Source organism: Caloenas nicobarica, chromosome 18 (genome assembly GCF_036013445.1).
Source record: "Caloenas nicobarica isolate bCalNic1 chromosome 18, bCalNic1.hap1, whole genome shotgun sequence".
NCBI classification, from domain to species: Eukaryota; Metazoa; Chordata; class Aves; order Columbiformes; family Columbidae; genus Caloenas; species Caloenas nicobarica.
Genome location: NC_088262.1, coordinates 7,228,312 through 7,516,669, shown reverse-complemented (window position 1 = coordinate 7,516,669; position 288,358 = coordinate 7,228,312). Strand labels below are relative to the sequence as shown.

Below are 288,358 nucleotides of genomic sequence, written 5' to 3'. Positions count from 1 at the left end.
CCAGGAAGGTTCCGTGGGTTTGCATTTTGTTTCACATACCAAAGGCCTGATTTTTCTCTTATTTATTTCAAGTAAAGCAGGAGCAACCCAGCCGCACTAGCTGATCTCAAGTGTGGCTCAGCATAAGGAGGAGACCCAGCCTGTGTCAGCCCAAACCAGCCTGGGGAGCCCCAAAATCCCCCCTTTCCCATCACAACCCCGATGCAAAGAGCCAAGGAGCCCATCTGAGCAGGGTCAGGCCGGGGAGAGCTGAAACTTCCACTTCTCCAAGGAGACCAGACCCTATTGTTCTCCCAGACTCTCTTATGATATTAAGGGCCATAGATAAAAATAACTCGGACTCAATTGTTCTGCTATTTATACACTCAAAAGTCAACAGCATAAAAGCTCCCAGCCCTTGGGCTGTGCTGGAGTTGATGACCCATTTTCTGCTTGCTTGTCCTTGTAGGTGCCATGTGGGGAGCAGCGATGGGGCAGGGGAAATCAGGCTGTTTGAAGATAAAGAGGATTTTCGAAAGCTCAAAGGGCAGTTCAGCATGTAGCTCACCAGGGTACAGAGGCCCATTTGGGCCATTGTGTTCCCAAGGCCAACCAAGTCCATAACAATGCTGGAGTTGTATTTGAGAAGGACCCAAGCTAGCAGCTCCACAGCACAGGTCTTCAGTTGGACAATGAATTGAAATCCCCGTCTTCTGGGGCTTGCCAAAGAAACAGATGGGTCTGAATACAGATGCAAAGCAACCCTCATCCGAAGGCCATCAAGGAAAACAGTATTTCCAGATCTAAAGTCTGTAATATAATGGGGCTTGTCAGGGAGATAAAAACTGAATTTCCTCCATGTCAAAACTCACCTGAGAAATCTAGCTTTGCAAAATGACCCTAATTACTAAACAACAATTTCATATGAACATTTTGGCAGGGAAAGCCACCTTATTCAGTGGATTAGAGCAGCAAAAGGCACATGAAGCTGGTAAAGCATCGACATCTGGGCTAAATGAGCATCCCCTCTTAGTCTGGGTGGTAGTTAACAGGAGCTTTGTTCTGCAAAATAACCCCCCACAGGAGCACCCAGAAAGACAAAGCGACCACTCAGGTGTTATCTGTGGGGTTCACTGGGAAGAATGTGCCACCAAAGTGAGAATTGGGCAGGAAAATTAATTTTCAAAAAAGGGAAAATATATTCAACTAATATAAATGCCATTCAGAATGAAGGTATGAGCTCTGCTCATTTACTTTGCAATCACTCATTAACTACCACACATTAATTATCTACCTTTAAGGTTGTTTGGGTTTGGTCTGGTTTTTCTTCCATGGCAAAAATTTGTTCATCTTACAGCCAAATAAATGCCAAGAAAATCATGCCACCCACTACGTTTATGATCAAAATAGCCATTTCTTTTGATAAGTTCCAGCAGTTACAATGGCCCCATGAAAATTTATTCAGTGAAGATCACTCACTGCTGAATACTTTCCCCACTTTTTCCCTCAGAAAACCAGTTATGTTTTATTTCCTCTTATAAGCAGGGTACTTTTTAATAGGGTAATTTGTACTACAAACTCCGGAAAACATGTTTTGATTTTTTTGGTGTGTGATTCCTAAAGCCCTAGTTTTGAAACATACAGATAAAAGTGCTTTGACATTGCAATTTCTTTATTTCCAGATTACTCACTAGAGAGCCGAAAGTCACTCCTTGCCTCTCAATCAAGGACTGAGTAGAATTTAGACACTTGCATAGACAACCAGGCTCGTCAAGCTATTCCATAAAAAGCAGGAACCCTAGGCTAACCCTTCCCAAAATGCTGACATTACATGCTCCAGATTATGCAGAACTTTATGAAGGATTTAAGCACAAATTTACCCCTATTCACTGCAGGTAGCATTGATTTTAGTACAGTGTAGAAAAAAAGGAGAAGGTTTTACTCTATTTCTAAGCAAAGCAGAGCGGAATAAAGGAGCAATTTGTTGATTTAAGGAGGTTCCCAACCAAAATGGAGTGAAACCGAGCTATTTGGGCTGGGATGGAGCAGAACTGAGGGTCGGTCTCACCCTCGCAAGGGGCACAACAGAGTGAGGATGCCTTGCCAAGGGACACACAACCATGAATGACCCCAGGATTAACACCAGAAACTTCTCCCACCCTCTGCAGGTAACCTGAGACTAGAGACCCGAACTGAGCATGAAAAGGCAGAAATATGGATTATGTATCTGAAACGTCACATCTCTCGTCTCCCACTGCCATGTAAACACCCCAGTTCTGTCACTGAGCACCTCAGATTTTGTCAAGATTATAGATTTGCTTCTTGTAGCCATCCTCTGTAGTAAAAGCCAAACCAGATCAAAAAATGACCGTTCTTGTTTAGTCTGCAAATGTGCTCGCTTCCCATTCCCACAGGGATCCCTTTTCTTCAGCTCTGCCGTGCCCCAAACGTAAGCCCTTGCATGTGGCCTTCAGGAAGGCGATTTCCAAAACATTAACAGGTCCCTGGAAACACAAAATGCAGCATCTGAACCTGACCCCAGCTTGACATACATCTTACCTAATATCTAACTAATATCCATCATCAAAGATGGTGATGGAATTGGACCTAGGGCTCCTAACTGGAGGGTAAAGGAGAAATAGTTGGACAAACCGCTAGGTATAAGGTGGTAAAAAGCTGGTCCCAGCTCTTTTTGAAGACCAAAATGTTTTTTCCCCGCTTATTAGACACCCATCTGTGTCACCCAGCTCTAATTAAGCATCTGCTCTCCAAGAGGCTAACAAGTTCTTTTGCTGATAATCCCAACCAGCTTGGCAGCATTATTTATAATACAGCCACAGTGAGTCCCTGCTCTAAGTCCCTTCATTGTTGGAATAAGATGTAACTATATCATTATTTTAGGAGACATATAAAATATAATCCAATTATATGGTGGAGACGTGGAATTCCCGATGATTTGAGAACAGGCCGCTTTATTCAGGGTGGGGGGAAAAGATTTAAAGAGACAGGTTGTCACCGGGCATCAAAGGATTTGGGATGATATTTAGGATAACAGTTTATAGACATGGAGCAAATCCTATTATAATGCCACATGGTCGTCAGGCTGTCACGGTGGCAGGTACATCGCACATCTGAGTAAAGATGCCAGGCAGAAGCATGGTCAGGGGAGAGATGCTGCATGTTATCGTAGAATCACAGAATGTCCTGAGTTGGAAGGGACCCACAAGGATCATCGAGTCCAACTGCTGTCCCTGCATAGGACAACCCCAAAATTCACACCATGACCCGTGTTTGATGGGGAATTGGAAGGCTTTCATGTGTACCAGCAGCTGATGCATCTAGAGAGCTCCTGTGTTCTCCTCTGCTCCCTGGTGCCCACCCTACCGCCCGCACCCTGGGCTGTGGGAGAATTGGTTTGGTTTGTTGTGGGGTTTTTTGGTTTGTTTTTGGTGGTGGTGGTGGTTTTGTGTTTTTGTTGGTGTGTGGTTTTTGGTTTTGGGCTTTGTTTGTTTTTTTCAAATGACTCATAATCAACACAATTCCAAGCATAGTGAAAACATAAAAGCTGTTCCCTCTCCCAGATACCATGGGAGCTCTGCAGTGCCACAGGGATGAGCTCAGAAAACAGCCCAGACAGACGGACATGCCAGGCCACTGCACCGGGCTGGGCCAGGACCTGCTGGCAGAAATGCAAAATTCAGTCCAGGGTTCACTGGAGCTGCTGCGGCGGAACAGGGGGACGTGCAGCCCCCATCCCGCTATACCCGAGGTGCCGTGGGGGAACGTGAACCATTTCCACCACCTCCCTCAGCCTCCAGCCAAACAACACGTGCAGCAAATAAAACCCATTCCTGCCTCCCTTTGCTTTTTTTCTCTGTCTTTGCTCTTTTATCTCAGCAGCACTCACAAGTCTATTAGATCGACTGCTGACAGCCTTCCCCCCCTACCAGCCCACAGCAGCACCCATCTCTCTGCCATCCGCCTCCTTACACTTGTATTTCGTGTACTCGGTCCCCAACAGTGCCTGGGACAGCACCAGGGTGGCACCTGTGTCCCCAGCAAGGTGATGCCCACTGAGATGCCACCCCATCGTGGTGGAGGAGGATTAAAGGAATAAATATAAATTTGCTGAACAGGACATACCTTCCTTGCATGCAGCCCCTGGGGAGCTGAGAGGACTAGCAGCATGAATACATAAAAGCCCTGGATAGTTTACAAAACAGAGGAGATTTATAAGGGTCTCAAAAATCCAGTAAAGTAGCTTCCAAATTAAACCTCAGCCTTGCTGCTGGCAAAGGTTCTGCCAGCTTGTAAGGGGAGCGAGGACATCTGCAAGTTACCAGGAGCCACAAGATCTTCCTTTCCTTTCCTTTCCTTTCCTTTCCTTTCCTTTCCTTTCCTTTCCTTTCCTTTCCTTTCCTTTCCTTTCCTTTCCTTTCCTTTCCTTTCCTTTCCTTTCCTTTCCTTTCCTTTCCTTCCCTTCCCTTCCCTTCCTTTCCCTTCCTTTCCTCTCCTCTCCTCTCCTCTCCTTTCCTCTCCTCTCCTCTCCTTTCCTTTCCTTTCCTTTCCTCTCCTCTCCTCTCCTTTCCTCTCCTCTCCTTTCCTTTCCTTTCCTTTCCTTTCCTTTCCTTTCCTTTCCTTTCCTCTCCTCTCCTTTCCTTTCCTTTCCTTTCCTTTCCTTTCCTTTCCTTTCCTTTCCTTTCCTTTCCTTTCCTTTCCTTTCCTTTCCTTTCCTTTCCTTTCCTTTCCTTTCCTTTCCTCTCCTTTCTCCAGCTACTGCAAAGGGCAGTAACACCCACAGCATCCTTCCCTGGGTAAGTTCTGGGAGTAATTTCCACCTCGTAACTCTGCCTCTCATGAGGAGCTCCAAGAAGGGAGACAGAGACGCGTGCCCGGGTCATGCAGTCCCCGAGCTTCAGAGGTTTTTGGTGTCTAAGGCCCCGCAGAGCCAGGCTGGGGTAAACGAGGGGCAGCGATGTGCGGGCAGGGTGAGGGATGAGCCTGAGCCGGCAGCAACGGGACCGCGCTCCAGCCCTGCGCGCCAGATGGGCGCAATAAAAGGCTCATTAATGGGGATCGTTGGACCTCCATTTCAGATTGCTGGATGAAACCTCTTCGGTAAGTATCATTATTATGGTGCTCTCAATCAAGCCGAGCAGCTTTATGACAAAATCAAAAGTTGTGATCCAAGCAGGAGCAGGATGGGATAAGCAGCCTATTTATTTTACTTTGGGTTCACGGTGAGGACCCAGCAGCTGTCAGGACAGAAGAGTGATGATGGTCACGTCCTCCAAGGGGCTGGGGCAGCTTTAAACATCATCACAGCTCTCTGCCCTCTCAACCCCAAACCTGAGTCCACAGCGGGGTTATGTAGATACCAGTATGCCAGTCTGCAGCTCAGAAACGAGGGGAAAAAATCGCCTAGAGATGGGCTCCCGCTGCCCGCACCCAAATCACTGTTCACAGGCCAGGGAGAGCAAAGTTTGCACACCAAGTTCATCACTTGTGATGCGCTCAGCATGAAAACATCATTTGAAATGTGTTACCCGTTTAGTATGACTGCCTGTACAATTTTTCCCTCATTTCTGCATGGATAGAAGGTGTTAAAATAAGGACCTTTACAGTCAGGGCTTGACATCTGCAAGACAGGAGATGAAAAGACACAGAAAGCGCAGGAGAGACCCACTGACCACAGCCAGCACACGTCCCGGCGGACGAACAGCAGCGTCCCCGTCTTTCTACAGAGCACCTCATGCTGCATTTACTCACTACGACTTCACCCAGATATGTTTTTCCATCAAAATCTTTTTCATTGATCTGCACTCCTCTGTCTCCATCATATCTGCCCTTTTCCTACTCCACATGCAGTGATTTTGCTCCTTTGAGCTTTGCAGAGCTCAGATGCCACCAGGCAGAGCCGGTGCACACAGGAGGGACTCCCAGCCCCGACCCGCAATCCAGACGCTTCTTTCTGGGCTGAACGCCTGATGTTTCTCCTTGTCCTTAATATGTAAGGCACCTCCGATAAAAGGAGGAGCAGGATGGGTTAATCACCAGGCTGCGGGAGGGAGGTAACTCAGCCAGCGACGGCAAAGTCAAACCATTCTCCACCTCCGACTCACGGCTGTGGGTCACAAACACCATGCGGTGCCTAAGGACCTTTGGATTTTGGGACTACTACTTCTTGTTCCTCACGTGTGTCTCAAACCACGGATTTCTTGGCTCCCCTGTCAGCACATCTCAGCTGTCACCTCCACTCAGAGGCGCAAAGCTGAGGGGCTGCGGAGCCGCTGCGGACTGGCAGGGAGGGAAGGAGATCAGAAGATCGTTCTCTGAAGAATTAAGATCCTAATCTGCCTTAAGCTGCTCAGCGCCTCCGAGGGCCCTCCTGAGGCAGCATCTCATCCGCAAGGACAAGCAGATGAGGCAGGGCGAGGCGTAGCCTGGCATGGGGTTCACAGCCACAAAACAGAGTCTTGCAAAGTAAAGATAAAGCTTCAATTAGACTTTGCCCTTCATTATGTAAGTTTACTGTCGCCCTCGCTCATTAAAAGCCAGTGGGAAGAAGCTGCAGGTAGGAGGAAGCATCAGAGGGATTATACAAAGCGCAGCTGTGCGAGGAAATCCGATATCTCTCAGCATCATCAGGCACAAGAGCCAAAGTCTCTTCCTCCTCCTTGCAAAAACCGCCCATCCCGTGGGGCACCGTGAGGACACGAGGCAGCCGCTGTGCTTGCAGCATCACCTGAGAGCAGGAGCAGCCAGAGCCTTCTCCCAAACCACTTCTCCTTTAATGGTATTTATTGCACCAAGAAGATGCCACAGCCCAAAGGCAGGTTTAGCCTTGGGGCTTTTGAAGCTCCCAAAGCACAGGCAGACAAGGAGAAAACGAGTCTGACTGGGAACCTCTGGCTAATCCCCCTGACGCTGGCAAAGACATTTTGGTGAGGTTGGTATTCCCATGCTGACGCAGGGGACATGGAAGCCTTGCAGGGAACAACTGGTGCCTCAGGAGGCCACGCTGAGCATCCTTGCCTGATGGACATTGATGCCATGTGGGTTTTGTGCTTCCTTCAGGGCAGTTACATCCCAACCAGATTCCAGCAAACACCATGTACCCAATCAGCTCTCACTGCAAAAATATACTCCTGGCACTGGGCAGGAAGGGAATATGTATAACCTGGGCAAGAGAAGATGATGGTGATGATGATGATGACGGGCAATTCTGCTGCACGCCTGCCATGTGTGCAGGTGGAAAGGCTGGGTTATAGCAGGGATGCCCTGGGACCAGATCCAGACTGCAAGCAACAGGAACGCTCCTCTTGCAGCAAGTGGGCAATTTGGAGGCTGAAATCCTTAAAACTCCACAATACTTTCCTCCGTTACTTATTCCACCTGGGAACAATATTCTGCCGCTGCCGCCTGGCCGCTCTGGGACACCTTTCCGGCCGACTGCGGCCATTCCCCCTCCAGCATTTTGCATTTAGCTCCATGCAAGAGAAGAGCTTCGCTGTTCACAACCTCTCAGCTTCGGGATGCTGCTGCAGGCACGTTCCCAAAATACACTGAAATCAAACCCGCCCGGTCCCCACTGCACAGCGCAGAGGAGGAAGGGAGTCAGTGAACAAATATTTGCCTGGCTACCCTGCTTTCTAGCACAGAAAGTCTGAAGAAGAAAAAAATCCAGCTTTCCAGGAAAACTCGACCCACTGATGCTGCCAACTCTCTGGGATCGCAGCAGCTTGGTACCTTCCCAGTGTTTGGTCTGGGTTTTTTTTGAAGAAACCAAGGGAACAAGGGGGAAGGAGGTGGTTTCAAAGCATACAAAGCCAAACTGCTGAGCAGTAAATCAGCCAACACCTCCCTTGCTGCTCCAGGACACTAAAAACCAAGCCAACTTCTTTTGCTCTCAGGACTGTTGGCTTTACAGCCCCTGCAGAAGTCCCAGGACTGTCTCACCATGTGTGTCAGGTCACACCTGGATCACAGGGCAGCGGGTTACGCTTGATGAAGACCAGCCAAGATGGGCATGAAGGTGAGGGGCACTTGCTGAACGTGTGTTATCCCACTGGCATAGGAAAGTAATTCTGTCAACAGGAGGACTAACGAAGCCTGATTTGTTGTGCATCGCATCTCATTGCCTGGCATTTTATCCAAGCCAGGTTGTGGTTCAGCCCCCTAGCAGACACTAAAGAATGCAGAAGGGTGACAAATGTGAATGTCCTGACCATGGGAAAAGCTTCTGAGAGCATCCCATTACAGACATCAGACGCTGCACTTGGATAATAAACTTTAGTGAGGAATAGACTCTCTGGTGCCTAATATTTGATAACGTGACTGTATTTTCTGCCTGTGTTTGAGATCTCTTTTCCCAGGCAGGTCCTCTGATGTTTCACACCACCAGAACCTACACTGCAGCCCTTCTCAGTGGGGTCTTTTACTATTAAACTCTATTTCCTTTACCTGTCCACCAACTTTTATGAAATGTGTACTTAAAACCACTGAGATTTCACTCCTTCAATCACACATCACTGAAGAGAGGCACTGAGCTGAGCGGTTAGCGGGTTAGGCTTGACAACCAGTCTCAGCTGAGTACAAGGAGTGCAATCACCTAAGCCACACTTCTTTAGGAACCAGCCTAAAAACAACAAAGAAAAGGCTATAGAAACAGGTTCTCTAGTATTTTTTAGGGCAAAACAAGTGTAAAGGTCTGATGTGAATCCTTGCTCATGCTCTCATGACATGCTGACATTCCCCACCACCTCCTGCCTCTCCCACAGTGGCAGCCGTGACCAGTTTGCTGTGCCAGGCTCTGGCACCAACCAAGGAAATTCCAGTGCCTGTGGAAAGCTGTAGCTCAAGGAACAGCTTGTTTTCCACTGCCCAGAGCCTGCAGGTTTAAATATGACCCTAAGTTTGAAAACAGGGCTCTTGTTTTTCATGGAAAGCCCCATCCGTCTTAACAACCATCCACTCCATCCAGGCTGCGTCACAGCGCGGTACTTCCCGCGACCTGCCCTGCACTGCCAGGTCCAAAATAAAATGAGAAAAGGAGTATTGCAACAAGGAGGCAGCATCACTGGGCTTCTCCTTCACTTGTTCCCATGTCCTAGGCAGGGTGATGGAAACATTCCCAAGATTTAGACTTGCCCCAGCTCTAAGAAACATGAAGTTTGTCACAAAAGCATCTGCTCAGTCTGCCAAGGCAGCAATAGATGATGCAGATGAATCCCCCAGAGCTAGGGAGAAGAGGAAAATCCCAGCTCCCTGCCCAGAGCAGCACTGCCAGGCACCTTTGATGGGCTCTGCTCACAGCTACCAGCCTCCCCAGGCAGGGCAGAGGGGAGGACACCCACGCAGCACAGGGCTAAAGGCATTCCTGGCATCCCGCCGTAACAAACAAGGGAAAAAAGATAAATATGGCAGGATCTGCAGAGTTTTCCTCTTGTACAAAAGCCCTTGCAGAAGCAACATCTTGTGCACAGCACAGCTTGCTGGGAGAGGAGATTTAGCACACGGGCATGCATGGGGATGGACATACACACACAGAGCAAGCGCTGCGCGCCGTGCATCCACCCTGGCGCTCCATACATTCACCCTCGCATTCCATGCATTCACCCCGGCATTCCATACATTCACCCTGGCACTCCAGGGCCAACAGAAGGACACTGCAATGCCGGTACTTATCCTGGCAGCAGCAGGAACCATTGCTGCTTCAGCAAAGCAGAATCCGCTAATTGGGTCTAAAGGAAAGGAGAGAGGGAGAGAAGGGAAGAAAGCGAAGCGGGGGGTGGAAGACTAAACCCCCGACTCAATGGGAAAATACTACAATCCAATGCAGACAGGATGAAACCAAGGCAGTACAACATTGTCCGGTTAAACTCGCGGCCCTGTATTATTCCCAGCTCGCCTTAAGTAGCTCTGTAGTGTTAGCGCTGTTCTTGAAAGATAACTTCACCTCTCACCCCTTAAGCTCTGAGATATTCCTAAAAGTACCAGCATGTTATTACGAACAGAAGAGCAGTGTTAATGCTGAAATGCTCTATCCTCTTCTCCTCCCTCCTTGTCACTGCTGGCTTTTAAAGCACAGCATTATTAAAAAAGAAAATATATGCTGGGAATGCAGCATCCCCTCCCAGCAGCCAGCCCTGCCCGTGGAGCAGCCCCCCTGGTTTTGCACAGCGAGTGCCGAGGGGTTGCTGTTTCCAGTCTCCTCGATGTTTCCTACCCTTTGTGTCTCAAAGCCATCAAGTTTCTGCTGTCCCCACCACCCTCGTCCCTTGGGGGGGGGGGCTGATGCCACAGCAAGGACCAAGGGAAGTCATCTTCACACACTTGCACATGCTGCCTCTGCACAGCCAGGACGGTTCACCCTGCACAGACTGGGCTGGCAGGACGACACGTTCTCCTCTCCCAGCGTTCCCCAAAGGCCAGGAGGAGCCTCTCCTCTCCCTCCCCATCCTCCCTCCTCCAGGCACATCATCAGCAACCACCTCAGCTTTTCCTCGCAGGTTTATTTTTGTGTTGCCTTCCAGAGACTGTAAAGTCTTCGGGGGCAGGAACACGCTATAATCTGTGTTTGTCAAGTGCCATGTAAATGGCTGGCTAAATGTGTTTGTTTTCAACCGCTTATTTGTTTTTCAAAGGGGTAGTTACAGGAAAGTACACAGCAGAATAAGTAATTGGGAGCCGAGCAGAGCTGAAGCCAGACAGGTAGAGGATGGGAGAAGCTGCTGTGTCACAGCAAGGGCTGCAGTGACCCTGTGGAGAAAGGCAGATGTCACCAGTAAGGTTTCCCTCCCCAGTCTCACAGGTAGGAAGGGCTGGGGATAACCCCAAAGGGCTGGGGATAACCCCAAAGATGTATCCGCAGCCTCGACCTTGGCAAGTGCTGGAGGTGCTGGAGTAGGTTGCTTCGGTGGGCACCACATCAGTTGCCAGGATCCCACCGGGATTTTATTCTTGCAGGCTCACCTATCATAAAATCACAGAATACCAGGCTGGAAGGCACCATAAGGATCATCTGGTCCAACATTTCTTTGCAAAAGCCCAGTCTAGACAAGCTAGCCCAGCACACTGAATCCAGCTGAATCTTAAAAGTGTCCAATGTTGCGGGATCCACCACTTCTCTAGGGAGATTATTCCAATGGCTGATTGTTCACATCATGAAAAATTTCTCTCTTGTGTGCAATCAGAATCTTCCCAGGAGTAACTTGTACCCATTGCTCTTTTAAACGTGGCTTTACGAATTTAGAGCATCTGCTTTTCTGTCTTCTCCTTGATAGACATACCCTGTGTCCTTCTTCTCAATGATAAATCAAACCCCTCCCATATCACTTTTCCTCCTGCCCGGCTCGTACAGCTAATGAAATTGTAATCACTTCCACAGTAGCATCTGTGGTGCTTTGAACGCCGAACTGCGATGTAGAACATCAGAAAATACCCTGATTAAAAAGGAGTTTGGGGAGGGCGCAGTTTGCCTGAAGGTGACAACGTCTCTTACACTTGAAATGAAATATATCTGTGCTGAAGAGTGGGAAAGAAGAGAGAAAAAACTTTGGCCCCTCCGGAGGTTCAGAAGCCCTTAGGCTGTTGGCCGCCGGATTCGTGTACACTGCACGTTAGCGCTTTAAAAAGTGACTAAAAAAGAAAAAAAACACTAACCGGTGGACTGTAAAATATCCTATCACCAGTCAGCCATACGCAACGAGGATGTCATACCGTGGGGTTAGCAGCAGTATCGTATGCAAGGTAAAGATGCTTCATTGCATATATTAAAGGCAGCCTGGGCCCTAAATGCGCCCTAAAGAAGATGGATCTCCTTGGGAGGCTGAGATCTATTCATCACAATCTGATTTCTAAGTGTCAATTAATCTTACTGCTCGTGTGGTGTTCCCCAGCCCTGACACAGCTCTCACTGTCCCTGACTTGGAAGAGTAATGGGAGGCAGTGTTTGAGTATATAAAAGGTAATTAATAGAAAACATCCTCCCTTTAAAAAACAACCACCAAACCAACCTTTTAGTATAATATGTCTTTCCCCCAGCATCCATTTCCACAGATACAACTCGCAGCTACTGTCATTTGGGGAATGTTAATTGCCCAGCAAGAAACTTAGATAGTGTTTTAAAAGGCTAAGAACGATCCTTTTAAAGTATGCATCTAATACAAAAGAAATGGTGATTTTTTTAAGCGCCTATTGTTCCCCTCTCAGCACGGAGCCCTTTCCTGGCTCTTGCTCTGACATTACAAAAAAGTCACAGAGCCCCTGGCATGGAGAGATGTAATGCAATGAGATAATGTTATTTTACTTATAACTTGGAGGGAAATAAAACATGTGGATGGGCCTCGGCAGAGCCTGTTGCTCTCAGGGAGCCATCCCAGGACACCGATAGAGCAGCAGGGTGAGGAGGAGATGGAGCTGGGTTTGCTGGCTGTGGATGGGAAGGACCCCCCAGGGCAAGACGAGCAGGAAAAAGTCCTGGGAAGAGGGGAAAAAAAATAATCCTTTCCTGTGTTTGAGAGAGAGGCTCCTCATAGTGAATGAGGTTTAGTAAAAGGGATTTGTTGGTGAGTAGTAGGGCTTGGGGTGGAGCTGGGGTGACTGGGATTCCTGCGTTGATTTCTGTAAAGCAGCCAATATGAAGTTGGACAGGGTCCTCCTTGCTCCAGGAAAAACCGCTGGGAAAGCCAGTGAGGGGGCATCTGGATGGGTCAGAGCCCGTGATCAGGGGGAGACCAGAGCTGTGCATCCACAGAGCCGCCCAGAACACTTTCCAGCCAACCCTACGAAGCAGAGCAAGCCGTACCACCCCAGCTCCTGGGACTGCAAAGGCAGGTGGCCCTTTTCCAACTTAACCAACAAAGAAAAAGCCTACAGGGTCTGTTTTGCAAAGAAAACCACCACAGCATCACCCTGCTATGAACAACAGATAAAACTCCCCATGCTCCAAGAATGGGAGATGCAGTGTAAGTCTGGAAGTGAAGGCAGTAGCTGCTCAGATCTCATCAGCCTGTATAAACAGGCTGTGAATCTTGTAATTACTGGTTCCCTCTTAGGATTTCAGCATGTCTACTCCTCACCCAACCTTGGAAAGTACAGAAGGTATAGAAAGGAACCCTAATAAAACCTAAATATTATCTTCCATGTTCTGAGGCGCAGCAAAGGTTTGATTTACATTTCTAGCAAAAGTTCTTGCATCTAAAGCAATAGATTGTATATTGTATTTGTTTGAGATTATAGGTACTTTATGGCATTTACTGTATCTTGTAAATATTCTGTAAAGCACTATCAACAGAACAATTATGGTAGACGAAAAGGAATAACAGTTTTGAATCAACTCCTGTTGGAAAAAAAAATGGATTTTGCCCTTTGTTACTGCAAATGATCTGCAACTCAGTGATGCTTAATAGCACATATTAGAAGAATACTGTCAAATTAGAACGCCTTGGCAAGTTTTTCCAAAAACTCGACTCCCGGTTATGCTCCTGGGAAAGGGGATGGGGTGTCGGAGACTCCGGGTGGCAGCAGCATGTTGGAAATTTGGCTGTCCTGCAGACGAGAGCAGCAAACCTCGCCTTACTTGTTCATAATGAAATCTGCACGCTGACACTACAGATAAGACCTCTGGCTACACTGCTGGAAATGATCTCACTCCTCACCTTAGCTCGCGGCCTTTCCTGATTGCTTTTCCAACACAAGCTGCCAGGGAAGGGTTTTGGGGCAGCGAAGGGCGTGAGGCTTGGTGTGAGTCACTGTGCTGTGCTGCCCTGTAACGCTCCAACACCCAGCTCTCCTCTGGCTCCTAACGAGCAGCTCTTGTTTTCTCTTAGAAGGAAAAATCCATCCCCCTCTCCAGTCTGTCCAGAGTTGTCAACAGCCTGCGAGCCGGAGGGAAGAGGCAGCTGACGGCGAGCAGGACGCGCGTCCCCGCGCCGTGCCACTGATTGGGTGGTGGCAGAGGAATGATGTTTGCATCCTATTTTTAGTGCAGCCTGCAGCAGGCTTGTGAGCGCACAGCCCGGGCTGCGGGAACAATGCCACGCTGGACGCTCATGCTCCGCGACGTTCAAATCCCACGCTCAACGCCTGCGCCAACCGAGTAAACAGCAGCTCCACGCACAAAAAAATAAAAAAGACCTTCCTGCCTTTGGGGATCCTCCTCAAATCTCTGCAGGCAAGCAAGAAGGGTGCGAGAGCTGCACAGAGGCTTAGGTGCTTCCTAAGCTTCTCCTCCTCCTAAGCTTCCCCAGCTTCTCCTCTTGCAAAGCGAGGAAGCAGCACACAAATCCTGCAGCCTCCATCGCAGCTCGCCCTGCAAGCTGACAGACCTGTCCCTTAAGAACAGCCTCTGTGTGGCATCGAAGCGGTGCAAAGAATAGAGAGCAAGTCACAGAGACATCAGCAACGGCCAGACACGAAACCAGCTGGTCCGTGTCCCTCGCCAGGATGCAGAGTCGCGCACCCGAAGCGCCGCGGCCAGCCCAGGCGTCCCCAGGCACAGCTCCTGCTGCAGCGGCTCTGTGTGTCCGTGCAGGCGGAAAATCAGCATTCCGGTTTGCAGCTGCCACACGGGTGCAGTTATACCAATGGTCTGCCCCGACTGACCCCGGCCACCAGCCTGACCCCAAACCTGTGCGGTGCAGGGACCGGGGTCCCTGCAGGAGCCTTTGCCCTCCACCCCCTCTCTGCAGACCCAGGAATACAACCTCCCCTTTCCATGATGTCCTCTCACTGAGTGAAACAGCTGAATTTTGGTGCTTTCCCACTCCATAAAGTGAAGGTCTGACCTCCGAAACACCTACAGAGGAGGTGGGAGGCAACTAGGGGAGCCCTTCAAGGGGACAGAGCAAAGCCATGTCTCATGTCCAGTCCATGGAGAATGTAGGTAGCTCAGGGCGCTTGGGATTATGCTGCCCATCCCTGCAGCACTGGACCCTGCTTTACAGGCAGGACACAGCTTGGATATAGTCTAGGTGAAGCCGATGGCTGCCATGTGCCTGCACTTACAGAAGAAACCTCACGTGGGATGATGTGAGACACTTGGACCCCAAGCTGGTGGCCAAGGGTGCTCCAGGTAAGTGGGTGGCCAGCACATGTGTGTGCTGGGAGAGCTTGCTCAGTGCTGCCTCCCTGAGCTGATGCTACCAGCTCCGAGTGCTGCCCCAGAAAGACATCTGACAGCAAAGGGTCAACCTGCTAACGGGAAACCGCTTTCCTGAGGGGTCTGGGTGGACCCACCTGATGTTTCCTTCCTGGGCGAAGCAGCTGAAACACCCGAACGAAGCAAAACACAAGCACGGAAAACAGGAGAAAAAGCTCTTTCCAGGCAACTGCCAACACGTACAAAACATTTGGAAATGGTTGCACATGTGGCAGCGTTGCTGGCCCCGCCGCAATGTGCCTGAGACGGGAAAAGTTGAGGAGGGTTGCAACCCCATGGGTGGCTTTCGGGGAATCGCCGGGCCAGGAACGCACCCTCCTTTCCCACCGCAAGAGCCACATGCATGGAAACCCTCAACATCTGCAGGGCTACAGCCCCAGCAGGGACAGCTGGACCCAGGGGAGGACGCCTGCCCATGGCCTGAAGCGGGAGAGCAGCTGGTTCACCCTCTCTCCCAGCCAAACCAAACCCCAAATGAACCTTTCTAACAATCTGAAGTTGGGAAATGTTGTCCCTTAATTTTGCTGGATCACGTTTTGGTTTGTGTTTCTCCATCTTCTCCAGGCTCCCTGCTTTCAGGCCAGGCCAGTCCACAGCTTCCCAAGGCACACACAGATTGAGCGGTGAGCTTGAGCCAAGTGAAAACTAATTAATCATTTTTCGCCGGGTTCAGGCAACGCAAAGGGCCAAGCAGCGACGCGGCTGCGGCCACCGTGTGGAGCTGGCCCAGCCCGCTGTCCCCCACCCCGCGTCCCCACCAGGAGCAGCTCCGGTGACGTCCCGTGGTACCCACACTGTGCTGTCCAGAGCCACCACGGCCAGCTGGCGTGGGACGGTCGATGTGGGACCGAACTGAAAGCAGCAGCTGTGGGAGATCACGGAGAGCTCTGCTGAGCCGTGTCCTTCACGAGTACCAAAGGAAACGCTTTTTCTTCAATATTAGCAACGGGGGTGCCGATCTCACACCAGTTGATTAGCAAGTGCACTGACAGTGTGGGTTGGCCATATAAACCTGCACAAAGCCCCAGGGGGAGCACGACACCCTGTTTCACTCTCATGACGCTGTACACCAGCCTCACATGCACCCTGGTTCATGTCCTCCCCGTGGAGATGTGGTGGGAAAGTAGAGAACGGCCCCTGTGACAGATTTCCCGCAGGAAGGTGGTGTCGCCTGCCAGATTTTCGTCTCACCAGCTCTGCTGCGGGCTCCAAACCACTCAACTGCTTATTAAAGTCTGGGCTGATGCAAAGAACAAGGTGCTGTTTCCCTCCTAGCCCCCTTGCAGCCAGGACATTAGGAGCACCCTAGAGTTTATATAATAAACACTACTGTGAAAATCCTCTCAAAATACCCCAAGGATTACTTAATTCTGCCATTGCACTGCAGGAGCTTCCTGACTGGAGGTCTCCCCTCCAACACAGAGGCTCCCCAAGACTTGAGGATGCACCTGGAGAAGCATTTCTGAGACAGAACAGAAACTTTCTGCTGAGGGCCGGAGATAAGCAGGGTTGTGTTCAACCCCCATGCTACTGGGAACCCTGAAGTTATTTCCCCCTGAGATCCACCCATGGAAAACAGGCTCAAATTCTGCACTGGGAAGGTCCATCCTCCCAGCATATCATAGCCACGTGAGCCATATTTGCAGAAGCGGGGCAAGCAAAAATATTTTACCACCTAATCCCACTTAGCTCTTGGCTCACCTTTTGTTCTGCCTTTCTCACACAGCAGGAAATTCTACTTATTCTTTGAATAGTTCAGGCAATCAGTCATTTCTTGTAATGCTTTTTTACTGGGAGCACAGAGATATGAGCACTTGTTAAGTTTTATGACATTTAAAACAGTGTAAATAGCAAGCACCTCTACTCAAACCAGGGATTAACTCCAGATTCCTCTGCTTTAATAATAAATGTTTTGACTTAATGAGAACAAACTAATGAACTTTTTTGAGTTAGCACTTCTTGACTAGGGACACAAAGCCTGCATTTGGCAGTGACCAGAGAAGAAAGTTTAGAGACATGAATGTATCTGCCTGTTTCTGCTAATAATTCGACATAAATGGATTAAAAAAAAAGAAAGAAAGCAAGCCTGATAGCTTAGACCAGAAGAAAGATGCATATTAGCGTAAAACCTCAAAACTTAAGTAAAAGCAGCTTACAAGGTATGGTAGATTCTAAAGCGTTTGCAGTCTGGGTATTTTTCATTAAGATATAGTGTAACTTCAGCAGAAGCGGCGAGTTTGGCAGAGGAGTTTATTGACAGAGTGCTCAGGGCTGAGGACTGAGTCAGGGTAGGTGAGTCCAGACCACACAACAACCTATACGGATGGGCAGCAGCCTGTACACTCATTTACTGCCCCCAGAATTCAACCAGAAATAACTGAAGGTGAAGCTCATCCCCACTGAATTTCGCTGAGCCCTGGCACATCCCTCCCTTCCGTGCTTTGAAGACGCTCAAAGGGGCAGAGGGATGCTTTGCTATTCAACCAGAAATTTAGCAGGATAAGATTTGAAAAAATGAAAATACAGAATTGGAAATCTAGTGGATTAGGTCACCCACTGCTGGTGACATTTCGGAGCAAGGGCAAAACCAGGAGACAACACGGGTGGGATGAAAACCCCGTCTGCCCCTGGGCGGGCTTGGGAAATGCAGCACTAGAGTGAAAATGGAGCCAAGACATGAAATACTCACTGAATGTCCCAGTTTACCAGGCTTCCAGCATCTTCTCCATAAAGCATACTAGAAAAGACTACAGCTTCGGAAAAACAAAAGCAAACCAAAAATCCCAAACCAATTTAAAATCTAGTGGACCTTTCTCCCCTCCCTAGCACGGTCACATTTGTCATGGCATTTGGGACATCGGCGCCAGCAGAATTTCCACAGGAGCGCCCGTGTCAAAATCGCCGCAGACTGATATCTCCCAGGATATTTATGCAAACCAGGAGGCATGGCAGGATTTCACAGCAGGAGGACAAATTCATTTTGTAAAAGGTATTTATATAGTTCAATAGGTGTGTGCAGTGCTTTAGAGGTATAAAACATGAGATCCCTGCCCTAAGGGGCTTATAATCTAATAACATATACTAGGCAAATTAAAACATACATCACGGCTGCAATGAATGCCCACCCCAGCCTAGACGGGAGGGCATTTGAGCCATATGACAAGGCAGAACTCAATTTTCATTTTAGATTTGTAGTTTGCCTTTAAACAGCCGGCATTCCCTAACCCCCAAGCAAGGGAGGAATTTATCAGCATTACATCTGGGGGGAGGGAGTGCTCCAATACAGGATCATTTATTAATTGTTATTTATTATCTGTTAAACAAGGACAGTGTGTGAAGCAATAGCATTCCTTTTTCTGGATTAATTGTTGCTGTGTGATTCCTAGGTTTTATATTTTTAGCAGCCCTGTTCTAACCTAACCCACTGAAAGGGGGGAAAATGGAACAGGCACTCACACAATTAATGTAATGAGAGTAATTAATTTGAAAATAATACCCAGGGGGTGGGAGGGTTAAGGCTTTCTTTTCAAAGAAATAAAAGTTGAACCAAAGCTCCCACGTCCCTCAGGACTCTGGGCTACACTGACTGCACTCGTTATGCTCGCATTTGAATACTCATTCGAGCACATTTCTCATGCTGTTATTTCACCATTTCCTCAGCCTTGCATAATAGATGCAGTCATTGCCACTAAAGAGCCAACATTTACCCACAGAGGTAAGGAAGAATTCCATAAAGCAGGCAGGAGATAGAAATAAAGCTCTGTATATCAGGTCTCTCTCCTTGGGGCTTGCTCACCCTCCACAAAGAAGAAAGAAAAAAAAAAATCAGAAGACTAACCAGCCAAAACACCGGTCAACGAGCCTCTGGGGTCCCCCTCCCCTTTCGCCAGGCAGGTACAGTGAGCTGGGAATGTTTCCTCCCTCCTCTGCCTCCTACACATCACCTTGCAGCCCCTCAGGACCTGCCTTGCTTACTCAGGGAAGTGTTTTATTTAATTTTATGTGGCCATTTCTTGCTCTAAAGTCAGGGAATCACAGAGCTCAGAGCCCCGTCCAGCCTGGCCCGGGATGTCTCCAGGGATGGTTCATCCACCGCCTCTCTGGCCAACCTGGACCAGGCTCTCACCGCCCCCGGTGTAAAACATCCACGGAGGTGACTGCGGGCAGGGCAGTGACTGCACTGGTAGCGACGGGGGCTCCACGGTCCCAAAACCAGCACGGCGGGGAACAGGAGGGTGCATCACCCCTGCTAACGGTTGTGCTCGGGGGAAGTGTCTCGTGGTGGCAAAACATGGAGAAAATCCCGTGATACACCTTCCCATCCCCTCCAATGCCGCAGAACTTTGCTGGCTCCTGTGCCCATGCTAAAGAAGTCAAGCGAGTCTTTCGCCTCTCACACATCTGCAACGAGTAGCACTCAAATGCGTGGGAGAAGCTGGAAACCTGGTTTGGGTAATGGGGGTCCGAAATCACACGATGCTCAGACGCTGGTGCTACCGGCTGCTTCTCCGGATCCAGAGGGCACCAGCACTCAGCACCACTGAATTACCCCTGCGTTCAGCCAGCAGCCTGCCCGAGGAACCCTCAGCTGGCTGCTCAAGTGGGCAAAGCTGTGGCACAAGAAACCCTGTGCAAAGTTCTGGCTTTTTGTTTTGTATTGCCATACGTTAATGAAGGGAAATGCAGGGCCGAAACCCTTCACTTGACATTGCGGACAGGCCTTCGGAAGGGAAGGAGGACGCGTCTGGCGCCTTCTTGTCTCTGAGGTCGCATTTCTCTGCCCACCACTAACAAAACTCAGCACAAAAGTCAAACAGTAACTCACCAGAGACCAGAAATTCAAACTTCTCACAGGCCATCTGAACCTCCAACTAGTTCCAGTTTTCCTTAAAACTTAAGATCTGGCAAAGATACAGTTCTTGGTCCCAGATGCAGCATAGCACAGTCTCACCAAAACCAGACCAGAATGTGACAAATATCTGAAAATGTTATTTTGTGAGTGTGTACTGAGTTATGTCATAAAATAAAGCCAAAGTCCCCGAAGGCTTTGCTGCATGTGAGCACTTCCGCAAGGAAAAGAAATAAATTTTCATTGAATCTACAGTAATCTCATTGGTCACGCAGACTTGATAGAGAATGATTTCTATCTTCATTTGGAGCAGGTTGTAGAGGACAACCTGGGGTGTGTGTAGAGCTGGCACTGTTTCCGAGGAGCCTGGGTCTGCTTCGGTTTGATATCTGGATGAAGGGATAAAGAATTACGTTAGCATGGAAGATGGTCCCAAGTGGGGTGGCAGGAGATTTTAGCTTTCTCCAAAGCTCCCCCACAGCCTGCAAGTGGGATTTCCAGTGAGACACTGGATCACGTTGTATCTGATTTTTCCAATTCCTAGAATATTGGCATTGCTCTAAATAAGAAGGGAAGGAAGAAACAAACCATGATGGGGAACGAAAGTTTCAAAATAGAAGTGGAAGGAACACTGTAGAAATTTATGAAGACGGCGACAAAGTCTTAACTTCCACACAATACAGCAACCTGCGCACAGCATGATGCAGAACCACAGCGCTTTGGTCAACGGATGGTTGCTTTTTGTGAACTTAATTCAACAGGGAGTTGTAAGGGCTACCACAGCCCATCTCCCCACCATCATGTGGGGGAGCGGCGAAGGGCGACTGCCTACTTTTTAAGAAAAAAAAACGCTTCAAGAGAATTTAAAATTGCAACACGGCAGCACCAGGGAAGCAGCCAACAGCCCAGCATATGGGGGCTGTTGGTGTTACCTGCAGGAGGGCAAACGGGCTTTGACACCTCCATGGGGAGTTCAGAAACCCTCATGGGCACCTCTCTGCCCTTCCCCAGGGCTGGGGACGTCCCGGCTGGGACAAGCCCTCAGACCCACACTTTGCAGGGACCGACCATGCAAAGGTGGAGCAGCAAAGGATGCTGAGCCCTGTCGCTGCATCAGGGTGGGGATGCAACATCTGCGCACGGGGAGGTGAGATGGGGGCTGTTACACCATCCCCCATTCTTTAATACAACAGCAGCTTGGCATTGCGTTTTGTTTGGATTTCAACTTTTTTTTTTTTTTTTTTTCCTCCGGTGTTCGTTAGCAGAAGTGACATTTCTGCGGACGGGCAGGCGATGACGGCAGCTAATGGCTCCCGGGCCCTCTCTCTGGTTTCCTTAGCAACTGAGGGAAGGGAAAACAGAACCTGTCAGATGGAAAATGTCAATTATAGCGGATGCGGAGGGGAAAGATGCTGCCAGCAGAGGAGGCGTGCGGAGGGAGAGTGCCGCGGTGGAGGGCTGCGCAGTGCTGGGCAGGGTGGGGGGTGCCCGGCAGCGCCGTCCCGGCAAACAGCGTCGGGATGACAATATTCAGCGGCAGACGTGGGCTGTCGGATGGAGGATTGAACTCTTTCGCAGGCAATTTTGCCAGACAGAGCCCATCCCCACGGCCAGCCGGTGGACTGTTCACCCCCCCAAGACAGACCAGACTGTTCTGTCATAGATAAAAGCAGCTGGAAAGCTATAAATCAGATTAACTAATAAATAAATAAGGAGGAATAAATAAAAGGCGGTAGGCGAGCTGTGCCCACATTTCGCCTATTGATCCTCACCCTCCTGCTGGATGCAGGGCGGATCAATGCTGCAGGAGAAGTTCTCGGCTAAAACGGTGGGGAAGGAGCTGCCGACTCCGTGTTAATATTAATCACTGCGAGTCGTCCCCATGCTGGCAGCGAGACAAAAGCAGGCGGTGCCGGCAGCTCGGGGCAGGCAGCGCAGCCCGGCGGGCGATGCCCTGGCTGGGGAGGGGGCTGCGGGTGCCCTGGGCTCAACATCTACCCCTGCTGATGGGGGTTCGCCTCGGCCAGAGCCACCAGCCCAGCTGGCACCAGGCATGGGGACGTGGCACGGTGCTGCACCGCCAGCCAAAATAACGATGGGCGACTGGAAGGAGGGTGAGGCTGAAATCGGGGCTCCCCTCTGTAGGGAACCCCGAGGGGCACAAACCCAGCCCAGACCCATCCCCAGCGGCATTTGGGCCGTGAGCTGCTGCGCGTCCGTCTGCCTCGGGCAGCTTCTTGCATGGTTTGGGTGCTTTTTCTTAACTTCCCCTCTCCACCTTGCCCACAATTCCAAAACACATCTGTTTTTAAAGGTATAAAGGAAAAAAAAAAGAAAAAGCAGCAGCAACACCAGCCACTCGGTTGGATCGCTGGCACTTCCAGCAGGCGATTTGCACACAAACAGCTTGCGCTGTAGCAGCAAGTGCACCCCAAGGATGCCCGGGGTTGTTGCTCAGTCACCTTGCGCTGACACCTACTCGCCCGTTCAAAGTCTTTTTGACACGGAGAGTGCTAAATCAGCCTTTACTCTCTTCACTTAACCAACATCCAGGCCTCCTTGTCACGCTGTGACATGGGGGATTCGGACTTTCCTTGTCTTGACTGACATTTATATCCTGCCGGGAGGGAGTGAGCCGGCTGCTTGTGCACCATGAATGCTAAAGTGAGTGGAATAAAGAGGAGAACAGCCACCTCGGGAAAGTGCTCACCTGCCGTTAGCTGAAAGAATAAGGTTTATCCAGTTTACTTCTATATTTTTTTGTTGTTCATTTGCATGGATCAGGAAGCCTGGGGCTCAGGAGCTGTGCTTTCTCTTTCCTAAGCACACAAATGCCTCACACTCTGCTGGTCCCTTAACCCGCTCCGTTTGCAAGCTCTCCCTTTATCAGGCAGTACTTGCCCATCTCTGCAAGGTGCTGTGACATCCCTAGGTGAAAGGAAACACAAGTCCCTTCTTCATTTTTCTCATCTCTTTCCCTAAGTCGTCTCTACACATGGGAAAAGCAGCCGGTACGAGGCATGGACCAGAAATGACCCGAGCTGGTGCTCCTGTGAGTCTCATCATAACACCGAAAGCTAAAAACCTGTCCACGCTCCGTTTTGCAGAGCTTTCCCTTTAGTCTTCCAACGTCCCAGCTCCAAGCAAAGTCTATCATATCCCTCCTCTGACTTCTTGGCCCAAAACCATTTCAGAGCAGAAGATAATTTCTTAATACTCGCCATGGCGAGGCTCTTTCACTTTTCTATTTGCTCTGTTCCCTTCTGTTTTCTGCTCTGAGTGTTTAATTGCAACAACAGGCTTCTGTAGGCTGAAATAATCACCCCGTAAGAGTGGTTCACCTGAGGAGCAGGAGCATCTCTGCTGGAGCCAGGACAGCTCTGGGAGCTGTCACAGGGGTCCACTTCCCCTGCACTTCCCCTTCTCATGCTTGTGGGTTATTTTTACATTTTTCTCTTATGTAACCAGGTCAGGCTCTGCTCTGGTTTCCACTTCTGCCTGAAGCCAAAGGAAAAAACCCAACCAACTATGAATTCGAGCAATGGACATCCAACTAATCACTTTCCCAAGTGTCACCCCAGGTCTTTGCCATGGCACCTGGACGTGCAAAGCTCCGTCTGCCAGGGATCCTTGGGGGTTCCACCCCTGGGGAATAACCTGCATGGCACAAGCAGCACAACCTGACAGCTCCAAACCACTGGCTTTAGCCAGTCTCTAGTTGCACCATTTCTGGGTACGCCAAGTTTCTGACCCTGACCTTCTTCTGTGCCTTACACAAAAGCGTTTGACAACCAAAACTCACTGGTTGTGTTATAATTGCACCACCATCAAACTCCTCGATTATAGAATCATAGAATGTCCTGAGTTAGAAGGGGCCCACAAGGCTCATTGAATCCAACTCCTGTCCCTGCACAGGACAACCCCAAAATTCACACCATGTGTCTGAGGGCGTTGTTCAAATGATCCCTGACCCAGCACACATCGCCCACGGATCCCAGTGCCCAAGACACAAGTAGGTGCCACATTTCAGGTGGGACCAGAGCACAGAACCAGGCAAAGGGCACGTTTGCATCCTGGGGAGAGGCAGCAAGCAGAGCCCCACCCGACAGACCATGCGCTCAGCTTCCCACAACAGCGTTTCCAACAGACTTGGTCTAAAAAGTTGGGGCCGTCAATAAATTTTAAAGCAGCCATACTCAGTCCCATCCATCCAGCAACCCCTAATTTCACCTCCCTTCAGGAACGGAGATAACAACCTTCCTCGGCCAGCGGCTCAGCTTGATATTGGACCCTCGTGCTGCCAGCCCTTGCACCGGCTGCAAAAATCTGGCTGGCCACGGCAGGGCTGTAAATATCAATTGTTCTAACCCCGTTAGAGCCTAATAGGCTCAGCAATATCTACTGAGGAAAGGGCCTGACCCCGCTCGTCAGCAGTCATGACATGGAACAGCTATAGCATGTTCAGGGTATGCAAAAGGCTTAAATGCACATTTAATGGTTGTCAGGCAGCAGTTCCTATTAATATAAAGACAGTCACATCCCAGGGCTATGGAAAAGAGCTGAAAAGCACGGAAGAAAAATGAATTTATTTCAATGGATGTTTGCGCGATCAAGAAATGATTCAAATAGCTAAAGCCGCTCTGCTCCTGGAAGAGACGTTGCATGATCGAAACTTGGATAATGAGTACAAAAGTTTCCCTGGCCATGTGACTCAGATCTTCAATTATTGACATTTTAGTTCATTACCATTTATGCACTTACTTTATTTGTGTTTCGCCCAGGAAAAAGCAGCGCAACTCAGGCAGATAATTTGTTGTTTCTTTGCATATCTGCTTTACATCATTAAATTTTTATATCTCTCCATCAAAACCAACCGAACTACCAGCCCTCTCAGCACCCTAATACTGTGATATAAATAACATCAGCCTCCCCCCTCAGAAGATTAACCCCCTCCTACATCATAACTCCCCCTTTCCACCAATTTAAAACAAAGAACCTGAAAATATTTACCACCATTTCAAGACTTCAGCAGAAATCTCCCTCATTTTATTGTGCAAAATATAAATTTTAGGCAAAGCGAAAACCGACATTATCATTTTTTAGCACTGAACTGCTTTGTCCAGGGGTGGCAGTTCATTCTTTCTCCTATCACAGTTAGGACAGATCTTTTGTAAAGCTTCGTAATGCACCAATTTGCCTCTCTTTGCAGACTGCACAATTTTACTAATCTCTAAATTGATAAATTATGCAAATGAAGGCAGAGTAAAACCTTTCACATGGACACAAGGAATTATTTCCATGTCACATGAAGTTTCCCGTTCCCTTTTTTTCTTTCCTTTTTTTTTTTTTTTTTTTTCCTTTTAGGTTGTCATCCTCATTTGAGCAACCTTTCCAAGACTTGAAAAGGTCAGTGCCCTCATATTTGGGCTTTAGGATTAGAGGTGACGAGCTGTGTTGAAAGACATAATTGGGCAACTCGAGAGATCTCAGCCTGCCCGGGGTACCCGGCAGCCCTGGCCCTTTGAAGGATCTAAAAGGTGTTCGCGGTGGGGACGATGCCGGAATTTCAAAAAGCTGCAGGCTAGCTCAAAAGGTAATTAATATAGTCTAATTGGTCTCAAGGCCCTTGATAGCGGCTCTGTATGCAGAGTCCTCAGTGTCTGCACTTTCTTCTTCATCCTTCTGAGGATCCGGCTCAGACAGCAGCTGCCGGCGCTCGGGATGGTTGCGGGCAGAGGAACAGGCAGCTGCCTGTCACCGCAGCCGCTGCTGGAGACAAAAGGCTGCAAATCTGCACGGCTGCCTAGCGGGGAGCTCTGCTGTCAGGAGAAATGCAGTGCTGATGCAACAACAACAACAGAAAAAGCTCAATCTGAGCAGGAGCATCAAATCCCTCCACCGCCCCTGGGATAACCTGGGTGCTGGTGTCCCCAGTTAGGAATAAACCTGGCTGATTTCTACGTTAATTGCACGTTTCCATCCCTAATGCCAGAAAGTGGACATGGTACTTTCCTCACACCAATACTGCCCTTTTCCCTGTATTTCCACTGCATTAAAAGCTCTCTTCCACGAAGCACAAGCAGGCAGGGTCCCTGCCTGGACCAGCATCTCCCAGCTGGGGTCTGCAAAACCTCAGCAAGCGACCCAGGAAAAAACTGCAAAGAATAAACAGCCATTTAAAACCCAGGTGTGTGAGTTCTCATACTTGAGGCTTAGAAGCAAATAAAACCACAATAATAAACAAGTATTGAGGTTTAGCCTGATATTCGTTTCAGCAAAGGAAAATCTTTGACTGGCTCCAGGGATTTCAGTGGATGGTCATTAGGTGAAGGAGAATGGGAAGCACCAACCTCCAAAATTCAGTCTTTAAAGTCTCTGAGAGGAAAGCAGCAACTGAGTTCAATAGAAAACCACCACAAAAAAAGGTCCATTGTTCCTTTTATACACCAGCATCACAGTCATCAGGTCCTGCTCACCAAACAAACATGGGAAGACAGAGGAGGAGAAAAGGAGTTTCGCATTTCTTCGGCTGAAGCTGCCCCATCCTTCCCTCACCCAGCCCAGGGGCAGGACGCGCCGCAGAGAAGACGCCTGAGAAATACAACCCCTGAAAACGGTCCACACAATCGGGTAGATTCCCCTTTCATTTTTTTAATTATCCCTTTTTCCACATTGCCCATTCTCATCACACTGTTCGCTACACACTGTCTACTTAGCAAAATGAATGGCTGCGCTCTCAGCACAGAGGGACGGAACAGCTGCTCGGCTCGCTAATGGTCTCTCGGTGCAAGGCGGCAGCCAGAGGGTTAAATACATCTTGGCAACTCCAGAAACCGAGTCCATGCACAGATAGATTGGGCGGGTACAGGCAGAGCAGCAAGGATGTCTCCAACCTGGAAAGCTTTCGTGGTAGCGATTTTTGTACTCTGAGCCATCCAAAAAGGTACCTGAAGGGCCAAAGCACATCAAGGTGGTGTTTGCCCTCTTGCTTCTCACCTTTGGTATAAAAGCAGGACCATAAATACTCCTTGTATATCTTAAATTTCTTAACCAGTGATTAAAACACAAATAATATATAATAAACTATAGTGATGACAAGGGGCCCTCCTCAATTAAATGCTAAGTCCCTGTTCTTTCTAAGGATTAGGCTTTCCTTCCTAGCCCTGTATCACCACATTTCCTTAGGAAGAGCAGCTGCTTGTTGTAACAATTCCATTTTCTTTTTATTTTTCCATGACTACAACATGCCTTACATAGATTTTCTGTAAGCCAGACTATAGCCAAGCAAACTAGAGTTTGCTGCCTTAATTTGTCTGTTCAAACAACAGCTTTGGGCAGTGGTGTTCAATAGCAAGGATGCTGTCAGGAGGGGTGGGTGTCCTGGACCTCTTCCCAATCTTGTCACTGCTCAGCTGGGTGACCCTGAGACCTCCCGTACCAGCCTACAAGATACGAGAGATAATCGCTTCCCAGAACACAAGTGCATAGTGAGGCTTAATTAAAGATGAAAAGCACTTCAAGCTCCTCAGCACAAGCTGTTTTAAATAAGAAACGCTATGATAACAAGCTGGTTGTGGCATGAAGGATCCTTGAAGAGCGATGCACGGCAGCGGCAGGATGGCTGAGAGAGGTCACTGGGGACACCCACATCTCACCTGGCTTCAGCACGGATCCAGCTTCAGGTGAGACCTGAGCTCCTTGTGCTGCTGGGGAAAACCATCCCCAAACACAGAGCCACCCTCTCATTTCCCACCAGGGACTGCCCAACCCCACCGTGCATCCCAGCAAAACGCTTCCCAAGCAGCACTGTGGGGAAAAAAAAGACTTGAACACAGTTGAAAGAATTTCCTTGCATTCTGCAAGGTCTCTTGTCCTTTGTTTTGATGATAAAAACCTCTCTCTGGAGCATGCGGGTGACATTGTTCCCACACAGAGCAGCTGCCCCAGATGATCTCCGGTGACGACAACCATGCAGAGTGAGTGATCACAGAATCACAGCACAGTTTGGGCTGAAGGGACCTTCCCAGCTCCCCCAGTGCCCCCCCTGCCATGAGCAGGGACATCTGCACCAGCTCAGGTTGCTCAGAGCCCCGTCCAGCCTGGCCTGGGATGTGTCTAGGGATGGGGCATCCACCACTTTTCTGGGCAACCTAGGCCAGTGTTTTATTGTAAAAAAATTCTTTCTCATGTGCAGCCTGAATCTCCCCTCCTTTAGCGTGATGCTGTCCCAGGCCATGGCTCAGTGTGCCCAAGGACCGAGCTCTGAGGGCTCCTCTGTCCCGGGGACCCAGCCCATGCCCGAGTCTCCCGGCCGTGCGGTTATCCCAAGGTCCCTCCCTGATTATGGATGCTACGGATCTGCGTTCTTCCCCTGTATCCTTAAGATAAACATGTCCTTCACTCTAGTCACCTACTCCATCATACACTCCTATCAAATGAGCCTTGCTAGCTCATAAATTACTGCGCAAACCATTCCAAACAATAAAGGCAATTTTACTTACTGAACCATTAAATTTACATACTTAAATTAGACTCAACCAGACGTTGAGAGGGAACGTCTCGTGGCCAGACAAACAATGAATTTAGGGAAAGAGCTGCCGTGTACTTCCCCACCTCTCACATGAAATTAATGAGGTGCTTCAATTTAATCATCATTAAAATTACATCTTTATTTAGTTACTTAGCAGAGTTCGACTCATAGCATGGTGTGGAACATGGAGTAATGCCTCCAACACCAACTCTTCCACAGGGGGAGGCAGGCAGGAGGTCCATCTCCCCAAAACACCCTTTGCACCCTTACGCAGCCAGACTGGGTATGCATGTCAGGATGCCAAACCATTCTACAGGGCTTATTATTAAGGTAAAACAATTAGGGAAGAGAAAAGTAAGTCAGAGTAAATTGAGAAAATAAGGGCTGGGATTAGTCTAAGATGGGTTTGAGACAGGCAGACAGAAAGGCACATTACTTCTTTAGATGGTACCAACAAATAGGAAGCTCTTGCAGAATTATTGGTCTCAAAGTCCAGTGCACATGGCATGGAGAAACTCATTAGAAAAAGAAGAGTTTGAAACAAAGGCATACAGCGAAACAGAGACACAGAGACAAGAGACACGCCTGATCTCGTGTGCATGTGCAATTTCGTTGGCGTTTGCTCCCACACAAATAATTTATTCATCTCAAGATGTTCCCGTGCAGTTGCAGGGAAGGCTGGTGAGATGGGCTCGGGCACAGGGAGGGCAGAACTGGGGGGCTCCAGAGGACGGGGCTGTCTTGGGACATCGCAGACCGAGTCCGGCTGTCACCTTTCCCAGTGCCAGCCCTGGGGGTGCAGCACTCAGCTGTGCCCAAAACCGTCCTGAGACACAGGTGAGAGCTCACGGCCCATAAATCCCATTGAACAAGGGGCATTACAGCCACAAGCACTAAGTTTGGTACCTGGAAATTAGTGACGAGCAATAGGGACTTCTGGGGAGAGCAGCAAAGTCTGTGAGGGTCTGTGGGGACAGAAGGAGGGATCGAGGTGGTGGGGACAGGCGAAGGTCCAGTGACCTGCACCTGGGGACCTGCTGCCTCTCTGCAATATTGAAGAGCTGTGTAAAAAAGCAGAATAAAGAGATTACAGAGCCCTGTGGAAGTGATGTAAAGGAAACCAGTCCCTACGGTACTGGCTGTAAAATATGAATGTAAGACAGAAAGCTTCTGAGGCAAAGAGCTCTGCACACAAGTAGGAGGAAGGGAGAGATACCCCAGCCCAGAGACAAAGGTACGTGCAGTTCACCCAAGGTCACTCGGGATGTCAAAGGCCTAGTGAGGTCTTCCTCAAAATCTGAAATGGGCCAGAAAAACACAGACCTTTTTGGCTACTCTAAAATGATTTTCATCCCAAAAGATGAAATCTCTGCTCTCCCACTCCAGCTGCAGAGCCCAGTGATCTCAGTGGCCTCGCTCCTGTTTGATGCTGATGAGAATGAACAATATCAGACCTTAATGAGTTACATTTGGAGACACGAAACACTGAGAATCCCTCTTCTCCCACGGATGCCCACAGCTCTACACGAACGGAGCACGTCCACATTGTTTCCATCAGAAAATCTTCAGTTCCCTTCAGCTCGTTTAATTCACTCCCGTTCCAGCAGCAAAGGGAGGTCAGGTCCCAACCAGCCCATGGTGACACCATGGATAACACTAACTCCTTTCCAACTGAGACAAGGGATACCTCCAAAGCCTTGTTTATGTGGCCCATGATGCCATCTTCCAGCAGAACCACTGGGTTTGTGCAGCTGCTCTGGAGCTGCTGGCAATGCCCTGCACTGTGCATGCAGAGCAGGCGTGGGGCTGCACACTAGCTCCATTGCACCCCAATTCCATTGCAACCCAGTTGCATTGCACCCCAATTCCATTGCACACGAGTTCTGCTGCACCCCAATCCCATTGCACCCCAATTCCATTGCACACCAGTTCCACTGCACCCCAATTCCAATGCACACCAGTTCCACTGCACCCCAATTCCAATGCACACCAGTTCCACTACACCGCAATTCCATTGCACACCAGTTCCATTGCACACCCACACACCGAGGCTGGGAAGGAGATGCTCACAGTTGTGACTCTGCTAAAACCAGCCCAGCTCTTGAGTGGGTGCTTTAATGGCAACAATAAAGGTTAAAAGGCAGAAATAGGGCTTATTTGTTAGGGCTACAAATAATGACTGTGTATTCAGTTGCTACCTGCAGGCTCTGTTTTCCCTTTGATCTCTGCACAAGTTCTGTACTTGCAGGTGTTACATGCCACCCCGCACCGTAGTGAGCAGTTAGACCTCAACTGGAGGTCACACACTGATCCCAAAACCATAGCTCGAGCTATGGGGTTTTGTTTGATGTCCCTTTTGGGTGGCATCTTTCCTCAGGCAGGGAAGATAAAAATTAGTTATGTATAGTGGGAAATGGCACTCACACCTGAAATCTCACTGCATTTAAAAAAAAAAAAAAAAAAGAAAGGAAAAAAGAAAATGACACAAAAAGGGTAAACACCAAACTGCCAACTGCTTTTCACCTTCTGTAAATCAAAATACACTTTGGAAGTAAAAACTCCCAAATTATACCAGGCAAGATGAAACATTAACCCACAAAGAGCGGAGACGGCGGTAGCAGGGAGACAGGGAGACACAGAACAGAGCCAAAGCTACAGTTTGTCTAGATTAAAAATGCAACATCAGCAGAGGTGTCTGAAAGAGTCATTTATCAACTCCCGGATTAGAGAGACATCTTAAAGTAAGTGCACCATTTATACGCACATATACACAAATTGTCTGCTGAGGAAGGAGAGGAGAGCTGCAGTCTTTGTGCCTTGGAAGTTTCTCTCTAGTCCTCTGGGTAAATGTAGGGCCAGAATGACATTAGGCATGGAAAATAGGAACCTTGCTCATGGTAACAGGGGGTACGATTCATGTGAGCAGCCGGGATGGAAAATAATCTAATGCTGCAATTTCAGAGAAACAATATAGAGTCACTCACATACATCATGATTAATGGCTGGATACCATAGTGTGAAAACCATTTAAAAAATGGCATTTTTGTCACTGACAATGTTACACATATAGTAAAGGTCATACATGATAAGAGCATTATCCATATTTCTTCTGCAAACATGCTTAACCTTGTAGAGCACAATTCCCTGGAAGATTGGTGATCCATCTCCAGCTGCAAACTGTGCTCTTCAGAACCTGAGAAGGCCAATTTTACATTTATATCACTCACATCCACGCACACGCAGGCTGCGGGAAGCCTGCACGCCTTTCTGAGCAGAAAGGGATGGAAACGTTTTACAGCTGCACCCTCCGGGGCTCTCCTCCTCGGCACCTCGCGCTGGAGCTGGTGCTGGCTCCGTGCTGGAAACACTGGTACCTGCAAACCCCCTCTCTGGAGTCTCCTCGAGGAGCCCCTTTGGCAGCCTCTGCCCACAGGTAGGTCCCACCAGTGGGTCTGTACACACCGGTGGGGCTCGTCTCTGCAACCTGGCTGGTTGGCCTGCTGCCATCTGCAGAGAAGTCTCATCCCGCTCAAGGATCATAGAATGTCCTCAGTTGGAAGGGACCCATAAGGATCACCGAGCCCAGCTCCTGTCCCTGCATGGGACAACCCCACGGTTCACACTGCGGGTCTGAGGACGTTGTCCAGTCTTTGCTTGAACACTGTCAGGTTGGGGCCAGGACACCTCCCTGGGGAGTCTGTTCCAGTGTCCAGCACCTCTGGGTGAAGAACCTTTTCCTCACGTCCAACCCGAACCTCCCCTGACACATCTTCCTGCCATTCCCTGGGGTTCTGTCCTTGGTCACTAAAGAGAAGAGTTCAGTGTCTGCCCTTCCTCCGCCCCTTGTGAGGATGACCGCCTTGGAGACAGCCTGGAAAAAACATTCAATGGGTCCACGGACATTCACTTTTCAAGGTCTGTATTTAAAGCACACAAATCCTTTCCAAAGGCCGTGAAAGAGAGAGCTCAGGGCACTGGGTGCGTCATGTCAGATCAAAACCCAACCCGACCTCTGCCACCAGCGCAGACCCCGCACACCTTCGCATTTCCACACCGGCATTCGCAGCTTGTCAGATCAGCTCGTGCTTTCTTTTGCGAACAGCACAGCGAAAGCTTCCCGCTGCACTCGGGGTGGGAAAGCTTTTCCCCAGAGTGGTTTGCAAAGACTGGCTGGACCAAATTATTCTTCTCATCATGAATGCCTCTCTCTGAGCCACCTTACCCATGCAAATACTCAAATGTTATTAATATGAATGAATGCATCTTGTCTCAGGGTGTCTCGTGGTAGAAGCCATTTCAGAAATACCAGGAGGGTGGAGGGAAGGAGCAAATACAATCGAGCAGCCCTGCTTGCCTCTGTCCTATTCCTCAGATGACAATTTCTCTCTCCCAGGAGCGCCACAGAGTAAAGGCACTCACAGCTTATATATCATTCAGTCTTTTGCTTTGCAAAATTAGCTTTCTTAGCAAGGAAACAAAGGATTTGCTGTATTGGATCAGGCTACCGACATGTCTGCTGCTGCATCCAAGCTCTGGTACTTAAGAAACACGGCAGCTCTGCTGTGCTGGCCAAGTCCCTGCCCGGGGAGCTGCAGGCACACGCAGGGATTGCTCCCAGATTGCCACAAGAGATTCATCTGATGCTCAGGAGCAAGGTAGTTTAACTTCTCTCCTAATTTCGTCATCTTACATCCCCACAAATGGCCAACATTATTTAGTCTTTTTAAAAACTCAGCCGCAATGTTTATCTCAATAAGTGCCTTTAGCACTGCCCTCCATAAAGCCAGCTACACACCACATAAAAGGAGGGTTTCTTTTTTTTACTAGTTCGAAATTTACTGCCCTGGACGGTTTACTTTGCAGCTGTTAATACAATGAAAGCTTTTGTAAGGAGAGGATGGTGCTGGGGGATCAGACAAGAGCTAGCAGGAGACAAAGATTACAGCCTGTGCCTAATGCAGGGGTCTCACGTGCCCAGCCTGACGGGAAGACCATAACTCATCACACATTTAATGGCACAGGCGAGGAGAGGGACTGTCGAGAGCGTTCCCCAGAGGTTCACAGCATGGACTGTCCCCACCAGCTCTGCTGGGGCAGGTGATGGAGCACAGCGGGGATGGGCAAGGCAGCAACGGCTTTTAATCCTTCCCCTCTTATGCAAAAGGGGGATGAAGGGGGCTTTGGGCCGGGCAGAGCCCGCTGTTCCCCACGGACCCAAGGAGAAGAGTTCATAGACAAGGAGAAATATTAAAGGTGATACAGAGCCTTGTGTCTGCAAACGGAGGCTAAGCGGACAGGGCTGCAAGCTGGGCTGCAGTGTCTGTCACGCCAGCAACAGCCTCTTTTCTTTTGATCTTTAACTCCTCCTGGCCCAAAACAGAGCACACAAGTCATGTCACCGTGTTTTACAAAGCCTCGGGTCAAACAATGAGCCCAGGGCATGGAGAAAAGGTTGCTTTTGGGATGAATGCTGCACGCTGCTGCCAGGGTGAGCAAACACGAGCTGTGCAACAGCAGCTTTGCCTTCTCGCCTTGCGAGGGCTGGCACTGAGAGGGCACAGCGGGGTGGAAACATCCATCCCCTGCAGAAAACCTGCTTCAGGGGCTCCCTGTCTCCAATACTTGCAAGAAGAGAAGGAAACCTTCCCAGTTGAATGCAGAAGGGAAAACTTAGCATCTCAAACACGCACAGGTCCAATCTCTAAACCAAAAGCCATGCGCTGGTTCCGCACGATTGCTGCCCATCCCAAACCAAAAGGCCATCTAGGACTCGGTGAGAGCAGGTTTGCCCACACAACACCCAACCATACACCTCTGTACGGACCAACACGCAGAAGCGTGTGCAGGGAACCCCCCCGAGCCCTTGGATCTCATCTGTGCTGGGGTATATGGTAACACACGCTGCCTGAGCACGTCTGGGTCTCGGGGCACGCAGTGGCACTGGTATTTTCCATCAGCTACAGCCTCCCCACAAACCTGGAGTTAACTGCTGAGAGTGCTCTCTGCCATCTTTTGTGAGCTGAGAACCAGCAAGCTGCATAAATCACTATTCTTACTAATTACCAGGAAACATCAAACAAGACAAGCATTTTACTCCTCATCACTGAATTTTGTTATGCTAATTAGAGTTGTATAAGCTGTTGCTATTAAACCTGGAGAGTCAGAAAAACATTTGCATGAATACCCACAAAGCTGCATCAAAACCCAGTTATTAGTATTTCAATGAGGTTCAGGTTATGGGGAAGCTGCTGCCATTGCAGGGGCTGGTTTGTTGTTTTTAAATCCCGCTGTGAGCGAAAATATAAATAAATGCAGGGTGAGGCCTCATGCAGACAATAGTTCTTTTAAATGGGGAATTTAAAAAAATAAGGAAACTTTGATCAGGAACAGATATAAATGGGAGGGAGAGCGGGGGAGCACAGCGGTGCAGATTTTGTTGCTCTGTGTTCAGCGCCGCTCAGCCAAGGGCTCAGAGCACATAAGCATCGATCACTGATGCCGGGCTGGACTTGGCTTTTTGGATTTCTGGGTCCCTGCTGCTCCCAGAAACTTTGCTTGATCTGGGCGTTTTGGGTTTGGCTCCCCAAAATGCAGCTGGTAACAGGAGCGGGTTTGTATGCTGGCTCCTGCCTTCACATGAGAATCGCTGTCTCCGTGGAGATCACCCATTCGGAGCCTGCCTTCACTGACGTCTTGTGCATCGTCCTAAAAACCAGGGGGTCTCACTGGAGGGCTGGGGGCAGGAGTTCTGGTTACCAAGACACATGTCTAAACCTTCATGGGGAGCCAACTCTGTAACAAGAATTGGCAATTCCTTCTTTTTAGTGCCAATCACAGCAGCTGAGCGTTTCATCTGGAGATCTCGCAGCACTTCAGAAAGGCAAATTATTCCCCCACGTGCCCCTTTGATACAACAATTATCACCATTTGACGCATCACATACGTTTAAAAAATTTAGGGAAGTCCAAGCAGGCAGCTTGTGAGCAGCAGAAGGGGTACTTTAACCCTTTAGCTGCTAGTGCTGGAGTGTCATTTTGGTGAGCTATTTCCAAACACACACACACACACACAAATTAATTTCCACCATACGAAAGTGCTGGTATCGCATCCACGTGAATTGATACCCCAGCAAACCTTGTGCTGCACAGGGAGGCAGTGACAGGTCTGTGCCCGGCAGAGGGAACCCATCGAGGAAGGAGCTGGGATATAATCTGAATTAGGAGCAAACACCCTTACCCCAGACAACGCCATGGGTGTTAGAGCGCTGCATCTGACCTGTGGAACAGACGAGCGGGCCATCCTTCTTGCCAGAGACTCAGAACAGACTTCATCAATTAGCAGGTTCCCTGGCCCCTTGGCTCAAGCCACAAAACTGCCTTTGCCTGGCATTTATTTCTCAGGAAAGAGCAGACCCTATTGACAGCTGGCTGCAGTTTAAATAATACATCTCGAGCTCTCTATATAACCCACGGTGTTCTTCTATTGATGGGGCTACAAGTTATCTGTTTTTAACAGACCATTTGTCACCGATTCCTGGAGAGGGAGAGCCATTCGCTCACTGTATATTTCTATCAAAAGGAAAAAGAAGAAAAGGAAAAAGGATTTCTTCCATTTTCTCTCTCTGGTGGAAACATGCAGGTGAATTGAGCAGCGGCGTGAAGGAAGCGGTGTTTCGGTAATGATGAATTTCGGTGGCAGCGCTGCGTGCTCCATCATCTTGCTGATGCGGAGGAACCGGGATGCACAACAGCCCCTGTCCCGCGCTGCTGTCAAACACCCCGCAGCACCCACCCGTTGGATGTGCTGGGTCAGGTACCCATCGCGGGCTCACTCTGCATCCTCAGCATCAGCCTGTCCGACTTTCAGGTGTCTCATTTCCCTCTACGTACAACCAAGAAGATCAACCCCAGCACCTTTGCCTCCAGAAGACAACGTCAAGGTCTCACCCCATCTACCACGACAGGAACCACAGAATCCCAGAATGTCAGGGATTGGAAGGGACCTCGAAAGCTCATCCAGTCCAATCCCCCGCCGGAGCAGGAACACCCAGATGAGGTTACACAGGAAGGTGCCCAGGCGGGTTGGAATGTCTGCAGAGAAGGAGACACCACAACCTCCCTGGGCAGCCTGGGCCAGTGTTCCAGCACAAGAAGAAGTGAAAAATACGAGCTTGGTGCCACCATCCCACAGCACCTATTCTAATGCTGTGTCCTCCCTAATCACAGGCAGATTAAAGAAAAAAAATCCACGTCAGCCACGCTACAGTAAGGAGAACACTAAGAAGGATGAGGAAAATGAAGGCGCTGTGAAATGCAATAGATGTCAACTTCTACTTACTTTTTAATTTCGTCTCTTACAAGCTTTTTGGAAGCTAACATGATTAAGTTCTTCACACAATTTATTAGCATCGTGTTGGAAATCCAGCAGTATATTACACTGTCTGAGTAATCCAATTAGTAAAATGTATTTATTTAACCAGAATATTAGCTGCACACAATCCTAAATGAACTAAAGTCCCTGATCCTGGGGTTCCTCTCACTTCTCAGAATTCATTTACCAGCTACAGAAAGGTTTACTCTAATGAAATAAATTTCAGCCCAATGTTTTTAGAATAAAACAAGAAAACCAATCTTGCTGCTCAGCTAACAGCTTTTTTTTTTTTTTTCAGCAGATACTGATGGCAAACAGATTTCACAGCAGCATAAAGGTTTTTCTGGCTCTTCCACCTTCCTCTCACCCCAGCCCCAAGAACATCCCCATTTTTCTCCAAGTTGAACTAGATTCTCCCTCTCTACAACTATCAAATCATTCCCAAATATTTTTTTTTTTTCAGTCAGCAACCCACATACAAAAGCAAAACTCATACCCTTTTTACTCTGATTCGTAAGAGCTTTGAAATAAAAATCACTGTGGGAAGCAAAGGCTCTTGAGCATCTTTTTTCCTTCCTAATGAAGGAGCTGACTGACAGCCCCCGAGGCTGGAGGTCTGACACCACCTCGGCAGCATCCGCTGGCCTGGCTTGGTGCTCAGCTGATGCGCTACCGTTTTGGGGGGATTTTAGGAATTTTTAGTCTCCTTTTTTCCTTTTATTTTCCCTTTTATTTTGTTATTACCTTAAACACGCCCAGCTCCTAAGACAACAGCATCCCTACCCTCGTGGCTCCTGGCCGCAGCCAGAAGCCGATGGCTGGGGTGACGCTCCCAGCCCGTGGCGCCTCTCGATGCCGCGGCGATGAACAGCGAGCGGTGCCCGGTCCTGTCACGGCACCGCCAGGAGACCGCTGCCTCTACAGCCCGCCCCGGGGAACGGCTTGCTGTTGACCGATGGTATTTTTTCCGAAGCTGCTACTCCAATTTATCTTCATTAATTGGCTTAATTAATTATTTTCCCCTGTGAGGAAGCAGTGGGAGGTTCGCTCACGAATCACAAGGAGGCGCGATGCAGCCAGACGAGTTTGCTGCTCTGCCCTCGTCGCTGCCGGATGACCCTGGTGTTGCCAACAGCCTTTGGCATTTCCCTTGACTTTTGGATTTGGGCCCAAGGGGAGCTGCAGATGGCCTCGGGGGAGCCACAGCCACCTTTACGCTTGTCTTCTCCCATCCAGACAGGGTGTGGGAACAAAAGGCTTGGGGCAATGCAGCATCCCTGGATGGGCATCCCAGGAACGCAAAATGCAGGATTTTTGAGGGGTCTGTGTGTGCCACTTTGGCATGTGAAGGCACAGAGGGGATGGATTTGCCTTACTTGCTCGTAACCCATTTATCTCACACCTCACGGAGCAGAACCGCGTTTTTGTCATCTCTCCACACTGCCGCAGCAGCACCTGCGAGACGGCTCTGAAAGCTGCAATGGCAAAGCCAGACAGAGAAGGAAGGGACTAACGGCCGGAGTTAATAATAGACATCATTTGCAGTGTGCCTCCGAAAAAATGAACGTCCTGAGGCGAAAGATCTAATTTTGTGTTTCCTTTCAGATCCTCCGCTGAAGGCAGCCGGTGCTGGAGCAGCGGAGGCGGCTGTGCCAGCAGTTCGCTTGGGCTGGGCGCGCGAGCCCGTGCGATGCTCATTCACATGCAGAGAATTTGAGAGAGATCCTCCCATTAATGCAAACAGGAATTACCCGTGTAATCTTGGGATTAACGGAGCCCAAGGAATTATTTACATTTCCTAAATGAGGGAAACTCTATCAAGTGGGTAATTCAGAGATGAAGAGCCGAGGTCCAGGAGGGCAACTCGCTACCTGTGTCCACAGGAGCCACCGTCACTGGCCTTCTTGAAAACGAGTTCACCTGAGGTTGCACAAAATATTTGGTGTCTGCCTAGGTGCAAAGCAGCTGGACTGACACTGTCCTCAGGCTCATTGCCAGGGGGGAGCCGTGCAGACTTCAGACCCCAACTCTGCCTGCAGTTCTTCCCTGCATCACAGGGTGCAACTCCTCGTTCTCCACCAATGATTACAGCAGCAGTAGGAACGGCTGAGACCGGTTTCTTAAGTTTTTATTTGGTTTGTCTTTCAAAGTCGCTCCCACAACAACCCGAGTCCCCTCGGCAGCGCTCAGTGTGAATGCTGGGTGTGGACAGGGACCTGCGCCCTCCCTGGTCGCACAGAGCATCCCTGTCATTGAGTCCACCATCGCGCTTTGAAATCAGGCTCAAATCACCCAGAGCATTCACCACATCGTGCTTTTCAGTCTTTACTCATCAAAAGCTGTAGTGACAGGCGGCAGAGCCCTCAGAGCCCCATCTTCTCCCAAAAGCTATAATACTCATATAATAATCACAGCGACAACAACAACAGTTACAATAAACCTCCATCCTTCACACACCAGACGACAATGAGTCAGATTCCATTTCCAAACTAAGACATCTCGAGTGTTATTCTCCCTCCCCTCCAGACTAATAGCTGACAATGTATGCCTTCCACATTAATGATAAGGGTTCAAGGGGAAAGAGACTGCTCTCCCGTTTCGCTGACATTACACTCTCCTATGTACCCACCAACATACCCTAAGGCAACAGAACTAGTAATAGGTTCCTCTAACTGCCTCCTGCATCAAATTTGACACCAGGCGCTTTCTTCTCCTTTCCCATCGCTCACCTTATAACTCTGTCATCATTATTGATTTTGACTTAAGAAGGAAAAAAGAAAAAACAAAACCACAACACCCAACCCTCTCTCCCTGCTCGTACAGCAGCAGGGTGGTGAAGCGCAGCTGCTGTCGGGACCTGGAGCAGGGAAGGGGCAGGTCAAGCGGCTGCTTCTGTTTTGCCCGAGTCTCAGGTGCGAAGGGACCGAGGCAGGGAGCCAGGAGCGTCTGCTGCACCCAGCAGACTGGGTTTGCAGCCCCGGGACACTGTTGCTGGTTGTGGGCATGCTTCCCGGATAGCAGGTGGCACCGTTTAGGTGCTCGGTGGCTTTTTGTGCTGGGCTCACCTTTTCACTGAGGTCAAGGTTTGTTCATTTTTAGGCAGCGCTCCTCTCTCCTCCTTCTGTCTTCCTTCCAGAGAAAATATAGCTGGAATGATCTCTATCTACCTCTGGACTATGTCACTTTACACAGTGAAAGCCTCTTTGTTACCTCCCCAGATTCTCCGCATTGCCATCTGCAGCAGAGGTGATGCCCGGCCCCAGCAAGTCGTTGGTCCGGGCTGTGGGAAGGGGCAAGTGGCAGCTCCACCACGGAAGGATGAAGGACACTTCCCAGCAGCAACCCCGGGGACAGTGATAAGTATTTCCTACGGGGCAACAGATGACAATTTCCCCTCAATTCAGTTATCAGGCAATCCAGGCTCTCATTCCCTCCCAGAGAAGAGGGCTGGGCTCCCATGCCAGCACCAGCTGCTTCCCGGCACGACGCGGCCAGGAGATAACTCAGTCCAATCGCCAGAGCTCATCTTTTGCAGCCACATCCTAATATCTTGCTTTATGGGGGGCTACAGCTGTGCTGGAAGGGGAAGGGACCTGTCAAACTCCCCCAGCACAGGACAATCCTTCCTACTGCCACCCAGAGAAGCCCTGCCCGAGCGATCTGGGCGAGCAGCAGGCTCCTCCTGCCTGGTTTCTTAGCAGATACCCAGAAGCAAATCCCCAGAGCGCAGCTGACCCGCAGCTGGTGTTTTCTTTGATTTATGTCAGAGCCTATTTATGTCCTCTGCTTAAAACAATCCAGTTCGTGTCAGCAGTAAATGAAACTGTGTACCATCCAGCAGCTGTTTGGCTCCTACCTGAAATGAGTTTCACTCCAGTTCTTATCAAGCAGAAATCCTTTTAATCATCAAAACTGCCACAGTCTTTTTGGAGCTGTGACGGTGCGGTGATTGTAACAGGAGAAGGCATATTGCAAGCCAGGGACACGGCAAGAGCCCTGGAATTGCTGATGATTTTCTTCCAGGGTCACAGCCACTTTGGACACTCCGACATGTGCAAATGAGGGTTGGTCTTTGGCTGTGGGGATCAGTCCACTGCAGACCTGGACACCAGTAAGGTCTAACTGGGGCTGTAAGGGCAAAGCTGGGCTGCTGAACGGGTGCCAGATGGCCTCTGGCATCTCCACTGCTGTCTCGCTGGTGGCCCAAGCAGACTCGTTACCGTGAAACACGAGCGACCACTAAGACTTGATTATTTTGAAGCTCCTGCCACGGATAAAGTCAACGAAGCAAATGAGGACTGGTTCAGGAAAAACCCAGAAGAGATGGAGTCTGAATGTGTGCTGCAGCCCTTAAGCCCTGAGGAGTCTCCTAGCGAAGGGTTTAACTAACGAGGCTGTTGGCAGTGAGCAGGGATGCTGCATGAGGAGCCGGGAACGTTTGCCCAAAGCTATTCTGAATTCATTACAGAGGACGGTAAGAGCTGGGCTGCTCCACTCTGGGACCCAGCACGAGGCCACATAACCTGCTCGTCCCACCGAAAACTAATGCTCACAGCTTGACTAGCAAGTATCAGGCACTCTCAACATGCTGCTTGCAAACGAGCTGCAAACCAAAAGCAATTTGAAGGAAATATTTGGGAAATAATTCTAAATAATGAATGAATGGAGAAAACTGCAAGCTGTTTACAGATAACTCACGTGCTGAAAAGAGCTGAATTTGCCGACTAGATGATTCACTATTGATTATTTCCCCAGCTCTTGCTGTAACCTTATTTAAAGCATTAATTAAGACAAGTCTTCATAGTTCAGCATATTCTAATCTGTTACAGGAGGAAGAGCTCTCGAGAGCTCAGCGCTGCCCTCCTGGAAGGGAATCTGGAGATTCACCCCCTGCTCCTGGCTCCTGCCTGGATGGGGAAGGAGATGGGGGGACACCAAGCAGAGCTGAACACCAGCCTGTCCAAAAACCAGCGATGTCCCCAATAGCCGATACGAGCATTTCAGAGCTGGTGAGAGCCTGGGTGCAGCAGGGGAATATCGGATCCTACCTGGCTGTTGGATGGATTTCAAAAGGGACAGCTGCCTCTTGGGATAAACCCTTTAAAGACAGCCAAGGCAATCTGGCTGTCCCCGTGGACAGCTGCCCTCAAGTGACCTGTTGTCAAGTTTGTCTGGATAACAACACATAAATGCCGTAAAACACACCCCAAAACGGCAGTGTCTGTACAAGCCGTCCTTGTGCCACCCAGCTCTTCAGAAAAGCCTGCACTGCTCCCCAGGCTTCAGCTCTGACACCCCGATATCTGCTCCTGTGACCAACAGGGTGCTCAGAAGCACAAAGCTCTTGGGGTAATATTAAGAACAAGGAACCTGCGTTTCCTTTCAGTTACATCAAGTGACAATTGCATCTACCACTGAATCTGCAAGGTGATGGCACACACGTGTGAATGCAGACACGTCAGACACCGGTCTGCTCTCCAGCCAGTGACTGGCTCCCGTAGGAATGTCTCGCCGACAAGAGCCACCTTCTGCCCATGCTGACGGCACGGTACTGAACAAGCCTCCAGCTAATGAAACACAGGATGGTGTCTTCAGTAATACATGGACGTGAAAATCCAGCACAGCAACCCAATCCAGCACAGCAAGGTTTCTGACTCAAAACCCAGAGAAATACGACTCGTGATGCTGAGGGGAAGGAGCAAGTTGTTGCTCTCCAGCTGCGCTCCCCAGGGTGGATCTGCAGCCTCGTTTGCTCTGCAGAGCCACCGATCGCCCGCCCGTCACCCCAGGACTGCTCACACAGAAGAAACGAGGATATGATAACCTGGCACCTAACCGAAGCTAAAATACACTGTCTTTAACCCTGCTGATTAGCTCAGCATTGCCCAAAGAGTGTTTGCATCATTTCTACATGACTTGGAGTATGGGTAGAGCAAGTTAGCATCTGCATTAAGCAAGTCCAGTATATGACTGAGTTTTTGTTCTCATAATTTTGTTCCCTAAAGAAAAGCTCAGGCAGTGAAGTTTTAACCCGCTCTCAAATCCAGGCAACCAAAGACTCTGGTCTTTTCAGCCCATTTCCAGGTGTACTGTGAACTGACACAGCTTTGCCCAAGGGTTGTCCTCAGCTCACCTGGGTATGGTTGGCCAGCAGAGCCATCAGGCCCTTTCTGCCCACTCAGCACTGTTTAGTGTGGGGCTCACTTGTCAGCATGTCATGGTCAAGCAATGACCAGATGCATCGCCCACACAGCCTTCATTTGTCCTAATTTATGCACAAAGATTAAAAGCAAAATCCCAGCACAAGTCCCTTTCTCCCCCACCAGACGCAATCAGCCACAAGCTGTGTCTCACAGGGCTGAGCTTCGAGGTAAAGGTAGACTTGACCACTAACCAAGGAAAGATAGCAGGAGAAGAATTACAAATTCAAATAAAATATAGCATAATCAGTCGAATTTTAGCAGCATGTCTGGATTTTTTAACAATTTCAGTGCTCCTATAGATTTGGTCTTGGCTGAGTAAGGACCATCCCAGCCTGTCTCCTCCTGATCAGGTCCTACATGTTTGCACAGCTCGTCATCAAACATACAAGCAATTATTGTTCATGGATATTGTCCAGAGTGAAATCCCACCTGCTCTTGGCTCCTTCAAAGGCTGTTTTCTGGTAAAGGCTTATCTGATGGTTGGTCCTCTGCTGAAAGACAGAGAAAGACAAAGAATAAATGCTTGTCAAACAGCAGTTTGATTAGAAAGGATGGGACGCTCCTACACAGGGAGAAAAGATGCAAAATGCTCTGTGCTTACTTTCATTGTGTTTAATTACTCTCCATTGCATGCAATATGCACTTAAAAACTTGCATAATTCTCTACACCCAGTTCATTTTATTTTTCCATTCATCAAACTCTTCTCTCTTCATGAGCAAGTGTGTTGCTAATCAGGACAGAGAAACTGATTCAGTTAAAATGAGTAGGTCTCCTTGTTGGCACTGTTGCTTTCCCTGTCTCTCTCCCATTCAAAGTCAAACCAAATCTTTTGGGAAATTCTAGTAAATTTGCATTAACATGGATATAATGTGCTCCTTGAAAAAGATATATTAGAATTAGAAACTGTATGAGGAAAGGTGATCAGAAAGACAGAGAACAGCTTTTGCAAAAGAGATGCAAAAAGCACATTTGTGTGCCCCTGCACGCTGCCATGGACAAGCCTTGCAGCTCTGTGCTGTAGGTGCCATTTTGCTTGGCTGAATTTTCCTTAGTTTGAAAAATAAGTGCTTTTGCTTTTGGAGCAGAGTGACCTGCACCCATGTCCTCTGTCACCACAAACTTCCTATGTCTGAATTTGTTGCAGTGTAAAAAACCATGGGTTTTGTTACCGAGCTTCTGGTTTGGCTGGAGAAGGGCAAAGACATCAGGATCCTCCAAACTACAGAGATTTATAGCGAATGTGTGTACAGCGCAGACATGCTTAGAAGAGTTTATGGAGGTATAAAGCAATGCTGCATCTGTCTTTATGTAAAGGAGTTCCTAGGGAACCCAGACAACAAAACTTGCAAGAACTTAATTGGGCTCCCACTTCTAAAACCTTGCACTACTATCAGATTAGATATTTGGGAGTGATCCTGTGGGAAGAAGCCACCGTGCACGTGTCCCACGCGTGGGAGAGGTCCAGCAAAAGCCTTTTCACCATCCCCTCAACACATGGAGAAATGTGCCGGTACAACTGGCACTGTTGCCAATGGGAAGTATCTAGGTCTAAAACCCTCCATGAAACAAATACCTTGGCATGGCAGTGAGATTTTTGCACCAGATGGACCCCCTGGTCTCTTGGTAAATCCGGTTCTTAGGCTTTGCCACAAAGAGGCTTAAAATTAATTAGCAGATTTTTTTAATTTTTTTTTTTTTAAAGAGAGTTCTGTGTACAAGGAGTGTGTGAGAAAGGACATTCATTAGGAGCTTTTCGGTACTTATAGGCCAAGACAAGGATTTACAGTCTGCAAGAGAGCTCCTTTTATAACTGGCAATTTCAAACTGTGAAACGTGGCAAGCAGATGCCTTGAAGCTGAAAACATTCCCTATTTTCCCAGAAAGACAGTTAAGAAGGAGGTGGTTTTCTGGTTTTCTGAAGGTGACCGCTTTAACCAAAAAGCAGTTGCCTCCCCTGGCAGCGCGGTTTCCAGGAACTGCACTTTTTCCACCCAGAAATAACCCCACACGAGGTGTCTGCAGGTCCTGCCAGCACAGCTCGTCTGTCGGGGGGTTCACCCTTGTCCTAACCTCATCAGGAGCCAACTAGAGCCACAGAATTCACAAAAGCATTAATTCAGTAGTAATTTTGAAAAAACAAGATAGAGCCCTGGGAGGACAAGCAACGTTTTTCATCCACTCCAAAGGGCGAGAGAAGATCCCTCGGTGTTGGAAGTGAAGCACTACAACACACTCCATGTTATTCACTGTCTGCAGTGCTGTGCTCCCTCCCCAGGGGCTTGCATTGCCCACCAGCACATGGAAGAGGAGGAGACGCATTAAAAAACATGAATAAGCAACACATTGTGGTGTGTTTTGGCACTTCTTGGTCTTCGTGTTTTGTAAGGGTTTACATGGGAAGGCTAATGCTGCCTGGCTGCTTCACCACAACAGCATTTTTCCAGAAAGAAAAGCACAAGTTTCTGCTGCTTTAGCAATACTATCCCTGGCTTCTTTAGTCTTTAGTAACTCCTACAAGTACTAATTGATTTACATACAAGCTGTTGGTGACCAAACCTGAACCAAACTGAAGAGGTTTTGCCGTGTCATAAATCCGCCCTGCACGTACATGCTGCTGCCTACTGACAATGAGCTAAATCCCTGATTTTGCTAGAAAACTTTCTAAACGGAGTCTTGCCTATACGATGCGCTTTCCCCCTCAGCTTTCTCACTCCTGATATTTCTGGGGGAATTTCCTTTGAAAAAGGAGCTGTTATCCGTGTTTTGCTGATGCTGTTTTGGATCAGCTCTGCGCCGTGTCGAGCAGCATCACGTCGAAAGCTCTGTCAGCCTGCCCGCTCAGCCGTGCTCTCTCCCACCCAGCTGCTCAAGCAGTACCAAAAATGGGAAATTTAAATACAGATGGACTCGTTAAGAATTAGAAATGTTGTTTCAAGGTCTCAAAGAGACAGAAACGCACTTTATAAAAGGAGAAGTTCTCCGGGTTTGGTTAACTGGGCTGCAAACCTCCTCCTGCTACCCCAGGTTTGGTCTGAGATGACAGAGAAATTTAAATCTTACCGTTTAGATCATTAGAAAGGGAAACTATGTCATTACAGGACCTGAGATAGTGCAGATATTTGGAAAGAGAATTTCATATGAAAAAGCTAGGTTCCCAGGACAGAAATCGTGCCCTCATCTACCCACAAGCCCCTAGGAAAAATTTTGGGGAATGCCTATAGCAACCTGCATCATCAATATTACTCCACTGACCCAGTTCTTAACTCTCAATTTTCTATTCTATCCTAATAAAGGTGGATTTCACGTGCAATAATCTGATGATAACAGAACTGAGGGTATTTGCTGTAAGGAAAGCATAAGGAAGATAATATTACCAGGCTAGACTACATACAACTATAACTGTTCAAGTATTAAATCCATTTTTCAGCATCAAGAGTGTTATCCAACAGCATGAGAAATACAAGCAGGAGGAAATATTCTCAAGTGAAAGAATTGATGGTCAAAGCCTGAAAGTTTGGTAAAATGCTTTTCCACTTCATGTCCTACAGGCTGTCAGCACTAGAATGGAAAACCGCAGATCAGTAATTGCAAAGGACACTTCTTCTTTCTGATACTGTCTCTGTCTGTAAGGCAGGAGGATAGCAAGTTAATTAATTATCTCCAGCATCAGTTTACTTGAAGATCTTTTTTTTTCCAGCAGTGCATCAAAGGAGACTGATAGAAGCCTTGATTAGAGGGATAATGAAGGAAATCTCTAATAGATTATATCATTTCTTGCCCATCTGCAGCCATTCTCAAACTGGCTGCTTTTGCAAGGCTGGGATTCATGTCTGGAAAATATCACAAGCATGTAAATCCACCTCAAATGCAAAATTTATGGAAAAATTCAAGTAATTGCATGTTTACCATATTTCTGTCAAAGGTCTGGAAAAAAAGATATCAGACCATCCGACTTGCTGTAGAGCAGAGATTTTCCATGTGTCCTGTTAGGGTCTCTAACTCCGCAGAGATAATGCACATTTTGAAGTCACGTCAGACACAGATAGAGAAAATTTATTAGATAATACAGAGCAGGACAAGAGCAGAGGCAGGAGGAGATCGTATGCTGATGTAGGGGTAAGACAGGCAGTTTGATATCTACCTTATTATCTGTCCTAGGAAGCCTTTTACTAACAATGACCATTAGCAGGGACCATAGATGTGATGCTTTATCTTTTTTTAAATTTTTTTTTTCCTCTCTCTAATCTTGCCTGCTTTCACCTGCAACAGCATCTCACTCAGCTCTTTTTTCAGACTAACAGAACCCCTCAGAGGCCAAAGTCATTTCCCACTTCGGGAGAGGAAACTTTGGTGCCGCAGAGCCCCAGCTCTCCATCCCTGTCACACCAGTGCTCCACAGTTCGTCTCTGCATTTGAAGTCCCTTGGGGATTTTAATGCCATTTCCCTCTTATCCAGACCATGCACACGCTGCCAAATCTAATAGCGAAGAGAAATGCAGTGTCAGGTTCTGATACACCAATGCATCCTGCTGATTTCTATCTCACACAGATAAACCCCAAGCCATTCCCAAGAAGATTCGGCAATCTATTTCTAAGGTAAGACTCAAGATTCTCCCCTGGTGCTGTCTGGTGCTTAACAAACTATTGGTGACACTAGTTGTGCAGACTCTTGGATGCTCAGGCATTACAACACCAACATCCGGATTGAGAGACTGAAAAAACCACTGTGCTAATGAAAGGGTTATTAGTCACATAAAAGAACGGCAGAGGTAGACCACCATCACTACCTCGTCCATCAGAGCCATCGTGCTCTTTCACATGCATCTCCATCACCCAGCTCTCATCCTGGCAAACGGGTGGCACAGAGAGATCCTCCAGTCCTTGCCCTGAGTCCCTCTTGTCCCCCATGGCCACCAAGGGCAAAAGTAAATGGTGTCATGCAAGGGAGCAGAAGTAAAGGCAGAGGGGGAGCAGAAAGTGGTTTATGGGGTTAAACATCCCAGTCTGAAGTGAAGCAATTTCCTTCCGTCTCCTGCCACTTCCTTGTGGAGGCTTATCATCCCCAGCTGGGACAATATAAAGGCCCATTTAATCGAGATCCATTTAACACTGAATCACGCTAACAAGATTACTTAGCCAGGACTAATTCTGCATTTGCTGAAGTGCAGTATCCAGGGTGAGTAATCTCCGTGTGCTGGTGGCAGGTTCAGAGACAGGTTAGCCACCGGCTTAGCATCCCAGACAAAACATGGAAAGTACATGGAAGACCATGACAATGAAATTGCGGCCAGTTTAGCCTATTGGGCTATTTCCCTTTCCCTACTCAGTGTTATTTGAGATCAGCGCAGAGAGGGTTTCCTCATTACCCCATAGGATCCTAAAAGAGGAATTATTTTCTTGGTCCTCACAAGGAGCTGAGCAGGCAATACAGCAAAATCCTCTTCAGCCATTATCTGTTAAGTGCATGGCATCCTTTTGTGAGTTAAATGACACAGTATTTCTTGCATGGGACTGAATTCAAAAGGTTTTGCCTTCCATCAGGAGATAACTCAAGATTTGAGTGCTAATTGAATACATTTATATGCACACAAGTGATAGGCATTCATACAATTTCTTAAAGTAGATTCTCACCATTCAGTCATTTAAAAATATAGCACTAAGGGCTCTATTATTTATGATTATTAAATCACAAATCTGAGTAGCAAAATACTTCACTCAGGGAAAGTGTGAAGAGGCTGTTTCAGAGGAAAATCTCCTTTTTCAAAACTCAGAGAACACCACATCATCGCAGGAGGATGCTGATAACCAATATTGTTTTACAGCTAAAGTGACTTACTCAGGTAAATGGATTAATCCTAATCACCCCTTCAAACGTTCCCAGGTCCTCCAAGTAGTCAAAGCTAAGGCTGAGGTGTTCGGGTGAAATATTCCCTTTTTGTACGTGTTGACTCATCATGCTGTCAGCATCGGATTTTGGATGTCCCCAGTCATTCCCTTCCTTGCTTTGAAAGGATGGGATCTGTTGTCACTTCAGGAGGGATTCATCTCGCCTGGTGTCAGAAGTCCACAAGGCAAGTGTCTACACTTGAGTTAGCCTCTTAAATACATAAATGGAGAGAAATTGGAGTGATTTGTCTGACCTATTTTAGGCAACCACCTCCAGATGAGAGCAATTGCCTGCTGGAGGTGCTCATTTCTCTCCATTGACGGTAAATGAGGTCTGTGTGCTCAGCACGGATGCCAAGACCCAGGCGCCGTCTCACAAGTCAGGTGAGATGGATCCTATCTAGCATAATTGCAACCTTTCAAAAGGATATTAACCTTTTTTTTTTTAGCCTTTTTTTTTTTTCCTTTCTGCAAGGGAGTTTATTTTAACCATTTGAGGAATTTCCCAAGTTTTTGTTTCTGTCCAGTGTCTTTCGGCCTTTTTAAAGGAAACAGCTGGTGGTGTGAGAGCCCTGAGCCTTTCCTTCCACAGAACAGAGCGGGGTTCATGGTTTTATTTTGCCACTTGACCCAGAGCCCCTTTTGATGCTCCAAGGGCTCACCGGGGCAGAGATCCAATGATGCATCAGACCCTGCAAGCTCTCCTGGGGTGGGCAAATGCTTCTGTCCTCCAAATGAAGAATACAAGCTACGCCAGGCCGAAAGGGCAAGAGCTGAGATGACAAGATAACCTCTAGAGGTCCCTTCCAACCCCTCCCATTTCATGACTCTACGAAAAAGGAAAAGCTCTCCTGGGCAGCATCTTCACACCTGGTGCGGAATTTCCCATGCTCAGGATGCCTCCAAGTCTACAAACCCGCAAACCATCCCACATGTATTCCTTCAATCAGCAGTCAACTAGCCAAGGAGTTTGGCTTCACACAGACAGCCATGTGCCCTGGACACCACGGGAGGAGCTGAGAGTCTTGAATTTAATTTCTGATTCAGACAATGCAGTGTACAGTCTCGGGCAATTGCCGCCTTCTGTCATTGTCCCACCATCTTCTCTTTGGGACTATGAAGCCCAGAATCTCAGAGGCAGGAGCTACCAAACTCCCCGCTGCTGCAGCTGAGGAAGCTCAGCTCGTTCTGATCTGGGGGGACACATGATGCTGTAGGGATGCAGGGCATGGTGTACCCCACGTACAGGCTTCTCCAGGTACCGCAGTGCACATGGACAGACAACACGTGGGGACATACAGAGTCTCAGAGCAATGCGGGGGGCAACACCCGACACGTTTAGAGCACACGTAACACCCACGTGTGGGACCGCAGCCCCGTGGTCCTCGCCGCGGTGAAGGACATCAGTGACACACAATCTCTGCCCACATCCACAGGGCAGCACATTGCAATGGAAGAATTTCCAAGCATTTTCCAATTTTAATGTCCCCTAAATATATATATCTCTCTCTCTCCAGTAAAGGTATAGACTGTCACGTGGCAAGTTTAAGCCCCTCTTTCCTCAGTTACCTTTCCTGAAACTCTCAAAAATAACCTGCTGGCTGCAGGTTGCTCTACGAGTTGTCATCTTGTTTTGATATAACGCCGTCATCTCTAATTGGTGGGGCAGAAGGGCTTGAAAGACATGAAGTCCTGCCCGGCCGTGTGCCGGCGCGGTTACCGCAGCGATAAGCACCCCTCCGGCATCCCCGGGCAGCAGGGCCTGGCCACGCTCACAGCAACCACAACGGCAAAGCATCTTGCTCCGAGCAATAGGACCAAGCGGACTCCCTGGGAATCGTTATTAACTTGGCTTTAATTACAAACTAATTTCCTCCTGCATAGCCAGCAATTTCAAGCTCTGTGGAAACTGTAAGGAAACAATAGCATGCCACTTCCCAGCAAAAGGAGCATAAACAAATAGGCAAAATTCAGAGCTTCAAAAGAAAGTGATATATTTAAATGTCACAAATGCAACAATCTGAGAAATTTTCCTCAAGCTAGGGAGAACACATTCTGTTTTACTTCCCAACTAAATATTTCATTTTTAAGGCCACCCAATTTTCTCAAGCTAGAGGGAAAACCTTGCAGGTCTTGATAATAGAAAGCGCCTGCACCTAAAATATGCAGAGGCTACCACCTCTCTGTAATAACCTGGTGCTGTCGGTTGCTCACCGGCTCGAGTGCTGCTGAAACTGTACTTAGCAGCTGACAGATTGCAACGAGAACTGGGGGAGCATGAAGGCTTGTTAGTGGGAAGGTTCTCCCAGCTGAGGCTCGGCCACGCACTCATTGGCAATGCAGATCACGGAGTTTGTCCCGGTGGAGCCTCCATATGTTTCTTCCCCTGGAGGAGCGATGAATGTCAATTCACCCCTTGGGGTGCGTCAGGCAAAAATCCTCCCGAGGGTGAAACGAGAGCTGACAGCAACCGGACACAGGTGCCCCGACCAACTTTCACGTATCAGCCGATTTTGCTAAGAGTCGGGAAAAAAACGACGCTGTGTTTGTTGCATTTCCGCGCACAACGCTGGCGCATAGGTTCCCCTCTCAAAATTAGCTATGTGGAAATATAAATAAGGGTAACGCATGCTAACATACCATAAAACAGGAAAATGAACGTTTATGCTGGTAACTTATCAACACACCTGGGATTTCCCAAGAGTTCATGGCACCACCTGAAAATACAGTCTGTGATGGTCACAGTGAATCAATAGCTCTATTCTATTCTATTCTATTCTATTCTATTCTATTCTATTCTATTCTATTCTATTCTATTCTATTCCATTCCATTCCATTCCATTCCATTCCATTCCATTCCATTCACCCCAACCCATCACGCTATTTTTTCCTTCCCCAAGACCATGTCTTATATCAACCGCTTCTTCACAGTACTCTGCCAGCAGCTCTTGACGGGCTTTCCAGACCTTAATTAAGCTTTGAGACACCTGTGTGAAGTTGACTAATATGATTAAGTGAATCTTCCAGATGAATAAACTGAGCAGAGGTGAGATCAAATAGCAGAATGATGGAGGAACAGTTACCTGGTGGCAAAGTAGGTTGTAGGGCCCAGAGACCCCATTCCTGATGTCTTACACGATGGTGGGAAACTTCACATGACACCATTTCTCTATAAAACTGTTGTTTCTCAGTGCTGGGAATTTACAGAAAACTATAAAGTGATGGAAGCTCTTGGGACCTAAGCCAGGCTGATTTTTTTTTTGTTTTGCCTCATCTGTTTCTTTATACTTCTCTGTGTCCCAAGTGAGTCTGACATAGGAATTCCTGCTTTTCATTTTTCTACTGTACAAGATGTCAGCAGATAACAATCCATGCTTCATTGGTGCTGTTCCATAATTGAAAGAGCCGGCAATATATCAGGCTTGGAGTCTGCAAACCCCATCAATAAGTGCTCTATTACTTGGGCATAATTTTCTACCACCCCTCAGATGAGAGTTAACAGGCAGTAGGGTTATATTGCTGAACCCACACTTCACTGCAAACTGTTTAAGATAATGTCTACTAAACTATAGTCTATTGTCACAAATTAGTTTCTCAGACAACCAGCATCTAGCAAAAATGTACTTAATATGCAAAACTGTCTGTTTAGATCTATCTGTTTTCCAGTAAAGCTACCTCAGGGAAAAAAAAAAAAAAAAAGAACTGTAGTCCAAAATAAAGGCACAGGTTTCATTCCAAGTCAACATGCACAAATTACACTTTTCTCTAGGAATGATTTTTTCCTGTGTCGCCAAGAGGGTTTTTTTTGCTTGACTCATCCTGCATTTTCAGCATGTAACAGAGACTTGAACAGCTTTTGCAGCGTTACTGATTGTGCGAGGACAGTGCAAAACTTGCTCAGCCTCTCTTTTTAGATTTAATTCTTTGAGCTTTTCCATAGCACGTTAAGAATCATCTTCCTTGTCCATTTCAACAAAATCCCATCAAGTCCCAAGAGTTTCCCCTTTGAATAAATACCAGGGGCTTGAGTTTTAATTACTTTCTGCAGAATCCCCTTATCAGCAGTAGCTTTGACAGGCACAGGCTCCACGTTATCTGGAAACACAACTGAGATCTCTAACTCCTTCCATGTCTTTAGCCCTTGAAGCTTGTCTCATACCTATTACACATCGTGCCCAGAAGCACTGCCGGAGTGATACCCGGATAGGCAGCTCTTGCCTTCCATAGCTTATCACCCCAGAAGATCCTTACGCTCTTCCCTTGTTGCTGGCACAAATAAATTGCTGATGATCCACTCGTTCTGGCTATCTGTCTGCTTACCAGGCACCTCCCAAACGTGTTACTCGTTGTGCACAACCCCGTTTTCACTCAGTTTTGGTCCGGCAGCTTTGGGGCTCTGCAAAACTTCCCTGAAGTCCACCGGTTTTGTTATCTAGAGCGAGCAGTCCCTGCGCAGGTGCTGTCACCTCTCGCACCATCAAAGGCTTGTCCCAGGCACCCAGTGACGCTGTGCAGGGGCACAAAAGCAGCAGAGCAGCTGGGGCAAGCGGAGCCTTCCTGAGGTTCAGTGCACCCACACCTCTTCTTTGTTTCTAAGAGTAACTGCGGGAGCTGGTTTAAAATATTAAAAAAGAGCTAGTCATTGTTTGAACTTTATATAAGGGTCATCTTGAGTTTTTGGTGGAAGTTCAGATCTTTCAATACTTTATCTCAACTGGATCAACCATCCGCCAGTCTAGGAAATGCCTCAAAAAACCCAGAGGAAGTGTATTTCACCCCAAATCCTCTGAAGGCACAGCCTGCTGCACTGCAGGCATGCTGACTACCCAATATCCAACCTCAACCTCCCCTGGCGCAACTTGAGGCCGTTTCCTCTGGTCCTGGCGCTGGTTCCTGGGGAGCAGAGCCCGACCCCCCTGGCTCCAAGCTCCTTTCAGGCAGGTCAGAGATCAGAAGGTCTCCCCTCAGCTCCTGTTCTCCAGCTGAACCCCCAGCTCCCTCAGCCGCTCCCCAGAACTCTTGTGCTCCAAAATATAGTCCTTGCCTGTTTCGGTTCACCCTTGTGCCAGGAAAAAGCCAGGCAAACTTCACACCACTGAGAACAAAAGCAGGCAGCAGACCAGCCTCAAAGCAAAAGTAGACATAAAAACCCATTAAACCTCATGGTTCAACACATGAACAGAGCGAAGGGAGGACCTCCCCGAGTGCTACGCTTGAATCCAATAACCATCCATAACTACCCCTAAGGATAGTTTCTAAAGAGGGGAGAACAATAAACAGCACTTCCCCTCTTCATTACCCAACTCCAGCAATAACCATGATGGATGGCAACGACCAACTGGGTTTCATTGCGAGATTTCCAGTCTGTGGTGTCCAACAATAGAAGCATAATAAAGACAGATGGCAGTGGATTAACTCTTCTTGCAATGCGGTCAGTGCTTGCTGTTTAACCACGCTCATCCCAACTCAAACGGGGGCACTACAGCCCTGGCAAGAAAATGCTCCTTGTTTCTGTACGGGAGCTGTGTAATACACAATGAGGACCAGGTATAATGCAAACTAGAGGTTTTCTTCAGACCAGAGAGCGGAGCTGAGCAATATATGCTAATTCTGGTGGTGCGTTTTGCTTCTAAGCACAGCTGTTAAATACACAGAAAGCTCAGAAGACATCTAAGTGGATTTTCTACAGAATATTTTCTACTCTTTTTCAACTGATAGTATTAATTCATTGATTTCTTTTTAATCTGTAAACCTAAAAAAACCCCAAAACCAAACCAAAACAAACCCCAAACAAAACAAAACAACACAAAAACCCCCCTGAAATTATTGCTGCTTTCACACAAAAGAGATTGTTTTTCAAAAGTTGCTGCATTTCTCCCTCCAGTTTTGCCTAGTTAGCACAAATAAATAAAGATTATTTTGCATTTTTGTAGTCTTAATATGGTGCTAATAGGTGCGTATCTGATGCAACTTCAGCACTACTGGAAAGTTTTAGGTTAGTTCAAATAACAGAGAAGAAAGAAGGTCTAGGAGGGTGGGGAGGGAGAGCTGGGTTGTGCCCACAGCTCTGCCAGTTCTTTGCTATGTGCAAATGGATGAAATTCACTCTAAGCTTCAGCGTCACACTGCCAAAATTAGCAGGGGAGGGGTCTTCCCACAACTAATTAATTGAGACTGTAAAGTGTTCAGAGACCTTCAGATGAAAGGTGTTAAACAAAGCGAAAATTACCATCATTTCTGCGTAAGTGAAACTGCCAAGCAACGCTACTTCCATCACTCATTGCAAATTCAGGTCTGTCTTCCGTTTGTAAGTCCACTGTAACCAAGCTCAGTTTCTGCAGATGTATTTGCTATTCAGGAGCACTTGCTGGTCTGAATAATTTTTGGGAAACATGTTTGATTTGCCTCTTCATTATCTGTTACTCCACATGTGGGGTGGGCTACACAAGGCAGCACTTTGCTGCTTCTGCTGCTGCCTGAATGGCAGAAGGTTTATTAGATGGGAGAATAATGAATAACCAATAATGAATACTCTTGTTTTCATGCAAAAAAGACGAGTGTGTGAAAAACAGCGCCTCTCCCCACTTTCTTGCCAACAGATCACCATTCACAGTGATGTTCTCCAGTACAGAAAAGCAAGCAGACTCTCGATTCAGCCACATATTTGGCCATTCACAGACTCCAGTTTTGCTGCATTACCAGAACGACCTACATGCCTGCCTGAAATGCACAGGTGGCTACTCTGGAGCTGACCTGTTGACTTTACAAACATAAGACAAGAAAGAAAAAGGAATGCCCTTGTTTTTACAAATGTGTTATCCAGCCACATAGCGCTTTGAGTTTTTTGGTCTCTCCCAGGTATCAGTAATTTCTCCCTATAGTATAGGATAACTCCTGCTCCAAGGGGGCTCGTCTATAATACCTCATCTTGTGAAACCAGTTTGGGCTCCAGTACTTCTGCAAGCCCACACGCCACATATCTGCTCAGGTGCCAACATCAAACACCCGACAGCAAGTCACACCGAAACCTGATTGCACTGACCAGCCCCAAACCAACTCCCCTGAAACCCTCCTCCCTGCTGAAGGATGGAAAACTCCCATTTACTCAGAACCGTCTCCTTGTTTCTGCTTTTGCTGACCACGTGGCTCCCAGCTGCATGTAATTATTTTGGTATGCTGGTGTTAATGATGTGTCCAGTTCACTTAGGCTGTTCATCAGTATTGCTGGTCATTTGCTGGTGCTTTGTTTTTTGCCTCCCAAAAGGTCACTACATCATCAGCAAAACCAAGTGCGATTCATCCATTATTTATCACGCCAGGTTTACTGCTTGGCTGTCCCTGATTTCAGGGCCACGCTCCCTCCTACCTCTCAAACCTACATGCACCTTCAAGCTCACACTTGTGGCATGAAGCATCAATTGACATAAAGCATCTATTAAACAGAAATAATGAATTGTAAAAACAAAGCTGCTTGTGTTGCAGACAGAGTTTTGGTATCATTTTATACCTCCCGTGTTTCTCAACCTCAGGCCCCCCAGTTCCACTCCTGCTTTGCCTTCTATTGACTGAAAACCTATTTGTAAGTAAATCTATGCAATGAAAGACCTGCCTTTTGCGGTTTGGCCTGAGTTGTGCGCTGCTTTAACCCTCCAGCGCAAAGGCTGCCGACATCTGTTCTGTCCTCAGCCTGACTGGTTGCTGAGCGCTCACCAGGGCTCCCTGCACACAGCCCGGCTGCATTATTCACACCTTCTTCTGGAGCATGGAACAGCGTCCCATGGGGAAACACACCGATACTGTGCAATGCCTTGTGCAAAATCAGGGGTGCCCATCACACCTCCGCTCGGGAGCACCAGCACCTTCCCAGTACGAGTGCCCTCCGCACCAATCCTGCCCCAGCGGGAGGTATCTGCAGCCTGACAGGCTCTCCAAGGTGTTGGGGTACAGGTGATGCACGATGTTATCAAAGCTCCATCTGCTTCTGGGGAGTCTTAAATCTCAGCCCATGAGAAGAACAATAACCTTCAAAAAAAAAACCCACAAAAAAAAGCACGTGGGACTTATTACAAAAAGGAAATTCTAGCCTACAAATAAAGGCAATAAAGAGGCAGACTTCTGCATCCCAATCACATCTAACACACCTCAGAACAAGCGGAGATGTCCTGATTAGCTGCCGAAGGGGTAAAGGTGATGTCAGCAATCCCCACCGTGGAGAACCGCGGTTGTGCTGGAGAGGAGCCGCTGAGCATCGCCGAGGTCACCCCGGCTCTCTCTACCCTACTGCCAGGGTTCAGCTGATGGTATTTATCACATCTATTGCTTAGACGGAAAGCAAAGCCAGAAAAATGCCTCCGAATGATGCTCCACTAGGAGGGAAGCGGGGAGGAGAGCAATGCCACAGCCACTCTCTGCTCCTCCCTATTTGTCCTGGTTATCAGACTGGAAAAGATCACCAATTACCCTCTTCCCAACCACCACTGCTCCTGCCAACAGAAGATGAAAAGCACATTTATTTCTCTTAAGTGAGATCTTTTTGTGACACATAAGGACCCTTGTATACATGACAATTACTTGTAAAAAATGTCTCTCTGTCTACAGCACATCTGTAAATGGATTTAAGCCCATATAAAGGATGTAAAAATGGCTATAACCGCCCTAGCGCAGCTCCCTGGAAGCTCTCAATAGTGTTTTTTTCATATATATAAAAGCCAACACAGAACAAAAAGGCCTGTCAGCAAAGAAAGGTAGGCTTGCCTTTCCTCACCTAACTAGGGAAGCTTAATTTTATTTATTTTTATTGACAATTTCAACAACTATTTCTCAATCATAAAAGTAAAAAGCACAGGCTCAGCTAGTCAGCCCATCATTTCTATTTAGCTTTTTATTTGTGCGAGGAACTCTATGGAGATGCAATATCTTGTTTGCAGAGACACCCTAGTGGCAACACGACATTACTCAAACCACCAAATGAGGCTCATGCAGTAAGGGCAGCAGTTTATGGATCTTACCCTGCAACTTGGGGTTCGTCTGTTCTCCCCATCACCCCAGTCTCCCCCATTACCAGCAAATCCTGGCTTTGACATTTATGGAGGATGAGCAAAGTTTCATTCTAAACCAAATGCTGTCATTGTCTAGCAGGTAATTATTGACCATTATTTTATTATTTTTATTATTATTTTTAAATTATTATTATTACTATTATTATTATCATTATTATTACTACTATTACTACTATTTTTTTTTTACAGATGCCCCCTGGGGTTCTGCCTCCCTGACATTAACCACAAACTGCACTATAAGGCACTGTGGGATGTAGCTGTGCCCGAATTACAGACACGCTACTCATCCTTCCCTGGCCCAGGGGTTCCTAAAGGCCAGGTTTATGCAAGTAGCCGGGAGTCAAGGGATGCATGGAGGAAAGAGAGGAACCCATTGGGATTCGCTAGCTGAGCACTCTGGCTCCCAGGTCCCAGCGGAGTCGGTGGGAGGTGGGCACCTGATGTGCGAATCCACTGGCTCTGGCTTTGGGCTCCCTGATCCCTCTGCAAGGCCAGCGATGCCCTCGAGGTGCAGAGGTGACCACGTTGCGTGTGGCCACAGCACAAAGCACAGAGCAAAGATGTCCCTGTCCCGGACCATGCAGATCAAATCCTTCGACTCAACGTGTCAGAAGCAGCCAGTCACCATGTGTAATTTCAAAACGGAGGCTTGCAGGGATACATTGCTTTTGGGCGAAGCTCTTATTAACTTCCTGGAGCGAGTTCGTTTGGCCACAGCGGATAATAAAATCAGGGTTATGCTACCTTAGCATCTGTTCTTTCACACGGAAGCGAGAAAGACTCTCCACTCCTATTTGCACTCTTACCCAAACAACAGCGCAGGGTGTCAGGTGTCTGCAAGCTAAAGGCTTCCCTGGCTGCGGCGTGATATTAAAAGCATATGCAATGAGACTACACCTTCTGTTCACACTCTGCCAGTAATCCCGTGCAGGCAGGTTTGCTGTTAACCTTCCTAATGGAAAGTCTGTTCGATGGCTTGCTGGCTTTGCCTCAGTTAAGTATTATCTGCAAAGATGCAGACTGTTGATTTGTGGGCATCTTCTAAAGCGAGAGCTGCAGAGGCTCAAAAGAAATGATGCAGCCCAGAGCGGGCGAAGGAAGGCGATTCTTGCCCAAACGCAGGCCATGTCGGTTATATATAATTCCTACAGAAGAAATAATTCGCTTTGGCTGGTTTGGGGAGAGGGAAAAAAGAACTTGGCTTAATTACAAATTTACTTCTTTCTCTTTCCTCTCTTGCCACCCCTGCCCCTCAACCCCTGATAAAATGAGGGTAAAAAGCCCTGCAAATGGCAATATCCAATATTCATTAGTGGCTTGTGAGAGAGACAGAGAGACACAACTCATTACTGGGTTCTTCACCTTTACCCTTGACAATGGTTATTTACATAATAACCTGACCCTTAGGTTACTCTTCATTAACAAACACATGTGCAAACATAGAAGCAGCTGGCTACGACTCATAAATATATATTGTTAACCTTGGCTTAGAAGACTTACTTTCACTTACTAAAGGAAAAAAATAAAAGAAAAGGAGACACTATTTTGCATAGCTATTATGTTATAACCTCGGTAAATGGTACAATGAGCCGGAGGCTCGGCGCAGCGCCGGGCGCGCTCGAGCAGACGCGTGTTTGCAGGGCCCGGCCCCATGGCCGGTGCAGATCTCCGTGCCTGCTCTCCAGCGGGTTTGCAAACCAGCCCCTTGTGTGTGGGTCCTGCCTGGAGCATCTTCCTCTGCCCCACGGGGGACTGTCCCAGCTGGGGGATGAGGCAGAGACTGTTGGCACTAGGCAGCAAATCAATCCAGCTATTATGTTCCCCAAATCATCTGATGATACCACTTGAGCTAGACCATGGCGGGATAGCGTGCAAAGCTGTGATGAATTAGGGAAGGACCTCTCCAGAGAAGCACGTTTTTCGGCTAAGATGAATGGTGCCATTTAAACCTCTGAGCAGACGTTTCAGACTCCACATGGAAACGTTCCTGTGCAACATCTCACAGACCAGGATCTAGAGTTTTCCTTCATGTTTCTGAAGGCATCTAAAACAGCTTCTGAGACTCCAGTTTCATCATATGGCTCTGGAAGCCAAGCCCCATCCCTTGGTCTAACATGGATAGAATGTGCCCATGTCTTAAGCCGGGTGACAGCCCCAATCAGAGGGAAAGGTGTCCTGGAGCTTTCTGGAGGACGGGCAGGTTTTCGCTCAGATCGACTGTGACAGCTCAGCTGCATTTTCCTCAAAGGTGACTCCCAAAACATTGCTTAGCATCATTTCTGATAACACATTTCCTACAGTCCCTTACCGTATTCTCAAAACACAGGCCCCATGACTTTGATTCAGCCGGAGGTTTATGGTTTTTCAGTAGATGCTTCAGTGGCCACACATCAGACACTCACTCCCAGAAAGACAAGGTGCCATCAGCCCCACTTGCAGGAGAGCAGCTTTCATTTTGGCCATGGCCTCAAACACATCCAACCAGAGGGGGTCACACAGATAACTTGCCCCTTTTCTAAATGCCTCTGGCTCTAAGCCAAGAATAAAACATTTTTATAAAGGTGGGGGGAGTTTATTTGTTCTAAATAGTAGACGTTGCTCAAAGGACCATATCCTCATCATCCTGCACGTGGGAATGGCACAGCAGGTTTGTAGGACCATGTATGCTCTCCATCAGCTGCCAACAGCCCAAATGGGATCCCACCCAGAGACCAACCGGGATCCCACCACCACCAGCTCTCTGCAGATGCAGGATGGGCTTCCCAGGCCGCAGAGGGACCGCCCCGCATTGCAGCTCCTCTCCGCTGTGATATTTATTCTCTCTCCAAGTCTTGCCCTGTCCCAGCCTAGATGCCAGAAAGAGGCATTTTGGAGATCGTGAGCGGCAGCCTCGGGTCTGCCTCGAGAATTTGACGTTTGGGAAGCAACGGATTGCTTAATGACAACTTAAATGAGGATAAGGTGCAACTGAAACAGAATTATACCTAGTGTTTACAGAGTACAAATGTTAATTGTGTTTACGTATCAAAATCTGAGATTAAGAACTCAATGCTGCAAAATGTTGCAAGAAAGCCAAACCGTGCTGTTCCAGACAGTCTGCATTAGCCCGTACAAACTGCTCAGAAGCCTTTTTACCTATTCACTCAGTATTTCCAAACCAATTACCAGCTCACAGTTTGCAAAGCTGGCTGACACTTGGGGTTTCAGGCAGGGACTTCCTTCAGTCCCACTACCAATCCAACTATGTTTTAATTTAGTGAAGAGGGAAAGCATATAATTTTTTAGCTCCAGGGAAGCCAGAGGCAATCACAAATATCCCTTGAGCTGAGTCAAATTCTTCAGTTTAAAGAAGTAGCCCATTCTATTGCAATAATTGGACTTTAGTGTCCCTTTCGTTTAAAGAAACAATAGCTGATCTGGAGCGCTGATGGCTTGGACACGGGGCGCTGCACCTCTGGGACCCCAGTCACAGACCTAACCGTAATTGGATGAACCCAGAATAGCAAGTGCCTCACTCGCATGGAAATAACAATAACAATAACAACAATAATAATGGTTTTGTTGTTGTTATTATTACTAAAAGCAGACCAGGGATTCCCCCACAGTTGGGCCTTTGTTAGCAGTTGACACCTTGATGATGCTACACCAAGACGGACTGTGGAGAAATACAGCTTCAGATTAAAGAAGAGAGGGGTGAAGGTTGGAGCTTTTGGGTAGGACGAGAGCTGCCATGACCACCGGTGAGGCTGGATACGTAAACCCGTACAACACTTCTGTACCACTTCAAAAGCGAAACGTCTCTAGCTGGAAGGACTGGCCAAGAGAGGTGTCCTTGGAGATTAAATGAGCAGATGGGAACTACTGTCCTAAGATAAGGTTGAGAACACTTACTAGAGATGAAGCCTGAGAAATTAAGCTTCTTACAATACCAGGGTGACAGCTGAGCTTCAGAGCGAAGCGGAGCAGCTGGGCAGGGTTCACCACGAGCATCCCACCAAGCGTCGGCGGGATGAGCCCCGCAACAGCAACGTGCCGCACCTCCCGCAGAAGCGGCTTTAATTGCTCTGTGGGCAGCGATCGGAGCGGCCTTGTCCCATCCTGAAGACCGGGGAGATGAAACGACTCAGCCGGGATCCCGCAGAGAGACCCCGCGGTGGCGCGGGGAGGAGAAGGCAGCTCTCCCCGGCGTGCACCAAACCGCGCGTCCCCCTGCGCCCCGCAAATGTCACCCCAAAGTTAGCTACGGTAGCGGTACTTATAAAATCCAAGTTAGAAAATGCCATCATGTATTTTTAATCCAACCACCTCGTCGCTGCATAATAAAATGAAAGGATTGCTGGGTTTGACTGGCATTTGTAAGTAGCATGTGAAAGGGGCTAATAGAGGGAGAAAATTAGCTGCATTTATCATCTTAACTACATTCATATTACACTCACGATCCAATTGTTTAAAAATTGGGCTTTTAGAGCAGGTCCTTTTGAAAGTTTAAGCATTCCAAACAACTGCGATTTATTCTCAGAACAAATGTTACCTTAAAAAGATTTATTCTGCAGCCTTTGTGAATTGTAAAAGGAATGGACTTCGGTGCATGCGTTTCTGGTAAGTACAGTCGACATCAAAGCCAGTCAAAACACAGGATTTGTGGTTTACACTGTGCCGATGTTTGATAAAAAATCGGAATCAGAACCCATTTGATGTTTGAAAAAAATCCTACAGGACATTCCCTCTGAAAAAACCCTTAGTTCAACAAAAATTTCAAAATGTTCAAATTCTGAGGTGAGATTTTTAAAAATGTATTTTACCACTCTTCTATTATATTTTTACATTACTGCTTCGCATTTAAGTAGTGGCAGCAAGCAGTATGTTTTAATGACATATTACAGCATAAGACTTGAAACCCTGTAGTGTTTTTACTTTTAAATTGGTCAGATCATCTGTTACTCAGCCCTGATTGTAACGTATTATCTAATTCATTGTGATTCCCATTTATGATGTAATGAAAACTCGTAAGTGAAAGAAAAATGCATGGAAATTCAGAAAAACGAAAGCACAGACCAAACTCACCATAGTACAGCTGAGAAAATCTGATCCAGAGACGCAGGTATTTCAAGTAGTACTAAATACACGTACCCCATAAATGACCGAACAACATTTATAAAATACCTAGTTTTAGGCCGTTTTGTGATAACTCAGAGGTTGTTCAGTGCACTGTCCTGATATAAACATAAAAAAATATTCCGTGGCCCTGTGTGAAGTTAACAATCACAAAATGTCACCATTTCCTCAAATAATGTTTTGTTTCATACTATTTTTGCACACCGTTTTCACTGGACACTGAAAGCAATACTTCTGAACAAACCCCATCTTTTAACTCTGATTTTTGACTAAGCCAAAACAACGCAAACTTGAAAATAACGGAAACAAACATTTCCCTGGGGATTATTGCTGGTGTTTGCGCAAAGCTCCTTTGAGGGATGTGGCTCTTCCAGCGTGTTACTGCGGTCCCGCTCCAGCCAGAGCACGAACTCACAGAAAATCCCCCACAACGGGAACCTCCCACACAATTTCCACCTCTGGAGTCCTGCCTGCTCTTGTCCTACCGCTAGTCCCCGGGGCAGTTTCCTTCCCAATTAGTTTTTATCATTCCTTTTGATCCCAGGATGACCTGAGGATTTATTCTGCTGCTGAAATGCCTTTTCTGCACATCGGCAGCAGGAGATGGCGCCGGGAACCAAAGTTTCCCTGCCCGCTCTGCTAATGTGAACTCCGGGGAAATGGGGGTTGATGTTCTCCAGGAGCGGTCCTCAAAAATCTGCGATTTCAATCGGTTGACACAGTCAGATGCACCTTGACATGGAGCCAGATGGTGGAGAACAGGTCACAAACTCTTTTGCAAAACTTGGGGGTTTACCAGTGCAATGACACCGGGGTGTCTGGAAACAAAATCTTGCAGCGGTTACACCATGGTTGAGACAGGGTCACCCACCCACCCTGTCCTGTGATGCTGTGACGTCCCCCTCTCCTGGGATGCTGTCACCCCCTGTCTGTTAACAGCACCCCCTTTTGTCACACAGATGTGGAGAAGAGGAATACACTAAGGGTGGCAAGATAGTTTGGAGGAGGGTAAATCACAAGCAAGACGCAGGAAATAATCCATTGAGCTCCAGACCAAAGCTCTACAGATACCGCGGCATCTGCAGGTCCCTGCTCAGGCAGGGATGGCCCTTCCTACTGGAGAAGCTGGCAAAGAGCCACTTCGTTTCTCCTGCTCATTGCTGGTGGAAAACAAAACCCCAGAGATAAGACTGTTGCCTCTCTTTCCGGACCCACCACCCCGACGTCCACAGAAGCCGCTGCTCGCTGCCGCGGTCGCCCAGCTGCCGAGGGGGGAGTCTCCCCTTCGCCCTCTCCCTCCACCCCTGTCCCCAATACACTGATGCTGCAGCTTCTCATTCACGCTTTGAGGGACCAGTTTGTTTCCTAATTAAGCCCACGGCGTACGCCCGGGCGATAGTGAAAGCGTGCAATTAGCCCTGAGTCATCGTTTGCGTTCATTTCCCCAACTGCAAGCTGCCAGTCCGCCAGCGATAGAGACGTCGCTTGCAAGGCAAAGCATTTCAGCCCGGCTTGCTGGGAGGAGTCACTGACCCACTCAGTAATTACTCATGCTAACAGCTTAACTAACATGCAAATTCCTCGGCTGACTGACAGGTAAACAGTGAGATGGCCTGCCTGGGTTTGGGGGGGGGGCGCGGGGTGACATAGATGTAAAAGCTCGTGTCAAATTCCAGATCTAACGTGGCTTCAACGCGCGGCATGATTCATTAAGCCTTATTTCATGCCCAGGATAACGGAGCTGTGGTTGCTGCGGTGAGGAGGGAGGAGCAGGAGGGGACTTGCTGGCACGACAGCTCCCAGGCCACCGCGCAGCGCCCACGCTCCTGCCACAGGGACGTGGCACCTGGCTGTCCCTTTGAAGACAAGGGACCATCTTGTGCCATGCCGAATCCAAGCAGCACGCTGGAGAGGCTGGAAGGCAGCTTGCAGGAGCTGGAAACTGCTCCAGGGGCTGCTTCTCCTCCAGCATCCTCCAGCCCGTTCTGCAGACGGGTTTGCTGCGGCAACCAGAGCTCTCCTGCTCAAGCGAGCTGTTTGAAAGCAGCAAGGAAAGGAGGCTGGAGCAGGTTTTGAGCAAAAAAATCTCCAACTCTTGTCACATGGATCCTTGCAGCTGTGCTTACCTCTCCCCACGTCCACCAGGTCTCCCCCTACTCTTTAACACCCTGGACATTGTGGTCAGTCCAGCACATGTAAAATGAGCCCAGCTCTGGTTTAGTTGAGGAGGCTGAGGCAAGCAATGGGGCTTATGGTGAAGGAGGTGGGAGGAAATTGCAAACCTGAATTTAAGCCGTGCTTTGCAGCGATCTAAAGCAGCCGCTAAGCCCAACACTTCCCTCATTTCCTGCTCCTCGCTGGAGTTCCTGCCCTGAGGTTTGCTGACTCTGGCTAGTGTCCAAGAACCTGAAGAATCCTCCTGGGCCACGATGCAACGTGACCTCTGAACGCTAACAGGGCTGGAAAGGAGGCACGACAGGGGAGAGCGAGCTGATTTGCATCCCTAAAACGTGGGTGAAACTGCGACGGGACCTCACACCCCAACACCCAGCAGCTGTGCCTGGATGCTGAGCACGAGGCCAGGTCTACAGAGGAGCAGTATTTATTATTGCTGACGTTGTACAGGGTCTGGAGGCAGCACGGCCAGGGTGCTGGGTGAGCGTGGTGGCACAGCCAGAGGTTTCTCTCTCCCGTGAGCCATCTCCAACCTGCACAACCAGCTCAGCCTTTAAAGGAGAAGAGAAAATGAGTGGCTTGCTGGAGGCTGCACAGTTCAGTGCCCCATCTTCCAACCTGGTGAGATCTTGACCTCACCAACAAACCCTGCGACTTACTAAAATGAGTTAAAGAGAAAATATCCGAGAACAAGAGAGCACTAAAGCAATCCCAAACTTTGCCTGCAGAGGAAAGGGGCAGCAGCCTCTGGGATGGAGCCAGGAGAGGATCGAGCATCCCCCCTGCACAGGGGCTGTGGCTGAGCCCCCAGAGCGGCCGGTGGGCTGGGGGGGCTGTACAGCACAACCAAAAACACAACTCGGGGCATTCGATGATTCTATGATCTGCCAGGCTGGTGCCAGCAGCCACCACCAGGCCGGTTCATCCCTCCCTACATCCCGCTCCCCGTGTATTTATTTCTTTTAAGTGGTTGTCAGAAACATCTGTCATCTGTAACAACTACAGAGGGACAGGGAGAGGGGACAGTGCTGCACTGCTCATGAGGCTCCTTGTCACAATAGCCATCTACATGTTCATTTTTATTTTTTTATTTATTTGGGTGCAAACCTCCGGTGTCAGCGCTCTGCACGGAGTCTGCTTACAGCTCCAAAAAGCACCTCTATTATTCTCAGGCCATTTGGTAGTGGTTGCCATGGAGATCAAAAGCAAAATGGCATGCAAATCAACATCAGCCCCAGCGTTCAATAACAACGGTAAAAGGGCAGTCGGATAAGACAAAAAAAAACCACCACACCACACACAACACTTAAAATGCTTCAACCTTCGTTGCTGGCTGTGATTAGATCTTGAAGGCAAAAAAAAACCCCAAACCTAATGGGTTACACCAAAGGACTCAAAAATACAACTCAATTGTGGTCTGTGTGCTGGTTTCAATATAAATCCCTCACACACACACGTGCCCACGTACAAACACATATTAAAGTGGAGCAAATACTTTATAGTGATAAATTTATGCAATTATTTCCTGCCCCAAACCCCATTTTTTTCTGTTTGCAGACCATTCATTCACAGCTGCCAGGCTCCTGCTGTTTATCAGCAACCTGCGGTAGCGCTGATTTTGTAACCGAGTCTCTCCCCAGCTCTCCTGTCCCCCTTCTCTCTGGGGACAGGTGACACAGGCTGCAATTCCGAGCTGTTCAGCCCAGGACCGGCCTCTGCAACTCACCTGCTTTCAGCTCCCACAGGCTGAAAAATTCAGCAATTTCCCACTGCTCAGGATCCTGCATGGGCCAAGCTCCACGCAGCCCAAGCAAAAGCACCCAGATGTTAAAAACTAGCACCGACTGCCTGGTTTATCCACAACTTGCACCTTTAGGTGTTGCAAGCATAGGGGTGCGAATGCAAGCACTCAGAAATGAGATTTTTGGGTATTCTCAGGCTGGCTGCCTTGTGATGAGGGTTCTGTTTTCCTCTTGGGGCACGCAGGACCCCAGCGCTGCTGCTGCTGCGTGGCGGGGGGATGCTCCCTTAATGGGTAGCTCTTCAGCACTTTGTTTTCCCCTCATTGTTAATGGGCAAACTCAGGCCTTCACACAAATCAACCCTGCTTTGAAGACAGAATTACTCATTTTTCACAGGCCTGCCCACAGCATTACAACTACGCTACTTAGCACTTCAGAAATATGAATGAATTTATTATACGCCACAACAGGCAGTACTAACACCGCAGCCCTTATTTTTACAGGGAGGGAACAAAAACTTAGGAGAGAAAAGCTTCAGGGATTTGGAATGGGGATACTTGGGTTTTTTTCAGATATGTAGTAGCATTAGACAACAGTGCATGTGCTCAAGGGATGTGTCCTGCCAGCTTCCTCCAGCAACTCAAGCCAAAACAAGAGCAACATATAATGAGCACCCACCAGTGAAAAGTTTGGCCAGGGGACCTCAGGCAAGTCACGTGAATCGTGATTTTCTGAAGGCTTGAAACTTGGACTACCAAAAGCCAATGCTCCTCCACAAAAGCCAGCTCTTGCCAAATTCCAGGAACCTTTTCCAAAATATTTTGGGTATGTTTATGCACAAGGACCTCAGAGGCTGCTGGATGTGACCGAGCTCCAGCGGAGCAGCTTGCAAAGGAAGGGCCTGATTCCTCCTACTCAGCTGCAAGATTTGTTTTCTGGAAGAAAACGTCGGAAAGAAGAGGGAAGAATTATGGACCAACTAGTGCCTAGAACAGAGGCCGTAACCGAACCAGGAGGAGAAAAAGTGCCAGCAGCTCCAAGTAACCTGCCCAGTGATTTACTCACATCTAAGTGATAATTTCCACCTACAAAAGGCCATGGGTGTTTGTTGTCCAAAGGACACACAAACATTCATCTTTTGTGAGTTGTCTGAACTTTCCAAAGTACCATAAACTCCTGCTTTGTTTTTAGCAAGCTCTTTATCAAACCCGTCTGCCATTGACAAACATCACTTCTCCATCACACCCGACTCCCAGCTTGCTGCACTGGAGCTGCAGTGTGGTGGGATCTTCATCGAGTCCTTATTTTGAACTTATTTCATGGCCTTCAAATGGAAAGTGATGCAGAAATATTGAATTATTGCCTCCAAAGGCACCCCAGCGCTGAGCGCTGTGGAGCAAGGAACGAAGTTATGGGGTCCGAAAACAAACTTTTAAAAAAGAAAGAGCAAGTGACCCTTTCCCTGTGCATCAAGGAAACTCGTATTCTCGGCACTGCCGTAGGAAAGAGGGGTTTTAAGGGCACGGTAAGAGCAGGGGAAGAGCCGGGCTGAGCTGGCACGGTGTCCTGGCAGCTTTCGGTGTGTGCCAGGGTGCTGTGCTGGGCTGCGGAACCAGCCTGGGGCCAGGGAAACACGGGAAAATGCTGCCTGGAAGGCTGGGTTGGTTTGTTCATTTTGGTTTTTTAAACACTGTTTTTATTTAAAGCCGGAGTCCCTACTAGTAAGATTCAGGCTCTGGTTGTTTCAAACTCTCCCTCCATCCTGATTTTGGGACATTTATTTTCAGGCTGCTAAAGCTTATTTTCTCTGTTTTGTTTCAAAGCCGCGTGTTTGGCTGAGAGCACTTGAACCGAGCCATTCAGAACTGCATGTTTCTAATGCAAAAATCGCTTTCCTCCTCCTCATGTGAGCCAGCTAACTTCTCTTTGCAGTGTTGAAAACAAATTATTTCTGGGCAAAAGCTTAACCTGAGTCATGCTTTCCTCTGCTTTGAAGCATCCCAGCGCCACGAAGCTCCGCCGCATCCCGGGTCCATGCACAGCAGCGTGTGTCTCCTCGCGCCACCCATCACAAGAGCCTTCCCACCTCCTCAAGGGCATTTTTAAACCCAGGCTAAGCCGCCACTTGCCACTGCCTTTGCATTAGTGAAGGAGTTAATTAGGAACCATCTCCTTCGCCTCCCCGGCATCAGAGCCCCTTGCTGAAACGCAGCGGCAGCGTCTGAAGCGCACACCTTCCTAATTACGTTTATTCACAGAAATCAAAAGGAGAGGGAAGCAGTTGAGTAAAGGTCACATTAATAATACAGGCTGAAAGAAGTCTGTGGGTATATATTTTTCATTAAAGACAGATCTGACTGAAGGGGACGGTTCGGTTTTGGATTGACAGTGTTTCTCTGGGAGGCCATCAATACAGTTGGAGAGATTTTGCTATTTTTCTTGTCATAGCTCGCTGTCTGCCGGAAATCTGCTTCCCTACCGAAAAATGCCAGTACCACTCTATGCGCTCAAGCCTCTTACATGACCAAGGCATCAGAAAAGAGGCATTTCTGCCCCCATCACAGCTATAAAATTCACACCAACCTCTATTTCTGCAACGCCCCGTTTTCCATGCCCAGGCTCAGTGACCCCAGGGCTGCTGCAGCTCCAGCAAGAGCTTTCAGCAGACAAAGCCGCCACTTTGCCACGTCACCGTCACCAAAATAACCACCTGAGGATAACACCTCCAGTTGCCAGGCCTGTGCCCTGGATCCTTCATCTTTGTTGTCATCTTTGGGGCCAACCAGTCACCAAGTGAACTGAAGGGACCTGGGCTACAAAAGGTCATTGCAGCTCAAGTTTTCTAAGCACAAAATGGCAATAAGCTGAGATTTAAGAACCTCTTTATTGGATTCGGATGGCTGATAACGCCAACGGGAGTGCAGTGGCCAACTCTGCAATGCCCCATCCAAATCCCCTGTGCTACACATCAAGTTTTCCCCACGCACCTCAAACATGCAGCTCCCTTCACTCCTTGTTTTTCCATTTATTCCCATTTTTCCTGAAGCATCTTTTCTCCAAGCCCAGCCACACGACACCCCTCAAGACCACTTCGAAGCTGGGTGATCCTGAACCGGTGGGGAAGCGCCCAGCCATCACGAGAGATGCCAAAAAGCTTCGGGGAGCTGCTTAACCCCACGGCTACGGCGGGCAGCGTCTCCGCCACAGCTGTCTGAGCAACACATTTGCCAATTAAGTTAATACACTCAAATCCCTCCTATCCACCAGAAAGGGCAGAGCAAACCCAGGTGAAAGAGAGTGAAGTCTTACAAGACTCCTACGTGTCACACGGCAGAAGAACAAAGGAAAAAGGAAAAAAAAAAAAAAAAATTAAAAAGTGAAATCTGCTATTAATCACCATAAGGTATCAGGGACCTTGTTCATACCTTGGCCTGCAGCTCTGTGAGGACGGCAGGAACGCACCCAGGAACGGGTGCACAATCTGGCTCCCTGCAAAGTGCCTTCGGGAGCTGAGCTGCTGTGCAGGTATTTTGGACAAGGCACCACTAAAATCCCCCGACGGACCCGCTGGGACCTGCTGAGGGACCTGACATATGCGGAGCTGAGCTCCCCAGCTCAGGTGCTGCGAAAGCTGTGGAGGCTGCGGAGGTGAAGCCACGCTTTAGGGGTAAAAGCTGTTCCTGAAGCCCCCAAAAAGGCAGCTGTTTGAGAGAAATTGCCTCCCTTGAGTAAAATATTGCAGGCTGGAGGAGCAGCTTGTGTGTCTCAATCCTTTGTTTTTCCAGCCACCTCAGTTAGTCTAAAAAAAAATCCCCCAAAACCAACAAAACAAAACCAAAAAACCACCCCCCCACACACCCTCTTGCTGCTCATGAACATCCTCCGTGCCCAGGGCTGTGTTGGGCTGGCTTGGGTCCTCATCACAGCTACCCTGTTTCCCCAAAAATAAGCCCTAGCATGATTTTTCAGGACTTTTGAGGATGCTCGAAATAGAAGCCCTACTCCAAAAATAACCCCTAGTTACAGTTCATTAAAAAAAAAATCAATTTAAATAGTGTCCAGACAGCTTGACATGTAAAAAAGTAATACGTTTTGGAGCAAAAATTATTATAAGACCCTGTCTTATTTTCAGGGAAACAGGGTAGTTTTGGTATTGGGCAGTAATGTCCCCGCTGTTCCCCAGAGAAGGAGGCAGCATCTTCCTGGAGCTGCTTGGTGACAAGCCACCCATGGAGAGCAGCTGTCTGGGGACACCCGGTGCTGCAGAGGGACAGGGACCTCCCCAGGGAGGACAAACAAGAGCTGCAGCAAACACGACCCACCTGCAAAGAAAGGCTGAACTCAGCTGGCTCTGCAAAAGGCTGAGAGGGGATGTGATAATCCAGGCTGCTAAAATGAAGCTATAGCAGGCAGTTGTTTCCCATGTCCTATGGGGCATTACAAAGCCATCAGACTAATTTGCAGGAAGGGCTTAAAGAAATAAAAATATATATATACAGTACAGATTTTCACCTGTATATTAAATATAGATCTACTTGGTGGCATTTCACCTGTTTATATCAACTGTATAATTAATAAACATAAAATACTTCAATATATCTGTATGAATAATAAATACATGTAATAAATTTATAATTAATGCATTTTCATGTGCACACACACATACATATAAAGGCAACCCCGTTCTGTCTGGTGGGTCTGTTTAAGTCCCAGAACCAGCTGCATGGGGAGCTGTGGGACTTAGTTTCTGGAGGTTTTTAAGGGCGGGTGGGACAAGAGCACCTCGGCAGTGCCCAGGCTGAGGAGCATCTCTGGAGAGCAAGGTTTCTGCTTATGCAAACTGCAGAGCTCTGCCCCATCGCAGCCTGTGGCCTGCTGCTGCCTATTTATTTCAGATTTTATATAAAAAAAAAAAAAAAAAAAAAAGCCCTCAGCAAATGGTAGCAGTGACAAGTACCAACTGCAAGGCAGTTTTGGTCCTTCTGCCAGGGTTGCACTGGGCAGGGAAAAACTGTGGATGGTGGATGGGGCAAGCACCCATTCTGGGTGTAACTGATAAAGAAAGAGTGATCCAGGGAGATCTCATGCAGATTATGATAAATCAGGGACCACAGCAGTGACAAGGTTTTCTCTCTACTGTTATGGAGCACCACTGGAGATATTCCCTCCCCTAGGTTGGCCCAGGCTTCTCTGCTGGGTAAAGAGGAGGAAAATGAGCCATGGAGGAGAGATGCAACGCTGCATCCCTGCAAGGCTGGAGCAAACCCTGCCACGGGGCCGGGCAAGGGACCTGATGACAGATGCAGGAATGGGAAAGGGAAAGGTGGCACCAGCAGCCACCAAAACCCAAGGGGAGGATGCTACATGGAGAGGAGCAGGACCAGGCATGGGCTGGGAGTGGAGAAAAAGGCTGCCCTGGTCCGAGGGGACCCCCCAACCCCAGGAAGGGTGGAGAGAAGCAAGAGGCAGCAGCTCTCTGCCTTAGGGCGTCACTCCCAGCGCGAAATTGGTCTGTTCTCCTTCCTGAGCCACAGGCAAAGGACCTCATAAAGACTGCCAATGACTGATGGGTGACCAAAATAGGGAGCAAGATATAGTAAATAATGGAGGCAAAACATTTCCACACAAGGGAAGCGGGGGGGGGGGAAATTTCAGTAAAATATCACCTACCTATTGGAAAACTGAAGGGAAATGAATTAGGGGGATGGTTAAAGTATAGGACTCATATATAACAGCAGAAGGTCTCATATTTATCAAGAGATTGTGACCGATTTGCTGCAGGAAGCAGGGACATCTGTCAACTCTATGAGCTGCAATTAGCTGCTACTCTGCTACCCAAAAGAGGTCACCGAAAACTACAGGTTCTCCCTTCCTAACAGAAAAACTCCCGGGCTCTGCATTTCCATTAAGAGCAATTGCAAGTTTGCTCTTCAACATGATTGAATGATCCAGTGGAGTGATGGCCTTTGTGGGTCCTGTAGTTTGTCTTGTGGAATACCAATTACAGTCATTTTAGAAACATGACACAGTCCTGCCAGCTCAAGGATGCACATGGGCTCTGCCTGCTCGCTCCGTACTGGGCACAGGACTGCAGGACTGGCACTAGATTTTTAAAAATCACTTTTCTTTGATTAGTCCTGTGGCTTCTAGCATGGTTGTGGGAGGTTTTGTGCACAGCTCTAGCCCATCACCTGTGCTGGGCAGAGGTCTCCCTGGCCCCTGCCCATCCCTGACCTCTGGGGACATCCCCCGTCACTCCAGGTTCCATCGCTGCTGGCACCATCTGGGCTTTGCAACCGAAACAGCATCTGGGGCTTTATTTTCTGATCGTATGTTGAGGGCCCTTTTCTTCAACAATCCAGCCAGCTTCTGTGCCCCAATCTGAGAATAAATCTCTAACAAATAATTCACACATCGAGTTTCACTTCTGCTCACGAGCAGCCTGCAATCTGCAGCTTTCTCAAGCTGAGCTAAATTTTCCCCTAATAGTTTATGCAAATATTGCACAGCCTGGCGCCCATTTACAAACTATTTGTTGCGCTGTTCTGAGTGTGACGTTTCCTTATGCGATGCTTAGGAGCTGGTTTCTTGTACCAGTTTTTGTGGTCAGACTTCATCCCTGACTCTCTGCAGACCTTCCAGAGGAGCTCAGGACGTTTGCTGCCTCCCTACAAAGTTGGCGGGGAGAATTTTTAAATAAAACCCCAAAGGGGCCCGGAGAGAGGCAAAGGGAATTGTTTCCTGTTTTGAACCGCTAATTGCAGAACGGGGTGATGTCACGATCAGACCACAGAGGGAGGGGAAGGAGATGGGAGATAAACAGCTCTCCGAGCTCACGCGCTGCATCAGGTGGTGCAAACAGATGTGCCGGGGCTGCTGCCGAGCGCGTCCTCCCTTCCCACGCGCATCCATCCCGCGTCTGCGCCGCCTTTTAAGAGCGACTCTCGCTCACTCTCAACAAATCTTCACTGCACACATCAGTAATATCAAAGTAATTCAATTGAATTAATAACGGTAATTAATTCATGCATATTAGCATAACACCGTGCATCATAGATGGAGGCTAATAAATGCAATACTGATTTTCTTAATCGACTTCTTCAGCTGCCATGTGTCTTAGTCAAAAGGAAGCTGTGGGGTCTTCCCCTCTTTTCCAAATGCAGCCAAGGAAAAAACAAACAAAAACACCAACAAAACACCTAAGAGACTCAAAGATATTTCTGATTCACTCTGTACTTTTGCAACAACAACAAGAAGCACGGGCTTTGCACTCTGAATTCCCTGCAACCCGGCCAGGTCACAAGTTGTGGTCTGGGGATATTTAAAGGTCACCCTGCTAGTGTCCCCATGTAAGGCTCTCTAACAGAGACGCTGCCCCAAAAGCAGAGAAAGGAGCAACAGTGGCCAATGACCACTGTAATAATCGTATATCTGGATATTATTTTCTTCCATCACACATGGTTATTAAGAGACGACGTAGGTCTTAAAGCTAGAACCTTTTGCTCTGGGAAAATTATATGTGACACTTTACATACGGATTAGATAATTAATGTATGTCCTGATTTCTTCCACCGTAACATAAAAAGGGTGAGAGTAGCGCTATAATTCCAGATAATTAAAGAGCGATGGAGTTACAGTAGCTTCCACAGCGGAGGGAGCGCTGCCCGCTGTCATTACCACCAGAGAAGCCCTCGCTGTTCTTCACACCTCACTGCTGGTGTCCCCAGGGGCCACCCAGCACCATGGCCATGGCACCCGCCGTCCCCCGCCACCATCACCAGACCCTGCCCCGTCCTCCTCCTGCAAATCTGAAGATGCTGAGAGGAGGCAGGACCCTGAACTTGCAAAAGCCAAACCACAAGATGCGCCAAGACACAACCGGGGTGGTTTTGCTTCGGCAGATGAGCCCATCCCCGTGGGGTCTGGGCTGTTCCACACGACCGGGCGTGCGGGGCTCAGAGCGAGGGCAAGCGGCTGTGACGGACACACCGGGCACCTCGCCGTGGCTTGAAAACCTCAGTTGTGCCCAGCAAACAGCCCAACGACTCCATCTCACACAGCTTCTACTCCCGGGGGACCTCAGGGCATCAGAACGAGTGCAAACCTGTGCTGGCTACACGAGGCTGGCAGAGCAGGAAGGGTTGGCAGAGTGCAAAATGGTGTGCAAGCTCCCAAAAAGGGACTGGCACGCAGGGCTGCAGAGCACGGGCAGAGCAGTTTGCAAGGGACCCTGGTCTGGCAGCGGGCGGGTGTCACCTGTGTCCCACGGTGGGGACCGCCAGGGCCTGCGCACCCAGGCAAGCACAGAAGAGTCTTTAGAGATGCAGCGCAACACGCCAGATTCCTATCAGCAGCAATATGTGTCTCATGCTTGCACCGAGCCACATTTGCATTAAGCCCAAACTAGTTTTTTCTAGCGAGGCAGGCGAGATGCGCTCATTTAATGTAAAGAAAACGCGTGTCGGTGCATGGGCACAGAGTGTCTTTCGAAATCCCTGCAGGACCTCCCTGCCTGCTGTGATCAAACATTACAATCTAGAGCTGTCGCTAAGCAAAACAAACACAAACTGTCTGCGCTTTCATCTGCACGGCACCCTGCAAGGTGCCCCACCGAGGCGCTCCCGCCGCCCCGAGGGTCCCTGCCTGCGCCCGCTGCTCCCCGGGGACCTGCGCCAGGTGGGGGGGACACAGCAGCACCCCAGGCACGCTGCGGTGTGACATTCGACGCACTCCTAACAACCAGGTGTTTCTCGGCTTGATCGTTCAGCAGGAAGGCGCTGGCCTCGTTTTATCTGGGTGCAGCATTTCACGGGTCTCTGCCCTGGGTGGGTGCAGTCCCTGTTGCCTGCTTGTCCCCAAAGAGTGACGAAATACAAGCAATTAATTAACGAAGGCAGGCAGGTGAGTGGTGGGGGTTGCATGGCGGTGTCCCCCATCACTTGTCGCATCTGTGTATGTCAAACCTCCCTCTTCCTGCACAGCTGAGCTCTGTGCCCAGAACGAAACAAAACAAAAACCCGCCCCAGCAGCAGAGCTGGCAGAGAGGCTCGTCTCATTTACCGTGGCTTGAGCACAAATTTGCTCAGGAGAGGAAAGCACGGGCCGCAGGTGAATAATTTCCTCTTTCGGGTTCCTCGCTCGATCTCGCCTTCTGCATCCTTTGTTTACCCGCACGGCTGCTCCTCCGTCACATCACTCAACGTGACTTAAGCTCTCGCCGTTCCCCCTGCTCCCCAGCATCTTGACAATTTTGTATTTAAAACACTACTACTAATAATCAAGATGTGTTATTGTTTCTCCTCCTGCAGGATCTCCTAAGGCTGCGAAGGTCTCAAACGTATGACCGTAAGCCTCATAAATGCTTGCCTTCAGTGATGCGCTTTTTTTGTACCACCTTTGAAATATGTATGCACATGTTATGCAGTGTGGATGCATATCAATGCCATATCTACCTTTGCATATTAAATCATCGCCACATCTTCTCTGGCAGTAAAATATGCAGAGCATATGCTAAAGGCAGCATCTTCCCTGCCTAACCAGAGCAGCCCCTCCCGTGCACTCTCCCCCAGCACGGGCTGCTGATCCCAGGTATTTCAGCCCCTGTCCTTTGTTCTTCTCCTAGGAGAGGTATTTATTATTTTTTTTTCCTCTCTCCACGTTGCTTTCACAGTTTTAAGGACTTCATGTGACTGCCTGCTTACAAATATTTTATAGCTAAAGCTGTACCCCAACTTCTCCTCTCCTCTATCAGATGGGAAGCAAATAAGACCACGGGAACGGTACCTGAAATAATGAGCCAGCAGGAGCACGGGGTTGCCTTCCTCGTATTCAGCCTCTCATTACACAAACCTGTGGAGGCAATCAGGGATCTCAGACGAACCTGAAGCCCTGCCATTACCACTGCACCACCTCGTATTTTTACACCTGAACAGTCAAACCTGGCTGACATAAGATTTGAGTCACAAAAAAGGGAAATGAGATATTTCTGATGGAGGGTGGGAATATTCGCTTTGATGATCACTGGGATAAAAGCCAGAAATAGGAATAATCTGTTTTGAGGCATAAACCAGCTACTGGGTGCTGGGGTTAAGCAGAAACCTCTTATTGTTGAGATCTGCTCCTTAGCAGGAGCCTTGGTCGCGCTCTTGGCATTCGCGGGTTTGTGCTACAGAGAGACCCCAGAGCCGCTCCCAGTATGGGGCTTCCCATGTTACTGGTTTAATAGAAATACCAAAATTTACAAGGGGCCACTCAAATTCACAGGCAAAACAGGTACCTACCTCCCATTTCAAGTGACAGAGGTGGTTTGCCCAAAATAACCCCTCGGGTTTTTAAAAATTGTACACAGGGGTGTCAGATCTGCAAGAAGGAAATGTGCACACACCGTGGAAGCAAATGGGGCCTGAGATGGTTGCTCTAATGTTACACGTGTGGTAAAGCAAATTATTATTATTAACATTATTATCAATATTATAATATATTATAAGCAATAATAACATTGTTAATAAAAATATCATCCCAACCCTTCAAACCGACAAATCCTGCAATCCGCATCCTGCCAGTCCCCAGGGACAGACAGCAAGCTCTCGTGTCTCCGTTCACACCAAAGCTCTCCTGGGTCGCGGAGCAGTGACACAGGGGACAGACTGGCTGTGCTGCACCGTACACATCTCTGCAAAACCTCCTTTACTCCCCTCTCTTGGCAAACTAGGCCAAGGTTTCACATTCTCTTGTCACATTGGCAATGCTTCGCCATCATGCAGCCGAGCTGGCTAATTATCATCCCTCGTGCTTTCTCATCTGCTAATTCTCCTCTCCTACCTCTAGGTTTCTGTGTTTCTCAGGCATTTCCTCTACCAGCCTAACTTGCTCTCCCTTCCTCCCCCCACACTTTCACTCACCCTAATTTTGCAGATTTCAGAAAAGAAGTGAGAAAAGCTGTCACTATTAAAGGGAGCTCTAATAGAGCAAGAGAACAGCACGAGCCCTTCTGTTTCTCTGCGAGATGTCAAAAGGAGCAGGATCAGCGAGAAGCATTTTCTCCTCGATTCCCAGGTGGCTGCTTTCTCCTGCAGGTATTGACCCGCTCACCTTTCTCTGATCTCCAGCAAAAATCCCTTCCAGCACCCCCAGACCACACGTGTGGGGATGTCCCAAACCTGCTCCATCACCCCAGCACTGGGAGGAGAGGGATGCAGGAGTCACGCTCAGTGCTCCCAGCATCACTGGGGTGATGAGCTGTGCAAGGCATCAGCCTCCAAACCTCACCAACCCTCATCCTCTGCCACTAATATTCTCCCTAAATAAAAAGCCAGCTGTGATATATGGGCTGAGAGGGGCTGTTTGGTGCAAGAGCCTCTCCCTCCTGGCTATCATCGCTGTGATTTTCCAGGAGCAGAGGCTGGTTGCGTTGCTGGGCTCATTTCCACCCACAGCCGCCTTCTTTTTAATTACCGTCTGCCCCAGATCAAAAAAAGCTTGACTCCTTTCGCCCAGCGAGAACACACTCAGTTTTGCCCTGTGGCAGATTAACAAATCCTTTAGCACAGATTAATAGCCCAGGGAGCACTTTCACTCCTGTACAGTCTCTTGAAAGCAAAGTTTTGTTAAACTCTTGCAAGAGGTCAAGTAAGACCCAGAAGGGCTCGAGCCCAGTTCTCCAATGGCACCGTGTGTCCTACAGAAACCACAAGAAAAAAAAAAATCTCTAATGTCCTCCTGGTGCATCGTTCTTCAGCACCGGCACAAGCCAGGACAAGCCAAGCGCATCCTCCATGAGGTCACCAAGCCAGGAGCACATGTGGTCCCAAGGTGACATGTGTCCTGATGGGTCACTCTGGGCAACCTCGTGCCTTTCCCCAGTGGGAGACAATGTCCCCGAGCCATGGGGTCACTGCTGCGCTCTTGGCAGATGATGGCAAGCTGAGCCGAGGTGATGAAAAAATGCAATTAGGTACATTTTAAAGCTAAAGTGTGATGTCGCCCTTTCTTTGCTGAACTGCACCACAAGCAGCTAATGAGGGAACTGAGATGTGCTCGAGAGCAGCAACAGAACCCTGACAGCCGATTTTTGGCCCCGACAAGGGCAACTAAATCCACGCTGCTGGCAAAGAGCTTCAGAAAAACAAGTCCAGGGGCAAGCCGAGAAGAGAACCAGATGCTTCACAGCACTGATTCTACACATTTTAGGAGGAGATGGGCCAACTGCATACATCTCTCTTTACAGGGGAATAATTTAACAATAATAATAGAAGAAAACACAAGTAATTGGAAAGGGAAAGGCTGTGGCAGTGTGACCAGTGATCTCCTGTGACACCAAGAGGACAGTCACCATGCAGAGGACTGTCCCTCAGCACAGGCACGGCCGCGAGAGCGGCAGTTTCACCTGCCGAGAGCGGCATCACAGAATCATCTTGGTTGGAAGAGACCCTCAAGATCATCAAGTCCAACCGTCAACCCTACGCTGGCACTAACCCATGTCCCTGAGAACCTCCACAGCCAGGATGTTCTCTGCTGCAGCAGCATCACCTTGCAACCCGCAGCGTGCAAAATGCTGCCTGCAAACCCGCGGTGGGCTCCATCGCTCTCCTGCCCGTTTCTGCAGCCGGTCCTGCCCTCCGCTCCCCAGCCGCCCCACAAGGGCTGCGCATCCGATTTTTGCCCGTTTCATGGGGAGGGAGATTTTTCATTAGCGCTTGTGTTCCTCTCCGTCTTTCAGGATGAATCATTGCTGTTTTAAGCACACAGCAAAGATTTATGCGGTAATAGATGTGGGGAATAGCTGTGGCTCCGAGGTCTCAGAACAATAATACATAATTCAGAAATTAATACAGGGTAGCAAAGACAATGGGATTTGAAATGAACATTATCGGCCAAAGCAAAAGGAAAACTCCACAGGCTCATCATGTGCAGATGCTTCCACTAACCACACACCCAATTATAACTTTAGGTCTTACAAAGGGAACTGACTTAAACCATTAAATCTTTATTATTTTTTTTTTTTCCCCGTGGTGGGAGGGGGAGTGGGAGTGCAGATTCCTTAAAGATAGAGAGTTTAAATTAAGCTTTAAAACTGTGACTGAGCAAGATTTAATACTGACAATTAGCCTGGACAAACAGTTAATCGTCCTGCAGGCATAATTTATATATTCTCTGTGCAACAGGGAGAGAATGTCAGCACATCGCACTGCAAATTAGTGCAATAAAAGAATCTCATAACCTCTAACAGCTCGGCTGTCTGACAAAGAGGGATCATTCCTCTGCTCCCCGTGCTGTTGCCTGGCCACACTCCCATCACCCTGGGCTGCTGCTCCCTCACATTAGACTTTATTTCCCAACTGTGCCCGCTGTCCGGACCTTTCTGCCGTCCCTGCCGCCGGTGGAGAGTTTTGCCAGATCCCCTGGGATGAGCCAGCTTGGAGGTTTGGTGAGAAAAATCTTTTTAAAAACCCACCATAAAAAACAAACCTTGCCCTACCCCTCTCCACCCCCCAAAAACACCCCAAAACACTAGAACAACAAAAAAATACACAAGCATTGCTACAGGATATGGCGATAATTCAGGTCCTGAAATTAGCAAGGCAATTAAACTCAAGATGATGTTGCCGTAAGTGTCCTAATAGCATTACTTTTTTGCTGAATTTTACATGCTACCATTTTCTTCTGTTATATAGTGAAAGCTGATGTATCTTGAAGGCACTATGGTTTTGGACAAGAAGCCAGAAAGAAGGTAGTATAGTATTATTATAACATAGTGTAGTATTATATTATTATCACCTGCTCTAGGTGAACCTGCTTTATCAGCAGGTGGGTTGGACTAGAGGATCTCCAGAGGGCCCTTCTAACCCCAACCATCCTGTGATTCTGTGTGTGGGTGCCAGCCCAGGGTTTGGCTGAGCTGGACCAGATTAAGCCAGGCTCAACAGCTGAGTTCAGATGCAGGCTTTCCAAGCTGGGCTTTAGCAAGCTTGAACATGAGCCGGGTTGGTGGTAAGGAGGTTTGTGTTCTTGCAAGTCAGATATTTCAGATAAAACATACAATCCAGGTCAATGAACAGCACATAAATAACTACATTTTTCTGACTTTTATGTGAAGAACATTGCCAGGGCTGACATGCCTAAGCCAAATTCTGTGATGAGAAATAAAAATCCCCCACAATGACCTATCTGGATGTTTTTATTTGGTAAGGAGACACGTACTGGAGCACTTCATAGCAGATCATTGCTTTATCTCGTTTATTATTTTCTCATGCCAAAACCCCTCTAGAGAAAGTTAGATATGTACTCAATTTTCCCTGTAGGTCCAATGACTATTGCTACCACTCATATGTCATATCACAACAGAAAGAAAGTAGGAAATCGTAATGAAGAAAAAAGAAAAGGAAAAAAAATCACCTTTAACAATATAGTCCATACCCGATATTATTATTTCAATAATATTATTTCAGCAGAGCCTTTCATAATGACTTACTGACCTAAACTATTAAACACCATCACTGTGTCTGCAGTGGAACAGATGAAGTACTCCAGAAATAGCAACAATTCAATGATACATACATTATACACTCTGCAAATTTGTTGAGGAACTTTTATAAGAGGGCTATAGAGAATTAAATTAATTATTAATAAAAATCAGCAATATCTTTACCCTCATCTCCTACTAATACCATACAGGTGGCCTGCACTCCTCTTTTCTTCTATGCAAAATTCTTCTCCCTGCTAAAGTGCTTTGCCTTTCTGTGCTAAAGGAGCCTGTGGGAGGCTGCTGTATGCAAAGAATTTGTTCTAAGAAAGGCAAAATGTTAGATCCCTCAAAATTAGTTACTAACCAGTGGGAGACACTGAGATATTGGAAAAAAAAAAATCATCTTATTCAAGTATATCCTTACTTCCTGTGAAATTAAATTTGCATTTCTTCTGGGGTAGAAGATAAAGGACGTGGGGAATTAAAGTCCAGAGAAAGCTGGTGAGGGGATAAAATGTAAAACTCTGCTGGGACTTCCAGCTCTTGGGCACAGCAGGAAACTCAATACAGATTTACTTAAAATAGGTTAACAAGGCAGTTTGCCATCATCTTCTTTTAGCACTAGAGGACTCTGCTTTCGAAGGACACAATTAAAGGAAAGAAGGAAGAACCGGGACTCAGCAGCACATTTCCAGAGCCAGCATTCAGAGCAAATAGCTCATTTCAGCTATCAAATAAATTGAGATAACAGTGGGGCAAATGGGCACGGGTCTGTGCTCCACACCCACCAAAGGTGTGGTCTGATATTTACCTGGTTCCTAAAGACCAAAAGATGCTCATATGGGAACCATCTGATCCGCTTCCAGAAAACTGCCGTGCAAATACAGAGAAAGCAGCCTTCAAATCCAGCCCAATTTCACATCCCTCTGTTCCCTAAGCATATTCACCGGCACTAAAAAACCAACATCACCACTGAAACACCAGTGTCCTCCCAGAAAAAGCTTTCAGAGATGCAAATGGCCCCAACTAATTGTCTGGCATCAAGATGCATGAGAAGTAAGAAGCCACCAAGGCACTGGCTTCCTGAAGATTTGTGCTCCGTGACATGCTATTCTGTGCAAGACAACGTGTTTGCATAAAATGCTGAAAACACAACAGGTTTCCAATGCCGTTTCTCTAAAGACAGCAATAGCTCACTGCAAAGCACAGACACGCAAACCTAAATGCGCACACGTACACCTGTGCCAGCTCAGCTGGGTGTCTGGATTAAAAACATGCTGAAATGCATTTTTTTAAAATACGGAATTTAAAGAAAGTTTAGGTAGATAAAAGAAAACCAAACACACAAAACACTTATTGAGGAGTTATTGCTATTTCTTAGTGTCAGGGCGAGGTTTTGTTTTGGTTTTTTTTTTTAATGCAACCAAAATCCTGGTATTGCTGTAAGCTCAACCCAAGATACTTCCACTAAGCCTCTGTGCTGAGAACTTGTTGATACCAATGGGGAAAAAAAAAGCATTTTGTTTGCATTTGTTCAAATCTTTGACCTCTCAGCAAATGAAAACACCAAATATTTTTTCAGAAATAGGTTACAGGGCTTTGTAAGGTCATTTGTTTCCTCCCCCAGCTCAGCCACCAGCCTCCCTGGTAGCGCGGTCGTCTCCAGAGGCCGGGCAGGTCAGTCCTGGGGCTGGTGTGCAGGGGAAGGCAGAGCCCAGCACGGCAGCCGTGGCTGCAGCACTTGCTGTCCCTTGTCCTTGCCAGGGTGCGCTGGGGGAGGAAAAGTCGCCAAAACAGCCCTGATGTCTTGCAATAAGGGGAATAGAGAAGGAGGTGGAGTTGTCTGGTGTCTCTACTGCTGAAGTGTGGGAAGGAGCATGATGTTTTTAACTAAAGGAGGGGAAATTCAGGCTGGACATAAGGAAGGAATTGTTGCCCCTGAGGGTGGTGAGAACCTGTCCCAGGTTGGCCAGAGGGGTGGTGGCTGAACCATCCCTGGAGACATCCCAGGCCAGGCTGGACGGGGCTCTGAGCAACCTGAGCTGGTGCAGATGTCCCTGCTCATGGCAGGGGGGCACTGGGGGAGCTGGAAGGTCCCCTCAACCCAAGCCATTCTGTGATTCTGTGAGCTGGTGGACATCCGTGCAATGAGAGCAATTCCCTCAGCTCCGGTGCCACCATCCCATTTCATCCACGTGGACTGTCCCCGTCCCTGGGCAGTAGGACTTGGGCTACTGGGCCACAAGGCGAACTGCAAGAGCAGATGCCAAAACCACCAGAGCTAAAGCCCACACACCTGTGTTTCTAACAGCCTTGGGTTCAGAGCGTGACCCACAGTGTAACCTCATCTGTGGGATGGCTGCATCCTTTTTGCTAAAAATAAACATTTCTGGTACGGCAATAAAACTCCATGACCCAACACTAACAAACAACTCTGCAGGAACCATCAGCCCTGCGATCCAGGCACTGGAGATCAGCTCAGCTGTACCCCACAAGCTCATGTGCACTGCAGGCAGCCTCCAGGCTTACAGGAGAAGCAAAATACAGAGTTTTTGTAGGGAAAACAATCACTGAAAAACATTACTGACAAATTTCCCATTAAAAGATGGCATTTTGTAAAGCCTTCTGTTCAAGAACAGCCCAAATTGTCAATGCGACATGTATTTCACTCTCTTATTTTTTACAATTGTACACTAGTTTGTCTACTGTGACTAGGATTAACCTACAAAAATAGCAGGTGAAACGCTAATTTCTATTTACTGTTTTTTAAAGTAATGGTACCTACTAAAGACTGATCAAAACATGTTATTGTCTTCTGTAAAGAATAATGCCTTCTGTAACAGACATCTGCCAGTTTGACATGTCGTGAAATAAAATAGACACAGGAGATATATAATAAAAGTACAAAGCAATCAAAATGAATATTCAGAATTCCAAAATGTTACTGCCAATTTTGAGACAAATTTCTCAGAATTGAAAACTTCTGAGGAATTTAAAATAAACAAACAAACAAAAAAAAAAAACCCACAAAACTTTTCAGTGAATAAATGAATTAATAGACCTACATTTGGAAATAGCTCCATTTCTAGTGAGACGGAAAGTCACAGCTTCAGCAAGAGCGAAGTCTTGGAAGTTAGCTGGGTTTTACTTTGTCATGAGGAAAGACTAACACTTTTTCACCGCACTTTTGAAAAAAGTCAGCCGTCGCTTCTCCTGGCAAGGACCAAGGCTAGCATCGCATAGTTAAAAGTGCTTGATTATCACCTGCCAACAAGTGAATTGAAGGCCTGTCGAGGACCGACTCCTCCCGGGATGGATGCGGTGTTGCTAATTAAGTCCAGGAGCACAGCCGGGATGTGCAAAGTGGCTTGTGCAGAGGAAGTGTCTTTCACACCTAGTCACTGTGCATTAGATATTTGTTCCAACAAAATTATCCCTTAATCATCCATTTTGTTGAACAAGGTTTCACATTAGTCATCCCCAAAATAGAAGGCAGTGAATGGTCTTTATCCACTTAACGAGAGTGGTAATCGCTTTATTCCAATGGGTGCCGTCTGTAGCCCACATACACACTTTATGGTACTAAAAGGATCCTTCACACAGTTCAAACTCCCAGCGTTGGTTTAACGAGCTCCAGAAAAGGCAAATAACTTTTTAGAAAGACTGGGCTGTTTTAACCACCTTTGCTTTTCTTACAGTTTATTGCAAGTTTGTTTTGTTTCCTTTTTTTTAATTTTAATCTATTGCACACACTTCCCACCCTTGGTACCTGCTGTAGGTTTATTGTGAAGTATTTCACACAATCAGAGAACATGCTCTATGACGGTTCCAAACCACAACACCAAAGAGCAGGCAGACCTCAGAAGAAGGCTGAGCTCACCTTCATGTTCTTCTAACCATCAGCTTCTTCATTAGCAAATCAAATATATTCTGAAAGTTTCTTATTTGGGTGTGACACAGCATTCGGACCCATTTTAGGGCAGGCTTTTTATTTTGCTCACAAGACTATTGATCTTCTGGGGTGTATGGAGGGTTGAGAGTATACACACCCTAAGGAACACAGAATTTGCAAGGAGATATAACAGAGAAGGGGGATATAGGTCACATTTTTAGGCTTACCAACATTAAAGGTGCCCCTTTAAGGAGTTAGTGCTAATGAGCCAGCAAATTATTGCGACAGAGTCAAAACCAGCCTTCTGGTTCTGCAGATCTGGAGAACCAATCTGGAGGTGCCCAAGTGGAAAATGATGTGGTTTGCGGAGGTCAGGATTTCAGGTCAGTGTTTGCAAGGGCTGCCCGGGACTGCCCACAAATACATCACACTGAAGTCACTCGTAGCGAGCGGGTGCGACCTTTGCGACGAACGCGGAGCAGCTGCTATTGCGAGGAAAACAGGCTGGGAACGGCGGTGAAGTTTGCACAGGGCTCTGGGGACACAGCAAGGTCCTTCCAGCAAACATTAACCTGCCCAGGCTCCAGGTGGACTGGACATCAGCTACCCTGAAAGGTTGTTACCCCCACAGGTAAATCCGAAAATAAACAGGGAGAGAGAAAAAAAATGAGATCGAACATGAAGGGGCTTTTCTCAAGAAGCATCTCCAAGGACAGAGCTGGGAACGGAGCCTTCTGCTGAAATAAAGGCACTGGAGCAGCGTTGCTTTGCAAGCTCCGCTCTGATTTGCTTCCCATTAGAGTACATAAGACTCAGTGTTTTTACTCATTAGTGTTTTACACCCTCTGAAAAATCCATATTTTGCACTGGCTGTCTCTGTATTTAGTCTCATATGTTTTCCAGCCTGAGTTTTCTGCCTGTTTCCCGTCTTGTTAATTCTCTATTTTCCCATCTGCGCTGGTTGATGAAGCACCTCTGATTCCAGCAAAACCTGCTAGGAGGGTGGGCTGGCAGAAGCATGACAGCAGTTAACAGCAAGGCAACCCAATGAATAGCACAGGGAAGGAAATTTTTTATTTCACCTCAGCTACAGGATCAATGCTTGTAAATTGAGACCTGCAATGGGGACAGGAGCAGTTCTCTGGGGTCCACCATGAGCTCCCCAACACATACTTCAGGGGGCCATTAGAAAAAGAAGAGCAAGGAGAAACTCCTCCTTTCCCAAGCGCAGGAGACCACTGAATATTTGCATTATTTCTCATAAAAAGGGGGGGGGGGGGGGAAGTTACAATGGAAACTGAGACACAATTAATTACCTGTTGACTGAAAATGAAAGATCTGCTCCCAATATCTAACCCAGTTTAATTATAGGTGTCTGGAGCTGGGGAGCCTGTGCGTTCACACGTGTGGTAGGAGGTGGTAATAGGCAGCTCGCTCCCCGCACCGTCATCTGCCTCCAACCTCTCCCTCTACCTGCGTCTGATATGTGCAATAAGCATGAAGAAGGGCTTTGGATTACAAAGAGAGACCTCCCCCCCACCTTGTAATTACCAAATTAACACATTCTAATGGGTGAAGTACTCCAGCAGCAGACTATGATTAATGCACCAGTCCAATTAGCTGCAGATTCTTTCCCTCTAATTTTAGCCCACTTAAATAGCATGAGACAATCTGTAATGTCTCTGGGGTGAACCTCCCCTCTCCACCAGCTCCCTCCTCTGCCGTTTAATGAAATCTCTGGCGCTCTAATGCGAGAGGCAGCTCAACGCTGCCACTCTGCTGGAAACCTGGTTCTGGTGCAGCAACGGCGTCGCCGAGGCGCGGGCAGGCGAAAGCCATCTCCAACAATGACAACGAGAATCCTTCACTTCAAAACCATCAGCTGACAGCAGCTCATCCGCTGTCGCACCGGGCGCGGGGGTGTGGATGGCTATAGAAAGACCACGTTTGAGCTCCCCAAGTACGCTGCCGACGGCCCCAAGTCTTACACCCACAAAGACGCTCGCTGGCAGCAACCTGGATATTTCTGAAAATGACTACTCAGTTACAGGGGTTTCCAGTCTGGCCCTGGTATTTAAACACAGGCCCATTACTTTAACAGCTCCATTGCTACACCAGTCATTAAAGCACTCATTTCTTTAACAAAAATACTCGGTTTCTTTTACCTTGAAAGAAAAGTAGGACAAATTCCTCAGAAACACTTTGTTGAGCCCTGTTTGCAGTGTAAGAGGGGTTTCCAGTTGGCCTCATGGCAATTTCACTGCTTTAATACTGAAAGAACCCAGGGATGGAGATAGAGAAGGCGAATCAACAAGGCCTGACTCAGCCTGGGAAGGAAAAGGAAAAGTGGTCCTTTGTGCAGAAACTGGAGGAAAGCTCAACCAAATGCTGGGCGATAAAACAACCTTTTAATAAGAGCCATTGCCTAACAGGGACATGACTTGTGCTCCCAGGTTGGTTGGGGTTTTTTGCACAAAGTTCTCCAACTCGAGTGGAAAAAAACCAAATAAAATCCCACCAACTCTGGTGGGCACTCAGACATGCGCGGCGTCCCTGACCTGGGGGATCCATAGCATTTAAAGCTGGTTTATGAACTTCACCCCCACTGTTAGTGAAAGGAGGACAGTGTTTCTGCAGGAGGAAAACACGAGCACGGGCTGGTGACGTGTGACAATGTCACACAGCAAGTCTGTGGCAGAGAGAATAGTTCCCTCAATTTCACTGCTGATGCCCCTTCCACCCAGCCTGGGACAAAACTCTCTTAAAACCATAAACAGGTATATCAGTGTCTCCTGCATCAGCCTTTTTTTTTTTTTTTTAAATACAATCCCACATTTTTGTTAGTAGAATTCAGTAAAGTAGCAGCAGCAGGTTCTTTATCGAGCCACTCCCAGCACTACCCTTTTTTGCCATCACTTGCTTTTCATAAAACAGAAAGAAATCTAGTAAAGCTTTCTAAGCAGATGATGTTATGTACAAAATATTAATGCTGCTTATCCCTAAATTGATACTTCTTTGAAGACTTCTAATAAAGCCCAGTTTCTCCAGAGCCTTAACCATGACAAACGTCAATAAATGTTATGAGTCCCTGAGGCTGAATTTTAAAAGAGCATTAAAGATTAAAGAATGCACAGGTCAATTACTGAAACAAGCAAATGACTTTAGGAGTAATTACATATAATTTTGCCTTGTTTATTTTGCATTACTTATAAGTGTCCATAATCCTGTGGCCTCCCCCACCCCAGGGTCTTTTACGGTTTGGGTTGAAAAATTCCTTCATCTGTCATTTGATTTTAAGGGCAGTTGCTGGGGCCAAAAAGTGGCTTTAAAATGGTCTTCTGGTGCCATATGGAGAGAGAGAGAGACACATACATATACACACCCCTCTGGTATCTCATCTATCCAGTACGCATGTGCCTGCCCGTCCAAATCCCTCTGGAGCCGTGTCGCTGTATCCCTGTTGGCACAGCCCATTTAGCTACAGTTGGACAAACGATTCTCCATTTCAGTATCTGCGTAAATGGCTAAAGCTGCTAAGCGACATTTTAAAGTCTGTGTTATTCATACACGAAGCCCTGGTACCTCCAGGTAAAACCGGGGTGATGAGACAGAGCCTGAGCTGCTCCTCCATCCCCGGGCGTCTCAGCTCCTCCATCACCTGCCGGCTCCACACACACACACCGCCCTGCGCTGTTTTAACGTCAGCCTAAGTTTTAATGCACTGAAACCCCACGGCTCGTGAGGAAAACCTTCACCTGCCCACGCTAGAGGTTGCCATCACATCTGTTAATACTTGCTCAGGTATTAACCATTGGTCAAAGCAAGGCTAACCCAAAGCCCAGAGCTGGTGGCACGGCAGGACGGGTCCCTCGGTGGCCCAGCGGTGCTGCAGGAAGGAGACCAGCGGGACAGGAGAAGTGCTTGTGCAGGGCTTTCACCCACTTCTCATTTCTTTTGTGTTCTCAGATCGCACGAGATTAACAGACTATTTACATAGCCCTTATGAAGTACATTTGATGTTCAGGGCAGACTCAGCATCTCTCATGTGGCTGTTCTGCCTCTAATGTCATTTTATAGTGTGCCTGCTTGTAACAAGGGTAATAAAATAAATTGGGGGGGAGCAGGGGAGGTTGAGGAACACATTATGCAGGAATCTGGACCTCTCCGCAGCCAGCAGGAAGAGGAAGCTCAGTAATGGACATGTCATAATCTCTCTCTGCCAGTTAATATACGTCCAGCGTTACACTGATGTTTTATTGCACTCCACGCATTCAGCAGAAGCCCATTTCTTTTAAGTGATTTTGATAAGCTGATTGATGCAGTCCCTGTTTTTCTCATATGTGTGTGTTTGTAAGAACCCGTCTGCCTGATGCCATGGGCTTCTATCTAATAAAGGACCTATAATGTACTTATTTTCCTCGACCATGACTTTCCTCCACTTTCCCCTGCAATTTACTACTTTAGAGAAATTTAATCTGCTGCTGAAATTCACTGTATTATTAATGGAGAGTCAGTGCACAGCCTCACTGTAATTAAACTACACACCAAGGAGGAAAAAAAAACCAACCTCAACCCACCCAGCGTTCAAATAGCATCAAGGGTTTCACTGAAACTATTTGGAGCCAAGAAATGTGAAGCCAGGTGGAATAGTTTTCTCTATTACTGAGCTGTTTGCTGGTTATTGCATAGCCGAGATGCTATGCAGATTTCCTACCTTCAGCAGCTTCCCGGGGATTAAATAAAACTCCCTTGTTGCAGGTGTGACACATGCAAATTCTGGGCTGAAAGAGGGACAGATTCCCTTGTTTTGATTAACGAAACATCTCAGCCTTTGGCACATGAGAAGTTTTGGAAAACGCTGCCACAGGAGGCTGCAGAGGCCAGAAGAATAATACAAACGGGCAAATTCACACTGTGGGGATGTACTGGTGGTCCTGATGCAAGCCCGGCTGTAGGAATCTCTTAAGCCGCTGGCAGAGCAGACGAGGACGGGAACACTCTGCTCCGGTGGGACCAGCAGCTCCAGGCACAGGGCATGGACCGATGGCCGCAGTGACCTCCAGAATCACTTTTCCAGGCTTGCTCTGAGCCTGAGGCCAGGAATAATCCTCATTGCCTCTGCCCAGGGATGCTGAGGCTCAGGAGTTCAACCTCCCGTGACACCCAGGCACAACACAGCAGGCAAAGACAGCCTGACCCTTAGACTCCAGCCTAACACGTGGAAGGATTTCGCCTGGATCTCGGGTTCTTGTGCAGCACAGGACAAAACTGAGACAAAGTGATGCCAAACTGCACGAGACCAGGGAACCGGAGAGTAACTTGTTTAAGCTTGTTCAGATCTCAACAAATTAAATAATTGCAATAAAGCTCTGGCCAGCTGGTGCGGTGCCTCGGGGGTGTCACACATGGGGGGAGCTGATCTGCGTGACGGGGGGTTTGCTGTCGGGTGCACAGTGCCAGGTCACGAACTGCAGCCACAGAGAGCAAAAGAGGGTTCACTTTTGATCTTGAGACATTAGCTGCTGCTGGGATAGAAAAGGCAGGATTTGACTCATTTTCACTGGGACTTCAGAAGCCGCAGAAGATCACCAGGTCACTATTTGAAGCCCTCTCTTTAAAGCAGTCAGAGAAAACAGGGCTACCATTTTTAATTTTTTTTTTTTTTTAAGGAGGTCTCTTTTGTCAAACCTCCATAGCAGGATTAAGCAATAAAGAGAATATTTGGCACAAGACAGGCAGAGACTAGAGAGGCCGGGGCAGCATTTCTTGGGAAGAATGGGAACGGTGTGGAATGCAGAAGGAAAACAATGCCATGTTATCTCTGCTCCTTTCATTGGGATTCTGCTGGTTTTTCCTCTGTAGCTCTCCACCCCAGCGTAACACACCTGTGAAAACACCAGCTGGGCAGCCAAGAGCACATATTTGTGATGAATACACTGGTGGGAAGGGTTGACCAAGAGCGAACAAAGGAAAGGACGAGAGAAAGAAATGCCAGTAACTGCTTCTATGCAAGAGCTCCAAAGTGCTGACAAATGTGCCAGCGTTGCAAAACACTTGAAATTCCCATGAAAAAAGTTCCTTTCCTCACTTTCTACAACTTGCTAAGCAATTTACGTGCAATGTAAAGCAAAAGTTGGAAGGGTAAAAATACAGTGTTTCGAATAAAAAAAGACTCAGCAGCAAAAGAACCATCGACACATTATTTCCAGAAGCACGTACACACTCAAGAATACCCAGAGAACCCCAAAATTGTGTTCAAAACATGACACAAAGCTCAAGCGTGCTTGGTAAGGACAAAACCTCCACTGATTTCAGCCATTCAGTGCTAGTATTTTTCTGTTAAGTTTGCAAAATACATTATTTTTAAGCTATAAAACCCTGCAGTTACAAGTTTTTTAAAGGGAGAATAAGAGGCACATTCCTGGCAGAAGGGTCAGCTTGGCCAGACTTGGGGCTCTGCTGTGTGATGTGAACAGACCGGAGCTTTTTTTAACAGATGTTGGACACCACAGTATTCTGCCCTTTTTTTTTTTCTTTTCTTTAATGGGTTCAACAAATATTTCCTCCCACCCCCAAGTCTCCTGAAAGGTGGTTGAACTGTTTTTCCCAAGACTAAAACAAACCCATATATCCGATAAGAGCTGAAGTAAAGCCTGTACGCCTGCAGCCCGAGATTTTATACTCAAAATAGGTAGCTCTCAGACGACTTTAATGACAGCTTGTTCTTACCGGACCTGCCCACAACACACTGGTGTGTGCAGAGTGCAAATACTGAGGACAAGGTATTTTGCAGGTATTTATTTTAGCAGAAAGCTCACCAATGTGATCACCTTGAAAATATGGATGTAGTCAATGGCAGTGGACAGGCAGAGAGGAGCAACACAAGAAATATCTCATAACTTGAAAGAGTCTCAGCATTCCTTCCAGAAAGATTTTCAATTCCTTATCTGGAAGGAGGTGAAAGCTGAAAAGGGAAATATATATATTAAAAAAAAAAAAAAAAAATCCAAATTTGTCCCACCTAGGGTTGAAAAGAAAGGCAAATTCCCTGACTGAAAGCAGCTGCTTGACTTTGCGGTGCAGGTTCCTATTGCTATTTATTTGCCAGGCTCCAGTTCCTACATTTCCACCACTCATTGGGAAGATCTTGTACAGCGTATTTGTGAAGGATGATTGACTACAGGGAGTCTTTGTTGTACTATCTGCTGTAATTATTTTAATTCAAACACATTCCCTTATAGGACTGACATCATAAACGCTGTTTTCTATAACAAATAGCTGTCAGGGTTGTCAAGCAGATCTGCTTACTGTTTTATATCATTACGATATTTAATTTCAACTCTGCATTCTTTGTCAAATGTTCTCAAGATTTCCTTTCCCTGGTAGGAGATCAGACAGACGCCTTTGGTTTCAAACAGATCATTCTTTAGGGTGAGGCCAGAAAAGAAAAATAGAGGGAATTTGCAGTAAGATGCTCACATCCCAATGGGAACTCATGGCCAGTCTTAACTTTCCTACAGCACATTACTGTATATATGGGTGTTATTAACTGCCAGGTTGGTTGGGTTTTACAACATGCTCAGACTCAAACCATCTTAGTAACAAGATCATAGAGAAGCCATTCTATTATCAGGCTTTAAACAGCACCAGGAGCTGATAGAAACAGGCAGCACATAATTCCCAGCTTCTTCCTGTATTTCTTATTTATCTGACTTCCAGCCTTCCTTGTTAAATGAAAAGCCTTGGCTCGAAAATAAACACTTCATAGTCCACAAAGGAGAAAGACTGTGGTGTGGTCTGGAATAACCAACATGCAACTGAATTCCTGGAGCATTTGGAGGCTTTGCGTTAGAACACAGCGTGTTTTGCTGGGAAAAAGGCAAGTTTCTGTGTCTGTTGCTCTCATTAGCTACTCTGCCCTGACCTACAAACTCCAACACCTGCTCTATTTGAGCCACCTCTGAGATTGTTCCTGCGATTCAAGGAATTCTCTGCTCACTGCTACTGTCTCAAACAACCTGCTAACAAGAGGTACCAAGAGTCCAAATACCATGTTTTTATCATGGTTCACTGAAATGCGAATAATTTTGCAAAAAGCAAAGCATGAACCTGCTCTGTTTCAGGAGAGTTTTGGAACTGCATGCCCTGTCCCACACACAGCTTTTGACAACAACAAGCGTCGCTGATCCCTCTCCATTTATTTGAAAGGGAAAGAAAGTGGAACATTTTACCCTGTGCATCTACGGGTGGACACGAGATGCCAAATTAAAATGCAATGAGTGCAAAGCTAATCCGACCTCTCCGTTTGCTGCAAACAGATTCACTAAACCCATTTTCTGTGGGCTGGCGTGTGACATCTGAAACCGGTGTTGCATCTTGCATGTGCTGCCAAGTCATGGGCTCCTGGAAAACATGCCTGATGGAGATTTCTAAAAGCCACCTTGGTACCTCATTGTCCTTTACACATGCAGGTCCATACAGAAGGAGTCACAAATGTCCATCCATCTGCTCCTGTCTTTTCAGAGCAAGAGAAGAATAAAGTACCAGAGTTCTTGGTGTGCAGGACCAGTCCAGAGAGAAGCAAGATGCCCAAAAAGAGGGTTTTTCAGAGGGGCTGAGCACAGCCCACCCTGCAGAGACACCAGAGACCTCAGCCCTGCCGGGAAAGGCCCCTACAAGTCCAGAAAGCTCCCAGTTCTCCAAGGCAGAAGCCACCTTCATGCTAAATATTCCTACCACGCTGGTAGAATGCAACCTTAATTCTAGGCTATTGACAGAAATCACAATTAACGAGAAGCAGGAGGCAGGCATGGTGTGATGGCTCTTTCCACGGCAGAATGTGACTCCCCTACACAAAAACCAGCACACACGCAGTCATAAACACAAAATAAACCCCCAGCTCCCTCTGAAGGAATAAGCCTTAGCACGGCAAACATTTCATTCACTCAATTACTGAGACATGGGGCTGCAGCCTGTTAGGAGCCCTGCACATGCTCTGCTATTTGGAGCTCATCGTTTAATTAAAAATAACACACCGGTTTAGGGGACCAAGCCACTGATGTACACCGAGCTGCTCTCCTCCTGTCTCTCTCCAGTCCTCCCTGCCTGCCATGTGTAGGTATATAATACTGTAACCTTGCTTTCCAGCACAAAAGTGCTATAAACCATCAATAAATTTTACTGACTTTCCTGTGACCTTCATGAGGGCTGGAAGAGTCACATCTCACACCAAAGACGGAGCTGTAAATATTTTATCTGTGCAGTAAACACCGTGCCGACAGCAGCATCTCACTCATGTCCCAGGGACTGCTCTGTGAGCATCACCGCTGTGCCGAGATGGAGATTTATCTTCAAGAAGAACCTGGGTACAAAGGCAGAGTGCCTCACAGAAAGCTGTCTTATTCCCAGCAATTTCATGTCACCGGCAGCGGCTGCTGCCTCATTACAGAGCAATTCCCCGGCTCCGTGAGAAAGGCAGGGAAGGGAGCCGGGCGGGCAGGGAAGCAGAGGTGCTCACCGCCCCTTCAGCAAGGTCCTGAGCCAGCAAAATGCTAAAGCACGTTGGAGTTTGACAATATGAGATGTCCCCGGCTGCTACAGAGCTTGCGGCACCCGGGGTTTGTTCTTTTGCAGACTCTGGGGTTAAGGTTTGCGGGGAGGGTTTCTGAGATGATCGTTAATTCACATTTTCCCCAGCCATCTAGATGTCTTACAGATTCAGTATTCATAGCCAACCAGATTTCTTGCTGTGGCAGGTACGGACAAGCTGACCCAATACCAACAGCAAAATCGACCGTCCTTGCCCTGCTTTGGAGGGTAACGGCATCCTGGCTGTGCAGTACCTGCAGCCTCCACTGCTGCCATCCATCACCCACGGCAGCTGCTCCAGGTGTGGGTCACGCTGCTGCCACACGGCACAGCCACTACCTCAGCACCATGTCTGCCCCGGACACCCCGCTGGCCGTTCCCCCTGGGCTCTGGGTTTCTGGGGATGCTGTTTGGTGGAGATCCCCTCTTCAGCACCTGCAACAGAGAATCGGGGCCCCATGGTCCTGGTGCACTCCCTGAGCTCTTGCTGCTGGTGGTTGCCCTCCAGGAGTAGGTGGCCAAGTTTCGTTTAGCCCTGAGGATCACAGCAGCTATAGCCACCCACCTTCAATGAACCACCATTCAAAAAAGACCATCTTGCCCATTAAAGAAACAAATCTCATCAACTGATCTCACCAGTGTTTATAAATGTCTCAAGGGTGGATGTCAAGAGGATGGACCAGACTCCTTTCAGTGGTGCCCAGCGGTAGGATGAGGGGAAACAGACACAGGCTGAAGTGCAGGAGGTTCCATCCGAATGTAAGGAAAAACTTCTTTACTGTGAGGGTGCCAGAGCCCTGGAACAGGCTGCCCAGAGAGGTTGTGGAGTCTCCTTCTCTGGAGACATTCAGGACCCACCTGGACACCTTCCTGTGCAATCGACTCTAGGTGTATCTGCTTTAGCAGGTGGGTTGGACTGGGTGATCTCCAGAGGTCTCTTCCAACCCCAACCAGTCTGTGATCCTGTGATTCTCTTCTGCTAAGCTGTGTGAAGTGAGGAGGAGGAGGGCAGCGAGCCTCCTACTAACCGACTTCCCCTGCAAGGGTGAGGAGCAGCTCACACGGGACACAACCCAGCTCTTCGTGCACCTTAGTCAGGGTTTAAATCTGTCCCATGAAATGGTCTGTTCTCCCCAATATTAAATGCTTCAGGCACATAACGACACACTCCTTTAAGGCATCACCACTTCTCTGGATCCCCAAAGAGCAAGTGATTCAGCAGCGTGGTGGCCAGACCACATGGCCCACACCTCAAAAAGCCCAAACTCCCTCAATATCTTTGTTTTGCCTCGTCACCACGTGCCCTTCTAGCCTGTGCCACACACATCCACCCTCTCACATGCAATCCAGACACAGCACGCTTGCATCAACCTGGACACGCTGGTATTCTGTAATATCTCTTAAGGCAAATCCACGTCTACAAGACAATCCCCAAGGATACATGCCTTTGTTTTCCAGCGCACGCTGCCAGGATACATGCATGTGACATGCCTGCTGCTGTAACTGCGCCAAGAACAAGCAACCTCGGAGGGTTTAACCGACAGCGTCTGCGTCGGCTTCCCCGGCTCCATCACTCCTGCTGCTGGCAAAGGACTACTGGGAAACCTGCCTGAGGGCTATGAGGGTAAGACAGGCTACCGGCCTGGCTCCCATCTCTCCTGTCTGTCCTCAGATGTCCTTCCTTATCCTTCTGGCTACATCTGGTCCTAAATCTTCAGCTTTCTCCCCAAGTAAAACAGCCCAGTTGCCCTGGCATGGCCTGCTGCTTTGGATCAGCCTCATTTCTTCCCTGTGGAAAGATCCCAAATCTCCCTCTTGCTAAGTACAATCTCACTCTAGCTCCTCCAGTAGCTTCAGAGGATGGGGACAGCCCAAACTGTCACGCTGTGGCATGAGGCATCAGCCCGTTTTGGGTCATTTGCCCACCCAGAGACCCCCGTAAACATGTGCACAAAGACACGGTGCTCCCGCAAACACGGGCTGCTCAGTTTGTAAAGGGTTAGCTTGCAAGAGTAAAGGGTTAGTTTTGTCTGGCAAAGGCTCCCAACCACCACCCCCCTCCCGATTTATTTCTGCAATTGTAATTAAGGCCCTGACAAAGTGGTTTAGCTGCCTGAGTCTTTTGTTCAATTTATTGATTAGCTATTTCTCAGAAGTTCATTACCATCCAGAGGCTGGGAATTGGGAATTGGGTCTATGTGGTTTTTCAAGGCTTCATCTCTGCTTCAGATGATTAAATGCAGCCACAACACATCCATCCTGCATTGAACAGCTCTGCCCAAGGTCAAACATTCATGCAAAACAGGAGTGCATATCTGCATGTCTAAATATCATCTGCATGAATTTCCAAGAGGATGTTTTTAAAGCCTTCCCAGCAAGGAGGAAAAAAAAATGTATTTATCGAGGTAAGGCAGGTCATATCTTAATGCTCTCAATACAATATCCTTTAATTATAGACTAATACATAAAAAAAAAAAATCTCACAAGACTAACTCTCTCAGAGTAGGAATGGGGGAGGTGTGAAATTTCAATTGGCACAAATTGGCAGCTTCTGCTCAGGAACAGAGGGCTGAACGACAGGGTGGACAATTCTGCAAGACAGAAACATGGAGGAAATACCGGATACCACCATCCATCTTATACTGGGGGAAACAAAGGACTCCAGTACACGATGCTGTCCACCGGCAATCTCCATTAAGTCCAATATTTATCACAAGGACAAAATACTGCACCCGCCTCCCCCATCTCGAGAAGCACAACCTGACGTCTTTCCTTGAAAGATTTTCTAGGCAAATGAGATGCAGCAGGTTTCATCCAGATTTCCATAGAGCATTTGTCATTAGCTAAAGCTTGAGAAGACAGGATTTAGTAGAAGCGGTAACACGAGGGGTAAGTCTCGACGGACACTGAAGGGCACAGCACTGGGAGGAAGGAAATTCTTGATGGAGACACCCAAAAACTCATGTTATTCAACATTTTGAGGGGTACTGACCACAGCATAAGAAAAACACACACCAAAGAAAGGTGCGGGCATGGGCTCCTTTTCCTTCGTATTAACAAGGACAGGCGCCTGCTTTAGAATCATAGAATCATTTCGGTTGGAAGCAACTCTCAGGATCATTGAGTCCACCCATAACCTAACCTAACTCTAGCACTAAACCACGTCCCTAAGAACCTCGTCTAAACGCCTTTTTAAGTGTTGCCTTAATATCTGATCTGCCCTTCACAGACCAGCTCTGCAACAGAGAGGAGCACTGAAAAAGCCCAATCCCACAGCAAGCAATGCATCCTCAGCAGCCACGTCCATACAAACTAAGAGAACTTGGCCTCCTGTAGCCAATGTTATTCAATCACATGCATTGAGACAGAAGGAGAAACAGTAAAACCCTTAGAAAAGTCATAGAAATTGCCAGAGAAACAACTTCTCGTCTCAGCACGCTGCTCTTTGATGTTGCGCTTCCCCTTTTTCAAGCTTGTCCCAGTGTAAAAAGTCTTAAAAAAAAAAAAAATCATTTTCAGCTCAAGAACAGGAGATGAGTAGTTTACTCATTTCAGTTTCTTTCCAAAAAAAGATGCATTGTCTTATTTTCCAATAATTGAATTTTTTTTCAAAATAAATACCATTTATATTCAGACAAGACTATTTCCTGCTTCCTTTTCAGTCAGCACCTGTGTTTGTAGTACCACAATTATTTCCACAGTGACACACTTGTGATCTTATTTGCACTGTGAGCTGGGTCGGATGGCAGCTGGATCACCAAGGAACTGAGCAGACTTTTATGTAGGGATAAGGTGCTGGTTATTGGTAACGAGTAAGGAGAAAAAAGAGGATGCTTTTCCCCTCCACCTCCTGCATCCTCCCTTCTGAAGATTTTGTCTCCAATTTTCTCCCCTTGCCTTGGGGTCCCTTTCAAGGGATGTAATTGATATAGTCACTGAAAATAATGGAATTTATAGCCCAGACTCAACACTATAAATTTAGCTATTACATTCCTGATGGGAAAATGGAGAACAAAATGAATTGAGACAGAATATTTGTCTTAATAATTGTCTCTTTTCTATGCTGTATGTGTTTAATACGTCTGTGTGTATATATGTGTGAATATATACGTACGCATACACATATTTAGCAAAGCGGGGGGTTGATTTTTTTTTTCTCTTCTTAAATGACCACATCAGCACAAACCCATGGCCATGCAAGCACACATTAAGAAGCCATCTGTAACAGAGCAACAAGGGGAATTTCTCCTACTGCAGCTGTTCGACAGAGGAAGAGCCAAACTTTGCATAATCCGGACACAGTAACAACCAATTGCTCCGCATTGCAAAAAGTATGTAGCTGCTTCTTTGGGCTTTTGGTTGTTTTTCAGATTTATTTCATTTTTAGCCAGGAAAGTAAGAGCTGAGCCAGCACTTCTCTGCTCAAAGCCATTGCCCTGAGACTCTGATAAGGTTTCCCACTGAATCTTTCCCTCTTCTCCACTCCTCCCTTCCCATCCCTGCTCCCATTTCTGCCCTTTCGGGTTGGGCAAACCCAACGCCATCTCCATCCTGTTGCGAACGCACCACCAGAAAAAAAAAAGTGCATGTCCAGGCTGTGATCATTTGTCATTTAGATAGAGTCTATGATATGAACCATGGCAAACACTGTAATGACTAATTTCAAACATTTATTACAACACTTGAGAGACTTGAAAGCTCTCCCTGCTCTTGATTTTAATAAATGCAGTCTTGAAGCAGCCGCTTATCAAAGTGACACAAATTGTGTGGTAAATAGATTATGGCACAGCTGAAATACTGGAAAATGAGATCAGAAATGCTACTATCTTCCGTTTAAGGCTTTGTAAGATGCTCCGATCAAGTGGATTCCAGAAAAGTGGCACGGGCAGAGCTGGTGCAAGTGGGAAGAAGCCAAAATGCCATGGGATCAACACAGGGCCAGCCGGCTGCTTATCATCCACCTATTTGCATATGTACAATTTCTTGCACATTAAGGAGTTTGTACACCAAAGGGCTGGGGAAGAGATACCAACAATCCTTGAAGTCATCATCTTAGTGCCAAACCAAGATACAAGACCAGCTTCATCTGGAAAGGAGTTATCACAGCAGCAGCAAGACTTCCTCATGCTGTTCTCTGCTTCTCATTGTTTTCATGGAATAAATATAACTCTAATCAAAACTTACCAACAGTACTGAAAAGGAAAATATTTCGTCTTTTTGACAAATTGCATATAGATTTCAATATGCAGCTAAATTAAAGGCTGAATTAGTATTTGTTTTCGTAAAGCTCTAAAAACTGAGACAAGAATTTCATTTTTGGAAGATGCTTGGACCAAGAAAATTGTTAAAAAAACTGGAAAACGGTTGTTTTGTTTTTAAAAAGCATTCCCAAAGGGCATGGAGAGGAGAAGTAGAACAGGGCATATTTTTCAGCCAGCCACACAGGGACTCCATAGGCCAGCTGGTAAAGAAACTTCAACACAAGAGACAGGAAAATTAGCTTGGAAATGTAAGACCCTTTTTACCAAAACAGGATTTATTTTTATAATTGGCTGCTGCGAATTGTTTTTAAGGTAAAAAGAGGGGAAAAAAGGTATCAGGTATCTGATATTACTGGATTTCTCCTTAAGTATAGCACCGTGGGTCAGATTATCTCTATATTTATAGCTCTCTTTCCTACTGAAGCGACCACACCAAATCTGCATAGGAAGGAAACACACTCAATTTCAGGGAAATAAGAAGTACTAGAATTTGAGGGTTCAGCTCAAGACGAACGGCACCGTTTTCTTTGAGGTCACCCACAACAGGCCACTGGGCACTGAAGTGGGAGCAAGAGCTGTCTGTAGAGACACTACCAGCCACAGCAGTGCCTGGGCTCCCAATTTAGGTGTCTAACTTGGACGATTTAAATTTGACAGAGAGGATACCCCCCACTGCGCTAATTTTGGAGGATCTTTGCCTAAATCCCCTGGGAAATGCTTCCTTGCCTCTTTGTGGTCCATTCCTTTGAAAAGATGCTGCTGAAGAATAAGGCTGCAAGTTTTGAATATGCAAAGCAGGAATATTCCCCATCAGATATTCTTTTGCTTTATTCATATGATTGAAACTCTTGCTATGGTTCTTGCAAATCCAAGGAAATGTGTTTACAGTCTCATCAACTGAAAAGAATTGGATTCCCATGTTGCGGCTCAGGGGATTTTCTGGGGTTTTTATCAAACACAGCAACTCTGGCAGTAGAACGCTACTTTAATAAGCACCTATATTGCAGTTTCATACTAGAATACACAATTAAAACCAGAAGAGGAAAAAAAAAATACACATGTTTTCAATCTCCCTTCAGGAGAAACTCCAGAAATCTGGGGAATGTGAGAATACAGATTCTTCCCAATTGCCCTAAGTTCTCTCCTGTATGTCTTTTACCCTCGATGCTGGGGAGCTTTAATCCTCAGCCCTGAAAGACCTCTCTGGTTATACAAACTACGGTATGGGTGGCAGAGGAGATGGGAGCTCTGCAGCAGAAACAGCCCTGCCTGCACCTTCCCTGCCATCCCTGCACCCTCTCTGCTATCTCTGCATCTTCCCTGCATCTTCCCTGCCATCCCTGCATCTTCCCTGCTATCTCTGCATCTTCCCTGCACCTTCCCTGCCAGCCTCAACCATCACTCGTACTCAGAGTGAAGCAGAAAGGGGAGAGGAGCAACCTCTTGCTCTCCACACCCTGTAGACCAGTGATACAGCCGCCTTCCTGGGGGATAGAGTTAATGCACAAAGCAGCTGCCTGAAGCACACAGATTCATCCAGAGTGTTTCCCCTCCTGCTGCAGGACCAGCATGAGCAGAAGACACGTCAGAGGCCTGGCAGGTACCAGCCTGCGCAGGGCACAAGTCATCAGCTTTCCCCAGTGCTGCCAGCAGTTGTCTTACAAAATGAAGGCAGTCCGTGGCATCCAGCACAGATGAGGTACATGTGGCGCAGGAGCGGACAGCTGAGCCCATTTAACACGTTTCACCGCCTGGCAGTGCCTGCCCTTCTCCATCGACTGGGGACAATGAGCTCTGGACTCATTGCACTGAAGATACGCCAGAAAGATCCAGGTGTTGTTAAGCTGGATATGCACTGATGATCGCACACGCCTTGCCTGCATGAAACGCAGTTCCAAATGCGGCTAGTTGGGTTTGGCCCAGGACAACGTGATTTTTCCTCTATACACCATTCCTTTGGCCAAAACCCCTACTTGTCTTATTCCCAGTCAATATCCACAAGCAAGATAACATGCGTTCAGTAGGGATGGCTGGGAAAAATACAAGCCCTGGAACTAAGTAGGAACCAACTTGGCACTACAGACATCCTGCAAGGATGCCCAATTTTGCTTCCAGTTGCCTTACAGCAGAGCAGTGGGAGCCCCACACCCTCCTCCCAGCCCAGCACTGCGGGTTCCCGATATTCCCAGCCAAGAACCAGGCTGCAGTTTTCGGCCCTGACATGTATAATACGGGTTCCATGATTTTCATCCTCGTCAGGGAATTTACATACCCCAGTAGTAACATCCCCCCAAACACACACCACGACTTCGAGAGCTTCCCTCTCTGCTTTACAGCCTGTAAACAGATCAGGCTTTTTTTGGTGACACGAAACCACAACTATTGTTGCGTGATAGAGGAGCTGCTCTCAGAACAAGCGCAACTCAGCCTAAGATGTAGTTTCAGGAGCTTTCATCTATAAATCACGAACTACCTTTAGGTGGCAGGTAACCGTCACCTTTCGAGGCAGGGGACCGCAGCACGCAGAGATGCTCGAATCACCACCCGCCAGAAAGCGCAGAGCTGGAGCTCCGGCTTCCCAGCTCTCAGTGCAACCAGCTCCCGTTTGCTTTTCACTTTCTCCATTCCCAAGTCATAAACAGAGGCAGCGGTTTTGACAGGTATTTCAAGCTCTCGCTGGGTTCGCTTTATCCATTTAAGGAGTCATTGGCAACAGTTCACCCACTTCGAATTCAAACAGGGAGCTTGTTTGGTACCTGCTGCTCGTGCAGAGCCCCAGCCCAATGCTGCCCATGACAGGATGGGCTTCTGAGCGCTGGCAGCGACCCTGGCAGAACAAACGGCGTTGGGATAAGAAGAGAAGATGCTCACACTGAGATGTAGCCATGGCAACATGCTTCTGCAGAGCAGGAGGCATATCTGCCAAGGCTCAGAGATTTGCCATTTGATCGCATGGATTTCCATGCTCTGGATGCGATCGCATCACACAAAATCCAGGTCAGGCTTGATGCCTTGAATAATTCTTTACCCTCAGGGGCACAGAACTGATGTAGGAAGCTGCGCCTCATGGAGGGTATGGGAGGATTAAACAGATTATCTTTTTGGCCGAAAATAAAGGTGAGCTGTGTGAATGAAGAGACACCCAGTTCTGCTTTTCTAGCACAGGAGGCAGCGGGGAAGCAGCAGAACCTCAGAGCTGTGTGTGGAAATCTGTATTTCCTGGGGAGGAGATAGAGCAAAAGCCTCTAGAGCCAGGGTATGACCCTTCTTACTAAAAATCCCATCCCGTCTTCCTCTTCACCTTGTCATTGTTATCCAAAGACAGGAGCAACCACCTTTCCAAACTCACAACAGTCACAGGAACATTTTTCTCCCTTTTACTCTAGCAAACCTGAAACCCCTAGAAATCTAGATGTTCTTCACCTGACATGTTTTTAAGAGGGTATCCTTCCCTCAGTAGCTTCAGGGCTTTAACCTTTTCAAAACAACAGGTCCTGAGACCTCTAGAGGCAAAGCCAGTAAGGCAGAGATCATCCTGCATTAGAGCAGGAGCAGGGAGGAAGGGGGGAATTATCCCAATGATACGGATCTTTTGGTGAGGTTTAATTCACTGCCGTGTCAGGTCCTTGCCTTCCTGCCCTCCCCACCCCCAGCTCCGTCTGAACCAGTCTTCCCGTCCCTTGCTTTTCACCTCTGTAGGTTTGAACACGAGATAAACATGCCCTAATTATTTTCCTCTTGCACAGCTGAGCCCTGCAGCCTTTCATTTCCTTACCTGAATGCTCTCGCTTCGAGTGGGTTATATACGACAAAGCCTTTCGAGTATATTTGTTGTGCGGCAGAACTCGGGTGTCACACAAGCATCTCAAAACCCTCTTTCCCTTGGTACGGACTGATAGCAAGACGTGAATTACTTGGACTTCTTACGGTCCAGAGGGCCAAAAACTAAGGGAGGGAAGAAATAGGGCCACAGATCCTCTTGCCTATAAACAAATAGCACAGATACCACTCTGGTTGACAGAGATTAAAACTCACCTACCGTTTTGTGCTTAGTTTTGTGCTCAGTTTTGCAGAGGGAGGTGAAGAGCTTGGCTGCACTGCAAGTGCTTTAACACAGCCATAATATCGCCCATCTCAGCAGGCGCCTCGTTGGCAGCTTCTGCAAAGGGCAGGGAGCAGTGGGTGGCACCATGGGGTGGCACCATGGGGTGGCACTAGGAACGGCTGGCTTCTGCTCCCAGCCGAGGCAAATCAACACGGAGCTGGGCAGTGGGAGGAAAGCTGGTGCTTTTGCTGCATTTGCTACATCATTCTCAGCGTGCTTTTGCAAGTGATGAGATCCAAAGTCTCCCATCATGACTGCTGCCTCATTGTACCAGGCGCAAACCACCAGCACAAGCTCCACCAGGCAAACACCAGCACACAGGTAGGAAGAGGCACTGAAGGTCAGCAGACATCCAAACCTTGCTTTGTGCAGGTCAAGTATAGTAGGAAAAATCATCACCTACAATATCCACTTGAACACAAGTCTTTGAACCACTTTCTATATCAGTACTAGGTACAGAGCACAAAAAGACAGGTCATATTGGTCAATACAAAATAACCTTCTTTCAAAATTTTTTAGACCCTCAGGAGTCTTCAAAAGCAGGTAACTGTCCGTCTTGCCTGCTCACACCACATAGGAACATGCAACCCTTTCACAGTGATTCCCCAAGTCCTCCCTTCCCTTGCAGGGCCCTGTCTCAAGACACCTTCTTCACAAGGTCAAGAAAGACAATCCCCAAAAGCATGGAAGCTGCAAAGGCCCTGCATTTATGATGCTAATAATGGCAATATCACACCAGGGATGTTACCAACAGACCAAGTGACAGAGGACACCGTGGCTTTTGGCCACCGGGTAGCTCCGCTGTAGCCCCTGGTTAGTATAGAGCTGTGCTGGCACAAGGGCTGGGGGACGATGACTCCTGTCCGTGCGGGGGAGCCAGGCGGCAGAGACGGCGGAATTGTACTGGCATCTGGCCCTACAATCCCACCAGACGTTCAGCTGCTCCCCATCCCATAACACAGCAGCATGGAGACCTATCACCCCCCAGTTTTGCTTCCACAGCTCCCTCTCCACGGCTTGTTTCTCCCAACTCGGTACAGGTTCTGTAAGATCACATCCCAGCGGGATTTGACCCAGTCCCACTCTCTGCTTTGAACTTTTAATTATTTTGCTAATTCTGAGCCTAGTGCCAAGAGATGCTCTGAGCACACCTAAAACCTTCCCGACAAAAAGCAAGCTGCAAAATGTCTCCCAGAGTCTAATCCCCAGTAAGAAATACTCTAACTTTTCCCAGTAACCAAAAGCAGAGCTTATCTAGTCATTTGCAATTAAGTTCCTGAGCTAATGATTCTGCTTTATTAAAAAAAAGAAGAAAAAGAGAAAACGCAACAATGTCAAGTCAGTCTAATTAAGAAATGTTGTACCTTGCAGTCCCAGTGTATCTTGTGGCAAACAGCTGTGCATGCTTTCAGCTTTGACAGCAGAAAAGGTGTGATTATTTATTTATTACATGAAGATGGGGAAGCTTCAGGAGTGCAAGATGCCTATGCTGTAAGGGAGCTGGAAGTCTAGAGAAAAGAAATGACATTCAGCTGGAACCTGTAATTATAAGAGGGGACATTGACCATATAAAATGCAATTTTGTAATGAATACTTATGCATTAGCTTTTCTTTGAGATTAAAAGTACACAATTGAATCAAGGCCAAAGTGGAGCTTGCCCTCAAGGAAAGATACTTTGGAAGACAAATGCAATTATACCACTGCCATTTGCAATGCTGCGGAAAGTGGCCGAGGAAACCTCATGAAAAAGTCTTAGAGAAAAAACTGTTTGGAAAGATTTTTGCTCCTGATTTTAGCCTCTCCCTTCCCTTAAGAAGCTATGGGCTCATGTAAACAGGATCTTGCCAGCTAACGTGTTCCATCTGCTCCCAATGCACGTTACCTATCTTAGATCAGCAAACAACCATCTTCCTTCTGCTTTTCTTTTGATTGAATAATGCTTATTCTGCAAGAACTAGATCTGATCTACAAGCGCAAAATTTTAATTAAGTGCCTCGCCTGAAAAAAACCCTAATTTTAGGAACCTGTCCAATGCACTCTTTTATTTCCTTATGTTCTCTGTGTCTTTGCACTGCCTTAGCCCACAGCAATCCGGAAATATTCCTGCGTGTCGTGCTGCAGGACAGGATCCCAAACTTCCCGACCATCCGTCAAGCCATCGCTGTGTGTCACCGGTGCCCAAAACACCAATTCCCTGAGCTCGGTGCTCTCTACTCAAAAAGCAGGGAATGACAAGGTGTTAAGCAACAGCAGTTGTATTTAAGCCTATCTTTCTTTATTAGCCAATTAGATCAACTTTACAATCTGCAGAAGACGCCAAGGTTAGAGGGTAGCTGCCAGCGCTGCTCAGGCACAGCTCATCTTGATCGGTTATTAAAATTCTGCTTGTTAGCTGGTGAGAAGAGACGCATCCAAACGACCTCGTGTTGCTGAGAAATCCATCGAATCATCTCCATGGCTGAACGGAGCATTTGCACAGTCTTCCCACAAAAAAAAAAACTCCAAAAATCAAAACACCCCTGAAAAAAAACCCAAATATTTTCTGGATTCTAATGCAGATTATCCACGGCCATAGTTAATGGAGGGGCACTCCTGGGTTCACAGCTACAGGCTTCCACGAGCAAACCCCAGATCCTCAACAGGAGGCTCGATTAGCAGCGAGCCATCCCTGCCAGGCTGAGCAGGGGCTTCAGCGCAGCGTGGGCAGTGCCCGGCTCAAATAAGTCCCCCCAAAACAGCTGGGGCACACAACAACCCGGTAGCAACAAAATCACGACTGCAGACTATGCACGGACTCATGCGATGGTCTGACACTAATGACAAACCAACAAGCTGCACTCGAGCAGTGGGAAAAAGCCCAATACCACACCTCTGATCATCATAACCTTCAACCCTGAGCTACCCTACAGCCCAAGAGCTCAGCAAAAATCCTAAAATTACCAGTGAGGCTGCACAAAGGGACTCGAGGAGGGAGGAGAGGAATCACAGGGAGAAAACAGACTCCCCAAACCAGCACATGGGGGTTGGGGGATGAGGGGAAAAAATAGAGTTTAGAGAGAAGAGAAGCAGCCAAATGTGGGAATAAGGAGGGAAGAGTGGGGGGAAAAAAGATCTCAAGAGTATCCACTTAAGCTTTGAATTGCCTGGCTTTGTCTCTGCTTCACACAATGGAAACGTACAGTAGCAACAGACAGATGCTGAGAGCTGGTTTGCTTCTCATCTGCAATTCCAAACACCCTGTCAGGAACAAATATTTGAAAAGACATCTATCCAACCATTAATGTATCTAGTGTGGCTTTTTTAAAAAAAAAAAATAATAATAATTCTGCATTCATCATAAAGATGATCATGCAGAGAGATGCCAATGGAACCACCAGAGGGATAAGCAAAGTCTCAGGTCTTTCTTTAGGGCTGAAGATAGCTCACTATCGAGCTGAGAAGGTGCAGCTGGTTAAGTATTTGCAGTACAGGGAAAGGGGTGGGGGGGAAATCAGACAGCTGTATTTTTAACTGATCATGTGCTTGCTTCTGTTTCATAAGATTTATTCCCTCATTAATCACTGCCCTCCCTTCATTCATGTTAAATATAAAAATGATTAGGAAAGATCCTCATCATGGTTAAAAAAATAATTAGCTGCTACATCATGTTGCACACATTCAGACAGAAAGGAGTGATTAAATTAGGAATATTAAAACCCTATTAATCTGTGCTCAACTTAAGCTCTGCTTGTTCATCTCACTGTGTCACTTATTATTTCTGACACTGAAAGATATTTGAATTACTAGCTGAAACAAGGTCACTATCAGAAAGATGTCAGGTCAGCAATTAGTCAAAGGTGGGAGAAGCTACCAGAACTGAGCTGCGCTTGACATGCCACAAACGTGTCAAGAAGCCTTCCCTTCCCAGTGCCACTCGGATGAGCAGGTCAGCGCCGGGACCCCAACGGCACGTGGACCTGCTCGGACCAGGGCTGCCAAATCCTCCGTGCGTCATCTTCATTCCTAACGTTGCCCCGAATCGCTGTGCCTCAGCCTTTGGGAGGAAGGTTGGGGCAAAGGGTACAATTCGAAACCCGCGCCTGGGCTGGGACGGGCATGCACCGAGCTCCGCCGCAGCGGTGGCTTGTGGAGCAGCTGCCTTTGGTGCAAGGTGTGGAAGGCACGGGCTGGAACGGGAAGGACAGAGTCCATGCAAGGAGAACGGAGCTTTAAGTCTAAGGCAATAGCATTGATTTCAATATAATTAACTAGCTTGTTCACCACTTGCACTAATGCCTGTGGGCAGGAACACTTATTGTTCACATAACAAAGCACTCCGAGATGTTTTCTCCCTTTCACCTCACTTCTGTGGTGGCTCGTGAAGCAAAAGCAGCAAGCCTGGCATGAGAAAGATGGTGACAGATGCAACAGAAAGATCCAGAAAAAAAAAATATTTCCTCTGGAGGAATATGTACAACCATACAAGCATCTAATGGCAACAAGAGAAGATAGCCAGAGACCCAAACGTTTCATGGACTTGTATTTAAAGAGTGGTTTGGAAGGAAGGGCACCACACAGAATTGGCTTTCACTGCGTTGTGTTCACCATTTGTCTGTCCTTGTTGCTGAGGCAGGAGCATTACATGAGCAACATCCCACATGGGCAGTTGGCACTGGCCCCAGGATGAAAGTCTCCAGTGCTCCCAGTTCCCCATTCAAAGAGCAAAGGACCACGTTTGCTCAGCGCCCGGGACAGGGGCCATCCACATCTATATGGGGACAGACTTTTTAGCAACATCTATATGGGGACAGACTTTTTAGCAGGCCCTGTTGCAATAGCACATGGAGTAATGGTCTTATACTAAAAAGGGGAGATTCAGACTAGATATAAGAAAAAAAAATGTTATGATGAGGGTGACGAAACACTGGCCCAGGTTGGCCATAGAGGTGGTGGATGAACCATCCCTGGAGACATCCCAGGCCAGGCTGGACGGGGCTCTGAGCAACCTGAGCTGGTGCAGATGTCCCTGCTCATGGCAGGGGGGGCACTGGGGGAGCTGGGAAGGTCCCTGCCAACGCCAAATATCCCATCATTGCAAAACTGCAATAGCAATAATTGCAAACTTTTACCTCCAAATTCAAGAACGAAAAAAAATAATGATTTTTTTTAAAGAGAACTACTAGCTAAACATTTTACAGATCCCAGCAATGTTGTGTGGGAACCTTTAGACTACAACAGGAGGTCTTTGTCATTGCTGCAGGCCCCGTTTGCCATTTCCACCACGCTGAGCAAACCCTTTGAGATTTCTTGTTAGTAGGAGTCAGGTTTTACCTGTCGCCACACACAGATAAGGGAAGATGCAAGCACAGGAGGACAAAAAGAAAGCTGACAAGTCAGTCACATCTTACAGATGAGTTCCTAGGCTGCTCTTCCAGCCACAGGTGGACTCAGGTGCTTGGTGGTTTATACCTTTGATATATTTGCTACACTTGCCCTCATTAAGGGGAGAAGAAAAAAAAAAAAAGCAGCACACAAATAGAAATTTTCATCCATAGCTCTCCCAAAGTCTTTCCTAAGCACAATATTCCAGTATACAAACTATTTACTGTATACTTCATTCAGCACTGACAAAACCACCTCTGAGCCTCTTTAAAAAGGAAACAGATAATAAACCAGCTAACAAGCCTGCGCTCTAATTGACAACACAGAAAGGAGGGAAAGATGCTGCATCTACTTGCAACTGCCGGAAGAATTCTAGGGAAACAGTATATAATTAATCGAGTTGGGATTTTACTAAGATCCCCTGGTCTTATGAAAAATGCCATAAGACATTTAATGACCACAGGTGAGGAGAATCTTGAGTTTACATCTCATTTGAAATGGAGCATGCAGAATATAAAGTGATCCATAGCATCCCTCCCCCCAAAAAAACCCTCCCCACACCAATTAGTCTTTCCACTTTTCTATTTGCCTTCAGACAAACCCTCAGGGCTCCCTCTGTGAGTCGTGGGACCTCTTTTTGAATGAGATGAACAAAACTGCACCTTGCGACCACTTAAGTAACTACTCAGGGGAAATATTAGCTGAATATGAACCTCTCTACCATTTTGCTGCTACTTGCTTTTAGAGGAATGCAGCTGGGGTGGGGGAAAAAAAAGTCAAAGCAACAAAAATGTCTTTGCTAAAATATTTATTTACTCTCAGTACTTCAAGATGTTTTGTTTAGGCAATAGCCGCAACACATCCTGACTTTACCCACAACAGGTGGGATTTTCAGCCAGACACAATAGCAGCTCGTTGTTACCCTTGAAGGCAAGCAGACATTTGCCATTGACTTCGCCAAGAAAAGAATTGAGCCAGCAAAGCGCTTTCAAAAATCCTCCCCACTAATAATAGCATAGACACCACAAGGCGCCCAAGTATTTAACAGACAAGATCTGCTATATCTTTTACTTCATTTGAAATGACTTTGAGGCTCACCTACATGAAAAAGGAATCGTGCGTGGCTATTATGGGCCCACAGGAATCCTTAATCATTGACATTGGGGAGCTTTATTTAAGAAGTATGGAAAACCTGGAGCAAACCCTGGGAACTCGCACGGAATACAGCGGCTGGGAAGCTGGGTGGGCAGCAGAAGCAGGGATTTTCTTGGTGACTGAACTTACTGTGCCACTGCGTCCTTGCCCTTCGTCCAGCACAGTCTTGATGACAGAGCCACAGCTACATTCTAAAGCATATTTTCATCCTAAATGCTGTTTGGAGGCAAGGGAGCGGGACAGAGTGAATCTGCAGTATTAGATGTTTATTCATCTGGGACCTGCGTATTTGGTTATTTGGGTACTATGTTGTGTGCAAGTAATCGCTCCTATTGCATGATTAGGTAATTTTTTTAAAAAAAGTCCTAAATACCAATAACTGAGAAGACTCAAAGAACACATCCAAATAATGGGAGTTATTTTGGCCACCAAGAGGTGAGCAAGCACTCCCCTGCCCCAAGTGCTGTGAAATTAAGACACTCATAAATCCCTGCCCAGCAAGCCCTGGAGAAATAAAAGAGGCTTTAAATATAATCTGACCTACCACTTCGTATAGCAAGGGGAGCGGCAGAACCGAGGATAAGCAGAGATCAGCAGAGGAAAGGACAAATATAATTGCTGGCGTCAAACAGAGAAAATTGCAGGTAAATACCAGCTAGATGCTATTTCCAAAAAGTTCCCCGAAGCCCAAGGTGGCTCCGTGGTTAACACCCAGCTCGCTGCGGCTGCAGCCCATGCAGCGAGCGAAGGGGATTGCTGACATGGGGTCAAGCAGAGCTGTAAAAGGCATCGCTGAATGCACGATAGGTTGTTAATCGGAGTTCGTGCCATTGAGACTCTGTTGCTGGAGAAGCTTTTATACAGCTTTGACACTTAAAAATGGTGCTAGGAAATGCAGAGCTTGCCAGCTCTTTAGGACTTCAGCCAGCACAATGAATGGCATTTGTGGTACCTCTTGCAACTTGCTGGCACAACATTTTGCCACACGTTCACACATGTGTCCTGTAGCAGAGATCCAGAGGAGAGGAGGCTCAAAATGCCAGATCTGCGGCGGAGAAAACTGGGCAGAGCGCTACCCATAAAATGAAAAATAACAGTAAAAAAATAAATCCACTGACAGCTGCACCTCTGTCACTCACCCTTTTGCTTCCCAGTCCAGGTCTGGGCCAACAATAGTGGTTCCCATTGCCTCTGGGCAGCGTTTGCTGCCTCAGCAGCTCAGAGGGGTATTTCGGGGCAGGAAAGGGCAATCCAAGAGCAGCAGCATCGCAAGAACTTCATGTTGCCAGGGAAACAGCTTACTTGGTAATGGAAGCATCATTCTGGGGTTATTTTTTTTCTCCTCATTGGTTTTGTATCCCCATAGCATCAGCTAACTTAATCAAGCCCCAGACAACAGAGCACCAGCCACAGGATATAAAGCAACATGCAGCAAAACAGCAGAGCCCAACAGAGCAAGCGAGATGGTGCTACAGGCACGCAGGCAGAGAGAGCAAGGTTTTGTCTTTAATACATGGAGAGCCGCCTAACATTGCTATTAAATGAATCCTCATTAAGCAATAAATAAAACCAGGCTGCGTGACCAAGGACTAAGACATCAACTTTCAAATCCAGCTGCTTACAAGCAAGTCAATCCCATGCCCTGTTCCCCAGCTAATCCATCACCCCCGAAGGGAGGGACAGCCCCTTTAGGACCCTTCCCAGCACCTCCCTGTTCCTGCTGCCCCCTGCTAATAAAGACACCGGCACGTTCACACTGCTCTGAATGCCCTTCTCATGTTTAATCACGATGCTATGACACGTTATGGTTGCCAAGACCACATTAAATGTGGGAGCACAACCAGCAGAGAGCGAGTCTTGCAGCGCTCGAGTGTTGACAAGTGGCTCAAACCACGAAGAGCCACACCAGAGGGGTTATTGCAGCTGGTCCTCCAATTTTGGGGCAGCTCAGGAGCTTGCAGTTGCCAAAGTAACAAAGCTTTGGTGCTTCCATCCCCCAGGGCACACCACAAATAGCTCCTGCAAGCCCCCCCACCCTGGGAAGGCGCCGCTCTGCAGGGTGACCACATCCTGGCGGGTACCAGCAGCATCGCTCCGAGCTGTGACAACAGGAAGGGAACGGGGTACGCAGCCAAACCACCCCCCAGCACCGCAGGACGGGGCAAGGAGATGATGGAGAGTGAGAATTATAAAGCCTTTTTGAGGAAAAACCACACTTCTGGGTCCTTTCAACCCCAGTGCAGGGCAAATAGCACAAACAGGCTTGGACCATCCCTCGCCAACTCCGTTCTGTCGTGCAATCAAACGTGCAAAAATTGCGCTGGTGATGTGGCTCGAGCACTTGGCCTGAGCTCCTGCAGACGTCCCAGCAAAGCCCAAACGGTGCAAATCTGCCCTGCCACAGCAGCCATTTCCCCTCCCTGGTGTGTTTTATTACCCAACAGAAGGAAACCCATATTTTTTGAAAATTGAATTACACCTTCTTGAATATTAAGACGAAAAGTTATTCCCCTTTCTGAGCCACATTAATAACATCCCTGTTTTACAGCTCGCAGGGAGGGAACAAACTAAATTTTCTCGTGGTGACTTTCAGTTCTCGAGTTGAGTCCCAGAGTGCTGATCTGCTACGCGCAGCAACAGCGAGATGCTTGAGGAGGCCACATCAAACCTCCGGAGGAGGTAGCCGAGGCACCCGGAAAATGTCAGATTTTTAGAGGGCAGAGGCAAGACAGAAAGAAGAGAACATCTTTTGAACCACTGACATCAGGACACTTGCACTCTATTCACAGGTTTAGCCTCTAAACAAATAAACAGAAACTACCCCCCAAAACTGCCCAATGCAACTTAAGTATTTACTGAGGGAAAAGGATCTTTGTCTTTACTCATTGCAAGAACTTTTACCAGACAAACTGGTAGTGTAAAAAGGACGTTTCTTGCAACAAGGACCAAAAAAATTGCACATGTATATATTTGAATGAAGTACTCTAACCCAAACCACCTTCCAGAATTTCATCTTGATTTCAAAGGTCTCACACCTCTGCCATCTGGCACAGGAGGTGACTCACCAAGTCTTATCAAGGAAATTGGACCTTCAGACACAGGTCTTTATATATCTTTTTTTTTTTTTTTTTTTTTTTCCTAAAGCCCAAATTTCTTAAATCAGGACTTTTATCAAACCCCAGCATGGTGTGGATCACAGCCATAATTCTTTTTCCCCCACCTTCCCACCACAAATCCATTCAAAGTGAGTGACATTTGCAAAGTGTATTTTCACGGCCCTCCGTAATCCCTTCAGAATATTAAGACTGCATTACTTTGTCTTTGGTTACATTAACTTCAATTTTCCTTATGAGTAAGTATTTGGCTAAAAATTAATATAGTGGAGTTGAAAAGAATCTTATGATAGGAAAAAGACTAATTTCATCTCTGGCTGCTCAGATACCAGAGTACACTGGGGTTAATGTAATTAACTTACAATTTTAGCCTAGGTTGTGTACATACACTGAATCTCCCTGCTGGAAACAAGATTAGATTTTATTACACTATATATCCTGGTTATCTTCACCATGCCTCCAATATTACTTCCCTCAATGACTTCAAGGCTCTCCGCTGCAATGAAAATGCAGAACCATCTGGTATTGAGCCCATGCAGTTTATTTAAGGATTTAATTAAATGCTCTAAATGGAGAGCTTCTTTGAATTAACATTTTAAATGTGACTTATTGCAGGTTTAATATTGTCTTAATGCCAACCTGGGAAACTCCATAGCCAAGTTGTTGACGTTTAAATTGAATTCATTTGGGTGGCTCCAGGGGGACTCATTAATTAATCTAAACAACTAATGGGGATTGGTTCTGACTTTTGATGAAGATTATTTACAGAGACAATTTGCAGTGAATAAAGAGTCACAGTAGGCAAATGTTTAATTGAATTTTTTTTAAAAAAAAGGACATCTCATTGTTTTCAATATCAAGGATGCATCTTGTGAGTAAGCTTTGAAATACCAAGAAAGGGACGATTGCTTGAAGCTTCCTAGCTGCACACTAATAACAAAGAGAATGGGTAATTACATTTGCCTGGGTAATTTGCAGCATGTAAGAGGACAACAGGTCTGTCTGGCTTACAGTACACACAGAAAAACTCCAACAGGAAATATTTTGTTTTATGAAGACGAAGTTGCCCCACTCACTTCTACTTACATACCAGAAAACGGCATTTTCTAACCAATCATCAGCTGGAAAAACAGAGCAAACTCCTCTCGCTTGCTTTTGCAAAACTCCAGAATAACTACAACGAGCTGAGCAGAGCAGCTTTAATTTACAACAACTTAATCTATAACATCCAATCTTCTTTTATTCTTTGATTATATCAACTTTGGAATCAGTTATTTGTACCTCTGAATGCACCACGAGCCCTGCAAGCACCAACATCTAGTTATGTGGTTAGTTTTCAGCAAGCCACAGCAGCAAAACAGGACCTGCCTTCCTGGGTATCTGCACTCATTAAAGCAAACCATCCTTTAGTATTTTTCCACTGTTATTATCATTATCCCATCTCATCTTGAAGTTTCCAGTAACACCAGGGGTTGCCACCAAAGCAAGAAAACATGATGTACCAAACGCTGCGCACGCTCGCGTCCCAGGGAAGCGCAGCTCCTGCCCGGCGCCCCGGCTTCTCCAAAAACCCGTGATTTCAAGCGTGAATTCTTGAAGAGCAGTTGTGTGTTTCACACAAGGCACACATATTACTGATGAGCATCCCAAAAAGCACAGCAGGCCGAGGAGTGAGGCAGAGAGGCTGGATCACAGCAGTAGCTTGGGGATGCTTTGCGTGACGCACCCTCTCCTATGTGGCTTTGGCTTGCTATGGATTGTCCTTAACCTAAAGCCAAACTGATTTTAGATTTAAAGGCATCGAAGGGCAGGGGAGGTGAAGGACAGAAGCAAAAAGGAGGACATCAAGAAGAAAAACCAACGTCAAATGCCACAACTGCTATACTTCTATAATGTGGCCATTAACCATGCAGAGATTGGATGGAGAAATCATCCAGCATCTTAAACACTCACATAATTGGGAAATGCATCAACTACCAGAGATGCCCAGCAGAGACTGGAGCAACACATTGGTACAACAGGAGTCCTGCTCCATGCTGGTGCTGCCCAGCCCATTAAATTGTCTCTGGGGACCACTGTCAGGGATCCAAACAAGACTAAACCATGGTGAACACGCTTCACCACACAACAGAGGCAAGGTCTGAACCCAGGCTGGGCTCGGGGTGCTGAGCAGGGTTGTACAAGGCAAAGCCATCATCTTCCCCACACGCTGCACGAGCCCGGTCAGAGCCCAAAGCTGAGCCCACACTCTCCTCTGATCTCCTCCTGTTAGATTTGCATCTTATTTCCAATAATATCACAACCTGTCTAGTCTCAATCGAAGAGGTTCCAAACTTCTTTTCTTTCCAAGGCTGGACGCATCCTGCATGCTAATTTAGGAGGCAATTGAGGGGGAAGGTACATTAAGAGAATGCACATAGCCATTAAGCCAGGGAGACTAAAGCATCCTGCCTCGATCAGCACTGCTGGATACTGTCTAGAGCATCGCCAGCTGCTCTCAGATACCTATAGCGGAGCTCTTTTATGCAAACACCTCCAGCAACAGCTTTTGTGGATCTGACAGACAGAGTGGTTAAAAATTAGGCATTCAGTGGGTATCCAGTGGAGAGACATTGTGCAGCACATCTGAAGAGGGGAGTCACACTCGGAAAGGAAATTCTGAATCGTCTGAAGGGGAAAGGCTGCTCAGGCAGGCGGGACGGACCCTGACGGCAGATCAAGCCATGCTGCGAGCATCGCCCGTGCCGTCCCTCCCCATCTTCCCTGGGATCTCAGCTCCCTTGAATACAGATTCACAGACAGAACGGTCGCATCTCAACAGAAGCAACCAAGCCAGATATTCACTGCAAATGGGAGGATGGACGGATTGCGGTGTCTTCCCCATCAACTCCCAAAATTTCCTACAGAATCTCTTCTTTTTTGTTTATTTTATTTTTTTTATCACCAACTCACTCAGGGCTCTCTCAAGGTGGTGTAGCTGTTTAATGTGGTTTATTTTCCCCAGGATTGCTTGCTCTCAGTGTGAGAAGTGTCAGTTAATTTGGGAAACCTGAAATCAAGTGGGCGAGCGAAGGAATTATTCACGAGGACACCATCAGGAGGAAGGTTACCTCCTTCCCTTGACAGGAGGCCGACAGCTCACCCATCATTTCAGGCTCAAAACCAAGAGACACAAGTTTCTGTCCCCTTCAACCCGGATGAGGCACTAGGAGCTGAAATGATAGGGAAAGGCACAGCTGGTCCATCGCCAGAGCAGAGAGGTGAGCTATGGCAACACTCGAGGCTTCTTCCAGCCCTGTGCATCCAAGTCTTAGTAAAAATCAAGCACATGTTGCAATATCCATTAGGTTTGAGCATCCACGAGGCCATAAAGCTGGTGCTTGTTTAGTCTGCAGGGCTGTGTCCCTTCCCAGAGCACCCCAGGCACTGTTTCCCTCATGCTGATGAGATGGAGAAGTGTGGCTTAAAGTAAATTTTGTCTTTAAGGATTCGCTCAGATGTAATGTTATTTTTTCTACTTGGAGCAACCATCTTGGTTACAACCTGCCTGTGGAAATGGTGTGCATTACAGATAACTTTCTCAATTAAAGATGCTAAGTTGGACAGGCATCGAACAGATGCGAGAACTTTATTAAACAACTTGTCTTTAAGAAAACAGCCCTTTAGCAGCACTAACTCACCTCAGCCATTCCCGTACACGAACACTACACTAATAACGATTAAACCATCATTTTGGGCTTGGACCACTGACAAAACCAGAGGGTTTAGCTTAATCCATGATATCAAGGTCAATGAATGGCAGAGGAATCATGCACGGAACACTATTTGAGCAAAAATTCCATGGTTTTTTTCTGATGTTCACCCTGTTTTCTTTTGAAACACCCTGTTGCTGTAGGGAATACCATTTGCTCTGGCTATGCTGCTGTTTCCTAGAGACAGCCTTCACTTTTTTTTTTTTTTTTACTTAATCTATAATCAAACCAGAATATCTCATCTAAACTTCCACAGACTCCTGTGGGCTTTGGTACCAACCATTGAAGGCATCTGCTAAGGGGTAACTGCACTGTTCCTGCCCAGGGCAGGAATCGAATAGCCAGGATGGAGAGCTGACAGATTTGGGACTGCCATTTAGGTTACTGCAAAATACATAACTAAATAACATACAAATATATTTAATATTTTATATGTATAAATATATCAAAAAATATATACACACATGCACACGAACTTCTTATAAAAACTAAAATCTCCCCCAGTGATGCTATGAAAAACCCTACTATGCCGCCTATTTTAATTGAAAGCTGGTCAAGCACGAATTCCTGTGTAGAAATAAACTTTGACAGAACAGCTAAAGGGCGTTATCTGGAAAAAGAGCTGATTAAAACCAGCAAACTAAGCTTGGAAGTGAGGTGAGAAAAACCAGCACATGAAGATGCGTTCTCTTTTTTATTCTCATTTACACTCCTCTGTTATAAATAAGGCTGTATTGAGAAAAAGAAAATTAAAGTTGTTATGTTGAAGTGTTGGATGGCAAAGCCATCACCTTTGTCACCGTTTGGATTAAAATGCATCTTTCCACATCCCACATGCAAACGGGATATAAACAGTAAAACCAGAACATTTAAACAAACATTCGCAAAGGGACTTTCTTTGTTTTTAAAGACTTGTCCTACTCGAGACAGAATCCACAAACCACACAGTGTCACAAAACATCTCTTCTTACTACCTTACAAAAAAAGGAGCGGGAACACGTGTATTGCCAAAGGAGATGTGGGTAAATGCAGGAGAACTTCAGGGATACAAGTAAGATTATTTACAGTCTCAGATACAACCAAACCCACATGCCTGTAGCCATTTCCGTATCTTGCACCAAACAGCTACAAGAGGAGCCTGTCACAGAATATGATCCTGAACCTGCGTTTCAAGAAAAGCTGAGCCCAGGTTTCACATCTGGGACCAGCGTCAAAAACATCATCCCAGTCTGGCTACTGTCGTCATGGTTCATCTCAGCAATGATAAAGTCCAATTTTTGCCAACCAGGCTGCACATCTTTCTTTTATAAAGTAGAAGACATCAACACAACCACGGTTAAGAAGCGTAATTTAGTTTTGGATTAAGCAAAGCTAAAGACCGACCTGTCTGTCACCAAGATCTTGATTGTCTTTGGTATAAAATTCACAGGCAGAAGCTTCCATGTCCTGGGAAAAAAAAAAATTCCCAAATCCCATACACATGTTTGTTCTAATAGTATTTACACTCACACTGCACACAGAGCGTTTCGAATTTGTGCTTAGCATTTCTGGTAGCTCAAATGCAGAATGGACCAGAGATGAAGAAACAAAAGTTTCCAGTTTCTCAGCACTGACACATTTATAAAGTAAAAAGACAGTCAACCCATTCTTGGAAACACATAGAAAAAGCCTTTAAAAAAAAAAAAGTACTGCCTAAACTTTCTTTTTAAAAGGAGACTGAAAAAATTGAGCTATCTGCCACCATCTGTAGCAAGAAGTCCTCATGGACTTTGGAGTTACAGAATAAATGCCCCAACAAAACATCAGCTGGTAAATTATTGTGTGATTGCTGATGCCCAAGGATAACGTGAGGAGGATGACCAGGCTCTCCTCACATAATTCTTCGTTTTGCCTTTGAAGATATCAACCACCATGCCCTGGCGTCAGCTTGACTTGCCCAAAATTTGTGTAATGCTCTTGTTTGTTGGACATACTCCTCGGGCAGAGCAAGGGAAGCTACTAAAAGAACATGAGGCAAGCTTTCAGAAATAACAAGTCTGTCAAAAAAGATTGTTTCTACAGTGTACACGTATTTTCCTTCACTGTGCATACGGGTGGACATCTATTTTGTAGGCAGTCCGTATAGACCATGGCAGGAGGCACCTGCAGACACTCAGAGTTTGTGCAGAGGATTTCCCCTTGAGCTCCTGGCAAATAAAGTTTAATACTATGGAAGGTATCTGTTGGCTGTTTATATTCAGAAAATCTAACAGCAAGATAATTACCACATGCCAGGTGAGATACCTTAAATACCAGATTAACACACCAGCAACAAAACGTCTGAATTAGGTGCCAGGGTCTAAGAGGCAGGGCTGGCTGGGCTCTGCCTTGGCCAAAAGCAAGGAAATCCAGATCAGAAAGTCCTGTTTCATGAACACAAGAACTGGTAAAATCAGTCCTGTGCTTGTGCTGTTTAGTAACTAAATTATCGCCTGCTCCCTTTTCAGCCTTCTGTGCTGCACCACCCAGGGCAGCAGATTAAGAGAAAGAGAACATGCAAAGTGGAAAATCATCAGCATTTGTTTCTGGAGAAGACAAATGAAAGATGGAAAAGCAAAATTAGAAAGATGCAGCTCTAAGACACAAAGCACACCAAGACAAATGCCCATTACCCTGCACAATGTTCTACTACTTTTCTTAGTAACACGCATCACTTGGATTAATTTTCTGAAAGAAAACAGACTGTCTCAACAGCAGCCTGATGGTCTCAGCAATTCACTTTACAATTACTCACTAAACTACCTTGATTTAATTATTCCAGAAGAATCTCACCACCACTGATAACTACTTAATTAAAACCACAACTTTTAGAGCAATAAGAGAGTCACATTATATTGTATTTGAAATAGATTTCTTGCTGAAAACATGCACAGTTCATTTTAAATGGCTTAATGTGCCAATATATTTAGAGCCCCAAGGATTTTAAGAACGGTTCGAGCAACAGCGATCACCCAGAGACAGCAAACACCACCCAGAAGCTTGTTCTCCCTCAGAGCGATTCCAGTAAAATCAAATTGAGAAAAGCATCACGGCAACAGAGCCACCCTAGAGCATAAGAAAACTTTCCGCGCAGGAAAGTCAGAAGCTGAGGGACCGAGAAAAACTCCTACCCTGCTCTACCTTTCCAGAACTCTGCCACTTCTGCCTCCTGCCCCTTCTCCTGGTGCGAGGGGTCCACAGGTGACGGTGTAAAACCCTTTGCATGACCCACCAGCAGAGGAGGATCCACTCAGGTCCCAGTTGGTGCAAATGCAGGTGATTTCACCCCTCTCGGCCCCTGCAATGACCTGCCTTTTTTTTTTTTTTTTTCTGGTATTGCCCTGTTACAGGCCAAAAATGGGAAATTTGTGCTCGTTCTGTAAAAGCGCCCTTGGCTTTTACAGCTCTTCAATACTACGTTCAGCTCCAAGCATCGCAAAGCCATGAGCACCAAGTGTCCAGACAGTCCAGCTCCCACACCTGAACCTCCATCCTGAGGGTCCCCAGGATCTTCCCCGACAGCATCTCCTGCCTCTGCCCCAGCCGCGGGGGGACGTCCAGCCCTTCCCTCCATGCCCCCATGTCAGCACGGTGGGAGCAGCTCAGATCCTCCAGCCTGGAGATCTCCAGCTGAGGACAACTGCCTGAAAGTAATTCCCATTTTTTATGAATCTTAGCGTTTTAATGGGCATCAAGGACGGGCACCATCTGATCTTTGCAAGAGTCAAGAGCAGCCTTTGATAACTCGCGTTTTTGTGACCTGTGGTGGAGGGGTTGCGAATTAATTGGCTTAATTGCTGCTGTGATAGAGATGGAGCCGGCCTTCGGGGGAGAGAGCTGCTACCTGCGGATGGGGAGATGAGCGGGGGCAAGGGGGTAACCGCAACCACCAGCGCGGCTCACGCAGCGTTTTCCGAGAGCACCGGCAACGTTTAGACTGTGACAAGCGGTGTAGGAAAGCCTCCCAAATTATCAGCATGCCATTTCCTATTTGGTTATTTAAAACATCTCTCCTTCCCCTTAACTAGGAGGTATTGGCTCCTTTGGTTTTAATACGTTTTCAGTACAGCTGAAACTATATATGTATTTATAGATAAAAAAAAATGAATGACTGCCTTCTTGAACATTATCTTCCTGGTTTATTGTGTGCCCTCTCTCCCCTTCTCTTCCTGGAGAGACCAACCATCACATGAAAATGCTTTTCATCATCTGCAAAATTTGATGCCCAAAATAGCCCCACGGTTGCCCTAGCAACTAGCATTTATTCCCCCACCCCCAACATCCCCCCCTTTGCATATTGCTGCATATTTCTATCATCTCTTTCCAGGCACAGTTCATAAACACGGCTGCATAATAAAGAATGTTATCACCAATGACTTACAGCCCAGCTGCTGCAAATAAGATATGAAGTGGCAGGGAAATACAATTTCATGCAGCTAGGACAACAGATTGATTGGGTGCCCTTCAAATTTGATGCCACTTCTTAAAGTCTGTCCAAATACAAAAAAAAAAAAAAAGAAAAAAAAAAAAAGAAAAAAAAAGAAGTTAGTTTCCCCACCTCCCCATCTTTCCATGGTAGCAACATACAATAAAAGTGGGAGATAATTCACTAGGACACTCATTATGTCTGCAGCAACCTTGTCCTGAGAGACTGACAATTTAAAGAGATGTGCTGCTTTTCCCTGCCACCTCCTCTACTTTTTCCCCAGCCACCCTACTTCATCAGAAGTCTTATTCCTTCAGTTTTGTTCCCTGTTTAATTTAATTATCTTCCATTCCAAATTATCATTTCTGTTCAGATTACTAGGCAGAAGGTTGTTATAGATAGAGACAAGCAAACCCCTTAATTTCATTACCACCACCTAAAAAAAATTATCCTTATTTTTATTTAGTTTTGATAAAACAATATGAAAAGCCTCTCATAGCATTTCTATCAAAGAACATCCCAGCAAGGACAAAAAGAGGTGTGCTTTTAAATTCTTCCGCCCTGTCATTTCTGATGGGTTGACTTTCCTGGATCCAGAGATCTGCTTTGGAGGCTGATGGGAATGTGCAGAGATCACCCTGTGATCTCATGGCACCGAAAAGCAATGGTACGACAAGGACCAGCCGGACTGTGCTGATGCACACAGGGCACTTCTGCTTCCCGGAGAGAGAACATCTCTGGGAGCACCGAGAGACAACCCCTGCACAGCAGTCCAGGGCTTCTCTCCCATATTCACCCCTCCTTTCTGCCCCCTTCCTCCCCACTCCTGTACTAACAGCGCTTTCCTAGATTCTTCTTCTGCACCCTTGTGTGTTGCCCAGGGCAAGCTCACAACGCTTGTTTCTTTGAGATGCTGTTCCCTCCTCCCTCTTGGTGCAAACTGCCTTCCCCGTGGCGTCCCACCTGGGCTATCCCTTTGCACAGAGCAGTGCTGGCAAGGATGGGGGACATTCTGTAACGGAGCTCAGCACCGACCTCAGACACTGCAGCTGTCAGGGGACGAGCGAGACGCCACGTGTGCGCCGGGTGCATCGAGCCCTCACTGCTTGGAAATCTGCAGAGCGGGAAAATCCAGTCTATTCTTATTTAACAAAGAGAAGAGAGAAACCCATCATACGTGTTGTGCAGCCTCTGGCTCCAAATCATCTCAAAGGCTAGTTAACACTGATCAATCGCTATCAACCAAATCAAACACAGAGGGAGGAAATCACTCCTTGCAGCAGCTCTTCTCTTAGTCCTCAACAGCAGCAACAACCCTGAAATTCTCCCAAAGAGTCCTGGAATAATTCATACACATCTGGAGACAACACAGAGGCTGGCATCTCTTCAGCATCTCCAGTGAGCACTTCTCTTAGCCAGAGATTGGGACTGACCTGCGACCAGTCCTTCCTGCCCAGGAGCCCGGAGGTACGAGGACAGGTTGCCCCTTGCTCTGATGATATTCAACGTGTGACCTGCAAGAACCTGTTGCCTCTCGGTTCCTCCTTTCCCACCGGTACGTGGCAATAATGAACCTAAAACAAGGTTTCAGATACAAACAGCTCTGATTCGTGCAATGAACTGGATCTGACTTTTGGCAGTTTGCACTCATTTGTCCTTGGATGTTGTGATGCTTAAACATGAGGACATTTGCCAGCTCTTTGGAAAACATGAAACCAGTTCTGAGTAGGATTATTATTATGAAAATGAGAAACGAGGTTTTAAACCCAAAAACTGCAGATCAGGAAAGTTAAAACCATTTCCCATCCTGAAATACGTTCAGTGATGAGAAACTGAAGTCAGCACTGAAGCAGCATTCATGGGTCACACAGGAGAGTGCGTTTAGAAGCAGTAGTAGCAGAAGATACCACAGCAAAGTTGGTGGATTTTTTTTTTTTGGTGGTGCTTCTGGTAGGTAAAAAGCAGACATGAGAAGAAGCAGAAAATGCATAATATGAGAAGGAAAGATTTTTACAGACTAATTTCTACCATCTCCTTTGAGGCATGAGCAGTTCTTTAATCTCAGAAGGGTCATTTCTGTGTCATTTTTCTGCCCTAAGTGGAGGCCAGGCTCAAGAAGACTGTGTTTCTTTTAATTTCCTTTGGTTACAAGTACGTGGATACAGAATCCCATTTATCCTTCCTGACTCATGCAAATAAATTTAAAAAAAAAACCAACCAAACTTGGTTTATCCTATAAATACCCCATAATAATACAGGATCCAACATCACTTTTTTTTTCCTTCACCTAAAACCTTAAACCCTACTGACACCATAAAACATCAGCGTTCCCCATCCCATGATTGTTTTCCATAATCCAGGAGAACATTAAAGAGAGAAAAATCGTGCTGAAAAATGACATCTTATCTATTTCCTTCCTTCCGACCGCCACTCCATGCTTTTGTCATTGCAGGTCAGACACCTGCTCCCCACGTTATAATCTGGGGAAGTGATAAATGCTCGTAGGCAGTGATTACGAGCGGCTGCATTCACTCGGTGTCAATCTGGAAACTGGCACATTCGCTCAGTTGCCATTCTTTGACCTGCCAACAAGACCAAAAGCAGGGAAAAAAAGGAGAAAAAAAAAAGAACCGACAATTTTTCTCTCCTTCCTCCGTCTCCCTGGAGGGAAGAGCTACTCCCAGGCCCATAGAAACCCCCAAGTCACAGAGGGGATGCTGTGACCACGAGCACTCTTACAAGCTCTTAAGAGCCAGGGGTATGAGGATAATTTACATGAGCTGGGATCTCCTGGCTTTGACCATGACCTCCGTGTGGTTATACATCTACTTAAAATGGCAAGACAGATGGGGAGCAAGCCAAATTGCAACGTAACCTGGCAAAGCCCAATTTAATCATCGTTGCAGCAGCAGCGGGCAGCCCCCTGACTGATTGACCTTTCCTCTGCCGGGCTGTGTCACCTCCTCGTTTAGGCAGAGCTTGGGCCACCCTGCTGGGGCTGAACAGGTCAAGGAAGAAGAGTCTCCTTTGGCTTTTCCGAGTCCCATCATAGCAGCCTATGGCCGGATCCCGCTCCCAAAGGAGCAGCTGCAGCAAATGCACTGAATGTTTCCTCTGGAACAGGCACAGCTCTGATCTTCTGCACTTTCTGGTCTTACCATAGACCTTCATCCTTCCTTTTGGGACTCTTTTTTGGTGTGGCTCTGCAGTGCAATTATTCATAAATATTGATACACACACCCCGCTTTGTTCTGCGTTTGTGTGACATAGAGGGGAATTTTGGCTCCGTTCTCTCTCCCTCACCTGGATTTGCTCTGCCCTTTCTGCTGGATACAAGGGATTTGATTGAATTAACTTAATTGGCAAATGTATTGTTCAGACAGCTGTGACAGAAATGACTTCGTGCATTAGTCAGAAGGTTAAGTAGCTCATGGCAGCTCCCAATACCTTTTTTTGCTGCCAGACACCTCTGGAGCAACCCTGAATCATGTTTTGAAGCAGGTTTAGAGGGCAGATCTGCTGTGTTGTACATCACATTTGAGTGTGGAGAGGCAGCATGGTCAGAAACGCTTACGTCTCTGGGTACTTGCCACGCTCCCAGCCATTTGCTATGTCAGGTGCATTGGAAATTGTATCTACACGGCTTTTTCTTCAAAAGAGGGCAACTGTGTCTGGAAAACAGCCCTGCCATGCAAGCCAATGTTTCTGCTTTGTCTTTTTCTCACATGCTCTGGTTGAATTTGGCCTGTCTTGCTGGTCTCAAAGCCTCTCAGGAGGGCTGCGCGTGCCCGTGCCCTGCCCTGGTGATGCTCTGCGGTGCCTGTATCCTCATCCCACCACCTCATCCTCGCAGCCCGAGTTCCTCCCATGTAGCCTGGCATTAGCGGGACCACAGTCACCCAGGGACCTCTCCACAGAACACAAAGCAAGAAACATCTCCACAAACAGACATCCAGGTCCCCAGGGAAGATGACTTGTCCCTGGGGAGACCTTCTTCTCTCCTCTTCAGCAGCCAAGCTGATGAGGGTCATGACTTCAGTGCCTCAGCTAAGTGCCTAAAATGGACTAGTTGTCAGCAGTACTTTCCCTTCTCCCTTGAACTGGTGCCTGTTGCTCGTTACATTTTGCACAAACCACATAATTTTCCAACTTAGAAAGCCGTTATATGCATGGGATCTTCCCCGACACTGCCAATACTTTGGCCTCCTTTGGATTAATGCAACTAGAAGAAAAGCCAAGCAGAGGTATGTGCCGCTGTGTCAGCAGCACAGGGACGCAGAGGGGAACCTGATGGCCAGGGATGCTGTGGGACTGGCCAGGACATAAAGCAGGAGAGACATCCCTTACTCCTCTTCTTCTGATGAGCTGCATCACTAAAGATGGAGCCGGGTGCTGAAGCGTGACATTGCTGCACATACACAAAAACCATTGCTATACCAATGGGCTGTCACCTTATGTCGCTGCCGACCGCGATGGCAGCACTACAGAGGCTGAGGGACACTTTCAGCACATGGGTAAGGCAAGGAACCCTTTGGGACGTGACTGCTGCCTGTACACATCTCAGGAGCAAAGCAGGGCTTGCAGCAGACACGGCCAACAGTGAGTGATGTAAAACCAGGTGTCTCCAGCTGTGACCTGGGGAGGCTTGTGGCCCCGTGAAAACCTGACAGAAATTCAGTAACTGAAGTCCCGCAGATCCGTAGTGACCTTGTGAGTGCAAAGAGAGTCGATGGTGTTAATCCTGACGTCACCCAACAAGCAACTCTGGGACATCACCTTCACTGGAAGCTGCCAGCACTCAGACGAGATTGAATTGCCCTCTCACGCACGGAGGAGGTCACCTCTAGATGACTAGCAAGGCAAGGTGTGGGACAAACTTGTATTTACCAACGCTTCGCACCCTGAACCTCCTCTGGACAGGCAGTGGTCCATCACCCAGGGCTGGCAGGACAGCCCTTACTCAGCACCACAGATGCTTGAAAAACACATTAAAAGCTTATTCTCTGCATATACAGGCATAGAAAGAAGGGGAAATTTTCATAACCATTTTGATTTCCACTAACTGAAGCCAGTGTAAATCTCTGTTTTTTATGAATCTCACTTACATTTCGTGCCTGACTTGTGCATAAAACTTCCCCAGATTTACACAAGCTAACTCCATAAGTCATCGCCTTCCCAATCGGGCCTTATATCTTGATGACCTTTTAGAAACCAATGACTGATTTCCTGTTGTTATCCATAATTGGAAAAGCACTGGAGATAAGAAAATTTATAGCAATGGGTGATCTACCTGCAAGAGACAATAAAGAACTCTGGGCAGTGAAAGAATAGGGAAGAAAAATCCCACACAGGAGATGTGCAGGCACACGGGCACACACAGACACACAGGCAGCTCGAGATGAACTTTCTGTCTTTACTAAATTCTCTCTCAACTCTCCTCCTTGATTCCCCCGACCATGCAGCCTCCGCAGGACAGATGTACCTCTGTCAAGTATCTGCTCCAATTTCAGTCTTCTTGGAATTTACTTGCAAACTTTTTAGTTTAATGTGAATGAAGCATCACATAGGAACCCCCCCCTTCTTTAATCCCACAGTGAATAATCTCATTCAACGCTCATCACACAGCACGCACACACATCATTCCACACAACAGGATCACCAAGATGCTCCCGGACATCAAAAGACCCATTTCCCAGACTGAATCTTATTTTTGTTTTGAAACAAAGGCAGAAGGCCGCGCACTGCCACATCCCTCCTCTGGGAACGAACCAACAGATGGGGATGCAGCGCTCCCGTTTGTAAGAAATGGAAGCTGTCTGTAAGACAGCAGTCCTGATCTTGGTTGCACCCAAGAAATCCAAGCCATGCTGAGACTCAAGAAGGGAAACCGTTCCAGTCACATCTACTTTCAAGTCGGCGTAACCCAGATGACATTCTTCTCTTCAGGAACCGAGGAGGTGCTGAAAGGAAAAGGAGCATTTCCTAGTCCAAGGGTAAGAAAATATACACCAGCAGTATTAACAATGCTGAGTGCGGAGGGGATGTCTAAGGTTTGCAAAGCAGACAGATGAAAATCTACACGCCAATAATTGGTCCAACCTTACACTAAAGGCTGCCTTCAATCTTCCTGCAAGAGAAGCAGCCAGGATCCAGGGGCACTGCAGGGGACAAAAGGAGGGACACTCCTTAATCAGATGTAGCACACGTGCAATTGGCCTTCAGGAAATTACCCATCGCTTTTGGGTCTCCGTGTTTTCTACTAAACAAGTGGCAACGAAGGGGCAACGCTCAGTTCCTATTGTCAGAGCATTTTCAGACAGCTGGAGGAGAGCTGCTAACGTGCTGAACAAAAGTGGTTTTCAAAACCACTGCTTTTGCTCAAGACAGATGTCAGCACACCTGCACCCGCTCTGGTCGCTGTACAAGTGGTTTTGGGCACATGGCCCAAACCAGATCCCAGCCATGGGTCCATAGCTCAGCTCAGCTTTCTTATTTGCAATCAGAAAGATTACACAGAACTATCTGTTATAATTAACTCCCAAGAGAGAAGTTAAAATAAAACCAGTAAGAGGAAGCTGCTCAGAAACAGGGGGGAAAAAAAAAAAAAAAAAAAAAGAAAGAAAAAAAAAGATGACAAATTCCTGGCAGGGTCTGGGATGAGGAAAGGCAAAAAGAAAGGAGCAGTTGTCATTGAGGAAACCCTGGCAGCTCCGCACTACCAGCACTCAGCCCTCACAAACAAAGATCTCTGCAGCTCCAGTGAAGGTCGCTGGGATTTGTGCACACTCAAAAGCTGCTGCAGATGTACCAAATTTGCAGCTTTTGAACTGCCTCCTGGTAAGCTCTGCCCCAGGCTTTTGGGGGACATGAGGCGGTGGCATCTCAGCTCAGGGCTGAACGTCCCACCTTGCTGGGGTCCCCTCTGGTTCTGCTGAATTCAGTCTGTGCTGAGGACGTCTCCCTCAGACATCTGTATTTTCGGATTATTCATTATGAATTGATTAGTTCATCCCACAGTCACCCTGATCATATTCTTCCTATGTACTAACATCTCAATGAATGAGCAGTCAAGTAGAAAATGAATGCATTAGTGCCTGATTGTATTACTAAGCTCTTGTATATGCTAACGAATGCAGCAGTGGTTAATTCAGCCAAATAACAAACAGGTAGTTACAGAGTTAAACAGCATAAATGTCCAAACAAGAGTAAAATATCTAAAAACTCTTAATATCTTTTGGGTTTAGCATTCAAATTAGCTTTGGACATGAGTGCTTGTTTTAGAATTCTTTTGTCTGGGTATAGACACATTTACTGCTGGTATTTTCACAATTATGACAACGAACTAGCCACTTTCATCCTTGCCAGGGTAGAACGGATTACAAAATACCTGGTTAATTAAAAACAACAACTTGCATTCAGACCTGCATTTTAGGAAAAACTAAGCTCAGAAAATTATTTTTTGTAACTCCAGTGGAATTGCTATTTGCAATTCAATATGCAAGATAAAGTGCTCTTCTGGGAACAGAGAAATGCAACTTTTTTCCCTTCCTTTTTTTTTTTTTTTTTTTGGAATCACAAACTGTATGAGATAATTTCCTATTTCAATCCACAAGCAATGACCATTGTATATATGAAAATGAAAAGCCCACAGAAAGTGCACAAACCTCTTAAAAGAAACAGGTACATTTTCTAAGCAGGTTGGCCAGTCAGGAACTTCGTTCTCGGTACATTGACTTACTGCATGATACAGAGAATAGCAGCTCTGGATTGCGAAGTATTCATCAAAACTTTATGAGCAACAGACTAAAAAGTCTGGAAAATTTCCACAATGACCAAGGCTCAGGTTTGACTCCCTCGTTTACAACAGAGCAGTAATTCTGCAGACACATAAAGCCGTGTAGTCCGAGCACACCCACCACTATTGCATTCAGTGGACACCGAGCACACAGACCTGCTCATGCCCTCACTATGACAAGGGGATTTATTCAGTGAGTTTTTCGTAAGGATTGCCAGATAGGCTCAGGTTGTGCAGGCAACTAACACCCTAACAGGTCCATGTAATACCTCGTATCAGCTGGTTACCATTAAAATGTAACAGGGGCAGTATTAGAAATGCTCGTTCTTCTTAGCAAGAAAAGAATTGGCTATAACACCGAAGACACGACAACATTTGTTAGTACAAGGCCTGAGCAACATCCCCTTCCATAAAAACGTGGGCACTGACCCCTCTTGTGAGGGCTGAGAAGACTAGCAACTGTGCCCAACGTGACCTGACTACAGCGACCTGACACAGCTGCGAGTTTGCATTTCTCAAGCAAACTTGCTGGCTTGCACAAAAATCCCTAAGAAGCTCCCCCAGGATTTTACCGCTCTTGATGGTTTTTTTTTTTTTAAAAAAAGGAAAAGCAACACGCAGCAACGTTGCAGAGAGGTTCTGAGCAGGGCCAGCCACCCCATCAGAACGCGGCTGGATCACTGCGCTGCACAGACCCCAGATGTTTGCAGAACCAAACCCGCATGGCACAAGTCACGCACATGACACTCCTCAGTTACTGACCCAATGCCAGAAACCTTTTGAGAGCAAATGCCTCTAACGCAGAGAATTTGGCTGTTCCTTTGGCTCAAGGATGGCCAGTTCTCACAGAGGTCAGCTGAGGGAGGTTTTAATTTCCCATCTCCGCTAAGCCTTTAACAGGCTAGACCTGCCTTGGCTGTGTGAAGATAGCCACACTTTATGGCCAAAGACCTGTCCTACCACAAACAGTATGACATTTCAGAGCTGAGAGCTTAAATCCTCTAAGCAGAGTCTAAATTAAAGCCTGCAAGAGGTGCCTATAACAACCTGAGCGGAGAAGACTGACTCATCCCCTTGTTTTCCCCAAGCACAGACTGTATCTGTTTGGCAACAGACCAAGAAAAATGACAGTATAAACTGCCAGATCCCAGCAAAACTCTTCTTTTGCTGCCTCTGTTGTTCATTTCCAAGGGACAGAGTTGGCTTTGTTGCTAACCCATAGAGCAAGCCTCATTCTCAGGTCTAAATTTGGCTCCTCCATCTTCAGAATAGGCAAAGTGACAAAGGAATTGGTCTTGTACAACATTACAAAAACTCTCCCCAAGAGTCGGTCAGTCTTCTACAGCCATTGATCAGTAGATGGACAAACAGGCTTTGCATCATGTGGTTAATGATTGCCAAGGCTTCACCATGCATGTCACCCACCATGGGTGTCCTGCTGGCTGCACCCAGCTTGAAGGAAAGGTTTAGCAGTTAAAGTACTTCACAAGTGAGAGAGTCCTAACAGAGGCACGAGAGACAAAAGGCTTCCAGAAATGCTGTATTCATCAGCCTTTCTGTATTCCTGGAAGAGACGTGCAGGTTTAAAAAAATATATAATAATAGTCTGACTTAAGTGCAGATGAAAGGTGCTGGGCCCCGACTCCTGGAGAGCTCAGCAAGGGCACTGCGGTGCAGGCTCCCTGAGGATCGCCACAACTAAAATTGGAAGAATTGCCCCAGGAAAGGACTCCAGAGCTGCTGCCTCCTGAGTGCCTGGGGCAGAACTAGTCCTGAAAACGGGGTGTTAGCACGGGCCAGCAAGAGAGTCAGAAACTCACCCTCAGTCTCTGCAGCATCTGTTAGTCCTGATGTAAGGCCAGCAGAGATCTTGGTTTTGCAATTTGGGCATGTTTTCACTGAGAACCACAGTGAGACCATTCACTCTTTTTATACAGCCCACCAAAGAGCCATTTAGTGATAATGACCAAACTTGGTTTCATCTTGAAAACCTTTAATAGACTCCTGTATATTATTGAGGCTTTAATGGAGCTGGTAGAAAAACAGAAAGAGTAACACATGCAATATGAAGCAGCTGGGTTTTGTTTTCTGTATTCAGAATAAAACACTATTTTGAATTTTTTGTAAATATTTTCTGTACTTCCCAAAATTCCCTACTCACTCAGAGAAGCTTACATTTATTAGTTCAGAATTGCCGTCACATCTTTTCCTTCATCTTTTTTCCTTCCTTCTACAGCCACAGAAGAAAAAGAATAAAGAACAAGAAAAAACAAGTGGTGATGACCCCATTGTCCATTCTCCCAGGAGTAACTGCTCCCCACAAGTCTGCCCTGTTTTTCTTTCACTTGCAAGGCAAAGAGCTTGAGGAGGCAGCGTGCACAAGCCCTGGGCAGAGAGCAGGACGCAGTTCATGAGCTGTGTGACAAGTGATGGCATTTGATGGCACATGATTGGAAGAAACATCTGGTCTTTCCAAAGTCAGAGTTAGAAGCTGGACATAGTATAACTAGAAGTGGGTCAGCAAACCAGTTCATTTGCTTTCCCTTGAGAGATGCCATTCTGCCTTTCTGGTTGAGGGAGACAAGATGATGGTGATCATTAAGCATTTATGAACCCTAATGGACCCAAGAATGGTGAGGATGGGGCAGGCCTTCAGATGGCCCTCAACATAAGCAGATGAGGACAGTAGCAATAGTTCAGTCATCTAAAACAATATTTTGCTCGCACAGAGACAAAAACCTGGTACCTACCTGGTAACTCTATAGTCCCAAGACTTGTCCTGTACAAACAGGATAAGCCTCTCCATAGAAATTATCTTCTTGACATTAGATAGGTGTTCTGAGCCAGAGGAACAAACTCTCTCAAAAAGAGTGATAAGACGTCTCCAGCTGCCAGGAACGGCTAGGTTATCAAGTATTTATGGTAATCAAAAGAGAAGGCGATTACATTCACCAATGGGTTAGCATGAATATCAGGCAACATGGACACTAGTACTCATGATTATGAGCTCGTGGATTAATAAAGCCAATTAGATATAAACAGAGGCAACAGTAGTATATGAAACTAGGAACTCTGCTCCCAAACATAACTGTACCAATTGAGTGAATTTGGCCTAAACACTAGAAGAAGCAGGTATCAAAGCGTAGCAAAACTGCTTTAGGCAGAGAAACAAATTTGACAAACACAATTGAAAAACACATGGTTTACTCAACACGTGCAACTAAGCAGATATCTAGTTTTACGCCACACTTCCCATGGAAAGGATAATCTATGAGGTCTTCACTCTTCCAAGTGTGATGCTAAGTTTGAGATGCAAACTGCCTTGGAGGAAACCCTTACAGGGATTAGAAGTTCAGTTTTGTATGACATGAAGTAGTAGAAAGATGGACTGCTGATACCATAAGGAAACATAGTGGGGAACATCTGGGGTTTTTAGTTTGTGGTTTGTTGTCAGTTTGGATTGGGGGTTTTTTGTGGGTTTTTTGGGTTTTGTTTGTTTGGTTTTGGGTTTTGGTTTTTTGTTTGGTTTTTCTTTTTTTTTTTTATTTTAGAGCTGCAGTGTCATCTTGGTTTATTTTCTGACGTTGGAGGCTGCAGGTAGGATGACTGGGTTGCCAGGGAAACCGCTGGGAAGGTGCACAGGGCTGCTGCCCGGGCACATGGAACTCCTGCCATGGGCACGGCCGTGCTGCCACGGCCAGGCTGCCCGCGGGCACCGTGCCAGGCCGCAGCAGACAGGGCCAGAACCATCTGCAATCACACATCTGCTCCCACACCGCCTGGACCTGGGACTAACGTGAGGCTGCCGAGCCACGGAGAGAGCCCTGATGTACAGTCAACCCTCACCCATCCACCAGCAATGATGGGTTAGCACAGTGCCTAATGGAAGCTCTATTTTTGTTATTTTTTATTTTTAAATCACAGCCATTAGGAGAATTGTTACGCTTGGCAGTTTGCAATGATCAATTTGAAATCACGGTTTGATTAGTTAATGCACTTTCTGCTGCTCTCTCCTCCTAATTTGATTGGGAGGAGAGAGGGGGATTTTCTGGTTTGTGACTGTATCACGGCTCTCACAGCCCGTGCACACAGCAAACACATCCCTACACCTCCCCGGTCCCCGTGGTGCTGTGCCGGGCTGCAGCAGCACGACGTAGCCTGTGGCATGTCCCAGGCTGGGTGTCCCCTGCCCTCTCCAGACAGCCAAAACACCACCATCCTTCCCTGCACACCCCGAGGGGTTGGCCAGAGCTTTCTGCCTCTCCAGCTGTGCACAAAGGGCTGCGGGCAGGTGAGTGGCCAAGCGGGCTGTGGAGCACGAAGGCAAGCCAAGCATCGGCTTCAGAAATGTCTGTAATACACAATAACTTCTGAAATAAACTCTGGGCAGGCACTGATCTTCACACTTCAGTGCCTACACGTTATTCCCAGCAGCCACCAACAGCAGGTATAGCAACAAAGCTGGACGAACACTTACAGGAAGGAAAAGAAGGGAGTGCATTTTTCTCTGTCTTTTTCATGATATATCCAGGCTCCAAATACCTCTTTATCACCCATATTTTTCCATTAAACATGTCCCAGCTGCTAAAGCAATGCAGGAATCATCGACCAGTTCTGTAAGAAGAGAGCACTGGGTCCAGGCAGGCTGTTAGTGCAGACACTGGTGTGCCCATAACAACATACATGTCCTTTCCAGGGTATCCCATGGCCTTGCTTGATCTCCACCTTAGGTTAGCGCCACAGCTCAGGTCCCTCCACAAAACGCAAGTCCCAGCAGGATGACGCTGAGTATCTAACAGCCAACACGCAGCCTCAGGAAAGGTCAGCTCTGGAGCTACAAAGCACCCGATAGCTGTGACTCTGAGAGAGAAGGCAGACTCCAGAGCCAAGAGGAAATCTGGAAGATCTCTCGTTCACAAGGACCTGGACACTCACGACCCTCCCAGCTCCAGGAAGAGCTGTGATGGTCTCTTTGAAAAGGTCTTTCCACCTTAAAAACGACACTATCCTGACACAGCATCTCTTTCCCACCCCCTCCAAAACAAATCACCTCTGAAGAAAAAAAAAAAAAAAAGAATGATTCCTGCTTTAGAAGAAAGAAATGAAGTGCAAACCAACCTCCTTCAGGCTTGCATGCTCCAAACTGGGGAGGGGAGACCCCAGAACGTGCAGGGGAAACTGCCAGTGCTATTAATGTGTAAGAGATGCTGAGCTGCTTCTTGTGGTTGACAGGGTTATAAACCCCAAATCAGACCGATGAACAGAGTGGTTAGCAGAGAACCAGGGGGGAATACTTGCATCCATTACCCTTTGCTGTATCACCACCAAGGAAGCTCAGGCATTGCCAGAGCCCAGAGGATCCCACATCCCTCCTTTCCATAGCAAACACAGAACTTCTGAGAAGTCAGCTGGGGCCACCCTGCTCAGTGCTATTTTCTCTCCCTGTCACTCACACTATCTCTTGTAGCTCTTCATTTCTGCTCCTTCCTTTCCCTTCCTGCTCACACTATTCTTGTACTAGGCAGCTTCCTCCACCCACCTCTCCCCATTCCCAAATCTCTGCATTTAATGCCTTGTTCCCATCTCCCTGGTTATTCTCAGCACCATGTACCAAAGATACATCAGGCAGAAAGGCTGTGACTTTCTCCTCTGCAGCCCTAAGTGAGCAAGCTTGTATTTGTTGCTTTAAAGGGGGAGAGAAAAAAACTCCACCAAATCCATCTTTTAAAGGACTTTATACATCCCACCTGCTTGCAGAGCATCCTTAGGAGAAATCTGGATTGTTGCGATTGACATTACCTGGTGCAGTAATTAGAAGCTGTATTTACAGCCTTGCTACCATTTTAATGCTGTTTTGCATCTGTTGTACTTTCACTTAGAGAGTAAATGTAGTGAGGAACATCTGTTTTCTACTGCTAGCTCATGCGACATTCCCCGGCCAGCGATTTCCCCTCTGTTTCAGTGGGTTGTAATTATTTCAATTAGCATTGCAGCAATATTTGCCTGCAGCAACAGGTGCCAGGGACAAGAGGCTGGAGTGCAGCTCTGCAGAAGAGAGGAAGATGCTGGTCTTTATCTCTGGTGTCCAGCAGTAGGACACAAGAAGATGTCTTCAAGCAGCATCAGGAGAAGTTCCTGTTGGCTAGGATGAAAAAACTCTTCACCAAGAGGGTGGTCAAGCACTGTAACAGTCTCCTCAGGGAAGTGGTCACAGCCCCAAGCCCATCAGCATTCAAGCAGAAATTATACAATGCCCCTAAACGTGTGGTTTAACTCTCAGGTTGCCCTGTGTGGAGCCAGGAGTTGGACTCTGATCTCATGGGTCGCTTCAAACTCAGGACACTCCACGATTCCCTTTTCCAACCCGGCTTAGAGGTGCAGTGGCAATTCTTTGGCAATATGCGACTTCCCGCAATAAAGCCATGTCATTTGCTGTTATTTCGTTACACTGAAGGAGGCTTTTTAAAACGGAAAAAAAAAAAAAAATCACTGCTGAATTGGTTATTCCTGGACACGCATCTACACCTGTAGATATTTTTCAAATCTGTCTATCCTACACCCAAGCCAACACGCTCCCAGCATCTCCAGCACATTCAGCATTTGCCACGAGAGGGCTCCCACCGCCGGAGCCTGGCAGCTGCCCCCTCCCGATGACTGTGAATTGTCTGAAGATGAGAGGTTTTGCTGAAAACAAACGTGTTTCCTGAAATGTCACACCCAAACATGCCTGTGTTTTGGATCTAAATCCACAATCTCGTTTTACTGTCTCATTCAGAGTGCCCACCCTGGAATATATCACTTGAAGAATGTGTAAAATCGGGACATTTCATTCAGAGCTACAATAGGTTTCACAAAGGAAACAGGCTATCGCCAAAACTATTTCACAAGAGGAAAACTGAAGCACAGAGAAGGGAAGTGGCTAAGACCTGTCTGACCAAGCTCATAGAATGGGTTTCACAGCAGATTCAGAGGTGAAACCAAGGTCTCACATCCCCGTCCGGTGCCCAGAGCTCCACAGTTGATGCTCTCCGAGGAGCTGAGCTGGAGGTCAACACGGTGCCCGTTGTCTTCTCACCCTCTTCTCAGCATCCTTCAGGCCAGCCCAGGGACTTGCCTGGATTAGAAAAACGGCAGGAATGCAGCCAAAAAGCATTTTAAAAATCGCTGCACTGATACAGGTATGTACAGTCCTCTCATCCTGGTTTCAGCTATTTCAACTAGTACTGAACCAAACTAAACTGGCACAAGAGTATCTGCTTGCCCAGGGCGATTAGAGTTGTGTAGTCATAACAGGGCTGATTTTCTCAAAGCTGAGCTCAGACGGCATGCCAGTAAGACAGAGTGGGAAAGCTGGATGTCAGCTGTGGCTGGGGAGAGCAGGAGGCAGCAGCCTGAGGTTGCACTGCCAGCAGGGAGCTGGTATCACAGATCAGAGAGGTTATCACAGATCTTACAGGTCAGGCTTAGGCTGCATTTGCAAAACTAGATGCTTTTCCAACATCTGCCCCAGTTAGCGAGGGTTCTCCTCCAGACGAGGGATCCCTCACTTCGGTGACAGCCCGGCTTGAAACTGCCTTTGTCGGTCCTGCAGCCTCACACGCTGAGGGCAGAAATCTGGCTGCAAAGGGCTCTGCTCTGTGGACAACTCAAGCGTCAAAGCAGACATGAAGAAACCTTCCTGCAGCTCTAGGGCTTGTTTTCTACATAGCCCAGGGGATCTGCAGCCAGAGCCTTTCCTGGTCCATCTTTCCTAGTCAAACCGAGCTGCTCCGGGTTGGTGCTGCCTGCCCTTCTCTGCACATCAGCACTGAACACAACAGCTTTCGCTTCACAGGGCTCTCTAGACAATACTACACCACAAATAACTGTTAGTAAACAGCAGCAGCTTGAAAATGCACCAGGAAAACCATTCTGCTCTGTAGTAGGTTTAAGGAAGAGAGCGAGGGTTATGCAGGTTTGGTTGGTTGGTTTTTTTACCATAAAGCCAACAGAAGGCTCTTAGCTTATTTAGGTCAATTAACTTCAGCTTCCAAATTAAGTTTCATCTCATTTTACAGACAAGCTGTAAGCAAAGCATAAAAAAAGGGTCAGCTGAGGAGAGCACCGCCCAGGATTTCTAGACTGTTAAGTAATTCAAACCCAAAGGGTAGAAACAAAATTGAGAATAGAGAAGAGCGCACAGACCACCTAACAACATCTGCTGCCTCACACACTTGTTTTTCCTTTGCTCTGTGCACCAAACTTCCCAGCCAGAAAATTGTAGGGAAAAAAGTGCCAATATAAAGAGCTGTGCAGAGGAAGCCATTTGTGGTACACAACAACCCATTTTATTGGTCTCACACACCCAGGAATGATGCTTCATATTCTTGAGTGCCATCTACTGGCATTTTTATCTCTTTGCTATATATTAAAGCCAACCCCAGTGTTAAAAGAGCAGTCAGGTTGCAGTCAAGCACTTGAAAAACACCAGAATCAGGACTGCACACACAACCGAAGTGCAGTCTCCTTGCACAGATGCATCACAACACACGTTGTAATAATATGATCATGGACCACTCTTTCTGCAGGAAAAAGCCCCCTTTTGTACACCAGATGGATAGTGCTCTCTTAATGAGCAGCTATTCAATATTTTTCTTTATCCTCATCATTCAATGTGTAGCCCTGTGTCCTGGGTATGGCATGCTATTGAAGTCCTGGTCTAAATAATGAGCTATTAATTTTCTCCTGGGCTTTCACAGCATTTATTATCATAGTATCTGAGTGGTTTGCAAACATTAATTTGCCTTACAGCAGCCCTACAAGGAAGGGTGGAATTATTCTTGTACACATGGGGAACTGAGGCACATCCAAATTAAAATCAGAAGGGTACCACGTGCTGGGTGCTGGATTTGAGATGCAAAAAGGACCCATTTCTCAGAGCTTTGCAAGTCAAAGCTTTCAGTGTTAGGGCACTGCTCCGACAGCCCCCACACTCAGCTACGAGCCCACAGCTTTCCCAGTCCCATCCGCCAGAGCAGCGGGGAACCCAGCGGTGCCAGGGTTCATTTGAGATGAAGTTTCTCCGCATCTTATCTAGTGAGTGTGCTGGAGTCATCCAGGCTGCCTCACTCACTGCAAAGAGACACAGCCCCCCAGGACCAATGCTTCTCTCCAAGATGGTCATGTCTGACCAAAGACCGCAGAGATACCCTAAATAACTGCTTCAATTTGCGGTGGCTAAAATTACGTACTTAGTATGAATCATCCCGTCTCTTCCTCACAACACAACCCACCACAAAACACTTCTTCACACACCTCTGGCAAGCTGAAGACTTGCGTTAGAAGACCAGAAATCATGGCAAAAATGTGCCAAAGGAAGAGAGAGCAAAAGCATCACAGCCTGGGGTCCTGCCACTGAAGAACAGTAGGCCCTGTTGATTTGAAAAAAACCATAAATACAGCACCATGGAAGACAGCAAAAACCTCATCCATATTCCCTGCCCAAATGGTACAGAGAAAAAAGTGCTCTTCCCCCTCCAAATGCAGCGGGCAGCACAACCCAGCCCTTGTGAGTAGTGCCAGGACATGCACCAGTGCAGCCCGTCTATTACAGCAGCTCTCTCTGAAGCTTCAGAAAAAGCAAAAGAGACCCAACACACAATCAGCAAATCATGGATGAGGACAGGGGAAAGGATAAATCCCTTCTTGGCACCTATGGCTCCTTGTGCAGCCCTGACATGAGGCTGCAGTCTCTACAACCACCCAGGAGAGGAAGATCCTACAGCCTGCAACCGCCCACGAGTGTGGAGCTCAGGCTTGAGCTGCTTCACATCACCCCAGCCTGCTCGGTGCAGGTCGGGCTTCGGTTCCCCAGCTCTGGGGCTGGTACATCACATCAGCCCAGTGCTCTGCAAAACCAGACGTTCGTTCTGCTCTGACAGGGGCATTTTCCAGCCCCCGATCACTACTTTCATTCTGCTCTGCACACCCAATAGAATTGCAAGACCATTTTGGGAAGCAAAAAAAAAAAAAAAAAAAAAAAATCATTATTTTGTGTTGTATTCAGAGAAGGAAGTACTACTCATTTGCATCAGGACAATATTACATTTCCTTATTACTTCCTATCCTTCCCCGTTCCTTACTCCTCTTAAGATCCTATTTGCATTTTTGATCAGACCCATACACCAAGGAGATGCCTTCAGGGAGCTGGCTGTAACAGTGCCCAGGTCTTTTTCCTTGTCTGAATCAATTAATTTACACCTCTGGGAATAAAATTATTTTTTTCCTGCAATGTGCACAATTACTCCCAGTTTTCTTTGGTAAGAGACGAGGGGGAAATCAGGCTTTGAAATGCAAAGTCATGTGTGCAAATCATCATCTCCAGCAGTGAAAGCTTCATCCGCGCGCCACAGTCCCAGGTGAGGACACATCTTACCTGTGTGGGAAGGACTGCTGCCTCTTCTGCCCACACCGAGCCATCCAGGCTCATCCTCTCCCCGTGTCCCTGGTGATCAGCGATGGTCCTGCCGGGGGAGATGCACAGAACGGTTCAATAAAAAGAAAAAAAACTACCCTGCGCCTTCCAAAGACCAGCAGCATCCCATAAACCAGGCTGCGTAGCTTGTGTTCCCCTTGCATGGCTCGCTGAGATTACAGCCCCTGTCAGCCCCACTGCCCAGACTATTTCTGGTTTTAAACTTCCATCTCATGCTCGAGTCCACAAGGCTCTTCACCACGTCCCCAACACGAAGCAGCAGCAGAACCCAATACGGAGACTGCGGGTTTCCAGTCTCGTTTGCTGATTTGTGGTTCTTCAGCCCAACTTTCTCCTGTATCATTACATTTAGACTTTTTTTTTTCCTTGAGTGTTTAACAATGGACAAAAACCTGTTCCTCGCTGGCAGCTGGGAATAAGCCTTCTTTCATAACAATGTAAATATCATCTCTCAATAGCAGAGGAGGAAAAGCCTCATGGAGCTTAGTGTGGCCTGATGCCTTCATCTAGGTGGCAGCCAGTGCTGGATCTACCTCAACAGCTCCTGGTAGCTGCTTTAGATAAAACAATCAGGTCCTGCCTTGCACAAGAGCCAAATCACCTCCTCTCCCTACAGTCCACGCAAATGTAAGGCAACGGTGCTTTTAGAAAAGGGAAAAATGGTTATTAGCCATTTCTATCTCACACAGCTTTCCCCATTTCCATGACTTTTTTCCCCAGACTCGCAGAGGGTTTTCAAGGCTTCTTGCTAATTTCTGCCTGTGCTTCCCATCCCTCCCACGCAAACAGCTCGTCTCCCAGTGCTGTCCCTTCTTGGACGCACCAACACCTTCCCCCCACGGGAAGGTTCTGCCACCACACACAGCCAGCAGAGGGATGTCTACCCAGCAGGAGGCAGGAGCTGCCAAAGACAACAGCCATCAAAAAGAAAAAAACCCAAAAAGCAACATAAAACTCACATTGGATTCAGGAGACTCCTGCCGGTTTGGTTAACTGTATTTCTGACAATTACTAACATGCTGACACTCACTAGGTTTGGCCAGTGGCAAACGGACCTCAAGAAAGCACGTCCTGCAAAAGCATCGACCAGGGAGCTCAGAAAATCCCGGCTGATAAACTTCGGGGTTTTCTCATGCAGCCAAAGCTGAGCAAATATCCAGGAGTTTCCCTTCCCGCTTCAAGGCTCGAAGCGGCTTTTCAGGATCCCTGCAATTCACCACAGAGGTGGAAGATCTTTTCTGCACCGAGGGAATCACTGGCACTGTTCTGCCCAGGGGCTGCAAAGGTGGTGGGAGGTGAGCGCCTCCTGGCAGCGCCGTGTGCCTCGGTGTCCCTCTCTCAGGACATATGAACAGCCACAGCCACCCCCTCAAGGAGCCGCAATGTCCCCGGGTGCAGAGCATCCTTCTCCACACCAGGCTCCAACCTCAAGTGGAACAACTTCAAAATCAAGTTCTCCTCTTCGGACAAACTCCCCGCACAACACCTAGGTCAAACTCCGTAGAAAATAATTAATTGATGTCTCTTGCTGTGGCCTAATTCTCTTTTCAACATGTGGCTGTCACCTCCCTGTCATCACAGCTGATTTACAATGGGGTTTAATTAAATCCTCCGTACATTATTCAGCATTCTCTGAAGACAACACCAAAGCAGCCAAGGGTATTTAAAATGTCACCTGCTGAGACGTATCATCTCCTCCTAAATAAATATGACAGTGATCAAACTTTGGCTAATTACAGTGACTTCGTTATTTGTTTGTATGTTTTAATATTTAATTGCTTTCGTGTTCATTCAATTACAAAGCAACAGCAAATAGAAATTAAGTTTTTATCAGCGTGTTCCCAGCCCAGCTAATCAGCACTTCAAAGGCCAGACACAATAGGAGGCCATCCAACCTGAGAGAGCTTTACAATATATTCTCTGCTGAATGGACCGTTCTATTAAATTAAGGGAGAATTGTGTTTGTCAGTGTATTCCCAGCTCCCACCCAGATTCCCTTTATGTGGCCGTTTATGGGCCTTGTTGTAGCATCCCTGCAGCAGGATAGTAAATTGTTAGTATTGCTCCTGCCCTCATTCCGCCGGTGTTGCTCTCTGCTCCGCAACTGCCCGAGGTAACGGCGCCTTGCTCTGTGTCAGCAAAAAACACTCGGAAATCACTTGTCTTCGGTAGCTCAGGCCTTGCTGGTGAGCAGAAGGGAGCACACACACGTCTTGCGTGCGGGGAGCAAAGGCAGCAGCACACAGAGAATCCTGCCCAAAGTTGCCAGTTTGCTTTAATGGATGCAGAAGTCAAACCTGACTTTTTGCCCCCAAATCAGAAGTTGCTGGTGCTGTTAGCACCAGCGCAGCTGCAGCAGAAGCTGGAGTGCTCGTGAGCCATGAAGCTGCAATAACCTTATTTTTCATCCTGCATCACTTGTGCCAGTGGTAATTAGGCTCAGCTTTGCAATGGGAGCAATTGCCTGGACTCCCACCCTTGCTGACTCTTTGCACCCATTTCAGTAACTACCAGGGGAAAACAGCAAGAAAAAGCTTAAGGATATAATACATAACTGATAGAAAAAGGATTATTTTTGCCAGTGCAACAATTTTGCTAGACACCAGGAAATTATTTATATTCTCAAAAATCTGACGTAGAAAACAAAAGGTTAAGTGTAGCTTCTTTCCCTCCACAATCTCCCAGCAGAAGTGGAAGCTTGTGGCAGACAAAGTGATTTAGGGTCAAAGACAAGCGATAAATAGCACGTATGCCAAACATCCGAGGAAAAATACCACCAGACAAGCACATGCATAAATGACCCACATTAAAGAGAACTGATCTGCATTGCACTCCCCTTGCATTTCATCTCATTGCCCCATTATTATTACTCCAAAAAGCCAAGGCTTTTAGTTGCCACAGTGGAAGTCTAGACAAGACATCAGGAATTGTGCCACAAATGAACGGGATTTGAAGAAGCAGTCTACATAATAACCGTAATTAAGCACGACCTTCTTGTTTTAAATACTCAAGCAAACAAATCTATGCACAAATAAACCCAGGCCAGGCAGCAGAGCTTTCCCTTGGAAGCATATACGAATCGTGACATTATGTCCCAACCTTGCCTTGTTATGTTTCGGAGTTCCTAAGAAGTGTCTCCTTTGTACGTACAAAGAGAATAAAGAAAAACACTTGTACAGTTGAAGATCAGATAAATGGTGAGGTTTCTTGACATGTGCCACTGTTCCTTGGCAAAGCAGTAAGTGAAAATCTCAAAGAGCCAAGTACAACCACAGGTCCTTCACGCAGATGTTAGGAGATGCCACAGTGACTATCACACCTCAGGTTTGCCTCTCCACCCAGATCTACTACAGCAAGACCATATGAGGAGAAGAAGAAAAAAAAAATATATATATATACACACCATAGAAGACATTTCTCCAAACTACAGTTCAACAGCAAGAGTTCATCTTTTTCCCCTGGAGCATCAGGAGATCTGGTACCCAGAGAAGCACCATCTTTCTGAAAAGGCTGCTGCTACACAACGTTATACAGAAAATTTCAATGCGAGGAAAAACTTATTCTGGGAAAAGGAAAAAAGAAAGGTACTTTTATCAGATGGATTTATTTTTTTCTTTAAACAAAAAACACAAAACCATCTCTTTTTTTCCCAACTGAGAAACAGCCCTATGTTTAATTTTAGGCTTATCTCATAAAATATTAAATGAAGAAATATGTTTGAAATACTTTGATTTTATTGAAACTAAATATTTAATTTGACCCAAAACACTTTTTCAGATTTTTTTGATCTTTGAGACTGTTTTCATTTGAGAAATCAAGAATTGCAGAATTTTTCCATGCAAACAGGAGACCAAATTTCTGCTTCGCTTCAGTAGGGATTCATTCACCATACCAAATTGCTACAGGTTTTGGGTTTGTATTTTTCTCCTCCAGAATTATATGGTTCATTAAAAAGATAGAGAAATACCAGGCTCACACCAAGGATGAAGCTCCAACAACTTTGGTTGGGTCCTCTAAAACAGCTGAGCGATCAGCAAAGCAGTGCTGAGGCAGAGGTTTGGGGCTGGAAGAGAACTGAGAAGAAATGCAGATATATGTGTATGAAGAAAAACAGACACTTTCCATTTTGATGAAAAATCTGAGCGTTTTCAAGCCTATGCACAAAGAAATCAAACTTGGCTGCCAGTGACATGAGAAGGGCAGAAGGAAAACAAACAAAACCACCACACGCAAACCTTCTGGTTAGAAAGATGTGTTTGGCATCACGGAAAAGTCACCTTTTTTTGCAAAAGCAAGAAGACAGGAGGAATTGGTCAAAGGGCTTAAAAATGCTTAATTCCAGACAAATTTCTGAGATAGACATTTCAGTAAGGAAACAAAAAAGAAGAAAATATCCCATTTTTCCTGGTCAGTACCAACAACACCCAAAGCACTACTCTCATCCCACAAGAGCAATGGGGACAGAGGCTTCAAAGCTCTGCAGTGGTCCTACTGATACCAGTGGGGGTATTTCCACTGGAAAAAATATTAATAGATCAGTTCATTCCCAGCAAAATCCTGTTTTGAATCACTTCAATATCCTTTGACCTAAGGAAAAAAAAAAAAGTTGGATAAAGTCCTGAAGTCATTATAATATCACCTTCCAACATGTAATTTATTTTCCTCTCCCAGCTTGGAGTGAATTTGTATCCTCAAGCTTAAGCTAATTTCATTTGTACAACTCCAGCCGAAACACAAATGCACAGGCTCAGCTACCAAAACCAGCTTGGACCAAATCAAAGGTTTCAGCTGGCACAGCCGGTTCCCTTTGCAACTCACTGGAATTTGGAAATATGATTTACCATCCTCATGCAGGCCAAGAACCGTACTGATATTATTATTATTACTGCATCTAGATTTTGAATGTTTTCCAGGGTGGCAAAGATATCTCCCACTCAGTTTTACTGCTTAGTTTCTGCGTTTTTCAGCTCTGATATATGGGGTGACTGAGCCCAGGGCACATATCCAGACTTCTGAATTTGTCATGTCATCAAAACTCAAGAAATAACTCCATGCTGGGGACAGCGTGAAAAACCAGGCCTCCCCCAGGCTTCTCATTTCTCCGGTCCCAGGTTCTTATTACAGAGCTGTTAAGTTTTAAATTGAGTATTTCATATAAAAGTCCCAGAGTCGGAAAATTACAGGAGAACATGAACTGTCATTCCCCAAGAATCAAGTTTCCAGCCTTCATGGCTGTAGAGGAATATTTCTAAAGGCAACACAGAAGGCTGCAAATTCAGGACAAAAAGACAAAAAAGGGATTTATGATGGTAAAAAAAAGAATCCAAGGGGAAACTCCACAAGTAAATGCCAGTAGCTATTTTGGTTGGCATTGTTGAAATGATTCGGATGGATGTTCTCAAGAGGAAGGAGCAACCTGTGCAGGATGGCAGAGCAGCTGGGAACGGGGCTCTGGAAAAGCTGCCCGATGACGTCCTTCCTTCTCACACAGCCGTGGGAATGTGTAAATCCTGACTTGCTGCTCCCGTGTTTCCATCTCCCTTTTAATCCTGTTCAGGTTTCTCAGTCAAGCCAGCACAGTAAGGTGCAGAAGACGGTCATGAAAGCCTAGAAAAGTTTCCCAGGTTGTTTTAGCCTCATGCGCACATTCATCTTCCTGCTATATACAACTTCAGCTGCAGGGAAATCACTGCCCCAGCCTAGTCCTTTATTTATTATCTGCTTCAGAAAAGGGATCTTCTCCTTCCCTCCACCTCTTGGCAGACTCAGAGCTGCCCAGGCACCTCCATGGGCAGATCCATCATGTCTTGTAGACAAGCTGAGCTCTGGATGAAGACAGAGGGGTATGGTGGATCACTGTGAAACCCTATCGAGGTGCACGTTGTCTGCAAGGCATGGCACAAAGGCTGGATCCTAGGAGACAGTGAGAGACCTCAGCAGCAACAAGCTAAAGCTCAAAGGAGATGCAAGAGCACTGGGCACCTCTAGGCAGCCACCAGCAGCATCCAGCATCAGGCTCTCATGGTTCCTGTGCCATGCCAAAGCTTGTTTGGAAGCAAAAGCTCCCAGAAAACCACAGACCAAGACACGGAAAGGAACAGATCAACTTCCAACACACGCAAAAAATTTAAAAAAATCAAAGCGAGTGGTTTACACACAAGCATTGCATTTGCAATTCTGATTCTCTAATAGGAAATGGTTCCCATCTCGGGGAGGGGTAGACAGGAAATATTACAGCAATGTTATTTTGTTACACTAATTACCAATAATGGCACATACTAGACTACCAACCACAGTCAATTCATTCTGAAAGCTATATAATAATGTTTAGGATAAGGAATTAATTTTTATAGCCACTGAAGCAGATTTACTTGTACTGTAATGCAGATTTATTACAAATTAAATTTCCTAACTCCAGAGGTTGACTTGGAGAGGCTCAGCAGGACTTGAGGGGAGACACACCTTCTCACAAGGAGGGAACTTCAGCGGCATCAAGGCTCACATCTTCGGGTCAAAGAGCGTCCAGACCATTATTAGCCCTTTAGCACACACACATTTGGATATACCCACCTTCACGGGCAAATTCAGCCCCACAGTGTGAACACGAGCAGGACCCAGTTGGCAATTTTCATTGAGTCAGTTGATTGTAGAAGGCTGGGTTTTAACTGTATGGTTTTAAAAGGTGAAATTTCAGTACATTTTTTTTTTTCCCCAGTGTAGAGAACTCCATAAAAGATTCATAAAGTGAAAACTTTGAAGTATAGTCAAGAAGATGCACTCATTAATTCACAGAAACATCTCTGGTGTCAATCACTGAACATGAAGCAATTCAGATTGTCTCTTCCATTTCCACGCAGGAGCATCACTGCCAGGCTGGGACTGACGTACACCGAGCCGAAAACAAAGCTGGGCCTGAGCAGGGAAAGTCCATCCTTAGCAAGACTCCAGATGCAGTCCAGAACAGGGACTGAACTTCTTCGTTTCTAATTAGGACCAATATTCAAGCTTGAGTCCAAATGAATTACTGTTTATGAAATGATTGGGATAATTTCAGTGTCTCCACGCTCTTGCTCATCAGCATCCATAACTAGAGCCATCACTATCTGGATGGGAAGCCTCCAAGACCTTTTTCTGCAGTTGCATAAGCTGGACTGATCTTGAGAGAGTTTCCTCCAGAAGCTCAGGCTCTGGAGGTCTGCTTGGCTGCAGGTAGGCAGATGAGGATAAGAACCAAAGGGACAGCTGGGCTGAGCTCTGCATCCTCCAGAGGGAGAGGACACATCTGTTCTGCATCCAGGGGAGGAACAGCCACCATGTACCTGAGTCCTTGGGGACCCTCAAAGCAAACACGGGGTGGGTACGGGGTGGGAGCAAAGGCTTGGCTTTTGGGATCCATGTCTTTCAGCTGCACAGGGAATTTTTTGGTTTCCCAGGTGGCTTCAGAGCCAGCACAGGGAGCCCAGGCTGGGGCAGAGCAAGCACATGTGGCCACATAAGGAGCTACACACATCTACATGCACCACACCCAAGGCACTTCTGATGGCATCCTGCGATGGGACCTTCATCCCTAACGACACCCAGTGGGAAACGTTTCCGATATCTACCCAGCCCTGAGAAAGATTCGGACAAATACCCATGGACGAGCACCCACCAGAATGTCTTTCAGGGTGCAGGACAAGGACTAGGCTGCGTGGAGCTCCTCCTAATTTGCAGCTTGGAAAAGAGGCCCCAGCCTGCCAATCCAACATTTGACATTGCTACCCCTTAAAAACAAACACTTATTCAGATTAACTCTTGCAATAACTTCAGTGACAACTGGCAGTCCAGCACAGTAGCCAAGAACCTCAGGAAGGCTTTGCAGTGGTTTTTAAACATCATCTCTGCACCATCTGATCTACAGAGGCACCAAACAAAAAACCTACTCAAATTCCTTAGGAGAAAGAGCAACCGAGCTGGAGTTGTTCCAAATTCTCTCCTGGCTCAAAGCGGCTCCTGGCCGCATCTCCATGAGCCTCACGCACAGACACAAACACGCAACGAGAATTTGACTGATACTGTTTTCACATCGTTTTTTTTAATGACACAGACATCCAACCACATTAAGTTTCATCTTGGGAGGGAGAAGAGTCATTAGCTTAACTCTAATGCCTGTCGGGGAGGAGGGAGGAAGGGTTTCCTATGCTAATTCTGCACAGGCTGATCTCCCACCGATGCTTTCCTGTGCTCCAGGATAAATGAGACTTCCCTAATTCTTTCCCCACTGCAAATAAACAGAGAGGGAGCCAGCACCATGTGGCTTGCACTGCCCTATTCATCACAGCGTCCCAACTGTAGGTAGCAGTGATTACAGCTAATTATTGGCAATTACCACCACTGAGCTGGTAGGTGTGTTTCCCCAATAACTTTCAGCAGCTCCAAAGCTCTTTGAAGGCTTCTCCATGCAGAAAGACTGAAGGAAATCACTCCCCTCTGCCCAGCAGTCAGATTATCCTCCCAAAAGCTGTAGCCATCAGGCATCACGGTGCAATCAGTAAAAAAATTAGAAATAGCATCAGCGACACACAGGGTCTGCCCTCTTGGCACGGCCAGTTGATTGCGAACATCTCTGCTTAGAATGACTCTTCTCTTTCCCTTTTGCTCCTCAAAGAGCTTATCCTGTCATTGATCCCACACCTCCCCACCCCTCCTCCAAACGCATAATTCGACTCATACCAAAAAAAAAAAAAAAACCACACAACAGAAAAGCGCATGTACAGTCGGTGCTTTTCCCGCATATAAAGTAACACAGCAGCGGGCTGAGGGATGGACCCTTTGAGAAATTCGTATGCCAGCCTTCCCACTATAGTAATTTCATTCTGTCTTTGTAATTGTCTGATATTACATTGTTCCCTGCCGGAAGATTAATTAGCTAGTCTTACCCTCCAACATACCATCCCTCTGCAACCCTCAAGGAAGCTGGAGTGGTGCCAAGTCGTGCGGATTTGCTATTCTGGCTGGCAGCTGTTACTGTCGCTGCAAAAAAAAGCCTCCTTTTGTCCCCGAACAGCAGTTGCTGTGCCAACTGACCCCCGCGTCCCCAGCCCTCCCGAAGCCACCACCAAAGAGGTGGCCAAGTTTCAATGCCATGGGCTGCGCAGGGCGGGGAGAGGGGTGTGGAGATAGAAGAGAAACGGGGCGGGGGGGGCGCGGAAATCAAGGAAATAAACCTACACACCAAACCCTGACCGCCCCCCACACCCCAGCCTTCCGCCTGGCATAATTACTCACGCTCGTTAAGCATGGCTGCATTGCGTACGCGAGTCACGCGGGACAGGCGCGCGTCGGGCTGCTGGAACGCGATGCCGCGGTCCCGGCTGGCGGCAGGAAGGGCGCGGGCGAGACTGCATCCTGCATCCAGCACCTTGCATCCTGCACCCTGCATCCCAGCACCCTGCACCCAGCATCCAGCACCCTGCATCCCGGCCCAGAGCCACCTTCACGCCCCGGCCCATGCCAGGAGGAAAGGGCAGGGGCAGCATCCCTGCCTGGGGGAACCACCACCCCGACCCGGGCTACGTACCGCAGCCGATCTTGGCAAGGAGCCCAGCCCAGCACCACAGAGGATCTGCCGCTTTTGTTCCTCCTCCATCTTCCCTGTCTCCCCTTCCCTCCTCACACACACGCTTGGGGTGTCTCCACCTTATTTTAAGTGCACTGTCCAGGCAGATGGGGTCTACACGGGCACCACCACATGTACCCACTGTCACCACCCCACTAAGAAACGAGCTGTGGGGGCACACGGGGTTTTCCGTCTCCTTGGTGTTTTTGTAGAGATGAGAAGAGTTTCAAGATGGGGAGATAAAAACTTTGAAAAATAAAAACCTTAAAAATGAAGGCCCCCATCTAAAATCCAACACACAGCACAAAACCAATGCCAACAAGCACACTGACTTTGTTTCCAGACGGTCCTCAAGAAGTTGTGCTCTCCGCCTCAGAACTCATGTCTGCTGGTTTATTTGCTGTTTTGCCCCAGCAGCGCGGCAGCCCCAGCTGTCTTTCCAGCCACGGTCCCCATCAGGCATGGGGTAGCACAGAGGATTTCAGCACCGCAAGTGCCAACAGGTTGTGTTTAAGGTAAAAAACTGAAACAAAAGGAGACCAGGATCACCGCGATGCTGACAGCAACGCCTACAAGCAGAGCGGAATGTGCTGGACCCTTTATAGCCCAAGACAATTTAGCCTCAGCATCCAGGCTGCCCGTCCCCAGGACAGACCAAACCCAGCTGCTCTGCCTCCTGTCCCTCACCAAGCTCAAAAAAAAAAAAAAAAAAAAAAAGTTAATTTGTGATTTACGTTTTAAATTTGGGTAGCTGTTGCAGCAGATTCCTTACAAGCCCACGCCGCCCAGCCACACAGAGACACAGGGCTGCTTTCGCTGGGCGCGAGAAGCCAGTTTGAAACCACCCATCACGGGGCTGCAGAAAACGATCCCATATTGTCACGGGGGCTAATTAAGCTCCTCCACTAAGACGGCGGATCTAGACTGTCTCGGCACCCGCCTTTGCCAGCAGCCCCCCTCTTCGGGTGCTACGGAAACGGGAATTAAGCGGTGATGAATGCAGTATTAATTAATTAAGAGACGATGCACATGAAGGGGGTGGAAGGCAGGGGGTCTTTGCGCTGTGGAAATTATCCGAGGAGGGGATGCTGTAAATTTGTTTCTTATTGTTTTTGCTCACCAGAAGGCACCGGGAGGGACCTGCGTGCCCAGGCGGAGAGACCGACCCGCCGGCACCAGTGCGGTGGCAGCTCCGGTGCCAGAGCCACCCGTCCTGCCACCGAGACGCACGGAGGAAGAGGATCTCTCAAAAAAATGACGAGGGAGCGGAAGAGGCGCCCGTGGCTCCGCGCCGCCATCTTCTAACACTGCGGAGGCCAAATACGAAATCAATTTTGCACACTCCAAAATGGCTGTTCAGGAAGGTTTTTGCTCTGGAGAGGTTAATGGGGAGGCTCAAAGCAGCTGACACCAGGGGGGATGCCACTTTTTACAGTTTGCATATCAAGATTGTTTACACACATGATTAGCTAATATATTAAGCTTCTTAAACAAACAAACAAAGATGGCAAAGCACATTGTTTAGCTTTGATTTGCATTCCTCACCCACTGTCTCCTTCACCATGTACCACCCGGAGGAAGGACTCCATCACCATTTCTAAGACCCAGCTGTCTCTAAGGGAAATGAATAGTTAAAAAACCATAAGTGACTGTGGTGCCCAGTGCTATTTGCCACATCCACCCACCCAAGAGGGCTGGCACATCAGATACAAGCTTGTCCCCATCATGCAGCCCCCCGGGGCAGCTCAGCCTGCTCCCAGGTGAATTTTGGGTGGGTGTTGAGCAGCCCAGGCTGGCCAGACCCTGACACGGGATGAGACCTCTGTGGGGACCCCACTTTTCCAAGCCTGGCTTGGCTGCTGGTGGCAAAACCGCGGGGAGCTGGTGGGCTGCAGAGCGCCCGGGCAATGGGGAGCGCTCAGCACCGCAGCTTCGCCCAACTTCCTCTCTAACTCTCACCCAGGGTGTGTTATTCATATAACATCTTTTAACATTGACCTTTTCAACACAATTTTTTTTTTCCTTCTCTTTAATTACTTGCATTTGAAATAAAAATGTCAGCCTATGTGAGTGACTGTCCTTATTACAGTTCCAATCCTCCAGCTAATTAATATCTGTTAGCTTTGGCTTAGACGCCAGGATGCCTAAATCCAAAATACACAAGACTGCCAAGTTACTTTGCAAACAGAAATGCTTGCCTTGAAGAAAAAAACCCCACACATTATCCAACTTACTTCTATGCAATCTTACCATAACCCTTACTTTCAAGGTCCTAGAGCTCAGAGAAGGAAAGCTCACCCAGTTCAAAAGAAACGGCTAAGAAATCAGAGAGGAAACCCAGAGAGAGTCGAAGAGAAATAGGTCTCAAAAAAAAAAAGAAACGGTACCAGGTGCAAGGCACACTTTCCACCCATTTTCTTACTCTCACACAGGCCACATGGGAAAGATTCAGTCTGTTTAAGGAAAAAAACAAAGCTCCCAGCAGGTCCCAAGCATGCTGTCCCAGAGCGCACACACATTTCTTCAGCCCAGAAACAAGGAAAGTGAGCTGGTTACAACATATCTCGGTCACACCAGTCAACACCTTCCTTTATGGTGTTATGTTACTATAGTGCACAGCAGAGAAGTCTGTACAGGAAAAAATAAATCCAGAAGCCTCAGGAGTGCTATTCAGCAAGGTGACAAATAAAGGAGGTGTACCAGAGTGTACAAAAGAGCTGGCAGTGTAGAAATGTGGGTACGGTGCTCCTGTAAGCCCCCCCGATAGCACCCAAGTGTTGGTGCATTCAGCACATCTGAAGGCAGCAGGTTTAGAGCTGATTAAAAAAGGAAAAGCCTTATGTAAACTTAATGCATAATTAACCTGTGAAATGCACTCGTGGAAGACATTATTGAGGTCATGAGAGCATTAGAGCCACAAAAACAACTCCACCACTAGATGAAGGGTGAGAACATCCACTGTTAAATTATTTGAATACTCATCTGATGCACAGGATAAAATCTGCTGTATCCTAAGCGGGACAAGCCTCCCTTCCTGGCAGATCGTAGGAGGTTTCTGACATCTTATTCCAAAGCATTTGATGCCAATGGCCAGAGAGGAGGGCCTGGGCCGGATAAGCCCCCATCTGAAGCTTTTCTTCCGTGTCAGGACTGTAGCAGAGATTATAGGACCCAGCCCCACGCACTGCCCTGGGCAGCATGTGCAGGTGGGAGACGCTTTGGGGTACTCACCAAGCTGTGCTTGCCATGCACCCCCGAAAACAGTGAGTTATAGGGTTCTGGGTATTTTTAAACCTTTGCAAGTCTGGGCAAGGATGCACAGCAGTCTCACCCTCTCCATTTTCACCAAGCCCTCCTACATCTCTCTAAGTCCTGCACTTTCCTTTTGTCCTTTCCCTGGATTAACATCATTGTCATCATCGTTTCACAGTGCAGAGGCACCTTTCAGACCCACCCAGCTCTCCTGACTGGTGTTTGGGATTCCAAGGTCTCAAAGATCTTCCTGAAGCCAATTAAAATAATTAAAAAAAAAAAAAGAAAGTCTCCCATTTGACAAGGTCTGTAAGCAAAACGCCTGCAGGCCTTGCCCTCCTCTCCATTTCTGGCTTGCTTACAACTGTAGCAGCTGTTTCACATTTCCCACTTTAAAACCTCACATTAAATCAAAGTCTCTCTTTCCAAAATCCAGCAAGACATAGACTTCATGAAACATTTTGGTGAGATTGAGAGCTGCCTTTCCCCAGGCTGCCCCTCTCTCAGCACACCACGATCCAAACGCTTGAGGCTCCCTTTGGAGAAGGTCAACGATGGTACAGGCAGCATGTGTCCAGCTGCCCAAGCACAGCTCTGCACATCCAGTTTTGCACCCTAACGTCCTACGTGCACAGCACCTGCTTGGAATTACCACTACAGCACCCATTTGGGATTATCACTGCAGCACCCCAGAGGGGTTTGTTGCAATGGACTCACCTGGGACGAGCCATCACATCCTCACCTGCCCTTGAGGAACGGCTTTGATGCTCCCAGCACACACAAACCAGAGGCAACCGCCAGCAGCACCCAAGGGTGTCTGCAGGGCAGTGCCAGGCTCTGTCTCCCTGTTCCAAGCAATCCAGAACAATAAAACAGGATTTGCAAATAGTTAATCTTGCAGCTTATTTCATAAGATTTTGATGTAATAAGCTTGGGCTCCCTGTATTTGCAGAAAGCAGGTGGTTTAGGGCCCCGGGCTGAAGAACCTCTCTGCCTCCTCAAGTGCTAGAAAGGCTCATGTGGGAAGGAAGGATGTTATCAGACCACCAGAATCCAGAAGAAATAAAAACACCAGGCGTCACAATACTCTTAATAAAGACAGCAGCAACAATGACAGCACAGAATACTTTCAGGGCCGGGTGGAATCAAGCTTGATCCAAGCTCAGCTTTACGTTGGGTTCATCCTACCGCACACCACAGACCTGCCTGCTTCAACGAGGCAAGGCTGGTGGACTCCCCTACTTCTTTCAAAGGCCTGAAGGACTGGATTATTCCAGCTATTCAGTACTTTTAGACCCTCATGAGGAGGGCAAAGTACAGAGGGGGTGTCAGACCTCAGACAGAGAAGGCAGCAGTGGGACTTGGGCAGCGACAGCCCAGGGAGCCCCCGGCTCACGGACCTGCAGGGATTATGGCAGCCAGGGCATGTCCTTAAAAGCCTCCAGGAAAGCTGGGTTTCCATCTGTTGCCATTAACGGTTGGAGTCCGCACTCTCGCTGCAGGAAATAAAAGCCTGGAGCAACCCGGTTCTTCAAACCGAGTGTGCCGATTCCTGCAAAATCGGGGCGCTCATCGCGCGTTTCAGCCTTATTTGCTTTGTCTCCTTTTACACAGCACTGCCCATTATATTTAAAGAGGGCGTGTGGGATAGCTGTCATCCAAATATTGATCACAAGTACCATGGAAGAGCCCCGACAAGCACAACATGCGATGTCCCTTCGTTTTACTGAAAGGGAAAACCGGCTGGCGGTGGCAGCCCAGAGCATCTCTGAGATGCAGCTCCCCCACCTATCAAATAACAAGGAAAAACAACCCTTCCTCAGCTCACAGAGGTGCTATAACTCACACCTGACATCTGAAACATTCATTGGCAAGCCCAGGTAAAACTATTAGCACTGGAGGGGATGCGAGGCCACACTCTGCCACCTCACCCTGTCCGTGTGTGAGTTACCACCACCAGCTCGCTCAACATGCGAGACGGAAAGTAAAATTTTACTTTCGTTTGCTTAGCGTTGCTTTTGAAACGATGCTGGACAGGAAAGGCACAATGACCTGATGACAGTGTAGAAGAGCTGGTGCCCTAGAGGGGCATGTCTTCCCTTTTTTTAAAGAAAAAAAAAGTAACTTTGCACAGACACTTGGAGACATTTTTCTTTGTTCACATGGAGAAAAATTTGCAATCTCAGGTTTACTGAATGACACAGAAGTCTCATTCATCTTTAAAACTTGGAAACAAGGAAGGAAAAAAAGAGAAAAAGTAGTATTTCACATTTCTAGCAAGACTCAAGCTGGCCTCATACAGAAGGGCTGATTTCCCAGGCCCCAGGGAATTTCAGGTGTTTCACACCATCTGCCCACAGACAAACCACCCCCTGAACATCCAGCTCATCTCTGCAGGGATGTGCAATTGCTGAAGCAAACCGGCATCCCAGCTTCAGGGAGTTTCCAGAAATCAGCTGCTCCTCACTTGAGCAAGCACAGGGAGCACAGAAATCTCACCCAAAGAACAAACGCCCATTTTCCTGACGCTCCAGGCTGCTTGAGACCTGCTCCCTCTCAACACCTCTGCCCTTCTCCTCTGCTTGCTTTTGGAGCACACGGAGCTTACCCTTCTTTTGCAGATAAATTCCCCCGGACCTGTTGATTCCTCACCCATCAAACTGGAAAACTTGCCTTCCCCAGGCTGCAGCCAGGGCTCAGTGCCAGGCCCGTCCGAGCTGGTGGCAGATGGTTTGTTTTGGTAACCCTGTGCTACCACCCTCCCCAAACTCCCTTCAGGTGTCAGTTCAGCGCAGAAGAAAAAAAAAAAAAAAAACACAAAAATCACACATGCAAAACAGCGTTTGTCGGGTGAGCACATGAGAAGTCCTGCAGGATGGCAGGGCGTTGATGGCATTTGCTACTCAGTGGATGGCACTGCTCAGGAGACAAAGACCTCTTGTCTTCACCTCTGCCTGGAGATGGCCCTCCTCATTTACATCTCTAAACATAGCACTTCATCTCCTGAGCACTGTATGGCCTTCACCGACTAAGAGTGAGGTTGTTCCAGCCTGGGGCCACGCTGCTGCTGTTCTTCTCTTTTACACCCAGAGTTTTGGAAAAACCCACTGCTGGGTGCAGCCTCCCCGGACTGGACCCTCCAGAGCATCCGACGGGGAGCAGGAGGGAGGACTTGGGCCAGGATCTCTCCTCCATCTAAGACAGCAGCACTCCCACCAAATAAGAACCTGCCGATCCAAATAAGAACCTTCCGATCCAAATAAGAACCCGCCGAGCCTCGTTCCTTCATCACAGGGTCTTAAACTCACCGAGATCAAGGGCTCTTTCATTGCTCGTTCCCCAAAGCCAGGAGGAAGCTGCAGATATACTGTGAGCACTTAGGAGGAAAAACATTACAGCATCTAAAGGCACTTTAAATGATTTAGATACAAACTTGCCTGTAATAAGACATCTATTTTGGTTAATCTCTTAGTTGCAAATCTTGAAACTCTTGAACCTGCCTCAGGCTACTGTCAGCAGCACTTCATTTAACGCTGCTTATTGGGAATAACTGCTATTTCCCACTGTAACCTCCAAACCCCTTAAAGTCTCTCTTATTGCTTTGCCCAAATATACTTGCCTTGAGGATACAGAGGGCTTTTTCTTGCTAAGAACTGTTAAGATGATTTGAACAAGCTGAATCAGAAGAGACCATTTCCCAGGCGAAGCGGCCAAGACTCAAAATACCTTCCCTGCGATATTTAGGAAGTGATTTTTTTTTTTTTTTTTTTGAGCACTTTACTCAGGTTATGAAATTGAACAGCTGCACTTTGGTCGCTCCTCACGAGCAGAGGAATCAAAAGGATGGGGAGGGTGTTCATCCTCCCAGAGAGCTGCCTGGGGCCAACCTCCCCTGCCTGTCCCCGGGGACGCCGAGGCCACCACATCCCCTGCCTGTCCCCGGGGACGCCGAGGCCACCACGTCCCCTGCCTGTCCCCGGGGACGCCGAGGCCACCACCGCCCCACCATGCCCGTGTTCAGAGCTCTCTGTGGAGGCTGGTGAGGGAGTTCAACACCACGACACAGCGTTTGTGTTTTAAATTCAGCCACGTTTTTACTGTAAGAGGACGCAGAGCCGTGGCGGGTGCTGAGCTGTGCAGCGCCCAGGCAACGCTCCAGCCCATCAGCCCTAGTGCTCACCCATCCCGGGTTGGCTCCGCTCATCAGGCTTAATTTAAACACAACGGTTTGCGTTGCAGGTGGTTGGACCCTAGACATACACAGCAATGACTGTGTTGATGGGCTGTCACCGCTCCCACCCCAATAGCCCTGGAGCAGGGGTGATGACCAGCCGGTCCTGACACTGGCAGCGACATTAAGCAACCCCACATTTAGTTCCCAAGCAGCAATCGCACGTGTCCCAGGTAAGAGCAGCAGCAGCGCAGAGGTACAAGAGCCCTCCAAGCATGTATTTTCAATATGGTACCTTAAACTATTATACGGGATTTTCCAGCCCAGCCCTCTGTCTGAGACAACCAGTCATTTCTGCGGGTTTGCAGACCTCAACAGTGGTGCAGCTTCAGTTACCATCTTCACTTTGCTCAGCGGGAAAAGGTCTGGCCACTGTGTGTTTTTGACCAACGTGGGGCAGGACACAGAGGAATGAGAGACCATAACCCCAAGGAAAAGGGAAGGGGCTCACACCATGCACAGACCTGACTTGGGATCAGCTTCTGCTCCCACCAACATGCATGAGAAAGTGCTCCAGCACTAAGGGATCACAGGTCTCAACGGCTTAGAGACACACTCCTATCCATCTGCACCAGGTTTTACACAGAAGTTTTTATTTAAAAAAAAAAAAGGAAAAAAAGAAAACCCACGCACCAAACACTAACCAAAACCAAACCACACCAAAAAAATACACACCACGTATATACACGCACATAAGCTGTGCTTAAATAAAAGCGTAGCTGTGTAGGCTCTAGCTGCTAAAGGACCCTGTCTACCATATACATACACACTAGTTTAGTAGGAATGAAAACCACCAATTAATCCAGTCTCTGCCAAACTACAGCCAGCACAAGAACTGGCTTGCTGCCTGCAAAGCTAAATTGGTATCAAATTAGGAGCACACAGCTTTGGCACACCACATTTCCTAGAAAGCTGCAGAGATTTAAACTGTGTCTTTCCAGCCAGTGCTTAAAGTCTCTTTTTCCCTCTATTTTTTTCTGCTCTGGAGCTAACCCTTAGTCTGAGCTCAGGTTGCAAATAAGAAATAGTCCACCAGATTTAAAACAGACACCTATTTCCCCTTCCCCCCAAACACTCCACTTTGCATAATCAAAACCAAACACTCAAAAACCTGCTTCATTCCAACTCGAGGCAAAGCCCACGCAACAGCCCGCACAGCCCTGGGCTTTTGGAGAAAGCTGCCCCATAGTGCAGAAAATTACATTTATATTTAACGCAGAATAAAAACTCACTGAATCTACTTTTTCACACACGGCAGCTCCCGACCGCAGCTCCAGCTCTTGTAGAAGTTGCCAGCACAACAAAGCCCGCTCAGGAGCTCCGGGTCAGCCCAGCCCCACACATCCCACACAACGTGCTCTCAGCCCCATCACCTCTGATAATAAACAGCTGCTGCTTTTAAGCCTTCTGCAGGTTTTAAGAGTGGAGCACCTGCAGCAGGAGCTGATAGCACTTACTGCTCTTCAATTAAGTTAATTTTGCACCAGGAGGGGAGACGACTCTGCAACTGCTTGTCAGGCCACCTCCAGCTTCCCGGTCCTTGCACTGTGACAATAAGATGCCACACAGCCAGCCAAGCTTGCCCGGGACCAGGGACACATCGTGGTGGCCCTGTAGGCACAAGAGGGCTGCAGGAGGGGTCCCTGGGCCCCTGACAATGAATCAACTGCTGGTTTTGTGTGCTCTGTCCCTCCAGCAAACCTTGCACAACCCCGCGTGCTTTATGGTAATGCAGCAGAACTCGCTGTGTTGTCCCACAAAAGCCCACCTTGCGTGTACTCCAAAGCTGACATTTATGATCTAGCACACTGGCCTGGCTGGCAAAAGCAAAAAAAACACTGTTTAAATCAGGTTTATCCTGTAGCAAGAAGCACTAGGAGTGTGGCGTGCTCTGCTAAAAATAACGAAGGTGTCACGTTGAGGCTGGGTTAGGTGGCAAGACCAGAGTCTCCAAATCAGTGGGAGGTGTCTCAGCTACGGCTGCTACCGTGACCTCAAACCTGCCCTCTCCTCTCCACGCCAGACTGCAGAAGCGCTCAGAAAAGGAAATATAAGAATCTGGTCCACGTCTTTACCACCACGAGGCTGAAAACAGACCCAGTGCCTCTGTCTACAGGTGCTGGTGGAGATAAACCCTTGCAATGAGCCCGGGGCAAGGAGCGCAGAGGGACACGGTGGGTGCCAGCAGGAGAGGGGGTTCTTTTTGGGTGCAGAAAGCACCTCCAAGGTGCCACCTCTGGTCTTACCTTCACCCACGGACAGGTCCCTCAGGGACAGCTGCACTCAACATCCATAAATCTTTATAGCAGGATGGATGGTCATTAGAGATTCTCCTTCAGCCTCCTTCCAAATGCTTTGTATCTGCATCCATCAGGCAGCTTTCTCCTCCTGGATAAATCCCCTTCCATTTTGGAGAGGTGCAGAAGTCATTTGCAGACATCTCAGCTTGCTCAATAGTTTTGTTCCTTATTAAATATTGCTAATCATAGGGTTTTAGACTCTCATCCATACATCCACATTCTGTTCTAGTATAAATTTTAATCTATCTTCCCTCTCCCTTCTATTCAAGCCTTAAAACAAAATTACTAGAATAAAAAGGAAAGCACCAAATAATTGAAAGGATCAGCTAAAACCAGAAGGGAAGCTGAAGAAAGTTATGATGATTGAAAAGTCCAATAAAATTGGAGGCAAGAAGGAAAACTTCCAATTTTTAATGAAATGGATGATGAAAAACGCCTTTTTCAGCTAAGTATTTTTAATGTGAAAAATGTCAACAGGCTGTAGTTACGATGCAGGCCTATTGCACTATCCTGTTTCTCATTCGTGCAGATGAACTGCGCCCGCAGTTCTGCCTAGTTAAGTACTTCGCCAGAAAATCCCATTCAAAATTCCCCCAGCGCGTGGGGCTGTGCTGTGACACCAGGTGAACGTCACTGGTACCCGGCAGCAGAGCCCTTTGGGAAAAGCCGTTTTTTCACTCCAGACCAGGCTCTTGTTTTAACTTTCCTTGTTTTAACTGGCCAGAAGTGCATTTTCTCCTGTCCATTCTCACACTAAATCTTTTCAGCTGATGCTTTCTAAATCTAACCAATAAAAAGTTGACACTGATAAAATTATTTGTGGGAAAAAGTTCTCCAAAGAGAGAAAGCCTAAAAGCTGATGGTTTACAGAAAGCCATGAGCAGAAAAGGGGAGGCTGGAGTCCAAATGCTCATAGAGATGAAGCTTGAACGGTCTATTCTCACCATAATAAGGAGCACATACATGTTTAATGAAAATATTTATCCTCGTAACCCACTGCAGCAAGTTAATATTTAATCCAAAGTCCATGTGAAAGCGCAACCTCTTCTGATTCCTCGCCTACCTCCTTGTTTCCTTGGAAATCTCTGAACTCTGCAAACTGACCCGAGGTTTCACTCTTTGGGGCCGATCTACGAACTGCGCTGGCTTTTCCCGGCTTTCTGCATAAGTACCACACCTTTTGATCCCGTAACCGCCATCACTTGGGACCTACAAGGTTTCTTAGATAATCCCGGAGAGTCGGTGCTTTGTAACTCGTCTCACTTTGATATTCAAGGCAAAGCTGGACAGCCCACACATGAAAAGACAGCCTTCCCTTTCTTCCCGGGCTTAATTTCATCTGCAAATTAAACATATCGAGACAGATATTTATAGAGGAATGCCCTGATCCTCCCGAGAGGGCTGCGGAGCCTCCAATGTGTAATTTTGCTTTAGCAATATGATTTTAATCTTGACTTTCTTCTGAGGCTGGTGGCAGGAGAAGGGCAGGGAAGCGATTTGCTGGCGGCAGCACCTGCCAAGGGCTCCTCTGCTCCCCCGGCACTTCAACGTGGTACGATACGGTGTGGATGTGCGCGAGGGGACTAAGGTTCTTCCTGCGTCCCCGTCATCGTCCTCAGCAAAGCTATTTCAGGACACACTTCTTAAAAGGCTACAATTTTTACTTTAAAAACAAACAAACAAAGCGGGGGTTTGTAAACTTTGCCAGCAAGAGCTTTCAGTTGCGACTTACAAAAGCAAGCAAACAACGAAAAAACGTAACAAGCTACCTATAGAAATGGTGTACTGATTAAAATAACTGCTAAGCCCTGAGGCTTGATGATTCTTTGTGGCGAGGAGCTCACACACAGCCATCCATCCATCTCCCCGCATCCCAGCCCCTCCGTCCCACGCTGTCACTGCAGGTGGTTGCCAACACCAAAAAGCTATAATAAAAATAAACATTTTGTCTTATGTGCTTTCAGAGAAGCCCCAGAGGGGAGGATAAAGGACAAAAGGTATCAGTTGCAAAGTTACAAACTCCTTCAGACAGCAATTGCCCTTTCTGTTTTCCAGCTAAATATTTTCTTCTGTTTATCTTCTTGATAAAGAACAACTTAATGCAACTCTTCTTTTGCACAATATCACTTGTTTAAACCTCCACTGCATCGCACACACGTCTACAACAAATTTTGCTGCCAGGAGCCCCACTAAGAGGCGCTGGCTCGGTGTATCGGTTCGTTAGAGCAGGGTTGGGTGTAATGACCGAGGTGTTTGTCGTGCTGCTGTTTGCAAGGGCTTGGTCGGGCAGGGCTGGGCACACCGTGACATCCTTGCAGGGTTATTGGTGATGGGAACAGTTCAGGGAAGGAAAACATGCAGAAAAGATGGTTTCATAAGCAATAAGAAGAGGGACTGAGGTATATTACTGCATGCTATGAGGTATGTCTTCAAGCTTCAGTAAACTTTTGGAGTCCCTGGGAAGCTGGTAATGTGCTTTTGAAGAAAGCATGACTCGCAAAATTGCAGTTTTTAGCTTAGCTGGGTAATGTTAATGGGAAAATGTCGTGGGCTATAGGTGGAAGTCTCCTGAATCCCGTAAGTCAGGAATAAATTATTCTGTTTTCCTAAATGACCCAACACTGCAATAGTGCTCCTAGATCAGGCTGATGGTGAGAATTATTCATTCATTTCTACAGGACTGGATACAAGCTCAGCCTAATAAATGCAAACCAAACCATAGCAAGGTGTTACAAACTTCAGCTTGCTGTGGGCATGGAAGAAAAGTTTCTGCTGTGGTTTTGAGAAGGAGCAGGTAGGTCGGGGCCATGGGGGTGGAGATGGAGGCACAAATCCTCTTTTCTGCTGGAGCTGCAGTGAAGATGATCAAAAATAAAACCCCAGGCTTTCAACTGCAGTGCAGCAGCTTCACAGTAATTAAAGCTTGAGATCGCCAGCTCTGCCTCTGCCTGCTGCAAACCGGCTTGTACATCAAAAGGAGATGTTTCCCATGAGGACAGGCCCCACGTCACCCAGTTCAGGTTTTGACAAGCACTGTGGGCCCGTGTGTGAGTGATGATGCAGAAAACTCTCTTAAGAGCATGAGCTGCACCCCCTCGGGTAGCCCAGGTTTGTGGTGACTTGGTGATGCTCTGCTTTTTGGGTAGCACAGGCTCATCCGAAGGGACCGTCCCTGGAGCAGGGGGTGGCCCTTTGGGGCAGAACGGGCTTGGGCTCTGCGGGTACCACAGAGCTGCAGCCTCCCCTCCTGCTGGCACCTGGCCTCCTACCCAGGGAGGATTTATTCCTCCCTGAACAGGTCTCCAATGACGTTATTAATCAGGGAGATGGACGAGTACAACACAGTTTATTGCGTGCTGCGGATGAGTGATAAGTCTGGGTGCCGATGCCTGGGATAGCAATCAGGAGAGGGCGAGCGAAAGGAAGAGGAGGGAAGAGCAGCATTGTGGATAAATATATGCGCTTCTGGTGGTGATTATCCTCCAAGTAATTAGTTTTTAAATCAGGCAGACGTTTCAGGAACTACTCACTATGAGCTGCTTTAATTATTTATACTCCCTTTTATTCTTATTATTTATAGTCATCCTCTTTGCATGGTGATGCTCCTTGGGTCGGGCTGCTCAGGTGGAACCAGGACCCACCTCCAGCCCAGGCTGGCCGAGCGGCTGTCACCTCCATCGCCACCCATGCCACCAGGCACCCCGAGAGCCCAGCTGTGCAGGGGGGTCCCTGAAAACCCAGCTGTGCGGGGGGGTCCCTCCCTCCCTCCCACAGCCAGGCAAGGGGGAGCGAGCGCCCGTCTTCGTCTTCGCAGTAGCGGAAAGCCCTGCTCCAGTCGGTAATTAAACTCTCACTCATCTTCATTTCTCTCATTTGTTAAAGTGAGGCCACTCAATAAGCCATTAGTGCAAGGCCCTTGCTGTCAGCTACAGAATCGTTAGGCAAATTTCCCTCCGAGACAGCTCAGGAGGGCTTGGGAAGGGGGAGCAGCCCCTTGCCTGCCTCCTCTTCTGCCCAAACCCTCCCAGGTCATTCCTGCCCTACGGCCAAGGCTCTGGGGCGGGGGGTTGGATTTTGCAATGGCAAATCCTTCCCCTAGCTGGGATTTTCCCACAGCACTGCATAAACCCCTGCTCCATCAGAGCATCTGGCGTTGCTGCTCCCCCTGCGCCAACCCCACCTCTCCGGAGCTTCCTAACATCTGGAAGCCATTCCCGTGCCATTCCCGCTGAGCTCCTCCGCTGGGCTAAACAAAAGGTGCCCTTGTTGCTGAGCTTAGATATTTTGCCTGCCTTCTCCTCTCCCCAGCCACAAACCGTTTCTCAGTCTGTCAGCAGAAGAGCATCTGCCTGGAGAGCCCCAGAGCATCCTCTGCCCCATCGCCCTCCATGGGCACGGCCAGATGCTGACATTGAGGAAAGCTACAAAAAAACCCAGGCACCAGCACAAGATAAAACACCATAGAGGGAAAAGCTGCTGCAGATTTGTCCAGAAGCAAAGACCATGGTCTATGTTTGTAATTACTACAACTGTATGTTGATTTTTCCCCCCTGCTAAGAGTTTTTGCTCAGGGTCTTGCTCCAGTTAGCATAGTGAGAACACCTTGATCCTGCTCAGTGCTGCTTCTCCCCAATAGACTCATTTGGTAGAGAAGAGCCATGGGGGTGAAGAGCATCTGAACTAAAACAACCATAAAACTGCAATATAATACAAAAAAAAGGTATCACTAGGGATGGGTTTAGCATTGGGGCAAAGGGAGGCCCATCGACAACCCTGACTGCACACCTCACTGGATGCTGTACCAGACGAGCTGATTCATTGCCCTGAAACCAGTTGCTGGCAGAAAAGCAGAAGAAAAATGTACATAAGCCTGTTCTGTACTCTACACACCCACAGAAACCCACCTCGGCCCAACCCAACCTGACTTTTGTCCTGTTGGTTTTGTTTTCGTACAGCTCCAGAAGTGGAGAATCCCAGAGGGGCTGAGATGGCAGGGACCACTGGACGGCCCGTGGTCCAACCCCAGCTCAAGCAGGACCACCTAGAGCTGGTTGCATACAACCATGTCCAGACGGCTTTTGGGTTCGACTGGCTTGGGGTGGGGGGAAGTACAACAGACACATAAAATACAGATTAAAACACCTGACTGGATGGTTTCTTGTCTGTGACACCAAGGAAAAACGTGGTTTTCACGAAGGTGAGTCCTCAAAGTGAAGCCAAGTTCCAAAGGCATCCCCAGGGCAACCCTGCAGTCACAAAAGCTTTTGAAGACCATCTGCCTGCAAAGCCAAAGCCACATCTGTGTGACACACAAGCTGTTGTCTGGCCTTGCACGAGGTGCAAGGCGTTTCTTAATAAAAATACCAGCAACTACAGTGGAAACAGCTCCATCCTGAAAGAGGAGGGAGGGGACCCACCTCCATCCCTTGGGATTTGCAGGGACGCAGCGGCTGTGCTGGCTCGGTCCCCAGGGAACTCGGCACCAGCAGCTCCAGCATTTTGTGAGTACCTGGGGCAGATACCTGAGGTAGTAAGAGTCAAGGGGATTAGGAATCAATAAAACCATCACCCCGAAGCGGGCAGATCCCAGCGGCTCCGGAGCTGGACTGTCCCATCACCCCCACGGGGTCCACACAGCAACCACCACACCATAGCTGGGAACAGACATTTCCAAACAAGCCTCCTTCTATTTGCATTTGAAACATTTATTTTGGGAAATACATATTAAACACTATTATTTATACAAAAATGGACTAAATTTGTCATAATGCTTATAACCCCCAAAAGGCCATTTTAATAGATCTGGATGAAGGTGGGTTTTTTACTGTATTATTTTCTTTTTTTTTTTTTTCTTCCAAAAAAAGAAAAAAAAAATCGGGTTACAAAGGAGAAAGCGGCATGTCTTGCTTGGCCCAGCTTGAGATATCAACTAGAGGAAAAAAAAAGTTTAAGATGACATTTGCAGAAGTGCCTCACACAAGAGATTTTCTCCCCTTTCATCGTCTTTTTTTTAACACTAGAAATATATATATTTTTTCAGTTAATACACTTGTTTTGTTTTGTTTTTGCTACAATATAGCAAGTCAGCAAGTAGATAGTTGTTCTTCCCCAACAACTACGTTGTGCTGTTGTGGGAGGGAAATATGAGTTAAGGGGGAGAGCGGACTCTCCTTGTGATGTGCCCCCCCAAACACGCTCCTTTGGCTGGCTGGGGGGGACATGTGGGGAGCCCTTGCAAACCCTCCACTGAGCAACATCATCTGGGCATCCCCAGCAAGGCGAGCGCAGCCTCCTCCTGCTCACCGCTGCTGGAGAAGGTGGCTCTGCCCCCCAGGGACACCATCGTGTGGGCTCTGCAGGTGCCTCCCGGTGCTAGAGGATGGGACATGCTGCCATTTTACTAAGCGCCACCCCCCCCCCCAAAAAAAAAAGGGTGATTCGTAGAAAGTTTTATCCCTTAGAGAGGATACGGAGACTGATGGAGCGAACACAAAGGCAAGCGGGGCTGGGGCGGGCGGCAGGACTGCAGAGCTCTGCTCCAGGACCACCCGCTGTCGTGTCACGGTGCTACTTCACCGACGCCCTTGCAGGGTCTGTATTTTTCACTGGAGACTCACAGAGACAGGAGATGCAACGTGGCAGAGCTGAAGGGAGCAGGGGTAGAGCCGGGGGGCCATGGGGTGCAGAAAATGCTGCCCCAGCACCCCCCATGGCTGCAGGGCTCAGATCCCACATGCACAGTCCCCTTGCACAAGGACAGCAAAACAGGAGGGCGATACGTACACACATGTCACAGGGGTTCAAGAAAATTTAAAAAAAAGAAAAAAATACCCAACAGCCTCCTCTGATGTAGGGAAAAGCCTGATAATCACAAGGGTCAGCCAGGACAACCCTCTGTCTCCCACCACCGCTTTGCAGAGATGTTCCACTCTCAGCCCCCTTCAGACAAACATACTCAGAGCCCTCAGCGGAAAAAACCCACCAGACTGAATGCAAAATAAATACACAAGTGTTCCCAAGACATCAGCCACATCTACGGTCCAAGGGAGAGGGAAAAGGAGTCTCTCCAAAGTGTCACAGGCCTTTTGCAGGCTGCAAAGACAGACGAGCAAACCCTCCCTCCCTTTCCCCACGCTATTGCAAGGTCACAGTCTGAAAAGGCACTTCTCCCAAAGCAGGTCGCTCTGCCTGGCTGGGGGTCGGTGACAGGCGAGGTGACACCTAAACTCTCCCAGATTATTGCATGTAGGCAGGGTAGAGGGGTCGGTTGGGGGCTGGCGGGTCCCGGAGGGCTGCAGAGGGCTCAGAGGAGGTGACAGGAGACAAGGATGGCACCGTCTTGCTCTCTTCACACCACCGTACCTTGCTTCCAAAGGCTACATTCACCTGGAGAAACCCTTGCCTTCCATGGACGGAGAAGAGCCTCTGCACGGGGGTGCTCCCAGGGGCACCCCAACCCCACCGGCCCCATGGATCTGCTCCCCCAGGCTCGGCTGTTTGGGGACCAGCGAGAGCCCGACCTCCGCAGGGGGACGGTCCCCAGCCCAGGGATGCTGGACCAGGGGCTGTGAAGAAAACCCGTGCCACAAAACAGGGGGGATGAGCGGTCACCCCGCTCCGCATGACAGCGTCTGGTTATTTGGTCAGTTAATATTGGCAGGGGGGTTTGGGGGGGCGGGGGGAGGGAGAGGGACAGTGGCAGAGGGTTTATATAAAAATAAAGGGGGAAGAGGGGAGAAATAGCGAGCGTGAGTGAGCAAGGTCCTGGCTACGGAGCGAGACGGTTACATTTCGTTAGCCACCAGCTCTTTGTCGGTCACGCCGTTGGAGAGCGAGCTCTGGCTCTCGTTCAGCCTCTTGACCCTGTAGGCTTCGAAGTGGATGTTGCTGGTAATATCCTTGATGTTCTGCATGTGCGTCCTGCAGGAAAGGGAGACGGGAACAATCGCACCTCGCTGAGCCCCAGCCCTTGCACCCCCCAACCTCTGCTTTCAAACATGCCCTCCAGCCCTAATTTCCCCTCCTGCTCTACTAATTAACAGTATCTTTAGGGCACAGGAGGGAAGCAAAGACAATTATGGGCAGCTGAGGCCAGAAGGCTTCACTGGTACCAACAGCCTGTGCTTGGGTAGGGGGAGCCTTGGCTGCATAACATTCACCTGGGAAGACCCTGGTTCTGCAAGACCCTGAGCTGGGGTTTTTTAGCCCCACAGAACTCTCTGCCAGCAACAGCTCGTGTGTGCAGAGTTAATCTTGCAGACAAATTTAGGAGAAGCCCAATGCCCCCTCCAGCAAGCCAAGGGGGCTCAGCTCCGCTCCCCTGCAGCAGGGACACTTCTTCCAATTGCAACCAGTGACCACCCAGACCCCAAATCCTGGGACGCAGGAGGGTGATGTTTCAGGACTGGGTGTAGGACCCAGGGCTGTTGAAGGACCACTAGGCCAAGAGGGTTCCCGGCTGCTTGCAGGTGAGCTGGAGCCACATCGTACACCATCAGCAAGCTTGGGGTCTGTCCTGACCCACCCACGGCTCCTCTCCTCCCTTAACTCAGCACTGGAGCTGAGAAAAGCCTCAAAAGCCACGTCCCACCAAGTGGGGATACCCCTTGGAGAGGGGCTGCAGTGCTGCAGCAGGCTAGGAGGGATGGAGGCTCAGATGGATGGAGGAGCAGAGCAAAGCAGCAGCTGCTTCAGGCTGGGCCCGGCTCTCCCCTTTCTCTGGATGCCACCTGGTGACCAAAGATTACAGAGACAGGGCACAGCCCTACCTACCTGATAAGGAGGTCTCGCAGGTAGGCGAACTCACAGTGTGTCGTGTTCTCCACTGGCAGGAAGAGAGAGAAACCCATCAGCGTGTATCCACGGCAGGAAAACCACAGCCACGGGGTGTTGCTCCACCACAATTAGTCTGACAGCTTGCAGTTTACCAGGCGTTTGAATATAAAGGAGCAACTCCCTTTTTTTGATTTTTCTTCCACCCAAACAGGCTTGAACATAATGCAGAAATGGCAAGACAACAAGTAACACTGTTCTGCAAAGGCTGCCTGTGGCCATGGCTGGGTCCTGGGGCCTCCTCGTGCTGAAGGCAGATGCCACATGCAGAAGATGAGCGGTTTAATGAGCCCCATTAAACTCAGAAATTCGAAGGACAGAGCACAAGAGGGCAGCAGAGCTTTAAAATACACTGGTTTTCCTGGCATCTTTGTTAAGCCATCCCTCAACAGAGGATTCCTATTAAAAAAACTCATAAATGAGAAACCTGTGAAAGGAAGGGGAGGAAGATAAGACGGGTGGCACTGGAGATGTCCCAGTGGGCTGTCAGGGACGGGGAAATGTGCAGATGCACTGGAGCGAGGAGCCTTCATCTAGCCTTTAAACAATGGTTTAAAATAGGGGATTAAAAAGGAAGATGCTGATGGGATGAAGGTGGAAGAAGAAAGATCCCACAAGGGCACCAGCCCAGTGCCTGGTAGAGGGTGCAGAGACCTCCAGAGGCCCGAGAAAGGCTCAGAGACACAGATACATCAGCACTGCACTCAAATACAGCTGTCAGGCATTTTAACTGTGCAGCCAGCAGAAGCCAGGCCACAAGATGCCCAGAAGTGTCCCCTCCAGCACTCAGCAGCCCCCAGAGCTGCACGAAGGCTCAGGAATTCAGTGCAGTGAAGTGATTTTCTTTGGAGGGGCAGGGAAGGACTATATACACCTTGACTTGGACTGGTGGTTTTGGAGTTCATCACCTTCTGTCAGGGCAGGGAGGTGGGCTCAAGAGGTAGGGAAACAAGGACAAGGTACCTTCAATGGTGCCCCATTTGGTCTTCCTTCCAAGGATTCGTCTTCCATTAACCTGATATTCCTGGTCACTGCCTACCACTGCAAACGGGATCATTTCCTGAGGAAAGAGAAAAACAAGGTTATGTTTTCCTACCGAAAACCAGTCAGGAAACCAAGCTGGTGAGCAAAGTCCTACATCGAGCTGTTTTCAGGAGAGAGTTTCATGGGACAAGCCCTGTTCAGACCAGCTCCCGATGCTCCAGAGCATCATCGCCTGCCAGGGACTGCAGGCAGCCCAGGAGCATTTCTCACACGTACCCAGTCCAAAACCAGTCTAAAACCAGCCCCAAACCAGTCCAGCCCAGACCTCACTGTCAGGTGCCAGCATACAGCCAGGGCAAAGGTATCATGATGCTCCCCTGGGAATTGCCCCCAGCGTTGACAACCTGTGGCTCAATCATTTCCTGATCAAAGGTGATGTCTTTGTACTTAAGAGTCCCTAAAAGACATTTTTCTTCCTTGAATTTGTCCAATCCACTCTTTTGAACCAAAAATTGTTAGCTACTCCCTGCAGCTAGGTGAAGGTGCAGTGATGTGGATGGGAGAGGACACCTTCCCCAGGTGCCCTCCTCACTCTTTTTGTCCTTGCTCTGAGCTCTGGCAGGGTCCCTGGTCTTGGGCAAACCTCCTTTGGAAAAGAAAATAAAGGCATTTTGCAAGAGATCCCTCCCAGGACATCACCAGCACCTGGAGCTGCAGGACCCATCCAAACACATCCAGCCCCACGCACTAACCCTGAATTTCTCATTCACTAGCCGATCTTCAGAGTCTTCATCAAACTCCTTCTGAGGATACACATCAATGCCATTGGCAAGAAGATCGGCCATTATCTAGGAGAGAAGAGCAGAGGAGCTGAGAGTGAGATGAAGTTATATGAACTGGGAGTTGCTTTGGGATTGAAAAAGACAATAAGACAATACAGCTGCACCAAGCAATGGGGAACGTAGCTGCCAGGCATATAAAACAAAGTTTAAAAGTTGACTTCTGGTGTCTGCTTATGCTCCTTGGAAAAGGAGTCACGGCAGTGCCTGATCTGAGGGGAGAGGGACACAGAGAGCTTGGAAAAGTGGCCTCTAAGGACATTTTTGCCTCTGTGCAAGGTGGAAGAGATGCTGAAATCTGATTGCTGGGGTGCAGCATGGAGGGTCAGCCTTCTCCATTGCTTCCTATAGCAATAAACTGGTCCTGTTCATCTGGGAAGACACTGGTGTGGGAAGGGGCGGCTCATCCTCTTCTGCACAGAGGCACGGAACAACTCCCAGTTAACGTCCCGTTCTCTCCATAACCAGTGGAGGTGGCCTCTAAAACTGCCCTTTTGGCAAGAGCCCCTTTCCCTTCGCTTCACCCCCCTACAGTTCAGACTCGGGGACCAACGAGCTCGGTGGCTTTGCTGACTTCTGCAGGGGACGCTGAGGCCACCACACCCGCAGCCACGGCCATCAGCCACACCAACAGATGTATAGCCCCTTACCAAAGCCCAGAGTGGGGCACCTCCACCTCCTGGCAGCACCAGACGTGTGCAGGGAGCAAAACCTGTGACTCGCTGTGGATTCTGACAGCCCCTCCTCGGCTCCCCACCATCAGCTCTCAACCACGGGAATTTCATGCCTTGCTTCCCCCAGAAATTTTGCCCAGCTGAGCTCAGCAAACCCACCCATTTTTTTTTTCCTGTATCAGCACACGATGCTGCACAAGAGGGGTTTTCCAGCCTCTATGCGCAGCACCATCAGCCTCCCAAAATAACAGAAACCAGCCTGAATATAACAACAACAAAAGAGGCAGGAGAAACAGGCCCCGAGACTTAAGAACTTGAAACTTATCCTGCACTGACAAAGGTCCAACAGAAACACAAGGAACTGCTTGCAGCACAGGCTTTTCCTCCGGCCACGTGGGATCGCTCTGAGCTGCAGCCGGAGGAATGCGCTGCGTCCGGGCCAGGCACTCACCTTCCCAGCCCTGCCAGGAGAGGCAGGGGGAGATTTCGGGGAGAAAAGGGACAGGAAGGGAAGGGGGACTAGGGACAGGAGCCCGGATAAGAGCCGCCAGCCCCTTACCCTTTGTTTGAAGTAGTCCCTCTCCTCCAGCGTTAACGTGTCGGCTTTTGCAATCACGGGGACGATGTTGACCACTTTGCTCAGGCGTTTCATGAACTCGATGTCTAGCGGCCGCAGCCTGAAAAATACAGCAGTAAAAAGAGGATTCGCACACCGATAGTGAGGCAGCAACTGCTGCAATGCCTTTCAGATAGGAAAAATAAAGACATATTCTTAGAAGCATGACAGCACGTGTCCATCTAAGAGGTGGTTTGCAGACAAACACTTAAAACGTTTCCCTTTCAAAGCCCTGCTATTGCCTGCAAGCCTTCGCAAAGCCCTGTGAAGTGCGAGAGAACTTTTATCTCTGCACGGATGCTCGGCCACAGAGGACTATGAGAACTTGCCCAAAGCTACATGTGTCCTTGGTGAAGCCGGGATGAGAGCACGGGCGATGCCGGCTGTGGGGCCAGCCCGCCCGTGACAAACAAACCGAGCTGAGACTACAGTGTGGGAACTCCTCCAGCCCTATCCAAGCTGTCACCCACTGTCACCAACATCCAGGGACTTGGCAATGGCCACGGGTGACTATTCCTGCTCGCGCTCCCTCCTGCACTGGGCAGCAGCCCGCAGCCATGCACGAGCCAGGGTCGCATCTCACGTCCATCCGTTGGGATTAAAAAAGGCTCCGCTAATTCTCCAGGGGCTCACACAGCACAGAAGAGTGGCTGCTTGTTCCAGAGGGCAAAAATGTCAGAAAATCTCTACGACAAAAGTCTCAGCAGAGGAAAGCCGCAGAGATTGCCTAACCCCAGCCCCTCGAGAAATCCCTCCCTGCGGACGGATGCGACCTCGGCTGCCACGCTGCTCCGCGTCCCAGGGCTGTGGTCCAGCCGCAGAGAGCGATGAGGGCACCTGGCTGCCACCCCAACGGCTCCTCAGGCCTCCCTGGATGTGGTTTTACTGCTGGGGGTTCCCAAGCCAGCTAAGGGAAAGTCCTCCTTGGGACACCTCCACTTGCTGCAGGTCCCTCTCGGTGGCTCTGGAGGTGATGGGGACACATGCCCATGTAGGACAGTTCGTAGAATGTCCAGAGTTGGAAGGGACCCACGAGGATCATGGAGTCCAACTCCTGTCCCTGTACGGGAGGGCAAATGAGTTCCTAACACAAACTCAGGAGTCACAGATCACCCTGGCCCCAGGAAAGAAAAAGTTTGGCTATTAAAAAAATACAAAAGAAAAGAAAAAAACACAAGGAAACCCCCACGGACACATCTAAGCAGACTTGCTGCTGGCAAACATTGTTTGGAACTCTGCATAATGCATTTCCCAGACCTCCAAAGAAGCAATGCAGTTATGCTCCTTTCCCAGCAGACTTCGTTCCCCTCCTCTCTCTTTGCTATTTTTCAAACAATTTTTCCCTTCTAAAAGCCTCTTCCCTACTGAGACTGTGTTCCTGCCTCTTTCATCAGCATTTCTGTCAGAGTGAAGACCAGGATGCATATGTAACCCATGCAGATGAATTCAAAATCAGCCAGACTTTTAAGTTTCAGCTTGACTGACATGTAAGAGCCCGGTTGCTGAGCCCTCACCGGCACCAGGGGGATGCCGGCGGTCATCCTGAGAGCAGCAGGCAGAGCCAGAGCCGACCCACAGCCGTGTCCACCAGCATCCACAGCGACCGTGCCCCACACCGATCTGCGCCCAAAACCAGAACACCTTCGACACAGCTTTCTTCTCCGATGGGCTCCTGCTAGTGGGGACGGTGTCTGTCCGTCAGCCAACAGCTCTGGTAGCAGCAGAAAAGGGGCTGCTGAGGCCAGGGGGACGTTTCCAAGCCCTACGGTGCTTCACAGGGGTCAGAGCTGAGATATTTATTGGGTGGCAAAGAGCCGGGCTTGCACGGCTGCAGCCAAAAGCCCCTGCCAGCATGTTACTTAGCCTTCGCAAACATGGCTTTACAGGAGTGTTACAAGAAGGACAGGGTGTGTGCAAACTAGATGAGTTGCAAAGCCTGCCCTGAACTCCCTGCAAAGGAAAACAGCAGCGGAAACTTCTCCATTTATTAACCCTTGAGCTGCCTGGCTGGGAGGGCTGGACTGAAACAGAGCCGAGCACCCCATGACCCGGCCTCCCAAACCCTCATCCTCCAAAATCGGCACAAAGCTCTGCTGCCAGCACTGCCGCAGGAGAGGTGGCCACGGGCAGTGCTGGGGAAAGCCCATCAGTGATGACGAAGAACTTGGGCTTCACAAGGGAGCAGAAAGGAAACTCAACGCCTGCTCAAGCTCTTGAAGAAGCAAAATTTCCTACTGATTTCTTCTTCCCAGTATGGTTTGTCCCCTTTTGTTCATTCCTCGGCTTATCTCCATCGTGTGGCAGGAGGGGACATCTGGGCCACAGGCTGGCTGTGACACCGGGGCACCAAGCGCAGCCCCCCGAGCCACGGCTGGAGAGCCAGCGCCGGCCCCAGCCAGGCTATCAGGCTACGGGGCAGGAGGATCCGCGCAGGGCTCAGCAACAACAGCCTCCAACCGTTGGGCTCGCTCGGATATTGGAAACACATGTTCGTTGGAGAGAAAGAAAAAAAGCAGCTGAATATTCCATGCAATTTGCTGTTAGCCGGTGGGTGAGAGAAACCAGAGCACATGGCTGGAGAGGCTCCGGCAGGGGACACGGGGACGGGGCTCAACACCACTGCCCGCATCCCTGGCAGAGCAGCCACCACCCCCCAAAATCTGCAACCTCTGCACAGGTCAAGTATCTGCAGGATCCAAGCACCAGACACGTTTTTAAGTGCTAAACACCCAAAGGGATGAGAAAAAGCTCAAGCATAGCTAATTCTGCAACACTCTGACCTGCCAAGGCAAGGTCTGCAGATCAGGGCTGAGATAAGCGGGACCAACACACTAGACTGGCCTAAAAACGTCATATCCCTTTGAAACATTTTCTGCTTTATCGTATTAAACCGTAAACTTTTTGTTGGCCCCTCTGCTCCCAATTGACGGCCGGTTACACAAGAAGAGCATAAGTGGCCCGTGCAGTCATTTTATTCCAGTGAAGGATGCATTTTTGGGCTACCCACTGACAGAAGCAAAACAAAGTCTTTTCTGTTGGAATAAATTTCTACATGGAGAAGAGGGAAAGGCTGACATTAATACAGTGCTGGCAGCTGAAGTTAACTTTTGAAAACAGACCCAAAAAAAACCCCACACAGACAGAGCCAGAAGTGGAAGGAATTGACACAAATCAAAAGGAAACTTAGGTCTCATTTTGTGCTGTGATACTTTAAGTCACATTGTTCAAGACACTTTATGTGCCCCAGATTTTCACTGCAGGCTATGTGCCTAGGAAAAAAAAAAAATAGAAAAAAAAAATAGAGCAAGATCTGGGCCTTTGATGCTGTCGCTTGAGAAGTGCCAGAGCCAGGAGAGCTCTGCGCTGAATAAACTGCATCCCACTTGCAGACAAGTCAAACAACCTACAAAATATCCTTAAAGGGTGAGAGTGTTCACTCCCTTGGTAGCATGAGGAAAATCGCCTTCTCCCCTTACAAAGGCAGGGGCACAGCAAAAAGAAATTAATGTTCTGTTTGCAAAGGCAGCTTTTCCGCCCAATTTGAGAGCTCAACAACTGGTTTCCATCCTCAGTCAAGCAAGCAAGGTAACCAAAGCAAAGCAAGCAGGTAACTGGAGCTCAGGGCGGTTTTTGATGGCCCCTCAGAAGAGAAAACACCACGTTTTTCTGGGGTACAGCAGCTCTGCTGCATTATCATAGAATCATAGAATGGTTTGGGTTGAAGGGACCTTCCAGCACTCTCAGTGCCCCCCCTGCCACGAGCAGGGACATCTGCACCAGCTCAGGTTGCTCAGAGCCCCGTCCAGCCTGGCCTGGGATGTCTCCAGGGATGGTTCATCCACCACCTCTCTGGCCAACCTGGGCCAGGCTCTCACCACCCTCAGTGTAAAAAACTTCTTCTCATGTCCAGCCTGAATCTCCCCGCTTTTAGTTTAAAACCATTGCCCCTTGTCCTATTGCAACAGGCCCTGCTAAAAAGTCTGTCCTTGTCTTTCTTATCGGCCCCTTTTAAGTACGGAAAGGCCACAATAAGGTCTCCCTGGAGCTTCTCTTCTCCAGCTGAACACCCCAACTCTCTCAGCCCGTCCTCCCAGCAGAGCTGCTCCAGCCTCAGATCATTTCTGTGGTTCCTCTGGCCCCTCTCCAGCAGGTCCATGTCTGTCCTGTGCTGGGGACCCAGAGCTGGATGTAGGACTCCAGGTGGGGTCTCATCAGAGCACAGCAGAGGGGCAGAATCCCCTCCCTCGACCTGCTGGTCACACTCCCCATGCAGCCCAAGATACAATTGCAAGGGGTCCAGATGCTACAGCCCAAGGAAAAACAGCTTCACACTGTTCTCAAGCTCAATTCCCCAGGAAATACAGGGGGATCCCAAGGAAGACCCCGATGGCTGAGCTGCCTGAGACCGAAGGCAGACGAGTGAAGCCTCACGGGTCTGAATGAGGGCGGTGGGGTTCGGGGTACGTACGAGTGGCCAGTGGCTGGGATGAAGTATATACAGCAGTGCACCCGCGTGTCGGGGATCCGCTTCTTGCGGTTAATGTTGATTTCCTCCTGCAGGTACTTCTCATACTGGTCGTTGATGAACTTCATGATGGGCTGCCAGCTGCAGAGAGAGAGGGACCCGGGGCAGTGGGTTCACATCAGGGATGTGGACCACCCCAAACCTCCCACCTGGCCTGACTGGGCGACGCAGAGCCTGCTGAGAGGGGGATGCTCAGCATCTTTCAGAATCCCATAAAATGAAAAAACAGAACCAAAACACACACAGGAAATGTTCTAGTTCCTGTAGCTCCTGTTCATACAGCCACTGCGGGCGGCAGGGAAATCACAAACCTCACGCGTTCCCTGCTTGGCAGCTCCCCACACCGCGGCAGGAGGGGATTTACTGGTTGGTTTAGACAAGCAAGTGCCTAAAATCTCCTTCCTTCTCTCCTCCAGGATCCAGCTGCTGAGCAGGGCAGGGACGAAGCATCCCTCGGCTCCTCACACTGCGTCGTGGCATGGGGACAAGGGCAGCACCAAAACGCACAAAGCCCAGCCCAGCTCACGGCGAGGAGAGCACAGCAGCCACTGTCCCGGGGCAGAGCTCAGCCTGCAGAGCCACAGGAGCCAGGTCTAGTGACCGGCCACGCCAGCACACAGCTGCTCCCAGCCATGAACAAAGCTTGTCTCATGCCCAGAACAGCAGGATGTTTGTGGGCTCTCCCAGAGTCCAAGATCATTCCCAGGGACCAGGGCACTGCACTGTGACCCACAACAATCCTCTCTCCTGCTCCCCACGCAGTGCAGGTAGCACTGGACCAGACTACAGCCATCGGCACCAGCTCTGGGTCAGGATGTCCCTGGGCTTGGCCACCTTCCCTCCACACCAGCTCACCAGTTCTCATTGTTGATGTGGTCTCCAAAGCCCGGGGTGTCAATGACCGTCAGCTTCATGCGAACCCCCTTCTCTTCAATCTCTGAAATGGAGAGGAAAGTTGGTATGTGAGGCAAGTGTCGATGAGCGCTCTTGGCCAAGCCCACCCTCCCAAAATTAGCTGGAGGGCAGGAGCTTGCTCCCAGGGCAGAAACACACCTTCACAGCTAACAGGCACAAATCAGTCCTCCAAAGGGATGCAGCACTACATCTGCCCTGAAATGCCACCCCCCATGGCCACCTTGCTTGTTCCCTTCCATCACAACTAAGTCGATGCTGGTGGATAAATTAAAAAAAAATATTTTTCAGCCATGAAAGCTTCTCTGGATGGTAAAAGCCCCTTCAGACAGATGGAGTGGAGGTTTAGTGGAGGTCCACAACCCCCGTGAGCCCCTGGAGGCACAAGGCAGAGAAGGACCAAAAGTCTAAGCACCAGCTGGGATCTGCAGAGCCTCACCGTGAGTGATGGATTTGATTTCAATGGTCTTGGGGATCCGCTCTTCAGAAGTCGGCTGTACAGATTTCCGGCTGATTTTGGATTTGAAGAGGGTGTTGATTAACGTTGATTTCCCCAAGCCACTCTGACCTGGGAAACAGCAGGATAAATCACAGTCAGCACTCACGTTTCCGGGCTGTTTTTTTCAGGGGCCAGGGAATGGGGATGCTGACGGACTCAGCCTGCACCAGCTCTGTAAGAGGGAGGTAAGAGGTGCAGCTGCTCCCCTGTAGCCTCCCTGGCTCAAGGAGCTCGAGTCCACCCTAGGCAAGAGGATGCTGAAGGCATCAAGTGCCTTCCCTGGCTCCAAAGCAGCCGGCTTGCTGGGAGCAAGCAAGGCAAGAGCCAGTTCCTTCCACCCAGCCGAAATCACAGCAGCCCTGAGGACACACAGACACCACCGGAGCTGCGCTGCCTGGACAGGGACCAGAGGCAGGAGCCACCAGCAGCCACAGATGAGATGTCCCCCTCCGAACTGCAGCTACAGGCTGACCTGGCCAAGTGACAGATGTGGCTGTACCCGGGGGACCCGATGGCTGAGCACAAGGGGGACCCGCTCGCACCTCCCCAGGTTGGCAGCCCAGAGTGTTCCCTGGAGCTGAAATCAGGTGGGGAAAGTGTGGCTGAACCCCACCGTGCCTGGGCAGCTCTCCCCTCCTTCCAGCTGCTCTGCACCTAAACCTGAACACAAAAGATGTGCTCTGGATTTTTTTTTTTTTAAGCTTAGGCCTTTTTTCTCATGTCCACAGCCTTAGATAACATGGGGCTAAGCTGATGCCAGCCCAAAGCCTCTCCTCAGAGTTTTGTTTAGGCTGGCAAAACCCTTTTGAACAAGGACCCTGGCATGCAGGGCACAGGATTTTCCAAAATCCCCATCACAAGGGCACAGCATGGGCAGAGTGACCCACTGCTGGTGGCAACGCCTGATTCCCACATCCTCCCATTCGTAAAACAGGGATTGCAATGATTTCAATGCAAGGACTTGTGGCTTAGTCTGGAACAAGGAAGCTACATCCTCGCCTCAGCAGAGCATCCACTCCCCGAGGGGCACCCCGTGAGGTGCTGCTGCTCCCGCATCCCTCCCTGCATCTTCAGGGAGGGCCAGAGCTCAGCATGTTTATGCTGCCACAAATTCCCCAGCCTGTAAACAGTCAGCCCAGAGCCTGCCAAGGGAAGAACAATGTTTTCCAGCCGCGCTGCAGCACAGGCTTTCATACCACACACAGTGCTGCCAAGGCAAAGCTGGGCCCTTTCCTGAACATCCCTTCACATCTGCAAAGCAGAAAGCCAAGCCGCTGCTGTGGTACAGCCTGCTCGTGGAGGGATGGGTGCTTCTTCTGGCAGGGAAATGTGGGCTCAGCTCATGCAATCTTGCTTGCAGACTCTCAGGATCAGTGCCGTGATCCCTCTGCCCTGGGAGCGCTGCTCCACTGGCAAAAAAGAGCTGGGTTTGTTAAAAAATCTTGCAAGAACTGGTTCTGCAGTGACTGGGTTTGCAACAATCTCCCAGCCCGGGAAGCCTTCCCCGCAGATCAATTTGTGTACGAAAATATCCAAATGAAAAAGGCAGAGCTCTGCAAGGCTTCGGTGAGTCCCGACACCCCTCGGGGTGTTCCCCTCCGGGATGTGCCTGTGCGTAACGCCCCCCAAGATGCAGGAAGATGCGCGGGACCACAGACCACATCACATCACTGGCTTTAACAACAGCTGAATTCAAGCCAGCTCCCTGGGAGCAGGATTTGCTGACTCCTAAGGCAGAGACCCCAACACTGACACTCCAGAGAGGACAAACATCACCACAGAAGAACAAAAACAACTCGCCGAGCACGTTGCGGGCAGCTGGTGTTGGGGAGAGAACTCACCCACGACCATGATGTTGAACTCGAACCCCTGCTTCATGGCTTTCCGTCTCATCTGCTCCAGGATGGCGTCTATCCCCACGTAGCCGAAGTCTGCAGCTGGTTTCTCTGGCCGTGTCGGTGCCGCCTGCTTGGGGCCGGCATCCCGCGGAGCGTCCGTCATGCCGGGTGCGTGGCTGGGAACTGCCTCTGGACCTGCGGAGGCAAAGAGAGCGTGGGCAGGGGTGGCAGGCAGTGCTGGGATGCTGCTCCTGGCACGGAATGAAAGGAGCCGCCTGTTGCATCCAAAGTGGGAATAAAGCACTTGCCGCGTCTCTGCTGCTAACACCAGCAAGCAGGGACTCAGGGAACTGGGAGGTTAAGAGCAAGGAGGCACATGGGATCTCCCTTTGCTGTAATTATGTCAAATTTGGGATTCCTTTCCTTAACTTACTGGATTCACCAGCCCTGCCCGCATCACCAAGCGCACCGCAGCAAAACGATGCTGCTACGGCGGCGGGGGACAGGCAGCCTGCAGCAGCCAACCCACACCAGGTCCCACCAGCAGCCCATCTGCCAGCACGGAGCAGGACCCAGTGCTGAGAAAATCCCTTGGCACAAGTCCAGGAGTTTATTTAGCGAGTGGTGAAGGCTTTTAGCAACACGGCCCCGTGCCCAGGCGCTGCCGTTAAAGGCTTGCAGACCTACGCAGCCTGCCCGCTCCTCCGTACCACTGTAATTACAGCGCTATGCAGATTGCTGGCGGGAATGCCTCGTGGCCACGTTTCGGGAAACTGGATGGCTTTGCAGACACGGAGAAGTCCTCAGCGTCTACCGACACATGCCCTCCTCAGCTCCAGCCGACGCAGCGCAGAGGCTGCTGGCCCCAGCTCACTTCTCACTGAAAAACCAAAAACCAACGCACCTGCATCAAAACAAGTCATGTCAGACAACGCCCACGCAGCCACAAAGCTTTCATGATCGTGCTCTAATTCTGCCAATCTCTGACCGAGGAACCCAAACCCTCCAGCTTCCCTACAGAGACAGGACACTCAACTCCCCTGCAAGACAGCTCCAGGTTAGCAAAACCCTTCAGGAGAAGCAAACATACACCTAACTGCCTCATTTAACACCGTCATAACAAAAATTGTGGAACTACCCACTCACCAGCCCAGAGCATCTGCTGCAGGGAAGGACAAACTGCCCCGATGTGCTCCCGGGCAATGCAATGTGCTCCCACCCTGTCCCAGCTGCGCCACATCACCCACCGCTGATACAGCAAATATCCTGAAGGCAGGACACGCACAGCCTGATCCTTGCAAGCTCCAATATCCCGAAGGCGGGACATGCACAGCTTGGTCCTTGCAAGCTCCTGGACGTACCAGCCACACACAGAAAGCTCCTCTAATCAGGCACGGAAAGGCAGGTTTCAGGAAAACACACTCCTGAGAGCCCTCCCCACCACACGCTGCTGCTGCTCGATGCTCAGGTCACTGCCACCACCAGCCTAAGCAGGCATTTTATCCACCACCAGCCTAAGCAGGCATTTTATTTAAGCTTCATACAGCATTTATTTATTACTTTTTACTATTTATATTATTATCATTAATAAAAACATTATTATCTGCAAAGGACTTATTGCAAAGCCCTCATCCTCATTCCCTCAAACAAGAACATGGCTCTCAGCTCATCTCCTCACCCCACTCTTATTTCTGGCCTTTGATGTGGTGCTGCCTGTTTTTCTCTCCCTCCCTCCAAAGGAATTTGTCTTTAGGAGCGTGGCTGATCCAAAGGGGCTCCCCAAACACAAACCCATCACTCCTTCTCCTCCGGTGACGGGCAGGAGCTGCGGGAGCAGCGTCAGAGCGGAGCCTGCAAGGCGGAAAGGCTCATTTCCTGCGAGCACAGCGCGATTCCACGTGCTCAAATGTAGGCCAAGCAGAAAAAAATATATAAAAATTATAAAAAGCAAACCCAGAACTGATTCCAAAGACTGTTGGGTCACTTCGAATACTTTTTTCCAACCCTCAATCCCAGGCTGTGCAGGCCAGCATCTTAGAGAAGCTCTATTCCCTAACAAGCGCTACTCACAGAGCTGCTAGAGAGCAAACACGCTGTAGCTGACACACACGGTACAACACGCTCCTCCTGGGGCACACGTGGATTCAGGCTATCGCACAGCTGGCAACACGCTGCCACGCTGCCCCTTGCAAAGCCAACTGGCCCGGCAAGCCCGCGGTCTTGCCGCAGACTCCAAACTAACCCCGTTCCAAAACAGTAAGGGCAAAAGTGGAAAAAATCCCTACGTGCCACCATTTAAAAAAAAAAAAAAAAAAAAAAAAAAAAGACTAAATCACATGGAAAATATGCTGCCACCAGCAGCAGCGCTGGGTTATGCAATGGCTTTAACTCCCGCAGGCAGCGCTTGCATGCGCGGGAGAGCCCAAAGTGTGCTGGCCCCACGGGACAGGCAACTTGGAAACTGGTGCAGATAAGGTCCAGCAGCATGCACAGAGAAATTAAGAGACTAAACAAATGGAGCAGAAAGCCACCCTCCCCTTGTGATAAAGGCCAGGACCATCTCCAGCATCTCCTCTATCAAGCTCCGCTAACGAGCAGCCGGCAGCGTGCAGAAGGGGCTCAGCCCCTCCCTGGGCAGGGGGACGTGCAGGCAAACCTGTCCCCAGCACAGGGAGCAGACGCTACGTGCTGTCACGCCACATTGCCTTCAGTGCAAGAAAGAGGGCTCGGGACTCCCCAGCCCCCAGCAAGACAAAAGCCACAGGAAGCGCAGGGCGACGGCAGATGGCAGTTTGTCACGGTTTGTCACCGTGGAGCACGCAGGCGCGCTGCCACCCGGGATGCGCTAGAGCAGCGCCGCCAGCAGCGCGGCCCACGCTGCTTCGACTCGCTTGTGTGGAAAAAGTCACTTAAAGGACATTTTCTTCTAGCACCTGGTTCTTGTTTGTGAAAAAAATAAAATACAAACGAATTTCTTGCAACTAGGAGTGTCTGCAGGACAGCAGGGACGCAAAGACACAAATGCCCCAGCAGCACCAGCAGACTCCCCAGGGAAATGCTGCAACACAGACCTTCACCGTTCTTTTTAGCTTCCCAGCACTGAGCTGGTCTTTTCTCAGCAAGGACTCCAGCATCCCACTTGGCTCCGAGGGCTGTGCGCCAGCAGAGGCAGGACGCGGCTGAGCCGCAGGACCACTCCGGGGCACACGGGGATGCTGCGCTGGGTGGCGGGGAGCACTCCAGCAGACACTTGTCTAAAATAGAAATAAATCAGAGCAGAAGCAATGGCTGCCCAGGTCGTGCCACGGGCAGGTCCTGTACTTGTTTGACCCGTTGTGCTCTCTAATGGGATGGTGCCAAACCTGTGGCACCCTTGGTGCCAGCGCAGCTGAGCTGACCCTCCTGGAGCACTGTTTATTAAACACCCAATACTGTCAGAAATGCCTGATTTCCACTGAGTTCCTGGCAAAAGCAGGATCAGACCTCGCACACCATTGCTTCACTGGGGCTCCTCGTCCCTCCTGTGGGAGGGAGGCTGGAGAAGCGTGTGGGCTGCTCGCTTTGCTGATGGAGACAGAGAGCCAGAGCCTGCAGCTCTGATGCCCCTAGACAAACACGAGGCACATAGGAACATGTGCTCACACTGTATTTAAACCTCCTCTGCCAAGGAAACCCTCTGCACGTGGGCACGGGCGATGCTGAGGCCGTCAGGACAGCGCTGCACCAAGCAGGAACAGACGCACGGCTCCAGCCCGGGTGCCAGGCTGACTCAGGACAGCTGCTCCAAAGTTGATTTTGCCAAAGACTCCAGGGTGTTGCGCTGTAATTAAAGCACGTCAGACACAAGCCAAATCCAACATCTGCGAAACAGCAGATAAAAGGCATCCTGTGAGGAGGGGAGCCCCGGGGAGACCCTCGGGGAGCCCCCAGCTCCTCCAGCCAGCTGGACGCCGTGCACGGGCAGCTGTGGGATGGGGCTTTGCAAAATGCTGCCGGCGAGGGGCTGCCAGCAAACCAAGGGCTTAGACATGCTGCACTGATGCTACGCAGCTGCAAGCCAGCTCGGCTGCGGGCTGGGGATGCAACACAGGCTGTGAGCTCACCCAAACCCCCGAACCCCGGGGCTGGCAGTCCTCATGGAGGAGCTGGGAAAGGCATTTGTAGGAGATTTCTGTTTCCACTGCAGATACACAGATGTTAAATAACCCTTGCAGATGCTGAACTAGGAATGTCTGACGTACCCCATCTCCCAGCTAGAGCCAGCAGCTCTATGCTCTGCTCTGGTGATGCAGGGGAGCAGGATTTTGGCAATTTGGGAGGGCAAAGCTGGTCCTGGAGCGGGGCTGGTCATGGACCCAGCACTCAGCAGCTGTATGAGCCACCAGAGAGTGGCCAGGAGGCTGCACCTCTGTCCCTGCCACCCGTCACATCCTCCCAGCCTCCTGCTGCCAGACTCAAACTGTCCGCACGCTATACAGATGCACACACAATTGCCAGAGAAATGCTAACGCTTGCTGGGTAAATCATAGAACCTCCCCTGGATGCCAGGAGCACCAAGTGTTTGCAACCTTTTGCTGATTCTGCAGCCAGTTCTGCAGAGCTCCAAGCACCCAGAAGACCAGGACACTGTGGTGGGGATAAGTCCTCTTCCCTCCGTGCAGCAGAGACTGGAAAGGCCACAAGTTTGCAGATTTGTTGGACAGGCTCACACAAACACAGAGAGAAGATTCACAGCAGCAAACAGCAGTGTATCAGAGTGCGAAAACACAACCGCTTCCCGGGCAGCTGAGCATCCACAGATGTTTTTGAGGGAGCAGTGCAGACCAACTAACTGTCCAATTTTGGGGAGCTGCAATCTTACCAAATTATGCCTGTAGGGTGTAAGAGAGATGTTTTTAGAACCAAAGAGTGAATTTATAGTTCTTGGTCAACTACAGCTGGTGGGCTGCAGTACAATCAGCTTCCAGGGCCTCTCCCCCGTGCACACCGAGCTGGTGACCGCTCAGCTCCAAAGGCTTTGGAGTCTTTCGAGCAAGAGGGGATGGATATTTTGCAGGAGACCCAGAGAGGGGCATAACTTCCATGGACCCTCCAAACCAGCACCAACCTCTCTTGAGCCAAGAGGCGAGCACAGCTGCTCAGCCGTACCACGGAACACGAGGCACAGCTTGGTCCAAAACTGGAGAGCTCAGCCTGGCTCACAGAGCCACTGCCGCAGATCCTGCAGCACCAAACTGTAACTAAGGAACATTTCTATCATCCATCTGCAATCATCTGAGCCCAGCTGGCAGAGCCAGGCCCAAGCTGGAACGCGTCCGCCCGCATCCCCAGCACCAGGCTATGTTTTCAGGCTGGTCGCCAGCCCAGACCCACCTACCAACTGGTTGTTTCCTTCTCGGCTTGCACTTCTACCCGGGTGCCAACAGACATGACCTAGAAATAGCAGGATGCTTAACTACATGTCATTAGACCACATCCACCCAAGAGCTGCCAGAGAGGTGGCCAGGTGCCTCCTGAGCATGCGAGATGCTCTAGGTTTGAAGCCTTTTATTCACATAGGGGGATAAACCTGTTTTCAGAGATCAAAAATGAAGCCAGCAATTCCTGCTCGGGAGCAAGCGCTTCGGTAGGTGACCAGGCAGGGCCACAGTGCCAAGCCACAGTCATCAGCCATGGACACACAGCACACGCAGCTGTGGAGGAGGTCGAGATGTCCCCGCTCGCGCTTCTGTCCCTGCTCGCCACACGCTTCCCCCTCCCCACTGCGGAAACCATCCTCTGCAGCTCACCCCGGATCGCTCTTTCATTTACAAGAGAGGGATGCTCCAGGATTCCCTGTTACTGCTTCCTTTCCTGGCTTAACCCTCTGGCTGCTGCAGGCTCCAGTCATGGGTGTTTCTGGGCTGGGACACAGAGCTCATCCCAGAGGTCAAACCACGGTGCCAGCTCTGCCTGGACACAAAGTCAAGCACTCGCGAACTGCTGCCTGTGAGGGCAGGTGTGAGCCCTTGTGCCACCCTGGTGTCCCCCAGGTACGGCATGAGGCCGACTGCCACTCCACCCGGTCCCAGACGTGCCCTTGCAGCGCGGCCGGCGGTCGTACATCCTCATTTCTCCAACCACGTGAGGCAGCAGCTCTAAACCACTTACAGAGATCTGCAAGGAGTTGTTACGCTGTTCTCCTGCTTGCCCAGAGAAGTTTAAAAGGAAAAGGATGATCATAAACAACTTCAGGTCTCACCTGCTCCGATCTTGCAAAGTGATCCCCAGGCACGCAGAGGTCTCTGGCCACGCAGCCCCAATGAACGTCTCTCCGTAAGCAGCTTCTCCCGGAGGTGGAGCGAGAGGTGACCCCGAGACCAGCCCTGCCTGGCTGGGGACAGCCCCGTCACAGGGGACCTCTCCTGCACACCAGTGCCACGAAAAGCCGCTCCATGAACCACCCCACGCAGCAAAGCACCTGGGGGCAGCCCAGCCCTCGCTCCCTACAGACAGGTTTTGGGTGCCCGCAGCCAGGCAGGTCTGACCCACACGAAGCTGATTGCCCCATGGGTCTGGGGAGGTGACTCCTTCCAAAGCCCCTGCCCACCCTGGGCAACCACACAGGGGGGATGTGGAGACTCTTCCCAGCCCCTGGGCAACAGAAAGCACCTCTCACCCATCGCCGCTTCTCTGCCCAACTGCAGGCTTTGAAAACAAAGAGGCAGCGCTCTGCAAACTCAGCCGGCCCCAAAAGCGGGGCAGGAGGGACGCAGGGCACCTTGGCACAGGGCCCTGGCATGGCTGCGTGTGCCCAGAGTCGCCGCGCTCCAAGCCCAGGGCTGACCTCCCACGCTCGATGGAGTCACCGACTTCTGCAGCTACGGCAAGAAAAAAGCAAACCAGCAGCGCCAGGGCTGCCAGCACCCCGGGGACGGGAGCAACCGGCGCTCAAGGCGGATTTACGCCCCGGGGCTTTTAGTTTAGCCTTTTTTTTTTGGCTGATTCGGTTTTTTTGTATAGGGGTTTTGAGGTTTTTCCTTTGTTTTCATTTTGTTTTGTTTGGGGGGTATTTCTTTTCCGTTGCCTTTTTTTTTTTTTTTTTAAAAAAAAGGGCAATTGCTCCCCAGACGCCCCGAGAGCCCGTTCACGGGGGGCAGCGGCAGCAGCGCGGGCGGGGCCGCCGGGACCCCGCGGGACGTGCCCCCCCGGACACAGCCGCTATTCATCCCCGGACAATGCCGGCATCGCGGCCAGGCGGCCGCCGAACAACGGCCCGTCTTGTGGGGCGCGGGGCCGGGAGGGGCCGAGCGGGGGCTGCGGGACGAGCCCCCTCGGCAGCGCCCGGGTACCCCTGTCCCGACACCCCCCCCCGCGCTCGGGTGCCCGGGGCCCGCCGTGGGAACCGGCGGGACCACCCCCCCGCGCTCTCAGGCTCTCCCCCAGAATAATTCACTCCCCAAAAAGCACTGCCCCCCCCCCCCCCAGCCCTTTCCATCAGCCTCCCGCTCTGCTGCGCCCCCGCCCCCGGGCACCAGCGACTCACCCGCGGCGGCGGCGGCTCCGGCAACCGGCGGCTCCCCGCCTCCTCCCGCGCTGCCCTCCGCCTCCTCACCCATCGCCCTTCCTCCGCCTCCTCCTCCTCTCCTCCCCATCACCCTGCCTCCTCCTCCCCCATTGCCCTCCTCCCCCTCCAGCCCGGCCCGGGGGGATGGAGCCTCTTCCCGGGAAGTTCGTTTCGCCCCAGGGCGGTTTCCACCCCCCCGCCGCTACGAGCCGGTGCCGGGCCGGGGGAGGAGGGGGCGGCTCGGAGCGGTTCAGAGGGGGAAGGGGCTCGGGACCATGTGCAACAGCACGTCCCACCCCATCCCTCCACTCGCGGCCCCACGCAGGAGGTGGGGAGAGGTGTGGGGGGGGTCGGTGCTGGGGATTTCCATGGGGAAGAGCGAGGCTGGAACAAACTCAGCAGCCCCAGTGCAGACCCCGCTGTCCATCCCCCTGCTCCAGGGACAAAGGGACAGGGACATGAGCCGGTCCCCAGCACTAAACACGGCCCTTCTGGCTCTCAGTACTTCGGGCTGAAACTTTTCTTCTGCTTTCAAACATCCTGAAATTCTCCCAGCAGAGACCAAAACCAGTCTCTGGCGTGTGTTAACGCTGCTGACCGTGGGCTCACTTCACTCTGCAGCTGTTCGAAAACCCCTGGGCTGCATCTCACATCCGCCAGGTTTGAGACAGCAGCCTACACCCCCCGGCTTGGCTGCTTTTTAAAATAATGTCAATTAAGCTGAACAAAGATACTATCTGCCTCCACAAGCCCTTCCTGCCTTATCTCTTGGTTACCAGAGCTTCACCATCGCCTCTCTTCCACCAGCAGAAAGCAGGGCCCCAGCAGGGATGGGCCAGGGGCTGCACCACTGGCCCGTGTCTCACCGGCAGTGAGAGGTCCCGGCAGGTCCTGGTGTGGGTCGAAGCCCCTCGGTGGCGGGCAGACCCGCACAGCAGGCGCAGAGAGCCCAGCACGGTCTGTGCCACCCAGGCTGCAGGGCAAGCAGCAGAAAGGGCAAAGTCAACCTGGCTCTTTCAGATGTTACTTTGACCTGTTCTGTGGTCTTGGGGTATTTTTCCCCTCAGCTCCCTGCAGTTCTCAGAAGATCTGGGTTCCCAGAGAAAGGCCTGCAGATGACGAAAGGGTTAAGAAGGATTCGCACATTTGCAGTCCTCAATACCCAAAGGACTCCATTTCCCATGCACAGCCCACAAGCCAGGGGCTAGTGCTTGTCCATCCTTTTTCATCTGTTAGCAGCATCACCAACCACTGTCAAACTCCTGCTCCAGAGACAAACCCAGCCCGGGCCACCAACACCGCAGCCACCCTGCGCTGCCACCATGGCTCTCGCGTGTCTGTCACCTTCCTTCTCCCCTTCCGGACCGCCGGCAGCGGCAGCTCTTCCTCCACCCAGCGCAGCTGCCACACACCAGGCTGGCAGCATCCCCCCCAGCGATGCCCCACAAGGCTGGCATGGGCTGCCCGGGACACGATGGGTGCTCAGTGGGGTGAGACTCGCATTCCCCCCATCAGCAAGTGCCACAAATACCAATTTCTGAGAAACCTCCAGCCCAGCACCCAGGCAGGAAACCCAGCCTCAATCTGCTTACGCCTGCAGCTGCGCGTAGCTTTCTGCTGGATTACACCATTTTTTATGACTTAATAAAGCCTTAACCCCTATCAATGGGCATTAGTGTTTTAATCTCCCTAATCTCCAGGAAAATCCAATGCTAGATGCCACACTGGGCAAGCCCAAGTAGCAGCTCGGTCTCTTTGCAACTCACTCCAGCCTCGTGTTAGCTGGAAAAAGGCAGGAGCAGAGTCACAAAGCAGCTCAGCCTGGCTCTGCAAAGCTCCGCTGTGCTCGCTCAGGTGCTGCGCTTGCACGAGGAATAAGGGGGGGATCTTGGGTGCACGTGGGCTTTGCAAAGGGGATCCACTCTTAATATCCCTGTCGTTAAATTAACCACATCTGTAACAGTGTGCAGGTGTTAAGCACCCAGCACAAGGTTCACTTGCCCAAACCAAGACTAGCAGCGGAGAGGTAAACACAGGGTGCTCAGCCACGTGAACCAATGCCTCGCTTCTCTGTGTTATTTTTTCATATTGAAACCACAGATGTGTTTTAGTCTTGCCTGTGAGGAGGAAAAAATACAACGTATAGAAAAGTTCCCCCCTCAGTCCCAGAAGCTCTGCAAAGACATTTGAAGCAGGACGGGAGCTCCCACTGCATGCAAGTTGTTTTTCAGATTAATTCGTAGAAAATATTTTGTTTCAACTCATATCTCATCCTTCCCAGAAACAACCTGAGGTGGGAGAGTGAGCAGCTCAGAAGGACAACAAAGTGGTATCCTTGGCCTCAAAGCAAATAAGTACATGGTGCTGGTCCTCGTGAAGGGTGTCGGGTACCTTTGGGACTGTTTGCGCAGGGTGACAAACAGCCACCTCTGGGATTCATTATTATAGGAGCATCTCTCCATTTCTGAAAGGAGAGCAGGGCCCTGCCGTACTTCTCCCATTGCATGTTTCCTTACACCTATGGTGTAGATGAACACAAGGATTAAGTGACTCACCCAGGGTCAGGCAGAAAATGTACAACAGAGCCAAGAACTGGATCCAAATCCCCCATTCAGAGTTTTAAAATCAGAAAGCTGTTGTTCTTCTCTTTAAAAAAAACTACGATCAGAGTTACGAGCAATTCTAGCGAGGCCATCTTGCTGTTGCAAGTCGTACCAAGGGATTTGAACCAACTGCAGATTCAGTTCTTGGGTTTGCAACTTACCCAAAATAACAAGGAAGGTTCCTGCCTGCCTTACACTCATGCAGCCCTATCCATACTCACTTTATCTGACACCTTTGCAGGTGAAAGTGGGTCCCCACGTCACAGCCACACTGCACAGGGCAGAGGAAATGAGTCCCATGTGAGTAGCTGGTAGGGGTCAGTGGAGAAGGTGGTCCATGGGTGGTCCATGGGTGGTCCAGGATGCTCAGGAAAAGTTGGGAGGCAGTGGGAGAAGCAGATCTCCAGCGATGGCTTCCCCTAGCTGCCCAACACTGAGAAAACATCAAATCCCTTGAACGCAAGGAGCACGAGGAGGATGGTTGTTCTTGCAGGAATGCTGAAGAGACATTTCCAATTTGTACTGCACAAACCCTCAGTCAAAAGTGCAGTGTTAGGGCTAAGTAAATTATTTTTATTTTTTTTTTAATAGTGTAGCAATGCTGCAAGTCCCCAATGACTTTGACAGACAGCTAGAAATCCTGCCAGCTATATTTACAACCTCAGATCAATAAACAGCAAAAGGAAAAGCACATCCAGAGACCTTGGAAAAGCACCAGCAAACTCAGTGGAAGGCAGCATGACCAAGACAAGGACATGGGCTTGCAGACCAGAAGACCAAAATTTAATTTGTAACACTGAAAGAGACACCATCATTTCCAGCAGGAGCAGAAAGGATCCTCCATTACCAGGAACATCTAAAACCAATGCAAACACTTTTCTAGGAGCCTGGATGCAGGTCTGGGGGTGTTACCGCTCCGGATGGGCTCCGGCAGGTAGCCACTGTGGTCCCTTCTGAACGTGCAGGGTAACGCTCCAGAAGGTCTGTAATGGTCAAGACCTACAGGACAACAACATTTCCTCCCTTCTGGCTGTACTGGACTCCCAAGTCTATAGAAGATGCTGGGTTTTTTACTTTCAAGCTAGCTGGCTTTTGACAATGAGCAGCTTCTCTGAGCAGCCCATATCAGAGACACATCTCTGCAGGTATCACACTAGTTCCTTCATACAAGGAGTTATTTGGTAGTCTAAGTCTCCCTAGATGGAGACAGCAGTGGAGCAGCAGGTACCATGGGATGCAGGTGCTGCCAGGAGCATCTCAGGGCCCTGCAGGCAGGGACACCCTGAACCAGCACAGGGAGCAACCACCATTGACCCCTCTGTAGTCATTACCAGTTCAAAGAATGAAACCTGTCAGCAGTTACTGTCAGATAAAATGTCCTTTAGATTAATTTTGCTCATTGTAAGTTTATTAAAATACTAAAAATCACACCCGCAGGTGCAAAGGCCCCTGCCCAAGTGAAGACCCTAACTCATGAGCATGCGTAGTACAAGAAAATTATTGTGTAATCCGGTGTAAATTAATAACCAGTCCTGGAAACGGGGTGGAAAACCTGGCGAAGTACTAATCAAAATCAAAAGTATAAATGATATAAGTATTGTGAAGAAGGTGTGCTAGCTTCGTGGTTTTATCACCTAGGACCTGATGTTGCGCGATATCGGAATAAAATGATATCTTGACTCTGCGTGTATATTCAGCTGCTTGCACAGTGGGTCAAGAGCCCTGCTCTTGGGAGAACCCCTCCATGCCTTGGCCAGGAGCAGGCAGCAGAGCCTGCCAGCATCATTGAACCACGGCCGGGCTGCTGAGCCCACGTTACACACAGCACCAGGAGCAGCGTCAGCTCCCTGGGCTGATGGACCGTTCCCATTGCACCAAAAACTGGGGGCTCCTCCAGCCGGACACCTCCAGCCCGCTCCCATTCTCCAGGAGGGAAGGAAGGAAGGAATTATTTCACACGCTGCCAAGGGCCAGCGTGCGCAGCTGGCACCGTGTCCTTGGCGTGAGTCACCCGCTCTCCGGGGCGGCCGTGCCTCGCTTCCCAGCGTCACATCCCGCTCCCCAGGGAGGCCGTGGCTCGCTTCCCAGCATCACACCCAGCGGTGCCCCTGCAGCCACATCCCTTCCTCTGGCACATTTCTTTTCTAGGGGATCCGCGGCATCTGCTCGCTTGAGTAGGGAGGGCAGGAGGCTCCTTGCTGTGCTTGAGCAATCCATCATTCTCCAGAAGGGAACGGGCTGTGCTGGGAAGACACTCCAGGGTCACAAATATTTAGAAAAAGCAAGAAAAACCCCCATTCCTCCCAACATCCCTCCCCCTTGCAGGGGGCACCGGCTTGGCCACTGACATGCTGGTTCGGACAGACGCAAAGCACATGCAGCATCTTCCATGCAATTCCCCCCTGCCACAGCTCGGAGCACAGGTTTTGGTCAGCAAGGACCGGTCTGCCTTGCCACCAAAATGCTGCAGCTCCAGAGTCACCAGCAGAGCTTTGCAGATGACACAGCTCAGCCCTGCCGGAGGAAAAGCACTTTGCTTCTTCGGCTGCTGCTTTTTCTTTAGGAGCAATCCTCATCCCTCCTCAAGATCGTGATCTACTCCCCAGACACCCCCTGCCAGACTATTACAACGGACAAATTACCCTCAAAAAGGTAAAGCAAAATCCTCTGCACATCGTCCCAGCAGCATCCCAGAGCCCCACTCCACCAAACCCCCGTATCCTGCCCTGCAGAGAGAGGGGAGGACAGACGGACCCTCTGTTGGTCCTGCATGCCAAGGGGCACCTCGCAGGGGTCCAGCACCGCTCCATCACTGCCTCTGCTTCTCACCACCAGCAGCACAGTCCAAGTGGACTCAACAGCAGGGGCAGAGGATGGGTTTGGTAAAAATAAATCACCTTTGCAAGGAGGAATGGTGTAGAGTGAAAAACCTGGCTGCCTGTGTCACCCCACAGCTCAAGCAAACTTGCTGAAGTTGTTTAAACACTATTTCACCCCAAAGTAGCATCTCTCCTCTAGACAGGGAGATGCCCAGGCAGCAGGAAGAGGATGCTCCAGTGCTGCCCAGGCAGTGACATCCCTGGAGGTCACAACATCCACCCAGTACAAACCAAGCTGCAAAGTGGGTGCTGGGGTGTCCTAAGGGTCCCTGCAGCCCTTCTGCACATACATGCTCATCACCAGCAGTGCGATGGATCCGTGTCTGCGCAAGCTGTGCATAAAGAGCCTTTCTCTGTCCTTTGTATGCTTCCCCCTTTAAACCTATAAATTCCCTTTGGAGGTAAAGAAAGAATTTAGGGCACCCTAACCTTGAAAAGAAGGAAAACTCCATTCAAGCTGCCAGGCTGTCTCCTGCAGCTTAATTAATAGCAAACCATCCCTAGCAAGCTGCTTGCAGCGCCAGCTGTCTCCTCTGATGGAGGTGCTTTTCCACGAATAATAGTGCTTTGTATTTTGATGGGAAAAGGTCAGGAGGATGGAGGCCGGAGGGAAATTCGTTGCTTCCCTGCAGCTCTTACACCATAAGCAAGTCCCCCTCAGTCCCCATCTGCTGGGGTCAGATCTGGGAGACGGTGGCATCTCCATCAGCCTCGGGGCGATCACATCCTAACACTCAGAGGGGCACGGGGTGAATTCAGCCTTGTGGTCTTCAAGCCCACCGCTGCCAGGAGGCCTGGCGAGCTCCTCCTGGTGTCACTTTGACAAGGTCCAGGCCACCCTCGTGGGGAAATCCCTGCTCCGCTCTTATCAGGAGCAGCCCTGATAACAGCACAAGATCCGCACTGCAGTGAGCCAGCCCTGGGGGCTCCTGCCAGCTCTGCCAGGCCACCAGAAAAGGACGGTCCCTGCTGCAATTCGGCTTTTGCATAAATTAATAAGCCGAGCTGAGACTGAGAGCAGCAATGCAGAGGAAGAGTCCAAAGTGATGCAGCAATGTGGCACAGCAGAGGGAAAAAAATGAAAGGCACCCAAGCCCTGGGTGTGTGGCACAAGATGCTGACAGCCACCGCTCCCCAGAGCATGGCCACGACATCACCATCATTTCTGCTCGGCCATGGCCGAGTAACAAACCGAAGCTGCCTCCTCACACCCCAGGCAAAGGAGCCATGGGCTTCCCTGGAGCCGTACGGGTGCTTTCTGCCTGCAGTCGCCAGTAATTAAGTCGTCCAGCTCTCCTGACAAAACGATGCTCCTGCTCCCAGCCCAATGCCAGTGCCTGGCTGGGCACCAGTGCCCCGGGGAGCGTCACCGACACGGCAATTGCTCTCTGAGGAGCACACAAGCAGCTCTCCTGCTCTAGCCAGCTGGCCCAGCCTCTGCGCTCGCTGTGACTTTTGTCCCCTCCCTGTCCCACTGGCATCCCCGTGTCCCTCCATGCCAGCCAGGCAGCCTGGGACTGTCCCAGCACAGACAGGGCTCTGGTCCCAGTGCAGGACTGGGGCACATGTCCCTTTCCACTGGTTTATCTAGGGGAATAAGGAGAGAGAAAAAAATGCCAAAGAAAGGCAGAAGAAAGCAGTGATAGGTCAAGTCACTGTCCCACATGCATCTCAACACGGTCCCCTCCCCGGGCATCAAGGCATCACCATTTCAGTCCCTGGCTGCACGGGGGGAGGACACAGCCCACACTCCCCCCGGTTCCACCCACAGCCGTTCGAGGAAAAGGTCCCCGTTGCTTAGCAAAGGGCCATTCATGACCAGGATTGTGTGGGACAAGAAAGGGTTAACCCTCTGCAGCTGGGCCAGAAATACCATCCAGGACAAAGAGAGGCTTCATGTCACCCACATCCGCCCAGTGCAGAAGAAGGGGCCTTAATCCGATTCCCAAAGAAAATGTGGTTTTTACAACCCCGCTTGGCTGGGCCCCTCCAGCGAGTTTTGCATCCGCAGCAAGTGTTAACCCAGTTTGGGAGGAGGCCAGGAAACGGGAAGAGAAATCACTTTTCCACAAGTTTGTGAGAAGGGAAAGCCGGGTGGGGGCGGCTGGACCAGGGCAGCATCCCTGCAGCGGGACACGGGGGGATGCAGCCATCTCAGCCTGGCAAGGTCTGATGGCCCCAAAGCACCCCCAGAGCGGCCAGACCTTGTCATCAGTTCTTATGGGATTTATCAGGGGCTGGAGAAAGCATCATTGCCGAATTCCCACTGGGTGATGCTCAGCTGCACCCTCTTGTAGTGACCACCGATGGCATTGAGGGTGCACAGGAAGGGGCCCACGAGCATCCCAACACTGCCCGGCCGTTTTAGGGACCACATCTCGAGATGCTGAGGATGAGATGGCACAAGCTGGCACAGACCAGTAACCCCAGGAGAGCTGTTTTTCCCTTTCCCAGCCTTTCTTGTGTGCCACAGCAAAGCTCAGACATCTTACACCCAGGGATCAACATCTCTGGCGTGGGTTTCACCCAGCCCCAACGTAGCTTTGACAGAGCTGGATGCAGCATCACAGCCATACGGAAATCACAGCATTTAAAACCACCGGCTATAAAAATTCCACCGTGCTCAGAGAGGGGAAGCGTGGATTCCCTGTGGAGAGGTGTCCAGGAACCACCGCTGCTGGGTTATTAGCCACCAAGCCATTAGACCCCACTGTATCTGCATACATCAAGCTATGGCTAGTGTATACTAGCGAGAATATATTTGCTTAATGGCTATGAGGTCAAATACATTCAATACATCACCATCGAGCTACCCATGAGCCTCACAGTCATGCAGGTATTTTGCTCTCAACATGCAAAATCATGGACTGTAACTACAAAAGCATTGAAGGGGTCCCGGGTCCCAGGACTATCAGAGTCCTCCATGTGCTCCAGACATGTTTTTTGTATCCTGACATGTCCTGATCTCCACTCAGGATGCCCTTACAGCAGGGCTGTCAGTGGGACGCACACCCTGGATGGTTGCACTCATCCTGGATGCTGTATCCTACAGTCTGGAATCACATCTGGATGGGGCAATGGCTCGTAAAGGTTCACATGTAATCGCAATTCTTGTCAAACCAACCAACAGCCGTTAGCACCAGGGGACCCGGGACCCTCAGCCAGCACATCTCCAACAGCAGCATAAAACCCCATCCTGCTCCAGCACTGGTCTGCTCCATGAGCTGCACCCACCATCCACGGCAGCGGGAATTCAATAAAATTAAGCAACTTACTTAATGTAAGGGATATTTAACCCAAAGATTGTCTGGCGCTACAGTTGGACGTTCCTGCACTCCTCTGGTCCGTGTGTTCGTGCAAGGTCACCCTTGGAAGCAGTGAGAGCGAGCCCAGCGCGCTGTGCAGGGCATGTGGCTCCTCAGCTCGCGGAGGGCTGGACATCTGTGGCTCCAAAAAGGGGTTTGGGGCCAAGATGTAATGACCCATGACTTATGGAAGAGCAGACACAATGCTCTGTCAGTGCCCTCTAGCCCTAAACCATAAAAACTCTGAGAAACCCTATCAGACAGCTCAGCGTATGCTGAAAACTGCAGCACAGAGCAGCAATATTGGCCCCCTTGGAGCCCAACTGCTCCTTCGGCCCCGGTCTGCCCTTGCAGAGCCAGAGATGGGCTTGGCCCTGAGTTCGTCAGCCCAGATCCATCCCGGATGCGTTTTCCCTGAATGAAGTGCAGCCACACAAGGGATGGATACAAAAAGCCAGGTCTGAAATCCTCTGGCACGAAGCCTTTCGTGCACAGATCACCCCCAGCCTCTGCCTAAGGCCAGTGAGAAAAACCGTGACTTGGGAAGTCCTGAGGGTTCCCACCGCATCACTTAAATGTACCTGTTCTCAGTCTTCCGTGACCACTGAGCAAACAGCCATTGTGACTGGCAAGAAATGAATGAGGAGGTGGAAAGGAATTAGGGAAAGGAATTAGGGAAAGGAATTAGGGAAAGGAATTAGGGAAAGGAATTAGGGAAAGGAAGCTTCCCAGCCGGGATGGTTTGCATAGCTACAACGCTGCGACACAGCACGGAACAAAACTGCGGATGGGGACCACGGTGTCCCCATGCATCCCACCCACGCCAGCCCGGTCCCTGCCCCCCCGGCCCCCCAGCCCGGTCCCCACAAACTCACCCAGCGGCCGCCGCTCCCGTGCGGGGCCGGAGGCGGGGGGGGGTGGGACGGGAGGGGGTTGGACGGAGCTGGTTCAAAAGAGCCAATTAAAGAGAAAAGCCGGGGGACAGGCTCTCGGGGCCGGGGGAGGCGGGTCCCGCTGACTTGCGGGCTGACCCACCCGTGGGCACCCGCGGCGACGCTGGGGACAGAGAGCAGCCAGCATCACCCCCCGCACCGCGGGGCTCGGGGGCAAGAGCCCCGACATCTCACTCGTGGAAGGGACCAGACCTCCCCTGGCATACAGCTGGTCATCCTCATCCCTATGCCTTTTTTTTGGGAGGGTGTGGGGTGCCTGCAGGGCTCCGAGTCCTTCCAGCACACCCTGCAGGGCATCTCCCTGTGCAGACAAGGACCTGGACCCCGGGCACAGGCTGCAGCTCGGGTTTGGGAGTTGCTGGGGCAAGAGGGACGAGAGGAGGGGAGAGCAGGAGGATGCTTTTGGGGACCACTTCCCACATAGGCACTGACACCTACAGAAAAGGGCTGGGGAGAGAATTCCCCTGCTGTCTGGTTGGCCTGGTGCCCTGCACCACCCACGAGCGCTCACAGGGATGCTCAGGAGATGGGTTTTCCCCCAGTGCTCATCAGGACAAGAGGCCATCGAACACCAGGAGGTTCCTTCCCCATCACTTCACAACCAACTTCAAGAGCAGAGAGACAATCGCAGGCTGTCAGCCCTCCTTTATGTCACCAAATATGTGTCCCATGATGCCAGAGAAATGAGTTTCCCACGGGAAGTATAATAATACAAGAGTGACTCTCACACCAGCAGACAAGCCAATACAGCCACACATTTGCCCAGCAGGTGAAGCTGCAGCAGCCCCTTCCCACTGCCTGTGTGGGTGCGGACAACCACACTCAGCCCCTCTGGCTGGGGCAGGGCTCCCAAATTTGGTATGGACCCTTTGGCAGGCAGTGCTCTCACCCTTGCCTGGCATCGCCAGCAACCAGGGTCCCTTTTCACCGCAGGAGCTGGGCAAGGGCAGCCTGGCTGCAGCGGGGTCCCAGCGCACTGGGAGCTGGCACCCCAAGGAGCTCCATCACCGGGAAGCACACTGGGGTTGCTGCTGCCCCATTTCACCCCCAGGACCCAGCACCAGCTGCTGTGACTCCCCTCTCCTGCTCCAGCCCTCGTGCCGACACAGCCCAGCACGTCCCCACCCCACAGCGAACACGAGCAGGAGGCACGGCCGGCTCTGCCTCCTCCTCCCTCAGCACAGGCCCTGACAAAGTGTTCCCCTGCACCGATGCCTGCATCATGCCCATGGTATTTTCCCCTTGCTAAGCCACTGCTCTATTTTTCCCTCCTTACCCTTCAACCTCCCTTGCACTCATCGCATGGCCAGGGCTCCAGCTTGCCTGCTCCATGACTCCCCTCCCGCACGGCTGCGGAGACCCCAGCACAGCCCTCGCCACAGCTTTTTATTCCCCAAGGTTGGGGAGAGCTCAGGCAGAGACACTCACTCAGCCAAGGATTAGGAAGAGGACAATGCACGCTGCCCGGCGCCTGCAGGAGCCAAGGATGCTTCAGCACCTATTTCAGCTGCCAAAACAGGCTGCATCCGCGCTCCCCTGCTCGCCCCAGAGAGCCTCCCTCCGACTTCTGAAAAGTTTTGCTCAATTCCCTTGGTAAAGGTCTTGCAAAGCGAGTCCCTCCTGGCTCTCTGCCTCCCTCACCACCAGACATGAAAAGCACTCGAGTTTCTCCTGGGGTAACGCGGGTAAAAAGCCTCCAACATCAAAGGCATCACACAAGAGTTATCCCCCTGCCGTCCCTCCCCTGCAGCAGCACTGGGGCTGCCTCCCTTGAAAGCGTGGCAGCCTCGCTGGTTAAGGTGCCAACTGCACTTAAGACCTAGTTTTGATTTTTTTCTGTCTTTTTTTTTTTAAAAAAAAAACACCAAACACAAACAAACAAACCCTCAGCCACAAGCTGGAGAACTTCAGGCAAATCTGAGCCAGGTTTTCCTTTGGGGGCAACCTGAATAGCATGGTGCTGATGGGGGTTTGCTCGCTGTCTGGCATGTGGTCGCCCAAGGAGAAAAGGAATAAAAATATTCCCTGTGCCAGTCCGGTCTGCTCTTTGTCCAACATTATAGAAAGCCACTAAGTGTCCTGGAGCATAAACACAAGCGCCCTCCGAGCGAGCAGATTCACACACATTTCTCAGAAGCCTCTACAACTCCATTCCACCATCTGCAAAACAGAAACAACATCTCTCCCCCTTTGCGAAGCACTTTGATATCTCTACAGCAAAGCAGGGCGAGGGAGGGGTGTTTACCTTCTTGGAAACACGGAGTAGCTTTTACACCCAAGACAACAACAGCCTCAGCACAAAATACCAGGGGAGAGGGAGCAGTTGCAGACGCAGCAGGAATGGCCATGGATTCAGAAGATGAGGACTAGAAAATAGCTTCAAACACCGCAGGGATTTCAAAAAGTCATAGGACCACATGGTTTCTTGGCCCATTTAAGAGCGTTCTCCATCCCTTCATCCCACACAGCAGTTGTTCCTGCCAGATCACCGCCTGCCCAGGCTGCTAGGTTAATTTTATTGCTGGAACATTGAAACAACCTTCATTTGCAGGGGGGAGGTGGGAGGGCTCTGCCGCTTAACACTTGGCTGAGTTCATGCTGTGATTAATATCACTCGATGCACAGATACCAGATGTTCTCAGGGCAGGCTGGAGCATATCCTAAATTGCACCAAGGTGGAATTTTTGGGCAATTTTCAGGGAGTGCTGAGGGCAGGCGCTAATGGGAGAGCAGAGATTTTCACAGATATTCAAAAAATAAAAAAGCCTGTGGGGTTATGGCACTGGTCATAACCCCTGGGCTGGTTGCGATGCCATGGGCTGCACGTCTTATAATCAACAGCTTGTCATTTTGGGGGCAATTACACCAATTCCCGTTCTTCGGTGGGTCACAAGCCTCTGATTTCCAGATGTTCACAGCAAAAAAGATTTCGCTTTTGCCCCCATCTCTGCTGCTCCCCCAGAGCTTCAGCTCCAGGAGGGAATTGCTGGTATAGGAACAGCAACAACTCATAAGGTTTGACCTCTCCATACTGCTTCCCCAGGGTCCCACTACAAGCCCATTCCAAAGCAAACCCCCCAAGCAAGCACCTCACTCCATCAGCAGCTTCTCCCCACCCCTGTGGGGCTGCTTGCTGGGAGGAGCACCCCAGGGTCACCTCCATGGGTGTCCGTTTAATTAGAACCAAATCTTATCGCGTTGGAGATGGGGTCATTCTAACTTTTTGGAGGCCATGCCCTGCCCTGCCATTCAGCTGACCTGGATCAGAGTGACTTCTGGCTCATTGCTGGGTGCAAGGTGATGGGGTGCATCTGCCAAAGGTGCCAAAAAAACCTCACCACAGGATTTCCGTGACCTCTCTTGTCTTTGCGTGGTTTCTTCCTGCTGATTCCACACGTGAGCCATGGCTGATGTCCTCAAAAAATGAATTCAGGCAGTCCTAGGACCTGCTGGTTTTCTCTTCTTTACTCACGTCTGGGAGCTTGAAGCTGAAGTTTGTGTTGTTCTCAGGTTCCCCAAACCAGGTCATCCTGACACTTAATACTTAACCACACAGAGCGGCCAGGCTGTGGTTCACACACCACTCTGACAGTGCTGGGTGCTGCTGATTATGTGACTGGTGACAATCACTAGTGCCGGTGTCATCAAGGCTCACTCAATATGAGACAAACCAGAGAGTAAAAAGAGAGGCCAGGACAGAAAAAAATTGTGCTAGCTTTGCCTTCTGCCATAGACATGAAAAGAAGCCACAAAAAAGAGCATTTCCCCTCCTGGCAGCTCCATCGCTCCTCGCTGCCGGAGTCGGACACCCTTGCTGCTGGCAGGGAAAGCACCGGAGCATGTCCATGTGTCCGTGTGTCCGGGCAGGACCTGCAGCGACCACAGGTGTGAGAAATCCCGTGTCCCATGGGGCTGCCTTTTTGTTTCTACTGAAACGGTAAGGCGTAGCTGGCACCTAAAGCCTGGTTTGGGGGCTCATTAGGGCAGGAAGGAAGGATAATCTCTCTGCAGGCTCCAGGAAACTCCCTGCTATAAGGGACTTCATCCAAGCGAAGTCTCTCTGTCTCTTCTCCAGCTTTTCCCACCACAGAATTGTTTTGTGCATACAAACCCATGGCTGAATAATGAATTTACACCCAGAAACCAAAGTAAAAGATCTCTGTTATTCACTTCTTTGAGCAAAGGTTAAATCCAACCACATACATCAGCTTTCAGGGAGAGGACAAGCGTTTGGCAGCCAGCGGAAAGGAACAAGAACGTGGGAATTCCTCCTGTGACTTGGCAATGGGCTCTTCCCCCAGCACAGGAGCCTTCTGGGGTCTGTTCAGCCTCTGCCAAGCTAAGAAAGCCCCTCATTCAAGAGCTCAGTAATCTCACAGGACATCCTGTAGCTCAAGGAGGAGTTAGGATGAGGGATGGGATGGATTCAAGCTGCCTAACTGCTGAAGAGAGAGAGAGCGGAAAGGCGGGGTGGCAAAACTGGACTAGAGATGTCCTAAGCAGCTGCTTGGAGAAACATCTCCCTTCCTACCGACTACAGAAGGTGTCTACAGCAAATTAGCTACCAAGTTGGCCGTGCCAAGCTGTAACATGACATTTGCCTGCAATGGGCTCCGTCATTACATGAAAAAAGCCTCACTAGCACTTCCAAGTCCCTCCTTTTACACCTAGAGGCGTTAAAAAGCAGCAGGCAAGGGGAACAAGCACGTGCTGGCCCATGGTCTGTGCATGAGGTGTCAGGGAGAGGTACAGTCCTCTCCTGGAAAAGTTTCTCCCCAGTGGGTGTTTCTGCCCTGCCCACGGGCACACGGCACGGGGACGTGTCCGGCCCGGCCCCTGCCTGTTCCCGGCAGCACCGGGGCTCGGGCAAGCTGCAGCAAGCCAAGCTCTGCTGAAGGACAGCTGGGGTTTGGGTGCAGGCACCCATGGTGTTGGATGTGCAACGCAAGCTTCTGCACCAGCTCCAAAACACTCATGCTGGGCACCTTCATCTGGCATCACCCAAACACTGAGACAGGCCCTGAGGCTCTCTAAAGATTAATAAGGACACTTAAGTCGACCTGAGCTCCCTGGTCCCCAGTGTAGCATCCAGCCCCTTCCTCCCTCGCCCCAGCTGCTCCTGTCATCCCACTCCCCATGACAGGGCATGTCCTGGGTTTTGATGCTCTTCCAGCACCAGGGTGATGGGGCAGTGCTGTGTCCAGAGACACACAGGAGCCAAGACATACACCCTGAAAGGTATTTAGGCATCTAATTCCAATTAGGCTGTAATTTGCCCTAAGAAATTTCAGGATTATATATATGGGACTGATATTTGACAGACATTTAGGGGCAGACCTGCAGCACGATCACACCAGGAGTTTGGGGCCAAGTGGGGAACGGAGTGCCCAGCACCTGCACCCAGGTCTCACCATCGCCACTCCACCCTATGCAGCATTATGTATACATGGACCAAGAGCAGCTCTGGATGACCCCGTCCCATCCCACTCCTCCTGCGGGGCAGTGCACACAATGTCTGGGCAAGGCAGGATCCCAAGGTCTCAGAAAGACTTGCTAAAACTCACCCCTTCGGCCCCAAATCATCCATTCATTTCAGATTTAAGACAAGCTGAGTGATCAGCCTCCCTACAGACCTGCAGTTGGGCAAGACAAGCGCTGCGCTCTGTCCCACACGGAGCCGTTCAATGAGCTGTTTCCAAACCTCTTCCCAAACCTTTCCGCGCCTCCCCCGCTGCTGCAGCGCCGGGGCCGTGTCCCTCCGTGGGAGCCGTGGGAAGCAGGGCACGTCCCGTGTGGGGACACGCTGGCCCACAGTCGCAGGGAAGGAAGGGCTGGGAGGGAGACCCTGGGGTCAGCCAACAACAAGAAGAAAAATAAATCAACAGCACAGCGATTTACACAGCGGTACTCGCTCCTTCCTGCAGACCCACATTTTCGCCACAGCTGCTCAGCAGAAGTCGGTGATGCTGAATCGCCTGAAGGGCTCCAGGACACTTCTGTGGAAGGATGTTTCCTTTTCAAATTAATTCTGGCCCCCATTCTGCCCTCCCAGAACCCTACAGACCCAGGGATGCTGTGTGGTAACTGCTTCGCCAACTCCATCTGCGAGCTTTTGCTCCGGGATGGGGCAAGCAGGGCAGCAGCAAAGCCTTTTCATCCCGCCCCAGTTCTGTGTGACCACCCTCCTGGTCCCTGCACAGTGTTACAGCCACGTAGTTGAATGGGGGTGGCTGTGAGGCAAATAACTACATTTCTGTCCCAAAACAGCCCCAGCATCTGCCCCGTCCAGCCCACCCCTCCTGTCCCTGCATGAAGCCATGCCTGAATTAGGGCTGGATCGCACCCCCCTGAGCTTTAACCAGCCCCAGCATGTTGTGCAAGAGCAATGGGCACCACTGATGTATTACAGGGCTGCACACACAGCTTTCGGCCAGCTGCAACTACTTTGGGGATTTAAATCAGCCCCAGCTTCCCCTCCCCCAAGTTTGCTGGCCAAAGCTTTCCCAGCAAAAAGCACCCCATGGAAAAACCTGGGAAAACAAAGAGAATGTGCCTAGCCAAATCCCGAGCCCCAAGGGCTGGGCTGCTTGGGGTTTAGCGGGGTTATGTGCCACGGTGAAAGGTGAGCATCAGCAATGCAAATTACCGGCCTCCCCAGGCACAGAGCTGCTTGCTGAGGGTGGTACTTACACCCCTCCTGGTCCTCACTCCTGCAGAGCGGCCAGGGCTCCCACCGCCCCACGTGAAATGGTGCAGGAAGAGAAAGGCTCAAAAGGAGGAAAGGCGGAGAGGAGGACGTTGGGAGCACAGCGTAATGCTGCATTCACGGGAAACCCCCGCGAGCGGGCACCCACACGCTCTGCGTCTGCTCCTGGAGCTGGAACGACGCCTCCCAAAGTGACTCGGGTCCCACAATGGGTGTAAGAGGTCTAGGCTTTCTTCCATTATGAGCCATTTTATGATTCTCAGTGACTGCTGGGAGGAAGTCAGTGTGAGTGAGCTCAGACCAGCCCAAGGGGCTGCAGAGAAAAGCTCTGAACCAGGTGAAAGTCTAAAATATGGATGATCAGGATCTGAGTCGGTCTCATTTGTTTGGGGCTGGAGTAGAACCTTCCGCATCTGCCAGCGGAAACCATGTTGAGATATTGGCTTAATCAGAGGCAACTTAATTTTTCCAGCCTGGATAACTACCCCCCTTGTTCTGCCTGCAGCTCCCACCTCCTTCCTCCACTGCAACTGTGGGCTCCCAGCCACATGCCACAGGTATTTTTTTTTTTTAGCCAACTGATAACATTTTGAATAAAATCACCTAAATCTCCATGCTCCAGCCAACAACCCAAGGTTTGGAGAAGCTTTCCATAACAGGGCAGTAATCCCCAGCGAGCTGAATTACATCTGAAGATGCGACACCCACCAGAGAGCTCCAGCGAGGACCACCCCGTCCTGCAGAACCGCTGCCCTCCCCTTCCCCGTGCTGCCTACACACAAATACTCTCATTTCTCTTCTACCCTTGTGCAGCTCTGTCCTGAACGGACAGCCAGCCAGCTGCTATTCCCTGCCTGGCCAGGTAGATGGTGCTCAGCCAGCACAAAGTGGGAAATTATCCGGGCTGGAAGAATTGAGTTCCCTCTGATTAAGCCAATAACTCAACATGGTTTCCACTGACAGAAGCGGAAGGTCCCGCTCCAACCCCAAACGAGCAGGACCAACTCAGGTCCTGATAATCTACGTTTTAGACTTTCTCCTTTCACTTTGAGCTGGGAGGTGCCAGATAAACTGGTAGCAAACATTTCATCAAAACCAGCGCTTTCCCAACTCTCATTTTCTGCTGGAAATTCACTCCGCTGACGCTTTGTCCCCCCCACCTTTGACCAGCTCTCCCCACACATTCCCACAAAACCAAAACACAGCAAAGCCCAGTGGAGCAGGAAACAATTTGCCCATTTTTCCCCCTACAAAGTCGGAGGTGTGGGGCTCTGGGAGGCACCAGCTGGGCCCCTCGTCCTGCCAGACGCAGGCGGGGGGGCGTACGGGCTTTCCATAACATCACCCCAGGGTCACCATGCCGGATGTGGGATGTCTAATATTTCTCCAGTTCTGTTTTAACACTCACACCATCTTGGGAGCAGGAAGCTTAAGCCATTTCCTGCAAGGCAGTGCTCTGCCCTTCACATATTTTCAGCCTCGGTGCAAGCTGTTTTAAAACCAAGCCTGGCAGCTGGAAGTGCGAAATCAGAGGAGGGGCTTGTCGAGGGAAAACTCAGTTTGCAAAAACTATCCAGTCCCCGCTGCTGCAGAGCAGTAAAATAAATATTGCCACGGGTGATAAAAGAGAAAAATTAATTTTGCATGTCTAAAAATGAGAAGGAAAAGCAGAAACTCAGAGCAATGTTCTCCGTGCCTCTCCCAAGGGACACAGCACTGTTCCCCAGCAGAAAGCCACAGCTGTGTCCCTCCTTGTCTCTGCAGCCCATGATTTGAGGCTTTCCCAGCTTTGTTCTTTCAGTGGAGCCCAAACAATGCCTTTGATTTGCTTACTCTTCAAATGACCCTCCCATAGACCCTCTATCCCACAAATTGGCTGAAATAAGCCCAAAAAGACCCTTCCCGCTCCTCTGAGCAGAGGAGAAACCAAACACTCATTCCTTGAAGCTTTGCGGAGCAATTTCAGGCTGTGCCAGAGGGAGGGAACGCTCTCCTTTCTGCTCGCTCTGAAGCTCAGGATGGACACAGACCACAGCACAAGCCCAAGGACTCCTCTGCTACGGAAAGGTCTTTGCAGAGGAGATGCAGCACCCACCGGGATGGGAGCTCTCCTCTCACTTCTTCCTCCTCTGCTCTGCTCCTTCCCGCTTTCCTTTCTAACCAAATGGGGATTTAAATAGGAGCTTGTTTTACTGCATCTCTGAGCTTCAGAGATGTGCCCAGGCATCACCAGGGAGTGGGGCCAGATGGTGCTGGAGAGCAGGTACGGTGCTGCTGGTGACACCGGGAACAGCTTCAGCCCCAACACAAGAAAACAAATCCCCCAGGCTCCAGTGCAACCATGGGCTCCTGGGAGATGCTGGATGATGGTGGCCCAACGCCTGCTGCTGTTCCTGGCTGCTCCAGCCACATGTCACTCTCCTCCCAGCTCTTCTGCAGGTGACATGCATAGACACGTGGCTTTGCTACAGGGAAATTAAGCCAAGCCCCAGGGCCCATGCGAAGGCCTCTGCTTCACTGAGCTCCCACCCACAGAGCTGTTCCTTTGCAAGACTTTTCTGCCCAGGAACCAAAGCCACAAAGCAGAGAGGAAACCCCAGAGCTCCTTCAGGGCTGTGCAGGAACCCTTCACCCCCCAACCTCAGGGCATGCGTTCCAGGGTTGTAAAGAGTAGGGCAAGGAGGACCGTTTCCCTGAGGGATGGTGGGAGGAACATCGGTGTTATGGTAGGATGTCAGATTTCTCATCTGACTCCACAACACAACTCCTGGAGACCTCAGTAGCAGCCACACAGGGCATGACAACATCTCTCCTACGGCCACATCCCACCCAAGTCCTGCTTGTCTCACCATTTCCAGTCCAAACAGGGATCTCTCCAGGGCACAGCTCTGCCCAAGCACCCTACACCCAGGACCACCAGGTTTGGAGAGAGCACGTCTGGAGCAAATTCACCTCCCACATCCCACAGAGCAACAGGCAACCGAGGTCCATCCTCTGCAGGTGAACCGTGATGGACCTAATGCTGCCCTCCAGGACCACCCGCATCTCCCTGCTTCCAGCACTCGTGTGCTGTGTTATCAAGGTCTCCTCCACATTTCAGAGCACCCAGCTACCTAAAGCCTGGGCATCATCCTCAGCACTCAACTGCATCCTGTCGTCTTCTCCAAGGCCACCAAAATGGCTGGACAGGGGATCTCAGGGGTGGTGTGACCCCAGGGAGGGCCTCAGCAGCCTGTGAACTTGGCTTCCCACTTCCACCCCCTCTATCTGCGCATTGGGCTGCAGGAGGAAGCGAGTTCAGCCAGAGTTTGTCTAAACAATTATGTTTTATCAGAAAAGTTGCTCAGATCTACTCCTTTTTTTCCCAGGATAAATCTGGACAACTCCAAGGTAATCTCCATTCGCCTTCCTATCTGCACAAGATGGAAGCAGGGGAGGAGGACATGAGGCAGAGAGCATCCCAAACCCCCGCCAGCGCCTGCTCCACCTCCCTCGCTGTCAGCAGTCTCCATCGCTCATAAATCGGGAGGCAGCATCCATCCCCACATCTGCTCCCCACACATTCAAAGTTTGCCTTCCAGATCCTTTTCTTCCTCTCCAAACTACAGGTTTTTCAAATTTAGGAGAGAGCGGAGTGAAGAGAAGAGTAGACTGGAGAAGGTTTTGATCCAGGAACCATCTGATACCCTCCCTCTCCTCCTGGACAGCTGAGGACCTTTCTCCTTTACTGGAGCCATCCCAGTAAACTGGGCAGAGCAGCTTCTCCCATGCTGCACAACCCCACTGTGACCCGGACCAGCAATTTCCTTATCACCAGCTGAACCTCGAAGGAGAAAGGACTCAATGCAAGGACCAAACCCGAGTCCTCTTGTCCCATTCACCAGCTCCTTGCTACAAAAGGAGAAATTGGAATGGGTAGAGGGATTCATCCTAGGCAACAAGCAAGTGAACAGCAAGGGCGGGATGCTGACCAGGCTCTCCTGCCGTCCAACATTTTGTCGTCTTCTCAGTGTTTTTCAGGCTCTTGGTCCTTGAAATTATTTCCACTACAGATGGGAATGAGTTGCCAATGAACACTCGAGGTGCATCACACGTTGTAATGGAGGACAGCAACTTCTACACCATAACAGCATAAGCCTGCACGTTCGTAGCTTCAATGACTGTAACCAGGGACTCATGCTGTATTTCCATGTACCAGAGCTGTAGAGAAGGGGTCAGAGGACATCCATCACTTGGGTGCATCAGCAGAAAGGAGCACAGCCTCCCAGGCCACAGCAAATAACAAACAGGGCAAACAAAAATCCCCCATCCAGTGTCAAAACACGCAGGGGAAGCAAAAACAGGCAGGCGCTGCAGCCCAAGCTGGGAAGGGCAATACGTACGATACCCCTCCACATCTACCTGTCACACATGAAATACACCCCAGGTGCATTCGTGCTGGAGTTGAAAGCAATGCCCTACTATTTAAGACCTGTGAGCTACCATACAGCTGTAACTGAGAAAGCTCCTTTCAAGAGCTTATGTATCATTAACTTTTATCACTGCCCTCTCCTCCCAGGCACCATATGCTTTTGGATTCCCATCTAATCTTCTTTGCCTCAAATCTTCCCAAATGGAGCTTTTCTTTAGAGAGGGGAGGAATGTCTGTCCCACTCCATGCACAGCAAGAGAGGAGGAGAGGGGAGAAGATAGGGCCATCATAAAAAGTTAAAGTACTATCGATAAGCATCAAAGACAGTCTGACCTGTGCACTTAAGTCAATGAATGTCCACAGAGACCCATTTGCAGAACAACCTGACACAAGGGGACCAGGTTTGCTGGGGGGCCATGAAGCACTACTGATAACAAGGGATTAGTGGCTTGTGCAGTTCTGTCCTGCTACAGCATCCTTTTCCACCTCCATCTCTTTGACTCTGGAAATAACACACAACAATTATCTCACCCAAATGGAGGCGTCTCTAGCTGAACTGATTGCGTAGGCTCTCTTTAGTAAACCCTTTGAGGACACAATTCGCACCAGCCTTAAGAGAGACACCCAGATGATGAGCTCAAGTGCAGACGTCTCAAGTGAATCAGGGTGAATGCCTTGCAGTATCTACAGATGAAGCCACGTGCATGGGATCCATAGGGCACATTCCCTGCCCAGGTCTTAGATGGACAGAGGCTGAATTCACAAAGAGACAAAAGGAGGTAGGGGCTCAGCTCCCACCAAATATTTGTGGAGCCCTTGGAAACACTAGCCAGGGACCACGCTGGAAGAATTCCATGGAAAGTTTCTGCAGACCCAGAATTCAGAGGACAACCAGGAGCTGGTAAGACCAGCCAACTCACACACAACCTGGACACTGTCTCTGGAGTTGAAAAACTAAACATTAAGTCCAAGTTTATGCTCATATTTGCTAGAGCACCAACAATCTTTGAGCTTCAAGGTTTTGGAAGATGTTTCATTTCAATCCTTCTTCATCCCAATTGTACAAATTGCCTTTGCTATGCAAAACCCAACCCTCTGCTTCTACGCAGAAGAAACTGCAGAGAATACAAGTCGAGGAGCCAAGCGACCGAAAAGCCCCATGCTGTCACAGCAACCTTAGATAGCTTGTTAAAATAATTTGCTTCTCATAAACACATAAACATCTGCAAAGTTTTGTTGTTTGCAAAATATTTTGGATGAGACCCTTCGGTCCAGCTTTGTCTCCCAATATGTCTGGTAGCATCTTCATGCCAAGATAAAATGAAACAATTCAAGACAGTGAAATATTGATGCATGTGACCCTACAGAAATCCAGGGAACTTCTACACAGAGACCCATTCAGAAGTCAAATGAAATGAATGGCCCAAATTCAACTAACCCAAAGGAAAGGAGCCCTCTCCCCAAGTCCCTCCTTTAAAACCTGTAACAGATGTAAGAAAAATTAGGCCCAAAGAAGCCTGAGCACAGGCTGCAATCCAAGACCAGCTGCTTCTTCCATTTATAGCCACATTCACTTCAGCTTCGTCGCAGCATCTTGGACAATACAAAAGTGTCTGTGTGCCTGTTTGTTTGCTGGAGGAGTAAAGAACACAACTGGCTTGCTGTCAAGTTTTGGTTTTTGCTCACAACAATGTTTGATCTTTTCAAAACAAAGTTATCTCTCTATAATCTCAATTCAGTTCCTCAAGTCCTCTTACACAGTTTATAGAGTTGGCACCATACCCAGCCTATGGTGTCCCTTCAACTACTGGCCAACAGAAACATCTCAGGCAGGGACAGAGGTCTAGAAATAGTTTAGAAAAAATGATTTCTTAACTACAGAAGGTTCATCACCATTGCCATCGCTTCCCTCCCCCAGCCAACAGCAGTCACAAAACGAGTGGCCAGGCCTTACTGCAAAAGATCAAAGCAAACTCTTCGTTTTATCTTGGTCAAGATAACGGATTTTATTTGCCTTATCAGCCTGTAGGATGATTAACCTAAATGTGAGAAATCTTGAAGATGCCAAAGGAGTTGATGGGCGGGAAGCATGTTCCCCAGCACAACCACCACGGGCTCCAGATGTGCAGATACTGCAAGATAAACAGAGAAACTCTTGGGTCTGGTTCCTACATGCCATCCTCAGCCAGGGCTGCATCTCCCATCACCTTCCAGTGTCACTTGCAATGACGTTGATGCACAACCCAGCCCACAGACCCAACGGAGCAATGGAAGAGACCCAGCAGGTCCTTAAACCCAGCACCAGGAGGACTCTGCGGCTCAGCATCCCCGGGTTCGCGTTCTCCTGGTCTCAAACGAGGCAACGCAAGGAACTGGGAACCGTAAGGTTTCCTATGGGAAACTAGTCCTTCGCATAACGAATCTCCACTGGGGAGATCACTGTTTTTCCTACAGGCCCTCCGGGACTTCCAACAGGGCAAACGAATTCTCTGTGTGACTGCACCAGGGTCTGGCTGCCTGCACGGGAGGCTGGGGACAGGCAGGGTGAATCCTGCACAGCTGGAGAACCCACGTGGACTGTGATGGCATCTGTACAAACTGTGCCCATGCAGACGCGAAGAAGGGGACACACGAATGTCAATGTCACCAGAGATGAACACAACGTAATGAGTTTGGGAACAGCGCTCCCAGGGGCGTAAAGACCTGCAGCAGAAGTACCATCACATGTGCATCACCTGGCCTCCTTCCTGACACCCTCAGTGCTCAAAATATACCCCCCAAAAGGAACTGAGGTGTGCTGGCTGCTCCCTGAAGAGCCAGGGACACAGCACATGGTAACAGGGGAAAGCAGAAAGCACCCAGCCCTGCCCGTGCACGTGGCGTCCGGATCAGGCAGCGACTGCGATGGGATGCGACCGTCTCCTTCGCACACATTCCTGCTCCTTCGTTCCAAGTCACTGGCTCTTCAGGCCTCCATTTTTCCAGATTATCTCATTTTTGGCACCTGACTTCACAAACTGGGACTCCGCACTTCTCACTCAGCCCTTCCATTTGGTATCTCGGGCTGTAGGCACTTTCCCATTAAAAATAATAACAACAATTTAAAAAAAAAAAAAAAAAAAAAAAAGACTACCCGTAATCTAGCCCAAATGTGTCAGCTGGTTTTAAGGAAATGTTTCCCTACAGCTTTAATCTCTTTGCACAGTTAAATTGCAGTGCAGCTCGGGGAGCTGGAAATGATTACTCACTGCATCTCCACTCAGCCATGGCCTCTTCATTGCAGGGAACGTCACTGTGTTAATAGTTGTCCAAATCCCTCTAACCCCCACCTCCAGCGCAGCACCCTTGCAGGACAGCACAGAAGAAAAGTTGCCTTTTAAAATCCTAGCTCAACTCTAAGGGAGCGTCTGAAATAGCAAGTTCTAAAGAAAAGCCTTCCATAGGGGTCCAAGGCTGGAAAAAAGTGTGAAAAAATTGAATTGCTTCACCCTCCTGCTGCCATCCTGCTTGTTCTGCAGCAAAATAGGAGGGAGAACCTTTTGAGGCGAATATTCCTTTTATTAATTTTATCTACCTTGATTTACCTTAACAAGCTCCAGAGCATCCTTGCAAGAAAGGACCATGCAGGAGGAGAACTGTGGCCCTACCAGTTGCCGAGAGCTGGAAAATGGGGTGAAGGCAGGAGCAGACAGCAGAGCCTCGGTGGAGAGCCTGCCTTGCTGGCAGCATGAGGACTCAGAGAGAACAGGGATGGGGAGGAATATTTCTTGTTCTTCTGCCCCACGAAGACACCTCCTGCCCTCCTTCCACCTTGAGGACTACAGCTCTGGAACAGGCTGAGCCCACACTGCCAGCCACACCACCCTAACGGAGCTCAGTGCTATAGTTATTCCGTTCCTTTGTGGTTTGCTCTGAACTGCTGAGCTCTCAGCGATTGCCCTTCTCCAACCAGCCTCTCCCTACACAACACGCTCTCCTGCACAACACACTGTCCTGCATACCTTCGGCAGCGGGCCCAGGGGCTAAGGGCAAGACAGCTGAGCCCCAGCAGCTGGGGGAAGGCAAGTCCCAGCACAGGGCTGAGGGCAGCTGGAGGCAGCTGCCTGCATCCCCTGCTCAGCTGTTTGTGCTGAAGCCACCAAGCAACGGGCTCGAGGGGCATCCAGCACCACGGGAGCATCTCTCGGCTGCAGGACTTCACGCCACGTGTTGTCTCTGCTGCAGACATCAGGGAGCCAACAGTTTCACTTGGGGGGCTGTGGTGGGGCCAGAGCTGCAGTGGAGCTGGTGAGCGTCTGCAACGTGCCTCCACCCTCCCTGAGGGTCCCTGCACAGCCTCCCCAAAACTCCTCCATGTGTTTAAGCCATTGACAAGAACAGATGCCATCCGCCCACCCAGCATCACCCCAGGGTGGTGTCTTGGACCACAGGGAGGAGCGCCCTGAAATGGGGTCCTGCATGAGAGCAGCCCGAGGCAACCTTGAGTCATAGTGATGGAGGAGGTTGGAGATGACCGGGAAGGGGACATAGGCTCTGGCAGCGACTCTGGGCTGTACATTCGTGCTGACATGGAGGGACAAGGAGCCAGAGCCCTCCCTGCCCCTTCTACTTTGGTTCCTGGCTCTCCTTGGAGGCATTTAGACTGAAAGCTCCTTTTGTACCAGGAGCAAAGGCTGGCTTGGTCTGCAAGACAGAGCCCAGGCAGCTGGGCTCTTGGAAAAAACTCATCCCCAGCAGCTGTCCTGGGCTTCTGGAGTCCTTTTTGATGCAAAGGGCCCTCCCTCTCCCTCCTCCAGGCAGCTGGGGGATTCAGCAGCTCAGATGGTCTTCTGCTCTTAAAGTGCCCAATGATCTGTGGTTCAGAGCTCAGGAAGATGCTCAGAGCACCCCAAACCCAGCAGGACGAGGCCAAGCGCGCACCACCCATGGAAGATTATGGGCCTCCTGGGCACCAAACACATGGTGGCTGTGGACAGAGAGCCTGTGCGGGAGGCCCAGGCTGACCCCATCACTGGGCTGGTCTTAGAGCTCAGCCATGGCCAGCTAGAGTTGGACCAACCTGCTACGGGTGGTTTTCCCACTCTTTAAAGCCCAGCTCAGAAAAGCCACACCTAAACCACACACATGCTCAGTGAGAGAAACCCACTTGAGTCTTATGGGTTCAATATCAGCTTCACCACTGACTCCTGATTTGATTTGGGACCATGCACACATGCTGAAACCCAGCCTCTCTGCAAACCCCATTACTGCCCTGTGACCCAGGAGAGGAGACGGTGCAAGGGACCATTCTGTGGTCCAGCCCTCGGCCAGGCATGGACCTCCCAGGTCCTGGCTTGGCCACCACACGTCATCCCACAAGCCCTGCAGAGAGACTCAGGGTGGGGTGGGGAGGTGGTGGCCTCCAACCAACCACTGCATCCCTCGCAGGAGAGGGTTTGTGGGTGATGGAGAACGGAAAAATAATTAACAGGCCAAAAGAGAAAAAAAAAAAAAATCTCCAAAACATAAGACAGAATAAATGATGGCTTGTGGGGGAGGGAAGCTGGATTTAATACGGGATTAATCAAAAACAAGATAGAGCTAATATAAGCCAGGGCTCCAGTTTAATAGTGGCTCTCGTCCATGATGTTATTACACTTTGGCTCCAAAGGCCAAAAAAACCCTGACCCCTGATAATGAAGAGGCGGTTTCTGCCCCACAACTATAAGCAGCAACACTAAACAACAAGCCAACCCAACACCCCTTCCCCAACCACCGTCTCCCCAGCACCTCTGAGGCTTTGCTAGATGCTGCACAGGGAGGTGGGTCCACACAAGGGGCCTGAGCTGGCAGAATTGTTGTTTTCTGCATGCACCCAAGCTTTTGGCATTTTCTTTTTTATCTGCTTGTAGACTTGATAGCATTTTTGATTCAAACTGACAGTTCTTTCAGCCAGGATAAACCCCAGGATAACAGCCATGTATGTAGACACATCTGAGCACAGATCCAAAACCAGCCTTGAAAGACATCGCCATTGAAGCTAAAAGAGCAGGACACAAAGCTCAGTGTCCCTGCACGAGCTCCAAGCCCGCAGCAAGGGACAAAGACAGGTCCCACCCAAGCAGCTGCCCGGAGCTGTACTCACCTTCTTCTCTCTTTGGTGGGCTCTCCATCAGCACCGGCGGTGGCTTTGGCTCTGCCTGGGGAGGCTGGGGGGCCAGGGGAGGCTCTGAGCTCTCCACTTGCCGCACCGGTGGGGCTGGGACCTCGGCAGCCTTGGCTACCTGAATTTCCACCCGCTTGGTGGCCGCGTCAGGCACAGGAGCGTTGGTTGTATCAGCTCTTCGCTGAGGCATCTCGGGGATCTTTGATGGTGGCGCCTCAACCCTCCGGAGACCCGGCTCCTGGGGCTTGCCGAGGGTGATCTCAGTCCTCCTTGGGGTGGGCTCAGGGGGTTTGTGCCCCAGCGCATCTGCTCTTTTGAGGCCAAACCTTGACAACCCTGAGGTGGAGTTCTCCACCTGCTTGGATGAGATGTCAATGGAGATTTCTGTTCTTCTGGACACCGGCTCGGGCAGTTTGGGTCCAGAGAGCTCCACTCTCCTCAGAGAGGGCTTGGGTGATCTTTGGGCTGTGGGGTCTGCATGTCTGGCGGATGGCTCCGAATTCCTGGCACCAAGTTCCTGGAATTTCTGCGTGGAGCTGGAGACGGTGGACCTGAGGAGGGGGTTTGGGGTCCGTCTTGGTGGGGTGGAGGAATTTGAAGACTGATCTACCTCCTCGACCTCAAAAGATCTTTTCAGAGCTGCAAAACATGAGAAGGAGTTCAGAATTTAGTTACCATCCACCTGAGCATCTCAACAGGGGCTTGCAGACACTGCCTGAGGCTCAGAACCCCACTCCTGCTCCTCTACTCGAGGGTTCATAACCTTATTTAAAGCAGGTGGAGATAGAGAGCCAGGCTCTGTCTCTTCAGAAAAGTGACAAACCCAGTAAGAAAGCTGGAACCAGAGCCAGAATATTCAACCCAGAGTAGAAACCATCCCCACGCTGGCCTCCATCCCACCCACATCTCACCCGTGCTCAGAGGGGAGCAGGGGGCTCCATCGCAGCACGGCACAGGACTTGGCACAGCCCAGCTCCCATCACCTCCCCTTCCCTCCTGCATACAAAGGATGCGCAGATAAACACGAGCTTCCTGGTGCCTGCCGCCAGCAAAGTCCAAGTTGGGAATGTGAGAACAATCCCAGGAGAACACCCAGTCCATATAAATACAGCAACAAAAACAAAGGTGGCAGACAGAGAAGCTCATGTCCTTGAAAACAACCCTAGAGATCACCTGAGCCAAAAACTGAAGTGCCTTGAAAACATGAGACCCCAATGCGAAGAAGGGGCCAACCGGGAGGCCTTAGGGACATCCTAAAATCTAAACATCATCATTCCCATTTTACCAACAGGGAAGTCAGAAGGCAAAGAAAGATGGATGCAACATCAGATCGGATGGTCAGATTTACGCTTGAAGAGGCAGCAGAGTCCCACCTTCGCCGAGGCCCAGCACCGCGCAGGATCTGCCCCTGCGCTCTCAGAGGCGGGTAAGAGCAGCAGAGGACACGGCCCAGCCAGGCACTGCCAGCTCCTTGATGGATGTGAAAACCTGCTCACCACTCCTCCAGCCAGCCAGCTCAGCCTCATTTTATTCCCTTCAACAAAGCAGCCTAAAAACCTCATGACAGATGCACCTAGAGGAACAGTTTGAAAGTAAATGCTCTCAAGGAACCCGATAGCAAGGGGAACTCTGGCGAGCACCTTTCTTTAATGAACATCCCTCTGGAAATTTCTCAGTACCAAGTGGTTTGGGGATTTCCTTTTGACCCAATAGTGAGCTTTGCCTACAAACAGCCTCGCTGACCTCTGGGTTTCATTGCATGAACCACCTCCACCATCTCAGCTCCTTTGAATCCCCCTGCCACAACAAACAGTGGCATCACTCGGTGGCAATGCTGGAGCTGCTGCACGTGGCCCTTTCTTTTGGCCTCAAACCCCTTGAAGTGCCCCAAGTCCAGGGTAAACCCACCCAATGCCACCAGCATGGTCCTTTTGGAGCACAGCCATCTCCTGCCCTTATCGAAGGGCTGGACTGAATACTACACCCAAAAATGGCTTTTTTCCAGCTCTTTCTGCAGCAAGGAGAAAAAGGTCAAAGCCCAGACGCAAAAGGATTCAAAAAGCATAAGGAAGAGCTGCAAAATCGTGATTACAGATGCAGGAGACCCAAGCCATCCAAATAATACCTCCTGTGCCAGTGCTGTGGCCCCAACGGACAGTGAGAAGGTACCAAGCGGCTGGGCAGGGAACCATCGCCCCAGGGGAGGGCTGGCAATGGCTCAGCACAGTTTCTGACAGCAAAATCACAAGGACTCCCAGGTCCCGGTGGCATTCCCTCCCCAACAGTGTCACTACCTTGCCTGGCGACAACCCAAGACCTTTCCCACCCGCGGCTCTCTGCAGGATGGGATGTCCATCTCGTGCCTCTGGTTGCACAGATTTCGGCACCCAGCTTCTCCTGCCAGCACATTTGGCCACTGCCCTGAGCCCAACGTGGTTCAGAGACAAACGTCCCATGCACAGGAGAGGGATGGTGAATCACAAGGTGTGTTTCCAGCCCCAAGACAGAGACCTGCCTCCGTGAGCATGATCCTCAGGGATGTCACCTTCAGCAATGGTGGCCCTCGGTGGGACCAAGCAGGGCTGCAGCTCCCTTGCCTTCTTACACAGCGAAGAGACAAGGACCTCATGAAGAAAAACAGCTCTCTCTCAAAAAAAAAAAAAAAAAAGAGAGAGAAAAAGCTTAAAAATAGCCTGTCCTGCCCAGAGCCAAGAAAGGAAAGTAAACAGCCTCTGCTCCAGATGACCCTCCTCCCGGCTTCCTGCGGGAAGCTGCCGTATTGGTTACAACCAGGGGAGCTGCGGGCAGCGCGGCGCTGCGGGGCCCCCGCCCCACGCCTACAGTGTCGGGGTCCCACACCAGCAGTCGTGGCCGATGCTGCAGGTCCCCGTGGGGCTCCAGGTCTACATGTCCCCAATGCCCTCGGCTAAGGTGTCCCTGGTAGGGGACATCCCGAGCATGGTCTGGGACAGCCACGCTGCGGGGTTATCCGCACTATGATATTTCCCAGGGGATTTTTGGCACTAGCAGGGCTTCCCCAGCCCCACCAGCAGCATCCGATCTGCTGGCTGGTGTTGGAGGCGGCTGGCAGGGAAAGAGGTGGAGGTGCTGAGCATCGCCCTTCCTCCCCTTCCTCTGGAGGTGCTGTGCCGCGGGGCAGGGGCATGAGCACAAACTGGCGTTACATTGACATATGCTTCCTTTTAACCAATTCCAAACCAATTCAGGCAGCTCTGGCTCAATCCACCATCACTGAAGGCAGCAGCTTCCCTCTCACAGCAGGGAAATCCCGGAATCCCCTAAAATGCAATTTCCAAGCGCTTTCCTTTCAGATGCAGCCTTTGCCCATGACCATCACATGCCTGGGCTGGGAACCACTTGACACGGTGTCCTTTTGGGGACAAGACCTTTGCAAAGCTCTCCAGGTAGCGGTGTTTTGCTCAGCATCCCCAAGCTGCAGCCCCACTCCAAAGGGCCAGCCAGGCAGGAACAGCTTTTAAGAATACCACTATTAATCCTGGCAGATGAGGGAGGCACAGGCTTTCCTAGACAGACCTGATGCAGGCAGCTCTGCCAGCTGTGTACAACAGCAGCAGCTCCTGAAAACCCACAGTCTTGACCCAAACGTGGTCCCTGCCAGCCAGGCACTTTGGGGTGAGGAACGTGTGCATTCATCCCCGTCTTGAATGCTCCCCAAGCAAGAAGAGGCCTGAGAAGTCACAAAATATTTACGTGTCTTTCTATTTTGTGCTGCAGCGCTGGAGATGTCTGCTCAGCACGGCCGCTGCATCCTCCCGGTCACCCCATGGCCAAGAACCAGCAGGTCACACGCCACCAGTTAAAGCAGCTCTTTAGGGATCTTGCAAATTGGGAAGAGAGGGCAGAGGTCTGGGTCAAATCCCAGTAGCTCATACAACAGCCAAGACTTTTCCAGAGAAGTCACAAGCATGTGGTACGGCTGGGGCTCCGTATCTACGCACTGCTCTGCCAGAAGGTAAGACCCTCCCTGGGGGTCCCAGCCAAGCTAAGGGCACCCAGATGCCATGAAGGGCTCTGCCTCCTGCCCAAGGGCTCCACATTTCCTGATGGAAAGCACAGAGGTTACACAGCACATCATCCACCGCGGCTCATCCCGCTCCACAGCCCAGCTCTGGGCACCCCAGCAACCCAGAGTGCATCAGCAAGGGAACATCTGCTCCTTCTTTCTTCCCTTTTTAAACAGAATATCCCAAGTAACAGTCGAGAGGGTGCTTTAGACAAGGAAACCTCTATGCAGAGAGCGCAGGAGACGACCAAAATAAACAGCGAAGGATGTTGGCTCCTTCGGGACCCACTTCGCAACCGGAGCCTCGGGCTCTGCCGTGGCTGCAGCGCCCAACTGCTTCCCATTAAACATCCTCTGCTCCTCCCCTGGTCTCTGTAACCCGGGGGTTACGTTTGCTTGCTTGCTTAAGCACGGAAAGCTTTTCTTGGGTTTTTTTGACACATAAGAGCCTTATGGGACAAGGGCAGCCAGGCGCCCTGTTATTCCACACGATACAATGGGACCGTTTGAGAGCGCTGACTTTCTCTAAACTGCTACCAGATGGTCACCTCCTGTTCCCGGGGAGGAAAGAGGGGGAGGCTGCAGGTCTCATCTTTCAAGGAGCCCTTGGAAACTCAACACAGCATTAACCGCTCATGGCCCCTAAAGCTTCCCAGACCCCTGTCACCAGGCAGCAGGATGCTCATGGTGGTTTTCTGGCCCAATTTGAGTGCAAAAAGCGTGTTCACCCAGGTTACCACGGGGCCACCTGGGTCTGGCTTATCCAAACCCACCACCCATGATGCCACTGAATTGCTGCCGTCATCTGTAACAGAGGTGGATGCATTTGAGTGAACTAAAGACTCAGTTATGGAGACAAGTAGTATGTTCTTCATGTATCTATACGGTGTATACATATTGTGTATTAAACCCAAAGGTCCCACAGCAGAAGGAGAAGGGAGCTGCACCCCTGCTGCAGGGCCAGAGCAGGATATCTCTATCCCATCCTCAACAATAAGGTGCTCCCAACTGTACCCAGCCCCTCAGTGGGGTCAAACACATGGGACTGAGATGGGAAATTCACTGGCAGCGTGGGCAGCAAGAGATGCTACACACGCTGGTGGGGCTTTGCGAGTAAACTAACAGCTTCGAAACAGCCTGAAAAAAATCAGATCCCCTTCTATACCTAGAGAAACGAAGGCAGGAAACTTTAAAAGCACTTTTCCCAAAGCTACTGGTCATCCAACATAAGAGAGGAGTGGGGGCTGCTGGATCCCTTCCCTGTGTTTGTGCCAGGAGGTTTCACACCTTCCTTTTACCAATAAACCAACCTTGTTGCGATGTATACATATAAACACATATATAAATACAGAATGACAATCTGCTGCTGTAACGGGACTCTCATGCTATCCTGCATCAGGTTATGAATAGTTTATGTACAAAAAAATCATTTTTCTGACTCTACAAACAGCATTCAAAAGAAGTTGCAATAGATTGCACGGTCTGACACAAATAGTGTGTAGCAGATAACGCTGGCAACACGCTGTCAATATGCAGTGCCTTCCTGGACTGTGCAAATGGCATCAAGAATTGAGTTATGAAGGAAATTTGGGGATAAATGCAAGTTCAGGGCTCTGACATTAACGAAAGCCTTTCAAGCAACGTTTCACTCATATGCAGTAAGCCACAAAGACAGCCTGAGCCAAATGCAGCAAACCTCTCATTTATCAGAAATGAACATGCAAAAGCAAAGTCAGGCCTAAGAATAGAAAAAAAAAACAACATCCACACTCAGATTAATTCAAAATCCCAGCTTCCCAGTCCCTATAATGCAGTTCTAGAAAGATTTTAGCTTTGATTCTCCATTACACTTTGGTTTATATAACCATTAACCCTCAGCAAAATGCTTCCAGATCAGACCAGTATATTTCACATCCCTTATATTCATTTCATACTTGTACAGAAAATTACATAAAATACAGGGTATCCAGCCCAGCAGATTGCATTACTGGCTCTGCCACAGGCTCTCTGCAGCTTTTTCCTCTGATCTGTGCTCCAGTTTCTTTTCATAAGGGGAGGAGGAAGGAGGGAAATAAATCTCTGTGCCTCCCAGGGGACTGCAGATTTGGTTTGGTTCGCTAATATTTCTAAAACGCCTTAAAATTATTACCCAGAAGGCAAAAGTATGATGCAGATGGTCACGCAGATCCCAGCCCGTCCTGTGTTACCAGCTCGGGTGCTGGTACCACACTGGTGTAAGAAGCCATAAGCGCCCAGACGCCGTCCCCATGAGCCGCGACTCCCAGCACCCACGCAGGGGACATAAAGAGTGACTCAGGTGGGTGACCTGCCTTGGTGGCGGGACTGGGTCATTAAATCATTAAGTGATTAATTCTCTGCTTGAGAAGACGCTCTGATGAGTGGTGTTGCAACGTGCTGGTTAAAAGGCTACAGAAAAGGGTAAATTAGTAAAAGTAGCTGAAGGAGGGAGCCGTTCGGGCCCGCGGTGCTGCCCGCTGATTGTTGGTGCCACCACAGCCAGCTCGGGCATCTCTGTTGGTGGGGACATCCAGCACCACAACACGAGTAGTCGTTCGAACACCCTGAAGGTTGGCAGAGGGCAGAACCCTCTTCCCTTCTCCTCCCTGGTAAACTGAAGATGCTTTAAAAAAAAAGAAAAAAATTCCATTCTTTTGACATTTTCCCATCTTTGCACTTTTAATGTCCAGACAAAATAAATATGCAGCCCCAGCCCTCACCATGCTCCTTCCCACCCAAACCAGTCCAGGTGGCCAGTGCCAGCATGGTGCCATGTGCCGATGTCCTCACCGCTAACCCAGCCGAGACTCCTGGGGCTGGGACAAGCTGGAGACAACCCAGCTCACCAGGAGTAAGGGCCACACAATTTTGTGATGCTTACTCGAATTGCCACCTCTGCTGCTGGGCGGACGGTGGCACAGACCAATGTGGTCACAATGTCCCCTGCCCTGCAATCGTGCCTGACGTTGATGGTACCTACACCCAGTGCAGCACGTGTCCCCAGCACCATGTGAGGAGCAGCAGCAACACATGGGGACGTCCCCACCTGAGGATGGATGCAGGGGGACAGACACTCATGATGTCTCACCTTTTGGCACGCAAACCAGCCAAGAACCGGCTTGGATGGACCCTGCTCTGAAGGTGTCCCCAGGAGCCCCAGGTGCTGATTTCCATCCAACAACCTTGCAAAAGCAATTGCGGTAAAAGCCTGAGTCACACCCATCAGGAGATAAGAGTTCTTATTAATCTGCAGGCAGCTTTTTAGAGTAAGTTGGGGATAATAATAAACTCTTAATTGCCCAAGAGCTACTCCTCACCAACACTCTGCGCACCGAGAAGGGGAGCGAGGACGGCTCTCCTGCACCAGCACAGAGAGTGGGTGCAAACTGCCGACCTCGCCACAGGCAAAGGAGAAGGGTGTCAGGACCAAACAGCACCTTGCAAGTACAAAACAAGAGGTGGTCAGGACACAACCCTGGCCCCATGCCAAAGAGCACAACAGGGCAGCCCACCCCTGTCCCACAGAGACATCCCCAATGGACCCTGACCCCCACCAAACAGGCATATCCCCATCAAGAATTGGACTCGGACCCATTGACTCATTTTACAGGCTTCAAACAAGTTTAACCAGGATTTAGGGTCACTTGGCTTGTTGTGTCTATGTCCCACCTCTAAAGACCAAGAAGGTGCCAGAGCTCACTGCAGCAGGAGCAGGGAGGGAGGTCAGGAGAGGGAAAGAGCCTGAGTAATGGTCCTGCAGAAAGCTGTTGCCTTAAATATCAAATATCAGAGTTAGAAACATGAATATCTGGAATGATTATGGGCTCTGAAGTCCCCATTATTGTCTTTGGATTTATGACAAGCTCCAGCCCAGGCTTTCGCAGCTGCTGTCTGGGTCCTGGCTCCTGGGAAAACGGGCTCAGCAGCTCCCTGCAAGGACAGGCTGCAAAACAGAAAATAAACCAGCACTCAGACACTGCAGCCACAGGACACCCAGAGGTGCCATGACTCCCACTTGGCGGTAGGTTTGCTGGTGTGTATTGGCCAAGGGATGCAGACATGGTCACTCAAATGTATTAGGTATGACCCAACACGTTCTAGAGATGCTTGCTACTCACTCCACTGCCATAAAGCACCAACAGGAAGCAAGCAAAGAGTAAAGCTAGAGAATGATTATATTTTAGGTGAGCTTCTTACTAAGGGAAAGATGCTACCAAGATCCCAGAGACTGGCAAGTCCTTGGAAGAACCAGTATGGTGTACACACTCCAAAACCTTGACTCACCTCCAGGCACCACCAGTACTCTTGCACAGCCAAAGTAGCTGCCCTGGCCCTGGTATAAAAACTCATCCTCTCTCCGTCCCTTCCCATCGAGCTACTTTTGAAAGGTTTCTTTATTATGATTAGAGCTACGCAGGGCTCAGTTTGCCCAAGACTGATCTCAAATCGGCAGCAAGAGCTCACCTGTACCAGCCAACACTGGAAACCCTCCACGCTGACGCAGAGCCAAGGACACCGTGCTCCATGCTGCAGTGGTTGCCCGTCCCCGAGGACACGCAGCCCAGCCCTCCTTGCACAAGATGACTACAAACAACGACCTTTGGATGATCCTACATCCTAACCGGGGCCAGCGGCTATCCCCAGAGCCCAGCTCACGCGGACGGAGAGATCCACGTCCTGTTCTTCCCTTTCCCACTCCCTCACAACCTTTTTATTCCCAAGGAACTAAATACACATAGGGAAAAAAACAACCTGCAACAGCAGGTCTCTGCTGCTGTACCCAGGCAGATGTGATTTTTTCCACTCTGCGTACGAAAATCCAGTCCTGACAGAACTTCTGCTGGGGAAGATGCAACTCTTGCCTTCCCGTAGGCACCTTCCTCCAGCTCCTGCCTCTCCCATCACACACTGACTTGGCAGAAAACTCCCATAAACTCCACCCTTTTGTCTCAGATTCAGAAATGTAGATAGAAAGAGTAGAAAAAGAGAAAACTCTCTGAAGCGCCTGTAAAGCTCATCTTTGAGGATATCGGAGGCGACTTGCTGTCTCAGAAGAGCACGCCACATCCATCAGCTGAGAGAGCCGCGTTGGCTCTACCCACGCTTGGCTGGTGATAAAGAATACCAGAAGGGACTCGTCGCAGTATAATTTTTTGAAGACAGCCCAGGAAATCCAATAACTGACACTGAGGAGTTTTGTTTCACTCCTAGGCTTGAGATGATGCAAGATATAACCTGAAAGAACTTTTTGCATCTCCTTTTCCAGGTGTTGAACCTCCAGACGTGGGACCATTAGTCACAGACCCAGTCTCCCAGCCTAGTCCCACGCACATAAGCCCAGGTGAGCACTGATCCTGCAAACCCACAGCAGGGCTTACAGGAGACACCCTGAAGCTAAGTGAGATGCCTACACAAAAACAAAGCACATCCCCTCTGCGGGGCTTTTCTTCATATTGAACTCAAGCCATATCACCCACATAACATTGTGACCATCCCTTTGGCACGTTCCTGCTAATATTAGCAGCAGGGCTGAGTCCCAGTATCCGCAGCACGCGGCAGCAGCTGCTCCCCGCGGCAGCAGCCCGGGGGATGCACCGCGGCCACATGGCACAGAGACATCCCAGGCATTCGCTCAAGTAAATTTTAAGGACGAGCCCATGAGATTCATGCATGTAGAAAAGCCTGTTTCTAATAAAGCACCCTGCTGAAAACAACCTGGCTAATGTTTCATTTGTGTTTGTTTGTTTGTTTTTAACAACACAACTTAGCACAACTCAGTATCTCACTGAGACAAAATCTTTGGCTGAAATACTACAAATACCATGTGCTGGGTGGTGCAACAAGTATCTGTCTGTATGAAAAAGATCCAATAGTGGAGAAGAAAAAAACCAAACCAAACAAACAAAAAACACAACAAAACCCCCGAAACAACTAAAATAGCCTTCCTATCAGCACTGACGTGTCCTGGCAGGGTTGGAGGATCCCCGTCCTCAGCACCCAGCTCCACGCAGCTCTGACCACAGCGCTGCCAAGCTCACCCACCAGCGAGCACACCCACCCTGGGGGAGCTGGGCTATGGGGAATGGGTAAATCAGGGACTGATGACCACTGCCAATGCCTATCTCATGGTTTCTGCCAGAGCAAAGCTGCAAGCCTGTGTTCCCCCAGGCTCTAGCTCCGGACATCACATTGAACCCGACCGCACCACTCGCTGCTCCGTGCGCTTACGGCTCCACTCCGCATTTACCATCATCCACAGCTTGCACCCACTATGACATTTTGTGTTTCGACATTACGAGGAAACGAATCTGGTGTCGACTGACAGCACTGAGAAAGGTAAAGAGCACTCAGCATCACAGCTGCCAACTCACCATCAGTGATTGCCAGAAAAAATGCGCCGTGGTTACCCCTGGGACCCTGCTTGGCAGCAGCCACATCCCATCGAGACGAGGGGCTGGCGCAGATCTCTTCTGTCTTACCACCAGGCAGTAGATTATGAGTGCACTGTGCTTTTAATCCTTAGCAGGAAGATGGGTACCACGTTACAGAGCTATCTTCGGGCATCATCACAACCAACGCTGCAAGTAGGAGCATCCGCCCTTCTCTGCAAACGTCGCAGACGCTGGCACTCCCGTATCACCCAACGTGAACAGGATCAGGATGGTTTGGGGTCTATACAATGTTAACACACTGTACAAGCATCCCATCACCCAGACTGATTTACTGCTACAGGTTCCCTTTCCTGCCACTCAGAGGTCTGTGTCTGAGAGTGCGGAGAGCTGAGACACCCACAGCCCCCTCTGAGGCAGAGATGAGCTTGGGAAGTGCTGCCACAACCACAGCTGAACCAGCCATGTTTCCCAAAAACCTGCCAAAATCTATAAACCCAAGGGCGGAACTATTACGCTCTGTAAATCCTGGCAAACCACAGACCTAATTATGCTCTCCCCCATCAGAGATGAGGAAGCTTTGTCAGTCAAACAGGCAGAATTAGTGCCCTCCCCGCAGGACCTGCTGGCTCAGGACAAGGTGGACTCACATACCACTGCCTGGATGCGACACCCCCATCACATCATCGGGCAGAAGGAAGAACGAGCTCTGCTGTCCTATGTTTCCCTCTCACATGTTGCTTTGATTTGGAAGCTAAACTGGAATTGAGTACCTCGTACTCCTTCCCCCCTGCCAAAGGGCCCTGGCATCCTCCTCATGCCCACGGAAACCGGCAGCTCCCACGCCAGCAGCCCATAGCCGAGCCTGCAACTCCCTGCCCTCTGCAACCCAGCACCCACAAGAAACCCATCCATCCTACGCCAGGGAAGGATGCTACAAGGAAAGCAGGCAGGGATGCTAGGAGGAAAGCAGGCAGGAACAACCGGGGTGATTTGGGAGGGCAGGCAGTGTGTGACCGGCAAGAACAAAGGCGGCTCTGGCTGCTGGGTGATCTGGTGTTTCTGCTCAGTAGTATTTTTTTGGCTGATCTTTCCTGCTTGGCCACGGGCTGCCTGGGGCTCAGATACCCACCCAGCAGACACAAACACTGTATCTCCTGCCCTACAGGCTAGAAATTAATTGCCTTGTTCTTAGGAAGCTGCTGTGCAACTCAGAGAACTAATTAAATTGTGGAACAGTAGCCCGGATCCCTGCTCTTTCCCCAGCCTCTCCCTCTGCACAGGCAGGAACTATAAAGTGCTCCGTGGACTGAAAAAAATCGCACTGCGGAGCAGCTTGGTGCCACCAAGGAACACACACAGCCCGAGCAAGCAGCCCTGGGGCTCACAGCAGAGCCTTTATCATATCCAAGTAGGGAATTACTCATTCTTCAGAGATTTAAATGCAATTGGGGCAGGGCAGAGAAAAGGCTGTAATTACATCAGCACTTGGGAGCCCTGTGGTGGGGAAGCTCACAAGTCCCCAAAGAACAGTTACGAAAGCGCTGTTGAATCCCAAGTACCAAACTGATGGTGGTTTGGGGTTGCTCTCTGTGTCCGCTCTCGTCAGCCCCAGTCTTCCCGTGGGACGTGACTTCCCTCAGCCTCCTGCTAAACCCTCTGCTCCAACTTCGGCTGAAGAAAGCCCAGGGGCTAAAGAAAGCCCAGAGGCTGGAAAAAGAGGACACAAACACAGTTAAGCCTTATGACGAGGGCTCGAGAGACCCCAGCTCTGCCACCCGTTTCCTGCTTGACCTGGAAGAGGAACCCTTGTGCTCTCAGCTTCCTCAGCTCCCCAGCAGGAAAAACACCACCGGGCTCCTTCCCAAAGGCAAGGCTGAATTCACCAGGAGGCGGTGAAGCCGTTTCAGCCTATAGCTACACGCGCAGTCCCTGGATAAGTTTTCACCGCGGCCCCTAGATCTCCGCTATTTTTTTTTTTTTTTTTTCCAGAAACCACTGCACAAAGCTCAGTTTGGATCGCTGCCAGGACGTGCGAGCGCGCAGGGATGGAGCTGCTCTTCCAAAACTCTGCTCAGGAAGATGAGCTCCCCCGAGCCGATCTTTCAACGTCTGCTTCAAACAACACCCCCTTCACCCCTTTTCTGCCCGTCTTTAACTCTCATACCCATCTGGCGGCAGCACGCTTCTCCGCTAGCTTATTTTTTTTGCCTGAAAAAGCCAGCGCACTGGGCAAGAACCACAGACGCCCGGGGAGAAGGCATCCCCGTCCGCGTGCCAAGGGGATTGCAAGGAGATACTCCATCGGAGAGCAAGGCAACGCGATCGGGCAGCTGGAGCTCTGCCACGGGACAACTGCAAAGCTTTCTAAGGCAGCAGCTCCTGCTACGGACATCTTTAAACTTGGGTTCGTTATCCACCTCCCAGCTACTCTAGGGCTGCGTTTGCATCCAAAATCTGGGAGTCGACAGAAGGGCTGGTGCTTGAGGTTTTACAGACTTTTATTTGCGTCGAGCGTGTGTTTTCGGCTAAAAAATGACACAAACCAACTTGGGAAAGGCAGGAAAAGAAAAACATCCCGAAAGACCCTGCCTTAGCAGATAACACCCGAGCGCAACGCTGCTCCAAACAAAAGACACCGCAGCCCGGACAACCCGCAGTGCCGGGCTCCGGCGGTGCCGGGGGATGCAGTTTGGCCGCTGGCCGCTCCCGGGCACCTCCGCCCCTTCCAGCCCCACCCGCCCGGGCGCGCCGGGACCCCGGCACAGGCCGGTTCCCCCGGGGCGGCAGCAGCGGGAAGAGCCGGGGGGCGGCCGGACCCCTGGGGGGGCTCAGCCCCGCTCCCCCCCAGCCCAGCGCGGCGCTTGCGAGGGGCGCGGGCGGCTCCGCGCTGCTCAGCCCGGCAGCAACTTCTACTTTTTCCCGCTTTAGCCCAAACAAACCAGCATCCCCCCACGCCAAGGCTGACCACCCCCCCCCCCCCCCCCCCCTCCATCCACGGGGCCACCCACCTTCGAAGTCGGAGATGATGCCCTCCAGGTGGGCGTTAACGGCCGGGTCGGCCATATCGGGGTGCGGGGCGCTGCCCCCCGGCTCTGCGGGGCGCGGGCGGACGGGTACGCGCAGCCGCCGCCGCCTGCGGCCGAATGAATGGCGGAGGGCGAGCGGCTGCGGCCGCCCCCCGCCCCGGCGGGCACCCTGCCATGCCGCCCGGCCCGGCCCAGCCCGGCCCGGCCCCCTCGCCGCGCACTGGCTGCTCCCCACGCCCGTCACACCGCCGCCCCCTCCGCGGAGCCGGCCCCTCCGGGGAAGCGGCGGGCGAGGACCCCGGGGGGCGGATGGGGCACCCGCGGAACCGGGCGCTGCCCCCCCACCCGGGGGCAAGCAGTTTCGATGTGGTCCCGCAGCCCCAGCAGAAAGCAGGGGCTGGAACCCGCACCCGACGCCCGCAGCCCTCCATCGGAACCGGGTAAGAGGTACCAGCCTTGGGCAGCAACCCAAGGATGCCCCACCAAAGGGGTGGCAGCTGCCGAAATGGGGAATGGGGGTTACACCACTGATGTTCTCCAGCACCGATCACACATTCACTTTTCAATTTGCCTTTGTTTAGAAAGGAGCAACTCAGCCGCTCTCCTCTGTTTTTATAATTTCTCAAAATCATACCAGAGCACTAACGGCAGTGCTAACTCATCACTACCACATCCAAGCCACTTCCACAGCCATCACAGTCGAAGAGGCTGCAAAACCTGTCCCAAAGCCGAGCGTGGGGCCAGGCTGCCAACGGGGCAAGTGCCAGCTCTGGACATCAACACCAGCCCCTTCCACAGCCTTGCTGCCTTCTTTCCACCTCTCACACCCTCTCGGTTTGTGCATCTCTCTGCTCATTATTCTCCCTTCCCATGTTGATTCAAATCCTGCCCTCTTGACCCTCTTTTTATCCTCCCCGCCCTGTGTTTTAGTAGCAACATTTAAAAGTGATGATACCCACTGAAATATGTCCAGGCACATCGACAGGAAAAGAATTAATGGGCTGGGTTTTTAGTCCACTTTGGTTGAACCATAAAGAAAAATTATGCTAAAAAGTAGTACTGTTACCATCTGTTACTGCAGAAAATACATGCTTCATCACTTATGTCACACTTTTAATTTTACACTTCCAAAGTCTGCAAACACCACAGACTCCCCAAGACTGTACATGAACCAGAAAATGAAACCAACAGCACCAACTTCCCAGTCAAGAAATTTCAGCTTAACAAAAAAAAAAAAAAGTCAAATATAAATCACTGCTGAGCTAAGTTTTCCATACTGTTAATAGCTTGTGGGTTTAATCCAAGGAAAGATATTACTTTAAAACATGAGAACTGCTTATATAGTCTTGAGAATGCACCTTTAAAGTAGAGGTATGGTATTTTCAGATAGGTACAGTGATACAGTGGTTTTCCTCCCCTTTCACAGAGAGCAGCACTCAGCTCTTTCATTTCTTGCACTCCTCACACTGTCAGAAACCAACGTACCGCAGCAGTGCAGAGGAAGGGGCTTTGCATCGCTGTGCAGTCACGATGTGGAAATGTAAATGCTTCCTCATGCGACACGCTGTCTGTAAAGCCACTGGTGCCTGAACACCCCTCCCTGATCCCAATGCCTCAAAGAAGAACAGGAACGACCGTGAACCCGCTCAGCACCCGGGTGTCGTGTCCCTGCTGTCCCCACATCCACACACGCTCTGCAGGGAGCGGTGACAACATCACATCACCCAGGAGCACATGCTGGCTAATTCACACCCATGGCATTGATTTTTTTGAAGGAAAGTGGCTTTATTTTTCTCTTCTTCAGCACTCATACGCAGGTCACATCCATAATTCATTTCAAGAAGGTAAAAATGTAGCTGCCAATAATTAATCTTAGTTACTGAGTGAGGAAAAAAAAAGCTACTTTATGAAAAATTGTCTTGACTCCCTTGCTGGAGGAGCAGAACCTAGATAAGCCTTAAAACTCTTAAGCATCGTAACTCCCTGATACACTGTCATCACAAGGTTGTAGAATGGATTTAAAGGAGGAAAAAAAAATGAACTAAGCAAGACAAACTAAAAATGAATATTGTAAAAAAGATTTTCAAAAAGTGATAGGGTCAATCTGAGGAAGGACTGAGCACTTTTGTTGATGTTCAGCATCTCCCACCTTTGCAAGCCCCATAAGATCCAGTGTCAGATGCGCTGCTTGGAGGTTGGTGGCACGTTCTGACCGAGGTCACACAGAGATTGGTCTGGCACTGTGATGGGGACTCTGGTTTTGAGGTCGAACAGAGGCAAGAAGTAAACCACTAGAAAAACTATTGTGTGATGGATTCTGAGTACTAAGCATCACAATGACACCCACCAGTCTCGTGAAGATGATGAAGCAGCTCAAAGTTCTTCAGCAGATGAGTTTGAGGCAGTTTGGTTTAGTCTCAGTTCCGTGGGTCACTCTGCATTTCTAAGCAAAGATGATATTATCATCCTGGATCTAATAAAGGTTTAGCAAATCAACAGGCCTAGAGAAGAGCCCCAAGAAGTGTGAAATAAAACATCCGGACTGTAAGTAGTTCATTTTCATTAAAACCAGCTGGTTAATATTGCACCCATGTGCACCTAAGGCACCAAGAAGGGGACAGGAAGATGGAAAATCACAGCAACTAAAGAATAACAAGAATATCCAGAGCTCTAATAGTAAATATTTAAAGCAAGAAGGTATGTAAACAACTCACCCCTCAGCACATAACCCAAGTGCCAGCTAGTAGAGGAGGAGCAAGCTTTCCTCCAGGGAGATAAGCCCATCCTTCTCTCTCCCGGAGACTTTCTTGAATCTTAATCTGATTTAGCCATAGTCAGAGGCATGGCTTTATAAGAGTGTAAGACAAAAAAAAAAAAAAAAATCATTTGCTTATCCAGTTTGCACATAAGTAAACACCATTTCATCTGATTTGCTGCCTGCATCCCCAACCAAAAAAGCTTGTTTAGCTAAGCACTCCTCGTAGGAAGTCAGGCGACCCTGGGAAGCCAAGCACCCCATCCCAGAGGGATGGAGAATCCACCACCTCCCCTGGAATTTGTTTCTGGGGCTCCCGTCAGCGTGGCGCAGGCGCGTGCCGCACTGCTCATCCAAACGCAGTTTCGGCACAGACTCCGCTTTGCCCTTGTCTGGTAGATCAAGGAGATTAAGGACCCTGAGCCTTCTCTTGATGAAAGATCTCCCACACTGATCACATCACCTACCTTTCCTTTGATAAACTAATCAGGTTCTGCTCCTTCTGTCCTTCATGCCAGGTGTTTCCTTTGGCCCTTTTAGCCACTTTATCTGGTTTTCTTAGCCCTTTCTCCCAACTTTCTGCAAGTGTTTGTTCTTGGATTTTTTCTTTTTTGTTTGTTTGTTTTTAATAAAAAGAGAGAACTCACTTTTTAAAACAAAGAGAGCAGATCGCATTTCTTCTGTTGCTTGCTGCTCCGCTTGCTTACACAACCAGGAGTCTCACTGACTATTCTGTTGTATCAGAGGACTCACCTCGAGCTCCTGGTCAGCGGAGACCTTCAGGACATCGCACACACCGAGACACAACCCCTGCTCTGCAAAACCACTGGCTGCAGGAGGGTTTAACGCAAATTACTTTCCTTGCTGTATTACATTACAATGGAAATATTTCTTGTTTCTTTTCTAACCCAGGTCAGCAAGGGCGCTGACCGCCCAGCCCTTTTTCCTTCATCATCACTCTGCTCTTCAGACGAGCAAACTTCCTGCAAAGCTGTTCTGTTGGCCTAGAAGTGAGTTCCTGTCTGTAAAATCTGCTGATCGCTCTGTGGTAGATACCAAGCTAAAACTAGCTCAACATCGTGATAACTGGCAAATGCCAGAAACCTCGTCTTGTGTCCCCTGGGCTCTCCTGCCCTCCAGGCAGTGATGGACCTCAAGGGATTCTCCACATCACAGCTCAACCTCCTCCAGAAGCAGTCAGTGCTGGTCACTGCTGCTGCCCTGACATCAGCGTGGGGGGACCATGATGCAGAGCAAACAAAGTCACTTCAAGGAAGAGGGGGAAAAAAAGAAAAAAAAATATATATATATAAAAAACCCAAGGACATGGTTGGTATCAGCATTAGACGATCCCTTATCAAGACAGGTTATGGCAGAAAAGGGACTTTCCTATCTACATGCATTTTAAACAGCACTGTACAGTTTCCTTGCAGACTGCTAAGAATGCAGTTTTTCGGGCAGATTTTCTTCCTCCTACAAGTCAGGGTTCCTCTGAACCTTCAGAGCTCTTATCGTTCTCATGATCTGCTGCAGTCATGAGCGTCAGGCTGGGTTGGACTAGGTGGCATGAGTCATTGTGGCTACCCGAATCTTAAATTATCTAGTACACAAAAGCAGGTAATTAATCTACAGCATCTTCCCTTTCCTCCTCCTACTTTAATTAGAAAACAGAACTCTTTATTGATTCGGGCCCCTTCTGTAAAACGCTTTGAGACTTACTGACTAAAGTACTACGTAGGAACAGCTAAATATTATTATAACCACCTAATGAGAGTCCAAATATCTTCTTGCTGCTGATCATGAATGAAACATCTTTGCCAGCCTTTCTGGGTAGGTTCAGTGCACAGATGGAGGCTCTTACACCATGCAACACCAACCCCCAGCATCCCCACAGCATCGCTTCAAGCCAAAGCGCTGGGCACACCTTCCACTTGGCTGCTGTCAGATGGGCAACACCAATGGGGGGTAACAGGGTGGAAACAAAGGTATAGCAACCCAAACAACGCAGATTTTGAAGATGAATGAATGGTGAGTCATGTCTCTCTAAGCCAAGAAAAAAAGGCTGTTGCAATTACTTTGCTCCCTGCACCTTCTGAGTCCTTGTGCTTCCATACAAAAAACATTCCTGCTTCCAAATCTACCAGGAAGACGCATAATGATCTCCGTGTTACAGGTGGGGAAACTGAGGCACGTAACAGCCATCACTCAGAAACGGAGAGCTGACATGTAATCAGACCGCAGCGGTGAGCAGTGCTGAATCCAGCCCCAAGCTCCTTGGGAAGTGCCAGTGTTACTGGCAGGGGATGGGGGAAATCCAGAAGGAAAAGCAGAGACGCAGTTCCCATCATCTCCGCCTATGCTTTCACGTAGGTGATGGCATGAATCTAGCCCTGCTGATCACGCAGGATTTGTCATAAAAAGAAAGGCTCTTTCCCAAGGCTTCAGGCTCTTCCTGCTTCCAAAGGAGTAGGAAATACAGCAAGGACGGCCGCACTTCAGTGCTAGTCACACTTCCCTTCCTTTGCAAGGAAACCAAGATCATGGGAAAAGTTTAAAAACAAAAAAATCAGAATCAGTTTGCTGATTTGAGATTGCTGGATAATCAACTGATTTTCTAGATAAAGGAAGCGCAGCCAGATACCACACAGAAAGGGTCAGATAACTTTGAAGACTGGATAACAGAAATAGGATGAAATCTGGAAGAATGACAGAAGGTCAGTACCTAAAGGGCTTTTAATAAAGTCTTCGCTCATGAAAAGCACATCAGCAGGAAGGACCTCGCCGCGCTGGTGGGTTCCAGCATGACCACAAGCCACCAATGAGATGCAGTTAAAGTGAACGCACTCCTGAAATATAGTAGATGAGATACTTCTAGCAATGAAGCAGAAATCACTAGTGCTCTGTCTCGAGTCATCCTGGCTACGCAGTATCAGTAAAAGTGAGTAGACATGAAGGTGGAGAGGGGATGGGACTGCTAGAAGCATCGCACACAGATGCATCACAGGGGAGAGCAAAGATCACTGTTGCCAAGGGAACAAAAAAACCCCAATCCAAACCCAAACACAGTTGCAGTATAAACAGGTCAATAAGAGCTGGAAACGAGAAGAAGATTTTAACAGCTAGTGATAGGAGATGGAAAGGGGCTGCTGTGAAATCAAGGGGGCACGCTGAGAGCCTGGAAAGGGAAACACTGTCCTCATCCCGGTCCATGCACATCAACCCAACCAAGGGCACATCCAGACACCCTGATGCTCCTGGGGGGACCGGGTGGGTCGTGCCTGGGAAGGGAAGCACAAGCCCCTGGTGTTGATTAAACAGCAAGGGGACACTTGCAGGGGAAGGAAATGGAAAGAGGATCAGGAACTGCATCTGCCTGAGCCTCATGCAGTTAAAACAAACTCAGTCTCATGCCCTCGTTCTTCTCATTTAGTTTCAGGTCAGGCTTTCCTAAGAAACCGGGAGGTGCAGTTTAAGATCCAAGCAGAAAACTGACTTAATTACTTTAATTATTTAAAACAATGTATTAATTATTGCATTTTAACATTAAGACCAAACAGGCAAAAACCAGCGTTGCATGACAGCACAAATGTTTTAATAGAAACGAGAGGCTTCAGAAACCTTTCTCACCCTCTGATGAGTTTAACACGCACACAGCACAGCGCATTTCCATTGCAAAGCTTTCCCATGCAGCCAAGGGTGCATCTGACTCCAGAAAAAACTGCAGTGCCTGGGCCTCAAGGTAGGGAAGACCTCCCCCCCATTTCCATCACATGCATGTCTGTGGTAGTTGCAGGGCAAAAAAGGGGAGGCGAGGGTCAGCCAGAACACGGAACTCCTTGGAAAGAGGCCATTTCCATAACTGCAAACTTCCCAGCAGTCCCTAATTAGGGAGAATTTGCAGAAATAAACAAACTGGCAGGGCTACACGCATGCACTCTGCTTCCAGATGTGGATGTCTCATGTTCACGTGGTGTCCGAGGAAGGGCTGGAAACTCCATCCCCGCACAGCAAGGGGAGTGGGCAGGCACAGAGCGGGCTGCCCACACCGAGCCCACCGCCCTGGGTGCAAATCCCGCTCCATCCCCACCTCCCACCCGCCTCAGGCACCATCCTTCATCCCTCCAGAGCTCACCATCCCTCTCCCATCACACTGGGCCACCAGACCCCCATGGGACCCCCTGTCCTGCTGCAGAGCTGGGTGCAAGCTGGGAAAGCGGCTTTTATAGCCGCTGCCTGTGCTGCTCTGAGCCGCCTGCTCATGACCTTTTCAACCCAGAACTTTCCAGTCATAATATACCAAGCTTGCGGCAGGAAAATTGCTTTTCTTATACTCCTTCCCTGCTTCTCAGAGAGCTGTTTCCAGCAGCTCCTGCTCCCTGCACCAGCCCCTGGTTGTTTCTCCCTGCTCCTCTGAGAGATTTCAAGCAAACAACAAAATCTGCAACAGCGCGAAGACCCTAAAACTCCCTATACATGCTCAGGAAGCACCATGAACCGCAGGTCAGGCCTCAGGAGCAGCTGTACCTCCCGATCTCCCCGCTTACCACTAAAGGTTTTATTATTATTATTTCTTTTTGACATAAACCAGTTCGATAAGAACAATTCCCAGACAGAGTCACAGCCCCACACCCACTCAGCTTCCTCCAGGCAGCCCGGGAGCTCAATGCGCAGCGGGAGGAGGACACAAGGGCAGGAGGAAAGGAAGTAGAGGAAGAACGAATACATTTTTCCTTTTAAAGGCTTTGGCAAATGCCAGCAAAACTGCCAGCGGGGATGCTGAGGTGTGGCCATCAGCATCCGCGCAGCAGCGAGCATCGCCAGCAGCTTTCCCTTTGCTCCATCGCACAGGGGTGGGAAGGGTGCACAAGTGGACAGGCATGGCTGCCAAAATCCATGGGCTGTGCACTCCTGTCTCCATGTGGATGGGAATTTGGGTGCCCTCTGCAACACTCTGGCAAGGGGAACTGTGCCCTCAGCTCCACTGCTGCCTGGGAGAGCTCAGCAGGTCCAACACAGACACATACAAAAAATTAGATAAGATTGGTGCCGTAACAAACTCCTGGGCTCAGGGAGCGCAATTTGGAAAGAGATGGGCCAGCCTGGACCCGAGAAGGGACCAGTTGCCTTCAAAGAGGGCAGGGTTTGTCTTGGGTTTCACATCTCATTAAATCATCCTCTCAAGAAGTTTACTACAACTCTTTCAGATTTATACAAAAGATGCAACCAAGATAATCCCAGTATAATCAGGCTGGCCAGCACAAAAGCAGCAACCCCAAGTTGCACGTTGAAGGGATCTACCCCAAATCCAGGAGGCAGCCTGGGTGCTTGGACTCCCAATGGGAAAGCAGAGCAGGGCAAAGGGGACCACAAAGGCCCCTCTACCCAGGTCACCCATCGGCTCCCAGCACACCAGCCTTTGCTCCACACCCCACATCTCCCAGATACCCAGCGCTGCTAAACACAGACTCGGCCTCTCCTGCAGATGCAGAAGTTGCACAGTTGATTTTAAAATAGTGATGTAAAAAAAAAAACAACCCTGATTCAACACGCAAACTTTTACAGGAGTTCCCTTCAAGTCCCTCCCAAGTGTTCAGCCACCTCTGCGTGCCCCAGCTCTCACCCGTGCACAGCCCCATGCCCGTGGGCTCCCTGCTGCAGGGCACTGGTTTCTGCTGAGATTAAATCATTACTGCAGGAGGGACCTGCCATTGTCACCACCACCTTCAGGCTCACCCTATTTGCTAGAAGAGACTGTCAACACTGAGCCTCACCCAGGGGAGGACAGCACTTGGATCTACCCCCCCGCCATGCCTGCCCATAGCTGGCACGTGTGGCTGGGGGACGCTGGGGATTTGAGCCTCCAGAAACAAGAGTACTGGAAAAAAAAAAAAAAAAAGGCTGCAAGCAGGCAAATATCAGAGGGCATCCAACATTTGCCCTAAATGGGAAAGGGGCCCGTGAGCATGTTTGGGGCAGAGCACCAGCCACGGAGAGAGACGGCACAGAGCCAGGCAGGAGAGGAGAAGATTTCCAGCAGCAGTATGAGTGGGAGAGAAACTCCTCGCTGGCAATCTCCCAACAAATAGGATAGTAAAACCCTGGAAATGGGCTGAGTTTGGGGGTCCTGAATAGGGTGAAACTCAGACACTTCAGCAGTATCTGCATTGCCATTACCTGTGGGATGCAGCCCTTCCCTGGGCAGTTGTACAAGGCATCTTGCTGCAGGTTGCCACGCAATTAGCTCTGCTGCTTTGGTTTTTAATCAAGGACTGCAGGGTCCCAATGTCCTGAACAAGCAGAGCTGGGTCTGCTCCCTTGCAGTGACAGGCAAGGGCTGGGTTATCTCCGCTCACATGCAGCCCGTTCATGCCCATAACCCCTGCAGCCAAGCCCCCCACAGAAAGGGGAACAAGGCAAATTCCCCATTCGATGAGATGTGGCCACTCTCATCGCACCAAGCCATGCCGCAATGAGAAGTTCACATGGTGCTTGCTTGCTCTTAGCTCTTCCACCATCTCTGGACCCCAGGCAGGTTGCCTCTGCTTGCCACCCCACCATACATGCTCTCCAGTGAGCTCAGCCTCATTGTCTTGACTTTTTGTTGATACTTCATCTTCATGTGCAGTGCCAGCGCCTGTAATAACCATGCCAGGTCAGGGAGTATTGGACTACATGTTCCACCAACAGAATTAAACTGCCTTTGTTTAGGAGAAGTTAAAATAAGGTAGAAACAAAATCTGAAATGTTTTTCCTTTTAAAGGAAAGCACTGCATGCACTAAGCATCAGCTTTTCTTGTTCAGCAGGGACTGGCAACGTCTATAAGCTCAAGGGATACTGTTATTCCCAAGTGAGTCATCGCGGGGTAGACCAACACAGCCGTGTTTATGTTAACACAAGGAAAGAAATTGCCAGACCTGAGCTCTGTCTTTACATACCTTTTCCCCTCAGCCTCCAGAAAAATCCCCCCCTGCACCACAGTACCCCAGTTCGGTCGGTTTAACAACCAGACAACATTCCTGAGAGTCGAACAGAACTGCCCTGCTGCCCTGATCCAGCATCCGGGTCCCTGGGGGTTGCTCCTCTGCAAAAACATGTGCCTTGACTTATCAGCAACACCCTCCCAGAAGAAGGACCCTCAATCACTCCGCAGACACACGCCGTTGCCACCAGCTCTGGCCACAGGTCTGTGCAGCCCCTGCCAGGGGCATCCCATCTCCAGCTCTGGCTCCATTTCTTGAGGCGGATTCCAAACAAATCTTCTCCACAACACTTGGTCGTAACTCAGGAAAGCGTTGCCTGCCAGCTGGAGGATGGACAGCCATTCCATACATTGCAGAGAAGAGCTAACGGTCCAGAGCAGCTCTGGGTGCTCGCTCAGAGCCAAGGACAGTGGCCTGATGCAGGAGCAGGGCTGGGCTGTCCCCATCCTCACCATCCCCTGCACAGCCCGGGCACTCAGCAAGGTTTGCAAGCGTGATGGCAGAGGATGTGTGACTTGTGTGACTCTGGTGAGCCAGGCATCGTGGAAGCAGCTAGAAGCCAATTTGCACACAAGCAGTCAATTACTTGGAGAAAGAAGTGCCCACTTGGTCGCTTGCCAGTCTGCAGACAGATTTAAGACACATGGGAATTGAACCTCCGGTCCAGATATCACTGTGGCCAAACAGGCCACCTCCTTTACTGGCCTCTGGGAGAGCCCCTGGCAGCATAATAAAAGGAGCATTTAGTAAAGTTACAGACTTGCTCAAAAAAAAAAAAAAACAACACTTGAGGATGATGAGCCATTTTGCAGCCAAGCTTCATATAAACACATTGATAATGATGTTCAGCATCAGAGCTGGAGATGAATAGGACTGCACGGCAACAGCGGAACTCTGTCTGCCTCAAGAAAGGCCCCTTCTCACAACGCACATGTTTAATTTGTGATCTGCCTCTGCTGCCAGCCACGTTCATACCAAAGTCTGCTCACCTCATTTATCTTCCATACATCCACGGATTTAGGGGAGGCGGGAGCGCAGGCAGAACTGCCAGGCTCGCTCACAGATTCTGCTCTGTTCTGTGCTGTCCTGCTCTTTGGTGTAACCTCCTGTCTTCATTAAACACCTTCATCAGCATTTAATCCACAGATGGAGGGCAGTGCTGTTGCGCAGCTACAGCATCCTCCCATCAGATGTGGCTAAAAGCTTCAGTGTTTCACAGCTTTAGTGAGGCCCATCTGAAACAAGCTCTTGGACATGAAGAACCACTTTGCCCTGTCCAGGGGACCCATCTGTGTCCCGCTGCCACTCGGGACAGAAAGGCCAAGGGACACCCTAGCACTGAAAGCCAACATCACCTCTTGCTCGCCATGTCCCCTCTGCTCTGTGGACAAGGAACAGCCTCGCCAAGTTGCTCATTAGATGTGATACGAACACACCACCAACAGCACTGGACTGTCCTCGGTTTGCTGAGAATAACAAGGTTTGGGACACTTGGATTTGCTTTTAGTCACGTTGGTGCAGAATAAAGCCTGCAGGCTCCTCTCTAGCAGATCAGTCTTGACTTGGCTGTCACTTCAATTTGCATCGCTCAGCAGCTTTACTGATTACTTGAGAAAATGCAGGTTCACGTAGCTCGTCTCTGCAGCCATCACGGCTAAAGATTGATGAGCTCCTGGTTTCTGAGGCTCACAATTGCACAGGAACACAGACAACACGCAATCATCCCGGCAGAGATGGAGACAAAGTCAGCAGAAGTCAAACTCCTGTAAGTGCACTTATGAAGACACTTCAGAGTTCAAAGAAGCAAGCATTCCTCTTCAGTTATTGCTGCCACCCTACGTCATTGACACATGCTGACCAGCTACAACCTGTCATGATTTTCATGGTCATTCTTATGTAATAAAAAGCATTTTAGTAAAACTACTAGGCAAGCACTCTGCAGCACAATGAACATTCACACTGCTTTCCATAGTGATGCGCTGGGATCCAGCACAGTACAAGCTCTCCAAAGTCCTCCCTACCCTCTTGCACAAAAGCGTGGGAGTTGAACAAGGATCGGTATTATCCACTAAACCACAGGATGAGCTTGCAGGAACTGGCAGGCTGGATTGCTTCCAGTCTCTAAAGAAGGCAAATAGTCCAGCCCAGCTCTCCCATGCCAGATGTGCTGAGCATCTGCAGGCTTGAGAACACAAAGACAATCCATCCTCGTCCTGAGAACCAGGCAGTCTCCCTCTGCACAGCCCTAGCGATGCCTGTTACTCAGAGGCAGAGCAGTACTATCAAACAATTCTCTTTATTTTCCCAAATTAGGCATTTTAAAAAACAACTGTGAACACAGTGCCTTCCTTCGACATCTAGCAAACTTCTAGCTAATAGAGGGAAGATCTGGCAAAATTCAAGGAAAGCTGACTACGGAACAAAGCAAAATAAAAACCTCATCTTATAAGGAAACAGCGACAGCCTCTCCACACCGAGGCACAGCCAGGGGTTTGCCTGGCAAGGCCTGACCGCAGTTCACATTACACAGCAGCAGGATGGTTTGCAGAGGGTGAACCAAGGATCTTCCAGGGAGAAACATCCCAACCCAGATGGAGTTCTTAATGTCCCACACTGCCTGGGGTTTCCTGAAAATGTTCCCATCCCAAAGACAATGACCTCTTTGCATCTCATTACCACTCCTGGTCTTTTAGATGACAATAGAGAGACTGGATGTCCATCTTTATTACTAGGGCTCTTCCATCCCACACCAGTCACCTGAGGATTAATTTCCAGCCACAGCAGTCAGACCTGTTTGGCATTTACAGGATGTACTTGCTCTGCATTTCCCTTAGCTGCTCTCCTGAGGGAGCTGTGCAGCTTTCCTGGAGCTGTGATGCTGGAAGGTCCCATAGAAGCAGCCACCGCATCACCCATCAAGCCTCCCAATTTTGAGGACAACAACAAAAAAAAAATCTCAGCCTGGCAATGAAGGAACCTCACAATGCTGTGCTTTTGCTTCCTTTCCCCTCTAACCTTCACACCCAGAGCTGGAAGCTCTTTACGGCCAAGTCTGTTTGGAGCGAGCACTTTCTCAAGCTTGAGAGCCAAGAAAAGCCCCTGTGGATTACAGCCAGTTGCTGTATTTGTTGTCAAAAAAGCACAGCATGTCAGAAATCACTAGAAGAGCAAGGAGCTGTTATTTATGACCCAGATTTATGGCTACACTCCTTCTCCAGGGCCCTTGAAAATCCCAAAGCGCTCTAGATTGAAGGCAACCCCATGAAATGCAGCTCCTCAAAGTCCATGTCCTGCTTCTCCACTTTCCCACTCCGCCCAGCCCCCAGAGGTGCGGCATCCTCCTTCACCTGCCAGCACGGAGATAAACCTCAACTCCTACACCTTCCTAGAGAGAAAAGCCTGATCGAGGTGCTGTGGGTGTGCAGGTCTGGCTGGCAGCATCCCAAGCCCATGGACAGTTGCATCTGCAAGAGGAGATTAGGAAGGCACAAGGAGGTGGAGCCACACAAGCAAGTCCACCCTCCCGAGGAGGACCTTTTGCTGTGCAGGTACTTGAGGCTGGAGCCTCTTGCTGTGTCTCAATCAGCTCCTAACAACTTCTTCAGCAGCAGCAGGCACTGGGCTGACCCAAAGCGGGATCCCACTGGCTTTGCTCTGCCCAAGGCAACTCCCATCCCTTCCCAACGCCATGGGGCTGCCAAAGCTTCTGGTGCGGCTCCGCATCTTGCGAGGGACTGTCAGCAATTTGCAGATTGCATGTCCTGGCCTCATCTATAAAACAGGGATGTTTATATAACCCGAGGAAAATGCCAAGCGCAGCAGGATTGCGAGGGAATACACTTTCAGCTGCTGGAGTTGGTGGAGCTCTGACAGTCCACGTCAGTCAAGAATCTGCCCTTAACTCTTAATATTCAAAGGGCAGCTTTCTATTTAAATGGCAAACAGTAAAATCCTTGCAACGTAAGATGTTCCTGTTCACCACAGATCCAGCTGATGAGCCAGGTATCAAATCCAAACAGCCACTTCCAGCGCTTCCTGAGAGAAACCAGCTCCCCGCAGAGCAAATGCTGCATCTCTGCTGGAAAACACTAGGTTTGTTGTTTGTTTTTAAAGCACTCTTCCAAGCCAGGAAGAATACTGGAAATCAGCTTGGCTTTATTAAGTCCATGCAATATGAATGAGAGTGCTATGAAGGGGATATTTCTGATGGGTTATTTTGATGATAGATCTGACATACCTGCATTAAAAAAAAAAAATTCTCATACTCACTTGTGAGTAACAGCCTCAGAGAGCTGCTTTAAAGATATTGGCAGCCCTTGACATTAATTCACTTTCCTGAAGACAAGAAAAATACTTAAACCATCCAAGAGGCAACAGAGGCAAATCAGAGACCTGGGAGCCAAAACTTAAAGTGACAGGAGGGACACATGTGACAGTCACTGGGAGCTGAGTACCTTGGGACAGGCAGAGGTGGGAACAGCAAGAGGTACGTGGGCTTTGCATGGAGGTGAAGCCTCCAAGCTTCATGCACTATCTTTGCCATCCTCACACATTTGCCACACTCTACACATCCCACAGACATAGCCAGCCTACATGGTCTAATGCAATCCATATTTACTGTTTAAACAGAGAAGGAAGTGAGAGAGTTCAATTAATTCAAACAGCTTCTCCCCAGTGGCCAGCAGCAATTAGTGAACAGTCCTGCTTTTGTCTGTCCTTCCCAGCGATGTCCTGCACTCAGGGACCGTGTACCAGCTCCTGAAGGGATGCGGCTATTGTACCTGGGAAAAGCAGCAACCTGAATTTCAACTCAAAACACGACATGAACTTCTGTTAAAGTTCAGACAATTTTTGTCCGCTAAAGCTATCCTCTGTTTTACACCATCATGCCCTCTGGATTTTACGCCAGCAGCAGTAAAATTTGACAGTAAAAGTTTAAACATCAGGTACATTTGTACATCAACAGCTAGCACTTTTTATTTCATGGGAAAATCTGTCAGCAGAATGTCCTGAGCGTAACCAAGGTGCCTTTGAAGAGTACATCTGACAAAGAACCGGATTTCCCATGAGTTACGTTGTGCAATGCTCGCTGCTGCCAGGGCACAGAGGGGCTCCCACCAGAAACAGGGCGCTGGTGGCCACCAAGACAATGTGCATTCTTGTACAAGAGAAAGTTTAATCAAAGAAAAGGAATAAGTTACTCAGTTTTGATGGCTACTTAAATGCTGTATAATGAACTCTTTCAATGCAGAAAAATGAGGCCCGCACTGTCTGCTTATTGTTTAGATTCACAGAGGGATCCGCATTGCTCTGCAGGTAACCAGCAGTAAAATAAACCTCCCCTTGCTAAGCACAGGGTCTGGCAGATGAGCAGAGCCTGGGCGAGGAGGCAAGCCCGAGCCTTCCGAGAGCTGGAGCAGGGTCTGGGTCTCCGCTGTCCTGCAAGAGGAAACACTGTTTGCAGGGAGAGGAGGGGGAGGAAGGCAGCAAGAAGAGGGGGAGGAAGGCATCCAGCCAAGAAAGGGAGAGCTCAGGCTGAGTCCCCACCCCTGCTGCTGCAAAGCCCTCCTGATAGCCCTCCTTTTGCCTCTCGAGTCCCTTTTCTTTAAAATATTTCATTTTTTCTTCCCCCAGGTCTGCAGCACTCCCGTTCACACAGTCGCCTCGCAGCCCTTCAGCCTCTACAACTAAACCACCTCTCATGGCCAGCTGTTGCACATCCCCTTCCTCCACCCCTCGGTGCCGTGCTGCTGGCTGTCCCCTTCTTGCCTTTGTACAGGGCAAGATGCAGTCTCCTCTCCAGCTGCAGACGAAGAGCCCCCACTCTGAGCAGCCTCGGAGCAGCAACAGCAGCAAGTAGAGGACACCAGACATGGATCTGAACCAATCTGGGGATCAGCCATATGATAAAAAGTCAGTTTTAGCCACCCAGCTTCAGCACAGTCCTGGGTGCACACGTGTATCTGAGCCAAGCAAGGACCAATTCCACAACACGCCTCCTGCCAGATCATTTGTGAAGGAGGATCCAAATCACACACCTCAGCCAATGCTGAGGGCATTACTCAAGATCTGACAACATTCCCCATGTTCTCACAGCACCACCAGTGAACAGCCTGAGTACAGAGCCCAGCACTACCAGTAACACCAGTGTGCTAGAAAAAAAAATGAGCAAAACGGATAGAGCCCCTAAGCACAACCCGCACTTATAAACAGGCCACTCCAGTGGGTGTCCCAAGGGGTGAGGAGGCACAAGAAGAACCAGGAACAGCCTTCCTGGATGGAAACGCTGCCTGTGGCACTCAGCTCTCGCTGCCTGGGGAGGGAAGGGTTTCCTGGTTCGTGGCCAACACTGCTGTTCCTCTTATGGAGGATGTGCCTCCCCCAGGGTGTGTTTCAATTGAGAGCACGAGACACACAATTTCCATCCTTCACTTTCCCTCTCCACCCACTGGGAATTTTCGTGTTTTCTGGAAAAAGAAACAAAACACAACCAACCAACTGCTCACCAACACGGCAGTTTCCAACAGGGCCCCCTTCTCCAGGGAGCAGCTGTCAATACAGATGTCAACCAGCCCTTTCTAGGCAGCTGAAGTTGGATTCAATCAATTTTCCACTTCAACCCTTGGAAATAGAGGGGAAAGAAATTGTAAATATTTGAGGTGCTGAAGACCTATTTCCTGGCCCAATGGTTCATCCACTCTCAAGTTTGCCTGCTTTGCATCTACCCTGATAAATCAGCGAACGCTTAAGCACAAGCTGTTCTGGTGAGCATTTCTGCACTGGCAGCTCCAGCTTTGTCACTCCAAGTCCCATTGACATCACGAAGCCAAGAGAAGCCACAGGGGAGAAGTAAAGCAAGAAAGCAAAAGTGCTGAATGCTTCGGAGAGGGGACTTGGGAGGACAAATTGGGGGAAATGTCAGGCCCATACCAAAAGGAGATTATCTCCTGGGGGAGAAGAGAATGTTTAAAGACTTCAGCTGAAGGTTAGCAGCAGAAGACAGCAGGGGAGGATGAATGGGTTTGTGTACCCTTCCGTCTCCCTGGTGAACTGAGTCCGATGGCTCTCGCTGATGAGTGGAGCAGAGAGGAGACCCATGTTTGGTGGTGCTCGAGCTGTGAACACAGCACCGGTGGGTGATTTTGTACCATTCAGCACCAGAGTTCCTCTTGAAGATGCTCTGTCTGCACTTGCCATGCCTACAGTGACCAAGGGACAGACATGACATTCCAAGAATAAATCCCATATTCTTGCTCTTTGGCCCTTACTCTCCAGCAGAGAAAGATCCAGTGAGAATGGTTTGTGTCTCCAGCCTGATGTTCAGCTACTCCGCAGCCCCACATCTCAGAGTAGCACCAGCCATCACCTCCACCCCGCAAGGAGCCTCATCCCAGCCCTGCACAGTGGTGCCGGCATCTCAAAGGGCTCAAATTCCCAGCTTTATCATGACAAATCCCTCGCAGCTGTCTAGCAGAGGATCCTGAAGTGCCTATGAAAAGCGGAAAATATCTACCTCATTTTCTACATAGGAAGTTAGAGCACATGTGTTAAATGATTTACGCAAGGATACAGAGCGATTTAGTGGAAGAACAGGAAAAAGACTCTGACAGCCCAGCTTTTAATTGCCACAAGATCATTCCCTCCTGGTGCAGCTGAAGTCCCAATTCACTAGTAAATAAAAGCTTTGCCAAAAAGTGGATCTGTTTAGGAGAGGGATATCCAGATGCTTTTCGCAATGTAGTGAAAAATATCAATCTATTTTGCTCAATAAAATCCCTCCATATATGCACGTATCAGAATTTACTATCTGCTGTAATCCTCAGCAGTTATTTGCCTTTTTACAGCCAAACACAACTGCAGTGAACGTCCCGCTCCCGGAGGTGACGTTCAAGCCAGGGGGTGCATGGAGCTCCCAGGGGACCCACAGATACCGGGGATAGAGCAGGCAGAGGTTTGGGGCATGTGGAGGACAACGGAAACCGGACAGCCCCCCAGTCCTTCCGAGGCTCCACTCCAGCAGCCGACACCGCCACCTAACGGCACTGACCCGGGCAGCTCCATCCCCCCCGGAGCTGGGGATGGAAAGCAGCAGCACCCAGAGCACCCCCTGGCCCTCCTGCCCAGGGTGGGTGTCAGCAGACGGACACACACCCCCCACCAGCCTTTGGCGTGCAGGAGCCAGGCGAGCATCCCAGCATCACGGCTTCCCAAGGCCGAGCATCCCTGCCCTGGGGACAGGGGGGTCCCATGACCTGTCACATCCTGGCCCATGGGCACCCCATTCCCAGCCCCGATGAACCTCTGGGGATGGGGATGAGTCACTGGGAGTGAAAGACTCATGAGTCAAAGAGATGTAAGTTTGAAGCCCCTCAGGATGATGATATCCTGCCCTTAGTCCTCTAGAAACCAGTTATCAAGATTGCTGGGATACAGCTGCTGATAATCCCACTTGAAATGCACAATGACCCCCCTCTGGGGTCTTGCAGAGTCAGTCCAGGGACCTCAGTCATCTGGTCTCAGCAGGTACCAACTTCTTGGAGGCATTCAGGTGGTTAGTGAAGCCAACCAAGATGCTTCTTACACAGCGATCGCCCCTGCATATGTGCTAAGAAAGCAGCAGCAAGGAGTTTCTGGAGCATATAGGTTTGCAAAGGCCAGCTGAAGCAGTTAAAGTAACCTCTTCTCTCTCTCTTACAGGTAGTGTAGTCAAGGAAACACGTCTCTGGACTGGCAAGTGAGATATCTGACACAGATCACTTGTGCAGCTCCAGGCAATTCACTCTGTATCTGTACAAGTCATCAAGACGTTGTCTCCTGGTACACCCAGTTATCACCCAAAAACTCTGACCGGAGCTGGGGTCCCTACAGCACTGTAACAGCAACACAGCAGTTCACACGAAACACTCCTGGGAAGAAGCAAGCACTGCCATGGTTTGGGACAAGCCTCCCAACTATACCACCTCCCAAGCCAGGATTCCCACCAGGCCAGGCAGCAGGTTTTTCTACCGTGAGAACAATCGATCACTGAAACAACCTCCCCAGGGACATGGTAGAGTCCCCATCATTAGAAGTTTGAGATGGGATTGGACACAGTGCTAGATAAGATAATATCACGTAGGCTCCCTTTCCCACAAAAGGCTGGATCAGGTGATCTTTTGATGTCACTTCCAACCTGGGCTCTTCCACAAAAAAAAGCAGCATTTTCAGGTTTATTGTGTGATTATTGCTTGTAAAACTAATGTGTTTTATTCACCTGTAAACTCACACCCATTTTCCCCCGAGTCACAAACCAGCTGTTTATAATTCTCTAATAACACTCTTGGCATTGGTATCCCATCATTCTGTTGAACAGTCACTGAAGGGCTATTTCACCTCACCTGCTGCTCAAAGAGCAGCTCCATCCAGCAGCGAGGGCTCGCGGTATTCCTGCGCCAAGGATGCGGTACCCGGCTCCTAGCACAGGACAACCAAACACAACAGCAGTAGCCTGAAGTGCTAGAGGAGAAGCAGAAAGGTGTTGTATCCCGCTCCGAGGTGATCATGGGTAAACTAATTTTCAGTGTAGGTGCTCAGGAAAGAAACTGCCCTTGTGAACAGAAGCCATTGCAAAGCAGCAGTGGGTATAGCCCAAGAAACTCAGTGTAAAAGGCACACTGTCCACAGACATTGCTTTTTCTCCGCTATAAGACAGCTTGTAAAATGGGACTCATGGCCCACCAGGACCTTCCTTACTGCCCATACAATGTCAGGGTCCAGCTGCGGAGCCCTGAGCTCGACGACAGCATTTGCAGCATGAAGCATCACTGCTCTCTAGCAAATTATTCTGTCCATTAGTTACATCTGCAAGTACCACGTGGAGAAGCCAACAGGACATAGATATTGTGCTTCATGAGATCATTAAGGCAACAGAAGACATGTGTTGACCCAGACATACTTCCCTAACTACGTACTTGCTCCTAACTCAGCATTATGGTATGCTGGACCTTGGAAGGGCCCTGACTTGCATGAGAAACGTCCTCCCTCACCCCAGCAGCATGGGAATCGCTCTGCTGGGAGGCTCCGAGTCATCCAGCAAAGCATGAAGCAGGAGGGTGGGCAGCAAAGGAGCTCCTGCCCTGGGGTTTGCCAAGTTCAATAGACCCATGTTGAGAAGCGTTACCTGTGCTGTCAGGTGAGAGTCAAGTTGTGCCCCACAACGGGGTTGTATTCAATGGAGATGGGCAGAAATTCCAGCAGATTTAAGAGCAGACCTCAGGAAATGGATAATTCTTCATACCTTGGCGTGCCTCAGACAACTGTGGGAATGCAGCTGCTGGCCAGGCAGGAGCTGGAAGCCAGGAGCAGCATGGAGCGTGCTGCAAACAACTGTCTGCAGCCCCATAAAACCCAAACCCTTGCCTGGGAGACAGCCTGCATGGACTTAAAATTAAATGAGCTGAAACCTGCAGTCACAATAGGTTACTATGGAACATCTAGGACAAAGGGAAATGCATAAACAAAAAACCCTGATGAAAAAAGCTGCAGGCGGTTTTTACAGGGCACAGCACACAAGCCCACGGCCTCAGGGACAGGGCATTGCACATCACAGCAAACCGTGGGGTCAGCACCACATAGGGACACCAGCAGCAGGACACTGACAGCAGATATGAGAGCTAAGGACATACCAACAGCCACCAGAAGCAGGACACTCAGGAAGGTGTCCCTGGGCACCTGGGCTGGATGAACACGGTGGGATCTAAGAGAGGGTGGAACCACTCAGGCTATAAATGCCTGATCTGGTGTCCCACACATGCGATGTGCTGCAAGTCATATCAGACGAAAAAGAAAAATGTTTCATAAAAGGTGTGTAGCTGTGAGAAAATCATAGAAAAAAAAAATACATCAGGCTTTTATTTGGCATTTCCTAGGAATTAAAGGGACACCAAGAAACCTGAGACAGAAAAGACAGCTAGAGTAATCAGAAGCAACCCCAGCCTCCTGCCCTGCTACAGATATTTTAAAGATTAACCACTATTAACAAAATGAAGAAGCAGAACTTTCCCTCCCAACAACCCTTTGGCATTTATATAAAGGGTCACTATACTCTGTTGGTCCTGCTCAGGTCCAGGCACTTGGTGCTTCCCAGGTGGCTCTGGGGACCACTGAAGATGCTCTCAGTTCTTAATGTATTTAGTCTGAAAGCCACATGCTGCAAACAGGGGCTGTCTCCTGGCTGCCCAGATCATTTAGGTGCATCATATGATATAAAAAACTAGGTTAAATTCTGAATATGCACACACAAACCTGTCTATAGTAGAGCTATGTCTGGAAGATCAAGAATGATCAGCAATGGGTTAATAAACAATCCGTCCTTCCTGCTGGGGTTCAGCAGATTGCTTGCAAGCTCCTACAGCACTCCCAGCTGCTGGGCCCTGCCTAACACATGCCACTCACAGTCAGGTGTTACAATTACCTACTCAGCATTTGTTAACTCTTAACATGAGTTTTCACAGTGCAATTTTAAAGACAATATTAATAATTTACCTGGGAGATCAGATCTCCTTTCCCATCACAGCTGCACCCCACCGTCACCCCATCATCACAGTAACCAAACCCCCACTGCCCGGGGTGCTGTGGGCCCTGGTTTTAATTTTGCAAAGAGGTAAGGGGCCACAAACATTAACAAGTAAGGCTTTGTAGAAAGATCTGGACTAATCAAAAGAACCATCTGCTAGGGAAAGACAGGAGAGCCATCTCCAGGCTGCTGCCACCAAAACAATCTGGCAAGGCAGAGAGAAGGGGCAGATGTGAACACAGCAGCCCCCAAGCACAGCTCCCCAGACCCAAACCATTGCAGAAGGATGCTTGAAGATAAATTCATTTACAGCTAAGGCTTCTCATGCAGTATTAGCCTGTGGAAATGTGTGAGGTATGGTTTAGCCAGATTAAAAGGTGCTAGAAGGTTATATGAGACTATTTCTTATACCAGCACCCACAGCCACCACCAGAGACTGGTACCTTGTTACAGAGGCCAAGGAAGACCCTCTGCTCCAGAGCAGGCAGTGCACCTGTCACCAGCATCATCTCATACCTTCAATACCTCCCCCAGAGCACGAGGTGCTTGTCATCCTCAGAGACAGGATCCTGCACCGGGGATACTGCTCTGTGCAAGGAAGCCTGGGCTCTCCCTGGGCAGAGCAGATCCCGTGGGACATTCCGAGCTCCAGCAGCTGTGGGAAATCAGCCCTCAGAGGAGACACCAGGCCCAATTCCCACCCGTCCTGGGGTGTCCTCACCCCAGCCAGCAGCCCCGCACTCCACTCAGGAGTCAGCTATTCCCACCCACAGCAGAGTATTAATTAAAAGCATGTTCAGGGCCAGAAGAGTGACTGCACAGATCTGCTTTCAACTGAGTCCTTTGGTTAGTCACTAAAGCCAAAGCCCCAGCTCTCCCAGTGCCCACATGGCCATAGCAGGGGGAGCCCGGGGCAGGCTGAGCTCTGCTCCCCGCTCCTCTCCTCCACCATCACAGCAGTGCCAGAGCCCACAGCCCCGTGATGTATCAGCTTATAGTATCACAGAATAGTTTGGGTTGGAAGAGACCTTCAAAGCTCATCCAGTCCAACCCCTGCCATGAGCAGGGACATCTTCACCCAGCTCAGGTTGCTCAGAGCCCCATCCAGCCTGGCCTCCAGCCTGCACTGACCTCTCCAAGCCAGGGTCTGCAGAAAAAACCAGCCCTTCCGCCATCCATTCCCCCCATGCCACATTTCATGCCTGAGCCTCACATCAGAAATGCTACAGAGATGGCCAGCATAGCTCTGGGGTCCCGCACAGCACGCAACCCACTTTTGTTTGAGAGAGGGCAGAGCGGGGTGCGTTCAGCATCTTATACCAAGCCCATGAGCACAACTCCCTTAGGTTAAAGCACATGTGATGCTTAGTTCAGCCTGGCCTGGCCACTGAGCACACCCACATGCCCTGTCTGCATCCCTGCCCACAGCTCAGCCACATCTGAACCACCCACAGAAAAGCCAGTTCCAGCAGAAGTCAGTGAAACACGTACGCACTCAGCCATCGGTGATTTGCAAACATCGCTCGTGCTCCCGGAGACCAGCAAGAGCACTTGCACCTTTGCACAAAGACACTCACCCAGGGTCCTCCTGCCCACCTTGGGAGCAGGTGACAGCCAGCCTGGCCACAAGGGCTCTGTGCTCCTCGTGGCTGAACGTGATGTGCAGCTAAAGGGCTGAGAGAAACCCACCTTTGATGCTCTTCTGGAACAAAGAGCCTCAGATTACATCACTAGGGAGTCCCCTTTCTCACCAGAAACCCCTTGCAGAGCCCCCACCACATCCATGAGGAGGAAAGGGACCCAGCACTGCACTGAGGATGTCACGGGAGATGTGAAAGGCCAAACCACGGTGGGAACAAACCTCCCTGGCCTCCCACGTGTCTCCCCCACATCCCTGCCTAGTAGAGACAGAGGCTATCCAGCCCTGCGCTGCTACAACACCCACAGCGCTTGGAGTTACGAGCAGCTCTCAGGAATGCTTTGAAGTGGCTCAAAGCAGAGGAGTAAGCACAAGCAAGAGAGGAACGAGGGTGCCGTCTGTGCTCTCCAGAGACAGCGGGAAGTCGACAGTGCTCCTGCAGGTAAGTCCTCATCCACGGGCACCAGGTGCTCTCGGCACATCCCAGGATGGAGCCCTGTGGGTCTGCTATGGACCAGCCACAGGAGCAGCTTTCTCTGGCCACAGTTTCACTCCACCCTGGGCTTGAGCGTTTCCTCTCATCCGTGTGGTTTCCCTCCCAGTGCCGATGCCCAGCAGCCGGCTGGGAACGCCCAGGAGCAGAGGCCTGTGCCTCCCCAGGCTGCCACGCCAGAGGAGGGTGAGCTGTGCGGTGCCACACGGGCTGGGACGAGGGACACCCCCCCTTGCGCTGCAGCACACCGGCTCTGCAATTTTAGCAAAGGCACCTCGTCTCCCTTGCTTTCCCACTTTCATTCTGGCCATGCACGCAGAGAGTGAGCCCCTGGGTGACACCACGCCGCCTGTCCCCTCTCCCCGCTGCTGGAAGCAAACGGTTACAGTCGCGGCCATCCCTGAAGCAGCTCGCTGCAACATTGCTCCCCAACAGCTCGATATACCCAGGAGCAGCTTTTGGAACCACTCAGACATGCACCATTAGCCAGCATTTGCAGGGAAGCTGGGGAATTAAATGCAGTTATTCATTCCTCTGTTCTCCCCCACCCATCCGCATGCCCCCACGCATGGCCAGCAAGGTGAAGCCCACGCCGGGGCACCGGCCACCAGCTCCGGCATCGCGCAAGGAACGGCTGCGGGACACGCAGGCAGCTCCTGCCCTGCCAGCCAGGATGGGAGGGCGAAAACCGGGGGAAGATACTTTTGGCAAGTAAAGAAAGCCCAACCACAACACACACACAAACTCAGGAGCCAACCTTCAGAGCAGAAACGCGTCTCCATGCCAAGAGCTCGGCTATTTTCCTCCCTCTTCCCAGCTCGCAGCTCTGAGCTAACAGGCTCAGCATTCATCCCCCCGCGCCGTGCGGCACATGGGAGCAGGGGGGGAGAGACAGACTCAAATGAAATCCAGACCTAGAAAGCAGTTTCTTTTTCCCCCTTGCTTCCCCCCTTCACCCCCCGCCCCAGCTTCTGCTGGAACCACCTTCTGTCTAGAGGGCTCAGGAGAATGGAGGAAAAAAAAAAAAGGCAGAAAGGAAGCATTGCAAAAAAAAAAAAAAAAAAAAAGGAATCAGCTGAAATCCACCCGGAATGTGGCTGTTTCTTTTCTTAAAGTGCAGAAGCTGCTGGAAAGGCAGGAGGGCAGAAACAGAATATAACATATTAAAAGATCAATAGCCTACCTGAAATTCGGTCCCTCTCCATTACTACGGGATATATTTAGCATTCGCGTGTCACAGCCGTCCCTTTTTTCGGTGGCGTCCCCTTCTTTCCCCCACTCTCCCTCCCTCCTTGCCTTGCCTCCTCCTCCTCTTCCAAAAAAAGCTCTTTGTCTGGTCTAATTTCTTCAATCTGTTGCAATCATGAATGCATCCAAATTACCACATTTCCATGTGCTGATCATATGTTTGTGCTCCAAACTGAAGTAGCTTTGTCTCTTTGAAATGAAAAGGAAGAGTAAGATAGGAAGAGAAAGAAAGAAAAAAGAAAAAGGGGGTGCATGACCCAAAAAAAAATCCCGTAACTCCCTGAAATACTCCACCAGGAGCAGGAAAACTGGAAATCCCGAGTCCTCTGGAAGACAGTCTTAAAGCTACAGCATGCCAGTGTCCAGGGGAACGCTCCAGCCTCCACAGCTCCCTCTTAATATCCACCAGGAGATGCTTAAGGAACTTGGCTCCTTGCAATAACAGAGCGAACAACTCATCCAGCTTCTCAAATCTCTCCCCGTTTCCCCAGTCTTATTTTTCCTGCTATTTCCTCTATCCCCTCCTCCTTCCTTGGCTCCAGCATTCAAAAAGCACACGGATCCTTGCACGTTCCCCCACCCTGCCAGGTCTGAAGTTCCGATTCACGCATAAACTATTTGGCTGATGAAGGCTGACTTCATTCCCAGCACAGCATCACGGGCTGCTGCTGCTACCAGGCAGGACCCCAGCGCCGCACGTGTTTACTCGCCCTGTGCATCCCTCCGGAGAGCTCCACCGCCGGCCCTGGCACCGAGCCCCTCTGCAAAACGGCAATAAGGGGAGGATTTCTGCAGCCAACCCAAAAGTCTCTACGTGGGCAGAAGTCCTTGGTGTTCTCCTCAGTCCCGCAGTGGAGAGAAGGCAAAATTTGAGAGTGGTTTTCCTCCCCCGGGATGCCCAGGCAGGGCACAGGGATGCAGGGGGAGCGAAGCAGCCCTGTGGAGCCTGTCACCAGATCCTCCTCTTGCGGCTGGGATGGAGGGATGCACGGCTGCAGCGATGGGCTGATCCCTCGGAAACTTCCACTTGGCCGGCAGCCTGGGCAGGCAGTGGGGACGTCACGTTGGCACCTCTGAGATGATGCCTGCGCTGCCTGTGGGCACAGCGCTGCCCAAACCGCCCCACACAACCCTCCCGTGTCATTCGCTGCCAATTCCTATTGATAGTGCAGAGCCTGAGTCACCCAGCCAGATGTGAGGACACAGCTTCCATCCCCAGAGCTGGCAAACAAGCCATCCCTCCCGCAGCCCAGAGGCAGGGACAGCAGATGCCAGCAGCCGTGACATCCCTGCTGCCACAGGCCAGGTGTCCTGGCAGGACCCTCGTGTGCTCAGCGTGGTACACATGAAACTTTCTGCCCCAAAAAGCTCACAGTTCACATGGGAAAAATCACAAGTGTGATAGCTGTGACAGAGCCTGGCACTTCGCCCCACAGCAAGGGCAGAAAGACAAATTGTTTCCTGGCTGAATAAATAAACCTCCAAAGGAAATACTTCGGGCACTGCTGTGACATTTGGACAGCCTGGACCTACCTTGCATTGTTTTTCAATATGAAAAATCCTATCAAATGCGTGTGCTTCCTCCCACAGCAGCTGATGGAGAGTCAATGTCACCAAACCAGAGGCAGAAACACAGCCAACACCAAGCAGCAGGCTCAGGCCAGCACCCCCATGGCACAGGAGATGGGGCACAGCTGGTGGGAGGCAGCTGCAGGAGGGTCCATCCTTTAGCGAAGTTTCTCTTTAATCCCCAGAGGATTATTCCCTGGGCAGGGAGATTTAGATTCCTTCCCAAATTCTTGTTCTTCGCTGTTAAAGCTTTGCGTGTTCCTGCTGCCAGTGCCTAAGGCGCTAGAGAGGGGACAATAAGCAATGTTTTCCCAGGCACAGACCAAAACCGTGTTTCCTGCCTGAGATCTCGAAAGGTGCCAAACACAAAGCAAGAACCCAAGGGAGCTGCACAGCCCCATGCAGCATGAAATCCAGCCTGCTGCCTCCACCAAGCAGCCTTTATTGCTGAACTCCTTATGCTGGAGAGGAAGGGAAAAGCTCAGGGGAAGTATCAAAAAGGAAGAAGGTGAATGGAAAGGAAGAAGGTGAATGGAAAGGAAAAAGGGATGGAGGCAGCACACACATTTGTAGACTTTAACCCATCAAGATCCAGGTGATCAGGAGGAACAAAAGCAAAGGGCATAATTTCTCATGAGGCAGATCACCATGAGGCACGTGGGAAAATGAATCCAAATGAATAAGGCAATTGGACTTTAAATTCATAAAACCTTCAGGTAGGTGCCCTCATTCAGACTCCAAGAGCTCAAGGAAATTTTAATGGATTCACTTTAAAGGTCCAGTCATGTGTCTCTGTTTGAAGCAGTGCTCACAAAGTGCTCCTGCCACCGCCACGGGTAGCAGCGGCTTTGGGGTGCCTGTGTTTGAGGGGGGTGCTCAGCCACGCTGTGCCCACGATGCCAGTGTTGGTATTTGCTCCCTTTGAAGGTGCAGTTCCAGCAACTTGTGTATTATAGGGCTGGGAGTCCCTCACTCTCTTCAGTTTTTGAGCAGCTCACCACATGCCTGTTTAAATGGGTATTTGGTGGTTTGTGTATTATACAAGTCTATATAGAGGAAGAAAATATATTGCATTTTCTAATACTACTGTTAAAAAGGTTGCAAGCACACACAGGGTTTGGGGAGGGGACAGAGAAGACTCTTCCCCTGGCTGGGGCTGTTTTCTCAGGGTTCAAGAACCCCCAGGGCTGCATTTTGACGGAGCCATGGGGAGGGGGAAAAGAAAAAAAAAAACCACCACACAACAACTTTTAGGAAACCACCACCATCTACCATAAAAATAAACCCAATTTCCATTTGCAAACAAGAACCTGAAACAAAAGAGCGGCCTTTCTCTGCTGCCGCCCCGTGCTTGCCGACGCTGGCACAGGGGTGCACACGCTTTCCCTCACCCCACCTCACAGGTTTAAACATTACCAGCAGCAGGAGCCAGCAGGAAACGCTGCCAGGTGCGGAGAAAGCAAGGAAGGAAATCACAAGAAAGAAAGTAAACCCAACCCTGCTCCAGGCTCAGTTTGAATTTTCTCTGACACCTTTCCTAGGCCAGCCCAGCAACACCCAAGCCCTTTGCTAAGCAATAAACCGCTTGCTGTGCGCGAACATGTAGATAAGCAGGAAAGCTGTGGACAGCACAAGCTCACCTTGACCACGGACATGCCACCACAGAGCTCAGGACATCGGTGTGCAGCCAGGAGGGGCTTTAAGACTATCGACACTCTCACCAGCAGCAGCAGATACCTGCAGATATTCAGGTAGATCCTATTTGCAATTCCTTGTCTGCCTCTCTAGGTTTATGTTATGATTGCATTCCTGTGGCATTTCATCCAGCAGACATGTTATTTTCTACCTGCTTCCCACAGTCACAGCCAGCCGCTTCTACCAGGGCTTTTAGCAAACCAGGCAGGTATCACCTTCTAACCCCAGCACTGCTGCTGAGTGAGCTGGAAAGGAAGAACACTGCAAGTCCCTGCAGGGATCAGAGGTTCAAACCGCACTGACAAAGCAGCCAGAGCAGGCAAAGACCTCCAGGGCCTGGAGAGGCAGGAAAAATGGGAATTCAACTGGTTCTTTCACAAGCTCAGCTATCTGCAGCACTGGTGAGCTGGGAGGAGGGTACAGAGGGGAAGGACAGTGTGGCGGAGCAGACCATACCTAAATCAAATTATGTTCAGTAAAGCATTTTCACATGAGGAAATACAGGTCCAAACTCAAACAGTGCAATCAAGTGTTACCCCATTATATTCCCTCTATGCCATTTACCCCCAGGCTGGACCCAACCAGCAGATGACAGAATCTGAGCCTCCACTGTTTGCTCTAAAAACTTTTCATTTACATTTATATGAGCCTTGAGAATGGGGAAGAAAAAACACTAAAACTCTTCTTTTCATTAAAAAAAAAATGAAGGAGATGCCCCTCTTTCCAAGGGAGGCATCTATCCTCTGAATGCTTCTACCCTGCTCTTTGCCGGTTATTTTTAATTTGCCTCCCCACTGCTCCTTCCCCATCTCCCAGCTGGGCAGACACAGACCTGCCCTACCCTGGACCGCAGCTCTTGGCTGCTCCACACTTGCTGCCAAGCACTATTTTGTCCCTCCATGGTTATTTCTTATGAAAACCTGTATTTGTTCAATGCAGGGGAACACAGATCCTCCTAAGTTAGTACTTTTCCCAAGCCAAAGACCATGCCCAGGACACAGAGATCCTTGCCACCCAGAAGCAGTGAGTTGCAGCAGGGGAATCGCTAAACCAGCAGCACATCTCCCCTCCTGCCCCAAGCCCACAAGTCTCTCTCTGTCCTGTCCCATCCTGTGGATGGATGTATCTTTAATGAGAACCCCTGTTAGAGCTCTCCTCCATGCTGGTTCTCAATCTCTCTGCTCGAAAGCCTCAAACTACCAAAATTCCCATGCATATCCTCCCTGGGCTTTCTGCTTGTGCTTGAGCACTCATGTGCTGAAGTATTAATAGCAGCTGGCAGTGTAGAGCAAGAGGTGAGGCGGGACTGGATGCTCATGGTCCCAGGAGAGCACAGGGAGCCTCAGATAAATGTTAACTCTTCCACAATCATCCACTTAAGTTTTCCCTCCCAGACTCCTCCATTCCATCAGTCTTGTCCTCTCAACATTGTCTTCTCCAACTCACCTCATGAGTCCCCAAAACAGGTCTGTGGTCATTCTCCACCCAGTGGTTGCTGGGAGAAAGAAGATTTCCCAATGGTATTGCTGTATTTGCTCTTCTTTTGAGCATTGGCCATTTGTTCTGCACCTTCTTGCCTCCTAAACACAGAGATTTTCAAAATATTGCTGTCTGTGGGGCCATCACAGGCAATGGGCTCTGTACAGATTTCACAACACAGATGTTGCCTTGGCATGATGCAGCCAGAGGACACCACCATGGTCTTACCTTGCCTTAAGTCCCCACTGCTGAAGAAGGGCTGATCCACTAAAGGAGAGAAAACAGGGCAGCAGACACTATTTTCATTTAGCAGCAAAATCATCCAGGCCCAGACACTTCTCTGAACATCATAACATGCTTTTGACCAGAAATTAAACTACAAAAAAATTAAACCAAAGAGGGACTGCTCCACTGAGTCAGTCAAGAATGCCTCTTGCTACTGCTGCTTTTCATGGACTTTGCTCATTGCTTCCATAGCTACTAAGATTTCTGCAGAACGACTTCACACTTTGCAGGTCAGCCCTGAACGTCTACAGTGCTTTATCCGCCAACCCAGCTGCAGAGTTGCATTACAAACAAGTCATCTCTCTGCAAAGGGCATGAAAGGCTGCACTCCCATCTCTTCTGCAGCCCTAGACACAAGATAAATATAGCAAGTAGTAAATCGGTGCTCTCTGCCGAAGGTACAATTAGGGGTTTTGGTAAACACCGGCCACCGCCGGATGTGCTGGAGGCTCAGAGGATGCCTGTGGTGGGCAGCCAGGGCTGGGGAATTCGCCTCTGCCCACGTGATGAGGGACACCAGACTTGGAGGGGAAAAGGGAAAGTTGGGCAGCCACCAGCTGGTTTGCCAACATGCCCAAGAGCGATTTGCAAACTGACATTTCAGCAACAAAGACAAAAAACAAACACCAGAGAGAGACACATATTCAACCAAGAGAAATGTGACCACACGCAGCTGCTTAGGTAACCAGCACTGCAAAAGCTGGCACATACAGACCAGGTCAAAACACACCTGCCCTCCTCTGGGTTGTTTGTCCCCTGTTCCTAAGGGGACAGGTGCCAGACACCCCCCCCACACTCCTCCATATTGTCCCAGTGCCCACTGACACCTTGGCTGGACACGTCCTGTCACTCCCACCAGCCCCAGGATGGCTCTTCCCCACCTGCTCCATCAGCTCCTGAACTGTGGGTCAGCCACATCCATCCCAGCACCACCATGTCCCTCACAGGACACAGGCTGGGGCTGGCAGAGGTGATAACAAATGTATTTCTCTTGCCCAAGGCACTGTGCTCTCCTCTAGAGGACTGGGTTTGGGTTGGTTTTTTTCCTCCATCCTTCACAATGAGAAAAAAATCCTATTCCACTGCCCTTCCCCTTCGCTGCTGTCCCACCTCCTCTCTGCTGCAGCTGTTTGAGGTTCTCTCAAAAGAAACACCTGGTCCCAAAGCAATGAATAACCTCAAGGATTACTGTCTGTCTGGGAGGAGCTGCACTCTGCACTTCTACACCCCCTTTCTTCAGGGTAACCCTGTGGAGCTCATCAGCACTCATCAACAAACCCATATCACATCCCAGTGAGGAAAACAATTATCTTAACACAGAGTCAGCAGCTAAAGCCTTCAAGAATTACAGAGAATTAAATCCTCAGTCATTTCTGAACTACTGATCTATATTTCACTGCCTCTAGTTTCCTCACACCAGAGCCGATAGTGCCAGGTGCTGTACAAAAAAGCACCAGATCTACCCACTTACCTGCAGTGGCTTTTGGAGACTAAAAGAGATGATATATAAGACTGGAGATGAATCACAGGTATTGTAAGGGAACAGGATAACAAGGCAGCCCATCCCCTCAATACTGAACAGGCCCACGGCGCATATCACTATTCCTTAATTTCTTAGCTGTGCACACAAGCACCCACGCTGCTTGAAGCACATGGGAACCCACGGGACTCCCCCAGGCAGCTCAGAGTCCACGTGTCTGCATTACTTACACAAGCACCATCCTCATGTGTCCATGCAGGAAACAGAGCACCTGAACCAAGAGCAGCCTTTTTGCTTTAACTTCTTGGTGCCTGGAGTTGGGAATTCATGCAGAGCTGCACTCGTGCAGCTGCACTGCTGCAGGAGGAACTCTCCAGGCTGGATGGTGACCAAGCTTCACCCTTTGCTACTTCACCCTCGTGATGAGAAAGACCAAGAGGACACACGTCAAACAAGGGCTTGTCGCTAGGGAGCCCGAGGAGAGCGAGCCGTGCACAGGGATGGTCTTTGGCATGGAGATCCACACAGCTGGGGTGACCAGTGTGGCACTTAAAACAAAGGGGAATAGAGGCTGCCCAAAGAAATTCATATGACCTCATCTGAGGACACATCCAAAGCGATCAGGCTGCAACCGCAAGTCTCTAGTTAACCCCTCTGCTGCTCTGTTAAGGTGAAAAAGCACAGTTTGTGCTAAAAACCATCATACTGCAAAGAGATGTTGTACATCCCATGGCTTCCAGCTGGACCAGAAGTGCCGCACTCGCAGCCTGGATCCCAGTATGGCAATGGGAAACTTTAAAAGGATGCGGTAAAGGTTAGAGTAATCTGAAGGTCTGGACCAAGGTCTACAAGAGGGGTTCCCAAACCCAGTTTGCTTAGTTGCCACAATTACAAGTAGAGGGCTATGCTGTGTAGTGAGGGTACCCATGTCTGAGCTGCAGGAGATGTGACAGTTCTGGCAGCATTTCCCTGGGGAAAAAACAAAACTCAAAAACCTAATGGTTTTTATAGCACTCTGAATTAGCTTATGTAACAGTAATCATGTACGCTTGACTAGGGAGCCCCTGGCTTTTGACATTTTTGTTTATTTCTACTATTCTGGTTAACCTGCAGCCTCACAGAAACCAAGTTCTAAAGGTGTTTTCTTACAGACTCCAGGCATAAGGAGAGAAGATGGTCCTCAGGGCAAGGTACAAAAATCAAGAGAAGAGCAAGATCTGTTACCGTATCTACCTTTAGCTGACTAGGTGAATTTGAAGCATCCCAAATTAGTGAACCCTGCTGAAATGCTGCTGATGCAATGATGCCAATTTAAGCTATGCCCACAGCTTTGTGTGTTCAGCTCCTGCACCCACCCAGCCACATATCTTGCCATCTCAGTGCCCACAGGGAAGGATCCCCAGATCCACAAGCAATGCAAAAGGCACAGGTTTCAGTTTCTCTGCTGCTCTATTTCCCCCAATCATGAAATGCAAACATCAATAACTATTAATGGGAAAACATAAGGCTGAACCAGGAAAAAGCAAAATAAGACAAGAACTATCTGAGCACATCCTGTTAAAGTTTTGAGGTTAGACCATCTCCTCTCCACTTTTATTAACCCCACCTACCAGCTCCTTCAGAGACCTCCAGGTACCCTGAACAGGGTGAGAGTGCAGTGCCGCCACAGTCGCAGGGTTCTAGAGCTTGTTCCTCAAGCAAAAGCTCCCAGGCTCACACCACAACCACACATTTGACCCACCTCACTCATCCTGCATCTCCTGCCCACGCTTGTCCACCTCCTGTGGCTACTGGACACTCTACCACTGTAAACCTAAAGGGTGGACAAGGGGCTCAAGCTGGCACAAACAACAAGCAGCTGGGCATGAGACTCCCCTGACTTCCCACCCAAGAAAAGTACTTAGACACTATGAGACAAACTGCGCTGACGACGGTTTCATGACATCAGTGAGTGACCCTTTCTAAAGCAACCCAGATAGCTGACCATGAGCTTTGTGCCTCTTTAAATTATGCCCTATGCTTCCCAAAAGCACCAAGACAAGTTGTGGTTGATCCTCGGCCAACTGCTGATGATGCAGAAGCGGGGCCACGAGCGCCCTTGTCTTTCTTGGATGGAAAAGCTGTGCCTGGCCCTGGCAGCCTGCCCCTGCTGTGCTCGGGCCAGCTCCAGGCAGCCAGACAAAGGCTGAAACAGGAAAGCTGAGGCACCTGCTCCCCTCCCACCCCTTTGGGACCTTCTCATGAACAAAGCACCTGATCCACAAACAGCACCAGCGCAGGAGCAGTTTGGCTGCAACACAACTGCAAGGCATCCTCCTCCCCTGCGTTCACCTACACAGAAAAAGCATGCTGTTTAAGTAAATCAGTAAACTTTACCTTTTTCCGGACCCTCCTGCATTACCCCTGCCAGGGAAGTTCCTTCCTCTTAGCAAAAACCGAGTTGTAGGCTGGAAACAAATCAAAGTACAGAGCACAGCTGGCTGCCCGAGAGGAATACAACACTGATTTCTTCCACTCCAACTGCTCTGGGGCTGTTTTCTGGCCAACTTGGGAGCACATCACTGCTCCGGATGGCAAATGTCAGCACATTTCTGTGTTTCAAATTCACCAGGTACAGTCGGAGGAAAATGAAGTGGGAGTAACTTCCCTGACACATCGTTCTGAACTCTGCAAAAATATTGCCCTAAGCTACCCACATCAGGCGACGGTGGCATTTTAGGGGCCACAATTCTGAGCTTTGATGGAGCCTTTTATAAAGGGCTTCTTCCCACTCCCCTCCTCTTTCTCTGCCCATGTCTAATTGCACATTGAACAGAGCCTCCAAACCACTCATAAAACTCAACCTTATGGGCAGGATCCCACGTTCTAATTGAAGGGGGACAGTGCCAAGCCCCAGACATCATCTCTGTCCTTCCAGCCCTTGAGCTGGGTCCTCCCAGCTCTCATTTATCAGGATGTACCCCAGGATGGTTCTCCTGGCCACACTGAGGGGCAGCCCCAAGCCGGACTAATACAACTATTAATGCTATAAAAAGAAGGAGCCAGGAGACCAGCTCCATGTGTCTTCTACTGAATGGGCCCTGGTTTAGGTTTAACTCAGCACCTTCAAGGTGCTGGACATCAGAAAGAGCTTCTGTACCAATAATTGTGGCATCTCTTGGTATAGCCAGAGCCCTGTTACAACTGTGAGATTCTTCAACACTGTCACAAACTGACATCTCCCCCTTCCCAGGACACTCCTCAGGTATGGTGTGATATTAACTCCAATTTTGCAGCCAAATAAAACCAAACTGAGACAGAGCATAAGATTCACATATCCCTAAATACACCTACCTGAAGAAATTATAGTCCCCTCTAATCCTATGGGAATATGGGTTCCTCCAAGCAGCTTATTCTTCCTATCCTATAACGCTCTCAGACACTCTGATAACCTCCAGCTCTCTGCGTTGACCAACACAGACAAGTCCCACATCGCTGGCTTACCTGGGACTATGCATCAGGCCTGTACAAAACAAACCGAGGCTCCAAAACTCCAGAGAATCGCTGCTCACTGAGCAATTCTGGATCCTAATGCCACACAACCACTTTCAAAGGGACAAGTAAAATTGAGGGGAGTCACAGAAGAAGGTCAGATCTCCAGGTTCCCGCTGTCCTTGCATGCCCCAGGCAATACATGGTGTGTAGATGACTGCAGTTCCCTAGACCCCAAGAGCTGGTGGCTGTGGAACTGCATGTCACCCTTGTCTTTGTTTAGGGGGTCAAAGAGCCCAAAGCAACCCCCTTCTGTGATGCTTCACTTACAGCCACTGCTCAATCATCCCAACTCCAATTTATCTTTTACAGGATTAAAGGCTTCAGGATGCAAGGCCAGATGTGAAGTGGGGAAAATTTGGATCTGAAACAAGGGGAAATTGAGCTGCAGTTATATGGAATCATAAATATTTACTGCAATGTAAACTGGAGCACTAAGCTACTCATTTGATTTTAACTTGAAAAAAAATATTAAAATTTAAAAGGTCTCTCACCAGAAAAGTTGAAAAGTATATAATTAGAGTCTAAAGAAAACAAACTTTAACAAACATGCTGTGTCTTTCAATTTAGATTCTCTGCACTCCAGTTAGCTTTGGAGCTGTACCAATTCCCCTTTCTGTCCTCAGACATATATATATGAAAACATGCGGTGCCAGGGCTGAGACTGCAATCTTGTTTTTGCACATGCAGAAGATAAACATGCACTTCAGTTCAAAACTACCAATTTCTGCGCTGGTGGCCGAGTTCTGAGGCGTCAGCTTTAAAATGCAGCTCAGTTCTTCTGGACTGCACAATCATTGCCGCAAAGCTTTAGCACCCACACCAATACTGCAACTTCACACTAAATTATCACTCGCAGCATTTTTCCTGCCATTTCACCCTAGTTTGGGGTGCAGTATCCTACCATATTTGCATCCTTCCACAGATACATCAGAACATCAGGGTTGGAGATGGTGACAGCGCCCGGCTGTGAAGCTCCAGATGCAAAGCAGCAAGTGTCCCAGCAGCAGGACAGTGTCACAGTGTGCCGTGCCCCATCACCTTTTCTGTGCCATAACATGAATACCTGTCTCTGTGCTTATCACTAGAGTTTGATGAGGGCCAGGTAGGCAGTATCACAGCTCCTAGGGTGTTTAGTGCATGTTTAACTGGATGACTGTGACTAATCCCCATTCTGCATGTGCTGATGCCTCGATACAGCAAAACACTGAAGCCCCTGCTCCAGGAAGGCATCCCGAGGGTGGCTTTTTTCTCCTCCCATCCATGCGGAGGGAAAAGCTGAAAACGTCTGTTTTGATAAGTACATCTGGGAGCTGAGACAGGATATGAGGATTGAGGCAATGAATTGAAACAGCAAATCAAGCCTGGAGGGAGCAACTGTGAGTGACAGACCACAGGCATGGGAATGGATGAAAACCCTGAACTGAGCGTGGCCAGAGCAGGGTGTGGAGGAGGTGAGGGGGGTTCTTGTGGAGACAGGCTGATTGCAGTAAGGAACAGAGACACAACTGTCAGCACCGCTAGAAAAGGAGGAGGCAATGCCCAAGAGAGGTCAAACATCTCAAACAAACGTGAAGGAAGACTTCAATTCCAGCAAAGCACCTGCTAAGAAAGATGAGCATCCATAGTGTACAAGGGACTGCAATTCTGGAGACAAATGCTTCCCACAGGGGTTTGGACCATGGAGCAGGACAGGTCCATCGGGGGGAACAAGCAGAGCCAGCAAAAAGGACAATCAAAAGGAAAAGCTCAGAAGCCAGCTGTCTCAGCTTCCTTTGGTGTATTTTAGATGAGAACAGGGAAGTTTTCTACTCCCAGGGGCTAATTTGGGGCAGGCCAATGCAGGTGAGCACCAGGGTCATGTCTCTGTCCCCAGGCAGTCCCAACCAGTGTCACACACACACAAACAGAGCTCTTGTGCTCAGGCACTCACAAGCACCAAGACTTCTACTACTGCTTTCCCTAGGCTAGAAAACACCTTTTTCAAAGAAGAAATCCTCCCACCTGCTTCCTTCTGAATCAGAAACAGCTTCAGAAACATTAAGCCACAATTACAAGTGTAAATTTGGTCATAAGCACATATAATCCATAAATCTCCACATCCAATAAAAAATAATAGCCAAGGAGAGTACGAAAGAGCCATTAATTACTAAAGCTGTATTTCAACCTCAGGCTATTCCCACTTTCTGTTGCCCTGTGTTAGACCCTTTACATTAAGATGGGGATTTCTAATTATTCTCTCCAGATCCATTATTCAGTAACTAATTAATCTTTTATTTGCTCTCTCTTCATATTTAAAAAATATACTTTTTTTAATATATATATATATATATATACTGCTCGCTCTCTGCAGCCTAGAGAGCTGCGCAATTATTAGCAGCCACCAGCTTTGCCTTCCCAGATGTGGCCACTGGACAGCAGGTACAAGATGCCCTGAGAGTTACCTCTTATATTTTATTATTTTTTAATTTTTTTTTTTTAAATTGGATGAGGATGTTTCAAAGAAAGAAATTAATTCAACTTACTTGGACTTGTCTGGTCACTGAGTCTCCGAGGTCTCCCGCTGGAGGTCCGGGTGATTCCTAAGGCAAGAAGGAGGTTTGAATGGGCCAAGGAAGTTCATGTGAATACACTATATGTGGAACAATCTCATCTGCTATGACTCTACATCTGGCAAAGCACATTTTCTGATGGGAATCTGCTATGCACAATCATCTCTGTGATCAAAGGACTGTTATACATTATTTTGAACAGAAAGACACTTGAGGAGAGACCTCCACTTTTCCCTGAAGACAAATATTATTCAAACATATCAAACCCACAAACATATTTAGGGTTTCCAGAAATAACAGAGAGAACTTCTGAAATCACTAAGTGGGACACACACCTTCACCACCTGCTCCAGGATATTTAATCCTAGAAACAAGTGCAGCATTTCCAGAGACAGGTTTCCTTGCTGAGAGAAGAAAGCACAGGAATTTAAGGACCAGCACGTGCCCTGTGTTGCCAGAGAGCTCAGCAAGGAGGTTCCTGCAAAGAGACCAGAGATCACTTCGCAGAGGCGCTTGGCCTCTCCAGGACGCAAGGACAGCAGCAGCTCCCATGTTCAGCCCCGCAGGAAAGCGGGGGGCAACTCTTTTCTGGCCGGGTTGCACCCAGCATCCTGGGAATGCATCATCTGTAAGAACCCAGTTGTGAGATGCATCATGTATTCCAGGAAGATTTTAAACCAGAACACAGCGATCCAGATGTTGGGCTAATTCTGCTCCATGTCTTTTAATTATAAAATATTTAGCACACTCATTGGGGTAGCACAGGGTTAATTCACATGCATTGTGCTGGAGAAAGATATGTGGACATCTTAACCTACCCTACATCATACATTACTTCGAAAGGCAAAACCCAGACACACCTGTCTCCTCCATCCCCATTGCAGAAAGTAATTGGTAACTCCCAAACATTTGCCTGCCTCCCAGACTCCAGGCAACACTCCTAATCCATCAGCAACTCAATTTCTCTGCCATCCCAGCTGCCTATTTGTAAAGTGACAGTTGCCATAACACGTTTCCCAGGTATGCGGAACAAGAATTCACCTTAACAAGTGTTGGTTAAAACCCAGCCGTATGTGGAAACTGTATGTTGATTAGTGCCTCAGTTTCTCTTTTCTTAGCACAATAGAAGTGGACACAAATACAGTGAACCACTTCATGGAGGATGTAACACTCTGAAACTACCCTAAATGCTATGATTTGCCAATACAGGGATTCCCAGAAGGTCTGGCAGCTCCTCAGTCTTTGGTGGGTCCTGCTGGAGGAACAGCAGCTCCAGGATGGTGTCCACCATCCCGGACACCAGATGCTGCAGCTGTTGAGCTCCAGAATAGACCTACAAAGGCTCCTCAGCTCAACACAAACCTGACTACACCCATATTTTGAATTGGGATTTCTGCTCTATAAACTGGTACGAAACTCCCAGATTTTTTTGGTGAAGTTGCTTGATTAGAAGCGATGGACTTTAAGCAGGTATCTTCTCTTCTCACCGTCTACCAGATCTGTTAGACAATAAGCAAAAGGATTTAACCAGCGCCAATTTAAGCTGCAGAGCATCCTCAAACTGTGACATGTAACATAGCCATAACCTTAAAACTTCATCAGCTGGAAGAGGTTGCACCAAAAAAAAAAGGCAGGAAAACTTTCATACCAACAAGCCTGGGGGGAAGGGAAAAGAGCTGCTTGGCAACTTGACATGGAAATACTGTCTCATGCTTAGAAGCCTCAGCTTATAAATGCACGCATGTATATGTACGCATTTTCCCTCTGCCTTTCCATTTTTAATATAAAAAGCCTCTGTGACTACAGAGTTATGTGGCTAAACCACAGGGCCAGTTCCAGGGAAACGGTGGCACAGGGAGAACCCCCGGAGCCGTCCCCCCCCTCAGCTCTGCCCCCCAAAGAGCATCACCAGCCAAAGGGCCAAACATAGAGCCGGGGCTGTCCACCCACACGTGTGAACACCCCATCTGTCTTTTCAAGAGCTTTATCTGCATTGCAATGGGCCACAATGCTGCTGCACAGATCACTCAGCCTGCAGCTCCCATTACTGACAGAAAGAAGGGCTGAAACTTCCAGGAGCTTGTACAGTATAACCAGCATTATAAATTTTAATCATATTTTTTCTATTAAACCCTGTTCCTGACTTTTCTTAATTCTTTTCTTCCCTCTAAATGTCTACTGCTGCTAGCAAGAATGAAAAGGCATATTTCCTCTGCTCAACAGTTTTAAATAGCACTTTTTCAGCCAAGCTGTAAGAGCACTTAAGTCCTGGCTCAGGTCCTTGCTGAGAACAAACACCTCTGCTTTGTTTGCGTGCGGGCAAGGTGCGGTGTTGAAATCCGGCTTTCATAGTTGCTCAAAAATCAGAAAAAAGTCCCTTATGAGTGGCACACTGAAGAACGCAGATATGCAGCCATGCTGAGGTAGTTAAATACATCCTTTTATGTTCAAATACTTCATTCGGTCTGCGGCAAAGCAGGACGGAAGCAAAATGAGGAGCTTACAAGCTTGGACAGGATCGCACATAGGAAATGGCTTTATTCCCTTTAGCAACGACTCCAGTGGAAAAACACACAGGACTCCAAGCATCCAGTACTGCACAGCCAGAGTGTCCGTGCCCTGAGCCTCTGCCTTTTATGCAAGTATTTCTGAGAATATCCACCCACATGTGTGGATGCACTGTCTTGAAGGTTTTCTCTGGGGATTTGCAATTATTCTTCATGCCCTTTTCAAATAAGTAAACCCAAAGGTGGACAAGTTGGATTGATTTTTTCTGTATTGGAGACAGCATAAGAAGGAAGATTCTCTGACAGCTGTTGCTTCAATCTCTCTTAACATTAATAATACATAATAATGCTGTTAATCCCCTTTCAACAAAAGGCAAAATAAGGAGCAAACAAGCAACTTGTACAGTTCTCCCAAACCTTAATAGTGAATCTGGAAAGAGGAGGGAGCACTACAGAGTCCAAGCCAAGCTTGCTATCTGTGATGTCCCGCTGCCCCTCCACCAAGGGAGGATTGAGACAGTCCTGGAAAGCAGATAAACAGCAGGGAAAGCTGGCAAGACAGAAGAGCAGATCCATCAAGAAAAAAAAAAAATAAAGTGAGAAAGCGACAGCTAAAAATATGCTGCTCTGAACACACTGCCAGGAAGCCAGCGATGCGGGCAGGACTGGGGAGCATCAGTGTGCTGAGCGTGTTCTGGGGTTACATCTATTTATAGCGTGGAAGCAGCAGGATGAGCCCTGGGTTTGGGCTGCATGGCTGTGAAATGAAAATCAAAGGTTTCCACCCCAGATGCAATGTCTATGATTCTTTCCTCTTAACGCAGTTCAAATGCCCTCAAGCCATGCTATAAATTTATTGAGTGCACCGGACTAGGAAACATAATGAAATATGCTTTATTTAGCTGAAAGTAGGAACGCTTCTCCACATCCCCAGCAGAATTACTTCAAAATGGAAGAGTCCAACAGTTAAAACTCAGTCAATCCAAGAACAGTTCATTCAGGCCAGCGGATGTGCTGCTGCAGGACGGAGTTATAACATTTGCAGAGCTCACCCTCGCTTTGGCTCACTGGCTGAGCGTTATTTTCTTCTTTTCATATTTTACAATCAATGACTAACTCCCTCCAGATCCACAGGCTGGGGCCATACGGCACAGCAGAAAGGCAGCAGCACCAGAGGACATCGGGCTTCTCTGGGGTCTCCTTCAAAACTGCTGAAGCCAAAACTGGCTCCAACAGGGATGTGTCAATGGAAGCGTGACCTCAGCCAGGCTCACACTTAAATCGCTCCCTCCAGAAAACACTGGGCCAAATGTTCTACTATTTCAGGCTTCTTGCAGCTGCTGATAAAACACACCATGGATGTAAAGCATTCCAGTATTGAAATGGGAGCATTTTATAGACACTTGCCCTGATGCAGAGGATGCGGACACGGTACAAGGCAGCAGGGAGACTAAGTCCAGCCTGTCTCAAGAAACCGTCCTTGCTATAGTGTGACTTTTCTGGCTGACTTTGCTGAATCTGAACCTAGAGCTGATGAGGGAACTGCCAGAGACATTCACCTCCAATACAGTCGATATGTGTGTTCTCCAAAATACAGTTTTTGCATGATACACCCCAAACTTTTTATGTGTGCATATAATAGTGAAAGACCACTTGAGATTTATTTTCTCCTCACAGTAAGCAATCCATGCCACTACACTCATATGATGTAAAAAAAAAAATTCAAAAGAACAAATGAGCAATTTCCATTATCAAGAGAAACCACAGAGTGAAGACAAACAATGGAGGATGTAACCCAGGAACTTGTTCTCTCTACACAGTCCAATAAAAACAAAAACCCAAATAAACAAAAGAACCCAAACTAAAAAAAAGTCATGTTGGAAAGGGATGGGCCAAAACCAGCAGGAGTCAGCTGGACTCAGCAAAGCAGCACCAGCTCAGAGCAGCCCGTGTGACCCTTGCTTCTGTTAAATGCATTTCCTAGTGGGTCCGAGATCAGATAATTCAGCTGCCTTCTTCACCCAGCACAAAGACAGCAGGGTGTCCAGACAGCTCTGGAGACATGTTGCTGTCCAAGACCAGTTTCATCCTAAGGACATTTCCACTCTCCTGGAGGGTACAGGTCAGAGCCAAGCCATGGAGCCATCCCTGGACTCCACCAGCTTTAGCACTGGGGTGGTGCGAGACCCCCCAGCAGAACACCACTTCAGAAGTGTCCACAGCACCTATACAATCCCAGCACTTCAGAGCTGACTCACTCCGGAGCAGGATCACTGCAGAGGCACCCAGCCCTACCTCCTCTCATCCGTCCTGCCCTTCGCCATCTCTGCTATCTGCTGGGGAGGACAGAAGATGACAGCAAGGATGTCACCTCGCTTGCCCTGCAGTAGGTGCAGAGCTGGCACGGGTACCAGGGCAGACTGCTGGGACAGAGCTTTCCACTCCCTTTTAGGATGTGCAAATCCATCACAACATTCTCAGGACCATACAGGGTGTGAAGTTTATCTAAATTTTTCTACTTCACAGCTACTATCCAGACAGCGACCTAGAGAACTGTCTTCACCAGCAGCTGTATTTCATCCTGCTTCACATGGACAACCTCTAAAAGCTCCTTAGATAAAACGGCTGGAGAAGACTTCACCAGTAACAAGGCCACAACCACCACCTCAGTGGTTCCTCCAACACACCAGAGCAGCTGCTGGAGATGGAGCTGCAAAGTTTGAATGCTGACACAGAATATTGCCTACAGAGGTGGAGCCCTGCACGTGGGGCTGTGGGTGTCACCAGAGACAGGTGGGGACAGAGGGGCTCTGGAGGAGCTGAGGACTGCAGAGAGATGTCTGTTTGCAGAGTAGCAAAGGAAAAAGAATCTCTATTGCTTCAAACCCAAGTCTAATGAACCACACAATTGCAACTTCACTTCCATGAAGTTGAAATCCACTGGTAACCTTAACCTCAAAAGGAATATATTTTTTAGAAAAGGAAAAAAAATCATGTTCATTTCCAACACTAATCGGAAACATGCACCGAAGAATAAAAGACACTTTTCCAGATTCTGTGTAATAGAGACTTTTGACAAAGAAGCTGAGCACAGCTAGAAAAGCAGCCTTCAACCCATGCGCATGGTTTCATTCTGGATCAAATATCTCTGGCAGCAAACTGAGGTTTCACTGGGATGGAGGGATGCTGATGGAACACAGGGATGCTGTTTCCAAGGGGCATTACAGACTCAGAAAAGACCACTACCTTCTCCAACATAGCTACCACCCCATAGGTGGAAAATCTGCATGAGCAAGATGGATATATTCCTACCACAATGTTATACTTCTGGCAGGTGCCAAACACATTCTAACACTAAATAAATGCCCCAAAAGTTTGCGCTAATGATAAGATGCAGCTAGAATTAAGCCTGGGTTTTACCAAGATTAGAAAGGCTTCCCCAAGGCCAGCAGTGACCTCCTCAGAGCTCCTGGCCACAGCAAAGGGCTAAATTAGGTAGAAGGAAGAGTCTTACACATGGTGGTAGATGATGATAGAGGACCCAGCACTTTAAACTTGGCTCAAGTTGAGGCTTTGATTCAAGATTTTAACTCAAATTAAATTGCAGTGACTCTCAGGACATCAATGCATCCATACGGCTCAAGGCCAGAAAATTGCCCTGATCTGAAAAACCAACGCTACACGTTTTTATCCAGCCATCCTGAATTCAAGCTCATGCTTGCATGAAGTCTTGACTTTTCAGAGACATTCGGTCTCAATGTCAAGATTAAAATGTTGCAGTGACCCCAAGTGCTTTTGCAATTTGCTCAACAGTTCAAGTGGCTTTCAAAGAGTGCAGAGACCTTCCCTGTACCCTGAGTGTTTATTCTGAGGTGAGCAAACTCAATCCTCAGATATTCACTTGATAGAAATAACACGATCATTTCACCACTCTTTGTGACGGTCTGTTCTTTACTGCCCACAAATTCCTCACAGCTGATAGTCATTCTGAGATATGCTGGACAACCACAAAAGCACAAAAAACACTAGCACAAGCAGTTTTTTTATACAAAAAAGCATGTTAGTCATCATCTGTGATCCTTCTGGTTAGAGTGTTTCAGTAATCTGGCCGGGCAGCAGAGGGGATGCCACATCACCACACTGACATCAGATGACTTATACTAATGCGTATTTATAATGCAAGTATCCACACAAATTGGAAGGGACTAAAAAAACAGGCCTTTTGTATGTACTGTCGGTTTTGGTGGTTTATGTGATTCTTTTACTTCGCAGCAGAAGAGAAGGGAAAAGGATTTCTAAAGGAACAGAAGACTCTTCTGGTGAAGCTATGCTGATTGGGAACGGACCTGGGAACTACTGTCAAGTGTAAAATTACTTCCAGTTCACTTGTCTCTCTAAATTTACTCTGTCTTCACCACACTCCTCATTTGGCTCACAGTCCTTTGCTTCTGAAATCCGAAAGAGAAGCAGCAGGACCTAAGAGCTACAAACAGCATCCTCAGGACATTTTCACTAAATGAGGGGGGTTTGCACGGATGTGTCACAGAGCTCAACACCATCACGACAGCAGCTCGAATCTGGTCCCATGTTTCTGCAGAACCTGCAGCATCCCAGCAGAGCTGGGAAGGATGGAAGGCAGCTGAACCCATCCAAGCTGCAGCCTTGCTCAAAAAAGGAAATAATCAAACTCCTACATTAACCAGCTGCCACAAGAGCCTCAGCAAGCTAGAAATGTGTTAGTTAATGATTAACATTAATAGCACAAGAGTCCCCAGGAGCCTGAATGGACAAGGGATAAGGCTTAGCACACGGAGCACAGTGCAAACAAAGAACAAAACAAAGGATAGCTGCTCATCTTTTGCATTCCAAAAACCCCAAACGTTTACAGCATCCAGGCTCAGGAGCGCACCTAACTTGTCTCAGGTTTGTCTGGCAATGGCCATGGTTTAGTTGGAGAAAACTATTGTCAGATTTGAAGGAGGGGAAAGGAATTTTAAAGCTACAATTGGGTATTTCCATATGGATCAAATACTCCCAAGACACCCCACGGCTCTCCTCCCCACAGGCTCGTAACACTCTGGCTCTGACCACACAGGAGAACTCCTGGTGCAAACTTCCCAGCCCAACATCTGGCTCTCTGCCGCATTCTGACACTCTGCACAGCTTTAGCGTACTAAGCAGCAACGTGTCACTTCAGAGAACAAAAAATCATCCTTCCTTAGATTTTTAAATCAATTTCTTGCTTTTCTCTTGTAACCTCAATGCAATCCAAATTTTATTTTTCAGCCCCAGCATTTGCTCAGTAACCACTCACTGCTTCCCTGCTCTTGTGTCAGACACACAAAACTCGTGTTTCAGATGGTCCCCCCGCAACAAACACCGCTGGATTTATCACCAGAGCCCTGCAAGCCTGGGGCTGCCATCAGGATGTAATACAGACCCCTTCTGTTTGCCAGGCTCTGAAAGGCAAATGTTGATTTTTCCCAGAGAGGAATGGGGGTGCATAAAGGAGAAAAGACTAGAACAAAGAGGCAGCGGCTCACTAGCCAAAGGGCTGCCGACACCAAAGGGCAGAGGTTAAGGGTTCTCCTGAGCCTGGGTGACCCACCGGCTGTTGGTAGAGTTGAACCAGTGCCTGTAGCTAAATGGGGCACCCAGAGCAAACCCAGCCACTTGGGACTCCCCAGCCTTGGTGAACAACTCATCCACCACTGGAGGAGGTAAGGGGCAGCCTTTGGTTTTCAGAGCAGCGTCTGACTCTGAAGACGCTACAAAGGGAAAAACTCAGCCAGGGATTTTACTTAAATGCAAACTGCAAGTCCAAGTCTCACTCCAGACTTGTGATAAAGTACCCTTTCCCCTCGCCCAGCACAAGAGATGCTCCACTGCAGCCACAGAACATCCAGATGAAGGAAACAGCAACAGGTAAAGGAGGAGCCAAGGGACCACAGTCACCAAATCCCATTCCCTCCCTAGCCAGAAACTCAGACAAATACAGAGTCAAGATTCACAAACTGTCCAGCAACTCCATTGAGAACAGGTAATCTTGGAAAAGCATTAAGCTCAAGGAGACAATGGTCACTTTTCCTCCCACGAACATCCACACAAACATACTTTCGGCTAGAAATCCTGCCCAGAGCCATTTCCCCTGAGCATCCCTAGTGCAGCAGCAGCCTGAACATGCATGATTTGCAGCCATGTGTTCATAAAATGATGAGTTTTATTTGCTCTGATACTACACAGAATTGCCTGGAAGTCAGCAAGCCCAAGACCCAAGCTGCAGTTCAGAAACCAGCTCCCTGGTAGCCCTACACAATAAATAGAAGCTCAGAATCACAGCTGCCCCTTGGGACAAACATCCACATTCTAGCATTTATCTTTAGCCCCAACTCCAGTCAAATCCTGATTCTCTGCTCGTTTGAGACTAACCTGTCCTAGGAAGGTGCTGAGATGGGTGGCTGCGGGGGACCAGATCAGCCATGGGGACAAAGCCACCTGCAGACAGAGGAGTCAGGAACATCTCAGTTGCCATCACAGCTCTACCATGACTTGTTGCACGTAGCTTCCCTCCTCCACACGTCCCTTTCTCTGCCTGTGAAATGAGGTGTCAAACACTTCCCCTGCTTACAGGAGCAGGAGAGACATATTATTTAATGTTTTTCCATTTAGCTGTGCTATAAAGAATGATTCAGGCACTATCTATAGATGACTGAGGTAACGTTCGCTGTCCTTAAACATCGGGGAAGAAGGGAAGTTACGAGTTGAGACTACAATGAAGCCCTGGACCCATAAAATTGAGGGTTTTCTCCTATTAAGTCTACCCAGAAGTAGTCAAGGCAATCCGGCTTCATAAGCTAGTAACATTCTTTGAATGTTTTTCCATGTATCTTACAATCATATTTAATAGTGGCTGCAGCAGGGAAGTTAGAATAGAACTTCAGCCAATTTTTAGGATGTATTTGAGTGCCTAATGTTGCATATCAGCTTACACAAGAGTTTGCAAAAGTGCCTTTACAAACTGTATTATTACTCCATCTCTATCTTGAGAGAGCCTAAATGCATCTTAAAAACAGTGCTCCACTTAAGTTCTCTCTTCCATTGCCAAGTCAGACACCCACAGAACAACCACAGTCCCAAAGTCAGCTACACAAGCAGCTTAAGCCTGTACTGTGAGGGGTCAGCAAGCAACGCTGAGATTAAATTTCCTGTGAGCTCCCCCTTTCCCTCAGTCTCTCTCATACAAAGCATTTAAAGGCATTTAAATGAGACCTGGGTTCTCAGAAGTACCCATTGCCCATGCTGAGGCCCAGAATATGTCATGTCCTGCTCCTGCACAGACTAAGGCACCCAGCACAAAAGCACTGAATTAAAGGACAAGATGTAGAATAAATACATAAGGGCTAATATCTTATTGGATTATCCTTTTAAATCTTTGTAAGGGACAAAATAATACCAGACCCAACACCTACCTTTGTGCCAAGCCATGTTTTCCAACAGTCAGCTCTACAGAGAGGCAGCAGGAGAATTAAGAATAGGTTCATTTAAATAAACCACAGCTGTAGAAACCACTGCTACTTGATACTACTCCATAATTACACACTCTTCTCCCCAGGTACCAAGCGGTCTCAGTATAACTCGTTCCTCTAATGGGTTTCTGCAGCTGCCAGCAAGGGAAAGGTAAAGCACCTGGTGTCACCAAATAGCTCAGCCCTGGCAAAAGGCAGAGTGAAATCACTCCTGGCACAGGTGAAAACCATTTCAAGTCATGGAGCACTGCCTGCAGCCTCTAAGGAAGCTGTTCTCTCTGAAAAGACGGCTCACACAAGGAGAGACAAAGCCTGTTCTGTGGGTCTGGCTGAAAGGCAGCATTGTACATGGAACATGGCACGCTCAGTGTAATGGAGCCGGGCAGCGGAGGTCCGAGCCCAGTCCAGATCCCCTCCCTCGAGTCAGTCACCCCAACGATACAAATATTCAGCCTCCACTATGAGAATCCTCAAAAAAAAACCCCCCAAAAAACCAAAAAAACCCACCCAACCACACAACACCACAAACAAAAAAAAACCCAATTGCTACTATTTCTGCAAACAAACACACATGTGCATACAGGACTGAGATGTGCTCTGTGCTGGTGTGGATGGTCCCTGAAAAGCTCATCCTGCAACTATTGAGCAATTCAAATGTCCATGCACCCACCCCAGCACCACCAAGACCTTGCACTGTGTTAAACAGTGGCACAAGAGAGGATTCCCACCACAGTGAAGATTATGGATTTGCACCTTATGCCCCGATTAACAAACCACACTGTGTGACCTGCCACAGTGCACACAGAGAAAAACCTTTCTAGTTGGGCAGCAGCCTGTCTGGAGACTCAGGTCACTTCTGATGACCCCTAAACCACAGTCAGAGTTTATTAGACAAGCTGACCTTTCACAAAGAGCATCTTTCACAGTCAGAACACTCCGATGCCTCTTGTCCAGAGGGGATCTGTGACACTGCCATGTCCCTCAGCCCAAATCTGCCCCAAGGAGGTTTGCTCCCTGCAGGAGCATCGCCGAGGCAGGAACCTCCCTCCCCTGTCCAGAACTGTGGGATCGACAAGGGGCCAAGGGAGGATGCTCTGGGGGGGTGTTCAAATTCCAGCCTTATCTCCAGAGGCTGAGATCACAGGTAGAAAATGTTTCTGTGTTGCCTCAGCAAACTTCCTGCTGGCACCCTTCTTCCTCCCCACAAAAGCACCTCTTTGTGAGCAGTTTTGGAGAAGAATGGTACAGACTAAATATATTTACCATTTCAGAGACACCAGATCTGTAATGTTACCTGTCCTTAGCATGACCCAGCTGTTCCTCCACAGCTGTGTCCTGAGCAGGACAGGGGAAGCAGCCCCAGCTGCACAGATGCTGCTGATTCTTCTGAAAACCACTGGGACACAAAGCAGTCACTCATTGCACCAAGCCGGTGGCTACGTGCTTTAGTGTCTGTGAAGGATGATAACCAGAGGTCTCCAAAGCTTGGGCTTGACTCCTCGCTCCATCACAGGAGCCTCAGGGCAGCACCCACCTCAGTGTTTGCACATTAAGCCCCTGTGCAGGAGCCCCAGACACCCTCCATAGTCAACAGGAGACAGGCCCTGTGGCTGGTGAGTCAGCTCCATCCCGAGATGGAGCTGGAAGATACGGTGATTCATCTGCCAGCCCCTGGCTGCAGGGACCAGCTCTGACTCAGAGAGCTGCTTTTAGATGGCTCAACTTGGGCAAAATTTAATTCTGCCTTGTTTTTTTCCAGGCCTCAGCCCTCTAACACAAGATATTAGCTCTCTCCTAGCTTTAAGATCAATGTCTGAAAGGCTGAAGATACTTACAGGAAGAGGAAACACTGCTTATCTGTACTGTCATTAGACAAGGAACAGGAGTCAGGATATCTGATTATGCCCCAACCTGGCCACACAACCCCAATGAAACAGCTTGTTTCTCTGCAGCTCAGTGTCCCCAGCAATAAAGCTACGTAAGCATGTGTATTTCACAGAGAATTTCCCATGGACACTTGGAAGGCTTTGGGAGCACAGGAGAAAAGATGTTTATCCACGAAGGGCATCCTTTGAGGAACCTGAAGCCCCTCTGTAGGGCTCTGCCCTGGTGACACAAGCACAGAGGCCACTGCCTGGTAGACCCACACTCCAGGAGAAGGTGAGAAACACCTACATCCCTCTCCAGAGGGAGTTGTCACCAATCTTGCCCTAAATTGCCTGTGTGTAAGCAAAACACTGACCTCCAGAGCTCTTGCACATCTGTCACTCTTGGTTTATTCCATATGAAAGTGAAATTAAAAAAACCACAGCTGAAACAGCATTTAATCTTGCAAAGATTATGATTACATGATTTGAAAAGCAAAGGAGGCTGTTAAGCCCCCAAAACAGAGGTCTCTACTTGGTTTATACTCTTACTTTGCCCATAATCTACAGGCAACAGGGCTTGGATGCTCCCAGGATATTCTGGGGGACTATGCCAAGGCAGTTTTTAATTCAAAGCCTGATCTCCCAGCTGTGTTTTGACCTAAGAATGCACCATTCAATTATCATCAGAAATAGGAAATAGAAAGGTTATAAAAAATGAAGATGATCCCACATGGAGATGAAATGTTAGAGAATATTAGAATTCAAATTAATCCTGATACACTGGAAATGAACAACAAAAAAACCTGAATAGGATGCAACGTGATTCAGCAAGGACGAGTGCAAACATCTAATCTACACACTAGACTCCTTCAAGTCAGTAGTTGCAGGAGGTTCCTATGAAATATTCATATCCTGCATGGGCTGAATTGCCAGATTTTATCACCACCAACTACAGAAACAGCTTAGGGTGACAAGTACCCCAGGCAGGTGCTTGCAGGAAGGTGGGATGGAGCTGACTTTAGATTGAGGTGTGGATCGCGAATTGTCAGAGCCGTGTAAGTGAGACAGCCAGGAGCATCCAGGCTCAGCCCCAGGAGAAGTTCATTCTAATGGCATTAGAGCCATTCCCTTAGCAAGCATCTAACGCTGTGCACTGGATCCTCAATGTGAAAAGCCACCAGGTGCCAGGCAGAGCAGCACCAGTTTAAGAGTTTGTTTGCACTTCACCAGCTTGTGTCTCTGGGATTCTACCATGCTCTTAAGTTTCCCTCCTGTCTAAGGAGTCAGGACAAGATTAGCCACATGAAGAACACCAGAAAGCCTGATGCATGGCCAGCCTTGCAGCTAGCAGGCTGCTCCCACAGATCTGCAGGGTTGAATGCTTCACCCGCCTGGCCCTGCAGCCCCACAAGTGCCAAGGGAGCAGCAGAGCCTCATGGAAATGCCCAGACACCCTCCACTCAACAGGGTTAACAGAAGGTCCTCCAGGCTGTGTTAATAAGCCATGATTCTGCCTTGAAGCTGCAAGTACCTTGGAAATGGACAAGGTGCTGCACATCACCTGTGCCAGCTCCACGTGAGAGCCGGGTATTTGCTCAGAGAGAAATGCAAACAAACGCACCCTCACCAGCTTTGTGCTCCTCTAGAAATTCAAACAAGGTCATCTCCAGATGGAAAGCAGGGAGATGGAACAGTCCTGGGTGAAGCAGCTGCCCCAGTGCCTGTTTGGGCAGCCCTGGCAGCCCACAGGAGGAGGAGGAGAGGAAGAAGAGCAGCCACAGCCCTTCAGCAGGGTATCTGAGCAGCCTGCTCTCCATATGCAGTCACAGTTTATTGCCACACTGAGCACAAGATGAGTATTTTTAACACCCTGCCTCCTGCTTTTCTGACCCGCATTCTCCATCCAGTGACATCTTTTGCAACAAACCCATGTAGATTTAAAAAGAATATGCAACTTCTGGTCCTGAATGCTCCAGACCTAAGGAAACAGTGTGGTTTTTTCCCCCTGCGGTTGTCATTTCCCCTGTCCAGCTGAGAAGAGTTAAAACCCCACACATACTATGGTGTGCTAAAGAAGGCACAATTCCCACACCTCAGGGCCTGGGGTTGGTCTGACAAGTTCAAAGAGAGCCCTGTACCCTCTGCCTGGGCTGTGATTATACAAGGGAAACTCTGAAAACAAGGCTACAAACTGTTTACGACTCCTGTGCTGTTCACAGGAAAGGTGAATTCCTATGCAGATGTCCCACCTTGCTGTGACGTGTTCGGAGGGGAAGTTATGAATACATTTATTTTGCAGTTATGAGAACTCATAGTAGTCCATCAGACTATTTATAACAATGGTTATAACAAAGAAATGCAACTCTAAAATAATCTGGAGGTTACTAGTATAGCTCTTACCTTCACAGAAGCTACCACAGCTCTTTTCCAGCATTCCTCCCAGTATGCGCCAGTACAACTTTGGCTCTTCTAATTCATCCTAGCACATAACTCTGAAGAGATTGTTTCCTCTCCTGATATTTTCTCGTGTCCTTACAAAATTTCATGCTTTCTACTCTTCCTCCCCCAGAGCTGACCAGTACTGGCCCAGGAACACACAGAACCTGGTTCACCTCCTGTCCCCACCTTCAGCACATTTTGGCGGAGCGCTGCCAAAATGCTCCAAGTATCTCCTGGGGTGTGTGAGGAGAAAACACGCTCCTGCCTCTCCACGTTACTGGTGTGCCCCCATCCATCTCCACCAGTGTCCACGCTCTGCCAGCACAGCTTCTGTATCACCATCCGCTGACCCACGGGAAACACTCCTCACCCCTGCTACTCCTCTCAGTAGCGGTCTGTCCATCAGACGGAGGGGCTTCGGACACAGAAATATCTCCACAAGGTTAAGAACGTCTATTTTCACCCAAAACTTAGGTCAGGTCTTGCTCCCAGCTCACCAGGGGCTGTGTGACTGTCCTGGACTGACCTTCCAGCTCCCTGCTTCCCAGTGTCCAGAGCTGCTAACCCTTGGTCTGTGTTACCAGCTCTGCCAACAGCAGCCCGCAAACTGCCCACCAAGGAACAGCCTATAAAAGGGTTTAACACTGATGCCTGCAATAATTAGCGCCCAGTACATTGACACAGGAGACTTTTCTGGATTATATCCATTCCCAGGGGCTCCCATACTCATATTCAGAGCCCAAAGGACATAAAAAGCTCAGTAAGATCTGAACATTAATCCAGACACATTATGAAACAACTTTTGACTATTCTCTCTCCATCACAGCTCAAGCACAGGGCTCTTTTCCCACGATGGTCTTAAAAAAAAACTTAGCAAAGCCAAGCACACAAAAAAAATACCCACAGCCACAGACGTCCTCCTTCCCTCTCCCCACCACATACACTGTCTGAAAAGCCTGACATGTATTTTAAAGCATTGATGCCTGATGCTGATTTCCTAGAGAGCGGCTGGTCCGTGACAGAACACACAGAGCAGCTCTGCTAAGGGGGAAGGTTTGAAACCTCCACAGATGGATCAAACTTCCAAGGGCTGAGCTCATCCTTCCCAGCATTAACTCATCACTCCCAATATTAACTGCAGGAATCAGCTGTCAGATTATTTCACATCACTGTTGGGAGGTTTATCTGACAAAAACCCACTCTGGGAAATAAATCACAGCCTTGCACTGCAGCTGCCAAGTGGGACAGGAGAGACCACCCAAGCCATGACAATCCCTGAGAGCCCACAGCACCGACAGCCTTTCCGTGCTCTGATGTGGGAATCGCCAACTGAAGCATCTCACTTGTCAGTACAGCAATTTGGGAAAGCATTTACAGATGCAGATGCAGTTGAATGACAATTAACATCATAGGGCAATTAGTTACAGTAATGCTAGTCCTTCAGGCTGCGTAAGTCTGAATCGTTCAGTAAATACTCAACAATTCAGAGTCATAACCTACTTGCCAAAAAAATAAAAATTAAAAGGTGACATTTTAAATCCAAGGGTAGGATGTGGTGGCTTTGGTACAGTTTGAGCACAACTCAAACATATTTCTCAGTATTATGCCCGATTTGATAAAACATGCTCTCTTAAACACACAAAGGCAGGACACCAAAGGGGAAAAAACCCTTCATGCGGCAGGCAGGGCTACATGAGCACATAATAAAGGTCTGATTTGAAGGATTTCCTGGTGCTTCTAGCTATTGACCTCTAGATAAAAATAATACAGCACACATGACTGTTTTTATCACTAGAACACTGAAAAATCAGCAAGGTCAGAAACCTTCCCCAAAGCAAACCATTGGACAAGGGGAATTACAACATTTCAGGATTGGGCTGGAAACAACATCAACTCTAGTTGCTTCAAATTAAATTCCACGCAGGCAACAAATTATGTTTCATCCTCATTCCTGATTTAAATATATATATATATATATTTAAATTGGAAGCAAAGTCACATTGGATAAAAAATGGAAATTGAATATTAGGAGAGCAAAGCAGTTGTGAGAGCTGGTGGCTGACACCCCTGGGCAGGCTGGGACCTCCCCACCAGCTGAGTCTGTGGGTGACACTTGGTCTTCTGCAGCCCAGAGCTGGACCTTCCCTGCAGGCAAACCAAAGCCTCCAGCCTCCTTAACTCACAGCTTTTCATCAACTTTAAATCCACTCAAACAAAGCCCTGCCACCTCCCATGGTCTATCATGTGCAAGTCCTTTGTCCTGACTTGTAATGCACTGAGATCTGTTATTCTTCTCAGCAACTTTTATTTGTACAAGTCCAGGCACTTATAACTCAGCCACTGAGTCATTCAAGAACAGCTCTCAGCAGTAACTGTTGAGGGCATCTTGTCCTCATTTCCTTTGTTTATTCTGTCCATTACATAAAGCTATAGGCAATCCTTGTTTCCCTTGATAACATCAAAAACAAAGCAAACTTGCACCCAGAGGCTGCTCTTGAGGATCAAGACTTCAGCTTGCTCCCCAAGTACATGCACTCAGTTTCTCTGGCACCACCACCGCAGCCTGCAAAGGGACGTGACTCCGGATGAGCTGAGGGAACAACAGTGTCAGGGACCTTCTGCATCCCCAGCAGCTGCTTTGGGGAGAGCTGCTGGGTGCTGAGCTCATCCCAAAGGGAGCTGGTTCCTCTGCAGATTGTCCCTTGGCGAATGCTCTCTGCCCCTGGGAACTGGAGCCTGAGCTCCGTTATTCCCTTGGTCCCCAGAATAGCCATAACTCCCACACCAGGAAATTATGGGCTTTCTTGAGCATTACCGTGACCTTTTTCATTTCCATTATGCCTTTAGTTGTCTCCTCCCTCTACACTCCTTTGCTAAATAAATCTCTGAGCTGTACAAAGTGTTTCCTGTAAATACTCCTCATCTGGCATAGACAAAGGAAAAAAAAAAAAGAAATAAAACCCCTTCTGCTACTAGTTCCAGCTTGCAGTCATCTCTCCAGTTTAACTTCCATCTGCTTGACCTGGGAGCCTCAAAAGCAGCACATTGTTTGAGGGAAATGAAAGGGACAGTTACATGCTCTGGGCATCAGATTCAAACCTGCCCCTGACTGAAATTAAAAGTTCAGGTTATGAAGGTAACTCATATCCCGCTTCAGATCAGACTGCTGCAGTGCAATGATGAGTGTTAAAGCTTGAGCAAAGAACTGCACAACGAGCCCCTTTCTGCCCAGCACAACCAGTTGTTTTCACAAATATAGCATTGCTGGACAAAAACTTTTCCTTGCCTGTCCTAGTGCCATCCTATCTGATGCTGGTCTCTGCTCTAGAGATGGCTGAGCCCCGCTGAGCTCTCCGAGAGGCTGTTTTGTGCACGCGAAAGTGGAAGTCGTCTCACAAGCACAAAGCTGGGATTTTCCCTTCCAGGCTTCTGCAGCGATGGACCAAGTGTCCCATCGCGCAGCAGCTGCAGGGCCTTTGCAAGCCCACACCATCACCTGAACGATGGGTTACAGGGAAGGAAGCAGTTTCCCAGGGAGTGAACCCCCCTCTTAAACACAAACCCTTTAAAGGATGCTTCAAGCTGCCCTTGTCACTGGTAAGTCATCACAGGCCACTGTGGGAACAGGCTGACTCACCAGTGACTGTGTCACCTCTCCCACTGCTTGCAGCCTGCGATTTCCATAGGGAACAAGGGCTGCCTGAGCACGGCTGGTCTTCCTGAGGACACAGACCAGGCAGGAAGGGAAACTCCCTAGTGTGGTGTTGGACACCCTGACATGGCCAGTTCGCATCACCCCGAGGGACAGGTGGGTCCCATCCCTTCCCACATGCCACCAGGGAGGTTAAAAAGCAAGCACACACTTCACACATCTATCCGACATGTTAAACTGACACAAATCGCTGCGATAAAGACTTCCACCTCTTCCACAGACTTCACCCTGAATTTGTATCCCACCTCATGCTGCAAACCCCACAGTATGTCTTGTCTAAGAGGGGACAGTTTTGCCTCACACAAGAAGCCCCACTCGCTATCTGTGACCAGCAGCTTTGGGGAGGGATTTCCCTGCAAGCAGGGAGTTACTCTCTGCAGCAACATCTCCCCCTTCCACATGGCACCGCTTCTCCTTGCCCACCCCAGGTTGGTACGGGAAGATGATCGGTGTTTCAGGGAAGCAGATAATTACCCCGTTGGGCCCCACATGACTGCTTGTTATTTTCTGCATATATCTGCATGTTGCGGTTTCTTATTTGGCTTTCTCTACAGGCCAGATTCCCTTGCTTCTCCAAACTATTTCCTAACAGATGTCAGGATGTTTTGCTACCTCAACTAAAGCTTTACCACTGCCTGCAGACACCAGCCAAACCTGGCAATGGCAGAGCACCCACCCAAACCCATCACACTGATCCTGCCACCCCAGCACATTCTGGCACTGATAAGAGAATTATTTTTATAACAAGACTACATCAATCATCACAAGCCATCAGAAATATATGACAGCTGATTGCACTGACATTTATGGCAATATATTACATCAGCATACAAGTAAAATATAACAATTGTGCTTTCTGGTTGGACATCTCCCTGTCCCACCTCATTTTCTATGGTAAGGAAGCACAAAGTGAGTTTGCTGGGTCTGACACCGGCTGCCATCAACAGCTTTGACAGCTGCTAAGGCACAGGAACAGATAAACCAGCCCAGAGGACAGAGCTCCTTCCCCAAAGTTTCCCAGTCTAGATAATGCCAAGAACTCTAATTTGACTTATATTCTATTGCCCATGCTCTATAGAGAATATTTTTGTTAGTTATGGCACAGGAAAAAATTGCAATGATCAGATCACAGTTCTCACTGTCACTCCTGCAGTATTTCTTCTAGCCTTAGCTCATATCTGAGGAGTTATTTCTCCCTAAGTGCCTAAGCAATAAATTAGAAGTCCACAATTTAGGTAAAGGTGGGTCATACATAACCATTATGGGTAATTCTAGAGGTACTGTAATTAGAGCAATCCTTATTTCAGTGTATGCCAACATCTTATATAAACCTGAAACTGCAAAGGGTCTTTGGCCAAAACAATTTGCCCCGTTCTTGAAAATACCTATAAATCATCACATCATTTATCACGAGTCCTGTCTATTGCTTCTTTGGCAATGCAATTGTGCTTGAGTAATGAAAAATGAGAATCAAAAAATCCTTAAAAATAGTATTCCAGGACAAGTAAAACATCTCAGGAAAAAAAAAAAATCTCTCCTTGCCTGAAGCATCTGAAATAATAGACATCCCTAAAGCAAACATGTAAGAGCTGGCTTCAGTGGCAGTTATTGCTCATTTTTAACTTGCTCTGTAAAATCCCCTTTTCACCCCCTCCCCTCCACCTAGTGCTGCTACTGGGAAGTTGCACGAAAAAAAGTGCTACTGGCACAAAGGTCTGAGCCTCTCTGCTGTAAGAGGTAAAGCATCCAAAGGCAAACTCTTTATATCCCAACCACACCTACATGGCATGTCCTCAAAAGTCAGAGCAGATGGGTAATGATTTCCCCTGAAGTACTTTAGGAAAGGTAAATCTGGCCCAGGGTGGGGAGCAGCCTGCTAACAGGAGAGCGCTACAGCAGTGCTGTGTTCATAGAGGAGGATGGAACTGGAGCGTCAGGTCCATGAAGTCAAGCAAGATCCTCCAGCTGGGTGCAGAGGGACCTGGTCCACAGAACAGATCCAGAATATACTGGAGAGGAGCAAACAAAACCAGCAAGGGATGCTCCCTAACCTCAAAACATGTTTAGAAAATGCTTTTTGGTTCCTTTTGTCATCATTTTTGGGAGATTCTCAGCCAGGCACTGCATTTCCAGCCTGTCAGGGGTTGTCAGCAACGTGCTTGGGAAGCACAGTCTTTGCAGCCGAGGAGTCACTTTGTCACCACACCAGTTTCTTTGGCAGGAGAAAGCTCAGAGGCTCTGCAGCCACTTTTACATCTTACTCCTGTCTTGGAGAAATCATCTGGATTCCCAGTGAAATTCCCCAAAGCAAGTAAGCATGGCTGTTCCCTGATTTGTAAAACCACCAGGTTGATGGGACAGGAGGGCTGGCTCAGCCCCACACAGAGGTGGCAGCTCTCCAAACACAGCCTCCCCAGCAAGGTGGGTGATTCATCCAGCACTCTTCTGCCTGATGAATCAGCAAGAGGCACAGCCCCAGCACAGCACGGCCAGGAACTGCAATGCCGAAAGCAAAACCTTTGCAACACACAAACGAGAGCTGCTCAGAAGAGCTGCCTGTGCTTTTTGCAAACTTAGCGGTGGTTACAGTGCAATTACCCTGCTGCTTCAATGTCACGTATCCTGGCTAGTGCAATTCTTCTGTTCGTTTTCCTTAAATAACTGCCCCAAACCAAGGGAAATCTCAAGCAAACAGAGCCTTTACAAAATAAAACTGCAGGCCCTGTTGAATTAAAGGTTCTAACCACATGTCAACCCACCTCATCTGCAACACCCAGCAAAGGTGGGTTTGGACACTCACCAAAGACACAATCACATCAGGGGCTTTGCAGCACCACAGCTTCAACCCAAAACAAGGAAAGCAACTAAGGAGCACTTGGCCTCACTGGCAAGAAGTCATATCATCAGGTCATGCAGTACTGGCAGCTTTTGCTTATGACTGCTGGTTATCCCCAGACCTGTTCTTGCACCACTCCTGCCTGCTTTAGGGCTGCTTTATCCACTGTCTGCAGCTCAGGAGCCCTGAACAAACAACAGCTTCCCTACACACAATGCACGACCATTAATGCCCACTGTAATCCATTACAATGTGCTAATAATCATGCTTAGGCTTTCTCAGGTTCCCATCATACAAGCCCTAATAAAACCTCTCCAGCAGTCCATTTAGCAACACTAATGAGAGAATAGAAATGTGCAAGACAGAAGTCTTACTAATAAATGTTAACTATCAACAGGCAGCAGCATCACACAAGGGATTTTCCAAGCAAACACAAACCCCCAGTTCCTGTGGCTTATGAGCTCAGGCTGCGGCCAGTTGGCCATGACGTGGCTCATTGCCTCTCAGCTGCCCCGAACACCCCTGTGGTGCAGCCAGACCTGTGACTCAGGACATGAGGAGGTGGCCAGCACGGTGACACCGTGTGCCTGCTGCAGCCAGGGTGAAGCAGGGCAGAACTGGGCTTACAGTGCACAGAGTCATGGGCTGGTAGCTGGAATGAGCAGAAATCAGCTGTGGAGCAAAGTCCTGCACCTGGAGGAACTGCTGGAGGCACCTGAGCATACGGGGTGAGCAATGAACCTTTCACAGGAGATGTGTCTGCTCTGGTGCACTAGCCACTTCTTGGGACTGCTCGCAGATTTTCACAGAAGGGTCAAGAAATCATATCAGTGATGGTTGCTTGCTCCCTTGTTAGCTGGGGAGAAAAGAGCCTGTGAGAGCAGAGCCCTCACCACACACGGCAAGACCAGGAAAGCCAGGATGGGGAGCAGGGAGAGGACAGTCCCACAGCATTAGGGGATCCCAGCTCTTCCACCCCCGATTTGGAAACCCATCCAGCCCCAACCGCAGCTGGTGTCACACACAATGTTTTCATTTCAAACTGCATCTCAGCACTGGATCTCACCTCATGCTGGCACAGGTGCCTTCTGAATAATGAACTCCTTGCCACCAGCGCAGAGTTTTGCCTGTAACAAGCTGCCTCCCTGGATTTGTTTTGCTTTTTAAGCCTTTTCTACTGATCAACAGTGTGTGTTTATATGCAGTAAAACAGCCATTTGCTCTGCTACAGAGCCACACAGAAGGAGAAGGGCCGTGCAAGTTGTACTTTTTTTAAAAAAATTTTTCTTTTCTCAGTACAGACACAAAGAGAAAGGGGCAGAGAGAGGCAGCGGGGCAGCAGCTTGCTCACCTGAATATGAGGATTTCTTCATGCCGTCGCTTCAAGCTGTGACATGGGAGTGGGAGCAAGGTGTCAGGGCAGCAGTCCCTGGGATGCCACGGTCCTTGTGTTGGGGCGGACAGGGAGGGGACGCGGGCTCTGCCACCGCATCCACGCGTGCAGCTCCAGCGCTCCCATTAATTAGTACACACCTTTCCCAATCTCACACACACAGTTATGGGCTGTTCCAACTCTCCTGGCACTGGCAGGGGTAAGAGCAGGGCTCAGTCTTCCCAGCAGCTGCACTTTATCCCCTTGGAAAACAAATGGTCCCCGGGGATTACTCCTGCCAACTCCCAGCCTTGGAAATCCCAGTGTATTTAGTGGGTGCAACAGAGGGAAGGGAGGGAATTTGATGCCTCCAGCCCAGCACACCCCACAGCTTTGATCCAGCCCTTGGCTGCCGGAGCCGCTGGGATCAGCCCTGCCCTCAAATCAGACAGTTTTTAGTGCAAAGTACATTGCTGGCCTGTCAGCAGCCTGCAGTGCAAACACCTCTTTCCTGTTCAAACCCACACGTAAAGGACTTATTCAAGGCTGTAAATTGAGCGAGACGCTTGTGCAGGCTTATGATACAGGGAGAGCTACATAGAAGTGGTTGCTCACTGTTTGTGGGGATGCTGAGAGCCACATACCACATAACCAGCTCCCCAAAGCACAGGGATCTGGCATCTCCCCCAAGTCACTGGGGGAGAGGAGGCTCCATTTTGCAGTTCCATATGTGCCTCAGCACGTGGGTCTGTCTGGAGAGCAGACACTCCTGATCAGTCCCTTGTGAAATGCACGTCGGACAATCACTGAAGCAAATGCAATAAGCTGGGGGCATTATTAACACAGAGAGGAAGACTGAGCAAATTAAGATGGGCTATGACTAAGGGCACCGTGAAGCGCAGGAGCCTGAACTGCTGGAGGAAGGACTGTGCTGATGGCAGGACAGATTTCCCAGCCCGCTGGGGTGAGTCACCTGTGGGAAGGTGAACAGCACAAGTCCTGTCCACGTGAGACACTTCCACCAGCTCTAAGGCACCATTTCAGTCAGAAGGGGTTTCTGTTTGGTTTTTAGAATTTTCCACAATACCAGAAAAACTCTTCTGCCCCCCACCAGCCCTATGGATTAGGGCATTGCACAGAGACAAAGGAAAAGAGTCAATGAGCTGGATTAAGATGCTACAGTCCCATCAATATTTGTTACCATTTCTCAGCTGTAGATCATCATGTCTAT

At 49.0% G+C, this 288,358-nt stretch overlaps 1 protein-coding gene across 5 annotated transcripts; it reads right to left on the bottom strand.

Annotated features, from left to right (window-relative positions):
- Positions 1-167,457: 167,457 nt before the first annotated feature.
- Positions 167,458-287,167, bottom strand: SEPTIN9 (septin 9). 5 transcript variants are annotated; one of them, XM_065647925.1, is made up of 12 exons: positions 287,107-287,167; positions 264,841-264,897; positions 214,105-214,764; positions 179,581-179,772; positions 177,680-177,808; positions 177,184-177,265; positions 176,272-176,409; positions 171,747-171,864; positions 170,427-170,522; positions 169,654-169,750; positions 168,631-168,682; positions 167,458-167,778 (listed from the first exon to the last, which is right to left on the bottom strand). In XM_065647925.1, exons 1-12 carry the CDS (start codon positions 287,126-287,128, stop codon positions 167,643-167,645), a joined length of 1,779 nt encoding a protein of 592 aa, XP_065503997.1. In that variant the 5' UTR covers positions 287,129-287,167; the 3' UTR covers positions 167,458-167,642. The 5 variants fall into 5 exon arrangements, with proteins under 5 accessions (XP_065503997.1, XP_065504000.1, XP_065503996.1 ...); XM_065647928.1 differs by lacking the exons at positions 264,841-264,897; positions 287,107-287,167 and adding an exon at positions 252,212-252,299; XM_065647924.1 differs by lacking the exons at positions 264,841-264,897; positions 287,107-287,167 and adding an exon at positions 251,786-251,879.
- Positions 287,168-288,358: the final 1,191 nt, after the last annotated feature.

Excerpts from the sequence above, each read along its gene's own strand:
- SEPTIN9 (XM_065647924.1), bottom strand. The coding sequence starts at position 251,879 with ATGAATGCTGAGCCTGTTAGCTCAGAGCTGCGAGCTGGGAAGAGGGAG. Across the intron at positions 176,410-177,183 it reads CACATCAACAATGAGAACTG|CTGGCAGCCCATCATGAAGT; the intron begins GTGAGCTGGTGT and ends CTCTCTCTGCAG. Across the intron at positions 169,751-170,426 it reads TAGTGAATGAGAAATTCAGG|GAAATGATCCCGTTTGCAGT; the intron begins GTTAGTGCGTGG and ends CTCTTTCCTCAG.